General features: G+C 47.1%; 4 protein-coding genes across 11 annotated transcripts; 2 read left to right on the top strand and 2 right to left on the bottom strand.

Moving 5' to 3' along the window:
• Window positions 1-49,270: 49,270 nt before the first annotated feature.
• On the bottom strand, window positions 49,271-69,292 carry LOC144114801 (glyoxylate reductase/hydroxypyruvate reductase-like). 2 transcript variants are annotated; one of them, XM_077648770.1, is made up of 9 exons: window positions 68,995-69,292; window positions 68,790-68,920; window positions 68,642-68,714; window positions 68,453-68,569; window positions 61,936-62,030; window positions 59,270-59,347; window positions 54,898-55,057; window positions 51,624-51,754; window positions 49,271-49,492 (listed from the first exon to the last, which is right to left on the bottom strand). In XM_077648770.1, the coding sequence occupies exons 1-9, from the start codon at window positions 69,177-69,179 to the stop codon at window positions 49,374-49,376; spliced, it is 1,089 nt and encodes a 362-aa protein (XP_077504896.1). In that variant the 5' UTR covers window positions 69,180-69,292; the 3' UTR covers window positions 49,271-49,373. The 2 variants fall into 2 exon arrangements, with proteins under 2 accessions (XP_077504896.1, XP_077504897.1); XM_077648771.1 differs by lacking the exon at window positions 68,453-68,569.
• Window positions 69,293-69,513: 221 nt separating this feature from the next.
• Window positions 69,514-114,257, top strand: kel (kelch protein). Its single transcript, XM_077648769.1, has 10 exons — window positions 69,514-69,785; window positions 69,894-70,022; window positions 73,233-73,458; window positions 76,185-76,360; window positions 79,017-79,113; window positions 80,820-81,086; window positions 89,695-89,910; window positions 97,949-98,150; window positions 110,444-110,713; window positions 112,486-114,257. Exons 1-10 carry the CDS (start codon window positions 69,733-69,735, stop codon window positions 112,656-112,658), a joined length of 1,809 nt encoding a protein of 602 aa, XP_077504895.1. The 5' UTR covers window positions 69,514-69,732; the 3' UTR covers window positions 112,659-114,257.
• A 2,699-nt stretch (window positions 114,258-116,956) lies between these two features.
• On the bottom strand, window positions 116,957-149,147 carry LOC144114799 (uncharacterized). 3 transcript variants are annotated; one of them, XM_077648767.1, is made up of 7 exons: window positions 149,117-149,147; window positions 148,586-148,717; window positions 148,416-148,508; window positions 147,720-147,933; window positions 131,787-132,854; window positions 123,369-123,660; window positions 116,957-120,025 (listed from the first exon to the last, which is right to left on the bottom strand). In XM_077648767.1, the coding sequence occupies exons 1-6, from the start codon at window positions 149,132-149,134 to the stop codon at window positions 123,398-123,400; spliced, it is 1,788 nt and encodes a 595-aa protein (XP_077504893.1). In that variant the 5' UTR covers window positions 149,135-149,147; the 3' UTR covers window positions 116,957-120,025; window positions 123,369-123,397. The 3 variants fall into 3 exon arrangements, with proteins under 3 accessions (XP_077504893.1, XP_077504894.1, XP_077504892.1); XM_077648768.1 differs by having other exon boundaries at window positions 116,957-120,022; XM_077648766.1 differs by having other exon boundaries at window positions 116,957-123,660.
• A 255-nt stretch (window positions 149,148-149,402) lies between these two features.
• LOC144114798 (maternal embryonic leucine zipper kinase-like) lies at window positions 149,403-280,274 on the top strand. Of its 5 annotated transcripts, none has more exons than XM_077648760.1 (16): window positions 149,403-149,736; window positions 149,851-149,936; window positions 150,004-150,120; window positions 156,632-156,775; window positions 162,032-162,100; window positions 164,893-164,985; window positions 167,463-167,561; window positions 178,567-178,734; window positions 179,349-179,435; window positions 193,666-193,770; window positions 194,542-194,839; window positions 197,410-197,481; window positions 208,284-208,341; window positions 231,901-232,126; window positions 239,141-239,247; window positions 278,138-280,274. In XM_077648760.1, the coding sequence occupies exons 1-16, from the start codon at window positions 149,670-149,672 to the stop codon at window positions 278,313-278,315; spliced, it is 1,974 nt and encodes a 657-aa protein (XP_077504886.1). In that variant the 5' UTR covers window positions 149,403-149,669; the 3' UTR covers window positions 278,316-280,274. The 5 variants fall into 5 exon arrangements, with proteins under 5 accessions (XP_077504886.1, XP_077504889.1, XP_077504888.1 ...); XM_077648762.1 differs by having other exon boundaries at window positions 149,533-149,736; window positions 197,410-197,454; window positions 278,138-280,273; XM_077648763.1 differs by lacking the exon at window positions 197,410-197,481 and having other exon boundaries at window positions 149,423-149,736.
• Window positions 280,275-288,358: the final 8,084 nt, after the last annotated feature.

Here is a 288,358-nt window from a genome sequence, read left to right as displayed (position 1 = left end):
GAAGAAAACTTGGAAAACTTGATATAAAGACTATTTACATAATGGACAAGTAAGGGCAACTCAGAGTGCTTCTCAGTAAAGAGAGCTTCTTAGCAGTCGGGAGTCTTTCCCAGCAAAGGGTATCTCTCAAGAGGGGGGCTCTCCTTGGTACCAAACCAGTTAAGGTGGCGGTCCCACTCTGGCGGTGAGCGGGAACCATTTTTGGTGATATTTGTACGTCGACTGTACCTCGCTCGTTCGCTTCATAAATATGGTTCAGATATCTCTTAAAAGCTAGTTTTCTCTGCTTTCAAAAGATGCATTTGTTTTAACGGTAGCTGCAAATTTGTTTCAACTGCAAAAGAAAACGCAAAGATGAAAACTGGCAGTTGAGCTCAACTTGTCTCAGGAAATGCAAAATTGTGAAAAACCTCTTGCACCTAGAGAAATATATTTCGAGATACTTTGAGATGTGATGCTAGTGCGCATATTTAAGCATATAGAAGTACGTGTATAGATTAGTTTATTAGCCACGCTTGTTTGAAAAGCATAGAAAACAGAACAATATAATCTACAATAACTTTTGGGATATGCATTGCACTGCGGCGAATTCCTGTACAGTTTGAGATCGTCTAATCGCTCATCTATTCTGAAAATTTCATTCATCTGCCTTGTTTAGTTTAAAAGTTATTCCTGATCAAAGTTAGCGTTTTTTCGAAATATTTAAAAACGGAATGCAATACTGTTCAGTTAACCAGCACTTCACAATTCTGAGATTTTGCGTGAAGAAACTTGGTACTGCGCTCTACGCGGCTAAGCATCGCCTTTACTCTATGGCTTTTGGGGAACGTGCACTGTCTAGTTGAAAAAATGTTGATTTTAGCTACCTTTTTCGTTGTGCTTATGAAGGGCACAAGCTCTCGGAACGTTCCGCAGTTTCTATTTTTCAGGTAAATATACTCTTAAAATATCGGGCTCTTATTCTTTTATTCAACTTGTAAAAATTATCGACTACAAAGTCCACAAATTACAAACAATAATAGCAATAACGCAGCGACATGCGATAAATGTAGTAAGTAGCGCCATCTACATTAGCGCACATGTACTAAATGGTCACAGTTCAGAAAAATGACAAGGGTGGCGCTGCCAAACACCTAAAATCAGGAGGTGTTCACGAGAGGGAATCATTTCTCTACGGTATTTGCACGTTCCCTTCCATTTTGCCCTCTGTAGCTTCCGAGCAGATTTACACCATATTGCTTTGCTGGATTGCTTTTTGCGAAAGCAACACTACGCGAGTCGCCTAGCCATTTCGCAGAGCTGAGGAAAGGAGGTACTGCGCATGCGCAACACCCTCTAAATACTTTCTTCAGGCCTCTCCAGGCCCTCCTTTCCACACGCGCTACGTCACGCCAAGTGTCCGGTCAGGCTGCTCACCAAGCGCGGCTCCGCTCCGCTCGGTTGTCTCCCTCGATGTGCTCGCGCTTGCCCGGGCAAGCACAGACACGAACGCAGTCTTGCAGTGAGCGTCTAGCTGCTGCTTGAGTCTTTCAGCCTGGCGTTGGGTGCATTTCCGTTCGCTCCTCGCACGGCTGTGTCTGTTTCGTGTGGCCGTTTCTTGTGTGGCGTGCGTACCTGTGCTAGCGCACGAATGGGAAACTGATTGCCTGCCGTGTAGCGAGTGCAACTTCGTGAAACATGGGCCGGTGCTGTGTTCCCGGGTGCCGCGGGAACTACCAGAATGGTCCCAAAGTACGTGTTTATTGCTTCCCAAGAGACGAAGTACGAAGAAAAGCCTGGTTGCGAGCCATTCCACGGAAGGATTTCACACCTACAGAGCATTCGAGGGTAAGACTCTGAAATATTGCTTAATAGGCGCTGGTAATTATCTTAGTTGTGAGCTGTCGCTCCCGGAAAGGCATTCTGTCTTTGTAGGCAATGATATCACTTCTTACACTTATGTATGAATTGTCCAGGAAGCATTTAGTTCTGTGGATGTGCATAAGGCTTGTGTAAAAGCTGTGTAAATATGTAAAAGCTGTTCACTATTCAGACTCTTTTTACTTAGTGTTTTAGGCAATGGAGAGTCATGGCGAATGGCCTTGCTTCATTTTCTCGTGCAGGTGTGTGAACTGCACTTCCACGCAGGCGACTTCATTACGACGTTGTCACACCAAGATGAACTGACAGGGAAAATAATAGAGGTGAAGCGTGACAGGCTACAGTTGAAGATTGATGCTGCGCCTTCTGTTTTTCCAAACTGCCCAAAATACTTGTCCTCAACGCCTGGACGGAGTGAATCGCCAGAGACGAAAAAAGCAAGAAGGGAAAACGCTGCTTTGCAGGAGGCTATGAGGAAGTCACTTCAGTCTAATGAGCTTGAACAGAAAAGAAACAAAGTTTCATCTTACGAGGAGTTCAAATCTAAGTTGCCTGGAATCTGCAACACGAAATTCTGGACCGTTTCTGTCGATGAGCAGTGCGTTAGGTTCCTTCTCATCGAGAATGATCCTTCACCTAATGTGAAATGCGCCTTGGTAGTTCTCCCTGATCTGTCACTTTCTGTTTTCTTGAATGGAGTGAAGCTTCTGTCGCTTCCTTCAGGCAGGATTCTGCCAGCTCAAGTATGCGACACCTCCAGCCTGTCCTTGCTGCTAGAAGAACTCGAGATAGGCTTGCATAATATACCTGAGGTGACGAAAGAGTCGAAACATACTAAAGTATTGCAGTTTGTCGGTTCACTGCTTGCAGACCTCATTGAGGACAGTGATACGACGAAAGAACAGTCTTCTTTGCTGAAATTTCTGGTTGAGCAGATAGAGCTTCTCCTCGCGAAACAGCATGTGTATAGCGCAGAGCTGCTGGTATTCGCCAGTATTTTGAATTCAATTTCTCCTCACGCATATCACTTCACAAGAGCTGCATCAAGAATCATTCTGCCCCATCCTTCCACACTGCGCCGTGTTTGCTCAAATTACAAAGCTGACCCTCTTGTGGAGCAAAATCAACCGCACTGTCTCTCCTACATCCGAGAACGAGTCAAATCAATGAAAGACCACGAGAAGACAGTGACCCTGATGATCGATGAGATCCACATAAAACCATACTTCGACTACAAAGGGGGCACAATAGTAGGATCGTCGGTTCATTCAACGGAACCAGCAACAACAGCCCATGTGTTCATGGTACAATCACTCCTTTCTGCAAACAAGGACGTCATTCACATATTACCTGTGAGCAAACTGAGCGCAGAAATTTTGCACGAGCATGCTAAGAACATAATCATTAATGTTGAGAAAATGGGGCTCAAAATTATCGCTGTGATAACGGACAACAATGCTCTGAACCGCAAGATGATGTCGTTATTTGCTACAAGTCCTCAGGTGAGCATTGTCTATCCCCATCCAGCCGATAACGCTCGCCCTCTTTTCTACGTGGTCGATCCTGTGCATCTCTTGAAGTGCATTAGGAACAATTGGATTAACCAGAAAAACCCTGGAACATGCCTCTATTTCCCTGAAATGGACTTGAGTGGAGCAATGCCCGAAGGGCCTCCTCGTATGAAAGCTGCTTCTTTCGCAGCTGTGCGGCAGCTTTATTCTTCAGAGAAGACGTCGCTTGTGAAGGCTGCTTACAGACTGAACGCAAAAGCCGTGAATCCAACCTCAATGGAGCGGCAAAATGTAAAGCTCGCTCTCGACGTCATTAATCAGTTTGTTTCAAATGCCCTCAGGACACATGGTTCCGCGTTCAAGATTCCTCAAGCTGAGTCGACTGCTCTTTTCATTGACGTTATCCTCACATGGTGGCAAATAGTCAATGTTAAGACCCCTTGCAAAGGCCAGAGGCTAAGGGACAGCATGCAAGACCCTGTAAGGTCTGTTGATGACACACAGTTAGCTTTCCTGAGCGGCGTTGTGGACTGGTTGGACGCTTGGGCAAGAATAAACATCACCAGTGGCTCGCTGACGAAAGAGACTCACAGTGCTTTGCGACTGACATGCTATTCTCTGGTAGAACTCTCGCGCTACTGCTTAGAAGAACTTCACTTCAAGTACGTACTGCTGGGCAAATTTCAGACGGATGCGCTAGAAGACCGGTTCGGCCGTTACCGCCAGCTGGCAGGATCACAGTACCACATTTCCGTGCGTCAGCTCTACGAATGTGAGAAGAAGCTTCGTCTTCAAAAACTTTTGACATTTCCACGCGAGGAAACAGAGTTTGAAGACGTAAGTGAGGATCTTGTCCCATGCAACTTTTCTGTGGCTGTCAGCGACGACGATATTACACACGCCCACTCTGACATGGATGCTATTGTCTACATTGCAGGATACGCTGCTCATGCTGCTTTAAAGAAGCTTTCATGTTCTGCTTGCTTCAGCACATTGGTGATTGAAAATCGAGAGATCGAAGCGGAAAATACTGCCATGATAGCTAACCTGTCGAGAGGAGGGCTGAAGTTTCCCCAGCCATGCACAGTTCACATGGTACTGATGACTAAACTAGTTGCAGAGAAGTTGTCTTTTGGAGCAACCGCGGAAGATTTTCTCTCCTGTAGAAATCAACGTGGTGTCGTGATTTCACAGACGATTTCCCTCCTGGACGAACACGACATTGAGACATGTGAAAATGGCCACACTGCACAAACTCTCCTGCGCTTGGTAGTACGCGTTGCAACCAACGTTGTTCTAAACAACTTTTGCAAACTAAGAAATGATGCCATACAAGACAATGCGCAGCAGAAGGCCGCAGCCCGGAAAGCAGCAACGCTTAAGAAGAAGTAAGTTTTATTCCCAAGCAATAAAAATGCTTTGCGCACACTTCATTGCTGGTGTCTCGTCGTTTTTTATTGTAAGGGTCAGATTAGCTGTACAAATACTCAACAGCGCAACATTATTGTGAGTGTCATTATTGCTGTGTGTGAAAGCTTTAAGCAAAACACAATACAGAATAAAACTAACACAATGCGCAGTAGACGGTGTTTTTTTTTTCAATGTTCACGAACTTCTACTTTAACAACTAGATATACGCATGTGCGGTCTGTGCGGATGGATTTTACCGCACGGCAGACATCATGTACGTGATAGAACCTAATAATTAGATGATTAATTGAAATTAACTAATCAATTTTTTATTATAATGACCAATAATGCGAAATTGGCGGCCGTATGCTAAATTGTTTATTATAAAAAACTGTATTAGCAGCTCGAACTTTCTTGACAATAAGGTGTTCTGCAATAAAAAAAATATATAAAGCAGATAAAATGATAGCCTAAGGCGCGCACAAACTAGCGAATTTCTTTTCTGCAGCAACGACAAAAATGAAAATGAAGGAATCACTTATAAGGCAGCTACGTACGGCAGTACCCGAATAGTGCAGACGGGCGCGGCGCGCTGAAATCGCGGAGCGCGGGGCCTGCACGGTCCCTTGGCGTGACGTCACGCGGCCGGTGGAGAGGCCTTAGCATTGAGAGGGTGTTGGCATGCGCGAGGAGCAGTGACGTCACACGGCGCCCGCCGTCGTCGCTGCGGCGGTGACTCAGAGGTGCCGCCGCCGCGCTCGCCAGTTGCGCATGCGCAGTAGCGGCGCATAGCTAGCGTGCCGGGGCCACCGCCGCTGCCGCGCGCTCTCCATCGCCTCTCCCGCCTCTCCCTGACGCTACGAAAAGCATTCTAGGCGTCGTCTTATTTTTCGAGGACAGCTTTGGCATTGCTGAAGAAGGAAGGAGACAGGCTTTTGCCTCGTGCCGCCGGTTGTTCGTTGTTCCGGCTAGCGCTGTGGAGGGGAAGTTGGAGAGCGCTCGATTCGCCTGCACTCGCTGTACCATTTCGGCAAAGCTGTGCGGCGGTGCCCCTGAGTGTGTAGCGCTAGTTCCGGCAGTTTGAGCCACGGTGTAAGAGTAGGCTATGTCTTTCACCGTGGTTTGAGCGCAGTTTGGCACTGTCTGCTTCCAAAACGGATGGTCGAGTGCAGGCCTGGTCGTCTGCTAGCCTTGGTGACGCCAGTGAATTGCAGCCAGCTGTTTCTGTTTACACCCCACATCAGCGGCTGCCAACATCTCGTATCTCGTGAAGAAATCTTCAAAGAGCACATCACAATAAAATGTTGCCATGAACCAGCCTCGATGCGTGCATGTGCACCTCGTGACAGCTGGCGCGAAACGACGCGACTGAACTGTGTCGACGTGCATCATGCGGCATGCACGTCTTTGTTTTTTACAGTGATGTCAGTTACGTGTAGCCGTTTTTTTTTGGAGAACTCGAGCAGTGTTCTAGCTTGCCGACGAGTGGAATTACTTGAGTCTCCGCCGTTTATCACTACGCGCAAACCATCATCTGCCTTCATGGCGGCTGCAGCTGCACTATTTCGGCACTAACCACCGAGAAGGGTTGCAGTTTTCCTGAACTACACTCGCACTACATTCAAACGAATGCCGTGGTTCAGAGCGCACCGTGTTTCACCGCTGAAATGAAGCCATGTGAGCTGGAGTGCCGCGGGAACCAGTTCATGTGGTACAGGCGAATCGAACGGATCTATAAGTCGGGTACAACCAGTGTTGTAGGCGTTATCGAAAAAAAGTAACTAAATACGTTACTCGTTACGCTAAAAAAAAAAAGAACGCGTTACCGCCTACGTTACCTACCATTGCCGAAAAAAAGGATCGCACGTTACTTTGCCGCTACTCCATGGCCATAATTACACTGCGGCTTCGCTGTAAGAACTGAAAATAACAATTTTGTAAAGCTCATTTTTCACATAATTCCGACCTCACAAAGAAAACATAGCTGAACTCAACAAATTTACAGTAATTCTGGTGTGCTCCTGCTTACGAAATTACGCGGAAATTGTGTAGCAATAAAGGAATGCTTAGTTCCGGAAAAAAAATGTATTTGCGCACATGAACATTTTTTTGTCACTTGAACCTGCATAATTATCACAAAAATGTTAGTGTTTATGTCAAGGTGTTCAAGGTCAGCCTCGCTCGCTTAGGAACTCAATAAACAGAAACGTAGCCGCAGTTGCAGATAGAAATAAGCAAAATTTATTTTGAAAACAATGTTGATAAACAACGACAACTTTCTAATAGTTACAACTTGCTGTTACTGCAGCTGCACTGCAAAGCTGTCATCGGACAGCTTGCCTCGCTTCCTAGTGGGGTTGTTAGTGGGGGAGTGGGTTGTTCCTTGTTCAAGATAGGGGAGAAAGGGGGGGGGGGTTGTATGACTATGAAGGGATAAAGTTGGAGTGACAGTGTTGTTGAGCAGAAAGTTCTTAGAAAGTTTAGTATGAGGTATGCTCACTACTGCCGGCACAGGGACAAAGGCCCATTTCCTTCTTTTTTCCGATACTTCAGTGCTAAAGCCGGTTGACTGCAGTTCCCTTTTCTGTTCTGTACCATTGTACTCTTTCGACACCACGTTGATAAAAGCAGCCGCCGCGTGTCGCCACAAGTAGGTCTTGAGGATACTTGCCATGCGCTCCCGTATTCACGCTCATAAATTTCATGACTGTACACACGTTTCTTGCGTGTTCCCTGTGCAATAAATATGACAATACACTCCGGTTACATTGAAATAATGGACAGTAGTCCGCCCAATATATTGGTTCGAAAACTACAAAGGCATGCACTCTGCTTTTAGCGCGTGCATTATTACGGGAAGCTGAAGCAAGACAAGGAAGCAGCTGCCAACGTTCTTCCATAGCGTGCCGCTCTTGACATCGCATTTCAGTGTCAAATAAAATATCGCGGGAAAAAAAATATCAAAAAATGACTACAAGGATGTTATAGTTGCCTGACAACGGACGGTGTGAAAATAACAGCTGTCGCTTCAATTTCCAGGTACGCGTGCGTGAACGCGCACACACGCACGCACGCTTTTTCTATCTTTGACCAACCCCAAATCGGGGCAAATCGACGCAAGGCGAGTAAGATATACATTTCAGCACGCGATGGAAAATTCTAAAGGCAGTAAGCAACCTAATAAGGCAAACTGGATGCAAGAAGAAAGACGTACAGTCCCCGTCAAAAGTATACAGCCCAAGGGGTTTACTTCTAAGCTGTTTAGCGGGGCTCCCTAGCACATCTAGCACTCCAAAGATTGGGAGGGTTGAGGAAGCGATGCTATTCCTCTCTCGAGAGGTCACGGTCGCTGAGCATGCATAACGAGGCCCGCAGCAGGCCTCACAAGCAAACCCCTTGGGCCGTATACTTTTGACGGGGGGGTGTACGTCTAACATAAATAAGAGCACACAGTTCAGGGTCCAAACGGGAGAGGGGAGGGGGACGCCCTAAGTGCCTACAGAACTATCCCTTTATAGCTGGCCCCCTTTTTGACAACGTTCCCCCCCCCCCCTTCCTCGTTCAGTGTTTAGACTTAGTCCGCTTCGTGAATGATATGCATCTATACTGCATTTTTGTAAACCTTGGCAAAATTCTGTTCAAATTGACCGTCCCGAATTGGTTGCAAGATGCCGCCGCATGTACGACGAATATTTTTTTCTGAGGCGAACTCATTCCGACACGCTGCGGTGATAACCCTCTCGGTAGCAATTTCACGTCTCTTGTGCAATATCGATTCATCTCAGCGGTAAACAGAAATTGACAGTTGCCCACTTCTCTAAACCTTGTTCTTCACCAGCCCTAGATTCTATGGTTGGACAAGCATCCGTCGAGCGTTGTCTGAAGTTGTCTAGCTGTCTTTGTTACAGTTGTATTATCATAGATGTAACATTATTTGATAAAAAAATATTTTTTTTTTCAGCGCTCGCGTTGGCAGGTTACACTCTAGACCAGGAGTGTTCCGACTACTACTAATATTACTATGCATCAACAGGGACGAAGTGATTGTACGCGCAAAAGACGAGGGCAGAAAGAAGAACACAAGAAAGGCACCGACTTCTATAAGGTTCATTGCAAAAAAAAAACGCCAGAAGTATATACCTGGGACATAAAAAAGCATGTATAATTTGCATGATATCACACCTTTCTATTTTTGTCGTCCGCTTTCCCTTTTCGCTTACTGCGTGCTGGGCAGCATTATTTTTCTTTCTTTCTTTTTCTTTGCCAACACTGATATATGTATCGACATTGAAAATAGAAAAGTCTGTAGTCGGGTACAACGCAAGAACGAAGCGGCACATACCCTCAAATGAGCCAAGGCTAAACAAGAGAGGGAGGGAAGCGGTCCTTTGTTCCCGTGCTGCGCATCCTTATCCCGAACAAAGATAATCCCCCCTCCGTTTGGGCAAAGACGGTACCCTCTTTGTCCCGGCTCTCCAACTTTTTCCCTTCACCCTTCCACAACCATAACCCGAACAAAGGAAGCTCCACTCGCGACGACAAGGCCCTTCTTCCCTCTATGCTTAGCCTTGGCTACATAGCCGCAGAAGGCTACCGTGTGTGGTTGTGGAAAAACCAGCAAGGAGCAGGCAGAGAAAGAAGCATGCCGAACCACCCCAGCCAACACCTCCCCCCACGCACGACGGGGACAAGCAGCCGGGTTTGCCATGGTTCATCTGTAACCCCCTGAAGGCAGGCGCAGCAACAAAAGAAAAGCCTTCACGCAGCGCGCGGGTCAAGAAAGGACCGGAAACACATCTCAACCAGAATCAGTCTCGGGTCGCTCAGGGGCAAGACGGGTAGACACTTTCCCAGTCATGGATAAGTGTCGTAGCCTGGTGGCAGAATTTTAACTACTCGCAAGATGGCGGCAGTGGAACCACCACCTTAAATACTCTTCGTATCCCCCAGATCCCTAGCTGGGGAATACATTTTGAAGAATGATGTCCAATCACACGATGGCACTGATGGTACCACCCACGGCAGGGTGGTCCTGATGTTCTCTCGCAGCTCGGTCGAGGGAAAGGGAACAGGACCCGGTCACGTTTTCGTCCACGCGGCCTCCAGGTGGGCGCGCACGTGTGTCCGGACCGCGCCCATGCGGACCCGGAAGGCGCCTGCGTGACACAGGAATGCAGGCTGCCTCCCAGCAGGGGTTGAAAGATCTTGTACTGATGACCGGAACGCGGAACCTCTGTCGAAGGCGCGGCACTCGGGCAATTGTTCAACCCCAGTGTGACTGAAGAGGGCAACACTGATCTTGTACTTCGTCGTCTTATGACCGGAACGAACACGTGGGGACGCTATTATCGTCGCTGCACCCGATGGCCTGTTCTAACACGCGGGGACGCTATTATCGTCGCTGCACCCGATGGCTTGTTCGAACACGTGGGGACGCTAATATCGTCGCTGCACCCGATGTCCTGTTCGAACACGTGGGGACGCTATTATCGTCGCTGCACCCGATGTCCTGTTCGAACACGCGGGGACGCTATTATCGTCGCTGCACCCGATGGCTTGTTCGAACACGTGGGGACGCTAATATCGTCGCTGCACCCGATGTCCTGTTCGAACACGTGGGGACGCTATTATCTTCGCTGCACCCAATGGCTTGTTCGAACACGTGGGGACGCTAATATCGTCGCTGCACCCGATGTCCTGTTCGAACACGTGGGGACGCTATTATCGTCGCTGCACCCGATGGCTTGTTCGAACACGTGGGGACGCTATTATCGTCGCTGCACCCGATGTCCTGTTCGAACACGTGGGGACGCTATTATCGTCGCTGCACCCGATGTCCTGTTCGAACACGTGGGGACGCTATTATCGTCGCTGCACCCGATGGCTTGTTCGAACACGTGGGGACGCTATTATCGTGGCTGCACCCGATGTCCTGTTCGAACACGTGGGGACGCTATTATCGTCGCTGCACCCGATGTCCTGTTCGAACACGTGGGGACGCTATTATCGTCGCTGCACCCGATGTCCTGTTCGAACACGTGGGGACGCTATTATCGTCGCTGCACCCGATGTCCTGTTCGAACACGTGGGGACGCTATTATCGTCGCTGCACCCGATGGCTTGTTCGAACACGTGGGGACGCTAATATCGTCGCTGCACCCGATGTCCTGTGCGAACACGTGGGGACGCTATTATCGTCGCTGCACCCGATGGCTTGTTCGAACACGTGGGGACGCTAATATCGTCGCTGCACCCGATGTCCTGTTCGAACACGTGGGGACGCTATTATCGTCGCTGCACCCGATGTCCTGTTCGAACACGTGGGGACGCTATTATCGTCGCTGCACCCGATGGCTTGTTCGAACACGTGGGGACGCTAATATCGTCGCTGCACCCGATGTCCTGTTCGAACACGTGGGGACGCTATTATCGTCGCTGCACCCGATGGCTTGTTCGAACACGTGGGGACGCTAATATCGTCGCTGCACCCGATGTCCTGTTCGAACACGTGGGGACGCTATTATCGTCGCTGCACCCGATGTCCTGTTCGAACACGTGGGGACGCTATTATCGTCGCTGCACCCGATGGCTTGTTCGAACACGTGGGGACGCTAATATCGTCGCTGCACCCGATGTCCTGTTCGAACACGTGGGGACGCTATTATCGTCGCTGCACCCGATGTCCTGTTCGAACACGTGGGGACGCTATTATCGTCGCTGCACCCGATGTCCTGTTCGAACACGTGGGGACGCTATTATCGTCGCTGCACCCGATGTCCTGTTCGAACACGTGGGGACGCTATTATCGTCGCTGCACCCGATGTCCTGTTCGAACACGTGGGGACGCTATTATCGTCGCTGCACCCGATGGCTTGTTCGAACACGTGGGGACGCTAATATCGTCGCTGCACCCGATGTCCTGTTCGAACACGTGGGGACGCTATTATCGTCGCTGCACCCGATGGCTTGTTCGAACACGTGGGGACGCTAATATCGTCGCTGCACCCGATGTCCTGTTCGAACACGTGGGGACGCTATTATCGTCGCTGCACCCGATGTCCTGTTCGAACACGTGGGGACGCTATTATCGTCGCTGCACCCGATGGCTTGTTCGAACACGTGGGGACGCTAATATCGTCGCTGCACCCGATGTCCTGTTCGAACACGTGGGGACGCTATTATCGTCGCTGCACCCGATGGCTTGTTCGAACACGTGGGGACGCTAATATCGTCGCTGCACCCGATGTCCTGTTCGAACACGTGGGGACGCTATTATCGTCGCTGCACCCGATGTCCTGTTCGAACACGTGGGGACGCTATTATCGTCGCTGCACCCGATGGCTTGTTCGAACACGTGGGGACGCTAATATCGTCGCTGCACCCGATGTCCTGTTCGAACACGTGGGGACGCTATTATCGTCGCTGCACCCGATGGCTTGTTCGAACACGTGGGGACGCTAATATCGTCGCTGCACCCGATGTCCTGTTCGAACACGTGGGGACGCTATTATCGTCGCTGCACCCGATGTCCTGTTCGAACACGTGGGGACGCTATTATCGTCGCTGCACCCGATGTCCTGTTCGAACACGTGGGGACGCTATTATCGTCGCTGCACCCGATGTCCTGTTCGAACACGTGGGGACGCTATTATCGTCGCTGCACCCGATGGCTTGTTCGAACACGTGGGGACGCTAATATCGTCGCTGCACCCGATGTCCTGTTCGAACACGTGGGGACGCTATTATCGTCGCTGCACCCGATGGCTTGTTCGAACACGTGGGGACGCTAATATCGTCGCTGCACCCGATGTCCTGTTCGAACACGTGGGGACGCTATTATCGTCGCTGCACCCGATGGCTTGTTCGAACACGTGGGGACGCTAATATCGTCGCTGCACCCGATGTCCTGTTCGAACACGTGGAGACGCTATTATCGTCGCTGCACCCGATGTCCTGTTCGAACACGTGGGGACGCTATTATCGTCGCTGCACCCGATGTCCTGTTCGAACACGTGGGGACGCTAATATCGTCGCTGCACCCGATGTCCTGTTCGAACACGTGGGGACGCTATTATCGTCGCTGCACCCGATGGCTTGTTCGAACACGTGGGGACGCTAATATCGTCGCTGCACCCGATGTCCTGTTCGAACACGTGGGGACGCTATTATCGTCGCTGCACCCGATGGCTTGTTCGAACACGTGGGGACGCTAATATCGTCGCTGCACCCGATGTCCTGTTCGAACACGTGGGGACGCTATTATCGTCGCTGCACCCGATGGCTTGTTCGAACACGTGGGGACGCTAATATCGTCGCTGCACCCGATGTCCTGTTCGAACACGTGGGGACACTATTATCGTCGCTGCACCCGATGTCCTGTTCGAACACGTGGGGACGCTATTATCGTCGCTGCTTCCGACATTCCTGCAACCACGTTTCTTCCAGAGGGCTCATTCACCTTCGCGGTGGTTTTCAGGGAATCCTCCCCACGTCCAAAGTCGCCTAACTCAACAGCAGGAAGGAAGCGCGAGCACAACTGCACGCGGCGACACCGCCGGTCTCGCAGCGCATGCAAATGTCGGGAGAAAAGATGGCTGCATAGGGCCCGTCCTCCATAGGCGGGCGTAGCTCACGACGGCCACTTGTTTATTGTCCGTTTAGCAGAGGATTATATCCAGGGCGTTAATTTTACCTTCGATAAAGTCTTTTCCTCCACTGGATTTTGGTGTGCTCGTGCATGTGGCTGCGTACATTTTTCGACCAATTTGGTTTAACACGAATGCCAGAATTTCTTGCACCGCAGCGCCAAACGAAACCGCCTTTTCGAAAACATAAACACTGATATGGCTATTGATGACAACTAGCTACAGTAATATAATAATAATTAGGAGCCTAACTGTATTAGCATAGTTCCAAAAGTGTTACCTGAGTTAACTAGCTTACTAATTAAAACGTTTCGCCTGTTTCCTATTATGCAGAAGAACCACTTTTTTTAAGAAGTCTAAATAGTGCAGAAAGCCTTCGCTGGCATACCCGGCACTAAGAAGAAGGCACCAAAAAGGGGGCGAGAGGTTAGTCCTTTTGGGGACAAACTGATTTTCCACAAACATCAGTCCTTTTCGGGGTAGACTGCAAAGGTTCTAACCGTTGGTTCCCTAGAAATGGGGTGCAGCAGTTAGTCCCCGGGAGCAGCCGTGTAAAGAAAAAATGCAAACGAATTGTGATTTTCAGGGTAATTTGGAGCAGGATAGTTTCCGCCAGCACCATCAAACCGAAATAAACTCATACGAATATACTAGGACTCGAATCCGCGACTTTTGTACTGGGAGCCGAGCACGCATATGACCAGACCAGCACAGCAGACGGCCCAGAGCAGGAAATAAAAGCGTTATATACGAAGCACACAAATTAATTGGATTTACCGCCCCCAGTTTTCTCAAACGTATAGCTGTTTATAGCAAAGCATGGTGATTTTGCTGTCATATGATTTTGCGACAAGCTGCGGGAAGACTTACAGCATACGTATACAGCGGTCTAAATCGTGTTCTTGCCCTCCCCCCCCCCCCCCAAAAAAAAAAGTAATGCTGAACTGTGTATACTTTACGTCCGGTACTTGGCAACCATAAATCGTTTTCTCTGTTTCTTTTTTTGCTGACATGGTGATTTTATTTGCAGCAACTAGTAGTTGCACATTGCCTGTTAAAAGAAAGTATAGAAGCCCGTGGTTCACTTTGTTTTTTGCTACTGGCGGACAGCGGCGACAGGGAATTTACTGTTCGCCACTCATCGTTCCGCTATGCATGCGTCGCCGATACTTACACAGCATGGCGTACGCTAGTGAACGAACGGCAACGAAATTAAATTACGTATATACTTGCTTACAGCTAATATTCGATACGTATTGAAGCGCGTAGCGTAGTACATATTTGCGCACTTTCTCAGCTGCCGGTCGCTTCGGTTCCACGAAGCCTTTTTCTCGTGCAGAAGAGTCTATCCACTTTGGCACGTGCAGCGGCGGTGCTCTCGCTGGCCTTAATGCCTGTTTCACATGCAAGCGAACCGCTCGCGAACTCCGCCGCGGCGGCGAGTACACCCTCTCTCAAGCGGCGGAGAAAGCCCCAGCGGCTGGAGCGGCGAGGTTCCGGCAAGTTGGAAATTTTAGCGGCGGCGACGCGGCAGCACCGCATCTCAACCAATGACGGCCCGGCGTTGCCACGCGAATTTGTACGCCGCAGGTACGAACTTTTGTTTAGGAAAGAAATTGTATAAAGTGCTGTTTAATGCTTAAAACGCAATAATTATATTTATTTAAATAAAATGTCAAAAGAAATGACAAAATAATGCTTTTATATCACGCTTTTTTTGTGTTTGCAGGCCAACAAAACTGGTTGCAGGCCACCAAAACCGGTTGCAGGCGCATATCTTTTGCCAGCAACGTTGGTTTTCGCAGCGGTGGGAAACGCGCAGCGGCGATGCATGTGAAACGAAAGCTCGCGAACCGCTTCGCAGCGCCGCGCCCCTGTTCGCTCTGTTCGCCAATTGGCTTGCATGTGAACCGCCCTTAAGACGACGCCCTGCGGTTTGGAAAGTCGTTTAGCGCGATTTTCGTGTGCTGCTATGCTGCGTTTCGTTAATTATCTTGTTAGTCTCTTTCTCAGGAGTTAGTCCGTTGAGCTTGCGCACGGCAAGCATTTGTGGCAAGAGGTGTGCCGTGTGCAAACTTAAAGACTAACGACGAGTTTAGAGGACTAAAGTTGCCTTTACCGATATTTACGTGAGATGCCATGGTGGTCGCATATGACTACCTTTTGACTTCGATGAAACTTTTCCGGGAGATGGGCAAAAGTGTCCACACAAATGAATATGCCATAGCTTTGTGATAAACGGTATCTTTCGGTTGCGAAGAAATTGCGTGTCGCGAGAGCTGAAGAATAGCCGATTTGAAATTTTTACATCGACAGCTGTTTATGCTGCGTTTCCCGTTTATACGACGTCGGTGTCATAACACACCATGTGTAGCGCGTCACGCTGATTGGTCAGAATCGATCCATTGACGTTATGCACGACGTCATGATAATGCGGCACGCTGATTGGTCAGAATGTCAATGACTGATTGGTCAAAATCCAATGACATCACGAGTGACGTCATTTTGTTCCATATGGATCGATTCATACCGCTGCTTGGATAAGAGACCATGCGTGCACTGTGCCAATATAGTATTCAGAGGTCCTGAACTCTCCGACTAGCATCGGCATTTCGTACCACCCCAGCTGTCGATGAAATTCGCATCATTGCAAGGGTAAACGCCCGGACAGTTTTACAGCACTTGCTGAATTAGCCTATAGTTACCCCGGGTATCGCGTTGTCGTTGTCCCGCCTGCATGCCCCCAATCCTCTCCACGTAGGAAGACTCGGAGCAAAATAAAAAGAATACCCAGAGCCGAGTCATCGTCGTCTTTTTCACAATTATATACACGTGTACTTCAAAGCGGCGGCCGCTCGGGTACCCCCCCCCCCCCCCGCCGAAGGCCAACTTGGGCAATCGAATTCAAACGGAAGGCCCTAGCCCGAACCGCGATGCAGGGTACACTTAACGAATATAGAATAATTAACTTTTCCCTTATTACTGTTAGGCTCCTTAATTAATGAGAGGCGCTAACTCACTGTCAGTAATATCCGAATCAGATTTTATAGTTTCGAAAATGTGGTAGACTCGGCGCTGTAGCCCCGCAACATCGCCGGAGCAGAGCATGTCTTGAGCAGAGGATTTTGTGCAATGGTCGTACAGTCGAAGTAGAATTTTGAAAGAAAACAAAAGTTGGAAAATATTGACACAACCAGTAATTTTTTTTAACCCAGCATTTCGAGACAAACTCGGTCCCCTCTTGAAGGGCAACTGAAATGCGAGCCAGTAGCTGCAGGGAACGGCCTTCGGTTTCATTCTGTTAACACATGGCGAAGTCTACTAACCTACGCGGAGCGGAGCTTTTCCAGACTTTTATTCAGTCGCCTTTGTCAGCCGGATATTCCATGACTCAACGTGGCTTCTCTTGACCGGATTTCGCTTCACGGCCGATTAAGACGCGCATCTCTGAAGGCGATTCTGTGGTTGATGCGTTTACAGTGCTCAGCGATGGTGTCGCCTTCCGAATTCATTGACCGGACGTCATTCTTGTGTTGCCTGATTCTCTCGAGGCTTTTCGTCTCGCTGATGAATGAGGCCGGTCACATGGAGCATGGCATTTTGTAAATTACATCCGGGTGTTTCTCTGTGGGGACGTGGTCCTTGGGTCGTGGTAGAAAGCTTTTCCTCGTTGAAGCAGGTCTGAAGCACGCAGATACCATGTTTTCGCAAAAAAGGACAAGGATCGCTGTGCATCTTCAAGCTTGTTCATTACCCGTTTTGCACTGTAAGACTTAACATACATGGCCAACTTGCCGACCAGTTGGTTTTGTCGAAGAAGACATTCTATTTCTGTGATTTCAAATTGCCATTCACCATTATTTGCTTCTTGTTTTCAGCGCCTGCAGCTCGTCCAACTAGGGGCCCGCAAGTTGCCAGAGGTTGCGGCCAGTCTTGTGAAGGCTATTAAGGGCATTCCCGACCAGTTCAAGTTCGGCAAGAAAGCCTTTGTTTTGACAAGGCTCTACAGAGGGGCTACAAGCAATGCTTTTATTAGTAATCCTTACTGCATGTACTAGCTATCCTAACTACTATTGTCCAAAATGCATTTTGCCAAATAACGTTTCCTTTTGCTGTTTGTATGTGCTGATGCCATCAACGAAAAGAAAGACAGCTGAGCAGGTTGTCCCGGCATACGCGGCTGCCCGCAGCTTGTCACCGGGGTAGGCGGCCGCAAAAAGCTCATGGCTGAGGTGCTAGCTGCCTGGGATAGCACCTGGGCCTGCCCTCAATGCAGCCGCTCCCTCGATCTCGGGGCCTGCTCTAGCAGCGGAGCCTTTGACGAGGGGGTCGAGACCTGATGAGACCCTACAGGACTAATTATTCGTTTCCGCGCAGCTTCCACTGCCCGCCTTGACCTGCGGCTCTTTGTTATGTTTTTAATAAATGTTCAAACATTAAACTTCTGTGATGACCCCCATAATGCGCAGGTCCACACGGGACGGAGAGGCAAAGAGACACCGTATGGCTCAGTTTAAACAAACAGATATATTCAATAATTATACATGATTAAGATTCAGAGGCTGGGGCGTCCGAGCTTACGTGCCGACGACTTCATGGGGGCGATGGAGTGGCTCCGGAGTTGGGCTCGAGCGGTTGCTGGCAGAAGCTGCACGCCGTCGGGCTTCGGCGCTGAAGGCCCTCTTGGCGAACGATGTCGTCCTGAGCGTCCCTCTTCCGTACTGCCTCTCGATTTTTATATCCTCTTCTCCACACTCCCTAGGGTGAGGACGCCCACGCCGGAGGGGAAGGAGGGGGGGCTAGGGCTTTCACTTGGGCGCACAAACATACCACCGCAATTATGGTCTCGCCCCCCTCACGTGTTGAGTCCGAGGGAAAGAAGGTTGTCTTCGAGGTAGCGCATAGCGTCGGCTGTGGTAAGGCGCGCTCTGGCCCGCTGACAGTTCCCGCGGGTCACCGGCCTCCATTCTCCATCCATCAACTGACACTCGCTCCTCAAGGTAAGGCGCGCTCTGGCCGTTGACAGTTCCCTTGTCCCGGAATGTGCTCGGGAGGGCCGCCCCTGGAACCGCCACGCCAATTGGGGAGGATAAGCCCGTTTCCCCGCGGCGACGGCGGCGGGTCCGGCTGGGTCCGGTTGGGCTTAAACCCCTTCGTTCTGGTTGTCACTCTCAACGAGCATGGCTGGGTAATTGATGATGCCTGTCATCTGGGTCTCCGTCTACGCCGCGCCGTCGAACGTGGATCCTCGTAGCACACACGGAATGTCACACTCGCTCACCCTCCAGAAGAATGTTCTCAGAACATTTGAGTCCACACAGCTCCCCTTGTCTTTCTGAATCGCCTCGCACAGTGCGTCCGACAAAACACTTTTCGCTGCACTCAACACCACTGCACAACACCATATGCCTCCGCTGTCATAACTGGCGTCTCCAGGGGCAGCACTGATCTTCTTTTACAGATAAACATGAAACTCAGCACCCAAGCCTCTCCTTTCTAGTCCAAACTGGACGAAATAAATTTACCACAGTTACAAAGGAGCTCCCACTTCTAGCACGATCACGGCACAGACAAAAATATAGATAACGAAAGGAAGTAGGGCAGGTTCTGCATGCGCTCCGCATGCTCTCCTGTGAAGGTGTTACTTAATGACAGAAAGGTTTAACTACCAACTCCGATAACTTAACACATAAGCACATAGCAATGTTATGAGCTGTGGCATTACACAATTCTAACCAGTTCACAACTCCGCTCTGTTTACGCCATTAGTCCGACTTAGCTTTCCGATTTCGCAGCGGATATCGGCCTTCATGAGTCATACTAAGTAAGTCTGTGACCCTTTGTCTGCTTTGGGACTCGCGAGGGCTCGTGGCAGGAGCCTCCCCTGGCGTTATCTGCGCGGCAACCTCGCGCGCTTCTTCTTCTAGCAATGCATGAAGTAAATCCGGTGGCATTCCGGCCGTCACCTCGGGCGCCTGCCGAACAAATGCAGGAGAGGGCGTTTCTTGCGAACTATCTGCGCGCTCCGCTTCACTTCTGTCCCCATCAAAATCCGCGCTTTCCCTTTCCTCATTTCGTGAATACTGAACCGGGGCCGACTTGAGGCGATTTGCGTGTATCCTTATCAAGCGCCGGTTCACGTCTCGGACTCTGAAGTTTACCGGAGAAAGCTTCTCGACAACCTCGCACGGTCCTCTCCACTTCGTCTGGAACTTACGAGCTAGCCCAATCTGCCTTTGGCAGTTTTCAATGTACACGCTGTCCCCCACATCAAACGGCGCGTCTCTAGCACTGCGATCGTGCACCTCCTTCCTGCGCTTCGCCGCTTTCTTTAAGGCCTCCTTTGCGATGTCCCTCGCCACTTGCAAGCGCGATTCTAGCTCCACCTTATAGTCGTCCAGTGAAGCGTATGGGACACGACGGGGGCCCTCTGGCACTTCACTAGGCTGGTCCGGGTCTCGGCCGTAGAGAAGAAAGAATGGCGATTCGCCCGTGCTCTCGTGTGCTGCGGAATTGTAGGCAAACATTGCATACGGGAGCCACAAGTCCCAGTCCCGCTGGTCGCGCGAAACAAAATGCGACAGGAACCCGGCCACGGTTTGGTTCAGTCGCTCCACCGCGCCGTTGCAAGCCGGATGGTACGGTGTTGTCTGCTTCTTAGCGATCTTAAGCAGCTCGCAAACTCTCCTCATTAGCTGCGACACGAAGTTCGTTCCCCGATCTGTCAAGTGTTGCCTCGGGGGTCCATGTCGGAGCACGATCTGTTCGACAAATGCTCTTGCAACCGTGTCTGCCTTCTGATCTGGGAGTGCTACCGCTTCCGCTTATTTTGAAAGGTGATCGACAAATACTAAAATGTACTTGTTTCCGGAAGTGGTCGTGGGCAATGGGCCCATTATGTCCATACCTGTCCGCTCGAAGGGAGCCGAAACCTCAGAGAACGGCTGAATTGGAGCTGGTCTTCGTCCCTTGGGTGTTTTTCTTTCGAGACAGGAATGACACTTCGCACAGTAGTCTCTAACATCCTGTCGCATGCCACTCCAAAAGTACAAACGCTCCACACGCCTGTGTGTCTTCGCTACGCCAAAATGACCGGCGCATGGCGCATCGTGAAACGCGCGAAGAACCCTTTCTGTCCACGACCGAGGTATGACGACTCTCTCCCAAGCGGTTTTCTCTGGTCTTCCTTTCCTGGTTGGCCTCGTGCGCCGACACAGGGTGCCGTCTTTGCCAATGAAATAACCTAGCTGTTCGGGGTGAGACGGTGCGCCCTCTAAGCTTTCGATTATTCGCTTCAGGTCAGGATCTTTGCACTGCTCTGTGCGTAATTCGGCGGGGTCGACTACGGGGACAAACTCATCTATAGCTGCCACGGCAGCTGTGCGGCTGAGTGCATCAGCATTCAGATGTGTCTTTCCTGACTTGTGCTCAACTTCAAAGCAGTATTCCTGCAGGTGTAGATTCCATCTAGCGAGTCGCGAGCTAGGGTCCCTGACACTCATCACCTATTTCAGAGGATGGCACTCTGTGACTAGGTTGAATTTGCGGCCGTAAAGGTAGCATCTGAAGTGCTTTACTGCCCAGACAACGGCGAGGCACTCCCTTTCCGTAGCTCCGTACTTTTGCTCTGTGGGGCTCAGCTGTCGGCTAGCAAAAGCAACGGGATGTTCTTTGCCCTCGATAACCTGAGATAGCACGGCACCAACTGCGAACTTTGACGCATCTGTGGCCATAACGAAGGGCAAATTAAAATCCGGGTGGCGCAACAGCGGTGCACTCATTAGCTTCCTTTTCAGGGCCCCAAAAGCATTCTCCGCGTTTTCGTCCCAGCGAAAGGCGACATTTTTGGCTGTTAAGGCGGTGAGCGGCTTAGCGAGCTTGGCGAACTCCTCTATGTGCCTTCGGTAGTAACCGATCAGGCCGAGAAACTGCCGGACCTGGAGGACGCTAGTCGGGGATAGAAAATCCGAGACACACCTTAGTTTCTCAGGGTCCGGTCGCACGCCGTCAGCTGAAACAACGTGCCCGAGGTATTTCACCTCGTTTTTGAGGAATGGGCACTTAGAGGGCTTCAGCTTGAGACCCGCTCCTCTTAGTCGCACCAAAACTTGCTCAATATTGCGCAAATGGTTCTCAAAACTGTCACTGTATATGATAATGTCATCCATATACACGAAGCACAGCCTCCCCAGAAGACCTGCCAGGATAACATCAGCGGTTCTCTGCCAGACAGCAGGGCTGTTGGCCAGACCCATCGGCATTCTTTTCCATTCATAGTGCCCTGAGGGCGTGTTGAATGCCGTTTTCTCGGCATCTGCCGGATCCATTACTATCTGCCAAAATCCCGCCGCCATGTCCACTACCGTGAAGTACCTGGCAGAGCCCAGCTGAGAAAGCGTCTCCTGTATATTGGGGATGGGGTATGGATCGATGCGAGTTACGGCATTTAGTTTGCGGTAGTCCACTACCAATCGATACGAGCCATCTGGCTTTTCCACCAATAGTGCTGGTGCTCCCCAGGGTGACTTTGAGTGTTCGACAATGCCGCGATCAATCAGGTCCTGCACTTGCCGCTCCATCTCCTCACGTTGGGAGTAAGGAATCCTGTACGCACGCTGGTAAACGGGCGATGAAGTGCCGGTTTCTATCCTGTGCTTTATAACGCCACAGCAGCCCAAATCCAGGTTGGACGCGGCGAATACCTCCGAGTAGTCGTTCAGCAAACCAGCCAGAGCCTCCCTCTCCCTGGATTTTACGTGAGAAAGATCGAACGACACCTTTGGAGCAGCCGAAGGACTAGCATGCTCTACAGTTGCGAGTATCGTATCGGTGGGCTCACGTTTCTCTATCGCAGAGGTGAAGAAAGTCAATGTTTTGTTCTTGGGAAGGCTCAGTGGCTGCTGGCTACAGTTAACCACCCGTAGGGGCACTCTGTGGGCGTCATTAACTGTCACGAGGCACGCGGCTGCCTTCAGGCCATTGCTGAGAGAGTCGACCGGCTCAAGCACTCCCACGGCGCCGCTCTCTACATCTGAAGGCACAAACGCGTACAAAATGTGCTCCGACCAAGGAAGGACGACCGCCTCATCGACCAGCCTGACGGCAACCCGCGAATATACCTTCTCCAATGATCCCACTGTTTGACGGGTGTCAATATCGGTAATGCGAATCTCAGCCCCTCTCCTGTTCAAAAACGGAACTTTTGATCCGCCCGCATTAACCTCTTCCTCAGAGAATGAGACTACTACCTTCCCTTTTCTCAAAAAATCCTGCCCTAATATACCTGACACTCCGTTTGGCAGAGACACCGTGTCCGGGCATACGTAGCAGGGGTGCTCCAATGCAATTCCGCCGAGAGAGAAGTGTAACCGGTAGAGTCCACTTATGCCAAGAGGATCCCCCGTTATGCCTACAAATTTGGTTGCCATACCACCAGACGCTTCCAACACCTCGCGGTCCCCCTTCCTTCGAAGCGTGTTAAAACTGCTTTCCCTAAGCAATGTCACCTTTGACCCCGTATCTATCAACAATTCCATGCAACAACCATTTAACTTGCAACGCACAACAGGGCATGCCTCGTCGGCCACACAAACTACCACCACCTCATCATCCACTGCTCCCTCCCCACGCTCCTCAGGCTGGGGAGGACTAACTAGTTTTTTGTCTCGGTATCTGGAGCCCCGCTGTAGGCTTGCTTAGGGCGTGTCTCGCCTGCTTCTCTTTGTGGCTCCCCACGGCGCACGTTTTGGCAGAACCTGGCGATGTGTCCGCGACCCTGGCAAGCGAAGCATACGATTTCTTCAAAATCTCGCATACCGCGCCTGTAGCTTTGTGGCGGTCTCCGGTTTCCAGCGAATGGGCGCTGTTGAGCGCGCGCTTCAACCTGGCGTTCTACCTGCTGAGATAGCAGCTGTTCCAAGCGATCTAACCGCTCTGTCAAGAGAGCAACCTCAGGGTTGAGCACCGCTCTCTCTATGACGCGTACTCTCGCTGCGGCTGTCGTTAACGCCTCATTTCGTTCCTCATCCAATGCGGCCTCCACGGCTTGGTCGAAGTTGCTCGGCTTGCGCGAGAGCACGAACCGGCGCACGGGGTCTTGCAGACCAGCCACGAACAAAGCGGTCATTTCCTCTTTAAGTAGATCCTCCACGTATTTCTTCCTTAGCTGGTCTCCTTCCTCCTCCCTGCTTAACGTATCGCGTGCTAGGCGCTGAAGCCGCGACGCAAACGTTCGCACGTCCTCCCCTACCATCTGTCCGGCGTCACGGAACCTCTGTACCCGCACGTGACGTGGTTCAGTGTCGAAATGCTCAAACGCGAGCTTCTTAAATTCCGCAAATGATTTTGTGGATTTTACTTTTTCGTCTCGCCATGCAAAATCATGAGCAGCTCCTGCCATCTTACACCTCGCCATTCCCAGCATTTGAGCATCGGACCATCCCCCCATTTTCCCAATCTCTTCTAGCATGGAAAAGAAATCGCAGATTGGAACCCCTGTCTTATCTCCCGTAAACGTCGGAATGACGCTTCCTAATGCCAGCATGCTTGCTCCGAGCGACGGCTGTGGAGTGGGAGCTCCCTCAGATACAGACATTTTTTTTTTCTCAAGCCCTCCAGTGCCTCAAGCCTCTCAAATGGGGGTAAAAGTCCCACAATCAGTCCCGTGATTCCCTTTTGATTACAATTTTGAAGTCATGAATGTCACAGCATTCAGAGGACATTTGCTTTTGAGACCCCACTTCTGACACCAGTGTGATGACCCCCATAATGCGCAGGTCCACACGGGACGGAGAGGCAAAGAGACACCGTATGGCTCAGTTTAAACAAACAGATATATTCAATAATTATACATGATTAAGATTCAGAGGCTGGGGCGTCCGAGCTTACGTGCCGACGACTTCATGGGGGCGATGGAGTGGCTCCGGAGTTGGGCTCGAGCGGTTGCTGGCAGAAGCTGCACGCCGTCGGGCTTCGGCGCTGAAGGCCCTCTTGGCGAACGATGTCGTCCTGAGCGTCCCTCTTCCGTACTGCCTCTCGATTTTTATATCCTCTTCTCCACACTCCCTAGGGTGAGGACGCCCACGCCGGAGGGGAAGGAGGGGGGGCTAGGGCTTTCACTTGGGCGCACAAACATACCACCGCAATTATGGTCTCGCCCCCCTCACGTGCTGAGTCCGAGGGAAAGAAGGTTGTCTTCGAGGTAGCGCATAGCGTCGGCTGTGGTAAGGCGCGCTCTGGCCCGCTGACAGTTCCCGCGGGTCACCGGCCTCCATTCTCCATCCATCAACTGACACTCGCTCCTCAAGGTAAGGCGCGCTCTGGCCGTTGACAGTTCCCTTGTCCTGGAATGTGCTCGGGAGGGCCGCCCCTGGAAACGCCACGCCAATTGAGGAGGATAAGCCCGTTTCCCCGCGGCGACGGCGGCGGGTCCGGTTGGGTCCGGTTGGGCTTAAACCCCTTCGTTCTGGTTGTCACTCTCAACGAGCATGGCTGGGTAATTGATGATGCCTGTCATCTGGGTCTCCGTCTACGCCGCGCCGTCGAACGTGGAACCTCGTAGCACACACAAGGAATGTCACACTTCATTGCCGGTTTGATCATGCATGTAACAATATACTATGGCATTTACAAACTCATTGCATTGTCAGAATGAAACATTCGACACAGACGGATTTGGCAGTGCGAAGCACAGAATGAATAGTAAGCAATGTGGCGGAATGACTAATGGGACTGCTAGTGATTGTGCCTGGATGCATGCGGTGAACAACCAGAGGGTGAACTTGGCTGGGAAATTTTCGGTAGCCACTGAGTGGCTGGATGCCTTTGGCGAACAATCAGTGCATTAGCTTGGCTGGGCAATACAGGGTAGCCAGCGAGTGTCGCTGGATGCCTGTGATAAACAACGAGTGGATAAGCTTGGGTGGGAAATATTGGATAGCCGCTGAGTTGGGCTAGATGCCTATGATAGATACGCCAATGAGGAATCTTGGATGGCTAATACTGAATAGCCAAGGAATGCCATTCAAGTCAGTGAATAACCTTGAATGCAATTAATGGCTGTTATATGGAAAGCCTGTGGGGTGACTAGCTCAAACATTGGATCGGGTAGCGCCCCAGTCAGTTGCCAGTATAGGCCTTTATTGGAGCCAATTTTTCCTGGTATTCGACCAGTTCTGGGCCATTATCGGCGTGCTGCTTGGGTCCCTCAGCCGTGAATCCGCCCCGTCATTGATACACTCCTGCATCTATTTGTGTTTGCATAGCCGTGCATGGCTCGGAAGCGCTGGATTAAGGGGAGGGGGGGATAAGTGGGCTGTAGCCAAGGGTCTCACCTCGGACAGTAGGAGAAGGGGGCCCATTTATTGAAAGCTGCTTAGTATATAGAACTATGGGCAACGGAACTTCGAGCGACATGTATGAAGCGAGAAAACTAGAACGAGCAGACAACCTCCCCCCTCCGCCTAATGTAACAGCATGCGTTTAGCCTGATCATTTTGGGAGAGCTTGCCGAGCTGCAAAAACAGGAATCCCCCGCCAAACCGGCGGGACCATCTTTCTTACGAAGCGAGGTGCGTTTGCTTGGAAGAGTTTTCGTGGTTTCCTCTCAGTATGTCTGTCCAGTGCTGTCTGGAGAGGAGGGTCAAAGGGGGAAACACCTAAAACATTTAATGTGGGATGAGGACCTAAATCTCCCTTGCCCCTCGTCACCACCACGCCACCTTCCACCTCTCAAATAGTTCCGCCGCTGTCCTTCTCATAGAAAGGATGTGCTGCAGTACCCAACTGTGCATCCCATTCGACTTTTCTTTACCGTGATGGTAATTTGGGCGGGGTAGGATGAGTCCGATAGCAGATGATGATGGGTATGATGGCAGAGTCTAGGCAAGAAAGGAAAGAAGACGTCACACGTGCTTTGGTCGGCGTGCCGTGGGGCGTGGAATGTTCACTGTTCGGGCTAGGGTTGTGGAATAGTGAAGGGGGATGTTGGAGAGCTGGACACAAAGGCCTGTCTCCAGGGCCCATTCCTGCCTAGTGGCTGCGCACTCTCGCGCGAGCTCGACAGAAAAAGTAGATCAGACAGGCCGCCGAACATTCAAGAAAGAAGTAGAAAAAGATGAGTCAGAGGCGACGGAGGGCGCGTAACTTCGCCCGCGCTAGGAGTCGCCCTCTCCCCTTCGTTCTCGCGCTCGGCGTCAACGGGGCGATAGAAAAATCGAGAACCTCCCAGAACAGACGATTGCTCCTAGCCAATAGGAAGAACAAGACCGGAACGGGAGAAGGAGTGAGTTTGTACGCAGAAGGAGGGAATTTGTACAAGGAACTATATGCGTATGTGAACGCCTGCTTTGGCGCTAGTAACACAGGCTTGGCGCGCGTCTATGAAAGGAAGCTGATCGCGGGCTGCGATTCAGCCCCGAGCCGCCGGTCAAGCTTGCATAAGCCCGCCCGCTGAGGAGCTCCCGGGGGACGCACCACTCTCGGCTAGCCACGGACCATCCAGGCAGCGTGCGTCAGTCATCGGGACGGCCACCGTTGGACACCTGCGGTCGCGTCGGACTGATGAAGTGCCCGGTGCGGTGAACAATTAGCATCCATTCATGCGAAAATGCTCGGTCGGAAGCATAAAAGTGGTGCGTCTAAACGAAAGCCGAAGTTAGAAAGAGAAGAGCGTGAAAATAAGCTACCAAAGATGACAAAGCACCTGCTGAATGCAGCTTCCGCGGAGCAGTATGATCGCTCTACCCAGAGTCCGCGTCAAACTTCCAACAGTACCGACTGTGCTTCTGTGGAGGACTTGCCAATTCCATCACCACGGTTTCCTGGCAAGAAGCAAGGTTTGACTCATCTTGGTTGTCTGGATCCTGTGAAAATGGTGCCAACCTCGGTCGTACATATTTCTGAGCAACCGACGCTAACTGAGCCCTGTCCTGTTCCTGAGTCAGCAACGTCTATGATATTCGGCCGGTCCCCTGCCACATACCTCCAGGTGTCTGGTCCGGTCCGGCCCAGCAGGGCCACTTCGGAGAATCTCGCAACGTACCTCTTGCTGCGGGGGTGTGTGTACTTCTCTGTTGCCGCAACGAGAAGCCGTCTCATTCGTCCTCTCGAGGCACACTTTGTGGGTGGGAACATGATTGTTTGAAGCCAAACTAACAGGAAACAAGTGAGTCGGTTCTTGGAGTGTTGTTTTCTGGCGCTCGTCAGTAGAAAGGAGGCTCATCGGGGAGGTTTGGCGCCTGTTGATCAGCAGTAGTAGAAATCGGGCGTAGCGGACCGGACACCTGGAGGTCTGTGGCAGGGGCTCGGCCGAGTAGCATAGACGTTGCTCACTCAGGAGCATGGCAAGGCTCGGTTAGCGTCGGTTGCTCAGAAATATGGACGACCGAGGTTGGCACCGTTTTCACAGGATCCAAACAACAAAGATGAGTCAAACCTTGTTTCTTGCCAGGAAACCGTGGTGTTGGAGTTGGCAAGTCCTCCACAGAAGCACAGTCGGTACTATTGGGAGTTTGACACGGACTCTGGGTAGAGCGATCATACTCCTCCGCGGAAGCTGCATTCAGTAGGTACTTTGTATCTTTGGTAGCTTCGTTTCACACTCTTCTCTTTCTAACTTCGCCTTTCTTTTAGACGCACCACTTTGATGCTTCCGACCAAGCATTTTCGCATAAATGGATGCTAACTGTTCACCGCACCGGGCACCTCGTCACTCCGACGCGACCGCAGGTGTCCAACGGTGGCTGTCCCGATGACTGGCGCACGCTGCCTGGATGGTTCGTGCCTTGCCGAGAGTGGTGCGTCCCCCGGGAGCTCCTCAGCGGGCGGGCTTATGCAAGCTTAACCGGCGGCTGGGGGCTGAATCGCAGCCCGCGATCAGCTACCTTTCATAGACGCGCGCCGCGTCTGTCTGTTGCTAGCGCCAAAGAAGGCGTTCACATACGCATAGAGCTCCTTGTACAAATTCCCTCCTGCGTACAAACTCACTCCTTCTCCCGTTCCGGTCTCGCCTTCCCATTGGCTAGAGACAATCATCTGTTCTGGGAGATTCTCGATTTTTCTATCGCCCCGTCGACACCGAGCGCGAAAACGAAGGAGAGAGGGCGACTCTTAGCGCGGGTGAAGTTACGCGCCCTCCGTCACCTCTGACTCATTATTTTCTACTTCTTTCTGGAAAGTTCGGCGGCCAGTCTGACCTACTTTGTTCCTTCGAGCGCGCGCGAGGGTGCGCAGCCACTAGGCAGGAATGGGCCCCTGAGACAGGCTTTTGTGTCCAGCTCTCCAACTTCCCCCTTCACTCTTCCACAACCCTAGCCCGAACAGTGAACATTCCATGCCCCACGGCACGCCGACCAAAGCAAGGGTGACGTCTTCTTTCCTTTCCTGCCTAGACTCTGCCATCAGGCTCATCATCATCTGCTAACGGACTCATCCTCTCCCCGCCCAAATTACCATCACGGTAAAGAAAAGTCGAATGGGAGGCACTGTTGGGTACTGCAGCACATCCTTTCTATGAGAAGGACAGCGGTGGAACTATTTGAGAGGTGGAAGGTGGCTTGGTGGTGACGAGGGGCAAGAAAGATTGAGGCACTCATCCCACATTACATGTTTTAGGTGTTTCCCCCTTGCCCCTCCTCTCCAGACAGCACTGGACAGACGGACTGACAGGAAACCACGAAAACTCTAACAAGCAAACGCACCTCGCTTCGTAAGAAAGAGGGTCCCGCCGAGGTGGCGGGGGATCCCTGTTTTTGCAGCTCGGCAAGCTCTCCCCAAATGTGTATGCTAAACGCATGCTGTTACATTAGGCGGGGGACCCCGTCTGCTCGTTCTGGTTTTCTCGCTTCATACATGTCGCTCGAAGTTCCGTTGCCCATGGTTTCATATACTAAGCCGCTTAGAATAAATGGGCCTCCTTCTCCTACTGTCCGAGGTGAGGCCCTGGGCTGCAGCCCCTTTAGCCCCCCCCCCTTAATCCAGCGCTGGCGCCGATCAGTTTGCGTCGGCGGCGGTGGCGCAGGGAGTGCAGTCGGCGGCGGCGCGCCGATGGCTCGGCGCACACCTCTAGGTGACGGTGGCGTGGTCGGGCAGGAGAAGGGGCGAGGAGGATCGGAGACGTGCTTACTTAGGAAAAGGCGAGAAAAACTTTATACAAATACTACTTACATACTGTACAAGTGAGAGCAACCGATAATGCGCCTCAGTAAAAGGGGCTTCTTAGCGGACGGGAGTCTCCTATGGTCGGATACAACTAGGCTAATACAACTTAAGATTGCACAGAAGCTCCACCGACGTTCAGGACCGGCGAACAGAATTCCTCCACGACAAAAAAGTAGTCCGTTGTTAAAACTTCTCTTGTCACCTAAACAAGAAGCTAACCACGAGAAAAAGTTATAAGCTCTAGAATTTTGATACCTGACTTGTTTAATAAAGTCAGATATTAAAAAGCTGATTTCGTTCACATTTGTGACTGGCTAGCGGAGTAATACAGTACGCCGCGGACCGTGGACCAGTGTTAACAACTGCTGTCTTTTTAAGTTGTATCCTACTTTGGAAAGCGAGCGCCTCTCCGCCAATGGGGTCTCCGCAATTGCATCTCTCTGGCACCATACCAGCAGCTCGTTAAATACCCTTCGTATTCTCTGGGGAATACAGTTCGGAAAACGATGTCCAGTCAAACGAGCAGACGAAGATGCTGGTGGCACCGCCCACGGCACGGGGTGGTGCTGATGCTCTCACAGCTCGTCGATGGAAATGGTAAAAAGCAATCCCCGAACACTGTCACGTTGATGTCAACACAGCTACCAGGTGGCCGCCCACGTGGGTCAGGAATGTGAAGCCGTTTCCCAGCAAGGGGGGGGGGGGGGGGTGAACGACGTTTCACTTCCCCGCCTGTTGTCCGAAACGCGGGAGCTCTGTCCAAGACGCAGCCATGCTTCAACTGTCATCCCCAGCGTGACTGATGAAATCAACGCTCCGTCCGAAGACCCGATGGCATACTCGGCCACATGGCGCCGCCATTGTCGCCACTGCTTCCGCGAACGCCAGTCCAGGCAGCAGCGTTTCTTCAGAAGACTCATTCGCCTTCACGTTGGTTTTCTAGAAATCCTGTTCGGGGAGTCCGCATCTCACTCCATTTAGGCTGGAAGGCACGCCGGGCATAACAGCGCACGCCTGCAGCATCGGGACCAATCAACGAGTGCTCACCGGCGGTGGGCGGGTTCCCTGTACTCGAGTAACGGCAACACGGTATGCTAAAGGTGTCTAATGTCTGCCATTCTTCATGGACACCGCGCGTGTTTGTGGAGCACCCATTTTACTGCAAACATTCCAAAAACTCTTAAAAAATTCATGATTGGAGCTATCGTAAATACCGCTTCCGGCTACCACTGTACTCCCCCTCTATCATAGCTGCGAGGCTTCGTTGTTTCTTTGATAATGTTATTTGCTTATCGCAGCCGGCACGTGGCCTTATTACTTCGTCTTCCATACGAGGCGAGTTACCAAACGAATGTTTGTTTGCTAGATGCGACCAGATCGCTCTGAAACGATCGTGTTTACGCGCTCCAGCTACAATGTTAGGGACAGTTTGGGGCATTTAGGCGCGTTATCTCAAAAGTTCCCAGTCATAAACAGAGTGGGGCCGAAAGCGGAGGTCATTCCGATCCCGAAGCTGCTATAGCAAGAACGGAAAGACCATCCTCGGCCGCGCGAATACCCCCAACAACACACCCTCGAGGCAGGGAGCGGTCATCTACCGTCAGCTATTAACAGATGCCTTCCCCTCACTCCAAAACCGAAATGCCAGCCACCCCATCGACTCTTCCCTAACTGAGGCTTCTGCTCAGGTCAGTCGGCCCTCTACCAAATGGTCTGGAAATACGTCACCACCCTCTGCTGTTTCGCCGTGTGTGGGGCACATCGTGGCGGCTTTTAAAGTAAGGCCACCCTCGACAGTAAAATGGCTGTTTAGCTCTGATTAAACCTGGAGTGACGCGATAGCTACAGCTGGCCGAGTGGAACTCGCTCAGTCGAATTGCAAAGTCAGTCTTTCGCCGCTCCGTTTCGCTGGGCGTTCCTTCTTCATCTTTGTCCCTAGACGTGGACTCATTGTCTCCCCTCTCCACTCCTCCCCCACTCGGTTTCGCAGGCGCGCCGCGCCGCCGGCAGCTGCCACGGTGGCCGCGGCGCTGCTACGCTGAAGGCTCGAAATGCTAGCGTAATGTAGCACGGCCGGTCTCGAGGAGTGCGCGCGCGCGCTGGCTGAGCGCTCCGCTCGAGACCGGCCATGAATGTAGGCGCGCGGCGGGCACACCCACTGATCTCCACTAGAGGGCTGGATGCCGCATTCCCGCTTTCTGAAGTGGGCGCAAGTGAAGCCACCGGAAGTTGGATGGCATGTCCCGGAAGTTAAGCGTCTGCTGTGTATTTCAATGCAAAAAGTCACGTCTTTCACCTTTCCGTCCTCGGTTTTTCGCGTTGTTTTCGTGTAACGTCTACTGTAATATCAAATGAATAAGCTAGCTGAACGTGACAAATGTGAGCATTGTTAGGGGAACACTGTAATTTCAGAGGAACCGAAGTGAACAGGCATGCATGTCTCACCATGCCGCGGCAAAGGGGTACGTGCATTAAACACCATTTTCTGACCTGGTTCTTGCCTTCCGAGCGTAATTAGGAAAAGTAGTGGAATGACGATGAGCCTAGGTCATCTTAAAAGCAAATTTTGGTGTAGCAAATAACAGGCAATGGCGCGGAAATCCAGACACTTGAAGAGCCATTCGTTATACAGCTGCCGCTGTTTCAATTTCGGGTTGGTCAATTTCGGGATATGTCTCTTCTCATCGATGACAGGTGATGTTTATCGCTTTAGTGTGTCATTTACATTCCAGACGTGTTTTTAATCTAACTATATAGCACAGCCACGTTTCATCGACACAGTACGAGAGAAACGACTGACGAGAAAGACGAATGCAGCAGCGCATGTGACAAGCGCTGTTAGAAGTCAACTGCACCAAGCATCACAAATAAAACCCATTCAAGCATAATTTGCGACAGTACGAAACAGTACTTGATACACTTCGTCGAAAAAGCAGCACCATATACATTTTGGACACGGTAATGCGAACCAGCAAGCACCGACGGCCCCTCACCAGATTGTGGACTCGCCCTAGCTCACTCCGGTTCGGTCTAAACACAATTCGGTAGAACGGTCGCTGCAAAGTCGACTGCCTAATGAAGGTTTCCACCTATGCTTTTTTAAATTTATCCCTCATTGATGGTATAACTTGTGCTTAGAGCGCGACAACGTGCATCACAACAAACAGCAGAGTTGGCGACGCCAGCGAAACGGGGCGACACAGTTGAGCAGACGAGGCTCCGTACATACTGTGTACAGCGACGTTCTGCCTTCTGCAAGTGTCGTCCCATAGCGATACAATGGACCCTTATTTTTGAAACGTCTTTCCAGAAGGTTGTTGCTCTCCTCATGCAGTTGACGGCGCAACAGGTAGGTATTGTCACGAAAAAAGACGAGAACGTCGAAAAGACAAAATGCTAAGTGGAAAACGAAAAGTAAAACTGAAAAACCGTGCTGAGGTCCGATTTCGTGCACTGCCAAAGGCTGACTTCCGGGACATGCAGTCCAACTTCCGGTGGCTTCACTTTCGAGCGCCCGAAGCGGCATCCAGCCGCCTAATGGAGATCAGTGGTAATCAGTGGGCACACCAGCTGCGTGTCTGTCGTCACTCCGCGCATGCGCACAACTGACGAGGCGGGCGGCGTCTGCTCCGCCGTCGGCGCAGCAGCGCCGAGGCGCGCACACCAGCTGCGGGCTATGACGTCACTCCGCGCATGCGCACAGCTGGCGGAGCGGTGGTGCCACGGCTCAGCGCGCTGCCACGCTGACCTCGCGAAGTGGTTGGCGTAGTGTAGCTATCGCTACAAAACTCGTTGATGGTGTTTCCTTCCTCTCAATCCGATTCGCACGACTGTAGAGTACACGTGCCGCTGCTATCTTCAAGCTGAACGCAAGCTGCACGTAAGCCTGCTCGTTTCTCCCCTCGCTCCGCCGTCACCACTGGGAGATAAGAACTTCCCTTTGCGTCCATTTTCAAATATGCACAGCCGATTTAAACCGTCGTGAGCAGTGGCCATATATGATGAGAAGGCAAGCTCCTTTAGACTGCATGAATGAACAATGTACATCTTCAAGACACATGAAATGAACAGTCACGTTCTTTATTCTTGCAGGGCACAGATAAAAATCGGCCTTTCACAGAAATAAATGCACACGCCATTGGCGTCAGGAACCTACCTACACAAAAACTCACGCAGCCGCCGCGGTGGCTTGGTGGTTATGGCGCTCGGCTGCTGACCCAAAGACGCGGGCTCGATCCCGGCTGCGGCGGTCGCATTTCGATGGAGGCGAAATGCTGGAGGCCCGTGTACAATGCGATGTCAGTGCACGTTAAAGAACCCCAGGTGGCCGAAATTTCAGCAGCCCTGCACTACGGCGTCCCTCATAAAGTCGCTTTGAGGCGTTAAACCCCCATAAACCAAACAAAAGCGCATGCAGGGTTCTGCGTGCGGAAGCACAGATCGAGCGTCAGTGAGCGGTTGGCACAGAAAAATTCGACGGAAAAAAGTTTAGGGGCGATCTGCTCCCTTGTTAGAATGTTGAACATTACTTTGGTTTTCTACATATTAATTTTTAGACCCAGCGTTCTGCTCTGCCTGTCTAACTCACTGATATTGATTTGCAGTTCACCTCCTGAGTGACTCAGCAAGGCAATTTCATCAGCGAATCGCGTATTATTTAGGTATTCTCCATTAACTCTTATCTCCAACTGTTCCCAATTCAGGCCTCGGAATACCTCCTGTAAACAGGCGGTGAATAGCATTGGCGAGATCGTGTCTCCTTGCCTAACGCCCATCCTTATTGGTATTTTATTGCTGACTTTGTGGAGGACTATGGTAGCTGTGCAGTTGCTATAGATATCTTCAAGTATTTTTACATAAGGCTCTTCTAGACCCTGATTCCGCAATGCCTGTATGACAGCTGAAGTTTCCACTGAGTCTAATGCTTGCTCGTAATTAGTGAAGGCTATATATAGGGGTCGGTTATATTCTGCGCATTTCCCTATCACCTGATTGATAGTGTGAATATGATCCATTGTGGAATATCCTTTACGAAAGCCTGCCTAATCATTTGGTTGATTAAAGTCTAAGGTTGCCCTGGCTCTATTAGCGATTGCCTTATTAAGTACCTTGTAAGCAACGAATAGTAAGCTGATCGGTCTGTAATTTTTCAAGTCCTTGGTGTCTCCTTTCTTATGAATTACGATAATGTTTGTGTTCTTCGTGTCATATATATAGTCAAAAAAGCCTAGTTTTCAGTTTTGCAGTAATTAGACACTTTGTTATGAGGAGCCGAGATTTGGCCCGGAATTGAAGAGCGCGGTGCGCAACTTTTGTTAGCGAACGTGACCAACTCAGATAGGAGGACCCCCTTGCAAACTACCTCGGTGTCGTGATTTTTGGGGCTCGTTATAGTAGTAAGCCTCAGGATTATGTCAGATAGTCTGGTTTTTCTTGAGACGACGAAGACCTCAAGAAGCCAACCCGAAATATCAACTTCTGTCCACCGGGAAGCTTTGTTTTCCACCTGCTGCTGGTTTACCGATTATTTGATGCAGCAAGATGCGCTGTACCATGGCCGTCATTTAGCGTGTGTCTACATTGTGTGGCCAAGGTTTCGTCCCGTCTTCATTACAGAGAGAACGGTTTTGTGCGAGAAATGTCTGAGGAAGGAGGAGGATAAACTTTATTTAATAACAAACATAAAAACCTTCCCGGGAGGGCTGCTCAGTCCAAGAACCTTCTGGCCTCCCCCTCCAGCCTAGCCCGGTCAATCAGCGTGCGCTGTTCACCAGCTCGTGTGAAACCTGAAGGGCAGTCTGGTTTTCTGTCTCTCGAATGTAGCGACCACCTGGTGCCGACAGGATTTCTTGAGCGTGCGCGCAAGGCACAGGCTACCGATATATTTCAAGCCTGTGCCTATCTAGGCTAGCGATATATCCAAAACAAGGTATACGTCGTTTTGGATAGCTTTAAAGCTGATCAAAGGGATACATCGCTAACCGGCTCGATAACAACGTGCTTTTGAAAGAAAAACTTTCAAGCATCTTATTGTATTTGCGCCGCTAAACTGAGGATGAGTGTAACGGCAGTTTGTGCAACTTGGAACGGGCTATAATATGCACATTTCATACGTGTCTCATTCCTCAACTCGGAGGTTATCTAGGAGTTGCGCTCATCATGCTTGGTCCCCAGACTCTCCCCTCCCCCTTACACACACACACACACACACACACACACACACACACACACACACACACACACACACACACACACACACACACACACACACACACACACACACACACACACACACACACACACACACACACACACACACACACACACACACACACACACACACACACACACACACACACACACACACACACGCTGAGGTGGATTCCAGGTCACGACAGGGTCTCGGTCATTGAGGCGGTACATTACTTCGCCGTCGAACTTCAAAACCGGGCACCTATATATGGTCCCCTGGCCTTATCCACCAACGTGCAGCACAATACTGTATTTCGCATGAAATAAATTATTCATTGTGATAACATTTGAGAGTCTCCATAACGTTATGCCTCGCACGGCTCTCGTCGTATCCCCACCGGTCCGCGTTCTTCGCCGCATCCACAAATACACTCGTCATCGCTGCCCGCTCTCTCTCGCTCGCAGGTCCTAATTGCCCCGAACCTTGTGCTCATGTGAGGCATTCGCTTTTCTCCTGCCCCGTTGTCGTTCAATCCCTCCTTTATCCATCCTTTCTGTATTGCCGCGGCGGGATTGGCTCACCTCTGACCAGCTGGCCGACCAGCTGGCCTTGACTATGGCACAAGGTTTGCTGGACGCCTAGAGCTGCATCGAAATAATTCTTATTCTCGCTTTCTGTCTCTAATCACATGTTAATTACGCTAGCTGTCAAACGCTCCAACAATGTTTATATTATCGCGGCATTAGTACCCATGGCTAGCGGATAAATGGAGCGCAAAAAAAGAATAAGGTTATCTTTATATGTTTGATATTTGCAAGATTTAATTTTTTATCTAATTACGCATGCTCTCCGCGAGCCGCGGCGCGATGGTAAAACTCCGCGGTGGCGATGGGCTTATCAGCGCTAATTCGAGGGTTCGACCTCCGACCAGGCAGTCGCATTATCGATGAAGACGAAATGCATAAATGCCTGTGCAGTGAGAGTTTGCTTCACGTTAAAAGGCCCCGGGTGGTTGACATTAATCTGGAGGCCTCCTCTATACGACGTGCCTCAAAGCCACAATGTTTGTTTGACACGTAAAGATTGTTCAGTGAACGAGCATGAAATGAAAGCTGTTGGCAGTCGAACAAGCTCTGGCATTTTGCGGTCACTGCGAAGACCTTCTTCGCGATGCCAAGCTCTTCGGTTTAATAATTTGCTCACGCCTTAACATGGAAGTGTCTCATCTTTGTCTTAGGCTAATGCACGTGCGGACCTTACAGCGTGTTTTAGGTCGGGCGGTTTGAACATGCTTTATGACGTCATTGCAGTACCGCTTAGCCGCACACGCTATTAGCATCCGAGTAGCAAAGGAAACCGAAACCACCAGCCAGTGCAGTGGGGCATCACTTCGACACTGCGGCGGTTGTGGTGTGAAGACTGGCCACTAACAATGTGACACAATTTGCTTAGTTGCGTAGGCGAAATTGGAATGGAATCAGAATTGGAGGATGAAAGACAATGGACTCAATAGAATGAGGACTGGAATAGATTGGCGGCGAGTGAAATAATACTATCGCATTTCCTCCGCAGCAATGCAGCGAGTGGCTGGAAGAGGTAAAGGAATACATTCCTTAGGGCAGGCAGTGACAGCTGATCCGGATCATGAGAGGGAAATAACTAGAAGGATATATAAGAACGGGGTGGAGCGCATGTGGCAGGTTCTCTCAGATCATGAATGGCAGTTTACCAATATCTGTCAAGAGGAAAGTGTACAACAGCTGTATCTTACCGGTACTCACCTACGGGGCGGAAACGTGGAGGCTAACGAAAAGGGTTCAGCTTAAGTTAAGGACAACGCAGCGAGCCATGGAAAGAAAAATGATAGGTGCAACGTTACGAGACCGGAAGTGGGCAGAGTGGGTGAGGGAACAAACGCGGGTTGATGACATCCTAGTTAGTCGAAATCAAGAGGAAGAAATGGGCTTGGGCAGGACATGTAATGCGAAGACAAGAAAATAACTGGTTTTATAAGGGTTACGGAGTGGATTCCAAGAGAAAACAAGCATAGCAGGGGGCGGCAGAAGTTTAGGTGGGCGGATGATATTAAGAAGTTTGCAGGCATAGAGTAAATGCGGCAGGCGAAGGACAGGGTTAATGGAGAGACATGGGAGAGTCCTTTGCCCTTCAGTGGGTGTAGTCAGGCTGATGATGATGATATACGACACCGTAACAGGTCAGAAAGTGCACTGATAGCTTCGAAATAGCATATGCGATACTTATAAGGGTCACTGGCGACCTATTCTCAGTGGGTGCGATAAGGAAACGGTTAAAGACAGATTGAGTGAAAGTCAGTACAACGTGCTGCGGCGGGGCAGTTGAGCTTGCATCGCAGACTGCGGTTGCGGTCCACCCACCTGTGACACGTCGTCAATACGGCCGACGAGCTCATTCGGGAGGTTATCGGAGCTCGGGAAACAGGAATAACGGCAGGCGTGTTAGCCAGCCCTCTGAGGCAAAATGTGATTTCCTGAAGGTTACGTATTGTATGTCATGCGTTTTTTACATAGCTAGCTGATCGTGGGACGTTAGGGCGGCCATTGTCCTGATGTTTATTACGTCAACAACACGTGGCGCGTACGTGGCTCGTGAACGCGCCGCCAAGTAAGTCGCTCGCTTACTGTGCCAAAGAGAGAAAGAGAGAGAGATAGAGAGAAAATTTTAGTTTCGCCAGCCAGACACGTCTCTCGTTTCAAGTCGGTGGTTGAGGCTGTAGAGAGGGCTTGGATTTATGGGGGTTTAACGTCCCAAAGCGACTCGGGCTATACGAGTGACGCCGTAGTGAAGGGCTCCGAAAATATCGACCACTTGAGGTTCTTTAATGTGCACAGACATCGCACAGTACACGGGCCTCTAGCATTTCGCCTCCATCGAAATGTGACCGACGCAGCCGGGATGTCTTTCGGGTCAGGAGCCGAGCACCGGCTGGTTGCACTCCGCGTCATGCTTGTAACTCAATGGCTGGGCATACTTTCTGCGGAAGTAACAGTAATCTTTTTACCTTCACACTATCCTGATGCGTCCCCGTTCCACTTGCGCTACGTCGATTGGCACATAATTGGACTGCCTCACTTAAGAGGTGTTCTGTTTTCTCCGCTTTTGCCTCCTCTCCCTCACGTGGAGAAATCAGTTGGGCACCCCTGGCGTAGAAGGCGGAGCCACGTACAATACGGCTGGAAACTACTTGAACATCAGGACGGTAGCTTTGTTGTCGCTGAAATTTTATCCGTCCTGCCTCCGTTTCAGCGGTATGCCCTGCCAGACTTTCCAGTCTACGTCGCGCCGCCTCGACGGGACGCACTGCCGGATCTTCGCGTTTACGTCGTTTCGCCTCGTTTGCTGTGGCACACACTGCTGGGTTTTCGCGTTTACGTCGTTTCGTCGACACGCATTGCTTTATCTTAGCGGGATCGGTACTCCCGTTTGCGATCTCCATGGCGCCTGCACCGCAGTCACTAATCTTTTATTATTCAAGCTGTTATTATTATTAGTCAACCTCCATCACACATACTACACCCAGACTTATACCTTTGACCACATGCTTGGCACTCCCTGGCGAGATCCCACCTATAGAAAACCCCAGCCCTGCCTTCTGGGAGTCTGCTCTGTACAACTACCGGCCTTGAGATCAGCGGAAGCTGATCGAGACTGGAGGCCTGGAATAAGGGCCTCACGTGGGGGATAAGAAAACCGGACATGAAGAGACCAGCTGGAGGGTCTCGGAATCTTTTCAGCAATAAAGTTTGCTTCTCGTTTTCTCTCTAAAGCTGTTCCTTTCTAGCGTGTCACGTTATCACGAGGAACGATGTGCCGGATACCATATCGCTTACTTCCTCACGCGCTGCGGCGTACACCGCAGTGCTGCAGCTGGTGGCTCCTCTCACCATATCACGCTCGCTTCAGCTCTCGCGTCTCCACTCCTCCTCCTCTATCCCTCCTTTGTTCTGCAGACCATGCTTCCAACGTCGCCACCTTCGGAAACGATGCACTAACAGTTGTCGCTGTAGAACAGCCAGCAACACCGAGTGCTCTTATTAGCCGTTCGACTTCTGTCAGTGCCAACCCGGGACGCGATATACCTGCTTGCCCAAAATAACATTCGCTGCTGAGCTCACAACAAAAAAAGCATATAATGTAAGCACTAAATAAGATCTCCCCCCTCCATTCTCCCATTGTGCAGTAGTAAATGTTTCTGGCAGGCTTTGGGCCGAGCACCACCATCCTATCTAAAATTTCAACTATTGTACATATCCTTAGACAAACCCATTAAAAAAACAAAAAAATGGAATGGAAACAATGGTCCAAATGGAAATTCCCAATTGAAACCAATTGGTCAAAAACCAGCTGTTTTTGCCACCCATCCAAACCAAATGGCTCCCTAATTGAACTAAAATGGCATACCTATTGGAACCAAATGGTTTGAACTGGCCAGACAAAAAAATCAGAATTCCATTGGGAACCAATTTTCTTTTCTTCCAAGTCTGCTGGGAGAACTCTGCCAACATTTTGAAGCGAGACCAACAAGGATGCATCACACACACAAGGAATACTATAGTCGGACATTATAAGTTCACAACATCTATCCTCAGAACACACTCTTGCAGCCACTTATATACTCCACTTGCGAGACTCTCCTGCTGGTGCCAGAGCTTGTCCATTAAGCAGTAAACTGGCTGCGGTGATGCTGGAAATGATTAACACAATTTAGAAGATTAAGCTGCTAATATCTTTTTTGCAAGAACCTAATTATTCAGTGACCTGTTCTTATAGACAGTTGTATACTATATGCATACCTTAGTCAAGAACATCATTGGCTTCCACATGGACTTTCAAACTGCAGCTTCTACCTGGAACCCTGGAAACCAATTGGAAGCTGCAATTGGGAGATCAGCTTCCAATTGGCTTCCTGGGTTCCAATTGAAAGCTCCAATTGATCAAAATTTATGTTTGAGCTAGTTGGATCATACTAGAGTCAAAAGAGGGCAGTGCAAAAAAAGCAACATGGAACACAGAAGTAACACTGAAGGTAATGGTTCCAAATGGTTCCAATTGGGCGATCCAACTGGGAATGCTACCAAACGGAAACTCAGGAAACAGTCGAGTGATTAGATTTGAATGGCAGAACCACCTGGAATGCCCGAACTGAACTAGGGAAACCAAATGGAATACCCAATTGGATTCATGAGCCCAATTGGCTGACTTGTTCGGTCCAACTGGAACCAAGTGGAATGCTCAATTGGACCCATTGTTTTTTTTTTGACTGAGAAAAGCTCCTGTCATAACCCCCCCCCCCCCCCCCCCCCGCCAAAAAAAAAATTGGCTGAAGACGAAATAAAATTGCTAGACTAACACTGTTTGCAGGAGGGCCAAGCTAATGGTACATAAACGACTTATCCAATGTAGCTTTTTCCCAAATATGCTTGTTTGCCGACTGATGACTGCACAATACATCGGAAAATAACCAGCAATTCTAAAAATATCAAGCTCCCCTCTTTCAGGCCGACCTGAATATAACGTGGTTAACTGGCCCCGTACATAGAAGATAGAACTCAAAATTACAAAATGTAAATCAATGCACATTTCCCGCTCTAATACTATGTGTCCAATAGACCAACTAAACAACCTTCCTTCAGAATTCGTAACATCATATCGCTATCTCTATGTTCACACAACTGACACAATGTCCTGGAAATCACAAAAAGGATTTATTACCGTAACCCGCGTATAATGCAAGGTTTTTTTCCTATAATTAGCGTCCTAAATTTCCGCCTCGTACTATTTGCGGATCCGAACAAAAATTTTCGAAGTTCCTCGAAGTTTTCGTTTCGTTATTGCGACGTGGCTACGGCTTGGCTTCGCCACTCTCGACAAACGACGTCACAATGTTATTTCTTTGTTGGTGATCCATTGGGTGTGCCGGGGGGTCGTGGTGTGCCGTGTGCCTGTTGACAACGCACGTGCTCGCATGTAAGCCACGCTTCGTGGAGTGGATGTTTTTATGGGAGCAAGATGTCAGGGTCTCAAAAACAGTACTTGGCTGCTTTCAAGCGAAAAGTGACTTTAGCTGTCGAGAACATTGGCAACAGTACGGCCGGGAGGCAGTTTGGTGCCGTCAAGGGAAGCATTCGCAGATGGCGATGACAGGAAGAAGCCCTTTTCGTGTGCAGCGGAACACGACGAAGCTTTTTTTGCGCCCTGAAGAATGGCGCATTCCCAGAAATTGAACTTGGCCTGACGGAGTCTGTACGGCAACAGCAAGCTGCACATCTAGTTGTGAGTGTGGAGCTTATGCAGTCAAAAGCTAGAGAGCTTGCAAAAGAAAAAGGGATACCGCGCTTTGCCTTCAAAGCGAGCAAGCACTGGAACCATAGCTACATGTGCCGTGCAGGCTTTTCACTATGCCGGCGGACCTTGATTTCACAGAAGATGCCTGAAGTGTTCGAAGAGCTGCTTGTGAGTTTTCAGCGCCATGTTATTTTTTTGCGCAAGTCAAAGAACTTTCTGTTGGACCAAATAGGCAATGCCGATCAGACGCCGGTTTACCTGGACATGCCATCGTCCCTTACCGTGCACGAGAAGGGGTCTAAACAAGTTAGCGTCCTGTCCACTGGCAACGAGAAGACGCGAGTTAAAGTCATCGTGCATGGCAGATGGCCACATGCTCCGTTACGTGATCTTCAAAAGGAAAACAATGCCGAAAGGTGAGGAGCTGCCGAAAAATGTCATCGTGAGATGTCATGAGGAAAGGTGGATGAATGAGGATCTAGTCTTGGACTGGGTAAAGTCCGTGTGGTGTAGGCGACATGGAGCACTGTTGTCTCTCTGCCGTCCATTGTTGTGCTGGATACGTTTCGTGGCCATTTGGCTAACTCGGTGAAGAGGCTGCTACGCGACTGTGGCATTGAACTCGTGACTCCGGGTGGGATGACGTCACAACTACAGCCCCTTGATGTTCATCTGTGACGCGGTCTGTGCGCATGACGTCGTGATCTTGAACCGGAAAAGGTATGCGCACAACGCGACCGTAACGCCCTCAGTGGCGGTGGCGGCAGCGGCGGCGCGCGCTCGAAAAATGTTCGGCTCAGCCGCTAGCTGCCGCAACTACTCAAATCGGCGGCCGGACGTACTGCTCGGCGCAGCGCCTTGAGCTGCTGCTGGCGTTGCAGTCTGTAAATAAAGCGATGTGCAGTGGCAGTTCCATTCCGCTTTTATGGGGGTACCCGAATTCCTGGCAGCGGGATTCGTGGCAGTTCGCTGAAAAGCACAATGCCGTGCTCGTGCCGTATTGCTCCAAATCAGAATTAACTGACATCCCTATACTGTTGAAGAATGTTCGGCTCGGCAGCCGCAACGCCGTGCTCGTGCCGTATTGCTCAGAATAGGAACTGACATCCCTTACAACAGTAATACCCCGACCCTAATCGTCGTCGGGCTGACTCGCGCGCAGGACTCAATCTTAGGTTGGTGCTCCTTATCACATTTAACAGCAGTCACAGACTGTACGACAGCAGCTTATAACTGCTTTTCTAGCAGTGCTACATTCTCTGTTTGGCGAAGTGGCTGCCTGCCTGGAATCGTGGAGCCGTGTGAAGTGCAACGTTAAGTTTTGAAGACTGTCACATAAGTTCTAGTAGTTCACAATGAAAAAGCATAACCAGGCATGCGAGGAAACAGTGGTAAAGTAGTCAGAGACTGTACGACAGCAGCTTATAACTGCTTTTCTAGCAGTGCTACATTCTCTGTTTGGCGAAGTGGCTGCCTGCCTGGAATCGTGGAGCCGTGTGAAGTGCAACTTTAAGTTTTGAAGACTGTCACATAAGTTCTAGTAGTTCACAATGAAAAAGCATAACAAGGCATGCGAGGAAACAGTGGTAAAGTAGAACTACAATTTTCCGGCAATTTATTAGAAGGAACAATAATAATTATTTCTTTCCATTACGTAAAAGTGCAGTGTGTGGCATATAAAGTCGTAACCAAAACTCCCGTGCTCGGTGGGTCCAAACTAAATTTGCATGTATCCGGCTTTCGTAAGTCCGCTGCTACTGCGGCCGAATATGTTTGCAAAGGAAAATTGGATGTGCACAAGGTAACGTAGCACAAGGAAGTGGGCGAGCATCAAGGCGCTGACCGCACCCGCGATCGATCAGTATATATCGCCAGCATGGGCAGCGGTAGCGGCACACAATGCCGTGCCGTCCGGCCGCCGATTTGAGTAACGTGACTACGACGAGAATGCAGTCTCCGCTTCCATCTGTGAGCCATGTTTGACGCCGGAGTGGGGGGCACGGGGGGGGGGGGGGGGGGGGGGCACGCCAGCCGGCAGCTGAACAGTCTTTGTCGAACATGCATCGCCGCCGCCGCTGAGGGCGCTAAGGTCGCATCGTGCGCGCATACCTTTTCCGGTTCAAGATCACGACGTCGTGCGTACAGACCGCGTCTTGTGTAAACAAACACTTCAAGGATGCAGTCAAGTGTTGCTACGCAGAGTGGATGCGCTCGGGTGAGCCTGCAGTGACGCCAACCGGGCGGCTGAAGCGGGCTTCGCCAGTCACGCTGTGCAAATGGATTGTGGACGCGTCGGTGGTCATCCCAGATCATTTGTGCGTCGTTCTTTTAAGAAGTGCGGCATCTTGAACGCCCTCAATGGCACGGAAGATGCGTATATTTGGGATGATTTGTCGGACAATGAAATGTCCGAAGAAAGCAGTGCTGAAGATGAAAGTGATTGAACTGAAGTGCGGGATGATTTGAATAAATGTCTTCTCTGAGCTTTCGTCACTCGTATTATACGCGGGCAAATTTTTTTTCCCATTTCGCGTCTCTAAAACTTCACCTTGCATTATATTCGGCTTCATATTAAACGCGGGTTTTTACGGTACATCCAAAGCCAATAGAGCTCTGGGATATCTGAAATGCAATTTTTATCTTGCACAATGACCATTGAAAATGCAACTTTACAAAACATTTGTTTGACCACAGTTAGAGTATGCCTTACCAATATGGGATCCCAATCACACAATAACTCAAGCAGCAGTACAGAACAGATCAGTAACTTTTACATAAGCCAACTATAATCACACTGCCAGTGTCAGTGTCACACAAATGAAAGCACTGACTACATGTCTGTCTTTCACAAAACCTATTATCACCAACTGCTTCGAAATTAGTAATGAAATGTGGCGCGCCGCAAGGATCCATACTTGGTCCTTCCCTCCTTTGTGCAATAGTAATGATCTACCCACCTACTTATAGGAAGACTATCTTATAGGCAGACAATGCTAACGTTTTTGTAACAGCCAATAATAAACAAGCTCTCTACATGAATGCAAATGATGTCTTAGCTAAACTTTCAATCTGGTTAAACGAAACTGTTTATTAGTCAACCATCAAAAAAGTAATTATATTGTTTTTTCAGCAATGAATACCTCCCTCACTACTAATGCAAGCATTTGGTTTGGTACTCATGTGCTACACGGTGTTAACTACACAAAGTTTTTAGCAGTTTATTTGGACAGCAAACTTCAGTAGCACAAACATGTTCAAGAAATAACTTCAAAGATCTAATGAAAAATTCCACTCATTTGCAAACTATGCTACCAGTTTCCCATCAAAACGCTTCTTGCCCTCTACTATAGCTTCATTCACCCTCATATTACAATCGCAATAACTGTTTACGGTTTAACATAGCTTCATACTCTTGCCCCATAGAAGTCGCTCAGAACACGGCTCTACGGACAATCTTATTCATTAACAGGCAAGAATCAGCTAAATTTGCCTATCATTTACTCAAAACAGTACACCTTTGAACATCTGTATTACGTACCATGTACCAATAATACTTAAGCTGATTAACAACCTCACTACTTGTCCCTCAGTAGTAATAGCAAACAGCACCATCAAGTACTCACTATGAACATCTGCCACAATTTTGACATTACCAAGCATGAGAACAAACTACGGATCGTTTTTGTTATCTTTTGTAGTGACATATTTCTTTTGTAGTGACATATTTATAGAACAAGTTGCCAACTAGCATTAGGTCATCAATACCTTTCCACTCATATAAAACCACTTCGCAAAAACAGGCGTTTATTTTACTCCAGGACCACAATAACTAACCATCATATTTTAGTAGTAACCAACGTGTACTTTCTTTTACCAATGCCAACTGTCCACTGCAATTGTGTTCAATATATGCAAAAGCTGTATTTTTGCATTTCTCTGTGTTTTTTAGTATTTTGTATCCCTCAAAGTGACAAAATATCTGAAGTCTAATTAAAGGACCCCTTCCACAACTCCGCTTGAGTTCTGGGGTCCCACCCGTGTGAAAACATGCATGTACATATTACCTGTCAGTAAATAAGTAATTGACGATTGATTCATTGAAAACACCAGTGGACAAGTTCGAAGTTGCAAGTGTGCGCCCATAGCAACCAGTGGCACGAACTCTCCATCATATGTGTGCAGCGCGGAGCTGCAAGCAAAACATGACAAGTTGACAACAGCTTGCGAAGTAAAGTTTGGGAACTTTGTCTGCAATGAGGGAGGAATGCCGATATCGTCTCTTCCGTGTATCTTTGCAACGTCCGAACAGTGGGTGGGCTGTGGAACTCCGCCTGTGCTTTTCACGAGCTGTGACACGCTTCATGCATGCACTTCAGTTTCGAAATGAGCCCATTAATGTTACCACATCCCAATGAGAATGAGTGCAGTGATTTTGGGAGCATTTTTTATTTGCCCATTTATTCAAGACTGCAAATGCATGTATTGCACAGGCTGTGTAAGAATGATCTAAATATTTCGGCATCAAAAAAGAAAACCAGTACCATTGTAAATAAGGCATTAAAAAAAAAAAAGAAGGCTTTGAAAAATGGTTCTTTGCTGCACTGAAAGGATAGAAATGTGCAATTTTGTAGTGCAAAGAAAATTGGTACGCAAATCATTTGGTTGCAAACCTTGCACTGTGCAACGTGAACAAGTGGAGTGTAAGTGTAGCAATTTGCCACCTGTGCCAATGTTGTGCGACCTCTTTTGAGTTTCTTGACCCCAAATGCATAAATCTTAAAATCAGCCGTACACTCTTGCTTTCTTGTGACAACCCTCTCTGGCAGCTACTTATACCGGGTGTTTCACCTACTGGGACTACAAATTTTTAAAAATAGATTTTTTTTTTGGTTAGAAAAGCGCTTTTCGGCATAGCACTGCTGCTAGTGGTGTAATATGTCAGAATACAGTTAAGATGTGCTAATTAGCAGCCTGGTTAACTAATACTGAATAGGCAACCTATTAACTACTATTACTGTTAGTCTCCTTAATTACTGAGAGGCGTGCCAGCCCACGGTAAACATATTCACATCAGTTTTTAGAATTTCGAAAACGCGGTTACCCTCGGCGCTGTGGCCCAACAAATTCTGGCTACATCGCGCAAAAATACATGCGCTTTCAAGAAGCTTGCAGGCAAATCAACCTTTCTAGTGCACGTAAATGTTCGAAATAGCCAAAGTTTTGTTGGGCCAGAGCACCCAGGATAACCGGGGTTTCGAAATTCTAAAAATTGATATGGGTATTACTTACGCTGGGCTACACGCCTCTCAATAATTAAGGAGCCTAACGATAGTTAAAAACTTAACTATTCAATATTACTTAACCAGCCTGACAGTTAGCACGTCTTAGCTGTATAATGTACTACACCACTGACAATGCTATGACAAAAAAAGCACTCTTCAAACTGAAGAAGCCTATTTTTAAAAACTGTGTAAAGTCTTTGGTGAAACACCCTGTATAAGCAACTACAGGACAAAAGCTTTTCATGTTTCTGAAATGTCACACCATTTCAGTCATAGTTTGGTGCACTCATTGAAGCTCACACTCAAAACTACAAGCGGAAGTGTGCGCGAGTGGAAGAGAGTGTGAAGTGCTAAGGAAATTGGGTGTGATTTTGAAAAAGGGCTGGTAACATTGCATGAGCAGCCATGGCAGTTCACAAAACAGTGTAAGAAATGCTGCTATGGCATGGCTGGCTGCCACTCCTACTACTAGTTTTAAGAAAGAAGGCTCTTCATAGCCTGTGCATACTGCTGCACCTGACACCTTGCATTAAGGAATGCCGCTGCCCATGTTTATGCACTTTTCAATTACAGACAGGTGTTTGTTCACGTGATCCTTCTACTCCTTCTGTAACATTCATAATTCCATGTGTTGAATGTGCTGCAAGTTGAAATAAAGATGATGATGATGAAGTATTCAACAAGCACTTTGTAAGTTTTAGAGAAACTGACTTTGCACTTCGATTAGCACTGGTTTATGTAAACTGCTGGCATGAAAGGATTGATGCTATCAGTACCAGCCATGATGTGCAAACGTGAAAACAACATACCTTGAACATAGCTGTGGCAGAGGCTATGCAAGGACTCTATGCCTTCCGTCTGGCCATCTGACATGCATCCCCTTAAGGTATCTTCGAATAAATTCATGAAGGGAAGTCTGCCAATAAGTGCTAGCAGAAGTGCTGCTTTGATAAAAAGTATTTGTGAATGGCGCCCCATGATTTGCCAAGTTTGTATAGTCACAAAGTGAACAAGGGAGAGAAGACCTCAGGGCACTTGCCAACATTTCTACAGGAGGGCTTGTCTTAGTCTTTCAACAAGTTCTCTCGTCGAAATTTTGGCAAGCCTCGTGAGGTTTTCCCTCCATTGTTCACTCTGTGATTATCAAGAATCATCTCACCAGCCTCTCTCTACCATGGACTCCAAGTTTGTATAGGTTTACAATGATGTGAAAGGGCTGAAGCTTGAAATGGTTATTAAAATGGCTTAGCAAAAGTCATTCTCAATAAATGTATGCTGAGCAAGTGTACTACCAGGTCTACCACTACATGCAAGAAATTTCTTTTAAAATACTAATGCAGAACAACAATGATTGTGTGTATAATCACAGAAAGGCATATCCTGTTTTGGCATCACAGTTCCTGAGATACCTACAAAAAGGAAGGTAAATAGATTTTTTTTAACATAAAATCAATAACCGTTTTTTTGTGTGCAACCAGAAAAACTATACAGAGTAGAATAAAAATGCACAATAACTTCCAATTGTGTACCAAACAAAGGGTCTTATGAAATATTCTACGCTTGGGAAATCTCCGATGCGTATCATATCATGAAGAACGGTGACTAGCACATTAGCAAATTGTCGATACATATCACTGCATCATAAAGAATTTGAGTTCATTAAGCAAGGTAAATGTAGTACTAAATGCAGGCATACATAGTTTGTTGCTTTGTTTCTCAGTTTATTTAATGTGTTTTGCTCAGGTTTCTTCCATACATCTTCTCAGGTGTCCAATAAAATTTGAGCTACGAGTCACTGCTCACCTGTTTTCTACCACTTGTATAATGCTCCTTTATTAATGCATCTGTTTTCAGTACCAACCCTAAAAAAATACTACATACCAAAGAAACAATGGTAGATCATAATTAATATAACATACCGCTACATTCTTTGATACATATCTATGTCCAGGAAAACTATTGTTCTGTGTACATGACTTGCTGGTGGCAGTCAACACACCATAGCAGGCATATTGATGCCATCGAGGGCAGCCAAGATGTTTTGTGCAGTCAGAACAGCCATTGCAGTCCTGGTCTCTGTGGCTGCACTGCCAATGTGTGGCAGTATCACTACATTGAGAAAAACAAAATGACAGTCTCACCACAGTGCCAAAACATGTTACATTGCACATGTATACTATGAATTAGGATGACAGATACCAGTCACGAGCATGCAAACAATATGCACGAAAAGAATAACTGGGAGAGAATACTCAATTATACAACGATTACAAGTGTCTGGCAACAATGTAGGGTGCATATAATTACCACATTACATGACAGAATCATGCTCAGGACCCTAAACATAATGTTCTGTAAATGCACGTGTGGACAACACACAACTTAACAACAATCCTAACACAAGGCCAAGAAAGAAAGTCACAACCACGCAAATCACACTATCAAATGTGCATTTGAAATATTACATGCATAGGAGAAACATGCAGGAGAAGTTTTATCCCCCCCCATTTACATTAGCTAATTGGATCCACAGTCTAGAACTTCAAACTATTTGCATATCTGCACTAATGCCGGCCTGGGCCCACATTCTGACTCTAATCTCTAATCCCCGAGAGGAGTGATCCATGCAGCCAGCACCAACTGGCTGAAGCAGGGGACCAGTTGTGGAGGTAAGTGATGATGGAAAACATTGCTGAACTAGGTGTCAGGAAGCAATGTGCATGCTGCTATCAGGATGGCAAGGTGAGTTGGTACTGCACTGTTCTAAATTATACAGCAAAAGATGTGGAACAACCACAAGGGAAGCACTGTTCTGTGGTAACCTTGTTCTTGTCTCACGTCTTAGCGCTGCAAGCTCAGAATGATGTGATTGAGATGCCCCAACATGAGAGTTGTATTGCTCGCTCCATGGCCTTCAGAACAATGGATACAGCGATAGATGCTTCCAATCCTGAAAGTGTACTGCCGTCAGATGGATTGTTCATTCATTTGAATACGTCAAAGTGGCAGTTGAGGCACTGTGATGTTGCTGTAGTAGCATAGGACCTGTAGTTGTAAATAGGTGCCACAAAGTTGCTTCTTTTCTCTAATAAATGGTGATAATCTTCAAACATACTTTGATCAGATCTATCAGGCCTCACAGTCTGCTATGTTCTTGGATAGAAAAAAGCCTCTTACATAACTGCGCTGTGCTTTGCCTTTCCTCTGCAAAGGAAAATAAGTGCCAGCAACACTTGAACTGACACAACCACTATGACTGCTGTAGCCGATCAATATGCGCTGCCAAGGAGTAATAAATTTGGCGATTAAATTCATAATATTGACCCTAAATTAAATACTGGCATGATAAATATAAAAGTTCGGAAAAGGTATGCTAATGTGCTTACTGTTACATAGTACAGAAAGCTGAAACAGAAGTTTTAATGCCTTAAAAGACGTCAAACTTCAAGCAGTCCCAGCAAAGCATCTTGAGGCTCAGAGTTGAAGTTTGTATTAGTATGTGGAAGAAAATTCCGCACTGTCTCTAGTCTCACATGCAAGCTACCCATATGGCTCTATCAATTCTGAAAGGTACACATACTGAAACATGTGGGACACTAAACTGTAGTATTTGGCTAAGAAGAAATAAGATCACAATTTTGAGACCTGTAGTTAACTATAACTGGCTCACAACAATGCCACTAAATTTTTAAAATTCATCCGGAAAAAAAATGGTAGGGTTTTATTTACCATAGTTAAACAGAGTAGGATGTGCGGAAGCACTTGAGGCAACACCGCCACAAAGGCAACTGTATGCAAGGTATTATCGTCAGCCGCTATCGGCAGCCGTGTGTGGGGAAGGGGGGTGCCGGTTCCGTGCGTTGACAGAGCAGCGGCACGAGGCCTTCGCCACTGGTGCTCTGTCAAAAGGTTGAAGCTTCACATATACCTAAGGCTTTTCAGCTTTGCTAGTGAAGTAGTGCTTCCACAATAAAAAAAAGTTATCTGCCACATTATGCCCAATAGTTTTCATTCTTAACCTGCTCTTCTGCCCTGCTTTCAGCTCAAATGCTCAGTAATCGAGCTGTTTGCAGCAATGAGTACCAATTAAATCTCCTGCACAGTTGACTGCTGGTTTCACCAAATAAACTTCTTTCACATATATATGGAAAAAAAGGTGGTGTCAAAGGGATTATGTTGCCCTATTCACTATGCTATATTGCCCTGCAACTACTACAGCTGAAGGAAGTCATATGCTCACCGCAGTTTGGCAACTTCAAAAGTGGATGATCTACGGGAAGTGGCTCTGGTGTCATAACATCCAAGCCAGCAGACCTGATTTTTCCACTACTCAAGGCTTCATAGAGTGCATCTTGATCTACAACTTGGCCCCTGCAAAAGGAAAAAAGAGCCAATGCCAGGAGCCACATGATGAATACATCATTAATGTGACCTGCTTCATCCATCCAGTCTTTAGATTTCTATACTTCAGAAGTTGACGTTGACTTCCAAATCTTACTTCCGATCATAATTCCAATATATTACACATGAAAGAACTATAGCAAGCTTTAAAAAAATAATGAAAATAAAATAAAACCAACATGCATGTATGCTTTGCCTATGATAAACTGTGGTCAACTACAAGTACAGTAACCAAAGTGATGCCTCCTGCAACATTGATAAAAACAAATTTAAAAAAAATTTGGCAGCATCCCATCTCCAAATTAAACACTCCTTGATTTTCAACACCCCTCTAATTTATGAATCATGGACCTGGAAGAAAAAAAAAACGATGGTTACTAAATTTTATACTAATATGTTTAACACTGAAATCCAAACTATGAATGGTGTTGTGTTACACTTCACATTAAAGCACGTAACAGGTTTGCTGGGTAACTTTCATTCAGTGCTTTATTACACAGGCAGCATGAACGAATGTCGCTTGCAAATGCCTGAAAGCTTATTCAGTCATGAACGGCGCCAGGATCTTCATAGTGGAGCGGCGAGCCAAATTTTAATGCGCTAGCATTAAGGGTTCCATTCAGCGGTAACCCTGGCATCGTCGGCGTGTCGAGATGAGCAGGTGTCCCACCTGCCATCTAGGTCACATGACCTTGTGACCATCACGACCTGTCCACCGTGGCAAATGGTAAGCTGCCCACTGGATTGTAAGCAAACTGGCCACTGTGGCAGGTAGAAGTTAAATGAATGGTTGGTTGTAAGAGGTTGCTCGTGTCTCATAAGCCCCAATGGTGGCTGCATATTACGGGGGAACATGACTTTCAGAGCGATTTAATCTGGCACGCTTATTGGCAAGTGCACTGTATGAATAAGTACAAATTTTTGCTCAACTATCTTCAGTGGTTTTGATGTTATAGATTTTTGTGTGCTTCATTGCTATACCAAACTTGCAGAAAGCATGGCATGACTACAAAACATCGTAGGAGCCTAGAGCTGCCCTTAAAGGGGCTGTGAAAGGGGGTCTCAACAAAGATGCGATGTGCCTAGGATAATAAAGGACGCTGCTTCACAAATATCCTCCAGCAAGAATTTTTTATATTCGTTTTGTGGAAGCTGAGTTATCTGTAGTCAAAATTTGAATTTCCGTGTCTTCGAACCTTTGCCTCTCCTCTCGTCACTTTTTGCACGCTGAAATGGTGGTGCTCCTCCACCGGCCCCTCGCACTCGCCCCCTCCGCCAGCTGCTGACGCGCTCGAACCAATGCTAAACCAATGCTAGCAGTTCGCTGCTGACATAACGAGCTCTACATGATGTAACAAGCGCGGATGCTGACGTAACGAGCATGGATTCAGGCAAAAGGCCAGCCCCGCAGGTCGCCACTAGGCACGGAAGTGGTAGTTTTAAAAATTGTACTGTAAATTATCGGCTCGCTTTTGAGGTCTTGTACGTGGCATGCATGCTCATTGGCCTATACTCTACATAATGCGAGCATTTTATAGACAACCTCAAACACCCCTTTCAGGGACCCTCTAAATTTTAGCCAAAGAAATGGTTCATGCAGGATCATTCTCTAAATATTTTTATCAACCCGAATTTTTTCGACACAGAACATTATATCATGCTTGCATAATGCACTCATTACCATCATGTCAAATTAGTGACAGAGTGAAAAAATTAAAAAGTAATTAAGAAGTATTGGAACGTCACTGCATAAAGAGCTTATCGAGAAACACAATGCAACAAACTGCAAGAAAATGCATGAAGCCATTGTTATAATATGCCTTCTACAAGCAGGGCAGTAAGGTCAAAAAACATTTTTGAGAAAAATGGCATTTTCATAGGGATCTCAGCCAGTTTTTTTGCTACCTACGGTGACAAGAAAACATTTTTTAACGCCACTTCTGGGCTTCTTTCAAGGAAAATCTTTCGGGATGCAAATAATAGAAAGACTTCAAACATACGAAATCTGGTGTTTTCTAAAATTTGATTTCCTTTAAAGATTTTCGTGATTTGGAAGCCATGTCCTCCCTTAAACAGCCACCTGCCGGGGCAGTGGCGCATCACATAACTGCTGCACCACTGTGCCAGGAGTGGTGCGAGGACTCTCTGCGAGCCATGAACGTAAAGTAGAGAATGACCAATTCCGCATATATGAGCATGTAGGCAGAAACTAGGTGACAGGGAAGGAGCACTTGAGCGAAAGGGATCTCTAATGCTATCGCATTGTGCTCTCAAGGGTGAGTTAAGCATTATGTGATGGCGAAAGAAAGAACAGTGCCCGTGTGTATGAAGTGACACACAAAAAAGGAGCCCCGACTGCTGAAGGGACCCATTAACCCCTTTAAGGCGGAGCTCAAGTGTCCTTTCATGTTTTTGGGGAGACATGATGCCGCTGTGGCATTGCTGCTCAAAGAGTTAAAAAAATATAAAATGAACAAAATACATACAGCGGTGATAGCTTCACATACTCGCAACTGACCAGAGGGCTTAATGAGGGCTGAAGGAAGCGCTGAGCAATTTTTTATAAGGTAGCCTTCATGCTTTAAAAAGTACAAGTCAGAAAAGAAATATCATTCAGGATATTTCACCAACCTGGTCATCTTACTCTTGGCACACTCATACCTCACTGTTATTTTCCATAATGTTTGTTAAAGATAATGAACCATAGGACCAACCAAGCATTATTTCATACTACCATGTTGAACTGACTGTACCAATGTTTCAAGCAATGTTGCAAAAATGCACCTTGCAGTGTGTACTGTTCTTGCCTCCACAACATTGCGATTTCAATGCTGTCATACAGAGAAAATCCCAATACGTAATTTCCATCAGCAACTGGAGAGATAGAGGGCATTAAATAAATGAACTCAATAACCTAGCAGCGATCAATGCCAAGCAAAGGACAACAAACTCGGCGGTCAAGATGCAGAGTGATTTTAAAGTACAGATTTATTATGAAGTTGAGCTGAAATTCGGTAGAAGAAAAGGCTGCAGTGAGAAGTGAGAAAATAAATAAGTACCTCTGACTGGACCTCAACACAGCACATAGTGTCAAACTTTTATTTCTGGCATACCTGCTTATGTTGATGAATGTGGCTGTGCTCTTCATCATGCTGAAGGCCTCTTTGTTAAACAGCCCTTTTGTTTCAGGTGTGAGGGCACAGCAGGCGATCACAAAGTCTGACAGCTTTAGCAGTTCATCCAGCCTGGTAAACTGAGCACCCAATGCCTCAGCTATATCAACAGAACAAAAAAAAGAACAGTCATTCAAAGCATAATCCAATGCAGGAGTTACTACATGAAACACACCTCCCTTGGAAGCAGCTTATGACTTAAAATTAGGTAAAGCTCTGATTTTGTTATAGTGACTTGACTAATGTCTCTTTCTCTTACTCTCTGTCATATAAAGTGAACACTCACATAAAACTAATGGTATAAAAAGCATGAGAAAAACTCCTTAAAAAAAAGATACACACTGCGTTAAACAAAGATATGCGAGCGAGTGAACTTAATATGATTTTGCAGTTGCTTTCAAGCATATTGCATGTCTCGCATGCACCAGAATTAATGAGTCTCAATTTCATAAACTCTGCAGTTTATGCAACTAAAAGTGGGAAATGCCTTTCAGAGGAGACCCTCCAGACAACAACGTGGCACAATTACCATGATATCGTGGTCACAACCCTTGCACCTGCTAGTGTGGCATCTCACGGGGCTTGCAAATGCAAGGGGATTAGCCAGAAATTAACCAGACTAGCTGATAAGCCATGACAATTGGTCGATGCCATTGGCTGGAGGGCCTCCTTTAATGGGCACCTGCCACTTGGTTCTTGAGCTGTGTCCGACTATAATACATCTCAGGGGTCTCAAACATGCAGCCCACAGAGGGCCCTCAAGTTTAATCTTTTATTCCGAAAGCTCATGTCAGCTTCACGAGTCAACTTCACCACCTCTCTCTCTCTCACGCCTCCACCACCTTAAAACAAACAACGAACCCACTCCCCATGACAGGGACAAAAGCCCGCCTCCTTCCATTTCCTGCGAAGCCTTCACTGCAGAGCCACAGAAAGCTGTCCCTGAGTGGAAATCTCTAGTGTGGAAATTGAAAGCCAGTAACTGTGACTGTGAATCACTAACTTTCCTCTTGTATGAGGCGAAAGTATTGAGGTGGCAATAAAAGGCATTGACGATGCACTTCCCAGTAGCCACCACACAGGCAATCTGTAAATTCCCCTATTACCTATCCGTCTCCGGCGGCACTCTGGCAACAATGCTGTTTTGTTCATTCAGTGAAAGCGTATTCCAAAGATTAAACGGGCATCTACAGACAAATAAAGAAAGATCTGAAGATGCCGAAGGCGCACCTCAGATTGCACACAAAGCCTGCCTATGTGAGCAGTCTAGAAGAGCTGCGTGTTTTGTTTTTTTCTTTGGTTGGGGGGGGGAGTGGTGCTTGCAGCTTTTGCTAAGTTCTTACCTCCTTATTGAAAGGAGGACAAAGGATCCCCATCTACCATTTATTTCTTCCTGTTCAAGCTACGGACTTCCTGACTGCCAGCAGCCGTACAAAAGCTTTGTCCTCCCTCATTCCTGAAACCTCACTCTTACCTTCACTTACATTTCCCCATTTTAAGTAGTTTAACAGCCAAAATTGCAGCTCAGGCAACCAAGGTGAGAAAGGCTGCAAGTATGAACGGCTGCATGATTAGCTGGTGGAGATGATCATCTACCAATTTTAGCTATTGGAGATTAAGGGATGCCAGAGTAGTGTTAAGGCATGCAGAATGAAGACAAAATTAAGCTGGCCACCACCTTTGCTTGTTTCCTTCAGAGCATTAAGTGAGTACCGACCAATAAATGTAGTGCTATGCAAGCATTCCTGCAAAGGCACACAGTTTCTGCTGAGGAGTCGCCTTCTTAGCCAGAAGTACTTGTTGCATGCCTCATAGCACACTTCCCGCTAGTAGATGTTTAAATACACATGCTGCATACTACACATTCTTTTTGGGGGAGGGTTTTCCCTGTTTTTCTCACCCCTGGCAGCATTATTCGGGAAGCTGTATTAGGCGCGCCATTGTACCGAACACCATATGGCGATAAATCTAGATCTAACTTGTGTATCACTTCTACCACATTTATTAAAATATTTTCTAAGCCCTTGCGACAGTAAGAACACAGGCTCTTTGCAGTGAAAGTTCAGTGTTGGAAAATGTCACTGTCGAAGGCTTCAACGAAACGAAAAGATGAAGATGAAAAGCGGTGTTTTCAACCTCATTGGGAACAGCCGTATTTTTTCACTCAGTTGTGGGACAAGGTGATGTGTTTAATCTGCTGTCGGAAGTGTGCGACGCCACTTCATGTCCTGTCATCATGACAAGTACAGTGCATTAACTGGAAAGATCCACGATGACAAAGTGGATCAACTAAACGTGTCACTCGGAAAACAGCAAGCTTCATTATTTCCCATCTAACTGCAAAATCTGCAAAACCTTTCACTGATGGGTTTTGTGAAAAACTGCTTGTGTGTAGTTGCATGCGCTACCCGTCCTAGCAAGAAAAAGGAATTCGGAAAGGTAAGCCTTTCACCCAATACGGCTGCGGAGAGAATTGCTAAGATATGTCACAGCATTGAAAACTCCTTAACGAACCAATGCCAGGACTTCGAAGCCTTTTCGCTCATCACTGACGAAAGCACTGACAATATGATAACATCTAGTGTGCCATCTTCATTAGGGGCGCAGACAAAAATCTCAGCGTAGAAGAAATAATAGACACTGTCCCGATGAAAGGCACCACTACATGAGCGAATATCATTTCGGTGCTCGAAGGAGTTGTTGAATGCACCGGTTTGCAGTGGGAGTGGATGGTGTGTGTGGAAACCGACGGTACTCCATCAATGGTAGGAAGCAGGGGAGGTTTTGTACGAAGTTTGCAAACGAAGCTTGAAGGGTTTGGAGTCACTGAACAGTTTGTGGCGGCGCACTGCATCTTACACCAAGAAGCACTATGCAGCAAGACACTGAATGTGAAATCTGTAATGGGCATTGTGTTTGGCGCAGTGAACTTCATTCGTTCAAGAGCGATCAACCACTGTCAGTTCACCTCTCTATTACAAGAAAAGAATGCGATCATCAGGAGATCCTATACCACACAGACGTGCACTGATTGAGCTGCAGAGAAGTGCACAAGAGATTTTTTTACCTCAAAGATGAAATCAACAGCTTCTTGAAGGATAAAAATAAGCCAATTGCCGAGCTGCCAAGTGAGAAGACATTTCATTCTCTTGCATTTCGCACATACATATTGGATCACCCGAACATCCTGAACTTTCTGTAAAAATTCAGGGACAACAAAAAATCATAACGAAAATGAACGTGGACGTTCGTGCATTTCAGGCCAAATTACAACTCTGGCGGCGACAGATAAAACCGAATAAGCTGGGCCTTTTTCCAACTTTCAAGTCACTAGAACACGCTGACAAAGAATCTTGTGATGTTTACATAGGTTTGCTCAGCAAACTCAAGGAAGAATTCGAAACTCGGTTTCAAGACAACCACAGCCTCTCCAAACAATTCGAAATTTTCTCTCGACCCTTCGCTATGCGAGTCGGCCTGAGCCCAACATGAAAATGGAGCTTACCGAACTTCAAGCAAGCACCACATTACGACAGAAATATGAAGACTTAGGTCTCCCAGAGTTGTACGCATTTTTAGATAAGACAATTTTTCCAACTCTGTGGCACCAAGTGTCAACGATCATTGCCATGTTCATGAGCACATACTTGTGCAAAAACCTCTTCTCTTTATTGAAAGTGAACAACTCTACTCTGCGTTCAAGGACGACAGACGACCACCTCAGAGCCACCATGCAAATACCGTCTGCACAAGACCTAATGCTTGAAATTGCACCCTTGTCGCTGCTAAGCAATGTTTAAAGCTCAAGCCAGCATCATGCTTAGAACTGAAGGGTAACTCCTGCGATTCAAAAATAAACTCTTCTTGACAAGGCCAAAAGGGTAACTCCTGCGATTCAAAAATAAAAACTCTTCTTGACAAGGCCAATTACATCTTCATAGTTTCCTTTATTTAACACACTGCAAGACTGATGCTCTTCAGACATCAAAAAAAGAAAAAAAAAACACCATTGTGATTTACCCCCTCCCCTTCTTTTTATTATTTTCCGGCTTCTGGCCCGCGGGAGATGAAATTTTTTTAATGCGGCCTACATAGCAATACGAGTTTGAGACCCCTGGTATATCTGAACACTCACCCACCTAATTTCGTAAAATATTTAGAGTTCAGTGACTCAAGATGGATGAAGAGAGCTTGTAGGCCTGATTCAAAACAGACTTCACAATGTAGGAGACCACCTCAAGCTTTGCAATGAATGTCGACACTACAGCAAGCATGCCAAATAATTGGTATTAGTACTATCTTGTTTACTTACCTGCTGGCTTGTGAGCTCTTGAAAAATAAAGGAACTTTGATGCCTTAAATGCCTTTAGCCTCTCAAGAATTCCAAACCCTGAAATCAGAATTGTGACATTGTAATGACTAAAGTAACAGAAGTGCAAGTCTTCATCACTGTTTCGTGTAAGCATATCTTACTGTATTTCCCTATCTTTAGGTATGACTGATTTACTGCCCTGTATGTATCAGGGCAACAACTTTCAGAAGCCCTTCTAAAAGTCCTCAATAAAATGATTTCTGTTAAGTGTCCTAGTGCTTGTATCTCTCATGCCCCTTGGTTGAAGCAACACAACATTGTACACTTGACCCCCAATAATTTGAACTTAAAGGGGAGCCATGTTGATGCTGACAGCACCAAAGCATCAGCGTGAATAAAGTGGCTGTTTTAGTTTTAATTAGAGGTGCACTAAAGAGGAATCTGAACTCGTCTTTTAACCGCGGGAACTCTATCTACACGTTCCGGGCATTCTTAGAAACTTCGAATTATTGTCCTGTGCGGCCGATTGCCCCCCTAATTAAATCGGATTAAATGTCGCGGCTCCTGCCTTTTTTTGAACTCAACGCAGTAGGTAGGCGGAGTCAACCAACACGTGGAGTGCCTTTCGGCCAGTCCAGTGGCGGCTTAGCTTTCACTTTTATTTTGCTTTTTAGGTTTCTGTGAATAAACAGTTTCAGTGACAGACAATATAGCCGCAAATTAAGCCCACAGAAATAAAAATACACATGGACTCTTTGATTTACGCATCACTCCGCCGATGGCAGAGCGGCAAGCCACCACGGGACTGGCTGACACGTTGGTTGACTCCTCCTACCTACTGCGTTGAGTTAAAAAAAAGGCGGGAGCCGGGACGTTTAATCCGATTTAATTAGGGCGATCGGCCGCACCGGACAAAAATTCGAAGTTTCTAAGAATGCCCGCAACATGTGGATAGAGTTCCCGCGGTAAAAAGAAGAGTTCAGATTCCTTTTTAGTGCACCTTTAAGTGAGTTTAATTAACAGGAACCCCCTATATGTAACACATCCTTACATGTTGACAAGAAATTGTGCCCTATTACTCAATACTTCAAAAGAAGACTGAGCTTAAATATAGGTGTTTAGTATTCACAGTTTTCTTTTTTTTTCACTGAACATTATAAGAAAGCACAGGATGATCCACTCTAAGGGTGAACAAGCGAATGTGTGACCGATCTCTTCATAGCGCCCTTGTGAAGGACACAGTCGCGCATTGAACAAAAGTGTGATACACACAGAAGGACCTGGAGGTGGTGATTCGAGTCGTCTGCCATTTCACTTTGGTGCGGGCTGAGACGGACGCACTGGTGCTCCGAAGAACGCGACCACACACTCGAATTTTCACCCTAAGGGTGGATCACCCTGCACAGTATCAATTACACTAATTCAGAACACAAAACTGTCCATGGGTCAAACACTTTCTGTAAAGTAAATTGATCGCACTGGTGAAAACAGCGTGAAAAAATTGACCAAAAGGAAACATGAGCACTTGCACTGCCTCTTTCCTATCTTGTGCAACAACTTTTCGCATTTTGTTTTCAAGATTTCAAAGCAACAAGGCAAAATTTGCACAATTATTTACCTTGCAAGACGTTTCATAACTGCCCCTTTGGAAAGAACAAGACCATGTGTCACTAACCAAGGCTCTAAACAGCACAGTATTTTCGGGCTTTTCAGCAAAAACCAGAAAAGAGAATTTTTTAAGCAAAACCTAACAATTTGTGGTCAGATGCTGCTGCTGCTAAACCAGGTGGCCAAGCTCTTGTTTGCTATCTTTTACTGGATTTCTGGCATTACAACTGGCAGAACAGAAATAAAGAAAGCAACTTCTGTATGTGTGTCTTTGCTGACTGTGCAAGTGACTGCATACCAGCACTTGAGCCTCACTACAGCAGCCCCACAGCATGCAACCTTTGTCAGCCTCACCATGAAATGGCCACCACTAGTATACAGGTAGTTTCTGGGCACCTTCACAGTTACCAGAGGACTTTTTCTTGGAAAATACCATTCACTAAAATAGTCATGAAAAACACAAGAAGTCATGCCCAAAGAGCTAGTTAAAGTGATGAAGGATGGACTAACCGTTCATCAAAAAAGCTACTTATGCATGGCACTGGCCTGATCAGATATGCGTCAAGTACTGAGTTCTTCTCATCACGTTTCATTGAAGGAAGCAACAGAAAAAGCAGCACAATGTGAAATTGCAACGCTGCAGAGATCAGATGATGCGAGACTGCACAGTGCACAAGGCAGCCATCAAAAACACTTGCTATTAATGTTCTAGTACAGCTTTTATTTAAAAATAAATAAAATGGCAAATGAAGGTTTATCTTGAGGCGTCAATTGAACACCTCCCCGTTGATGTAGATGGAAAGGACACGTAAAGGTTTCAAAGTGCAGAGACACCAGCATGCAGTACAAGTAAATTGAGAATGATAATTGTGTCATTATATTCCTCTGCCATCTACAGTTAATGACGAACCGCTTTTCGAAACATGTACAGTGATAAAACAAATGAATGTGTCATTATATTCCTCTGCCATCTACAGTTAATGACGAACCGCTTTTCGAAACATGTACAGTGATAAAACAAATGAATGATTTAAAATTAATGGTGACATGAGACTTGCCAATGTTGCCCATGCCGACAATTCCAACAGTGGACCCCCTGATCTCTGAGCCACACATCCATGTTGGGCTCCATGCCTGCTTGGCCCACTCTCCACTGAAATATTAAGCCAGAAAAAAAGATTTCTTGAGCAAGGAGTGTGTTGATGTCAGCCAGTCACAAGTGTCGGAATGTTTTTTTTTGGCTAGGATAAGCAGGTGGCTGCTATAGGAGTCAAGTCAATGCCATGTAACGTCTTTAATTGTTAGGCAAGCCTCTTTTGACATTGCCTATTTGATAACAGCAGCCTTAAAAATGCTCACTTGAGCTGTTCCAAAAAACATTCACTTGGTATGAGAGGATACTAAAGCAGAACAAGAGTTGAGCGAGTTGTTAATTCATTCTTGATTTCAACAGCGTAGGGGAAGAATGGCAGGAAGCAGACAAGAAAGGGCATGTCCTGTCCGCTTCCTGTTGTCCTTGGTCCCCTGTACTTTTAACATCAAGATAGGGCACATTTGATACTTTTCAAAGCACAACACTAAAATAAAGTTCTGGCCTGCTCCTCACTGCAAACCTAACATAAAATAAAATAGAGTAAAATGAAGAGTATTCTATGCATAACTTGTATTTTTTTTCCCACACACAGAAAAATTTTCAATTTAGAGCACAAGTTCGTATGTGTTTGTTCTGGAATTACAACGCACCTGTTAGATGGGCACACTAAGAATGAATGCAATTTGTAGCGTATTTTAATTGGCCATTCAGAGCGTCGCCCTGAATCCCCCAAGGAGCATAATATCTGTTTTTGTCCGATCAGAATTCGGGATCAAAACGTATGTTGTTAAGAGTGATAACATCTTTTTATGCAACAGCTCTACAGTAAAATTTTGTGGCAAGACACCATGCCAACTACTTAGAGTGCAAAAGCACTTAATAAAAGTTTGGTCACAAAGAAACAATTGCTAGTTCAGCCCTTGCCTTGCTTACTTGCAAATGACTTGGATGAATACTAGATAATGAAACCAAGCTGAATAACATATTATAAACCATTTGAATATTATGAAATTCAGGTCTAGCAATGAATTTTCGATTAAAGAAATTTCTTCACATAGCGAGCTATGTTTTTTGTTTCTGTAAAGCTGTACAACAAATCAATAATGAATTAATGAAACCTGAATTAGCATCTAACATCCAGATGCTACCTTACGCGATTGACTAGCTCATACACAGACATCACATAGCTGTGAAATTTTATGGCCCATTATTCATGCCACTACATTTGAAAACTGCACTCTTGTAACAAGTCCTCAAAATAGTAATGCTGAAATGCTAACAATGCTCAATGGGAAGCTATGCTGCCATGTTTAACAATAGTCTTTCAGCTTCTCTCCACAATCAATGCCAAATTACAGAACTGAATCCTACGATGCATCAAATTATCAGTAAATGGACATTTTCGCATGACACCTTTAATGAAAAGCAGCCACTGTGGGCAGGATCAGAACTACGAACTTACACCGAGTAGCAGAACACATTGAAAGAATGGAACACCGACCATTTTTGTTTGCTCAGCTTAGGAAGAATGAAGTTGCTGCACGTATTATGAAATATTTTTGCTTTCTTTAAAGCACAAATCTCTGCATACTAACTAGCCAATTTTTAGTCCACAAACATCATACATGATAGGCATGGCTTTAAAAAATAGTACAGCAAAGGTAGCAATTTACTTCTGCCAGTGTTTACTGGCAAGCACTTACACAGTATGTACAAAAGAGTGAGTCGAATCAAGAAAATGTTTAGTTATTAAGTAGCAGTGACAGCACAAAGCAAGCAATTGACAGCTCATGTGATAGACAGGATATAAGCCAATAGACATTTCGTCACAGCTGCTTTAAATAGGTGCTTTAGTATTCCTACATTGGTTTAAGTTTGCATGCTTGAGCTGCCCGACTTTGTGAAGAATCAAACAGGCCTTCTTTGGACATATTGATGCCATAAGCCCTACCACCACTGACAATTTTTTAGAAGTAATATTTGAATATGCAAATAAATAAAAATATATATATTTTGCAAAAATCCAAATGTGACACCATATGTCATGTGCGTTCCTGATTTTTTCTCATTTGCTTAGAACAAGTTAAATGAGCTTTTGGAGTTTTCAAACATCAAAATAAATAATGCTGAATTTAATTGAGCTACTCCGAATATTCTAAGAGAATAAAAAAGTCTGGGAGTACCAGAAAGACACAACACTGTACAAAGATAAGAACGGCTTCTGTTATGAAGAGAAAAGAAAAGAATTAAACAAGAATTTCACAGTACGAGCCAGGAGTGCAATAATTAGGGCACTTTACTCTTTTTTGATTGTTAATTGGAAGATTAGTCCAATGTGCTCTCAGAGCATTCCTCAACTTTTAACAAGCTAAAACATATTAAACCAAGCACACCATAGCAGAAGGCTCTGGCTTAATTTTGACTACCCTGGATTTCTTTACCGTGCCTACTAAAATCTCGGTACAAGAGTGTTTTTTGCATTTCACCACCATCACAACGCATCCATTGCAGTCAAGAATGGAAATGCAAACTTGTGCTGAGCGGCTGAATGCCACAGATACCTATTAAATATCCTCAGGTGGATGTTAATAATAATTATTCTCATTTGAAGCCTCGTTTACTTTGGGGAATTATGCTGAATACAATGGACAAACATCATCACAGCTTTGAGTTGTTGGTGGATTTGGCCCTTCCCTACTGACTGCAAGCTGTCCAGATCAGCTTAGTGGAAGAGCAAATACCCTGGAAAGGTGGTGATTGCAGGTTTTACCTTCAGACCAGGCAGACTTTCTCTTCAACCATAAATACTTGGAACAGCAGCATAGCTTTCTTTTCTTGCTGTACACTGAACTCATGCAGAGGTTAAAAGTAATTAATTATTTGCTTGGCTTCAAAGGGATGCTCGCTCTTTCATTCTTCCTGTTAAGCACACTGATTAGTTGCCTTTCTTGCTGCTGTTGAATGCCATTAAAGGATTAAAACAAAACTACTTCTGTGATACTATTACTGTGACTGTGGCTTGACTGGTCTCTCAAGGAAAAAGCTAAATGGTGTTTGATGGCCATGTCTCATTAAACCTAATCATAACATGCTTCCAACTATTGGGCAACCCATTTCCTGAGGTCATGAAATTGAACAGCAGTACTCACATGGTTGCTACTTTCTACCGTAATGTAATTTGCATGGTGCTTCAAACTATATTTGAAAAAATATCCCAGTTAAGTTTCCTTTTCTGTGTAACTTTTCACAGCTCAACCTGTGAACTTCAGCAGCCGCACATGCTTTAGTAGGACGGTTTTGCGAGCTAGTTGGTTCATTTTCAAGGAAGGTTAGAAACTGCGCAAAAGGACAAGGACAGAGGGTAAAGAAACGAACACAACACCACGGGTGCAGACTGCCAGCTGTTTATTCAAGGAAGCGAAAGCACAAGAGGTGGGAACCCAAGACAGCAACCACCTGTCACTCGCACATGTACAGATACACACAGGGAAGAGAAATCTACAAAAAAGCTACAAAAGATCTGGTAAAAGTACTTGAGGTCAGGTGAGACAGCAAGCAGATCTGAAATCGCACCACATAAGAATTCTTGTAAAAACGAAAAAAAAAAAAACTATGAAAGCAAGGCTGTAAAGATGGTATATTGTCTCAACAAATATCTGGAGTAAAGGTAAAAAAGTGACAAAATAAAAATGTGCTATAGCAACCTAAATGCTAAACTGCAAAACACAGTCAACAAGAGTAAAGGCGAAAGCGAGGTAATATAATGTGAGATGACTGTGGAGATGGCAGAATGTAGAACAACAATCAACCAGAGTAAAAATGAAGGTGAGGCAGTAAAACGTGACAGGTCATATGAAAATGTAAAAACAGAAATGAAAGCAGGGTAACAACAGTGAGCAAATGAGTGGGCATAAAAAGAGGTAAAAATTAAAACTGTGGCCTAAAACTCGTGAACTAGTAATCAAAACAGAAATGGTGAAAAAACAGCCCAAAAAAATTTCAAAAGAAATTTACAAGTGGCCTCTCAGAAGTGATTTCGTTCAGCAGAAGCGAAATGGACGGCATGCTGACATAATTGTCTTTCGTTTTTGCGATGTAAAATGATATCACTGCATCCCTTTCAGATTAAAAACCTGAACAAAAAGCTTGTTTTTTCAAAAATCGGTTAGCAAAGAATCTTTTCTTGCCGTTGCCTTTACCTTCGCATATCCCTTACAATGTTGGGCTAGGTGGCCTCCTTAATTATTCATTACTGCCAAGTTATGCTTGACTGCCTTTCCATTAAAACACCTACATGTTAGTCCAATGTAAAACCTGCCGCAGGAGAGGGGAAATTTATATACAACCCCCGAAAAGCACTTGGTGAACTTCTTAACGTGCTTCTTACTACATTGGGGCATAATCTTTTCTTTAAATACCAATGGGTATACGCTGCCAAGTTTACATGGTGTTGCAAAGATCGGCTCGCCACTTTTTTGATGTTAGGCGAAACACAATGAATGTAGGGTATAACATGCAGGAGATCTTTCTTGATAGTGTCTTCCTGCTTTTTGAAACCCTTCAATTTATGCAATAAAGTTTCCCATGCACTGGTGATTAAACGCTGAGGGTAACTAGTGGTACAGAAGTGCTGGACTTATTGAATGAAGCTTATTTCCATTTTTTGCTTCCACGGTGATAGCGCATTTTACAAGCTTCTTACTACATTGGGGCATAATCTTTTCTTTAAACACCAATGGGTATACGCTGCCAAGTTTACATGGTGTTGCAAAGATTGGCTCGCCACTTTTTTGATGTTAGGCGAAACACAATGAATGTAGGGTATAACATGCAGGAGATCTTTCTTGATAGTGTCTTCCTGCTTTTTGAAACCCTTCAGTTTATGCAATAAAGTTTCCCATGCACTGGTGATTAAACGCTGAGGGTAACTAGTGGTACAGAAGAGCTGGACTTATTGAATGAAGCTTATTTCCATTTTTTGCTTCCACGGTGATAGCGCATTTTACAAGCTCGGAATGTGTGCTTTCAAACAGCAATGGGGTCTTCTTAGTCCTAGGGTTGCAGGACCAGTAAATGTGCTTGACCGCGATCTGAAGCATCAGGTCCAGGTACTGCAGGCAGTTATCACTGGCCAACTCATAAGTTATCACCTCAGTTATCACAGGCCAACCCTCACCTGCAGCCTTCATTGGACAAATGGGTAGGTGTTTTAATGAAAGGGCATGCGAGCATAACTTGGCAGTAATGAATAATTCAAGCGGACACCTAGAAAAATATTGTAAAGGATGCGAAGGTAAGGGTTAGGGCAAGTAATAGATTCCTTGCAAGCCAATCTTTGAAAAAACAAGCTTTTTGTTCGGGTTGAAGGAAAGATCCGAAAGAGAGGTAGTGGTAGCATTTCACATCGTAAAAACGAAAGACAAATGTATCAGAAAGCCATCCAGCTTGCTTCTACCGAACGAAATCACTTTTCTGGAAGACCACTTGCAAATTTTTTAAAATGTTTTTATCTGCTGTTTTTTCACCATTTCTGTCTTTACTAGTTCACAAGTTTTAGGCCACAGCTTTAATTCTTAACCCGTTTTTGTGCCCATTCATTTGCTCGCTCTAGTTACCCTGCCCTCATGCCTGTTTTTCCATTTTCACACGATCTATCACATTTTACTGCTTCACCTTCAACTTTACTCTGGTTGATTATAGTTCTACATTCTGCCATCTACGCTGTCATCTTGCGTTTTATCGCCTCACCTTTGCCTTTACTCTTTTTAACTGTTGTTTTGCATTTTACCATTTAGGTTGCCATAGCACATGTTTTTATTTCATCACTTTTTGCCTTTATTCCAGATATTTGTTAAGAGATAATATACCAGCTTTTACAGCCTTGCTTCCATAGTTTAGTGCTTTTACAAGAATTCCTGTGTGGTGTGATTTCAGATCTCCTTGCTGTCTCACCTGGCCTCAAGTATTGTTACCAGCTCTTTTGTAGCTTTTTTGTAAATTTCTCTTCCCTGTGTTTATCTGTACATGTGCGAGTGACATAGGTGGTCGCTGCCTTGGGTTCCCACCTCTTGTGCTTTCGCTTCCTTGAATAAACAGCTGGCAGTCTGCACCCGCAGTGTCATGTTTGTTTCCTCTCTGCCTGTCCTCGCCCTTTTGCGCAGTTCCTCATACACAAACTACTGTAAAAAATCTGTTTTGGTAGCTCAAACAGAAAAAATCTTTGCTTCAAAGTGAAGAGTTACTTTTTGAACATATCTCTTTTCTAGAAGCCACGACCAACAATGAAATTTTACCATTAAGGGAGCCATAGCACATGTTTTTATTTTGTCACTTTTCGCCTTTACTCCAGATCTCGCAACAAAAGACTGTGTGAACTATTTCTGTCTTTCTTTACTCTCAACTATGAAGATTAATGCAATAAGCCAATATCAATAAACCTGCAGGTACTACTCTACAGAAAGAACATCATGAGTATTCTCTACCTGCCTATTGCCTGATGAGCCTCGAAAAGACGACGAGCCGTTGCTAGCAACAGAGCAATTCCTAGCTCTGCTGTTGCGTCCGTCAGCACATGAGGAGTATTACCCACTGCGACTCGTCTGCAAGAAAACATTTACTACTATATTTTGCATCAGAAATAACACACTACAAACAATACGCCAGGATGTTACCTTTTTGTGCACTGTGAAATATCTATGTGGTCATAACCAACTGACATAGTGCCAACGACCTTCAATGAGGAGCCTGTGAGAGATGCAGCAAATTAGTGACCAAACCAAAATGAAATGGGGAGCAATCTTACAAAGGACTGCTTTTTACCAGCTGCGTCCAACAACTCCGAGTCGACTTTCTCTGTTACCAAGCAAAAAAGTGCGTCTTTGCCGGCAATCTTTTGCAGGAGAGCTGATCTGGAAATCGGCTTGTCTTCATTCCACACTTCAACATCACACCTGAAAGACATGCACATTGTCACAAAAAAAAAAATCCAAGATTTCAAGGATCACGAAAGAAAAACCTCTCTTACTTGTCAGTGAGAAGGTCCAAAGCTTCCTTAGCTACGTCATGTCGTGTGACCAGCACGGTCGGCCTCCGTGCAGGACCCATTGCTGATATCCCAGCACGTTGCAGTACAGTGTCAGTTAGAGTCAAAGTATTGAAGGTCAACAAGGCACGCCGCGCATTTATCAACGGTTGGCAGCGGTGCCACATTTGACGTCAAAAATGTCTCAAGGAAGGACGATAACTGTCCATGTCACGAGAAACTGCGCGAGCCTGCAGACGCTCCGAAATAAATTTTCCACAAATTAAATCTCACCGTTAACCTTATTATATGCCGCGTTACTTTACACTGCGCGACATAAAATAGTTAAAAGTAGGGCAACACAGCAATCGTACTATTGTTTTGAACAAAAGAAAAAAATAATTCAAGTAACTTGTTCTCACAAGGAACTATATAAGCACTTTTTACACCAGCCGTTTGAAAATCCTTTGTCGCCCGTATTAAGCGTATGCATACAGCCAGCGGGGTTGTGGTGGATTTTACAGCACCACTGTCAGCACGGTTAGGACACCGTAGCCACCCTAGCACGGTGGTCGGAAACTTCGGACGGAAGCTCCGGTATTCCGGGACCTGACGCTAAACCACTGGTCAGCCGTGTTTAGGAAGTAGTGTATCGCTCGCCAGTTGTCTGCGGAACCCTTTCTCTTGTCAATCGAATATGAGATTCAGGCCTTTTTGGTTGCTGCACTGAGTTTGCTCATCATGAACAAGTCATCGTTCTATCAGGCGATGTCGTCTGAACTGGCTTCCGAAAGGTAAGTGCTGGCTCCTCACTGTCAAACTGCATGACGGCTTGCTGTTGCGAATGCATGCTGCTCGTAGATTTATTCTGAAAGGTGAACTTGATTTCTTTTATTTCACAGTACCATGTTGGAGTTCAAGCTTCAAAAGTTTGACCTGGCGAGGTCTCAGCATAGCTTGACGGAGCGACCTCCGTACAGAAACCAACATCATACTCAGAAGGCGTTTGAGACCATGAATATATTAAGGAAGTAAGTGAAATTGGATCCAGTTTTCCTGTTGCAGCCCCATTCCCCTTCTTTCTTTGTATTCGCGCATAACAGCTCACATAAACTGACTTATATTCAAAACTACCCAGCAGCATCAGCGGGCGCAGTGCTTTTTGTATTCTTGTTCAGTTCCGGCCAACCTTTGGAACTGTCCACGTTAATCGCGTCTGACTAAGGAAACAAAGCTGTGAAGTCTTTTAATGGAGCGTACCACGCGACTGTAAGCGTAAGTAACGAACAAAAGCACTTTTATTGTTTTGGAATCCAGGGCATTTCGTTTTTTACATTATAGTGTAATTAATGCTTAATAACTGCTGTGCTAAGCCATCGTCATTGATAGTGTCAGGTTACAAAAGTTTTTTTCTTTGTTGTTTCTTTCAGTTTGTTCGGAGCAGAAATGACAGCAGAAAATGTATGCAGACTACTCAGCGACCATTTTCTCTAGGCTGCCACCGAACACAACCATGCTAGTTCATGGATTTCAGCGCAGTGCTTTAGTTGCTCTTTTCAAATGTCAACAGTATTATAGTTGCTGTCATAGTTTTTTTTATATAGTGCCCGAGATGGTCATAATGGAGAGTTTTCACTGTGCTGTGTTCATTATGCCTTTAAAATTTATATGCTGTTTTACCCACAACACCTTAGGGTCATTATGGGGCTAAGGGGTACACAATCAAATTGAAGTTTATATAAGTGCTTCTGTTTGCAGTGATCCATAACTTATATTGTGAGTTAGCCTTTCATTCTTGTAAACTCTGTAGTGCTGTGTGTCTGAATTAGAAATGAAACGTAAAGAATGTTGCAAGGGCAAGGTTTTCAATACAAGATCTCCAAATAGGTCTCAGCGCTCCTGAAAGTGTGGCCTGCACATGTCAAACTTGGTGTGTGTTTCAGTGAAGACATTGGTAACCTTTTCACAGAACTTAGATTAGGTTGTACTGAATGCTGTGTTACTCACAGGGTGGAGTATAAATACTTTGCCTGGCTAAACTGCTTGCTCATTTTGGTTCAGATCTCTCACGAAACTGGCATTTTGCTTGCAGGTTTTTTAGCACCGCATTGAGGTGTTGCTTGTCTTTTTGATACGAAATAAACATATGTACCCCCTTTGTCAAAAGTAACCGAGCAGCAGGTTTTTGCTTAACCGTATAACGGAGCCATTGCAGCACCCCTAAAAACTGAAAGGTGTCAAAACGTGAGGACAAGGGCTCCCCTTACTTTGCACAGATTCAGAGTTTAATGGCTGCCGTAAGTGCTAAGAAACAAACCACCTGTGCCCGGTTACTTTTGACAAAGGGGTACATTGTATGCAGTGATTCCAGGCCAGATATGGACTTCACAGCAGAGGGAATACTGGCACACTTTCTCACTGTCAAAGAGTTGCTTGTATGTGTCACTTTGAAGGAGAAGAAAACCCTTCAAGTGACAAGTGATGGCTATGTTCCCTTTGCTACAAAATTGTGCTTCATGTGAGGCATTACTGCTAATAAGTACTGCCTTCATACATAGCAGTAAATACAACACCCCGGCAGTTGCCACCTCTGTGTGAAATGTGAACATAGGTGTGCACAGGTGGTGGGGGCAAAGAGGCCAGTGGTTCCCCTAAAAGGCGTGGGGAAGGGGGCACACATTGCCCCCCCCCCCCCCTTTTTTTTTATGGAGAGGCCTGTGTACACCAATGAATGTGAGTGTAAGCGAGCTGGCGTTTTAGCTTTGCAAGGTGTTTGCTCCCATGTCTGCTTCCTGAGTTATGCAACATTTATTATGTATCTGGAGTTCCATATATTCTGCCTCTCCAACCATGTGTTAGGAATTTTAACATAGCGGGCACTGGAAATTGTGACTGCATGCAAGGCAGGGGAATGACGGGGCACAGTCGTGCCTCATTAATACTACCCCCGTTAGTATAGACGACTCGAATTATAGACAGTTTTTCCGGGGACCAAACTTTTTCGGTGTATTTACGCCTCGTGAATATGGAAACTCGTGGTCCGGACAATGGACAGGAGTAAAAATGTACGGAGCTCATTGGGGTCCATGTATTTTTGCCCCGTTGATATGGACAGCAGGGAGAACAAAATCTCGAGTACGTCTGCCAGATATTCTGCCTCATGTATTTGCAGTGCAGAACACCAACGAAAGGAAGTGCAAAAGTGCAATGACCCTTTTGTGTGTGTGCAGTTTCATGCTTTACAGTGTTTAGGTGCCCGGTCAATGTACCTTGCCAGTTGCCACATTGCATGAATGGCTGCGAAAAAAAATTCTTTCTGTGCTGTACGTTTAAAACCACATACAGCAGCTGACAGCCAAGTGAGTGTAGAGTCCTTGGAAGGTCAACAGTCGCGGTCGTAGCAGGGGATACCTCATCACACCAAGGTGCGGCATCACGCATCCCATGGACCACTAGGCACTCCACAAACATGCTAAAAACTGCACTGCATGATTTTAATGGCGACTGGAATAATGCAACTGGAGCTTTCAAGATAGCCCGATTTGCACTTCACTGCCCGCCACTATGCAGTCAAGCAGTTCGCAATTATAAATATTTTTTTTTTTTCAAAATATTTTTTTGTTTTTCTTCATGATTCATTATTATGGACGACTTGCTTTATGGACACTTTAGCTCGGGAACCAAAGTGTCCATGTTAACAAGGCACGACTGTATACTGCTATCCAGTGTAAGTTCCTTCAGATCCCATTATATGATCTGAGATACTCTTGGTTTAAAAACAGCCAGGGTGGGGAAACTTTTCCTAAGTGGAGACAGTTGAGTCAAGTTTACAAGGTTGATGGAGGAGAGCCAGAGAGAAGGAAATTGGCGTAGTGAATTTGAAGAAAACACATTAGGAATTTCATTGGGGACAATTTACCACCCCAGTGTAAACAGGATCCCGATGATTATCTATCTTGTGTACATGCGGTCGTAAACAATTTTTTTCTACGGCTGTTGGTAATTTTCCGGGAAGCTTGAACTGAAGTTTTGGGTTTGAGAGGCAGTTTTGACAAGTGTCGTATCTGCTTCAGCTAACAGCCCACGTGGAAGTAGCCGTGGTGATACTCCAGCTGACATCCTGGACTGAGGATGTCTTACTCAAATGAAGCTTATTTGTTCGCTGTCTCTCTGCTCATTATCTGTTTTTTTTTTTTAATCTGATCTTTCCTTTATTCCTTCCGATTCCACACTGTTCCCAGGCAGAACCTGCTGTGCGACGTAACTCTTGTGGCTGGTGCTACTGAAGTGTCTGCCCACAAGACAGTGCTGGCATCATGTAGCCCCTACTTCTATGCTATGTTTACGGGATTCACTGAGAGTCGAGCCAACAAAATTACTCTTCAAGGCCTTGACGGAGCTGCGCTTGCTATCCTTATTGATTATGTCTACTCTGCTGAGATACAGGTGACCGAAGAGAATGTGCAGGTGAGGCTTTTCTGCCAGCTACAGCTGAACTCGGACATCATGTGTTCATTTCTGACGAGGTAGTATCAGGCCTGAATAACTCGACATGACCTGTAATAAATACTCGAAAAGTTCACTTCTGTGCCATCATATGACACTGCGTAGCTTTTCTTTTTCAGTTTTCATTATGGTTTATTGATCATGAATGCAGTGCAGCTGCTGTTTTATGGTAGTGTTACATTGAACTTTGTGATACATGGAGCACTCAGTCATCATGCCTAAAATAATGTACAGTAATAGGAATGCTGCACCAATGAACTGATTTAATCAATGGAAAACTGTGCCAGCTCTGCATGTGAATACTACATTCCAATGGGAGTTGGCCTATGCCTGGTGGCAGGGGTTCTGCTTGATGCAGGGGGAGTGATGCCCATGTAATTTTCTTTCTTTGATGAAAAGAATGATAGGGATGGCTGAGTGAATCCATTCCAACTTTGCTTTCGCTTGATTTTCTACCTGCTGTTGGTGTATGCAGTGGTGCAATATATGCATGCATTTCGTATTTTTGAACCAGCGGTATGGCCATTATCGCAGCCAATGTTATCTCATTCCTACACTCTGTATAATGTATGTGCCTACATAAACAGCCAGGGTTGGGGCAGTTTGCAGATAATGGTAACTACTTAGAGGAGTTAGCAATGGCCATGAGGCCCATAGGACTGCATTCTAAAGGGACATAATGCAACAGCTTTCATATACATGGTGCTCTTCCTGTTATGATGCATGCCATTCCTGCTGTGCTTTTGAGGCATGCCGTGGTTTCACCTGTGGCATCTTGTTGTTCAACAGTATAAATTTACGTTTGCCTCATTTTGCAAAGTCAGGCTACTGCTAAAAACAAAAAGCTACTCCAATTTGATTCTTTTCCTGACATGAACCCCTCTTCAAAATGCTTATGAGCCATTTCCACAGCTGAATATGTAGAAATCAATTGAGAGAGAGTTGTTTAACATTACATTTTCTCCAGAACACAACACAACACCTCCAGAGATGGCTATTTGCTTTTTACCACTGAATATGCTGGCTACCTACCGTTCATGTTGTATAGTTAATGACTAGTATTTAATTTTCATATTTCTAAGCAAGCAAGAGTAGACATCATAGCTGTTTCCCTAGCATTCAGTGACACACTGGGATGAAGCAAACAAAGAAGAAACAAGCAGAGCTGATTTGCGTGAACTATGCATGAGAGTTTTTCATGTTAGTACGTGCTACTTCACAATGAAGTTATAAAGTTCATTCACATGCGTGTAGTACTAATAGCTATGTAGGTAAAACGGGCCATCGTCCAAGCGATGGATTATGTGTGTGTAACGTTTTGAGGACCACTTGGCAGGGCATTATCTTTTAAGGCGGCTACTCACGACTACTGCATACATATGGTCTAATAAAAGGTACTGTGCATGACAGGCACAAAAGATGTGCAGACCAAAACATGGTTTGCATTCAATACTTTTTATAATGTTTGTGGTATTCAGGCAGTATGTCAGTGCAATTGGTGTTCATTCAGTGCTTCCAGCTATTGCTCTTTGCTTTTGGTCACTTTGCACCGTGCTTTTTCCAGTGATCACTGCATGATCAATGATTACATTGTAGCATTATTTAATGGCATCCCTTAGTGAAAATAAGTTAATGTTGAAGGTTCTAACTGGAAAGAACAGCTTCCCTGGCTCAGGTTTATGCAGTTTACTTCGTGTCTCTGTAATTAGCTCATAGGATTGGCTTCTTCCACATGCAGTGTGCATTGTTTTTTTTTTCTGTTTGTTATGGTAACCTGGGAAAACATATGCATCTCAGCATGAGCCTGTTTTTGTCAATCTGTGGAACCATGTGTGAAACTTATTTCACTTCGTTTGAAGTTCCCTTGCACTTTGTGCATGTTCATCTGCTCTGTTCACGGGACCAAAAACTCATCGAAGTGTGTTGTGAGATTTTGGTGGAAATTAAAAGATGTGGCCTTATATTAAAGGAATCAGACATGTGAATGCTAACAAAATAAGGATCTATAACTTTACCTGGAATTGAAGATCGTATAAAAGAAGCTGAAGAAACATTGTGCGGTGAAGCCTTAGTACTACTGATGTATTACTGTTTGTGTATACCATGGCCCAGTAAAATATGACCTGCATGTTGCTAAATTCTTGGCATTTTCTTCATTTGAATGTGTTTGTTATATTTTAATGTTGTTATACTCACTTCAATGTGTGTGTCGATGTAAAAGAGAAAAGCAGCGCTCTCTTTGCATTGCCGAGTTGAAGCGCTTTAAGTTGTTACCAGATGGTGCAGCAGTGCTTTTCATTTGTTGATGTCTGCAGTGTTTTGCTTTGTTGCATTTGCAATCTGCTGCAACAGGGTTACATGCAGGAATGTCAGTTCATGCTACGCTGTGCTAGAACTGTCTAATCACCATCTGGCAGCTTAGCCAGCTTGATTTCCATCTTTGGGATACATAAAAACGAGCACATCCACCGAGAAAAAAATGAGTGGTAAATATCTTCTAGGGCATCTCTGACTAATCCATCGCAGAATCGGGTACCTTTGACACGAAACGTTTTATTGAGGCAAAAAAAAAAAAATGAAGGTCCTTAAAGTTGAGTTGTCCATTTCTGTAATTGTGTGCAAGGTTGAGAGATGAACGGGATAAAATAAAAGTGTGAGTGATGCGGCAAAACATTTTTTTTCTACAGACACTGCTACCTGCGGCCAATCTGCTACAGCTGAGTGATGTCCAAGAAGCCTGCTGTGAGTTTCTCCAGGCTCAGCTTCACCCCTCCAACTGCCTTGGCATACGAGCTTTTGCCGACCTCCATGGCTGCCTCGATCTGCTGTCACACTGTGATACTTACATTGAGCAGCACTTTGTGTAAGTTATGAAAATGTTTGTTGAAAACATGCAGATTGTCTAAACATCCTGGAATGTAAAATAACTGCTTACACTATACCGCTCTGTCGTTGTCCTGTAGTTAGGCATGTCATTTTGTTTTGGCAAGCAAGCATCATGAGGTTTTCATGGGCCAGGTAGATTTTGGGACATTGAAGTGAAAAACCATGCAAGGTACATGTGTTCATACAAGCATTGCATTGAGTAAAAAATGTCGCCAAAACGTGAAAAAGTCACAACACATCTTTCTTTAGAACAGTAAGTGTTTGGTAGAAACACCATTTTCAAAGACAATAAAATAGTGCATAATAATGGCAGGACAAGATAAAGGTTACAGAGCAACTTCATTGCTAAATGCAGCACAAAACTGATGGTAATTCATCACAGATTGGATGCACATGATATTTCAGTGTATCTGTATTAAGGAGCATAGACCTAAGACTAAAGGCGCGTGGTTGCATCAGAGACTGAACAAAATCTGCTAAATTTGAAAAGAAGTGGCAGCAATACTACAGCTAGGTGGGGAGTTCAGCTGTCTGACTGCTTGTTTAATATGCTGCTTGGTAGTGCATCCTACTCTGTATTTAAAACTGTTCTGTGTGAAATTTATTGTGGCAACAGGCCACACATAAAGATCTGAAAGTTGGGTTCCTAACGTAATGTACACATTGCCACTAAAATTGCTGAGTTTGCACTCTAAAGAGCTGGAAATTTTTAAATGTACACTTGTAGGCATGCTCAAACAAAATGAGGCCGTTGTAGCAGTGGAGACCTTTCTTGACAGCTGGTGTGAGGAGTTGCAATATGAAGCACATCACTTGCTAGCAAATGACTTGCCAAGTGCCCCGGGCCCCCTACAGTCTGCTTGTATTTATCGCCATCAATGAGTTATCATCATCAGCCTGACTGCGCCCACTGTAGGGCAAAGTCCTCTTCCATATCTCTCCAACCAACCCTGTCCTGTGCCTGTTGTGGCCACCCTATCCCTGCAAACTTCTTGATATCATCCGGCCACCTAATTTTCTGCCTCCCCCTGCTACGCTTCCCTTTTCTTGGAATCCAGTCTGTTACTCTTAAGGACCATCGATTATCTTGCCTTCGCATTACATACCCTGCCCAAACCCACTTCTCCTTTGGTTTCGACGAGGATGTCGTTAACCTGCAATTGTCGTCTGACCCACTCTGCCCTCTTCCTGTCTCCTAATGTTACACCTTTAATTTTCCTTTCCATAGCTTGCTGTGTTGTCTTCAATTTAAGTTGAACCCATTTCGCTAGCCTCCTCGTTTCTGCCCCATAGGTGAGTACCAGCAAGATACAGCTGTTATATACGTTTCTCCTAGGGATATTGGCAAACCGCCATTCATGATCTGAAAGAACCTGCCAAATGCGCTCCACCCCATTCTTATTCTTCTAGTTATTTCACTCTCGTGATCCGGATCTGGAATGGATTAGCATTGATTTAACTTAGTCGGTAAAATCGGCAGTTTATTTCGTAATACTGAAATTTCACTGCATCGAAATTCGTCTCCTGGTATGCTAAGAATCCGCTAAAAATGCGCTGTGGATAACTCGCAGGAAAAGCCCTTGTTCGCGAATAAAGTGGTCCTTCTGCCCTTTCTTCGCCAGCAGCAACGCCGTTCGGCACGTCTTGCTTATATTGCGAGCTCGTGAGCCGCCTTTGCACTTCTATCATGCCAGCCACCTCGTGGGTGACGGGGACAACACACCCGTCTTTAGTTTTGGTTTTGCTGTCATCATTTCTTGTAAGTGCCCTGAGCACACTGCCGACACAACACGTTCCGCCGCTGCCACCGCTGCGACCTCGTGACCGGGGGAGGCGAGGGCGGCGGCCTCGTGGCGGGCTACGCCATCTCCCCCCTCCCCTCCCGCTCCCCCTATCCTTCCCCTTGCACTCCTTTCTTTCTCCATGTCGGCGAGAGCGAGAAGTGTCCTCCGGTCGCCAACCAAATTAATGAAATCAGGCCCACCCCGCTCCTCGTGTACGCCACCGTAAGCATGAGTGTGCCCTTTTGCATATACGCGCGTCGCCTGTGTGTGAAGCGAGGTTGTCAGGTGTGGAGCGCACAACGGGCTTCACAGCTGATGGGTGTGCCAATGGCACTGACCGTTCCAGTCCTTTTACCACATCTGTAGACTGGGAATTTTTGGGGGTGATGGCGCCTGTCAGCATGGCAGGCTGCCAAGGCTGGCATAGCGAAGGCTACGCAGACGCTTGTGCCAGCCTCTGCTGTACTAAGATAACACGGCTGGTGGTGTGCTCGCCAGTATGATCTTCGTCATATTTGCGTCTGCCTATGTGCTCTGTGTGAAAGCATGGCGGCGCCCGTATTACGTATGCGCTCCAATGCGCGCTTTGGCAAGTGCTCCGCTCAAACATTCGCGCCCGCGATACCATTTTTCCTCAGGTTCGTTCCCAGCCAGCAATGAAATTTCGTTACATTGAAAGTGGGGCAAAAATCTACTTCGTTATATTGAAGCTAAAAATACACGGTGTTCTACGGACGCGAAGTTAAAAACTGGAATACTTCGTTATACCAAGGATTTCGTTACACTGAAGTTCGTTATATCGAGGTTTAACTTAGATACGCAGCAACTATATTCTTTTTTATCTTGCAGGGAAGTTACTGAGAATGAAGAGTTCCTTGCACTTCCTGCAAACCAGGTGGCACATCTCATTTCTAGCGACAGGCTGTCAGTTCCTTCAGAAGAGCAGGTTAGTGTTTATGACTCTTGTTTCCTGAGATTGGTTTGTGTGGTGTTTGTTGCTTTGTTTGAACTGGGGATTTTTTGTGAATGAATGATGTGTGATATTTGGCAAGGCTTTGGTATTATGTTTTGGAATCACAGAGGTATTGAAGGCAGCAGCTTCAGTAACAACTGGTTAGATTCATTTATTCACTCTTGGCATGTGGAGAATCATGGATGCCTACTCAGGCTGCTGGAGTCCCTGGGTGTTAATGCATGAATTTTACGACAACCACATGATGTTTTAATTACAGGTCCTTGCTCAGGTTCTATAGTGAGTCTGTGCCATTGGGTGGCACAGTGATGCTACTATATGATGCTTGAGTGTCCTGAACATTCCTGTTGATGATACCACTACCACATAGAAAGGTGTATAGCTTGCTGATGTTGTATATTGTTAGCATTGTTTTTGTAAGAATTGACTTACTTATAAATCTGCTTGATTGGTTGTTAATAATCATTATTGTTGCTAATTATTAACCACAGATGAGAAAACTAAAATGACAGACAAGTGATTGCCATTTACTAATAATAAAGGATTTCACTGCTGCGCTTTTTTCTCGGGATGATTTAAAAGGCTGGATGTGTGGCACTGTTTTGAAATCACATGGCATTGCAGAGTGAACACATTGTATGTAGCATCTGCAGCATACTTGGTGCATCATCTGGCCATATGGCGTGACAGTGTGATATCACAGCAGCAGCTGTTTAACTTTCACACTGATCGCTCTTTTGGCACAAAGCTACTTCGCTCTTATACCCCTGTCACACGGCCAGTTTCAATGGCCATTGAGTCGAGAGCCTTCGAAATTCTCAGTCGCCATGGAGAAGGAGTTCTGTTGCTGCTAAACGGCAAGTCTCACTGGCCATTGAAATGGTTCTCATGTCTTATGCCAAGCTTGTGTAGCGCCACAATTGCTATTTTCGATTTTGCACAAATAAAAATATTTTATAAATCTATACTAATTGCTGAAATACACTTATTTGGAGTCATAGGAGGTTTTTAGTTGTCATTGTTGGAGGTTTTTAGTTGTCTTGAAAGACATTGCCTTTTGCACGATTTGCTGTGGTAGTTTTGCAGTGCTCTGGCAATGCTGATACTGCTGGCGTTTCTGTCTTCTGTGATGGAGAGTATAAAATTAATGTGCTTTAAACCGGACCGGTACAATTCTTTAATTATTGTACAGACTGCTTGTATCAAGTTTAGGAGTTAGGAGTTAAAGTTTAGGATGTTTGTTCATGCTTTTGCACCTTGAATGTATCGTGCATGAAAGTGCGCATTGGCACTGCTTGAAGCAACGTAGCAACCTTGGGCAGCGCTCGAAGGCCCTCGAAATCTTGATAGAGTTCCGCGCTGCTTCGTTGACTGGTTAGACTATTGACTTGATGGCCATTGAAACTGCCCGTGTAGCAGCGCTCCCTTTTAGCCAATAGACTATCGGTTTGAGGGCCTTTGAAATGCCTGTGTGACAGGGGTATTAATTATGCGCAAAGGTGTGAATTGGTAGGGCATGTTTGCTGAAAGTTTGTTTTTTGAGTCGAGACAACTAAAGCTGCTATGTATATGTGCTCGTGTTGGGTATGGTAGTAAAGCAACCCATGAAGATTTCACAGCGCTGGTGCCTCGTTTACCGGTTGCGTCCATTTGCATGCATACTCCTTCTGCGATTGCAGGTCTTTGAAGCAGTGATGAACTGGGTGAACCAAGACTTGGCCAACCGGGAATCACAGCTAGGCTCCTTGATGGAGCATGTGCGGCTGCCGCTGCTTTCCCAGGAGTACTTGGTGCAGCGTGTGGAGGAGGAACCTTTACTCAAAGGGAACCTCCCCTGTAAGGACTTTCTCATTGAGGCCATGAAGTACCACCTGTTGCGTGCCGATCAGAAAGCCCTCTATGCTACGCCACGAACCAAGCCCCGAACACCCATCGGACGCCCCAAGGTTTGCTACTTCACGTTCAAGTTTCTTGTTGGGGCTGATGCTTTGAATGCTGTGCATTAGCTTGCACTCTTTGTTCTAAGAAGCCACCAGGTGTAAGGGAGGGTATTTTTTTGCATAAAGTTTAGAAATTTCTTGGTGCACCTGCCTGTTGCTTTTATTATGTAGCAGGCAAAGTTGAAAAAACATAGTGCGAAAGTTTGATTACAGTGAAGTAAAAGAACTATATTGTACGCTGAGCTACTGCAAGCAGTTTGCCCACTTTTGTTTCTGCGCTATGAGCACTGCATGAGAGCTTAGTTCTGGAGCAATTCTACATGTTAAAGAGGTTATGACACCATTTTTCTAACTCCAGTGCTTTATTGATATTTTGCTTGCTATGCATCTTCTCAACAACTGGGCAAAATAGCTTATTTCGTGCAGCGACTAATTTATAATTGAATTGAATTTTTAAAAGTTCTCCTGAACCATGTGGCAGTCAGGCAATACTGGCACGCTCGTGTTCCATGACGATATAAGCCGACGGTCACGTGCTTGCTCACGACCAAATGATTGAATTGTGCACTGCGCATAGTGAGCTTAGGGCAGTGGGTTGTTCGTTGTGTGAGTTAGGAGTGCGGAGGGGTGAAGAGTGGAACTTTAACAGCTAAAAATTTCGAGCTGTGGCTCAACAAAATTTGGCTTTTTTGTCTAGTTACGTGCACTGGCAAGGTTGCTTTGCCTGCATGCTTTTCAAAAGCACATGTATGTTGGCACAATGTAGCCAAATTATGTCGAGCCACAGCGCTGAGGATAATCGCCTTTTTGAAATTCTAAAAACTGATATGGCTATTACTAACAACAGGCTACAAATCTCTGATTGCAACCAGTTGCCTAGTTGTGATAGTTAAAAAGTTAATTATTAGAAATTCGTTAAACTGCTTACTACTTTGGACAATTCACCGGCTTTCCAGTGTTCGCCAACACTGGTAATACTGTGCTGCAAAGGTCATATTTTTACCCCGAAAAGCCTATTTTTGAAAATCACTTAAAGTCATCCTGAAACACCTGGTATATAGCCTTCATAGATCACAAGAAAGCATTTGACTCAGTCGAAACCTCAGCAGTCGTGAAGGCATTGCCAATCAAGGTGTAAAAGAGCCTTATGTAAAAATACTGGAAGATGTCTGTTTTGGCTGCACAGCTATACCATAGTCCTCCACAAAGTTAGCAATAAAATTTCAATAAGGAAGGTGAGTTTGGCGCATGATGGCCTGAGTTGCCTATGTGCCATAAAACCCAACACAACACAACACCCAATAAGGAAGGGTGTCAGGCAGGAAGACACTATCTCGCCAATGCTATTCACCGCCTGTTTATGGGAGGTATACATAGGCCTGGAGTGGGAACAGTTGGGGGTAAGCGTTAATGGAGAATACCTCATTAATCTGCAATTCGCTGATAACATTGCCTTGCTGAGTGACTCAGGAGATGAACTGTTCATGATCAGTGAGCATGACCAGTTAGACAGGCACTGCAGAACGGTGGTTCTAAAAGTTAACATGCAGAAAACCTAAGTAGCGTTCAATGGTCTCGCAAGGGAGCAGCAGTTCACAATTGCCAGCATGGTGCTCGATGTGGTAGGGAATACGTCTACTTAGGGCCGGTAGTGACCGCAGGCCCGAATCACAAGAGCGAAATAACTAGAAGACTAAGAATGGGGCGGAGTGCATTTGGCAGGTTCTCTCAGATGATGAATGGCAGTTTAACAAGCCGCCCTCAAGAGAAAAGTATATAACAGCTGTATCTTACCACTACTCAGCTATGGGGCAGAAATGTGGAGACTAACGAAATGGGTTCAACTTAACTGAAGACAACACAGTGAGCTATGGAAAAGAAAGTGATAGGTTTAACGTTAATAGACAGGAAGAGGGCAGAGTGGGTGAGGGAGCAGACGCGGGTTAATGACATCGTAGTCGAAATCAAGAGGAAGAAATATGCTTGGGCAGGGCATGTAATGCGAAGGCAAAATAACCGATGGTCCTTAAGAGTAATGGACTGAATTCCAAGAGAAGGCAAGCATAGCAAGGGGCAGCTGAAAGTTAGGTGAGCATGTGAGATTAAGAATTTTGCGGGGATAAGGTAGCTGCGGCTGGTACAGGACAGGGTTAATTGGAGAGGTATGGTAGAGGTCTTTGCCCTTCAGTGAGCGTTTTTAGGCTGCTGATAAAGCTGATGAATGGAAAGCGATAATGACAGCAACAGCCACACCGCAGCACATCTTTAATATAAAAATTCAGAGGTCATAACGACTAGTGTACCAAATATTGCCATGTATAAGATGCCCATTTTTGCAAAAATGGCCTTTCTAAATTTGGGGGTCGACTTGTACGCAGCATCGACTTCTGTGCAGGGTCTAGCATAGTTTCGCCTGAGCCGTTGGTAGTACATGCCGATGCCCATGGTTGGCGGGATACATGGAGCTCCATGTGTAAAAGTAAAGTATTGTTGAATTTGTTTGTAAATTGTATACGGTAAAAAAAAAATTTCAGAGGGCATTTAAGACTGCTTACGTGCTGTGAAAGCAAAAGCATTAGGGTGTCTGCATGAGCGTTCGACCTCGATGCAGTTTGCACACCGAGAAATGAAATGAAAACTCTCCTCCGAACGCTGATTCCACAAACGCTGAATCCACAAAGGTCCGAGTGAAACACTCGGACTCTCAGTTCAAATACCTGTCGTGAGCTAAGCTCCAACCTGACTAAGAGACATGTACTATACGCAGCCAGAAATCATATGACCACCCGCAATGGTGTATGACGAGGTTGCATCACAGTTTTGATAAATCGGTTTTTTAAGGAAAGGAAATAGCGCAATAACTGTCTCACATCTCGGTGGACACGTCAACCACACCTTAAGGCAATATGTAAAGAGTCGGGGAAGGCATACAGATGAAGGTGCATATGTCATAGGTTTGAATCTCTGTCGCAAGCTAGCCTCGAACTTGACTAACACAGGTAAGATATAGACCAATACCATGTCTAAAAACAAAGCAGGTGGTTCGCGGCCAGTTGTTCCAACTGGGGGTGAAAAGTAAGCTTAGCTCCCGTAGGAATACATGGAAGCAAAAGTTTTCACAGAAGTTTTCTCATTTCGCAGCGAACCCGTGATGTCGTCTCTTCATAAAGAACAACCAAATTCATTCCAGAACAGGCTCTGAAAGTATGAAGTGTTATTTTGAAGGCGCTGTTTATTTGAAACACCATGAAACGTGCGCATGGGAGTCAACCCCGGCTGGGGGTATGGGGCGGGAGTGCGACCCATAGATACACATGTGAGCAAAACTTTGCAGAATGTTTCTCGTCCCGGAGTACCTGGTCGTTTGTTAGCCATTTGTTAACATTTGGCAAGTGCTTCGAAGAAGAGCATGGCAAATTATGTTGCGTCATTTTGAAGGTATCGCTTTAAAATGCCACAGTGAATGTATGTTAAGACAGTCATACCCCCAAAAAATGCTCTTATCCACTGGATGTTTCCCAGAATCATGCAAGCATCACGTGTAGTCCAACATGCTTCCTCATGCACTGTGTGTCCTCGCAAATACTGGCATTCAAACAATAGCAAGGTTTACATTGAAGACAGTCCTCAAACAGCACGATAAATGAACTGCGCACTGTAGCAGACGACTAACACCATGATTACGCATATAGGTGGCGCTGGCATAGCTGGGTCAACTAGAAAGTTCCAGTAAGTATGCCAGACACGAGGACAGAGAAAGAAGGAGCATTAAACGACAGGTTAAAAACGCGGAAGGTAAAAATTGGATAGATTCAATGGAAAAGAAGCATAGTGTAGAACTGTATCGATACTGGAAAAGGCAGATCAGGAAGGAAGTGTTTTATGATAAGTTGATAACTTAAGAGGCAGTGCCCTACTCTTTGAAGCTAGGTCAGGGTGTCTTAGAACACGCAGCTACAAAAAGAAATTTAACGAAAAAAATGACACATGTGCTGTGTGGTAAATTTGTAGAAACAGTAGAACACCTCATACTAAAATGTGATGGTATCCATCTCGATGTCGATGCAGGCATAGTAACTCTTCCTGGGGCCCTAGGGCTTAGAGATAACAATAGCCATGTAAATAAATCTGCGGTGGAAATTAGCAAAAAGCGATTGGAAGATTGGTGGCTCAAAAGCAGAGAGGTGACATAAGATTAAAAGTATAGGAAGACGTATTTTAAAGAATATGGCGAATTTTAATAGCTTGCAAGACATTTAAGGGGGGACACTGGTCTTAGACCTATTTTCCTTATTTTTAGTCCAGTCCTAATGAAACTGTATCACATTGCTAATTTTTTTATACTGATTTTAAATGTGAAATTGCTTTTTAATTAATTCATTAGTTCCTAAGATAATCAATTTTAATTAGTCATTTATTAGTACCTCGGTACAAAAAAAAATGGCTCAATAAAAACAATTTTTAACCCATGGCTACATAGTATGGTGAGTAAAGAGTGCAATAATCAAAGCAGTTTTCTCATTTTAGCCTCATTAGTAATTTTACAGCACTTAGAATAGCAGCATTCAAAGTGTGAATATCGTGCATCGATAAACTTTGCAAAATTACAAATTCTTGAAGCGTGATTGAACAATTGTGCTTTGATTATTGTATACATTGTGCCTTCAGCTGCCCTTAGCAAACAGTATGACATGTCTATTTGTCCTAGACGTTGAGATATTGACGTACTAAGACAGCCAGGTATCCAAAATTTTCACGGTGTTAAATCGCCTGCTCCTGAACAGATTGAGCCCACGCAGTGATCTAAATTTATTATTATGGTCAAAATACCGATTTCCTGGGGGAGAACACTGGTAGAGTTGAAGAATAATAGCTATAGGCTCCAAAAATGTCATTTTTAAAAAAATGATTTTTGGGTCATTTTTTGGTCCCAAAGACCAGTGTCCCCCCTTAAACAAAAATAAAGGAAAAAACTGAGCATTGTGGCAACTGCCATCACCCCGTTCCAAAGGGGGCGCTCCTGCCTTCCATCTATCCATCCAGTCACAGTGTGTAGTTTCGTTACATCACGCGTAACATCATGAATTGGACCACTCTGGAAAGAAGTGCATATATTCGTTCATTCAGTTGCGAGTTTCTGCACCAAAAAAAGCAGCTTCGCATGTTGAACAAATGGGGGAAATGGTTGTAATAGGTGTCATTATTTGACTGCACTACAGAAATAAAATGCTTGGGAATTGAGTTTGTAGTCCCTTCAATGTGTGTTGGTTGAAAAATTAATGATTGGGGTGGGTTCCTTATGCCCTCAGATGTACTTTCATGGCTGGAGTATGACATCTTACAGGCACACATGATAGGTACAAGCGCCAGGTGCAAAACCAAGCTCTTGAAGAAGCACGAGTTATTACTGCCAGGTGTCTCATCCGTTAGTGATGTACTGCAGGATCCATTGTTATTTGCCTGTGCAAAAGTGAGGAAAACCTTGTCCAGCAGAATGTTTTCATCACTGTGTCACCGCCTGAGGCACAGCATGAGCTTTCGCATTTGTTGTACATTGTAGTCGAATGGATGCAGTGAAAGGCTGTCATGGGCAGAGGTGGGCAAATGCCCTCATTTTTACTTTTCCTCCCTCACCCTCACTTTTGAACCCATGGCCTTCCCTCACCCTCGCCCTCATTTTGAAAAGTTATCCAGCCCTCACTCACCCTCCCCCTCACATCATCGGCCCTCCCTCACTAACAGTTGTTTGAAAACCCGAGTTTATTTTTTGTAATCGGCAACTTCTGGCAATATTGTCACGGACTAGAAGACGACAAAGTGGGCAGTGGCACAGCACGGAGTGCTCGCGCCAGGCCGTCCGCCATTAAAATCATTCTGTAGCCATCTGTCATCTCATCTCATTCATCAGCTTGCTTCATGTAACATTTGGTGGAGGTGCGGGGTGCGCTTGCCCGAGAGGGTCGCGCGGCGGCACGAGCAGACGATTTTCACGCCTACCGGAAGTGTGCCCGTGACGTCGTGGCTGCCGTGGCTCCAGCGAATGACACCGTGTGGTGGCTTGGCCACGTCATGGTACAGTGACGTCTTTTCTCACGATTTTAGTTTCAGAATCGGTCACTACGAGCACACCAATCGGCCCGCGAATGTTAAAAAACGCGGTTTTTAAAAATTCATAGTAAATTGCCAGCTCAGTTCTGAAGACTCATACTTGGTGTGAATGCTTCTTAGCATCATTTCTAAGCATTGAAATCATTTACAAGCGACTTTTTATTCATTGTATATTCCCTTTAAGATTTCTGCCAAATGATTGTTCATCTGAGGGAAGTATATGAACAGACCAACTTTAAACCAGAGTGGCACTCCCTCTTGGTGATGTGCTCATTCTTACCTCCTGTCTAGTGCTCGTTTGCTCTGTCTTTTGAGATATATTTTGCGGCGTTCCCCGAAAGCTTTGTCAATAATTTTTTAATATAAATAGAATATATTTTCGATGAAAAAAATACCATGCTTAAGAAATTGGAGAGGAGACTTGGTTTAGGCTTTCTATTCTGAGCAGTTTGACACATTTGAATGCATTTTTAATTTTTTCAGTTGTTTAATTGATCATTTACACACTATAAATTTTCTTAATTAGCATGATCAAGCAATGGCTTTTTTATTCTGGGCGTTTTTATACCTTTGAACCTCCTTTTTGCAATTTCTCATTTCTTTAATTAGTCAATTAATTACAATTATTTAATTAACTCGTCATTGCATATGATACACCAATCAATCATCAATCACTAGAACCACATCATGATACAATTTTTTTACGCATCCCCCGATTATTTCCGACAAGCAGTGCCAACTACTACTATACGCTGACGGCTTTTCGACCGAACGAGCTGTATACGCTGTCGAGTAAAAAAGTTGTGACGATGGCATAGGGGTCTGAAGTAGCGGTAGTGGAACTGATATTTAGCGATGCCGTGGGTTCGGATCCCGCTCCCCTAGCGATGAAGTTTTTTTTTTTCTTTAGCGTCTTCCTCTAGTGCGATGCCAACTTTCCGCTGCAGTGAGGCTCTTATGCTGCCGCTTAAAATGAAACATTATTCAGTCCACTTGAAAATCAAACGGGTTGCTGAAATGCAGCATTGGTGCTGAATAATGGTAATCACTAACTCGCCGAGTCTGGAGTGAACGATTCCTGTCATTGCCATTTTAGTGCCATAGCGCTTCCACTCCGCCGAAAAGCAGTTGTCTGTCTGTCTGAAGCCGGCTTCTAGCACGTGGGCCACCTCGGTCATGTGACGTTGTGACCCACAAGCTGCCCATGGGATTGTGAGCAAACTGCCCACTGTGGGAGCTCAATTAATGATTAGTCGCGAGAGATTCCTCGGGAACAACATGGGTCTCACAAGCCCCATTGATGGCACGGTTCCCGTTAGATCGGCGGCCACCCGCACTGCCCGGCCAGTGCCCCCTTATTAGCGCACTATACAGGGTGTTTCACCTAAGACTTTCCTTAATTTTTAAAAATAAGCTTTTTGAGTTAGAAGAGCGCTTTTTCGGCATAGCATTATCAGCGGTGTAGTACATTGCGGTGACAGAGAAGGCGTGCAGCTCCCCGCCTTTTGTGTTTGCCTCGTGTATCTCCAGACGGCAGAAACTGCGTCTTCCCCGCGAACCTTCACCCTAAGAACTAGCGGTTTAAAATGGGAATTCATAATGGCTGCACAGACAAAAATGTTATCCCGGAGAGTTTTGGGCCACCACCCTCGCCCTCAGAGTGTGCATCTTGCCCTCCCTCACCCTCACCTCATCATATGTTCCCTCCCTTGCTCACCTTATCATGTCTTCCCTTCCTCACCCTCAACTCACCATGTCTTTTCTCCCTCACACTCGTCCTCATGAATTTTCATGTGCCCTCACCGAGTGAAATCCTCATGAGGGCTCGCCATCGTGAGGATGCCCACCTCTGGTCGTGGGCAAGCGTGCCAGAGTGGTGAGAAATGCTGTCTGTTGGTAGTTGACTGGACAGATACGACCTTTGAACACATTGTGAATTATCAGCTGGTTTTAGGGCACTGTGCACTGCGCAGTGTTGCCAGAGGCAACAAAAGCTATAGCAAGTCTTGTTCTTTGTTTTATTGTTTTAATTTTATGAGTATGACAATTAGCACGTCATAACCCCATGCTTCCATGAAATTTCAGTGCTCTTCCACACTGCCACTGAGTGTTGAAAGCACTTGCCATAGTGTGCATGTTGGTGGTCAGGCTTCCTAACAAATTCTAAAATGTGCTGAAACTTTGTCTATTGGTGCCAAACGCAACTAAGTAGTATAATCGACCCCAGCAGGTAATTCCCACCAAGACACTGCACTTTGAGCATCTTGGCAGGTCTCATGGTCATTTGAGGTTGCATGCGCTACTTCTGCATATAGATTTCCTATCCCAGTGAGCTGTTTCTTCTCAGCCATGTGTCGTGCTTCGAACAGTGGTCTGATCCACTGTAAGGCGAAGCCTTCCGTCCATGTCACGCCTGCTGTGCTGGCCATCTTATCGTGCTTGCTTCTAAGGCGTACATCTAACTTTAGGTTTCTGAGCTAACCTGGCCTTTCGGTGCTCTTTGCAGATGCTGCTGGTAGTAGGGGGCCAAGCACCCAAGGCCATTCGCAGTGTGGAGTGCCTGGACCTACAGCGTGAGCGCTGGCTGCAGCTGGCCGAGCTTCCCAGTCGGCGGTGCCGTGCTGGTCTTGCCCTTCTTGACGGACGGGTCTTCACTGTGGGTGGCTTCAATGGCTCACTACGTGTGCGTACTGTTGACATCTATGATCCTGTGAGGGATCAGGTGAGGATTTTCTTTTTGTTCAACAGAGCTGTTCACTTCCAGCAAAAAGGAAAAAAATATTTTTGCTGAATTCTATATCTCCTTCACGTTCATATGTAGAGCTTGCACAAATTCATGACAACCTTTTTGTTCTTGTTACTTAGTATAGTATATTTGGCTGCTGATCCCAAGGTGACAGGATTGAATCCCAGCCGTGGCGGCTGCATTTTGATGAAGGTAAAATGCAAAAATGCCCGTATACTGTGCGATGTCAGCGCACGGTAAAAATTCTCAGGTGGTCCAAATGAATCCAGAGCCCTCTGCTACAGTATCCCTCATAGCCCATGTGTCACTTCGGGTCATCACACCCCGCATACCACATACAGCGCATCATCATCACAGTATGTGGTGATGTGTCACAGCCAGCTGATGAATGTAGAATCCACTTGGCTCTTGGTCTGTGTCGATTCTATCACATGCCTGTTGTGATGCCAGAAGTGCACAGTACTACTATGGATAGAAGAGTAGAAGGTTAGGATGAAGGATAGAGGAATATGCAAGCGCTGTCGTTTCCATCTTTAAGTGCTGTTTTGTCACCTTGAAGATTAAGGATTAAGCAGCCAAAGAAGCACGAGAGTGCAAAATTCATTAGCTATTAGCTATATCTATTTAAATACATAGAACCACGTTAATTCGAAGTCCGTAGGACCGTGTTAAATATTCAAATCAGGTGAGTTATCGAATTCTCCGAAATCAAAGCGTAACGAAAAAGGCAAGCGCGAAATGTTGTTTAGCCGCTTGCAGCAATTCAGAATCGCTACCATTGTACTCAACAAAGCTGTGGTTGAGTGCTGCATTACTGTTGTTCGCCTGAAATTTGTCACATAGGTTTCAATGCCCGCAGAGCAGTGTTCATCGCTGTTCACCAGTACTTTTGTACTGCGACGTTCCCGGCGTGTGCGAGGGCGGTGGCCAAGGTCAGATACGTCATGTTACTGGTGTAACGCAGCTCTAAGGCACATGTGCAGAAATGCAGCTGTCAGTTCAAGAGGAGTGACGAGAAGAGGAGTACATAGTCTATCTGGCCAGTCCGGACGTGGCATAGTGTGCGGTAAAAGCTCATGAATTTGAACTTCAAGGCACCTGAAAAAAACATGGAAATTATCCGAAAGTTATATATATCAGATGACCCCCCCTTCCCCATCTAAAAAAAAAAAAAACCATTCGCATTACAGCAAATTTATTTTGCGAGATGCTGACAAATGGTCGCCTGGTTTTGACGCGATAACTGCACTGCTACGACGGTCTTCCACAGTTCCGTCAAATGCTTTATTGCACGCATGCTGTTGGGAATGTCAAAGCGGAGTTGCTCAAAAATAAGAGGAGGTTACATGGTGTCCTTCATGATGCAGCGCAATAGCAGTAGAGCCTCCTCACAAGCGGCGTCGCTGCATGTGAGGAGGCTCCATCACACACAGCGCACAGCATGGGATGACAGTGAATTTTCGGCACGCTGAAAGAACAGAACTACATGGACAGAAACAAACACATCAGTGCAGGTCAGTCAGCACCTGACTGGCCAATGTGCGGCCAGGCTATTTTTCGGAGACGCGGCTCTCCAGTCGTCACGCCTGCTGTTTGCGCGCTTGTCAGAAGTGTGCGGGCAGCACTGTAGTTTGCAGCTTAGTCTTGAGGAGGGCTATTTAGACCATTGCTTGTTGCTGTGCCGGTCACACCTTGACACGGCTCTCCCTCCGGAGCCTGTCTGGAGCTTGTCCGAATTAGCCAGTATGAGCCTGGCTGCATATGAAATAACAAGCCTCCGAAGCAATTGGCTTGGACTACGTCAGCGGTCTGAGTTAACCGGATTTTTTAATTAACAGAGGTTGAATTAATTAGCTTTTAATGTGTCTTTATGTCACATAAGGTGCAGTCTAAGCGTACCTACGCTCCAAAATCCCAGTCAGGTGTCTGTGAACTGTAGAGGGCCACTTTGGTCTACGTGCTGTTGCCGAGTTGCATGCTAAGTTGTGAGTGCCGCTGCATGGCACCGCATGTCTTCGAATTAACCGAGTTGGGGAAACTGTTGGCTGGAATTATGTGGTAAAATTTGCATTGCATATAACAGGACCGTATAAATTGTACCAATTATTCGAGATTTGGATTAGCTAATATCGAATTATCAAAGCTTTTCTTTGAAGGGGATGGTAGTCTGTCAGTGCAGGCAGTGGGGCTGTGTCCTCTATTTTGCAGCTTGTGTATTTTCTCCATGTGTAACTACAAGATGGGGCTTGCTGTACAGTACCTGAAGGGAGCAGCGTCATGAAGTCAGTGTGTTGTTTATTTTTTTTGAACAACATGCATGTGGTAGAAGCTCATACATTGCGGTAGAACCTCTCGGTGGTATTGGCATATACGTCTGACCGGCAGCCAAATTTTAAGGACCCCAATTTTTTTTTGTGCAGCTAAGAGCTTATTATCCAGGTGCCCAATTCCGTTACAGTTTCTTCAGAAACACTGCAGAATATTTTCGAAGAGAATTTTTTAGTCAGTAGATATGCTTGTTCTTATGTTTCCCAATGCTGGGAATTATCATAAGTGATCCCGTTAGTGATTGCATGCAGAAAAACTGGGGAACCACAGACTAATATGTACCAAGCTGCCAGACAGGAATTAGTTTTCTAGCATAGCATAGTGTCCCCAACTCACGTGACCACAACTCACTTGAATGTCACCTACAACTCACTTGAATCTCATGTACAACTCACAGCATGCTCAGAGACATCTCATTAATAACAGTTTTATTGGTCTGACAAAGCCTGACTGTGACTGTGGCACTACCTAGTAAAAACAACTCAAAGCACTTAATTCGATGATGCAGTTTGAGTTCTGCCTTTTAACCTGTACTTTTTTGTATTAAAAGATGCATCAAACAGTCATTATAAAACATAACACACTTTTTAAAATATTATGCATTATTTAATATAAAATAATAATTTTCTTAGATGTGGTCACGTGGTGGTGTACAGCAATGATACCAAAGTTTTACCGCAGAGTATTGCTTTCTTATTTTATGCGATTTTTAAGGCCAACATAAAGAGGCTTTTGGCGTAGCTGAGATGTACTAGTGTAGACATGTACTATACCAGTTTGGCGGACGCTGGCTGCGCATGTGCAGTGCCCCTGCCTGGCTGCGTCCCTACCACTGTGTAGCATGTGCAATTGGTGTCTTGTAAACTGGTATACGTCTACACTAGTACATCTCTGCTATGCTGAAAGCCTCTCTAATATTATAAGTCCTAGTTCCATCGATTAGAACACCTGGTTCTGATAGTTTGAGCAAAGGTATTTTCATTTCAGCATATTCTCATTGCACATTTTGGTCAGTTGCTGGTTCCTCTTAAGCTGTGATCCTGGTTGTGGATGTGGCAGGTAAATTAATCATGAGCTTGAAAACTGCCTGCTTACTCTTTTTTTTTTGTCCCTGATAGAAAGCTTAAGTTATGGTCTACAGTCTGGGAACGGAACAGTTTATGATCAGCAGCAAGGTATTGGAAGTGGTTAGAGAATATGCCTATCTAGGGCAAGTAGTGATTGGTGCAAGTATGGACCATGACAGTGAAATAGTTTTGGGAACAAAGATGGGGTGAAGTGCATTTGGTAGGAGGACTCTGAGGTCATGAATAGCAGCTCACCAATAGCCCTTAAGAGAAAAGTATGTTAGTAGTATCTGTATGTTGCCAGTGCTCACCTATGGGACGGAAACTTGGAGGCTAATGAAAAGGCTTGAAGCAGAATTCTGGACGACACAATGAGCTATGGAAAAAGTAATGGTAAGAAATAGGAAGAAAGTAGATTGGGTTTGGCAACAAACACAAGTTAATGGTAGCTGAAATCAAGAATAGGAAATGCACACGAGCTGGACATGTAATGCAGAGAACAGATACTCAATGATCCCTTTGGCTAACGGAGCCGCCGTGGTGGCTGAGTGGTTATGGCGCTCGGCTGTCGGCCCGAAAGACGCGGGTTCGATCCCGGCCGCGGCGGTCGAATTTCGATGGAGGCGAAATTCTAGAGGCCCGTGTGCTGTGCGATGTCAGTGCACGTAAAAGAACCCCAGGTGGTCGAAATTTCCGGAGCCCTTCACTACGGCGTCCCTCATAGCCTGAGTCACTTTGGGACGTTAAGTCCCCCATAAACCATAAACCTTTGCCTAACGGAGTGGATTCCAAGAGTAGGTTAATGTCGGGACAGCAGAGAGTCAGGTGGGCAGATGAGTAAGGAAGTTTGCAGGGATAGTGTGGTCACAGCTGGCACAGGACAAGGTTTATTGAAAATCAATAAGACAGAGGCCTTTTTCTTGCAGCGGGCATGGTTGGACTGCTGATACAGTGCTAGTGCAGCCATTGCTTTGGTGTTGACAATCCATATGCTGTTTGGCAGTGATGGAGGGCTGTGTAGCTGCTTACGTCAATCTTAGTTCAGCTTGATGCATTGCAGGGTTAGTTGGTGAGTGTCTGTAGTTATATGCAAGTATTATGCAGGCGCAGTTCTATATAGTGTGCTAAGGTGTTATTATTGTGTTTGGCTTTTTTCATATGTTGAGTGCCTGACAGATTCACAGCAGTTGGTGCCTACTTCAGCTTATTGAAAATATGACATCATAGGTATCCATGAAAACTAGTTAGGCATAGAACAATCACTGCTCTCCTTGAGCCTCCTAAATTGTTCCCATCTTTTTTTCTCTTTACTTCCTCAGGGAAGTAAAAGTTGTTTAGTAGTACAGTAGACACTTGTTAAGGCAAACTTTGTTAAAGGAGTTGCATGTTTTCTTGTCTGTAATGATGCATAAGACATTAGGATACATGGATCACCACACGGTATTCGTTTACAACTGCTGAATAATTTATAATTGAATTTATTCTCTTAGGCTGTTTTAGTTTCACCAACCGAACAATGGCTGTGAGTTCACATGCAATGTTTAATTTAGCCTACTTCAAGAGCTGGAATGACAACAAAAAATGTATCAGCAATAATTTTGAAGTTTTTTTCATACTGCATGTGACCATAGAGCTGCCTTTGTTCGGTTGTTGAAACCAAAACTGAAACAGCTTCATTACGAAATTCAATTATAAATGATTTAGTGACCTGAGGGGAATATGATGAGGTGATCCAAGTATATATTCATATCTAATGCATCATTTAAAAGAAGAAAGTGCACAAGCAAAAATGTAGTGTCTTTAGACCCATAAGACAAATTCTCCGGTAAAACAAACAATGTGGGAACACTTCGTGACCTTTAAAATGGAGCTGGATATCTAAAAATCTAATTTGGCCATTGGTAGGGAGTTTGTGCATTAGGTCAAGGGGGCTCATCACTTTTTTAAACACAGCCAATACCTTTCTGCTTTCACATTCAATGGCCTGTGTTGCTTTAAATTCTGAAGATGTCCATTGTATCTCATTGACAGACTCTCGCAGCGCCCGTGTAGCGTTACAGTCGAGTCCACTTATAACGGCTACAGTTATTATGAACTTTGGCAGTGCTGCCGTCGAAATATGTATTAGAGCAATGGCACTGGGTCTGAGATACAATGGACATCTTCAGAATTTAAAGCAACACAGGCCATTGAATGTGAAAGGAGAAAGGTATTGGCTGTGTTTAAAAAAGTGATGAGCCCCCTTGACCTAATGCACAAACTCCCTGCCAATGTCCAAATTAGATTTTTAGATACCCAGCTCCATTTTAAAGGCGCTGGTGTTTGTTGGCGCTATGATCTGTGCACCAATGAATTACTTCTGCCTTTCAACTCTGCCCACTTTAAACTCATTAAACGAGCTATTGCCACGTTGTGCCTAAAGAATGCTCTCGGCAAATCTTGCCCGCACGTTATCTCAGATGAGTCAGCCATAAAGCCGAAAGGCTGCTGAGCGCTGGATATCCTCAGCATCTTCTCATTTTGGTTGCAGAGATCCTTCTCAAGAAGATGCTCACAAAGCCACAAACATCTGAAGCCCGCATACAGTATAGGCCAAAGTTACTTGTGATACCTTACGTTGACACATTATCGCATAATATGAAAAAAGTGGCCCAGCGTTATGACAACAAAGTCGTGTTCTCTGCACTCCATAAGCTGTCAGAGGTCTGCAGAACGACTAACCCGGAGGAAACCTGGCAACATGACTGCGGAAAGAAGCACAAGGGGCCTTTTGCTGAATGTACAGAAGATGTAGTACTATATCAAATTTCCTTAAGCTATGGAAAAGTGTACGTTGGTCATACTGGGAGGTGAGTTAAAAATAGGTTAAGGGAGCATGCAAAGAACCTAAAAAATGCATGGAAAGGATAAGATTTTGAAGGTTTTCTGTCAAGTCATTGTCTGACTTGCAAGGGCTTTTTGTCCTACCTAGAAAAAACTATGCTATTAAGAAGAGCAAAAATAACGGAGGGCATTTAAGACTACTTACATGTTTTAAATACAAAAGCACTGGTTTTTTTAATTATTATTATTTCTTTTTTATTATTTATTTATTTTTAAATTTGTTTCTCTTCCTAACTTCTAATGGCTCACCTAACTCATTAGCATAGAGCCGTAAGGCATCGCATATACATACTAGGTGTACCTTTGTTCGCCAGAAAGCAATGCGGTTTTGTGGCCTATGGGTTGCATCCTCGCCTTGTAATTTGAAGGTCCTGGGTTGAATTCCTTGCACCTCCGGAAGAAATTTTCTTTTTCTTGGATACCACAGGGACATCAACTGGGATTTTTGGGACTACTGCTGCTGGTCAATGCCGGCTTTTGTTGTCAATGAGCCATATAATGCTTTCGCATTAAAACACGTGTCACACCGGAAATCATAGAATTTGAACAGATTTCTAGACTTGGGGAGGGCTGCGTCAGCATGGCCTCCATCACCCTGTCATACAAAGAGCTAGCATATTTGTGCATCTGCAGACGATAACCTCTTGCACGGAAAGCATGTATATATTTGTGAATCGTCAGTAAAAGTTGTTGGAAGTTCAGCACTCATCCTTGTCTACTGTTCGTCCATGTCCTCTTTTTTTGCGCTGCTGTCATTATTTCTAAGTATGTGCGAATACTCCCAATTAGCAGCATTAAACTTTTGTCTTGCTTCATATTTTGGAAATAACATAGGAGGTCCACTTACTACAAACCTTGGATACAACCAACACAGTGCGCACAACCATGAAGTTCATTATAAGTGGGCTTGCCTGATATACCCTTTCTATTTGGTCACTCTCTGGGCGTTGCCGTATCGCTCACTAAATTGTTGTGTGCACCTGGTGCTAGCACGGTGGAAGCGGAAACAGAACCGCTTTGAAACAGCCCAGAGAGGAGGGCTTTTTCCAACTGCGTGTACACAATGTAAACATCTATTGAGGCAAGCGCGGAAAAAAAATTAACGGACCGCTCCCCTGCAAGAAAGCTTCCCCACACATTTGCAACAGAACACAGGGGAGATTATTTGCAGGGAATGGTTCTTGTGGAGAAGTTCATTGCAGGTGCGTGGTGGGCAGAGCATCATCACGCCTTCCTGCACGTTGCACAGAGATCCGACAAGCCATATCTTTGTGTCGCATGCATTTCATATGCCATGCGTTGCCCATGGTGGACGAAAAGGCAATGTAGGTGCCTTTCCGAAACAAAAAAGCTGTTTTGTACTTCCCTGTGACAGTGTACGTCAGAGGAGTTCTATATGCCATCATGAATCCATTCGGGTCGCTTCGTAAGTAGGCAAGAAAGCTTACTACATTGCATTAAAGTGGTGCCACGCCTCTACGCGGTGTAGTTGGTGATGTTGTGGTAGTGGCACACTTGTTCATCAAAGAAGTGAGGGCTGCGGTGCAGCGTACCATTCACCAGGGCAGATGGAATTGCTCTGTTCTGGTGTGATGTGGCGTGCTTGGTTGCAATGCTTCAGCATTTGCAGTAATGCTTGCACAGTGTTGCATTGTTATTTGGGGGTTTACATTCATCTCAGCTAGTTACTTTACGTTCTTTAGTGCATATTATCACTGTTCATCTTGGGTTTGCAGTGGAGCCAGGCACCTAGTATGGAGGCTCGGAGGAGCACATTAGGTGTGGCTGTTCTAAACAACCAGATCTACGCTGTTGGTGGCTTCGATGGCTCCACAGGGCTCAACAGTGCCGAGAGATATGATCCGCACGCTGAAGAATGGACAGCCATTGCATCTATGAGTACCCGCCGGAGCAGTGTTGGTGTAGGCGTTCTGAATGGTATGTGCACTTATCTTCGTTAGTTGGTATGCCTTTGCTTGCCTGCTTATGCCTGCCTCTTTGCACTTGCATTTTGTGTTTGAAAAGGATGCTTACCGGATACTGGAACATGTTATCAGAAGCCATTGTGTATGTGTACATGGTTGCACAACTAATGGTATTCCGTGTGTATGTGTGTGTGCTGCTCAGGAATGCTTTATTAGTTATACAGTCGCCGACCGATTTTTTGGGGTCAAAGGGACCCAAAAAATGGTCCGAATAATCGAACAGTCCGAAAAGTCCGTGAAGTACAAAAAAATCACTTTATTGAGACGAAATCGGCTTAAAAATGTCACTGATTTTACCTTGCGGAAAATTTCTCTTGCTGGCGACGATTTGCACCTGTATTTGCGCCAAGGTCTGTCTGGTCATGCGCAGATGTGTTGTTTTCATTGTGATGTGGGTCTACAGTCGAGTCCACTTATAACAATATTCAAGTGCCACGAAAATTTCATTGTTGTAACCAGTAATTGTTATAAACAGGTTGCATGAAAAAAAGCATAACTGCAAAGAGGGGTCACGGACGGCAAGTGACATGCGAGCTCCGCCGAGGCATCGTTTTGGTGGCCCCGAAGGGGGCTTTGTAAAAAATACAAGAAGGTTGCCGCGGCTGCCTCTCAGCTTGAGAAATTTCGAAGAAACACTGGGGTGAAATCGCCACAAGCATCACGCAACATACTTCTCACTGGCTTGCACGAGAAAACCCCATGTTTGTCAGCCTTGCTTGCCTCACGCGAGGCTTGCCGACATCCTTCTCCATGGCCTCTCTTTAAAGCGCTGTATCCAACCACCACCTGGCTGGAAGTCCACATTGTTAATCAGCAGGGCAAACTGCTTCGCCTTTGTGGCCAGAATCAGCTCGGTGATAGGCATGTTCTGGGCACGGGCACCAAGAAATCACTCGTAGAGGGCCTTCTCCACCTCCTTATAGGTACCTTGTCGAGCGCGTTTGCGCTCACTGTCAAGCGAGCACTTTTCTTTGTCGAAGTTCTCAGCGGAGCGGATGATCGTCGACACCGTCGGTTGCGATAGTGCACACTTCTTAACCAAGTCACACACTTTCTTACCGTCTTTGTAGTCCTTCATGATACTGCACTTAGTCTCCAAATCGATAGCCGTGCGCTTTCTTTTCACTGGCAATGTGGTCTGATAATCAGCGGGTGGATCAGCCATCTTCCGTTTCGGCGGTGATTCAAACGATATGGAGAAACCACGTGGCCAGGAACGACTTCGACGCAGTCAACTAAACAAACAGCCAAATCTATTGGCAGAACTGCACAGAATGAGGGGCGAGCGAGCAGATCAGTGCTGTTGGCGCGTTGGCGAGGTCCATTCGTGTTTCGGAGTGTGGCGCGGCATAGAGCTATGGGTGCAGCCCATTTGCGTTCGGAGGGGTGGAAGGGCAGCGGGAGTGAGGTGCGAGGCTGGCGATGTGGAAAAGGCCGGAAAACAGGTTCTATTGTATGAGCGCGCGGCAGGGAGGGTGCAGCGGCTGAATTTTTTTTTTTCTTTTCAAGGATTTCACATTCCACTACCATTTGGCGCGAGCACTCAGGAGCCAGACTTCATTGTTATAACCGATAATGCGTTATGGGGGCATTGTAGTAAGTGGGTTATTTTACCATAGAAAACATACAAAAGTGGACGGTGCAGCAGCTTTTCATTGTTGCAACCGATATATTGTTAGAACCGGTATCGTTATCAGTGGGCTCGACTGTATTACATTCATGGTTCGTCACTGCTATCAAGGAAGGACATGATACATCACGTCGATTTTTGTGTTCCTTTCCCTGTGTCCGCTTACTTGCTGATGTGTGTACATGTAGGTGCAGCGAACAACAGTTTATTTATTAATTATTTACAGTAGAATCTTGGTGATACGAACACGGTTGATACAAATTTCGCGATGATGCGAATACGTAAAATTCCACGGTCGGAGTGCATTGTGCACAACTTGCGGAATTTCGGATGTTCCGAACTCTCTCCCTCGCCACATCGAATGATACGAACACATGAGACGCGATCACACCCTCGAGCACTAAGCACTGCCCTCGCATCGCCGAGATCGCGATCGCTAATCGCGCGGTACGCGGCCCTCACATCGCCGAAATCGCGCAGTACGCACCGCGAGTAGCGTGGCTGCACGGCCACGAATAAATCCCGTCAGCTATAAACAGATCTGCGTGCATGCATTTTCTATGCTTCTGCTTATGAATTTGTTGTTTCAGATGATACAAAATTTCCGATGATACAAATTTTTTCGCGACCCCGTGAGATTCGTATCACCAAGATTCTACTGTATTACTAATACCTCAAATGCCCCAGAAAAGGGGTACTACCTGAGGGATGGGCTGAGCGTTGAAGTGAAATGAGATTTGATGGCAGCCTTGAAGTGAAATTGATCGGAGTGGTGCACAGTATCGATAAACAGGCAGTTCCATTCCAGAGTTGTTTTCACAAGAATGAGCGAATATACACGGTAGTCTCTGCTGAGGCTGGGTAGCTGGCTTTAGGATGCTTGCTGTGGCTTGATAGGTGATGAGCTGGTAAAATGACTGAAATATCAAGTGGTGCATGATAAAATTTGTGTTAAAGGCACAGCCTAAAGATGTGACGTCTCGATTCGAGATTAGTAAGGTTAATCTGGGATTTAAGTGTGGTGACGCTGGAGTAATAGGAGTAGTCCCAAAAAAATAAAACTGGCTTAATGATTTTGAATCGATTTGAGGGCGTTAGAAAAGTTAGATTGATGGGGGTCCCTAATTGAGCATGCATATTTAATTTAGGTCACAAAAATGTGAGATAAGTTACCGTGTTTACCGAGAAAGAGGAGAGTCAAATTTTGACGGAGGCAGCCAAGAATGCGATTGGCTTCATTAGTAATGTGCAGGCCAACTGAGAGTATTAGAAAATGGGATGGCAAAGTGTTTATATGAAGTGTTTATAGGATATTTCAAAGCCGCATATGGCATGTTTTGATAGTTGGTAGTGTTGCCAACGATGAAAAGAGAGTAATGATGTTTTGTTAGTGTGCAAACGCATTAACCATTTGTTGCACCAGGCTTCAACACGCTGAAAGTCATCTTTAGTACCATATTTACACGATCGTAAGTTGACCTATTTTTTTTAATTTGAAAATTCGAAGTGGGGGGGGTCGACTTACAATCGAAATGAAAACATCGCACCATAAGTAAAGGCGAGACAAACAAGATATCAGGCATGCTACAGCGTGGTTGCATTTCTGCTGCGCGGCTCCGTCGCATCGCTTTTGGTGCTGGCCTTGAGCAGCTGCCATGTCAACACGCAAAACTGGCATCCCCTCCACGCGCGCGGCCGACGGCGATTATCGATAAACAGCAAACTGGCACCCCACACGTGGCTGCTGACTGCGCGGCAGTGGCCCGATAACCCAGTCTTGTTCTAAGGGAAGCTCAAGCGTCCAGCAAGTTTTCTTTTTACTTTCAAATGCGTGGTCGGTGCTCAAGGGAGCGTTGATAGTTGATGGAAAGGCCGCTGTTCCAATCGAGACGGCACCCCCACTCGGAACAGCAGCGGTGCCAGTGAGTATGGATAGCCTATGGAAGAGCCGACGCCATTCGCGCGCAGTTTCTCTTTGGCTCTGTGGCATTTGACTACTGCCGGCTGCGTTTCACAAGTTTTTAATGTAGTGCTTCGTCAGTCATCATTTGTGCTCCAAGTCCACCAAGCGACCGGCGCTCATTCACAGCTACATTCAAGATGGCTGCCATTTTTTACACTGAAGAAACAAACAGCCGTGCGCTGGGCCGCAAGTTCGACGTTCGCAACGGGTGATACAGGTGTGGCAGTTGCAGCGAGGAAAATTATCAGCTGTTCCATGCGATGTCGTGATGTGGCTGTTCGCGAAGTGCGGGATTTCGCTGGATGACGACGTTAGAACGGCGTGCTCTGGGACCGCAGCAGCGATCACAGCGGCAGCTCTAGTGAGGACAATGGCGCAAGTGTGGACGAGTAGTCCAGTGACTAATACATTTTCGTTTTGGAACGTGCCCTCGCTCGGCTGGCGATAAACGACGGCCGTTGGATAATGCTATCACGTTCAACTATTCAAGGCAAAGTTTAAACAACCTCGGAAGTTTTTTTTTTATTTTTCGGAAATGTGATTTCAGGCAATCGACTTACTTTCGGGTCGACTTACAATCGTGTAAATACGGTATGCAATTGTCAGAGCTGTTATTAATGGGGTGATAGATTACGCAGTCACCAGCAAATAGGCAGATGTGAGAGGAGATATTATTGGGAAGGTCATTAATTTAGTTTAGAAAGAGTAAGGGTCCAAGTACTGTTTCTTGCAAGACACTGGAGGTTGACGAGGGATTGTTAGCATACACAAATTGTTGCCGGTTGGTAAGGAAACAGCATATCTAGTCCAATACAAGGGGCTTAAGGTCGAGTCTTGAAAGTTTCAGTAGAAGTCGTTGATGGGGAACTTTATTGAAATCGAAGATGATAGCTTCAACAAGTGCGTTTAAATCAAGATTAGAACTGATGTCATCAATAAAAGTTAGCTGAGTGTCACATGAGAATGTTTTACGAAATCCGTGTTGATTAGAATCAGAGATATTTCAGATATTAGGAATTTTACTATATGAGCATAGAGCACATGTTACGTTAGTTTTGAGCAAATGTTTGTGAGAAAAATGTGATGATAACTTAGAACATAAAGAGGGAGGACCTTTTTTTCGGAGCTGCAACAACCTTGCCTACTTTACAGTCTTCTGGCACCACTCCTCATGAAAATGATTGCTGAAAAATATGGCATATGATCATACGTCTTTTGTGGTTTTTAGTACTTTACAGTTTTTGACATCGATGCCTGATGAAGGTGTGAGCTTTAGTGTTTCAGTGAGTTTCGCTATACCAGTAACATTGAAAGTAATATCAAACATCACTTCGTAATCAAAGAAATAAGTAAGCTGTTGTCAGGCTCTTTAGTAAATACAGGGCAGAAACTACTGTTCAGTTCTTTGGCTGTTTGACTGATACAGAATCTGAAGGTTGTGGTAATCATACAGTTCTAATGGTTGTGAGTGTTTTAATTTAATCGCATTCCGGAATTTTTTAGGATTATTTTTATCATGGTTGGTAGGACCATGTAATAGAAAAAAATGCTTTGTTTTGTTAGCAAGTAACTATAATTCTTTCTCAGCCGTGTAGTACTTCTCCCATGAGCACTGATTGTTAATTCATTTAGCAGAGCAAAAAAGCCTTTTTTTTTTTGTTACTCAGGCATTTCAGCATGGTGTTGAATCATGGTGGTGGCTGTTTTTTTTTGTTGGTTACAATGATGATGAATGTATTTTAGTGTCAACTCATGAATTTTATTCTTAAAAAGTAACCAGTTGGTTTCTATGAAACGTTTTGAAAAGTCATGACGGAGCCAGATTGAGAATTCCTCAAGTGTATTGTTAATTGCTGAATACTTCCCTTTGTCGTAGAGCGTTATTGTTTTAATTATTTTTGGCAGGTGAGAAACATGACAGTGGAAAGAACCATGCACGATCACGATAGAATGAAAACTAAGCCCCTTGTATGTGTGTCAGTGTAGAGAGCTTATCGGTGTGAGAAGTAAGGGTAAGGCGAGATTGAACCAGGTTATTAGAGGAAAGTTGAAGTCGGTGATATGTGTCAGCTACAGAAAGAAGCACCTCGTGAATTTTGGCAACAAAGGAAGCGTCAGCGTCGGGAGGACGACAACAGGCACCGATAGTGTAGGTGGATAGCAGCCGTTTTTAACAACAAATATGATTTCTAAAGATGATGAAGTTTTAAATTCAGTGCATTGGAGGCTTTAATGTGCAGCTGTTAGCATGCCGTCATCCTCTTCGTTAGCCTCGTCGTGATGATAAACTTTAAAATCTGATGAAAGTGAAATAATTTCAGTGCCGGTGATTGATGAATTCAGCAATTTTTAAGTTAGAATGATCACATTAGATTCTGTTGTGTGAAGTACATTAAGAATGATATCAAGTTTGGTAAAAGGAATCTGATGTTAGTGTATATAAACGACAAGTTGCAACGGCTTTAATATGGACGCTTAGCTTCTACGAGGTTAAAGGGTGGGGGACAACCTGTTCAATGCAATAATCAAACTTGTAAGCTTTATTTCTGATGGTTAGCTTATCATGCCAGGGTTTGAATTTTTTGCTTTGTACCTTGCCGAATCCCAAGAGATGCTTTCTCGCAGAAGTATGTTTGACAAGCAGTCCTCAGGGATGCTGTAATCGGTACCTTTTAAGTTCTTCATGCATGAAAGCATTTTTTCTTTTATCTTGAAATGGGCATATTTAACAATTATTGGCCTGTTTCAGCCCAGCCTAAACTTTTGCAATCTGTGGGCTCATTCAAGGTTTTGAGGTGCAACGGTGGTTTTTAACTGTGTGCTGCAGTGCTCAATTACAAGGGCTTCCGATTGGGCCTATTTTTCATGTTCAAGATCTTTAGATAAAAAAAAAAAGATGTGATTGACATGATCTGTCCTCCGAATCATCCAGCCTGGCTTTGATGGTCGCAATGCATTTTGTTTGAAGAGCTGCTCTATGCCGTCTACTTGTTATTTCATTGTTATGAGTAATGAGCAGTTCTCCTCGATTTCAGACGATAATGTAGTTGAAGTAGTGCACAGGAATAATATGGTTGAAGTCAGTGCATTTGTGGTGTCTTTCTATCTGTGTTCATTTTTTCTGCACTGTGGTGAAGTGAAGCATGTGAAACCAGCTAGCGCAAGCAATTTTGAGTTGCCATTCAGTTCTGATTGCTGTATACTGCCACGTATAAGTCTGCTTTTTTTTTTTTTACAAAAGTGACCATCTGAAATGGGGGGGTCAAGCTATTTGGGGGCTCTAAGATAGTTTCAACTGAGCCGCGGGAAGTGCGCGCTGCCCATTCGTGGCAGTATGCATGGAGCTCTGTACATAAAAAGGAATTGTTAATTTGTATGCAGATCGGTTCTGCTAATGAAAATTCAGTCTACGAACTGTTCACTCAGCTTGCTCGCGCTGGTGGCTGCTTTCCTGGCAAGCGGTAGATAGCATGAGACCAGACTTCCGATAACCTCTAGTCTGTCCGTCGCACCAGGGTCCGATACTACAGTACCATTGGCAGTTCGGTTTGCCTCTTTCCAGGCTCATCTGGGCTGCAGACAAGTGTGGAAAAGTGCTCATGTTTTATCACATTTGATCTCCATTTGACTCCGGCTGATGGTGGTGCAACTGTGTCATTACATGCCTGTTGCTTTGAGCAATGTGTGTGCTGCAATGCTGTCCCGTGGGAGATGCTGTAGACATGCATCTTCCTGTTATCGCTACCTTGGGCAATGAAAAAGAGAGGGTGCATCAACTTATGTTTGGAGTCAACATTTTTTGCTTTTGGCCAACGAGAGCTGCAAGTTCGGGGGTTGACTTACACGCGGCAGTATATGGTATTTATTGGATCTTTTTGCACACTGGCTCGCACATTTCTTGCTCACCACAGCTGCTGCTGCATGCTTATTGCCCATTGTGACACACCGCTCACTATGAGAAGAGCAAAGTAGTTTTCAGGGCTGTTGTTGCATTGTTTTCAGGGCAGCGAAATATGCCTTGAACTTTCTTGGTAAAGATGACTTGCCCATGAATCTAAGCTTGTCTGCATATAAAAAAAAAACATCAAACTCATCATTAATCTGTGGCCTGTGCGACTTCTGGTTTTATAAAGTCCAATACTCTCATAGTGTCACGTGGCTTTCAGAAGCTGTAACCTTGCTGCAAAATCCTTGTTATTATTATCAATGTCCTTTCTGGGTCCTGTAAAGTATTACAAATAAATAAAACTTCTTTGTGTGAGACAATCCAAGCCTGCAAAATACATACTTAATTTCAGTTACACTTGCACCTCCCTATGCTTTTACGTTGCCTTGTTTCGAATATTATTAGGTTTAACATAATTTGAAGGGAATCGCATGGACTGTCATTCGCCAGTTTAGGTGCTATACACGGTGAAAAACAATTTCATTTTGCAAATGTAAGCAGTGAAGAAAAATACTACAAGTAAAATAGTGTGCATGTAGAGCATCTGAAATTACGATGTATTCTTGCTAAAATGCTTGACGCCCTTTCTAGAAATCATTCAGAAGTGAGTATTAAATTTTACAAAATTATTTCACTAATACCTATTCACCACTAGTCAAGATAAGACTGAAGCAGGAAATGTAAATACTGGAAGTAAATGCAGGATACATAAAACAATATGGCAGACGCGGAGGAGTGGGCAACGGTGCAGATTGGGGGACTGGTATGTAGGTGGTGAAGTGCTCTGCTGAATAGGTGGGCCATAATCATGTCGAGCATGTTGAATATTTTAACAAGTGCAGAACTGCTGTATCCAAGTAGGTGGTCCGACAGAACCCAACATGTGGGAGTGTTATGGTGACATCTTTACGCTCCTGACATCAAGAGTAATAGCTCTCTGCGATAGCCTGCATTACATGTAGCTTTCTGCTACAGTTAATTCATCCATAATGAAACGTATGAAATAATCTTTGCCTTTGGTGAGTTTTACTACTTATTTGGAGTAAGAGTAAGCATTTAGTTAAAACTTGGCCGAAGGTGAAGTCCCTGGACTCGTTCAACTGCTGATGTCACGTGAACCTAATGAGGTGAAATATACCTATCAAGGTGTCAGTAGTTACAAATGTTATTAAACCTTCGAGTGTAACGGAAGCACTCTTGGGTTGACTCTACAAGCTTGAAAGGCCCATGGTGAAAAGTTTATCAGAAAAATATGAACTGATATTTTTTAATTTCGATGGCTGTTGCCATGCTTTCTTTGTGCACAGGTTTCAAGCAGTTCTCAGCAGTTACTACTATGTTGCTTACAAACTTGGCATTGGTTAGAGCCTCATTGTAGCCTATCGGAACAGATAGAAGCTCACCTCCTTTCTTCGACGAAGTGAACGTGTGTGGGATGGGGTTTGCATTGAGCTTCTGTTTACCAGAATCCTCTTCTGAAACTTGGTTCCAGGCCAATTTAGTAGTATTCATGGCATCATCCAGCATGTGTTTATTGTTAAATTAATATCATGCCATAGTGTAGTGGTTCTCGGCCGTCATTATGCTGGTTGCCCCTTGAGCACTAGTGGTGGAAGTGACTGAGGAGCCAAGGCAGCAGAGGTAGAAGTAAGAATGCTCTGGCAACAGTGACAGGAAATACAGCCAACTATGATTTGTTTCATGTATGTACAGCCTGCATCACCCTTGTGTAGAGTGGTCGAGCAGTGCGCACTAGTCAATAAAAACTAGAATTTGATAGCAGCGCATGGTTTTTGGGTGAATTGCCCATGCATGCTTGGCTTGTAGGTCTACGCAGCTTTACTTTCACACAGTGACCTCCAGAACCTAGCAGTTGTGGCATGGCGTCTATTTATGTGCTGCTTATGTGATCTACACAAGGATGATGTGTACAGCATGCATGAGAGCAATGCAGCAATATGACACGTTAGTTTTACTAGATCAGCCATGTGCTGCACTGCTACATTGCAGCACAGAAGTTTTATGCAATTGTTTTTGAAATATTCAGGTTCATGACAAGGCTTGGTTCAGTTCACATGCATGAATAGACATCCTCAGCTTCATTGGGTCCTGTCATTCAGCCAAGAAAAGTAGGCCGCTACATTAAAGTTTCAGAGACCTCAGGGTGACCTCAGTGACTGCAGAGGCCCTCTTTAAGAACCGCTGCCCTTGTGTGTCTTGAGTGCACATTGTTTTTTCTTTGTCCTGCGAGTTTCAAGGCTGGTCTGGTTTTAGGGCTCTTTCAATGACATCCACACCTCATGTGAATTGTTTGGAGCACTAGTTTTTATCCCAGTGCATCTCTGTTTCGTGTATTTTTAGTGGAAAAGCGTTACTTCACTAGTAGAGCTATAAAACCTGAGGTATGTGTAAAGCTTCAGCCTTTTACCTTTGATGGAGCACCAGCAGCGGAGGCCTTGCGCAGCTGCTCCATTAACGCGCAGGGCTGGCACCCCCCCCACTCCCAGTGCGCGGCTTCTGATAGCAGCTGATGATAAGATCTTACATGTGGTTGCCTTAGAGGCGGTGTTGCGTCTAGTGCTTTTGCATGTCCTACTTAAAACTCTACCATTTTTGTAGCGATAGCTACATTACGGTAGCATTTTGAGCCTTCAGCGTGGCGGTGGCGCACGTGGTTGGTCACATGGTGCGGAGCAGCTGCCGGCGGCACGGCGCCGTGGCTGATCGTGTGGTTCGTCACCTGGTTGGTCACGTGACCAGTCACGTGGTGCGGAGCAGCTGCTACTGCCGGCGGCGCGGTGCGCCGGCGAAACCGAGCTGCCACAGCTGTGCACATGCACCGTGTCATGTGGGACGAAGATGGAAGAAGGAATGCCCAGCGAAACAGCGCGCCGAAAGACTGACTTTGCAGTTCAACTGAGCAAGTTCCACTCGGCCAGCTGTAGCAATCGCATCACTCCTGGTTTAACCAGAGCTAAACCACCGCCATTTTTTTTTTCTGCCCCATCCTGGTGTCTGATGGGGGCCAGCTGAACCGCATTTTTGGTATTTCAGCTGATCATCAATTTGACATGTGCACACATGCAAACGTGAATTGCAAGCAGAAGTTTTCTAGACAGAGGAATTAAAATTGGTTCTCAAACTTTTGCAACAAAAGATGTTATAGGCGTTTTGCAAAACCACACTGCCTACAGGCAGGCTCTGCTTGTAAATTTTGAAAAACATTGTGGGAGCAAACCTGCCATTTTAGGGGATAGATGAAAAGCACGCAGAAGATAAGCTGCAACTTCGTCTGCAAGATGAGCAGGATGCCGCTTGCTACCTATTCGCCTTTCCTTGTGACGTGAAAAGACAAAGCAACTGTTGTGGAGCACCACCCTAACCATTGCGCATTAAGGATTGTAACGTGTCCTTGAAGAGCTGTAGTGCACTTGGCCCTCATGGTTAAGTTTTGCCATAAACTGCGAGTCCTTGATCGAGTCTTTAGGTGCTGCTGTGTCTTATTGAGAATCAACACAGCAGTTCCAGCAAAAATATTTTTACTTGTACTAATGAAACGGCAACACAGCTTCTTTATTGTTATTATTACTTGAGCTTAAGATGCAAAGCAACCACCACCTAGTAAACCTCCATTACAAATGGCCTGTCTTGCTGAAAGGTGTGACATGTCAAGTGCTCATATAGGAGGGCGTACACTACATAAAAAGACGTACGACTTTCGTTTTATATCAATTCACGTTTTAACCAGGTCTGGTAGAATGATTTTATATCCATAGAAAGGCCCAAATGGTTTCTTCACAACAAGTCAACATTCTATTCACTATATGTCGCTGTCTAGAGAGCCTGTTCGCACTTAGCGTGCGGCCATGAAAACTCCAAGAATTAATTTTATTATAGAACAAATAAGTCATGCCATTTTTGCTTCAGTTGAGAATATCTTTACTGGAACGAGAATTCTGGTGAAGAAAAGTACAAGAACCCAGAAAACTACACGGGCAAAACTGTATGCAGGGAAGCACTGTTACATGCAGCTGAATTGCAGCCCAATACAAATTGGCAGTTGCTGTTGCAGTTACATAGAGGGGCGCAGAAAGAGCTGGCAATGTTTAAATAAGCCGAAAAACTTTGTCAACCAAGAGCATAGGCACACCAAGGCTAGCGGCGTTACTTCGTTCTCAATGCACAAATATGACTGCTGCTATTCAGTGCAACGCCCCCAACATTGCACTTGCGTGATGTACTTCTGGTGGCTGCTTAGGTATTTTTTTCGAGAGGGTCTGTTCAGAGCACATTGGCTCAAAACCTTATTATATACTTATTTACTGGCCTGATGGATGCAATCACATAATGGATGCACCCATTAGATTGTGGTCCTACAACCCTCTAGATTTTACTGTTTTTTTTCGGAAAAAAGTGTGTTCATTTTGCAAATAAATGCAATATGTATGCATCAATCTTTATAGCACTCATAAGCAATCAGAAACAGTGGTGAATAAAGTAACAGCAACGCACTTCAGGAATCATGCATCAAAACTTTTGTGAAATTTTTTTTTATCAGTCACAGCACTAGGCGCTTACTTGAACGAGACGTCAATGATATTTTTTCCAAATGGTGGTACTGCAGACTTCCATACTGACATACTGACTTGAACATGCTCGTGTGAAATCAAAGCGTTTATGATGCCCTTGCTTTGGTTTGCGATACAGGCCTTCTGTACGCTGTTGGCGGGTACGATGGTGCTTCACGGCAGTGCTTGAGCTCGGTGGAGCGTTACGACCCCAAGGAAGAAGAGTGGTCCCTTGTAGCTGATATGTCTGCAAGGCGTAGTGGTGCTGGTGTTGGAGTCCTGGATGGAGTGCTGTATGCTGTTGGAGGTCATGATGGGCCCCTGGTTCGCAAGAGCGTCGAGTGCTACCACCCCGAGTCAAACTCATGGTCCCATGTGCCAGACATGGCCCTTGCTAGGCGCAATGCAGGTTAGTGCACCTTTCTTGTGGGTGAGGTTTCGTGCTTGTAGCTGGTTTTATGAGGGCTTAACAGTATAGTTGTATGTGCTCAGTTAGGCTGGACGGAGAGTGTGTGAAAATATGGTGAAACTGCATGGCTTCTGCTTTCCTGCGTGAATGTGGCTTTCACTCTTTTTTTTAGAATTCAGACAGCCTTCTTCACATGTGCTTTTGTCAAGCTAATGTTTCATTGCTTTGCTGTTACTCTGCACGTGTTAAGACATTGGAATGCTCATAAATCCATCCACATGTGACAGGATATGTGGTTATGGCTGCATGTGCTAAAATATACTACCATATACAGTTGAGTCTCATAATAACGGAATGGTTTATACAGCAATAATGGATATAATGAAGGAATGATGATTCCCTCTTGGAAGCCTGGTGAACATGGGCTATAATGAAGCTACGGCTATTACGAAGTAATCGCTAGGCCCCTTCAACTTCGTTATATTAAGGTTCAGTTGTACTACACATCGCATGAGGCATACCTGTGCGCAGCAAAATGCTACCAAGAAGACCTTCTGTCCATGAAACCTGTTAAGGTTGCTGTTTGTGTGCTACGACTGTCTGCTGCCCTTTGTTTATGGAAACACTTTACTGTACTGTACTGAAGCAGAATTGACATTTGAGCTAGTTGGTTGGTATTGCATCTTGTAAAAATATATAAAGCGCACTCAGGACAACGGACAAGGAAGACCAAACAACACAAGCGCTTGTGCTGTTTGGTCTTCCTTGTCCGTTGTCCTGAGTGCGCTTTATATATTTTTAAAAGATACTGTACTGTAGCTATGGCACATGAGGGTCTTGTACAATGGCATTTTGTTTGTGGGGTCACGAGCTACAAGTTCAATTCAAAGCATGTTGAAGTCCCCCTCAGATGATTTCATGTTTAACTTACCTTGACTCTTGCAGTAAAAATACTATTTCCAATGTCTTAGACCAGTGGCTACCAAATGGGGGCCTATAGATTATTCAGAAGCTTAAATGACCCCCGGCCCCTGCATCCTTGGCTTTACCAGATGAAGTTTTGTGTGCTTATTCATGTTCACCTGAGTTGAATCAGGGAATTGCGTACTTAAAAAGCATATACTAAAAGTTCAGTGCTGCGCTGTACCAGCATAGTGCATGGATGGATGCACTGTTTTTCATTCTTCTGTCACAGTGCTAGCCCAATTTCTTGTTGTGCAAAGTTGCATGAGCTGCACCTTTTATAATATTGCCTCTACCCCTTCTACCTGTGGGTACCATTGTCACCTTCGCTGGTGCATTCATCGCTGAGAACCACTGATCTCATCGTTTGAGTTTGCAGTCTTGAGCAGCAATATTCTTATTGCGAAGAGATGGAGTGTTTTACTGGTTGAATTTATGAAATATGAAAATTTCTGTTCATGACGATTTAGTTTGCAGGATGTGTGCTTCATTACTAAAAAGCCTGAAGAAAGTGCTGGACTTGCCTTAAGTTTGCCTTCCATCTCTACTAGTACATTGCATTTTAAATGTCAGCTCACTCTAAGATAGTCCAAAATGCATGGATTGCCCATCTCTACAAGTACATTGCATTTTAAACGTCAGCTCATTCCACGACAGTCCAAAATGCATGGATTGCCAAATGCACTGTTATATAATCATTGGGCTAATACAATTAGCAGAGTCTGAAAGTTCTCATCAAGCAAACAGTGTTGTTCCCACGAGGAACAAACATGCTGCTTCATATTTGCTCAAATATCTTGCTCTACTAGGTGTGGTGGCTATGGATGGCCTGCTGTATGTGGTTGGCGGCGATGATGGGTCATCCAACCTTTCATCTGTGGAAGTTTACAATCCCAAGACCAAATCCTGGAACATCCTGAGCACTTTCATGACCATCGGTCGTAGTTACGCAGGGGTGACAATCATTGACAGGCCACTTTAAGAGGCTACTCAACAGATTGCAGCTCAACCTGAAGGCAGGTGTGCAGCTTTTTACTGCAGCGCCTTTCAGTGTGCAGGAAAAAACGCTTCTTCACAGCAAGTGACATCACGTCAAGAATCTCTAACGGAGCTGTTTACTGTGGTATGACTTATACCTTTCCATCTCAGCAGCACAGAAATTAAACACAATGCGAATACGAGCATAATTTTTTGTCAGCTCAGAAAAAAGTCACCTGCCAGCTGCAGTCGTAGTCTTTAAAGACACGTTTTAACGCGAGAGTGTTATGGGTCTTATTCAGCGGAAAACCCGGCATAGTCTGTCATTTTGTAAACTCCAGATTGGTCAAAAAGGTGGCTATGTCACACGTGGAGTGGCGGAATTAAAAAATGATTAAAACATTAGCAAACTGCTGATTAGAAGGCCATAACATACCTCTAAACATCATTAGGACATGCAAGTATATAAAGTAAGTGAATTGCACTGAAAAAAAAATTGAGGTAATTAGTCGGGAATCAAGCCCCTTACCCGTGGGTTTTGAGTCAGACACGCTAGCCCTAGGGAATATGTATATCGTGTCGTCTTTCACGTAATGATTGTGATTGTCAGAGAGAAAACAGTGGCTGTGCCTGCGTGGGCAAGAGGAACCACTGACGAGACCCATTAATGCCATCGCGTAATACCCTCAAAGACTGAGAAAGAGTTCCCAGTTTTTAAAGGCACATGCAAAGATTAGCTAAGCAAGATGTTGTGTTTTGAAGCTACATTCCAGTCGCATTCCAGTTGGCGATTCCTGGAACCTGATGCCTGTAGTTCCCCATGCAATTTCATGAGTCACATCTTGTGACATGCTGCTAGAATTGTGAGCCTGCATACTGCAGTTTAAGCCCATTATGCACAGGACATGAGCAGATCAAAGTGCCAATAAGATATAAGCATGCCAATTTTGCACTGGGTAGCTTTGGGTTGTGCAATGCAAAATTAAATTACCACAATGGCATTTTAAAGTGTACTACACGAACCACCACACACAGCATAAGCAAGTACTGTGTCTGCATGCATGACTGCTTGCTATGGCCTCAAGTGCCAATGTAATTAGCTGTGCAAGTTCCACAGAAGCATGATATTTAAGGTACTTTGTGAAATGGAGACAACCCTAGGGCACATACTGCACTTTGTGCATCGACTGTTCAAAAAGACAATTGCCTGTGTGTCTGTGCATTTCTTTTAATGTTCATTATGTGGACCTGAAAAAAGAAACGATGCGTAGCATGGAAAATAAGGACTTTGGTACAAAGCATGATCAGTGCTTAAATCATCCTGCAGTAGCTTTGCTTTGTGCAACCGCCAGTGGGATTTTATGGAATATGTTAAACATGGCCCAGAGATTGACATATTCAGGCTAGTTAGTTACACAAATTGCATAGCAGCCCAACCAGACATATTATGACGGTAGCTCGTTTATACACAAGTGTAGCTCTCTATCTCTGAGGTGTTTGACTGCAAATTTGTATATGTCAGCCTTGTGCTTTCATGTGTATAGCAAGTTATATGTATATATGTGTATGTATGGTTTGATATAAAGATGGTTGCTGGTTGAAAGTGTGTGCTGTCCAATTTTGTTTGCAGCGAGTGTGGCAACATGTTGGAGCTCACTGCATTGTTGCTAAAGCCTCTAAACTTTGGCAAACTTTTGGCATACAAGTCTTCATTGAACCAGCATGTGGCAGTTTGCATAGGGGAACTGTAAACCCCAATGTGAAGTCAGCCAAGAAGGATAGATTACCTCTCAAGGATATATTGTTGACATTTTACCAAAAAAACAGTGCATTATAGAATAGCATAGATATCAAATGCCTGTGGCAACTCAACTTTTCTGAGCTACAACTCTCAGGAATTTAGTATGAGCATGTTGATTGCCCAGCAAATGGAGAAATCTGTGCATAATAAATTACCTACCCTTGTTGCCAAGATTATGCAACAGCATGAAATGCTTTGCAGGACCTATGTAGCATATTCTACAAGCCTTTTGCTAGCTACTATTTTCGAAACAGTCCTGGCCAAGTTACATATGGCTGCCTAGGTTGCTTTCACATGCAGCTTCATAAAACTGCTATTGCTTTTGGCATTTGAAATCTATAAATTTCATGAATTTGTTGAATGGCTTATAAACCAAGAGCTCAGGTAATAAAGAAAGTCTTTTCATGGCCATGAGATCATCCAGTTATGTCAATTGGCTGCAGCACTACTAGCAAACATGATGGCAATGATTCATACCCTTCCATTTTGCATCCGTGCAATCTGCACACTCTTAAAGGGGCGAAGCGCACAGCTCTATCATATAAAGTTTTGTTCTTCGCAAGAATAAATTCTATGGCTCTTTCTAGCTTCACTATGCTCGTCCAGCAGCAAAAGACACATTTATTGCCGAGAAAATTAAATTTAAAGCGCATCGTGCCACTTGATTCAAACTCTTGTAAGATTGAAAGGGACTGTGTGATCAGTGCTTTAAAGTGAATAATGGTGTAGCCTAGTCTCTCGAATCCGCACCAAAAAATCTGTCTCTGCGCACTGCAGTTTGCTAGCAAAACCAGCCAGTGGCGATACCTGTGGTTCACTTTTTGACCCTTACTAGCTTTCCAAAGCTCTTTTTAGTAGAGGAAGACTGTCATTAATCTGCTAATACAGACCAACTTCAATTTGTCCTCAGTGTCCCTGTAAAGGGGCTTGCTACTGAATTTTAAGAAATCAATCTTTTCAGCGTAATGGAAAACTTGATGCCAGAATCCACAATGGCCATTATAAATACTGCAGAAGTTTTTTACCCAATGGATGGACCTGTTTTCATGTATACTGATGCTGGAGACCATAACCAACAAGCAAAAGCAAATTAAAAATAAAGTTCCAGCCACCAGACAGAAATTGGAGAGATCCAGTAGGGCAGTTTCCAAACCCCAAGCTCCTATAACACAGTGACGTGTGCCTTGTTGAGTTTCAGAGGACTGTGGTTAGTGCTTCAACAAGGTAATCTAAAACACGTACTATGTAGCATTGAGCTCAAAGGAATTCAGCAGTGCAAAGGGAGCATTCCTTTTTGCCAAAAAGTGTACTCAAGAGAGCATAAACTGTAAAACAGAACTCTTCTGAAAAAGGAAAAAACTTGCACAAACAGCACAACACCCAAGTATTATTTTACATAGATGTGGTCATATTGTGGGGCACGCTGATATGTGCAAGATTTCATTGCAAGATGTCGCATCAGCTTGTTTTAAGAAATTTTTAATGCCAAAATAAAATTACAAATCTCAATTCTTCATTATTTCAGAGCCAAATTCTACAAAATGAGAAAAGATCAATTTCCACCATTATCTCGTGACACATTTTGGTCTTAAAGGCTAACTTCAGAGGATTTTTGAACATTTTGGATTATAGACTATAGTATTATACTTCACAGACATCCCGGTCTTAGTTTTGATGTTTTTCCAAATAACGAGAACTATTATGAAACAGCAAAAACCTGTAATCCAAAACTGGGGTTCGACCAAGTATGTCACGGATACTGTCGCAAAACCTCTCATACACGCGTTGATTGGTTAAACTGGCGACTGCAAATGACAGCTTCATTGTCTGATGGGACCAAAAACAAGCTTGAAAATTTTTTTTCTAGTACCTTGTGACGACACAAGCATCAGGTTGCCCGTAAGAATTGCTCCAGTCAAGGCCACGAAATGGGGAATTATTAAATTTATTTGTGCCTGAACTTGCCACCTGGTTGTGAAATCTGGCACGAAGGGTAAAAAAAAAATGTGGCGAAATATTTCAGAGTTGCCCTTGAAGCAGCATTGGCCAAGTGGTTAATTCGCCGGGCAAGCCGCTCACTCTGCACCAACATTGGGGTGCATTGGTTTGAATAAAAAAAAAAATTAACACATGAATACCTGACAGAAATTGCAGTAGTGATGAACATCACTTTTATCATGATTTTAAAATGTTCTACCCAGACTGCCAAGCACGGGAGCAGTTTTTAAGCCTCGGAGTAGTGTTTGAATAGAAGGCAAATTTCAAAAAGCATAAAAAAATTCTCTGGAGAACCACAGGCAGCCAGTGCAGCTTCCGTCTCACTAATGTGATAAGACGGTCTGTTTACAGTCCGGGATGTGCGAAGTACAGCGCCCACAAGCATACGATCTTGTTGATTCTGTATGATCATAACCCTAACACACTGCGTGGCAGATTTTCTCCCTTTACAGATATTCTATGCAGATGCAGTTTAACGAAAGTAATGAGCAAGACAAGTAAAAGACAATAAAAATATTTTTATTTGTTTTTCTTCATCTTTTATATTTACATGGCTATATACAAGGAATTATTCACAGGTGATGTAAAAGCTCTTATGCAACACACGGGAAGTTATTTGTGTGTCAATTGATGCACTCCCAGTAAACTGGTTTTGTGTGCATGTGTGGAAAGATAGTTGCTTTTATTCATTTTTTTTTGCCTGTACATTAGGCGTTCAAGGTGTGCCGAGTGTAGAAAGAGTATGTGCTTTCTCCCAATGGAGGCAGACGCACTGCTCATCTATGCAGCTTGTTGAAGGCTTGCCGTAGTTGAACAAACAGTAGCTGACTTGCACTGTTCCTGAGCTCCGTGGCAATATTTATTTAGATGCACCTGGCCTGGTGAGAATGGTGACGAATACACGAGGGAACACAAGCATGGCAAAAAAAAGGTGGCAAAAAATAACCTTTCAGCCAACAGCAACATGAAAGAACTTCAAACAGTCCAAAGATGCTTGCTTATAACTTGTAGAAAAGGAAAAAGTGCAGCACTGACACAATCCAACAGTGCCAGCACAACAGCCAAAGGCTGGTGTGCTTGGCATGTACACACACTGACGCAAGAATAAAAATGCGCAGGATGAGCATGGGACTCGCTGACTAGAAAACAGTGTCATGGCCTTTTAACAGCACAGCATGGAAAACGAAAATCGCAAGTGCCCTTTGCACAGGACAACAACTATATATATGTATATACATATATATATAAAAAAAATGGAGGACCCCAAGAACCACATCTTTAAAAAACAGACAAGAAAAAGAAGTACCCTGCCTAATATAATATGCAGGCTGCAACAGTAGTGCAACCAAAACAAAAGTTCAAGCTTGCATTACATGATTGAAAAATGTTATTTACAAATAAAACATGCAAAAGCTAACATGCTAATTTACTAATTCTCAATACATGCATAAAACAATGCACTATTTCTTTCACACATGCACTTTTTCAGATAGACCTAAGCAAGATGGTAACAGCATTTCACCAGAAAAATGTTGGTACAATATTACTGAACAAACAAGTAGCATGCTTTCTAAGAATGCTGCTCCACATCTACGAATGTGAACATGTAACACCGATGTCAATTAGGCTGCTAAGCACGCCCAAAAATATGCTGTGAATATATATAAACTTTAATTCTATTTTTAAAGCGCTTGACTTTAAAAGTGCTGCTTAGTATCCACCTCGTAGCTTTCCCTCCGATGCATGGATTCAAGCAAAGAAATCGGAGCAGAGTTCTTGTAAAACTGCATAAGCCCAGCATGAAATTAGCTACCAAAACAGTTGGGGCCCTTGCACCATCAAATGACATCTGTTACATATATTGACATAACAAAAGGATTACCATTATAGAAGCTGTGCCTGCAATACCGTCATGCCTCCTAGTTGATAACTTTCTTTATATACAACAAAACAAGCAGCAGCCATATGTGGCCTGAGATAACTTACACTGTTCAAAAGAAGGCCCGCTGGCAGAGATGCCAGAGTTGTTATGCTTGAAAGCTTGGCAGATATGTCACCCGACACTAAAATTGCACAAGGCAACTGATCAAAACATGAAACCAATGCGGGAGAAAGGAACCCAAAATGCAAAGCAAAAAAAAAAGCTCAAAAGCAAGATGCAAAAGAAAAGCAGCACCTTGCCAGTGCAATTGCTGACCAATGATGTTTAGCCTATAACCGAAGAGCTTAGTATGTAACTGTTCTCGGATTCGCACACATTACAAAAGAAGCCCCTTAACATGGCCTCTCTGGGAGTTGAAGCTAGCCAGGCCCACCAAGTATATTTAACAACTGGGGCTAAAAATGCACATCGGTAACACAAAAAAGATGAGGCAACGATTCTCAAGGTCACCAGCTTATAAAAAGCTGATGCAAAAGGAGTTCAAAAAACCAAAACAAAAAATAATACAATGTCAACAAAACTTAACCATAGGTGCAAAAGCCTCGCACACAGTACATGCATGTAAGCAAAGCCAAGAGTTACGAAAAGGCAATTGGTATGTGTAAATAAAAATTCTCCTCTTTTATTGTGAAGTTCAAAATCTACCAGGAGTGAAAAAGTAAAATTTACAAAGAAACAAGTGTAACCTACATAGCAAAAAAAAGCCTGCTGAACAAAGCTTGCAATCAACCGGGCTGTTCTTAACAGTGTAGCCAATGGATTAGGGAAGATGAACCTGGGATTGTAACATGCACATTAGATAAAAACTTTCTTACAAGTTCAAAAAAAAAAAGTCCATTCCATTAACAGCAAACAGCTTACTTTAAACTACACAAAGTATATGTATACCACACACCCAAGCACCAGAGATGTGCACTACACAGAAAAAAATCTAGTGGAGTTGCTATACAAACAGGCCACCATTAATTTTGCGTACTTGCACATGCTACCAAACAGTACAGCTAGGTAGCTATACATATTTTGCCTTAACTTGAAAGGAAAAAAAAAAACGCACAAAGGTTTTCGCATGCACGTCGGAATGCCTAGCATAAAGCTATAGCACAAAGCATTTGTCTATGCTATGAATTGTAAGTAGCACTGCCACCAAGACATCAGACCTTTGCCACAATCATCTACAACAAAAACAAGCCATTTTAATAAGCAACAACAGCATCAAGCACACAATCCAGTACAAAGAGTAGCCAACATGAAAGCTTCTTCCACGTTAAAATTTACAAAAAATTCAGGCCGTAGCACTGCGTACCATAGCTTGTAAAGGCATGCAAAAAAGAGAAGAAAAAATTCAGTTAGTGATGCTCTGCTGGGCACCTCTCACACTGACTGCACAATGAATTGATGCATTTATGATGCACACAGAATGAAATCACTGCCACATCAGACCAAACACTGACTGCTTCATACAGTGCAATGAGGAAAAGAAATGTCAGAGTCCAAGCAGGTAGCCACAGTGTGTGTTCGTCAGAGTCAGTTTCAGCTCAGGATTTGTTTCACATCACACAACAGTGCAAGATGAGTCATTGTGGAGTTGAGTCACACCTCTTAAGTACTTTATTCGGCGACACACAACCTGCTGTGAGAAAAAGATGCCATCAAGAATGCTGTTTTCCAATATGCACTTCCTCTTTCCCTGGTGAAGCACTGAACAACCAGCAGCACAAAACACACAAAATAAAAGGTGAACACACACTCACAAAAGGCACACTGTAGACTGGCATGCCAAGCTTGTGTAAAAAATCACATAAAAGCAAAGATGGTGCACTTTGTAAAGAAGTGGCCAGCATGGTAAATAACTCTTAAGCATTACTCTCCTTAAAAGAATAAGCTATATTTGTTCCAAGTAATTGAACTTCTCAGATAGGTATCTCTAAAAAGTTCACGACAACAACTGGAGGAAACAAAATGCACATAAACACCGTGGCTAAGGCCCCTAATTTTTTAAGCAGAAAATTAAAAATGGCGTGAATTCAAAGCAGAAAACCAGAAATACTCCATGGGAAACATAACACATATAAATATGTAACTTTATTAATAAAGCATGCCTTGCATACTTCGAATGTATCCTCATTAGAATAAGACGTAGCTATTGCAATTCAGCGTCAGAGCTTTTGGTTAGTGCAGTTGCCAACTGAAAATTCGAACCCCTAGTTTTTTTCGGACATGTTTGATTCTTTGGACATTTTTGCGGCACCATGACATTACCCACAGAGCCAATGTATAACATCCCCTGAAATATCAGACACTGCAAATGATCGCTCAATTTTTTGGATCTCATTTGCACTCGCTGCAGCACTGCTGCTTGCAATAACCAAGCCACCATACAATGTGTATAATGATTCACACTTGAAGGGGGATCGAGAACTTGACTGAATAAAGTGGAATTCAAGCAAAATGGTAACCTTTCTTCTCCGCGATTTGCACATCGCGCATATGTGGTTGCGACCATACTGTTCTCAGATACCACCTGCCACTAAAACTTAAACAGCAGTCAAAGTTTGCAGAATCAATCTGTACTGAGTCCTTTCATCCCAGATATGCAAAAGGCAGCAGCGAAGCATGTGGGAATGGTTTCATGGACACAACGAGCAGAAGAAAATTAGGTGCTTAATTTCAATGCGAGGAGCTCGCACCCGTGATAAAACATACCGCAGCTCCAACAGTTCTATCTCAACACCATCACTGCCCATTATATACGAGCCTCAGTAGAGGGCATACAATAATGTGCTGCTGGTTCAGAAATTGGCTTTCGGCGGTAGTCACCAGGCCTAATTACTAAGGGTAATGCCCATGGAACACTTGATTCAGCTGTTTGTTAGCTCTTCATTGCCTTGTAATGCGAAAGCATAAATAAGAAAAATACAATTTCTTCTGAAGGTGTGGGGAATCGGAACCAGGACTTTCAGATTGCCAGGCAAGCACGCAACTCAAAGACCATAAAACCGCGTTGCTTCTTGATGAAAAAAAGTCAACCTTGTATATGCATGCCTTACGATTGTATGCTAATGAGTAGGTGTGTCATTAGAAAGGAAGAGGAAAAAATAAAAATAAATTAAAAACTGAAAAAAAAAAATGCTTTCGCATTCAAGGCATGTAAGTAGTTTTGAGTGCCCTCCGTAAATTTTTTTGCCATTTCGTTTCGCACCCTCCGTACAGTGGGTGTAGTACAGTTCCGGCAAGGCGGGTTCGCTTTCACGTCAGTACAGCCATCAAAGCGCGCTCATGGGAACCGTCAGGTCCGTGTTCACGACGTGAGGTGAGATTTAGAGTCATGCGAAGCTTCAGAATGTGCAAAAAAACTACTGACCCCTTCGACTGCCAGAGTGGCAACTAGAAGGTGATGCAGAGTGATTATTACAGTGAACTTTGGATTTTTTCTGACATTTTTGCAGTCCCAGAGAGTGAAAAAAAAAATCGGTCAATGACTGAAGATTGCCATTTGTTTAACCCTTTAATCACCAACCCTGAGCTGTACTCGTCATGGGCGATGCACCAATATTGCCAATGACGAGCCACACTCGTCTCGCCCGATGTTGAGTTGTTCCCACAGCCAAAGACGGGTTACGGTCAGCAATTGCGTTGGATGCATTTTTAACACGAGAGGGTGGTAGTAGTCTATGAAACATATTTTGCACCTGAAGCACGTTTTAAGCCTGGTAACAGTCACTTTCGGCAAAAATCACCAAAAATATTTGTCCCTCATAGCCCAAGTCGCTTTGGGATGTTAAACCCCCATAAAAGGAGATTTTGGTATGTTTTTCGGGAAATAATTTGCAGTTAAAGAGTTATTACAATAACCCCCACAGTGACTGAATTATCTGTCTGATGATGCTCAAGTCCACAATCCCACACCTGCTCTTGTGACCATCTTTGCAAGTGGGACGCAGCCCAACAAAATTTTGGCCTCAACTGCTGTTCACTTTCATTCCTGAACAGTCTGGTACCGCACCAAAATGTCCCCAGAATGGATGCTGAGTGTTACCGAAAACTAGAAACATTGTTTGCCGCTGCTATTAATAGCCCTTTCGAAATGCAGTATCGTGACTCTTTTCAGACAAAGGTGCAAATGTGCTGTTGGCAGAGCCGCCACACCTGACACAGCTAGCTTGCTCAAGCAGACTGGGAAGCAGGCATGTCAAAGTATCAGCACAAATTTCACTTGTTACCAGATGCTAGATGTTTGTTCCAGATTCTAGTGTGTTTGGATGTTAAAGTAATCCTATTCCCATTGTTTTGTCATTCATACTGATGTCTGCAACAATAACATTAAAAAAGTGAATGTAGCTACTAACACACAATTCCGTGAAAAATGCTAAAATCTGCAATTTTTTCCAAAATCGCAGGTAACTAGGGGCCTTAACCATGACGGACACAGTACATCTTCTTAGTCTTGTTATGATATTCAGGCGTTACTCTCACTCTGAAGCAGAGCAACAATCAAACTTTACCATCACTAAAAAGCAGCTCGGCCACACCGAACGCAAATCACATAAGATTCTGAAGCTTCCGCCGAGCGCATGCTTCACTAGGATCAACCATCTAGGTACACGGTCCACAGTCCCGCCTGTGCTTTACTAACTGAACGCCAAAGATTGAACAAATGCTTGGCCCTTGCTGAAAGTGAACTGTGCCCAATTTTTCTTTTGGGATTCTGTTGCACAATGGACGCTGTATAGGGGCGCCAAAACTACTCCTGTCAAGACACTTTCTTGGCACTAAAATTCACAGTGCGCAATACTGGCGGTAAAAAAAAGTACAAAAATAAAAAGGAAGAAGGAGAGAGGAGAGTGGGAACCAGGAGGCAACAGGCTCAGAAAAACAGAGCATGTACAGTTTTACTCTTAACACTATGCCACACGTGCAATCAACTAGAAACAACCCGTGCAGGAAGCAAGCAATGCACGGAGAGGGCACTTTACCTGCGTGAACACCTCTCCTTCCATGGGTGTCAGGGTGCACCATCACAGTGGGCCGATGGCATGCACTTGCGACGGCGACGCTGCTCAGGGCCCAGCCAGGTGCGCCGCACATCTGAGTCGGGGCATCTCCCCTTCGCATGCTTCCGCTTGGCACTGTATCCAGACGAGTCATGTGAAGATCGCTTTCGTTTGCTTTTTTTCTTTCTTGTCATCGAGGGGTCACCAAGCCTTAAATGGACTGGCAACTTGCTGCTGCAGGCAATGCGGTCACTTGCATCACTGGACTCTTCACCTGTTGATGAGGAAGATGCACACGCCATTAATAAAAACAAAACCAACAAAGCTCTAGCAGGACTAAACTGTGCAAATAATACAATAAGTTCTTAGCAGGTTTTCTAAACCGCTTCTAACAAAACAGCACAAAATGCATTTGCCCATAGCAGACTTAGGCAGAACAATCTTAAGTTTGCATTGTGTACCTGCAGCAAACAAATTTCTAGGTACCATGCTGTGGCTGCTAATTTGCACCCTTTGGGTCACAAGCCATGCAAAGAAAGCAGAATATTCTGACAGTCACTAAAAAAGACAACTTGGACATGTATGACACCACAAGGCATTAGTAGCAATGCTACGTTGCCTCTCTATAACTTGCTGCATTCTGTAGTTTAGACTAACTTGGCTGTACCGCAGACAAACAGAACATCAAAGTAAACAACAACCTGCCATTTGCCTCCAAGCAAGAGGTACAATCATTTGTTGAGCAAGACCCACATTTAATTTTTATGGACCCTCTATATTATAGTGAAATAAGAGCTCACACCCTCTTATTCGAGTGATTTGATAATAATGCTGCACATTGGCAACAAGGTGCACTGGTTGCTGGTGCGTTGGTTTTTATGGCGCATAAATAGCTGAGGCTATCATAGGCCAAACACAGAGCTGGAAAGATATCATAGTTGTGCTGGCAGACCAGTACTTAGAGGGATAGTGGACAAAAAATCCATATAACAGTGACACCGAGAGTGAGCAAAACAATACTTTTTTGAAACAGAAATGAGTAGAAAGTAGTTATTTTAATGAACATTTCTCAAACCGTCGCCCCTAGAATCTGCCTGTGAAAGCTCTCACAATATAGGATGTGACGTCAGCCTTACCCATCGCAGGCTATCGCCAGCATGGCCCACATAAAAGTGAACACATTTGGTGTGCTTTTGCTTCATTGTACAGTTCATTTCATTCAGCTTCCTAATGTCCACGCTTCAAGATTCTCTGCCTGCATCTTGTGATTGTATACTTTAGGTGACTACTTGTCTGATTCGGTCAGAATTAATAGGAAATCCGCATCATCTGCAGCAATGGAGAACCAAAAAAGCAACATTTTGCGGAGACTTTACCAGCAGCGCAGTCTTGTGCCCACCGGAGGAATGAACAGGTGGGGATTACTGAACTACACACTGCCAAGCCAGCTTGCCTACGGTGCTGTGGGGGCAGGCGTAATGCTATGCCAGCTCATAGACAGACGCTCGCTGAGTGAGGCCTGGCGGCCGCTTCTAAAACACCCAAAATGCAGCCACCCGCTCAAAAATAACAAATGATATACTTGGGTAATCATATCTTACGAATTAAAATTTCTCAGTATTTCCATATTTTATTCAGCATCCCTTTAAGGTGTTACAGTTCGTAGATCACGTCTCCTTCTTTTAGAATCTAATAGCCCGCAGTAAGCCTACTATTGCATTCTCTCTCAAGAATAAAATGGGGTGCAAAGAAATGTGTTTGGCTGAAAATACTGAGAAATTATTTTTAGAGTGCAGCTCTTAGGCACCCGTTCCTGCGTTCCGCGTCGTGGTGTTTCGCAGCAGTTCGCAGCAGAGCGAAACACCACTTGCCGCAGCAAGATCCCGAATGGTGGCTAGCAGCGTAACACACCACCTACCAGTGGTGGCAGGTGGTGTAGCTGCGCTCAAATTTCGCATTACCGACTGTCTTAACCGTCTTTCAATTTCTTTGCCTTTTGAGTTCTCTGCATGACAAAAAAAGAACGGTTTGGTGTGACCACTTCGCCACATCGTTCACAAAGGGGATTTCCTTGTTACATGATCATGAAGTTATGTGTAATAATAACCCTGCCACACGGGCAGTAAAGTACATCAGGCTTTAGCAAAAGCACTCTAGGCAGCTGCTAAAATGACCCACTTGTGCACTTTATTTAGTGGTGTCTTGTTTACATAATGCTATTTGTATGAGCAGCCTTGCTGATGTGTGTAGAGCAGAACTGTTCTATAGTAAAGCTGCAGGGCAGCTGTCAGCAATATCCTTTACCACCAAAAATATTTACTATATCAGTGTCTTTATTATGTCAGTGGTTGGTGATACGGCATAGCTCTGAGGACAGCTGCTGTTTGGTAATTTGGCTACTTATTAAACACTGTGTTGCATTAAAAAAAAAAAAATCTAGGAATACTTTCCAACCTGCTCTATTATCTCATTATGCAGTAATGATTTATTTTCAGTTATCACATTAAGTCATTGTGTTTTTGATTTCGGTTTGGTATGGTTTATGGGGGTTTAACGTCCAAAAGCGACTCGGGCTATGAGGGACGCCGTAGCGAAGGGCTCCGGAAATTTCGACCACCTGGGGTTCTTTAATGTGCACTGACATCGCACAGCACACGGGCCTCTAGAATTTTGCCTCCATCGAAATTCGACCGCCGCGGCCGTGATCGAACCCGCGTCATTCGGGCCAGCAGCCGAGCACCATAACCACTCAGCCACCGCGGCGGCCGCCGTTTTTGATTTCTTTCAAAGTATTGTGGAAGTACCGCATATGCACGAACATAACGCGAGAGGGGGGAAAGGGGACTCTGACTCCATATGCAAACCAACGCTTTACGTGAACATGGCGTTATCTACAATGACCTGAGGCTCATTTAAGAGGCGATAGTTAAACGCACGCGACACAATCAAGTGCAGTGAAACCACCCACACAGTGTGCCACTGTTGCCTCGTGCTTCACGCAGTTCAGTGCTGCGAACTTTTCTTCTCTCCCCTACTCCTCACTGCACCTTTACTGTCTTTCCTTTCACAGCAGCCACCGCTGCCTTCTTTCCGCGTTCATTATTATTTTTTTTCGTGCGGACTGTGCGCTCTGTCTCAATGCCCCAAAGCCTTTGAAAAGTTGGCTTCTCATAGCTTATAAGCCTCGTGGTGACGGCATCTAAAAAAAAGAGGTTTTTATCACCCATTAAGTTGATATCCATCAGCCTCCGAAAGTTGGCCTAGCAATCATGCCACTGCATGTCTGTGGCTCTCAGATGTCTTAAACTGCGCACATGCCGCGATGTCGTCATTCCATGGGAAGCATGTTGCCATGGACAGACGCTCTTTACTATAATAAAAAAAAATAGCCGTCTATTGGAGGTGAAACGGGACAGCTAAATCAGTTTACCAGAGCAGGGTTCTACTGTATTGGATAAGTAGTGTGTGTCTGACCCAATGACTCAATGCAATAAGAGGCAGTGAATTAATGATGAATTCAGAATTAGTTGCACAGGGGCTCACATCCTTAAATCAAGCGCAAGCATCTATTTCTGCTTTCAAATTCTTTAACATAATTGTATGTACCTAGAGGACAAATTTAACATCCACTTCTGCAGTACAATTATTGATGCAATGGCAAGTGTTCAGCTGATAGAACATAAGAGGTGATATCAAAATGACACAACAGGGAAAACAGGCCAGCTGCCATCACACAGCCAGCAACTCCACATTTGGGGTTCAGTCAATTTGGATAAACCGAAATTAGATATGTCCAGTGTCCACTTTTTTTTTATGGGCTTTATTTTCAACAACACAAAGCACAGGTGCTTCTGACATCCATAGCAGCACCCTGTGAGTGCTTTTCTGCTAAAGGTACAATGGCCACTATTTCACCCGTTTCACTGGTGCACAGCTAGTGGACGCCATCACCCCTGATTGACCTGATCGAGTTGATTAGGTCTAAATGCAGATCCGACATTGCTACACTGCAGTATAAACTGCAATAGAGGTCAAATCTGCTTGACACTAAGAGAGTTTCCAAAGCACAACCAAAATTTTTTATTCAGACCAACTATTGTGCTTCGGAAAGAATCGAATGCTAACTAAAAATGAAATGTGCAGAAAAGCTTCCAATAATAAGTATGAAATTTTAAACAACTTTATAACAGCTGATGTGACTTGATTTGCAAACAGGCATGTATGCATCATGAGCAAACGTAGCCCCTCTGTTTATGGCCAGTGGTTGTGCAGTCGAACCCGGATATACCGAATTCTAAGGGAATCGGAAAATAGTTCGATATAGCAAAAATCCGATATACAGATAGAGGCATAACCCGCACTCGAGATCATGTCAAATTGTGGCTTACCGATTGCAAGAGTCATGAACCGCAAAGTCCGTGCACGCAATGTGAAAGCATTTTATTTCACGAAAAAAAAAATTCTCTAATTTTCGACTGCTTTTTGCCGTGATTAATGAAGTTGAAAATACTAGTCTCTATCTTCTGGAGACTCCAGGTGCGACAGCCCTGTACCTTCCATTTCACTGCAACAACGCTGAATGAGGCTGAACGCTGATGCCAGTTCAGCAGCTGCGCACGGGCGCATCTCTTCTGTAACACAGTTGTCCTCGTCATCCCTGGAATTCGCCATTCCGCAATTGTGGCTCTGCATTGTCGCTATTCCGGCCACGATGTCCTAATCAGCGAGGTCAGCTACAGCCTAAACTTCGCTGTCAGTGTTGATGAAGACCTCAACGGTAAGTTCCGACGAGACGCTGCGAAAATGGGACAAGTGAAACGAGTCCTCGAAGCATTCGTCGTCGTCATCCAAAGCTTCAGGACATTCATCTCCAGCCACTTCAAGGCCTGCCTTGCCGAAACAAATGGCTACCGAGGCCTGTTTTACGTCGTTCCAAGTGCCGGTAATCATCTGGATGGCACAGAGCAGGTCAATCTTGAGATCAGTTCCCATATGGAGGTTTATAAGGAGCTGCTGATCAAGTCGCCTTCTGTAGCCTACCTTGAAAGCCTTTATGATACCCAGGCCTATCGGCTGCAGTCTCGCTGTGGTATTCAGCAGCAGAACCTTGAGTTCAATGTTCTGCAGCGTAAAAGTCGTTTGATGGGACGAGCAGTTGTCTAACAGAAGGCATACTCGGCAGCCTGACCTGCCCAACTCGGGGTCCCAAGCCTGCAGCCATTCAACAAAAAGTTGGTGTGTCACCCAGGCCTTTCTATTACAGCCGCAGTGAACGGGAAGGGAAGCTGCTTGCAATTCTTGAAGCAGTGCGGTGATGTGCTCTTTCCGATAACAAACGGACGCAGCCTGCACGAGCCATCCATGTTTGCCGCAAGCAGAATCGTAACACGCACTTTGCTCATTTTCCCACCGTGACATGAGCTCCCACGGAGATCGAGTGTCTCATTCGGCAGTATTTGCCAAAAGAGACCAGTCTCGCCTGCATTGAAGATTTCAGCAGGAGAAAACTTTGCAGCGATCATCGGCCACTCCTTTGAAAGCCATCGGCTGCTCCTGGCTGCTGACAGCTCCACTTTCGCCTGAAATAGCTTTTCCCACAATGCCGTGGCAGTTTTCAAACCATTGCAGCCACCCAGTGCCACCGCAAAAGCTCTCTTCGCCAAGAGCCAAGGCAAACCATTTGGCCTTCTCCATTAACATGGGGCCATCCACAAGGATGTTTTTCGCTCGGACTTCGAGAAGCCACGCATGCAGCGCCTTCTCAACTTCATCGAAAGCAGCAGGATGTACACATGCTCCCGAGCGACATTGCTCACCTGCTTTGAGCATGATGTCCTGCTCGCTTTTTAACAGCGTACTTAGAGTGCTCCACGGAATGCCGAATGCGTGTGCCATGAAGGACTTCCTTTCGCCATTCTCAACACGCCGGGTCACCTCAAGCTTTGTTGCGAAGTCCAGATTCTTTCTCTTTTTTACGTCCGCAGATGACATAGCTCACTAGATGACAGCAGTCAAGCACGCTACAATCGGCGCGTTGAAACAAAGACGCACAAGAAAAATGCGACAGGCCCCGCACTGGCCGATGGAGTCGACTGACGCCGGTCGAGGAAGCACAAAGGAAAATGAAGGAAAGAGAGGGAGAAAACTCGGCAGAAATGCGCCGTTGGTGTTAGTTATGCCACTTCTGGGGCGCTGTGGGCAAAACCACCGCCTGGCTCGTGGCCTCCGCGATTGGCTCCGGCGGCGTGCGCGCTCTATTGCAGAGGCCACGCCTGGCTCTTTCCAGTTCTCTCGTCTCCCTCACCAGTGAGGAAGCACTGCCCTCACTTACGACCGGTTTTCTCTCATTCTCGAGGAGGCATGGCTAGCAAACATCGCCGCTCGCCTCCGTGCCGCACGCTGTGCAACCGGAGATACGAGTATCTTTGGGGAAAGCGCACCACCCAGGGGCCCAGTGCGGCATTTGAAATATCGAACGACCGGCAAAACTGGAGTTCGATATACTACGCAACTGTCCTATACTTTTACATAATATTTTCAAGGGGATAATCTTTGTGTTCGATATAGCCAATAATTCGAAATATGCGGGTTTGATATATCCGGGTTCAACTGTATCTGCATGCATTCGAAAATGTAAATTGCGCAGCTGCATCACATCCACAGCTTTGGTCAAGCATTTTTTTTTTACTTTCACTTTATTATGTGCAACTATGGGTGCATGCAACACCACCTGCCATGTACCAGGCCAACCCGTTGATCATGACTAAGTTAAGGTACAGCAGAACTACATGTCGAGTGCCTCAATTAGGATAGAAAATGCCTGGCTAGTGTTACAGTGGCACAAGAAATTGACAAGACATTTTACCAGTACTTAGGATGATTGGCTAAAGCTGGAAAGGTCGCATTAGCAACAATGCTGCTTGTTGATAGTTCAGCACCAATGCCAGTTAGAAATGAGAGAGAAAAGTTAGCTTCAGTGAACTTTGCTGAAGGCTACAAGCGATGCAAATGAGGTATTTTCAGGCCACCTTTCCATTGGTCGTAGCGTCATCCTATTTCGAGCCATTCAACAGCAACAATAACAGGCCTTGCTCCTCCCAGCCACTTGGTACATGTGGCAAAAGTACCAGAAATTGCTTTCCCCCAAATACACTTTGATGGGATGCTTGTCTATGACTGGCCTGAATGAAAAACATTATCCAGTGGTGTCCAGAACGTCAAGTCCTGTTTACTTATGCAATGAAAATTACTGTTGGCTATGGCTTTCTTCAGTCATGGATCACAAGCTTAGACAACTACAATGTTATGCCATTGCAGATGAGCTACTGCCACATGAATTACATTGGTGTGCAACCACAACACAGCAGCCCCAAAGGCTTTGCAAATGCTGGCATGGGCCACTGACATTATTTCACATGCAGTGATGCTCATCATACATAAGCAATTCGCTATTGAGTGTGTGTACCAACATCACAGTGCGGCAACAAAGATAACTTGGGATAGCAAAATGGTCAGTTATCACACATGCAATGTTGCATCTCTGCTGCCCCTCCCCATAACTGCAGCTACCACTCATTCTGGTTGAAGATACTTGATTCTGCAATTGGTACTTTGTTTATTTAGTCCCCAACAAAAGTTGCATCAGGATGTAAAAATAGCTGCGTTTATTCGTTGCTAACACTTCAGATCTCCCTTCCTGTAAAAGAGTACGAGATGCCTTTAGACTTCCAACTAGGTGGCTGGTATCTTTGAAAAAAATTTTGGGCTATAAATTTTAACATGGGTCATAAGGGACAAAATAGTGGTGGGCTCTGGATTTCTTTCCAACAATTTGGGACTCTGAAGTTCATCAAAACTTTGGTGAAAAGGGCTCTTGCATTTCACACGAAATTCAGCTTTTGCAGCCGAGTGATAGCCCCACAATTATGCACATCGCAGCAGAACACCTTAAGCGGTAGTCGCATGGGGGACCTCGGCACGAAGGGATGTGCAGGGTATGTTGCCTTCCAGCAGTACTCCCTTCCAGTGCCGCATTCATACCGGCAGCTGGAAACTGAGGGAACACTACTGTTGCCATACAAACCAGCGGTTAAGAAGGGCAGGCCACTGCGGGTACCTTACAGAAGATGGGGTGCGAACTTGTCTTATGCAAGAAAAAAAAATCCAGCACGAGAGGGATTGCTCCTGCCATCCAAGCAAACAGTCCCGGTCTCCACTGGTGGAGCAAAGCTAGAAGCTGCATCACTGTGCAGCTTCACAAAGATGCGACGTGTGCACAACTGCCCTTACTTAGGGAGGGCTTGTAGCTTATGAAGTTAACGGGCTTGAGACATCAAATGCTAATGAAGCAGATTAATTTTATATCTTGCCAACAGACACTAACACGCTAGACGAACTTACCAACACTGTGCACAATGACCTCTGCTGTCCTGCCAGATCTATGCCTCTTCTTGGGCTCTGCACACGCTGGTAAAAGTTCACCTGGCCCACGCTTGACTACACTCAGCACGGAACGCAAGAATGGTGGACTTGTACTTCTGCTGCGTGACCTAGCTTGAGCACGTGGGGATGGAAGTGGTGAGCTTTCGTGGCATGGACTCAGCTCATCAGTCTTGCTTTGACCCTTGAGCAGCACAATCTTGCCACCCACAGGCTTGACTGGCACAGTAGACTCAAACTTCCGGCGCCGGGCTTCAAACACGCTGCTTACAGCACGGTCTTGGCTGTCTACGCTTCTCGTACTCTTAGGTGTACCCTCTCGAGAACTGTTCTTCTCTCTCGATAGTGGTGCAAACCAATCTTCCCTCTGGCTATCAGGAGCAACGTGGACTTTCTGAACATCAAGGGATACACCATTGGTAAGCCTTGCCTCATGCTTCTGTGGGTACTCTTTTCTTGATGGACTTTTCCTGGCCATGTGCCCCACAGGACTATCATTCCCACTGCGTGATCCACATAAGCCTGGGGAGCCGACTGGCAACTCCTGAACATTTTCACTTGGCACTGCACTATTCTTCAGTCCATCTTCAACGCTTGGTTCCTGCCTGCTTACCAACCCTAAAAGATCTTTTGCTGTGCAATCGTCCACGTCTTCACCACTTTCCGAGTCGTCACCGCTTGCCTGGGATGGAGCATGGGCAATGCCACTGTCAATGCCATCACTGGAACCGTGTCCTGAAGTATGTAAAGCACTGTACACATCACCGGACTTGCGTGCACAATCAGTAGTGCCGGTCTCTGGAGACATTTCATGCCATTTAGCAGACACCAGCAAGTCTGATGTAGACTCACTTAAACAACCATCCAGACTATCTCGTAAAGGTGACAAACAGGCAGAGTTCTGCTCATCATCTGAGCTGTGTCCATGACTGGGATCGCTCGGAGATGACACGGAACCAGATGGCAGCAGGTCATCATCGCTTTCCTCACTTTCAGAGCTGGACTCGAAGTGACTGAACTTGCCGGACCCTGAAAAAGAGATGATTCATAAATCAGTGCACTTTTCTATAATATCTGGCAAGGCAGCATTGTGCAAGTGCATAGTGACAGAAAAAATGTACAGGACCCAAAGTTGCACAGAAACAGGGCCTTGAAACTGCAGTATTTCAACGCACAGCATGACCAAACGATGAGCAAGATGCATGTAGGACACACAGCAGCTACATGTCCTGCATGCGCCTCTCTCCTCCGCATCATTTGGCTGTGCAGAGCATTGAATAATGATGTCATACTAACTTGCCCCACAGATCATGCTTTTTTGAACTGTCGCATCAGACACAAGTTCAACTTTTTCTCTTCCCACAAAGTGAAAATAAAGACATTTGGTAAGCTCCGTTTTCACAGTTGACACCTCACAGTGCCAGTAGCTGACACTCCACAGAATATAAATTGCTATATTACAACCACTTTGTGCTTTCTGATGACCTGCACACTGCATTGCATTTTCAACTTGTTTTTTACCGTGCTGCAACTTCATCGCAGTTGCCTACTCAGGGTCCCTGCAGAGGGTGCATCCTAAATCCACGGCTGTCAAGTTTTCCAACCCTACAGCGCTGTTGTGAAACTCAAAATTCAGCAGAGTGCAATGCACAATGCATTACTTTGGTCCATATGTCCAGAGGACAGGCATCGGCACACACCTACCATGAAAAAAGTCAGGGAATATGACAGACTTCCAATACAGCTTCGTGCCTCCCTCAACTGGGATGGAGCCACGGCGGTGGCTAAGTGGTTACGGCGCTCGGCTACTGACTCGAAAGACACGGGTTCGATCCCGGCCACGGAGGTCAAATTTCGATGGAGGCTAAATTCTAAAGGCCCGTGTACTGTGCGATGTAAGTGCACGCTAAAGAACCCCAGGTGGTCGAAATTTCCAGAGCCCTTCACTACGGAGTCTCTCATAGCCCGAGTAGCTTTGGGGTTGAACCCCCGCAAACCACAAACCTCAATTGGGATAGAAAACTGAAAATTGCGCTCACGGAGGCTAGCCGCAAAAGCAAGCGAGAGAAGCTCCCTTGGAGACAGCCCGAGTGAAAGGAGTGTGGCGAAACTGCTTGAGAGCTAAGCTACAACTATGACAATGCCTTGAACCTCTGGAGCCTGATCCAATTTCACCAGATGATGGTCAGAAGCCCTGTAGCAATTTTGATAATACAGGATGAAAACTGGGGAACCGAATGAAAAACTGTTTACTGTCCACATCTCCCATAAAAGAGGAGTTGTAAGAAAACATTTGAGTAGAGGCATCTATGCCCAAATCGTTCAGCCCAATCTGACAGCAACCATTTCAGGGGCCTTGTACGTGATGACATTTGCCCTAGCTGTTGAAGGATCCTCGAGAACCCTCTCAATGAAAATTTGGCATAGTAAAAGCTGTGACCTGCCCCCCATTAATTCACAAATCCGGATAATTCAAACTGCCAGCGCAGTCCCAGCCAATGCCCATAAAAGTATAGGGCGTCAGACACTCGCTAATTTGAACACTACGAGTCTTGCACCAGTTAATTCGAACAAGTTTGCGAAGGGAGGCCATATCGAAGAATGACCCACATGGCAAGCGGTGATCAAAATATCTCTACTCAAACCTGAATTGCATGGTGCAGTCACCTGTGAACCAATGGCACGCAATGGCAGGTGTGATGAAAAACGGATGGCTCTGTCTCCGATAATAGTCTGAGCGAAACTTGTCTTGAGAAATCTTTCAGAAGCTTATAAATTTAAAATCAGCAGCATGTGAAGAATTGCATGGTAGGGCTTGAGACTATGATGCTTAGTACTTTTCGCATGCTGCTGTTCGAACATTGTCTAATGCAAGTTTGAAAGAATTTTTTACTTCGTTACATTTTTCTTATATCAGCTGCCTTAGTGAGTTCTGCAAATGTCTTTCGGTGTGTGGTATTGAGCTCTAATGCAGGGCTTTTTTTTTTTTTTAGTACTACTACATTTCGAGCCAAGATTATTTGCTTCGAAATAAAAATTCACTATCCACAAGTCTAATAAGAATATTTCACTACTACGAATTTCAAAATACGAAACATTTCCAAATAATTTGTGAAATTTATTTGGTTTCCTACCCCAGATTATCGGCACCGAAAACACTACTCAGGTGCTCAATTTACATGCGAGTCTCTGCTGATAGCTTCCATCATCATCAGCCTCGCACCAGCAGGTGGGTGCAGGACTTCAAGACAGAACAGCAAGCCAGTGCCTACCGCCGCGCTTTTTGAGGCTTAGTAATATTAGTGTTGGTGGACGTCAGAAAACAGTCGAATCATATTAGCCAGTAAAGTGAGTAACTGAAATCTAACAGTTAACTTTTTAACAATTACCAATAGTTGTCCAATTGCTATTAGAGATTTGTAGCCAGCCGTTCGAAGTAGCCATATCAGTTTTTAGCATTTTGAAAACGTGATTACCTTTGCCGCTATGGCTCAACAAATTTGAGGCATTTCTCGAGCCATTCGAAAACCGTGCGTCTGCAGGGAGCACGAAGCAATGTTCATCAAATCCTGTCACTCTGTGGCACACATACCACGTAACAATCTCTATCCCGCCCTCGCTGGAGCAGCAAAGTGGCAAGGAGCAGGCAGGATTTCAGCGCATGGGGGCAGAGATTGTCACGTGGTACGTGCATCACAGAGTGACACGATTTGATGGACACCACTTTGCACTCTCCGTAGGCAGATTGTTTTTGAATGGCATGAGAGACCGTCCAAATTTGTTGAGCCACAGCGGCGAGAGTAATGGGGTTTTCAAAATTCTAAGAACTGATATGGCTATTATGAATGGCCGGCTACAAATCTCTGATAGCAATCAGGCGTCTACTGAAGTACAAAAAGTTTAAAATTAGAATTCAGTTATTCACTTTACTAGTTAACATAAATCACTTGTTTTCTGACGTCCACCAAACTGGTAGAGTCAAACATCATTAATTCAGCCCCATTAATCTGTAAATTCAGCTTCCCTGCTCCCTCCTGTCAAAAATGTACATCAGTCAATGGCACCACACACTCGTTAATTCGGAGTGTGCACCAGTTAATTTTGACTGAAGACATGCCAGGAACGGCACTGAACTCAGTTTTCGGAACAGCCATCGCTACTGTCATCATCTGAAAAGCAGTGCCGGGCTGGAAACCACCCTCCATTCTGAAATCGAAAACTTTAAAGGAGCAACGCTGCTACAGTAACGCCTCATTTATTCGGCCCCCCCTTAATTCAGAAATTTGAACTGCCGCAGGAGTCACGCCAAACTATGGCGTCCGATGCTCTTTTATTTGGATGCAAGGGGGACACATTGGTCAATTAGGACAGGACCCCCGAAGGGGCACCGTGCCAAAATATCATGTACTTGACAGGCGATCGTCCAGATAACGCCCATAGGCCTGAATTGAATATTACATTTTCTCCCGCACCATCCCTAATCTGCGTGCAAAGACAGGCTTGTTGACGGTCTGCAGGTTACCGTTGACAGGCTGAGAGAGAGCCCGGAAGCGGAACTTCGTCACATGCCTGCAGCGACAGCAGCTAGTCGAATCCCGCTTCAACGAAATTCACGGGAACTGCAAAAAATTTTTAAGCAGAAGCTTCGTTGTCGTGAAATCAGGCCACAACATTGACAGATTGGACCAGATAGTTCATGAACGTCGTTTATATTACAAAAATTTGTCAGTTTTGGTCTTTCGCCGTTTCGAAATCCGTGTCGTGAGAAATCGCGTAATAAACGCACCCGCTACATTTGCTATCAAAACTAATATTTTTTCCGAACACGTTTTAAAAGCGTCCTTGCTTTCGTCGTGCGAGAACTCGTACTTAGACCACGCTGCCTGAAGGCATTTCAGCATTGACTAAGCGCGCATGCGCCCGTGTCACTGTGCGTTGAGTAGCAGGCGCATGTACGTCGAAATCGATCCTTAGACGATATTGTGACGAAAAAGACGAAGTTGGGAGTGGCCCAAAACAGAGCGCTCGCGCTAGGCCAGCGGCCATTAAACTATCTCATTGTCATCAGTCATCTCGTCTCAAACTTCGGCTGGCCGTCACTTAACATTTGGTGGAGGTGCAGAGTTCATCCTCATCCTGATCCGGGATCTTCGGCGCATGCAGGAGCTGTGGTCATCGGCCGTGAGTTCCTGGTCTGCGTCGCCCGGCCATGCCCCAGCCTTTCAGACCAGAACCGATCTCGCTGTTCTTCCCCCGCCCCGCCACTGCCCAGACCACTGTTACGTTTCGCCTACGACGCGCGGTATAGCCCGCGCGGATGCAACGGACGCCGGGGCTTCGTTCAAAGTGGCGGTCATTTTGGGCCCGCTCAGTGCTGCCGTAACGCCTCCCGCCAAGCGCGTCCAGGCAGGTTTCAGTGCCACGTGTCGTCGTGCGTGCGTGTGTGTGTGTGTGTGCATGTTGGTGCCCACGCTTGTCAAAGCGCGGCAGCCGGGGAGAGGAGCTCCCCAACTGGGAGGCGAGGAGGTCTGACCGGCGCCGGCCCGGCGGACGCGTCACTTCGCGTCTCAACATGTCCGTGCGTCGCCGTCTCGTGCGACTCATCCCCAGCCGTTCCTTCTTGCCCTCGACTCCGAGGGTATAAAAAGCAGCTGCCCCGGACGCCAAAGAGACTTCGATTTCTTCCTTCGAGTAACGTGGTCGCCCTGACCGGCTGCTCTTTTGCGATGCCAGAATAAACAAGTTGTTCTGTTGCCAGTCGACTCATCCTTTGCCGGGACCTTCGGATGTTTCCAGCTTTGCCCCAGGCCGCCAGGCCAACGATACCCTTGGGGCTTGCAACCCACTAGCAACACCACTCAACACAATGAACTGAACCTGACTGAAGGACCCGACCCGATCGACCCGAAACGCTGCCCACATGTGACGACACGTTCCCCTGCCAATGCCGTTCGGCGCGTCCTGGGGCCCCGGTCGTCGGCTCCTGGTGACCTACGGCCAGGCAGCTTCGGGGGCCAGGGCTCATTCAGCCATGTCCTTCATCGTGGCGGCCAGCACCTCACCACTTTCTGCTTCTTTTCCCACCATCCTCTGAAGCCCATCACCACTTCATGCATCTCTTTGTCACCGATCGGGATGATCACTCGGTGGCCCCGGGTAGTGTGGCGAAGAAGACAAAGTTGGCAGTGGCCCAATACGGAGCGCTCGCGCTAGGCCGGCGGCCATTAAACCATCTCATTGCCATCAGTCATCTCGTCTCATACTTCGGCTGGCCGTCACATAACAATATGCCAGAAATGCAGTTGCTCCGATTCTTCGAAGAAGTTTTACATTTTGCGACGCCCGGTATGAACATACTGGTGAAGTGACGTTCTGTTGAGACATCCGCCAAGAACCACCGACACTCAGTGCCATCAGAGAAAAAACAAAAAAAAAATGTTATCATGATGCTGTCCTGAGGCACAAAAGCGAGACTAGAGTGGCCTAGCCAGCGTCGGGCTTCTTGCAACGACATGCCGCCCACCGGCGGGCCGCGCAACAGCGAAGCATTGCACACCGGCTTGCTCGAAGTCGCTAGGCCTAACGTGCTCCGCAAAGCCTCGGAAAAAGCGCTATGGAACTACCCGCCGGTTATCATATAACCAATTTTCGTTTGCTTCGCACTGAAATGAACGCAGTAGAACTCATTTCCGTTATGCCTTTGTCAGTGAAGGAGCGAAAAAGTCCAAAGCCGCCTTTCCCCAACGACTGCAGTTTGCAAGCGCGGAGCCCGGGCCGTCGGCAAAACCATCGCAGGCAGTCGTGCGCCACATTGCATCTTTATGCATACATGACTGCACATTAATTCCGATCTTCCATGGAATGTCAGCTGTACAAATGAAAGTGCAAGCTGTCTTCGGCAGCAGTGTTTGGTGAAACCTAACGAGATGCGAGCACCTGTGGACGCACAAAACAATTAATCAGCCGCTTACTCAGAAAAATTTCTTTGAAGCGGAACCTCGCTCCGAAAATTGTTCGTTGTAGGGGACAATAATCGCATTTCCTTGTATGGCATGCTGACGGGGAATCAAATACTTCGTTGTGGTGGAACTTTCGCTGTCGCGGCATTCGCTGTGGCGGGGTTTCACTGTAAAAGCTGCACATATCAGCAAGCCAGTCAAGCCGCACACAGTTTGGTATGACTGCCTTGTTGCTGGTCTTTTTTTTTTTTTTTTTGAAGGAGTCTTGCTGCTCCAGCCCCACTGCACGCTTTTCTCGCTTCCACCCGTGTGGTATTTCCGTTTTTTTAACGCGCTGAAACTCTGCACTCGTCACGAGCTGTTTGCCGTTTGTGCGGTGAAGCCTGTAATTCTGGACACTGAAAGAAGCTGGGGAGACCCTCACTATTCCAGAGTTCTGCTCCCGCCACTCCCAATAGTGTGCATAAATTAAAATATTGACGGAACTGCAAGAAATCGCTGCTATTTAGCAGTTTCCATCTTAACTCTTTCGCTACCGTGCCATAGGTGACCGGGCGTATATGACCGACATTTTGAAAAAGCCACGAAAAATCATTGCAGTGCTTGCGGACACGCTGCGCCATCTAGGTTGTTTCTATGGAACCAAGTTCGTAATTGCAGCTTTTGCTTTCAGTTTAGAACGTAAGCGGGCGGTGTGAAAAATAAAACATTGATCGGGCATAGCAGCGTCATTCAGCGAACATGGCCTCTGCTTCGGTACGCGGCCCTCAAAAACGAAAGCCGATACCAAGCACTTCGGCTGCTTCTAGTGTCATTTTTAGCGATGAAAGTAGCAGGGATGAGTCGGAGAACAATGTGGAAACATCAGACTTCAGTTCAGACAGCAACACTTTGTCTCAGAGGCACGGGACACCAGCACATGCTCGCAGGTAAAGTTCGCTTTTCGTTTACGGTGTTTTACATAGCGCGTGAGGTTTGTATATGATGACAGTGCTTTATTTTTGTGCTTGAGGGTCTCAACAACATATGGCCAAAATAGTTTGCCCAATGTTGCAACTCACATCGCGTTTCTGCCTCGATGACAGCCAGGTACCCATATCGGCGCACCGCCGCGAAGCGGTGCTCGGAGGGTCACTAGACCGCTGAATTTTTTCGTTTTTCACAGCAGAAGTGATCAGGACTTTGTGCAAGAACACCAATAAGTACGCATGGATCAAAATTTTGAATAGACTGCCATATGATCGGCGTGACGGCTTATGGGAAGAAGTCACACCATTGGAGATGCTAAAATTAACTGGGATCATCATCTATATGAGAATTGTTGAAATGCCGCGACTGCATCTTTATTGAAACACCGGAAATATCTATTCTGGCCTTCTCCCACAAAAGATCTTGCCTAAAAACCGTTTTTTGCTTTGCTCGCCTTCTTATACGTTGCAGACCCGGATGATTCAGCGGCTGCAATATCTATTGGCAAGACCTGGAAAGTATCCCGGCTTTTGGAGCACATCAATAAAACATCAGTAGATTTTTTCCAGACAAAACGTGACCTCGCCGTTGATGAACGAATGGTGAAATCCAAAGGGAGATCAGGAATTAGGCAGTACATACGCGACAAAGTGAAGATACAAACACTGGGTATTAGCCAACTCCGAAACAGGGTATACTCTTAGATTTTCTGTGTACACAGGCAAACGTGAGATCCCAGGACCACATGGTCTAGCTTTTGATGATGTCAACAAGCTCTGCTCGAAATACCTGGACCAGGGGTACAAAATTTACATGAACAACTTCTATAAGTCCACAAAACTTTTCGAGCACCTCCATGAGCGCAAAACGCTTGCGTCTGGGACCACCCGGAAAGATCGCCGCGGCCTTCCATCTGAATTAAAGGATGTCACACGGGAGAGAAGAGCAGAGCGCGGAGACGTCCGGTGGGTTCGGGATGGAAACATCTTGTATATGCTGTGGAAGGATCGGTGTGCTGTGAACCTAATGAGTACGATCCACACAGCCAACCAGCACGTTCCGGCTAAACGAAGGCAGAAAATAGGAGGCATGTGGACTGTGACGAAAATCACGAAGCCACTACTGGTGCACGAATATAACGCAGGCATGTTGGGCGTGGATAAGTCTGACCAGATAATTGGAACCTACAATGTCCTGCAAAAATGCGTGTTGGTGGAAAACTCTTTTTCACTGCGTGGACATTGCCTGCGTGAATAGTTTTATTCTGTATCAAGCTCATCACAAGGAGCATCCGGACATTCCAGAAATTGCCCAAATTGCCCAAAATGCCAAATTCGACCAACTTGCTCTTTGAGAGCAGCTCATTTCACATTATTAGCGTGTGCATTGAACTAAATTTCTAAATTTCTGGCACACACAACTTTGCTGTCTCTTTCATTTATAAGCTACAATTGCACACATTGCAATGTGCGAAGTGTTGAGTACTTCTAAAAAAATTGTTTATATACACCCAAAATCAGCCATTTTTCCGTGGTAGCAAAAAAAAAAGTTAAAAAGAGACAACAATTGCCCAGGATCCCACAAAATAAATTTCGCTTTCACGCGAACGGTTTTTGGCAGTTTTGGGGGAGGCGTTCGATAATTCGACATTTGGATAATTCAGCCATTTTTTCCACTCTCCTGAAGTCCGAACTAACGAGGTTTCACTGTATTACTATGCCACAAAAAGCATCCCTGAAACATTCAATATATGCCAAGGAGTCAAGCAAAAGCCAATGCATGAACAAGCTTTGTGGCCAAGGGACCGTACTGTAATTAAAATTTAAATTGCCTACACCTTTCCCACTAGCAAAAAAAAAAAACACACACACAAACAGTTTATTTCTGTGTAGAAAAATAGTCCTTTCCAACACATCTTGCAAGACATGAAATTTTGGCCTGCCACATCAAGTGAATGCTAAGCAATGCCCTATTATGGCGGAAAGCAGCACGAAAAACAAGAGACAATAATAAAGGAACACGACAATGCCAGTGCACCTTATATTCAACTACTAACCGATCCAATATTCTACCCTTCTGAAGCACTCCCCACCAAGTTGAAGCAAACATACAACACAAAACATTTATATGTACTTAGTCCAAGTAAAATAACAAGGTGGGTCATCACATACAATGCAAAGCAAATACAGTCGAACTTAGTTATAACGACACTGTTTATAATGAACTAATGAATATAACGAAGGAATTACGATCCCCCTTGGAAGATCTGTCAAGACGGGCTATAACAAAGCTACGGCTATCACGAAGTAATCGCTGGGCCCCTTCAACTTTGTTATAACAAGGTTCAACTGTAATACTTTGTTCAGAAATGTGCTCTTTTGTACAGAAGTTCAAAACGAACACTCTCTTTGTTATATTCATTACTTCATTAAAAACTGCTTAGCAATAAAAAAGTTCACCAATATACGCTGAACCTCAATGATACGGTCATAGCTGATCAGGAGGTCGAAAACCAAATATTACGCGCAGTTCACCCTACTCAGCATGGCATGCACATCGCCGATGTGCAATCACAAGTCCTGTGGTAAGCACTGCAAGCAGTGAGCGGTCACGCACAGCCTGCACATTGCCAATGCCATAAGCGGCAGCCACATAGTATGCACCGCAAGCAAATCTCGTCAGACAAACAGATCAGCGTGAATGCATTCTATGTGCCTGTGCATATGCATCTTGTTTTGTTTTAGATGATATAGCAGAACCCTGCTGTTACGCGTTTCAAAGCAACGCAGAAAAAAAATGTACCAGCAGGAAAACGAACACGAAAAAAAAAGGATCGTTGTGTGCAATTTTTTTTCCTTTTTTACTTCTAGCAAGAGCAACATGGTTCTCTGGAATTCGCAATGTTTTGTGGCCCTTCTGATCATTCGCGTGCACAGAACGACCCAAATGCTCTGCGATGGCTCTCAGACTAACTGAGCACCTGTCGGAAGAATGGAGGCCGCATTGAAGACTGCAGGCGCACGGAGCGAGAGAAGTTTGAGCACACATGCTAAAACTTGTCATCCTAAAAAAAAAAAATGACAAAGGTCATAGCGTGGCATGTATGCCATATACAATCGACAACCGAAAAATCGGACACCTGAATATTTGGACACAGTTGATTATTCGGACCTTTTTGCGGCACCGTGACATGGCCCATTGAGCCTATAGACATGGCCCATTGAGCCTATAAGTGCGCCTGATATTTCGGATGCACCTCAACTGACAGCTCGATTTTTCGGCCCTCATTCGCACTCATCTCCATTCCCCAAGCCGCCATATAATATGTACAGTGGAACTCGTAAAATTAAAACTGCAAGTGAGGTTGAATACTTGATCAAATAAAACGAAATTCAAACTGAAAGAAGCCTCTTAAACGGTGCGACTATTTTCCGAGAGTCAGCACACTGCGCCTGCATGGTTTCAAATTCGTACCTTTCTTGGATGTCATACGCTGCACAAACTTTAACAGTAGTCATAGTTCGCGAAACTCATCTATCCCGAGTCTTTCATCCCGACTACGGGAAGAGGTACCGTAAAAACCGGACTATAGGTTGGACCGGAATATACATCGACCCCCAAGTAACCAATTGTAAAAATGAAAAAAATATTTTTCAATGGAAAAAGTACCGAAAGTCACCCTTACCTTGAAACAAACGCGACTGAACAGGTTGCACAATGGTGACGGTATTTATTTTCATTTAAATGCTTTAAACGTATTTATTTTCATTTAATACACCCAACCAATTTTTTTAACAGTATCGCGCACCCATTGACCCGCGTGTGTCAGCACCTTATCATCATGGCACGGAGCAGCGAAAACAAACCAGGTAAAGCTTGCCACATGACACGGGAATGGCGTAAACTACACCTTCACAGGAGACGAATTGATTTTCATGTTTGACGTCGCACCCTCCAGGAACGAAATCGGTTTAACCACTTGGTTAACCATTTTGTTAACCATTTGGTTATGGTTAACACCGATTTCATTCCTAGAGAGTGCGACATCAAACATGAAAATCAATTCGTCTCCTGTGAAGAAGGTGCAGTTTACGCCATTAAAATGGTTAACACCGATTTCGTTCCTAGAGAGTGCGACATCAAACATGAAAATCAATTCGTCTCCAGTGAAGAAGGTGTAGTTGACGCCATTCCCTTGCCATGGTGCAAGCTTTATGTGGGTCAAATGGGGAGATGCCTCAATGAACCACTGAAGGAGCACAATAACAATGTGCATAATACTGTAAAAGGGAATCTCAGCATCCACTGTAGAGACTGAGAGCAAAACTTGCCACCCTGACTACACTTGCACACAAGCGCAGTAACCAACTAACACGTGAAATAATTGAAGCAGCGCACATTGCCTGGTCAAAAGACGCCTGCACCAGCAGCCCCTGTTTATCGACTTGTTCCAAAGAATTGGCATTTTTAGCGAGGGGGAAATGATGCTCTTAGTTATCTTTGTTCAGTGTGGCATGTATGGATGGCTGTGAATCTATGAATGGTTGTTTTGTTTTCTTCTTTTTGTTGGAACTGTATATATGCCTCGTTCCAAGCAATAAACAACAGTTGCAAGTCAGCACTCGCCTGTGTCGTGTCACCCTCGTTGCCCTGTCAACGAGGGGTTTTTTTTGCTGCCTCTGCAATCGCCGTGAGCGGCTTCTAAATGGTGCTAGAACTACGGAAAAGGTCTCTTCCAGTTGCCGTTCTTCGCTAACTAAATTTAGCTTCTCCATGACAAGTTTTCTGATGACATTTTATACTACGAATTTCGGCTTTATCGAACTATTCTTTACCAGTCGCTATGACGAGGTTTCACAGTAGTTCACCAGACAAAGACAGAAAGGCTACCTGTTCTGCAGCCATTCTGTTTAGTAAACTGTGTAATGTATTTCAAGCTCCACAGTGCACATAAAGAATGCTAAAATTCTACAACCACAAAACAAGGCTCTCCTTAATTAGTTTTAGCTGTGTGCACACCAAATGATTGTGGATTTAGATAAATGGCATCATGTTCAGGTGATGCGAAATCTGTGCAAAAACAGAACATGGACAGAAACACCGATGACATCGCAGAAGATGATGGTCAGCACTTGTGATATCATCATGTTTCTTCTTGCCATATTCATCCATTTTGCACTTCCACACTGTCTGCATTAATACCGCGTGTTCCACACTGATCTGTCCAGGTTGTGAACAATTCTCCTGCGTAAACTACTGGCCTATTTAGGCTCAACCACCGATACCTAAGGTAGCTTAATGGTAGCGTTTTTTGATAAATAATATAACATCAGAACTTGCCTGGACTGCTCAGAATCGACGGAAAACCGCAGTCGGCTGCAGCAGAATTTTCGGCGCGGCAAGCAGAGCACCCAATTTGACAGGCAGCGCCACATGGAGAGCTGCTCGAAGCTGGGGAGAGTCTCACAGTTCTCCAGATGAAGCAGCCTGATAAATAGACTGCTCCCTTCGCTGCAACAATAATTCTGCTGCAGCCGACTGCAGTTTTTGCTGATTCCAAACAATCCAAGAAATTTCAGACGTTAAATTACCGAACAACGCAGACTACAATCAAGCTACAGTAGCCAACCGATTTTTCAGACTCGAAGGGACACGAAAAATGGTCCGAATAATCGAACAGTCCGAAAAAAATCACTTTATTGAGATGAAATCGGCTTAAAAATGTCACTGATTTTACCACACGGAAAATTTCTCTTGCTGGCGACAATTTGCACCTGTATTTGCGCCAAAGTTGTGCTTTCACTGTACACGCTAGACAGCAAGGTCACGGCATTTAGTTGGAATACTTCCCACGATTCTTTGACTGGCCTGGCGGGGCCATGTTGTCCACAACACGAGTGTGCACCATACCGCTCGTCAAACACACACAAAGATAAGGCACTTTTCGCTCAAAGCGGTGGAACCGCCGGACGAAATCACAAAACGGCGAACAGATGTAACTTCGTGAAGACAGAGCGTCACTCGATCGACGCAGTCAGAGAAACCCAAGTGATGAAATGGCAAACGGCGAACGTATGAGACCCGCTGCGGTGGCTCAGTGGTTAGAGCACTCGGCTACTGATCCAGAGTACCCGGGTTGGAACCCGACCACGGTGGCCGCGTTTCGATGGAGGCGAAACCCAAAGGCGCCCGTGTGCTGTGCGATGTGAGTGCACGTTTAAGATCCCCAGGTGGTCGAAATTATTCCGGAGCCCTCTATTATGGCCCCTCTTTCTTCCTTTCTTCTCTCAGTCCCTCCTTTATCCCTTCCCGGCGAGATGTGAGATAGCTCCTGCACAATTTCCTTCCCCCAGCAACCAATATTCAACGTATGGGACAAGCGATAACTGCCCGCAACAACGTCAGCAACAAAAGCAAGTTGACGGCAATGACAATCCGGCTGCCACCTCGAAGTGTCAGAGATCGCATGGACCTCTACTGGTAACAATGAGATACCGAAAGTATGTCAAGCCAATCCAACTGCAGCGTAAATCCACCTCAAACCAAGATGGCGCCTTTAGCGGCTGCGAAAAGCCGACAGAATGGCCAATTTTGGCCCGCAGGCGACTGAAATTAGTCCAAAAAATCAAATATTTGGAGTCCGAAATATCCCACAAGTCCGAATTACCCATCGGCTACTGTGCCTTGTAGTCAGTGGTTCAAATAGGCCAGTAGTTTGGGCAGGAAGAATTCTTTACAACCCGGACAGATAAATACAGAACATGCAGTATGTGTGTGTATGTGTGTGTGAATATAAAGCCAGCAAAATACAAAAATAATCTGTGACTAACGCATTCGCGCACCACGATCATGCTGCTCTCAAGCGTGGTTTGAGCAAACGAAGTCAAGGCTGCAGGTGATTTCGTTTGCTGAAAGCACGCTTGAGAGCAGCACGATCGTGGCGCACGAATGTGTTAGTCGCACGATTTATTTTTGTATTTCGCGGGCTTTCTTTGGAGCTGGGAAAAAAAGACACGTGAGGATTTCCTTATTGTATATAATAGAATGACGTTTTCTGAAAGTGCTACAACTCTTCAAATGCAATTTGGATAATCAAACTTAATTGAACTATTAACCGCAAAACAAAAGATTGCCAGTGGTGCGCAAGATGGTTGTCACCAATATGCAACTGGTTTCACTCGCATGCCTCTAAAATTTATTTTTTAATCCTTGGCTCAAATTAGCTGAGACACCCGGTGCACGCACGCACCCACACACACAAACACACACACATACAAGTGGGCTTCTACCACATAGGCAGATTTAGGGTTGCTTGACGGCAGAACAAATCACTGACCTGTCAATGCAACGGTTTGGTGCAACACCCTTTACCCAAGCATCTCACCTAAGTAAAGCCGAACACCAGGCCGGGGGAAATCTTGTACCAATTAAAAAACCGGTGGGTACCCGGCGGCACTGGGGATCGAACCCAGCACTTCTCGAATGCGAGGCAGATGCTCTACCACAAGGCCACACACACACACACATATATATTAAACCTCTGCAGCAAGCAGTGCTTAGCCCAGGTACTTGTATGCCCAGATCTCCCCTGCATACCATTAGAGTGATGGCTGCCATGAAAAGTAAAGAAATCTCCCACTACTCAAAAAATGTAAGCACAACAGGAAGAAATGACAAGGAACGATGTTCAGAGGCGTTTACAAACACTATTCCTTGTCTTTTTGTCCTGCCTATGTTACAATATATCTTTTGAGTGTGCTTTATCACTCTCACAATAAACTCACAAATGCCATTACACACAAGAAAATGTATGATGCACCATTCCAAGTGCCCACATGCATGCACAAAATGTACTGCAAGGTACCACACAGTGCCTGACAATGGCACCTGCACAGCACTGATGGAATATGCATTGCACCGATCAGTCAGCATAACCAATGAATCGGCAAAACCACAAACTGCCTACCCCTGCGCTTAGATGGACCACTGCTAGCTGAAGCTGGGCTATCCTGACCCTGCTGAGGACACCACCGGTCTTGTGGAAGCAGCAGCTTCGACGAGGGTTGTGCAGTTTGGATGGAGGCTCTGTTGGATGGTGGTGCTGCCTCACTTCCTTCCAAGGGCACCGGCTGGATCACTATCAGGTTCGGGCGAGTGTGCTGGCTCCAGCTGAACAGGGGCTGCAAGTTTGTTCAATCACAGAAGTATTACCAGTGTTAACACCAGACAACATGGACAGCCCCCTACACTCCAATCTCCTTATTCCTCACACAAATGGAAGCGGCCTACCAAAACTAGGTTGTCAACTGCCCAACTTATGTGCTTGTCGCGAGGCAGTTTTGTCAGGCTTTACGAGCTGTAGTTTCAATTTCGAACTGTGACCACGCGGCACACTTCCTCGCGTTAACACGATTACTAGTGATTGTACTTACGGAAACAACGGAAGTCATCAGCACACCACACACACTGAAGTCTACAATAATCGCGGGAAACATCACTGACGCGATATCGTAAGCATACCTTCATAAACACGTCGCGATCTTGCAAAATTCCGTGCGCTAGAATACAAACGTTGTAGGCTGGATATCTTCGGGAAAGCGTAAAAACATTTTAGCTTCAAACAAGTACGTAATCCACCGTGTTTTGGGCGTTCAGCGCTTACCTTTCCTGGCATGGCTCTCTGGTTGGAATGGTGGTAGCGGCTGTAGCTTGAATATGCACCAGGCCGCTCGCGCGGTTCGGAATTTAACGAATTCTGAAATTTGAAACAGGATTTCTGCGTTAAAATGAAAAACAGCATCGCATAAGTCTCGCATGAGTCGAGATACTAACCGGTTTGTGTTTTTCTCTAGCCTTCATGGACATCAGAGCAGCTGTTCGCAACGCCTCCAGTTCGTCGTCGTCATCATCCACCGCGGGTTTTGCAGTGGTACTGCTGGACTCGAATGACTTTAGGCCCGATGTCTGGGTGGACACAAAAAAAAAAAAAGATGAAGCAGGAAAGTCCACGATATTAACTAAAGACGAACATTCCCGATAATTACAACGTCCGCTTTTGTACTCAGACATTCAAATTCCGGCCATTTGTAACTATAACAGAACTAAAGATCACTGATGTTATTGACGACAGCTTGCACGCGACCGCAAGCAATACTTTGTTTTCAAAAGACAGGTAGGACAAAATGGCGATGTAGCGCTCCGAGCACGTTACCTAAGCTTGTTTACTAACATGACATAAACAATCACACATAGAATACTTGTTAAGAGCAGAAGATTGTCTTCACATTTTACGTCACCAATGCTGCACGAGCCACGCGCAAGCTATACGGTTCAATACAAAGGGAAAAAGAAGAAGTGCCAAACCCCAGCTACGGCCGCCATGACACTCGCCTGAGTTGCCTGAGTCTGCCCCAGAATGCCATGCGAGATGTTGAAAACCAATGACAAAACAAGGTCGTTGTGACGCGCACCCGCGAGCCTTTATTTATCACTTTAAGCAACGCTAAACCACGCTGTTAAAACCAAAAAAACTGTCACTTCAATATTTATTTTATGCGCAATACAATAAAAATTGTTTTTATTTTACATTTGAGAAAAAAAAAGAAGTGGTTTTTGCTGTATCCACTAGGTGTACATCCGATTGTAGGACGTTGATGTTATGTAATTTCCGTTCCTTGAAGGCGTATTATTTTGAATCATTTTAAACTCGTTGTCCTTATGTTGCCGCAGCAGTTTAAAAATATTTTCTTCGCCTGCTCTTCTTAGCTTCATGAGGCTTAATCTGAATGCTGTAATTTGTTTCTGTGCAATTTTCTACGTTAAAAGCTAGCATTTATCGCTTCACCGTTCGTCCAAGAAGATTTGCGCTAACCGCTGTCATCGAGTCGATTCTTGGAGGGCTTTGATCCGTACAGCCATGCCAGAAAAGCCGTCTGTTGATGATTTGGATGAGCAGTATATTCTGCTCGAGACTATAGGAACAGGTACATGACTTATGGCGTCTCTTACTTTTGTTAAGGCTGAATTGGCTTGTGAGCTTTAACGTACGCGCAGGTATGTGATCTTGCCAAATGTCTGCACACGCGCATGCATTTCAGGTGGTTTTGCCAAAGTGAAGCTTGCCATCCACATTCTGACGGGCGAGAAAGTTGCTGTTAAGATAATGGACAAACGTTCTCTTGGGGTAAGTAACTTTTAAAATGCAACAGTGTTCTTTGAGGACTAAAGCGTGTTCCCTTGCCTCTGTGCAGGAAGACTTGCCTCGAGTGAAGCTGGAAATCACTGCATTGAAAGATCTCAGCCATCAAAACATCTGCAAACTGTACCAAGTGATCGAGACAGACACCAAGATATATCTTGTCCTTGAGGTAAGGCTACGAATAAAATTCCGACTGCGTTGACCAAGGGAGGAAATATGGGGTTAGAGAAAAGAGCTTAGCGATAATGAACATATTCTGTGCAGCTGAACCACTTCGTAGTTAAGGCACTTCCTGCTGCAGCCATGCATCGTGCTTTTAGTAAGCACAGCTAAGATATTAATAAAAATTTCAAGCTAATCAGTGCATAATTGCATTGCATTGCAGTGCTGGTGTGTAAAGGGAGGTGGTGATACAGTACACATAGTCAAGGCGTTCTCTCGTTTGTGTGTGATGTGCGTGAATCAAAACTGCTGAGAGAAATTGTAAACAGCTCAAGCTTTGTTCATCATCTATTGCAAGCGAAAACCCGCCGCGCTGGCTCAGTGGCCTTGGCGTTCGGCTGCCGACCCCAAGGTCGCGGATTCGATGGCGGCCGCATTTTGATGGAGGCGCAATACAAAAATGCCCGTATGCTGTGCTGTAAGCGCACGATAATGGATCCCGGGTTGTTATATAAATCGGAGCCTTCCACTACACGTCCCTCGTAGCCCGTGTGTCGCTTCAGGACCCCTACGTTACAGTTCAGCTCTGTTACAAGCTAAATACCACAAACAAACAAGCCGCCTTCCACATCTCCACGACGGCGTTTTCTAACCAAAAAGTCAGTCACCGGCGGCACTTTTGCACACGTTTTTTTTTTTATGAAATGGGGGAGGTGGCTCCTTAATCTACTCAAACCAGCTGTTGAAAGGGCGCGGTGGTTTTCAATCAGGGCCCTTTCAAGTTATCAGCACCTGCCTTTATCTTTTTTTTTTTATAAAACAAGTAAACTGGGCACAAGTTTCGCTTCATGAGTTTCAGAGATTGTAATGGAAGCATTGTTTCTCACACACTCACCTTTTGTGTGCAATGCAAGTGTAGTGCAGTCTGTCAGTGAGAGTTTTTATTTGAAAAAGACTCTTGGCAGAGAAGACAGCTTGCAGAATTTTGCAAGTTGGCAATAACTCAACATTGGTTGCAGCAAACTGCAAACAATTCAGAAGGTTGTATGGGGAGTAGGGGTCAATCATTTGGTAGCAGTGGGCCAGGTTACTGGGAAACCACTAGAGTTACTGGGTGGGGCAGGGCATGAGGTTGTACCATTTAGGTTACAATACAGTTCAAGGTGATATTTGTGCAAGTCAGGATCATGGACACTGCCAAATGCAAAGGCTCTTTGTTTCAAGCCAAATTTCATTTCAGAAGTGCTGTGCACTTGCGAGGGCACAAGATGGGGAGGGGTTCGGGTGATTTGTTGGCTGCTTGGTGGCGCTGGCAGCACCCTACCAATAGACCTTTCTGCAAAAAGGTCGAAAGCCTCCTGCTCATAAAACGGAGGAGATCTGCAGTAAAAATCTCTCACACATTCATCATAGTCCAAAAACCACTGCGGTTGTAATCGTGAAAAGGTCTGTTGGTCGCAGGTCGCTGGTCGTTGGCCTGGAGGTATTGGTTTGGACTTTCATATACCCGTGCCACATGCGCACAAGAAATGGCAGTAAATGCTTACGGTTTTAAGTTTGTTAATGCCATTATTTTTGGAGTTGGTGCTACACATCCAGATTTAATGTCATTGTATGAAAGTCAGGATGACGATAACACGTGCATGGCAATCAAAAAAATTTTCAGAATGTAAACAATGCTAACAAACACAATATCTCGGCATTGTTGTTCAAATGAATATAGAAATATTTTGCAGACAATGCCGCTGTTCTTGTTTGACAAGCTGAAATGGCAGCCATAAACTCGTGTTAGCATACAAGCTGAGAGAGAGTAAACATTTATTGTGTAAACATTTATTGTGTGAAAGAAGACTGTGGGTGGGGTCCTCAGTCCAGGACTCCAGTAGCTTCCGCCGATGCTTTGGCGATAGTGCCTAGTGCCTCCTGGTCTTTCAGGATGCCACTAGACAGTGTCACCTCCCACTGCTCCAGTGCCGCGTTGTGCAGCTTTCACAGTGGTTGGGTTTCGCTCTGCATGCCTCTGTAATGTGTGTGAATATGGGAATATAACCACATTAGGAACATGTGTCTGCATATAATGTTTGGTGAATGCAGTGTAGGTGGTAGAGATTGGGGAAGTGAGTGTTTGGATGCATCTTAGGTGGTAGGAGTCCGTTGGAGAAAGTTGCTTGTGTGGGGGGGGTAGAGATGCCTGTTTAGGCGGAGGGTCTCTACACGGGTGGAAAAATGAGTTGATAGTGGGTAGAGGGTAGTCACTGTGCCCTACTTGGTAGGTATAATCTCGAGCTAGGGCATCGGCTCTAATATTGCTATCGCGACCTGCATGTCCTGGGACCCAGGTTATGACATGATCATGTTGAAGGTGGCCACCCAGAATGCAGAGAGCCGTGCGAGGGACATGACCACTCGTATAGGCTCTGCAGGCGGCTTGGGAGTCTGTAAAAATGTGGGAGCCGTTGTGTTGGATGTCACTCATTTTGATGGTGATGGTTATAGCAATGGCTTCTGCAGTCGCCGGGTCCGGTGTCATGAAGGACGCTCCAAGATATGGGGTGTTGGCATGGTTGAGAGCAGCACAGGCATATCTATGGGGCAGTGCATACAAAGCCAAATTCACATACATGGCCCTGGTGTCTTGGTCAATATTGCTTACAAAGACTGCAAAGATGGGCCTAATAGCGGGGGGGTCTGTGACTCATTCATGTGAGGAGGGACAGGGTCCATGTGAAGGCGGGAGCGCATAGTGGTAGGGAGAGTATCTCTCGGAAATGCCGGAAAAAATGGTGTCCTTCACATCAAAAATACAGTAGAGATGCTGCATCTGACTGAAGGTTACGAATTAACTCTTTGCCACTGGTTAGGAAGTTGCTACTAACAATGTTGCACGCTTTTCTGCATATGGAGTGTGGCTCGGGCAAATGAGTTGTGGCAAGTTCAGTAGGTCGTGAATGGCAGTGAAGCTAATACCATTAAATTTACGCGTGTGGCACCATGCAAATGCCATTAAAACTTAAAGCAGTAAGCACTTAATGACATTGAATTTTCCCATGTGGCATGGGTATAGCCTTCCACCTTGTCCATTTTGCCAACAGATAAGAAATTGCACACAATAACAGCACCATTGCCACTGCAGATTTTATATTTTGTATATGTCGTGCCAAACAGAAACTATTCATGGTCGCTGCTGTCATTGTGAAGACATGTTTCAGTTAAGTTATAACATGGGAGTCATGTTAAATGAGGTGGCTTCAAGCTCAGATGTTTTAGCAGTGTTGTTAGCTTAGTGTCCAAATGACAAAGGTGCCATGGGAAGCAAGAGGCTTGGTATCTACTGTCATGGGAGAAAGCATGAAAAGGTTTTCACGCTCACACACACATGCACACACAGATATGCTTCATCCGTTAAGGTGGCTCAGGGGCTGTGGAGTTTGGATGCTCAGCCCAGGGTCACAGGGCTGAAGCTCAGTTGTTGCAGTCACATTTCAATTGCGGTAGAATTCAAATGAGCCTGTGTGCTGTACGATGTCAGTACAGCTGGTCTAATTTAGTCCAGAGCCCTCCACTGCTGCATCTCGTAGCCCACATGCAGCTTCAGGGGGTTGAACCCCATGTGTCATCGCCATCGCACATGTTCATCATGGCATACAGATGCATGTGATGTTGTTTAGTGAGAACCTGAATATGAAGGATCCTTTCTTTACTCTTTTCTTTAGTTGCTATGACATACATGCAACTGATTATTTCAACAAGTTACACTGCCAAATTTGCAATAGTGGTTACGGCACTTTGTTGCTGAGCATCAACTTGCGTGTTTATTTCTTAGCTGCGGTGGTCATTTGGAATGGAAAAAATTTCATGACAACTGCGTATTCACCAAAACGCCAAAAAAAATTAAAGGAGCTGAAATATGTTCGGAGTCTTGTATAGCAACAACCCTGAATGTCCTCATAGTGATTATAACAGTATAGGAAGCTTGCAAAAGAAGTGATTGGCATCATTTTGGTGTACAGCACAAAACTTCAAATGTGTAGGCAAGAGCAAGCAGTGATAAGCAGATTAAACATGTGCACGGCACCTTTTTTCATGCTACCTGTACACCAAAATGGCAGTCAGTGTGGCTTGAATACTGGCTGCCTATAAAAATTCAGAGGGCAGTTAAGACTTTACGTGCTGTGAAGGTGAAAACATGAGTGTGTCATTATGAGCATTCGACCTTGATGTAGGTTGCGCTCTAAAAAGTGATATGAAGACACACCTCCGAATGCCGATTCTACAGGCGCCGAGTCCACAAAGGTCTGAATGAAACACTCGTTTCAAATACCTAGCCTCCAACCTGACTAAGAGACATATGATATATGCAACGAGAGATCATATGACACCACCCGCAATGGTGTGCAACACGGTTGTGTCACAATTTTGATATGAAAATTGTTTTTTGGGTAAAGGAAATGGCACAGTAACTGTCTCACATCATGGCGGACACCTCAACTGTGCCTTAAGGGAGAAGGTAAAGAGTTTGGGAAGGATTGCCATTGAAAGTGCATATGTCGTCGGTTTGAATCCCTGTCGCAAGCTAGCTTCCAACTTGACTAGTACATGTAAGCTATATGCAACAACAAATCGTATGACACTGCCCGGAGCACTGTACAACAAACGGTTGCTCAAAATTTTGGTACGAGTGTAGTCAGAAAAACTGGTGCCACATTGAGGTCAGCCAGTGGGGAGTATAAATAGAAGAACGACATGTGTAGGGTTTTCTGAAATGGTAGTGCTTGGCTTGCTGTGTGTGCCCCATGGCCGCTTGATGACATCATCCTATTTTTCTTGCCATTGCTGAGATTTTCTGTACACATCTGCGAGTGCACACTTTAACATACTAACACACACCACTGGCTTTTCTCGTAACGGGAGTAGTAATGGTTTTGCATTAAAATCTTACTCACTTTAAACATAATTTTTGCTTGACCCTGTACACATTCCTCCATCCTCCCCCTTGCTGTCCTCTTTTTTTTTTTTTTTCGAAATAAAATTGGAACTGAGCATGATACTATTTATTTATTGTTTGTTTGTTTATTTATTTATACAATACTGCAGGCCTTGTGTGGTCCAAGCAGAAAGGGCACATAAATATTATTACAGCATAATGACAACAGCAAACAAAAAATTATTAATTAGCAGTTCATAGAATACCAACCCAGTCCTCTAGCTGCATGAACAAAACAAGGAAAGGATACAATTGCTCCAAGATTATGGGATACTGTGAGCAGCAGAAGTAATAAATAGCTTGATAATAGCACTGACAACTCAGTGTTAAGGTACAGGCTGTTTCACACTTAAAGGGAAACTGAGAGCATGTGACTGCCACACTTTGCAAAGTGCTGCCAGGTCTATGAAGAATGGCCATCACCAGGCACATTCACGGAAAGAGCAGCCGGCCATGATTATTGCACATATGCCTTTACCGCCGATTCTCCACAGCTGTTTGTAACAGCGTTTTGCGGCAGCGTATTTTGCTCTACTACGCTAGTCTGAACCAAGTTTCGCTGCATGTTGCCAGTGGTTAGCAACGGCACCCCTAGCAACCTGATTCGCATCTAGAAACAGGTGGTCGCTATGCCAAGCTCCGCTCTGCGCCATGGCGTAGTTCCGCTGGATTGCCAGATTAAGATAGTATATAGGTGTGTACTAACTTAGTGTGATTAACCATGATAATGTCGTAGTATAGTAATGAGCATAATTAGTAGTAAACATAATGGCTACATGTAATGCATCATTAGAAAGAGGAATTAGCCTAATTAAGTAACACTAATTTGACAAATTAATTGCTGTAATTAATGAATTTTTATGTATGTTGCTGTAGCAACGTATAGCTACAGCTTGACCTTGAACGAAATGTATGGATAATGTCATATACAGTATAGGGCAGTGTAAGTCATGTGACTTAGCATGACGTGAATCGGTGCGCTGAAAAGGCACCTACTGACGGTGCTCTCGCCACAGACGGCAGCAACATGGACGGTAATGAAGATGCAGTCGCTTCGACGAGCTCCGACGCTGGTAGTTGTCTGGAACACATTCAACGTTACAGACGCCAAGCCACTCCAATACACGAGAGCTTTCACTCTATGATTAAGTTCAACAGTGGTTAAACCACAGCTAATTTTTTCCTCTACATGTGAAACAGCTGGTACATCAAGTGTACATTTCTGAAAAGAAGTGGAGGAACGACGGCGTTCTGTTAGCTAGTGCGCTACTATTCGTACCTAATTTGAATTTTTAGTGCTGTTTATTTGTACAATTTTCTGAAATAACATAATGTGGTGTCTGTGTGCATTTTATGATCAGTATTGCTTTTGATCCGAGAACATGCAAGCCCCTGTGTGATTATCATGGGTACACAAAGGTGGGGGTGGGAATGGAACCAAATTGGTATGGTCGGTGCATCTATTTGTTGTGTGCATTAAATCAATCACTGCAGTCATCTTTTCACAAATAGCACATATTGTTTCCTCATCTAGTACTGTCCTGGTGGTGAACTTTTTGACTACATCGTGGAAAAGGAACGGCTGAGTGAGGAGGAGGCTAGGCACTTCTTTCGACAGATAGTATCTGCAGTGGCCTACATTCATTGCCAAGGATATGCACACAGAGATCTCAAACCGGTGAGTGTTTCCCCAAGTGGAGCCCTGAGCAAATTGGTACTGTGTTGTGTCGCTCACCGCTTCTTGAGTCCTGTTTTTGTGAACTGTTTCTTCTTTATGTTCTCAAATCACCAATTTGCTGAACTGCACACTGCTGCCAGGTGCTGCAGATGGTACTATAAGAGAAAAACATGTTTGTCCCCTACTCTGGGTCTTTTGTAATTGTGATTCCATTTACTCTCTTCTGGTTAGTCTATTCTCTTAGTGGGTACTGTCTTGGCCATTGATGTACTACTGTTTAGTGGCTTGTGATGCAGACTACTGCATCACAATCCACTCACGAGCCACTTTTTTCCTTCCAAGGATTGGCCGTGATTTGCATGGAATGGCACTGGGCTCAGTGGCCGGAGTTGTGCCTGATGGCATTGCCAGCTTGCATAGCAAGTGCAGTTTTGTGTATTGAATCCAAAGCTTTGATATCTGAAATGTTTCATCGTAGTAATTCCCATGAGAAGTCTTATGCAATAGCCTTTCTGTTTTCTGGGCTGTGATTATTGCTTTCCACTGTGTTATCATTGAACTTAATGCCTATGTTGAATACTATTTGAAGTGACAAAGGCACTTTGGCCTCAAATGTTCATGCGTCAACACTGGAGCAGCCAGTGCTGCCGAGACAGTTCATCTTAGGATAAAGTGTCCGTGTACATCCAGCAGATATACTGCACAGTTTTGGTCTAGTCAGAGCGAATATGTTTGGCCACTATGTATAATGTTCAGAGAACCATGTTTCGAAGTGAACATTCAAACTTAGAAGCCGCCGTGGTGGCTCTCAGTGGTTATGGTGCTCAGCTGCTCACCCAAAAGACACGGATTCAATCCCTGCTGCGGAGGTTGCACTTCAGTGGAGGGACACTTAAGCTCTGCCTTAAGGGTGTGACGTGATAGTGTAATGGGTTATTTCTCATGTGTAGAGAAGGTCATGTTCTTCTTTATATTCATAGATCGACCGCCGTCGTGGCTCAGTGCTCAGATATGGTGCTCGGCTGCTGACCTGAAAGAGGCAGGTTCGATCCTGACCGCGACGGTCACATTTCGATGGAGGTGTAATGCTAGAGGCCCATGTGCTGTGCGATGTCACTGCACGTTAAAGATCGCCAGGTTGTCGAAATTATCTGCGGCGCCCTTCAAAGCCTGAGTTGCTTTGGGGTGTTAAAAGCCACACACACACACACACACACACACACACACACACACACACACACACACACACACACACACACACACACACACACACACACACACACACACGCACGCACGCACGCACGCACGCACGCACGCACGCACGCACGCACGCACGCACGCACGCACGCACGCACGCACGCACGCACGCACGCACGCACGCACGCACGCACGCACGCACGCACGCACGCACGCACGCACGCACGCACGCACGCACGCACGCACGCACGCACGCACGCACGCACGCACGCACGCACGCACGCACGCACGCACGCACGCACGCACGCACGCACGCACGCACGCACACAATTAAAGCCAGCAGCCACAGAAACCAAGGAGCATAGGGAATTTTTTTTATATGTGGTTTTGATCATTGGAGGTTATATTATTAATGAATATTTTATCTCTTAAAGACAAGTGATTAAATTGATTAGGTGGCACTGGTGAACTCTCTCAAGGTTAGGTCACACGTAAAACTTAAATACCCCCCGAAAGCCAAAGACCTGGCAGCCGTCGCTGTAGCTTAGTTGGTAAAGCACCGGATGTGTAATTCGGAGGTTGTGGATGCGGTTGCCACCTGCAGCATGTGGTTGTTTTTTCTTCTGCTTTCTTAATCAATTATCTTTAAGTGATAAAATATTCATTAATAATTTCCAATGATCAACAACACATATTAAAAAAAAACTCCCCTATGCTTCTTGGTTTCTGTGGCTGTTGGCTTCTCTCATATGTATAATAAGCCCCTGATCTCCCTCCCCTTTTCTGCTTAATATACCAGGTATCCCAGCTAAAAGTAACTGAGCTTTTTAAAAACACAGAATGTCCTATCCGCGTGAGACCAACTGAGAGTTGTTTAGAGTCGCATGACCTAGTATGCAGTTTTTTTTTTCGTTCTTCAAAGTTAACTAATTAGTTAAGCCTAATTAGCTAACGTTATAATTATTACCTTGGGGAACAAAGTCTCAATAGAAAAATTGTAGATCACTTTGGAAAACACTTGACTGCAACGTTTGCACCAAGATACTATTAACGTAAAGTAGCTTTTTTCTTGCCTTAAACACTACCTCGCACAATAAAAGAAAGTGTCTACATGACAATTTTGCCATTTAAACACCCCAAGACGCCTCTTAAAATTTATTTTTACTGAAGTGCTCTCCCCTATGAGCTTTGCGTGCACATTGGGGCAGAGATGTGACCCAGCAGCTGGTCACGTGATAGCCTTTTTTTAAGGCAATAAGTAAAGCTGCGTAAATCGTACCTTGACGGAAACAGCACTACTAGCGATTTTTTGATACGATCTACAACTTTTACATTGACACTTTGTTCCCCAATTCAATAATTAAAAAGTTAGCTAATTAGACTCAGCTAATTAACTTCGAAGAACGAAAAAATACTGCAGACTAGGTCACGCGACTCTATAAACAACCCGCAGTTGGTCTCACGTGGCTAGTACATTGCGTGTTTTTTAAAAGCTTGATTACTTTTAGCTGGGACACCTGGTATATGTGTGTGTGTGCGCGTGTGCGTGCGTGTGTGTTGTGTGTGCATGCATATGTGTGTGTGTGCGTGCGTGTACACATATAACCCTGGGAGTCCTCATACCCCTCCTGGCGCAGTGGTGCAGCAGTTAAGCGATGCGCTTCTGCCCTGCGATGGCAGGGGCTCCCTGCTGTGGGCCTTCAATGGTTCATGTTGCTCTTCCCGACGAGTGAGTAATCATTAATTTAACTGCCTGCCATCTGCCACAGAGGGCAGTTTGCTGACTGTCGGGTGGGCAGGTTGTGATTACGCCGAAAGGTCACATGGGGACCACCTGCCAGAGCCATGCCCAAGACTTTTCGCTCACAACGCCAACACCGGATTTTCTGGTTAACGGTGCTTCTAACGCCGTTGCGTTAAAAAAACCTTACTTTGGAAAACAGATCAACTTGTATTGTACAAATAATCAAATTTCCATGATTGCAGAATCTCAAAAATGCTTTACACAACCTCCAGTAGTTGTGATTTTGTTGTAACACAGCTTAAACAGCCTTATTTTGAAAAATATTGCAGGTATTCTGCTGTTCATGAATAATAAGCCCTACAAAAAACTTTCACTACGACACCAATGATATCTAGGCAATCCAATGTGTCGCCTCTTTTGGCATGTCTATACCTACTAAAATGCACATTCAGAGGCTCTCATTTCATGACAACATAGTTTCTACATTTTGCATGTTTTAAAATTTATATAGTATTTATCTATTTCAGGATACTGACCCTTTTGGGGATTTTACCAGGAGTGGTTTTGATTGTACCTGCAAACATGCTGTTGTGCATGCACTCACAGTTGAAAGCGTTCAAGGACAGTAGAAAATATTGGGCCAGTGTTATAAAGCTTTGAAAAATACATCAAAGGATAGCGTGTAATCAGCATCACAGTTCCACATTGTATCAAAATATATAAGGAATCAGAATTGATGCTTATTGGAGCAGCTTTCTTGCCACTTACATGCAAGTGGGCACCAGAGCATTGCCTATTTCAAACTTTGCATGTCTCCTTATTCAAACACACCTCAATAAGTCTTGCTACATGCATAGCCAAGCATCATCGCACTAGCGGGCTGCCACGGTGGCACAGTGGTTACGGTGCTCTGCTGCTGACCTGACTGACGTGGGTTCGATCCTGATCGCAGCGGTCGAATTTTGATGGCGAAATTCTAGAGACTCGTGTACTGTGCGATTTCAGTGCACAGTAAAGAAGCCCAGGTGGTCGAAATTTCCAGAGCACTTCACTACGACTACGGCGTCCCTCATAGCCTCAGTCGCCTTGGGACATTAAACCCCATAAACTAAACTAATGATTACGCTAGCCTGTAAGCCTACTTTGGTACAGGCATATAGGTCTGTCTCTTCTCTTTGTCATCTTGCATACATTCAGCACACTGCTGAATGAAATGGTGTACATTGGTTGCCTTTAACATGCTGTAAATGTTGAGCTTTCTTGGTTTCAGGAGTCCTGTGTAGCTGGCTTGAACAAAGATGTGATTTATAATGCTGGGGGCCATATTCTGGAAAAGCTGTGGCCATCTTCCAAATACATTCTCTTTCTCTTCTTGTGTGAAATTCTGTATATTAATCTCAGATTGCAGCATTGAGGTGCAACCGCAAAATATAAAGCGTTCATAAAAAAAGTCAGTTGCAGAATTGCTCTTATGAAAATGACAAGTGATAGAGGCTTTGTGTTGGTTGATTATTATGTCACAAGTTCCACCCAAAACGAAAAATTGTCATGGGAATACCGTTGCCATTCTTAAGTGAGCATGACCACATGTGCATACCATACACACACGCAGCTTACAGGGTGCCCAAACTATAAAAAATTGGCACATATTTCTGAAATAAAACTAGAGCAGTGTTCTTGGCATTAGCATAGAGAAAGCAGCATTTTTTACTCAATCTGATATAATGAAATAGGCAGAATTAATAAATCACCTTTCACACTATATGAGCTTGGCAAAATGTTTCAGTCGGGAAGTTGTTGAGTCTGAGAAAAAACCACAAATGTTGCAGCTTTCAAAAAGGTGACTTTGTTCTGCAGGTTTTTTTCTATGCTCTGAAGGAAGTGCAAACAATGCTAGAGAAGCACAAGATTTTAAAGCCCTCATTCATGCTGATAGCAAGTGCATATGTACGGGCTTGGACATGCATGGCTAGTATGGTAGCATTTTCAGGTGGAAGATATTCATAATACATACTTTTGCCGTGGACACTTCAAGTTTTGCACTCTTTGCTGGGTTCACAGAAGAAACTTGTGTAAACAAGCTAAAGTTCAGGCACACTACTTGGCTAGCTGGTGCTTTTACAACATTATAAGGACACTTCCACAGATTTATTGTAAGGACAAAATGTCTGAGTTAAGCATGTTTAATACTCTGTTATTCTTGATGCAATAATATTCCTATGGTGCAGCTTACTGCCCAGTCTCAAAGTGTCCTCTTTTGTGATTATATTTGTTGCATAGCTGCATGCTGGCTATCACAATCTTTTTGTGTGCAGGAAAACCTCCTTTTGGATGAGAACCACAACCTGAAGCTCATTGATTTTGGCCTATGTGCAAAGCCTAAGGTAAAAATCCTATGTGTAGTGTTTGGGCTGAGCCAAGTTTGGCATCTCCTATTTTTTTTTTTTGTCTCCCAAAGCATGGTTTATTATATGCCTGCACTTAGCGGTGACTTCTTTTTTTTCTTGTTGTGAGGAAAAGCTCACCTTGTCCTTTCTTCCCTGAGGTGTCGGTATACAAACCGGCTATACTACTACTATAATAGTCTGACTTCGCCCTGTACCCCAACTGTATTTTTCAGTTGTAGCTTGAGCTACAACTCTGTCTGATTCATTTTCACTTAACTTCTTGTGTCAGTCCACTGGTTCAGGCAGATTCCTGCCTCGGAATCTTTCCATCTAGCCAGTTTCAGAACAGGCAGCCAGAACCACATCGCTGTATCAGCATTGTTTATTTTGCCGTGTTACTCTTTGTTGTTCTCGTTTCACACTTCCAGAGTTTCTAATTCACTCTGTTTCCTGGCTTGTTAGGAAAAAGTTACGGTAGCCTGCCTTTACATCTTAAAGCTTGTTTGAATGGCCCTGCTTATTTTGGGTAGGGCCTGCAGTAACATCACAGTATAGTACAGTTCCACCATGAGGTTATTTTTCAATTGGTAGTCAAGAAATAAGTTTCAGGAACGTTTCAGGCTGATTTGATGTTAAACTGATACTCTGCTGGATTTGACATGCAGTGATGTTTCATGCCGTAACTGGAAATTGCCTCAATTAGGCCCAAAATTCTGCATTTCAGGCCATGTTTCTCTGCAGCAGCTTGAAAACTTTATCAGTTTAAAAAAAAAGTGAGACAATTGCGGTTTTTAAAATTCTCTAAGAATTCATAAAAATTTCATTTTTGCCAAATTTTACCTCTCACTTCTTCAAAAAGTGAAAATTCCCTGAATGGAACATCACTGTTGACATGTCAGAAGGCTTCCTACCATGCCATGGATGTGTATCTTAACTCTTGTCAGAACACTCTCACTTGTTTGTTTGTTTGTTTGTTTGCTTGCTTGCTTGCTTGCTTGCTTGCTTGCTTGCTTGCTTGCTTGATCGTTTCAGTGCACTATTATCAGGTAGTAAAAATTCTAATCACTGTCTATATTTATCGTGCTAAATAAGATTGATAAAGTGCTGTTTATAGCTACAAACCTATGCAAACTTGATGGGGGGACGTGGCTTTGAGACATTCAAAAATGGCCAAAGAGTAGATTTTTTGAAAATTGTTGTATCCACTTGCATGCTTCGTTTTTTTTTTCTGCTGTCCCGAAGTTTCATTGCTGAAATTGGCCGGGAAGTGCTCCAGGCAAATTGTGTGAAGCATGGCGGCTGTGCATTGTGGGGAAGCGTTCAAACAGTAGGCGTTATTTTACATTACAATTTTCTGCTTAGATACTCACTTTGCAGAGCAGATTTCTTCACGATTCTTTTGTCTATTTTTACCCTGTTTGTTTTGTTGCACTCCTAGGATCATAGTGCAGGTAGACTACTTCTGTTTTTCAAATTTGTGAATTTTAATGTTTTGTATAAAAGTTTCTCCTCACTCTAATATGTCAAAGGACACTACTTCATAAAAAAATTAGAAAACAATATCTGTGCTTTGTGAAAAAAATACAGATATCTTGATCTGCGGCCCTTTTGCAAGAGTCATAGAAAAAAATATATATTAGCAGTTTCATGGAGCCATACAGATGAAATTTTGTGAAAGTAGTCATAAAACTGTTTTTAATACGCACACAATTTAATATTCGCATACAACTGCCTTAATAATTTATAGTTCCTTCTTTCAAATGTCTCAGTTTCAACAGCTGAGCAATGGCATGAAAAAAATAAAAAAGTGATATAATTGCTGCTTTGTCGTTTTAATTCACTACAATGCTAAAGCCAGCCAGCCTCAAGAGCTGGAATCACAGCGAAGAAGCAGCGGTTATATCTCAATTTTTTTCATGCCTCTCGCAGCCTTCAATAACCTTCGGCATCATGGCTGTTGCTCGACGTTTGAAGCTGAAGCCGAAACTCATTAGAGAAGAAATTCAAATAGAAATTATGCAGAGGTCGCAGGTGAATGCTACACGTATTCTCCATGTATAGTAATGTCTCACTCATCATTACAAAGAAGAAAACACGCAACCAAAATTTGATGTCTATCCTCCTTAAAATTTTTACTAATGAGATGACAATACAGAGTTCTATTACTTTAGAAGATTTCTTAACCAATGTACACATCACGCTGTGATGCAACATATATCCTTGAATGGTTGGCAGCTGTGTTATGGTTTCCATGGATCTGCGGTTTGGGGGGTGACCGAAGTTCTCACTTGTGAGAGGCTCCTCTGCACAGCAGTCAGTGCAAGCAAAAGTGATGAAGCCAGTTCACTCGGTAGATTAAAAGTCTCTTAATCACTAGGCATTGTGGCAATGTCTCACATGAAAGATACTAATATAAGGGCCAGGTTATTCTGGTCTGCTCACATGGGTGCATTTCTCAAAACATAGCATGTTGTCAGAATACTTAGTGGAGCAAGCTGGTTTTGCATAATGGACAACTGACTGCACGGACAGAGACAGTGGAAAAGACAGCTACACATGTACAAATGTGATTCATATTTGAGTAATTGTGTGTCTTTGCTGCTTTATTTGTCTGTTTGCTTAATGACTTATCTGGCAGCATTTCGGCAATAAAGCATCGATTAAACTGAAAGGTGAGCTTGTTCATCAAAATGGCTTGTTGTCATGTGCATTATATTTTTTTAGGTGTAGCGACGTGTTCTGAGCTTTAATGAGTAAAGAGTACCACATGCACTCTTTTGTTTGTCCAGGGAGGGATGACCACAAGCTTGGAGACGTGCTGTGGAAGCCCTGCGTATGCTGCCCCTGAATTGGTCACAGGGGTAGAGTACATTGGATCCATGGTAAGAGGGTCCATTTGTTAGTTGCATTCGGCACTTTGTTCCCTTTCCTTCTCTTTTTTGCTGTTTGTGTTGCTGCATCTCAACACGTTCTATTTTTTTTGCAAGTTCTCTTCTGCATACTCTGAAAGTGAATGTGCTCGCTGTTTGGCATTGGCAGACAATGCACACAATTCATTAGCAGCCACTTTTGGAAGAAATGTCAGTCTCAGAGAATACAGTTGTTGTCAACAGAGAATACAGTGTTGTCAAGAGGTTCATGGCCTGAAACAACTGTGCACACATGCCAAGTCCAAAGTGTCATGGCTGGGATGCTTAAAGGGACTATGCAAAGAATTCAAAGTCGCTTGTAAATGTTTTCTATGTTTAGAAATGATACTAATGAGCATTCACATCAAGCATAAGTCTTCGGAACTGAGCCGGCAATTTATTATAAATTAAAAAAAAAACGTGTTTTTTAAAATTCGCAGGCCGATTGGTGTGCTCGTAGTGACCGATTATGGAACTAAAATCGTGGAAGAAAGACGTCACTGTACCATGACGTCGCCAGGCCACCACACGCTGTCATTCGCTGGAGCCACGGCAGCCACGACGTCACGGGCACACTTCCGGTAGCCGTGAAAATCGTCTGCTCGTGCCGCCTCGTGACCCTCTCGGGCAAGCGCGGGCCAGGGCATTGCCTTCGCGCATATGGTTTCAATTTTCCTATGCCGCCTCCTTCTGTCGGGAGTACTAGAGCCACTCGCACGGCTCTTCGTGGGCACGCATAGGGCTTGATGCCCATCACGGCCGTAAGAGCGAGCAGTCACACCTCGTGGTCTGGGTTTATTACTGCTAACTACAACAGACGACAAGCAAAGAAACCCGACGCGCGCCGCAATCCAGGAAGGAGAAGAGAGACTGGAGATATGCCGCCACGCCGCCGACGCTGCTGCTGGGGGGCTAGGAGCGACAACCGGAAGATGCAAAGCGAACGTCAACTGATGTATTCAAAGGCGGGGACCAGTCCCAGACCTGTTTTCTTTATTTCTTTCTGGTGCCCCGCGTGTACGAGTTGAGGGGGGAGAGAAGGAGCATAATTTTTAATCGTCTATATCTTCGTTGTTATTGATGCTAGCTTAAAAATCCTTGCATTGGGGTGACGAGTGATGAAATGCCTTTCTCTCGTCTGCTTTAAGTAATCTCAATTACTTTATTGCGTAGTCCCTTTAATGTGTTCAGAGGCGCAGTGGGAACTTTCCTTCAATGAACATTTGAGAAAGCTCTGCTGCTTTGTTTTTAAGCTACTATACTGGTGTGCTCAGGTGCATGCTGGAAGTACTTCTTTGGCAGAAATATTTGTCGCACTGTGGCAACAAAGGACCCCAGTATTTCAGCCAACAAGATTTCCAAAATTTTCAATTTATTTTTTGTCTCGGAATGATATTTTTTCATCTGTGCCTGTGTTATGATTTGATAGAACATGTACATTGGCTGTTTGCTTTGTTTATTCAATCACTTTCTCATTCACTCTCTTGTTCCATTCACTCCGGCAATCGCTAGCCTTGTCGCGAGTGCAGGGAGCACCCTTGTTTGCGACGGAGAGTCATAGAATTCAGAGAACCGACCCAGGGGGTTTGTTGATTAAGTCCAACACCTTGCTTGAGGGTCCGACAGCAGGGGAATAAAACAATAGCGCAGCGGGACGCTGCCTTGAACGATTAGGGGAGCTTATCGGAGGCCGTGGAAGTAACGAGGGCTTCCGGTGTGCAACCAGTGCCGCAGTGCTAAGTCCGCGGGTCCGAGCAAGGGGTATCTACACTGCCTCGACCCGGAACCATCGGATCAGTGAGGGCTTCTGGTGGGCACCAGTACTGCAACGCTGACTCCGACGGCCCACGGCAAGCTTGGGAAGAGAGGGGCAAGGCCAACGCTTCCATGTTGCACTGGGACTACTGCCTCCCATCGCTCCCGACTGCCCTTTTTTTATACCCTACGTATTGCACCGCGGGAGTGAAAGAAGCCGCAGAAGCCGTTAATTATTTCCAGGTTTGAGTTGGTGACCGTTGCTCCCCTTGTCGGACCTCATCACAGGCTGTTTTCACTTTATTTCTTCTTCCAGGGTACAGGTGGTGGTGCTGCACTATAGCTTATTGATTATTGCACCCCCTTTCTGGGAGGTTCAATTGGCACAGGGTGTAAAAGGTGTGGAGACGTTGTCAGGATTACTGTTGCATGTCAAAGGAAACATAAGCTGGTGTTGGCTGGTGTGCAGATTGAAAATAAGGCATCACATAGTGAAATCTAATGTAAAGGTTTCAGATCCTGAGTCACAGGTTTGTGGTGTTTCTGGTGTTTGCTCATGTTGATTGCAATTTGAAAGGCTGTCTTGATTCACTATTCTCATCTCTTATATAAATAGTAATCTTATTTTACTGCCATTTTGTGCTGTTATTGCTTTGTTTCTGTCTACTCACACTTGCTTCTATGCTTTATTTAAGGTTGACATTTGGAGTATGGGGGTCCTGCTCTATGCACTACTTTGTGGTTGCCTCCCCTTTGATGATGAAAATGTAGCAGTCCTGTACAGAAAAATTCAGGTGAGCTGTTTTCATCATGATGACGGCGTCTTTATTTTTTATTTTTCATTAGAAAGCGTCTTTAAGCGGTCTTTCTGCTGCAAATACATTTGGCATTTTTCTGGCTGCTAGAAGTCTTATTGCAGCCGCTTCTAGTTTTTGACATGCTTTGTTCATTGTCTTGAGTAGGATTGGGCCAGAATGAAATGTGAACATGGGACTGCGTGGCTCTTCATGCAGTCTGCGCAATCTAGCAGCACCCATGGTAAGCTGCTGACATGTGCACTTGGTTCTTGGCTTCATTCCTAGCCACTCATGCGTGGCTGTAGTGTGACTTGTCACAGTTTCATCATCCTCGCCTAGCACTGACTTGACACTAACAATTTCAGGACGCGGTCAGCAAAAGTAGAGAAAACAGCAGCATCATTCCACTCGGCCAACCCGTTGAAATGGCGAGCGTCAGAATGAAAGAGAGGTGGCTAGTGTCAAGCCGGTGCTAGACGGGGATCGCGAAACTGACAAGTCAAGCAACCCTATGCGACAAGTCATTAGGGAAACTTGGGACACATGGTCCCGTGTTTGCATTTGATTCCAGCCTTTTAGTAAATCTCTTTAATATTGCAGTCATGCCTCGTTAATATGGACAATTCAAATTATATACTGTTCTTCTGGGGAAATGGAAATTTTTCAATGCATTTTGCCTCGTTAATACGGAAGCTTGCTGTTTGAACAATGGACCGTGTGAAAGTGCACTGCGCCCATTATGGGTGGCGATGTGAACTAAAACTTCGTTGTAGTAACCAGATACTGTTACCATATTTACTCAGTTCTAACGTGCACCTTTTTGTCTAAAAATGACATGCGCATTAGAATTGAGTACGAAAATGAACTAAGCCAGCAACACCCTGTTTTCATTGGTATCACAAAGTGGTAGGATGGTATTTCTTGGGTGTCAACATGGCAAAAGGAAAGAATTTAGGAGGAGCCATTACGTCATAGTTTCTAAATCTGGCAGAGAAGACTCTGTCGAACAAGTTGATGCGTCATCTCTGTGCATTTGCACTGTAGAGACCAAGGCGAGCAGATGATCTCACATTGCGCCATGAGTGATGCAGACGCTGCTGCTGTGCGATAAGTCAAAGAATGCCAATAGTCCTTGCAAAAACACATGACTCCGGGCGGACTTTTTGTCATATAGCTCAGATAGCAAGCGCCTCTCCTAGCCTTTCTTCCTCCGTGCATGTTGATATCGCCTACCGCAGTCGTGAATACCGATAGGCCTCGTGAGCATCTGAAGTGTCATATCAGCAAGGCTCCAACCCGGACTTGAGACAACATGGAAGAATCGGTTTCAAAGGTGCCGGATTGAAAAAAAAAAAATTTTGGCAGAGACACTTAAGGTTGCTTACATGTGAAAATGCGAAAACATTATATGTAGAACTGCACAAAGTAGATGAACAGATTAGTATTCCGCATGTGTGCGATGCTGCCATGCCCAATGACTACGAAGCCAGCGAGAAGCCCATTTATAGCTTGACTGCCACCTGGAGTCCCAGTGCACAGTACTCTGCGAGTGTTGACGTAGTATGATTATGCAGGCACTGCCAAGGGTCGGGCACTGCCAGTGCACGGTGGTCATGCGCAGATGCATTGAACACAATGACGTGGCACCGAAATGAAATTCAATCACCGTCAGAAGATGTTCTGATCATCTGAATTTTGTGCCATGGAAGGCGGTTTTTGTGCTAATGGGACATATAGTAATGCTTTCGCATTAATAGTACTCTTGCTTGCGGAGGCAAGTAGCAATCTGGCCACCTCACTTGCATTTGGTGTTCCTGAAGCTTTTGTGCATGGCTGACACGAGCAACAAGACTGGATTTTTGCCAGCTAGTTGACTTGGCAGGGTGTCAACGGGCCGAAGAAGGGCCACTTTCCAGAAATATAAGAAGAGCTTACTGACTGTGTGCAACAACAGTAAGCAGACCACAGGCCTGTTACTATGGAAGTCTTGAAAGTTAGGGATATGCATCTGGCGAGGCAGTAAGGCCTAACACGGACGGAGTTCTTGGCTAACGGGTGCTGGATTACTAAACTTCATGAAAATGCGTGTAAAGGCGAACAGGCACTTACTTGCTAGAGATTGCTGGCAGAATTTGAAGAAAACCTTGATGCTTTTCAGCATTATTTCCTGAGTGTGGGCCATAAGCACATCTACCAACTAGGGCAAATTGATAATGCCAACCAAACGCTGCTCTACTTCGACATGCCTGCCACCACAGCAGTGGAAGCGAAGGGGGCAAAACAAGTGTGCATTTTAAGCACTGGCCATGAGAAGACGAGAGTCGCCATAATGTTTTGCTACACTGCACAGTGGCACAAACTGCCTTCATTCTTAGTTTTCAAATGCCAGATGCTCCCAAAATGTGCAGTGTTCCCAAGTGATGTTATCGTGTGTGCCAATGAAAATGGGTGAATGGACACAGGCCTCATCCTAGAATGGATCGACAACATGTGGTGGGAAAGGCCCGGCGGTAGCTTGGGTGCAACAGTAACCACGCATTCACTCCAAGCAACAGGATGAAGCATGCCTCACTGCAGGACTTTGCAGGATGTATGAAGGATCCGTGGGGCATAATCCCATCTGCCATGGGCAACAAGGCCTTCAAGAAGTGTGGAATTTGAAATGCCATGACAGTGATGATGAGTGATGACAATTGTGCTGGCCAGGTGAGGAAAGGCCAGTGAGGTGGTGGCGCCGTTTACTTTATCGTGACATTAACCCCGCAGGGGGCCGTCAGCAGCTTGCAGGCATTAGGGAGTGGCGACACCACGGGTACCGAGCATCCGCAGGGACATCCCTCCAGGGGGATGGTGGGGAACAGTGCATCACCACGGACCCGAGCACCCGCGCCTAGCCGTGCGTAGCATTGCCGTGTCCGGGGAAAAGGGGATCGTGGTGGTTGGGCCGATGTCGAGCACTTGGACTTTAAAGGTTTATCGGCGGAGGCAACACACCACTTTGGCCCCAACTTCCTGTAGACGGCACCTTTGGCCTGACCTGACCGGGGGAAATCGGCAGTCGCATTTTCCTGTCCTCCTCTCCATCTTTTACTGTCCTATCTTCTTTCTCATAACTCTCTTGTCTCCTCCTCTCTTCTCGTTTTTTCTTACATATTTCATAGGCGGCTAGGGTTAACCTTGTGTGGTGAACTACCCTGGGTTTCGTCAGATCTGGTTGTAGTTGAGGTGTATAGCTGGCATGGGCAGGACTTGCTTGCAAGTTCCTGTCCTGCCCCCTAGTTGGGCTGCATGGTGGGTGGTTAGGAAAAATCTTTGATGGCTCATTTCTTACTTTCTGCTGATCGTCCTCTAAAAAAGAGGGCACACCAAAGTGACTGCTCAATTCTTTGGCAGCGAGACGAATTTCCCGCACTACCATGTAGTACATAGCGAAGACCCTGAAAAAACCACTCGAATTTTGTCACCTTTCCTTTTTTCAAAAACCCTAACTGACGCCATAGGGCAAGGTTACAAAATCAAAAAGTTAGCTAGTGGAGACCTGCTTCTGGAAATTCTGTACAAGCATCAATACGAGAAATTCTCAGATGTTACATCATTCGGAGAACTTCCTCTAACAATCAGCCCACACAGATCACTCAACACTGTTCGTGGAGTAATTTCTGATGATGACCTGAAATACCTAACCGAGACTGAACTACTGGAAGGATTGAAAGACCAGAATGTTACCGATGTCTATAGGATCAAAATAAGACGCGACAACACGGAAACACCAACGAAACACTTTGTCCTCACCTTTGCACCTAGTATACCTCCCGATTCAGTGGAAGTAGGCTATACAAAGCTAAAGCTCAGACCATACATACCCAATCCATGCCGATGCTACAAATGCCAGAGGTACGGCCACGGTTCGTAGAGCTGCCAGGGCAAACAGACCTGCGCCAAATGTGCTTCCCACAGCCATTCCGCTGAAAACTGTAATGTTGAACCCCACCTTTGCGCAAACTGTGAGGGCAGTCATCCGGCTTACTCATGGTCATGTCCAGCCTGGAAAAAAGAAAAGGAAACAGTAACACTAACAGTCAAAGAAAAGATATCATTCAGAGAAGCGCGGAAACGACTCTCGTTGTGACAAAACCCAACCTACTCTGCTGTGGTGCAACGGGGCACAGCATCACAACAGCCTTCGGCACCTGCACAGCTCACACACACTGAGCCTGCAGCAGGGCCATCCGTGCCCCTGGTGGCCGCAGCTAGTTCTGCACCGCCATCCACAAAACAGGCCGCGCAGACCTCCAGGTCAGCCGGCCCCAAGGCCCCTCCCCATACGGAGAGGCCCAAAACGAAGACAACCATGCGTTCAGCACGTTTTTCCAGCATATCGGAGGATACGATGGACACAACTCATTCCTCGCCTCGGCTACAGCGGCGCCAAAGCTCTATCGAGCGAAAAAAAAGGATAAAAGCCCAATAACTGGTCCAAAAGACCCACCAACCTAGGTTTTAAGCCTTATCCCTGTCTGGTCTATAATCATGGCATTTCTAGTTCACTGGAACTGTCGTGGACTTCTACGCAACTACACAGACGTAACAGATATTTTACATTCATTCTCCCCAATAGCAGTGTGTCTCCAGTAGACTAACCTAGGACCACAGAAAAAAAACATTCTCAAAAAGTATCAAGTCTTTCGCTGTGACCGACAGAACTCAAGCAGGCTCTCTGGAGGCGCTGTTATTGTGGTCCAGGGTGGTGTTGCTACTCGGAAAATTGACCTAAAGACCCCATATGAGGCAGCTGCTGTGACCGTCCTTGATTTTAAAACCATAACAATATGCTCCATATACGTTGAACCTTACCTAACCGTCATACTTCACGATTTAGAAACGCTTTTAATACAACTACCGGAGCCGGATCTTTAAGTTGGGGATTTTAATGCTCACTCCTCCGTTTGGGGAAGTGAACATACGGACGTCAGAGGCAGAATTCTGGAAGACTTTATTCTCTGCAACAATGTATGCCTGCTGAACACGGGAAAACACACTTACTGTTCTCCAACGAGTGAGAAAATGAGCTGCCTAGATTTATCTTTTTGCTCCCCTTGTGTTTTTAACGATTTTAAATGGGATGTCATTGACAACCCATGTGGCAGCGATTATCTCCTTGTTTTAATCAGTTTAATATCCCCACCAGAAATCATCCCAACAAGGCCGCGTCGTTGGAAACTTCATTTGGCAGACTGGGAGCTTTTTAGAGAAGAAGCCACATTGGAAAAAATTGCTTTAGAAAATTTGAGCATTGATCAAATAAATGAAAAGTTCACTAATTACATATTAACTGCCGCACGTTTAGCTATTCCTCAGTCTTCAGGAGTGGTGTGACAAAACCACAAAGTGTGGTGGACAAAAGACTGCAACGAAGCCAAAAAACTACAAAACAGAGCTTGGGGTAAATTTCGTAGGTACCCAACACAAGAGAACCTTGTACATTTTATAAAAGCAAGAGCCAAAGCTAGGTACGTCCGTCGCAGTGCAGAGAAAACCTGATGGCAAAGTTATGTTGCTTCTATAAACAGTCAAACAACATTAAAAAAAATGTGGGAACAGGTTCGAAAATTAGACGGCACCTTTTCACCTTTCACAATTCCTTTCGTGACAACACCTAGCACACAAACAGGCATAAAAGAACAGGCAGATATTTTGGGGGAACACTTTGCTGCAGTTTCTAGTTCGTCTCGCTATATGCAGTCATTCCTGAAATACAAAAATGTAGCTGAAAAACAAAGACTTCCAACAAGTGGAGGTGCAAACCAAGAATAAAACAATTTAATTACTCTCCAAGAAATCAATAGAGTACTGTCTGCCAGCAAAAAAACTGCTCCAGGACCTGACCAGATACACTACCAAATGCTTACCCATCTTTCCTAGCCTGCCGTAGAGGCACTCCTGACTTTAACAAAATATTCATAGAAGGAAAAATACCACAGGAGTGGAAAAGAGCCATCATAGTGCCATTCCTGAAACCCGGGAAACCAGCAACTTCCCCTGATAGCTATAGACAAATAGCACTTGCAAGCTGTCTCGCAAAATCTTTCGAAAGTGTCCTAAATATAAGACTAACATTTGTCCTTGAATCCCGCAAACTTCTCAACGTCCATCAATGCGGTTTTAAAAAGGCATGCTCAACAACAGACCATCTTGTTCGTCTCGAAAACACAATTAGAGAAGCATTTATACACAAACAAGACTGTCTCGCCGTCTTCTTCGACATGGAGAAAGCATATGACACAACTTGGAGGTTTGGGATCCTCTGCGACCTAGGTATCCGCGGTTGGATGTTAAACTGCCTCAGTGACTTCCTTTCAAACTGTCCTTTCCACGTACGCCTAGGCTCAACGCTCTCAAGAACATTCATTCAGGAAAATGGAGTACCTCAGGGGTGTATATTAAGCACGACCCTCTTTATTATAAAAATGTATTCCATAGCTAAAATAATCCGAGTCCATCATGTATTCACTCTACGTCGGGTGATCTCCAAATAGCCTGCACATCCTCAAACATAGCAACATGCGAGAGACAAATACAACTGACAGTAAACAAACTCTCGACATGGGCAGATAAAAATGGTTTCAAGTTTTCCACGCAGAAGTCAGTAGCTGTTCTGTTCTCGTTGAAAAGAGGACTGAACACTGATCCCACCCCTTATCTAAATGAAGTCACGATACCAGTAAAGGTCGAGCACAAATTTTTGGGAATTACTTTTGATAAAAAACTCACATTCCTGCCACACATTAACACCCTCAAAAATAAAGCTTCTAAATCCTTGAATATACTAAAATACTCTCATGGAAACACTGGGGCTCCGATAGGACATGTCTGTTACAAATTTATCGCTCTGTAGTACGCTCTACCTTAGATTATGGTTGCATAATTTATGGATCAGCGAGACCATCGTGCCTTAAGCGACTGCATCCTGTACATAATTTTGGCTTGCATCTTTCCACTGGTGCATACAGAACGTCACCCATAAATAGTCTTCATGTAGAAACTAATGAACCATCGCTTAAAGACAGAAGACCCAAGCTCACATGCTCGTACATTTTAAAAATCCGTTCACTGTACAAACATATTTGTTATCCCATCACTACAAAGTGCCCATCTAGAATACTCTTTAACAATAAACCGCAAGCTACCAGGCCACTGCTCTTGCGATTCGAAGAGATGTGCCAGAACCTCGGCGTATTCGACATGTTGCCAAGCATTGCTCGAAGGCGAGGTCCACTGCCACCATGGTATAATTTCTATGAAATCTGTGATTTCACTCGCACAGTTTCGCAAAAAACAAATTCCGGAAGAAGCTATAATGCAAGACTTTCTTACACTCGAGGAAAAATACAGTAGTTTCACAGGATATTATACAGATGGGTCAAAAACAGGCGTACGTTGGAAGTGCAGTGGTAGAAGGAAATTGGAATAAAATAGCAAGACTTCCACAGTGTGCATCCATCTTCACTGCCGAATGCTATGCCGTCTGTGTAGCCATAGAAAAAATAGTAAAGGACAGCCTCTCCAACAGTATTATTTACTGAGACTCGCTAAGTGTGCTTACAGCCATTCATTCCAGAAATGCAATAACTCCGCTGCTTGGCGACCTTATACACAACATTACAACAGCCATAGCAAAAGGACAAAACATTAGACTCTGCTGGGTACCTAGTCGCGTTGGCATAAAAGGCGACGAAAGAGCAGATTTGCGCGCGGCTCAAGCTTGTGGCAAGCAAATTAAAAATGTAAATATCCCCTATAAAGATTGCATAAAATTTCTACATTTATATGCAAGGAAACAATGGCAGTCCGCTTGGAACAACGAAATAAATAACAAACTACACCTAATAAAACCAGTTTTAGGGCAATGGAAGTCATTTGTGCACCAAAAACGTTCCAAGGAAGTCCTTATGTGCCGTCTCCGTATAGGCCGCACACACATTACACACAACTTTCTGCTTATGAAAAAAGACAAACCAGTTTGTACATGTGGAGATGAACTTACAGTTAATCACATTTTATTTTCATGCTCACAACTGGAAAAGCAAAGGAAAGCGTGCTTTTCTCCATTCTATAACCAATGTATCCCTTTTCAGCCAGCACTGCTCTTAGGTGAAAATGCAATTGTCGACATGTCCTGCGTTTTTAGATTCTTAACAGAAGTTGGTGTTCTTAAAAAGATGTAAAACATGACCCAGTGCTTCGCCGATGCACCTCAGCCACTCTCTCATTCCCGAGAAAAGGGCCGAGGTTTTGTATTGATTGGTTGGGGGCCTCCAGTCCTTGCACAGCCAAGGACGGCTGATGAGGTTAGCCGACCTCGTTTGAAACTTTTAATATTAGCTATTTATCAATATTGTTTGCCGCCAAATTTTATATCTTTGTAAAAATCTCCAAAAAACAATTCTTTATACCTTGAGCTTGGTGCATGATAGCCTTAGTTGCTTATGCGCCATTAAACCCAACACAACACAACTTTATCGTGACATTAGGGCAGTTGCAATAAAGGTTAGTTGTTCCAAGTGAAGAGATTACGTTTTATTGAAGCACGAAAATCTGATATGCATTGGAATCAAAGGCGTTGCACTTTTTCTTTTTGTTGTCTGATCATGAAAAACTGCTGCACATTATAATTTAGGGTGTGTCAGAATTGAGTAAATCTAGTATAATGAGCAAGAATGACTTATTGGTATAAAGTCAAATGCTTACTGAATCATATGACTGTTACACATGAAATGCCCATCATGCCACTCTTTGCACTGTGCACACATACATCTTTGTAAGCCCATAAACTGCCAGGCACACTGACTCCTCCTACTTACCTGCTCTCTGGCTACCAAAGTGCTTCTTTCTGGGTTCGAATTTGTGGGCAGTGAGTCGCCGTTGAAGGGCTTGACAACGCACTCCTTAGCTTGCATGGTTTGTATTACACCGAAGAAATTAAGCTGCTCAAACATAAAAGAACAAACTGGTTTGAGGCATGGCGGTCGTTAGGAGCATAATAACGGAACTTAATGCAAGTGCAAAGTGGGGCGTCTGCGAATACAAGCAGCAGTAACCATTTCAGTCAATCCTAGTAGTAGAGGAATGGGTTCAACTTAACATTGGCTCAATAGACCAGTGGCTGCAATGATATTTCATCACTCTGAGAAATGGCTGAAAGTTGGCACAGCAGAGTCAACTACCATATGACAGAGCCCAGTTCACTTTGAAGAATTGGAATAATCCTTGTTACTGTTTGGGAACATACACGAGGAACTGGTGCTGTCACCAGAACAGAAACAAGCGTGAACAGATAAGCACCCCAGAAAACCTAACTGATCACTGCAGGAAGTGCAAATGCACCTTCCATAGTTGTGTGCAACCAAGTCTTGGCACGGGGAAAATGTCAGGATAGCTAGTTAATTTGAGAAGCCTTGTACGTTGCCGACAAAAAAAGAGTTATGTATCTACCATCACTACCACTCATCTGGCACGAAACCTCGTTCATCGCAGGTGATCAGGCAAATAAACGCAGCAGATGGACGTGCGCATGCATACCGTCAACATATTTCCTCACAGGCTTCAAGAATGTCTCTAAGAGGCTGGTGAAGTTGACCGAGGAAACACTGCTACTGTACAATTGCTCGATACTAATAAAGGTGGCAAGCAGCTCAGTGGCAGTATCATTGTGAACGCAAGAGCAGATACAGGATATTAGAGGCCAATTCAACTACCACAGCGTGATAGTCAAGAGTTGTATCAGCACGAAGCCTGCAGCTCAAGTGCCATAGCTCATGAGGTGACCCGAGATACACCTGCAGTTTTCTGAACACAATGGCAACCACGGTAATACACTTAAAACTGCCAAGCATTTGCCTAATATAGACTGCACTGCACGCCACTATGACCAGAAGGAGGCTTTTATCGGCAAATTTTTTCAGAATTTTTTTTTTCATCATATGTCCACTGTTACAGACAATTCGCTTTATGGACAGTTTCGGTCTGGGAACGAATGTATCTGTACTAGCGAGGCACGACTGTATATAGCTTTGTGAGTGACACTTAAGTGGAGCAAGCTGTACAGGATATTCTGCTTCACCCCCGGGATTCAGACCTAAGTTTCAGTTAAGCACGTTCATTTTACTCTGTGCCACCTGACAGCTCATGAGTACCCCTGTCACATAATTTCAATTTCTGTGATAACCCATGACTGCAGTGCCAAAGGCTATGTGCTATCACGGATGCAGGTCAAAGGGCAATAGTTCAAAGGGGGCTTGAAAATAAAATTTTGATCTATGGTTTAAAGTCATTCTCAGTTTGATTAGTTCTGTACGAAATATAGGACATGATGAAAGCATTTTTGCTGTGGGTGCTATTGCAACAAGGCCTGGTTGCATTAGTATGTGCTAAGTGTTGTCTGTTGCAAGAGCCAAGAGGTATATCTGAGCATCATTAATTTACTTGCTAATTTTACTGCTAAGATGTTTTTGTTGGTCAATTGCAGGCTGCTGTTTCTCTATTAGGCTACAGTTTGCATGCTTTCTGGAATAATCTTTACCTTTGTGAATGTTCCTTTGGGATAGCTGCTGATATTAATTGATGTGCATAGGGATAGCTTGTGTGTACAAGAGAAGGCAGCTGACCCCCACCTAAAATTGTTTGCCTACAATCTTTTTTTTTTTTTTGAAGGGGCAATGGGGATAAGCAGAAATATTGGCTTATACAATATTACTTGTTTAGTATCTTGGCTCCCTCAGAAGAATCAAGATACTGAAGCTACGTGTGAAATTCTGGATTTCATGCCTCTTGACTAAGTCAGGTAATTGTGCTTTAACCTCAGCAGGACAGAAGTCGTGGGGTCATTCAAATAGGTGCAAATTTCCCAGTGCTGAGATGTTGGGTTAGCTACTTTAGCAGCTTCATTTCGTCTTGTTGACACTTTGGACAGAAAAAAAAAAAAGCTTTTCTGACATGTTTGCAGCTTGGTGAATATGAGTGCCCCGAGTGGCTGTCTGACAGCAGCAGACAACTGCTGTCCCAAATGATGACTGTCATCCCCGAGAGGCGCATTTCTGTCACACAGCTCATCAACCACCCATGGCTCGTCAAAGGCTATGCTTGTCCAGTCAGCATCAAGAGCACCTACCTAGTAAGGATCTGGTTCAATGTTTTTCTTCTCTACGTTTGCAAGTAGCCATCACAAGACATACTAGTGTTATAAGGGCGTTTGCCTATCTTTTGTTTTCTGTGTCTGGCACAGAAAGTGTGGAAAGATTGCAAACAGTGCTGTCACTTCATTAGCTTATCTCTGCTAGCTAGCAGTGGTTGCCATCGCATTAGTATTGTTGACAGACAGCCATGTTGGACTTACTATTCTAGAGTGGCAACTTCAAAACCCTATAACTCGAGTTCTATGACAGGCAGGATGATAATTTTACCTTTACTGCATTCTTTGATGTCAAGACAAATCAATGGCATGCATTTCAGCAAGTTCCCTGCAGCAACATTTCTTACAATTTCTCTACAAAATCTTGAATTACATAAGTGTAAAAGCACAAGTTCTGCATGAAATTAAATGGCATATTTGGAATTGGCACAGAAAAACACATGTTCTGTGTATGTGATACATATTAACAATTTTTTTCTGAGACCTGCATCCCCCCGTGAATTTTGAATGTAAACCCTGTGCACTGTTTCAGTCTTCAAAAACTTGTTTACTGAGTAGCGATTTCATTGTTGCAATCTTTGTTTTATGTATTTTAGCTCTCCATTCTCGATGACGAAGCAGTTACAGAACTCGCTGTGAGTTGTGGTCGCTCCAAGAGTTCTGTTGCTGCGGAGCTTTCTCAGGTGTGTACCTCTGCACTGAATGAAGCAATGCATGTCTAGTTGTTTAGGTGTGTGGTGTTGTCTGCAGTGTTTTTTATAAGCATGGGCACATGTTGGCCACTTGTTTACCAGATGTTAATTAATCTCGTACAGCAACAGCCAAAACCTACGTATGGCTCCATGCAGTGACAAGAACATAAACTAATAATGGGACAAGCACTGGCATGAGAGTGGTGTCTGTGCCATTTCAAGTGGAATAACCATCTGCCGCAAAGGCTCAGTGGTTATGGCTCTTGGCTGCTGCCCCGAAAGATGCGGGTTTGATCCTGGCCGCGGCGGTCGAATTCGATGGAGGCAAAATTCTAGAGGCCTATGTACTGTGCGATGTCAATGCATTTTAAAGAAGCCCACGTGGTCGGAATTCCCAGAGCCCTTCACTACGGCGTCCCTCATAGCCCTGAGTCTTTTTGGGACAATAAACCCTCATAAACCAAACTGAATCAAGTGGAATAACCCTGAGGTGATAACGCTTGTGAAACCACATTTGCAAAACTAAGCAACAGGAGCAAAAAAAAAAGGAAAATTAATGCAATAATAGAAAGTGCTGAAAATTGAATTGTAGATAGGGTGCAACATGGTGCAACTAAGGCACACCCCTCAGACCAGTTATAGTAAAACCTCGTTAATTCGACCCCCGTTGATTCAAAAATTCGGACTGCCGCCGGAATCCTGCCAAATGCCCATGTAAGACTATGGCGTTGGAAGCTCGTTTATTCGGACGGTCTCCTGTTGTGGCTCCGTGTCGAGGTGTGACCTGCTTACAATTGACAGGCCCCTGTCGATAGGCTGCATAGTTTCATTTTCGGAGCTTCATCTCGGGCTTTTAGAGCGGCGACTGCCTTATCGCTTACTTTTTCCTTTTCACTTTTTGAAAGTGACTTGCTGCTCTGGCGCAAGTGCATGTTTCCCTTGCTTCCGTCCACGTCGTATTTCTATTCTTCCAGCATACCAAAACTCCGCACTCATCACGTGCTGCTCATTGTTTGCACAAATAAACCTCCTCTATACGGAAGTAGTCCACATGGGAAAATTTAGGGAGGCGTGTTACTCTGCGCTTGCTCTGTGGCAGAGTGGTCTAAGGCTTGAGAAAGCGACAGCGTGTTATCAGCAGTAAGAGTGCACTTAATCAAGCTCATAACAAATGTGTGATGTAGTAAGCCTGCAGGCAAAACATTTACAATGTTTCGCTTACCACAAGGAACGCATTGCTTTTTGGTCAAGGATGCAGGCAGCGCAAACAAGAACGCTATGTCTGCAGCGTTGCACCTGATGTATGAAACGGACTATAGTGCAATGCTACATGCAAAGAAGCTCCAGTGCTACCACATCACACAGTGAAGCCGCGGAAACCCTTACCATTATGGAGTAGTTCTGCTTCTGACACTCCGGACAATGTGCAAGGAACTGAGAAAAATCCTTATTGTCGCATTGTTTTCATCTTAGGAAGAGATGAGCAGTGCCCACCTTTTGAGCATATAAATTTTAATTTCACGCGTACGGTTTTTGGTGGTTTTTATGGGGCCTTTCAATAATTCAATATTCGGATAATTAGGACATTTTTTCCACTCCCTTGAAGTGAGAACTTATAATACTTCAGACATGCTTGTCTGCACTTTTATGCTAGTGTTTATCTCGGTTAATGTTCTCACAGATGCATGGCTCCACTGATAGCTTTTGGTCATTTTTCTTCCATTTCAGGTTAATATACCACCGCCCACAAACTTGACACAAATGTTTGAGCATATGGCTTAGACTGACATTAGCCGGCTGTAACCATGCAGCCACCCCCTATCGTCAACTGCCACAAACAAGCTATGTAGCATGGTCTTGGACCCACCGACCAACACTCCAGTCACTAATAATAGTTCAAGCCAAACACTCGAGCATTTGTGTTAAGTATGTGGGCTACGGCACATGTGTTAATTGTGCAAGCATGTAGCTTACTTTTGATTTTAAGCTGGTTTGTGAAAACATTAGTTATTTATTTATTTAGTTAGTTATTTATTTTTTTATTTTTATCCTCAGGGCCGTACAGGCATTGCATTGGGGAATGGACAAAAATAAATGTACAGCAAGCAATGTGAAAAAAATGGGTACATAAATGAGTAATCCTACATATACAATGTTAGCTAAGAAATAGACAATAAATGCATTAGTGCATAACAAAACTGTCAGTGTTCATACAATGCAAGCCAAAACTTTGCAAAAGTTATTTTTATCAGTAATAGATAAATTTCATAAAGGAAGTTGTTCCATTCTTTAGAAGTACGGGGATCAAATGAGCGTAAGAAAAAAACTGTTTTGCGTAGGGGGATGGCAGCTTTGTGGGGATAATCAATGTGACACAATATGTAATACGGCTTATGAAAGAAAGTGTGTAAGCTGAAATGACAACTGGAATACGATTAGGCAACAAGCATTTCATTGTGAAGCCAATGACGGAAGACTCAGATTAGTTTTCATTTCCGTTATACTTGCTTCTTGGTTATAGCTAGAAAGAATGAAACGAGCAGAGTTATTCTGAACACGTTCGAGCAAAGTAACTAAGTAGTCATGGCTAGGATCCCAGACTGCTGTTGAGTATTCTGGCTTTGGGGGTATTAATGTTTTTTTGAAGAACTGATTTCAAAGACGGCTGTGTGCAAGGAAAATTAGGTCGCAGATAACCTAACATTTTGTTAGCGTTATTGATTACGTAATCTATGTGAAGCATCCAAGTTATGTTAGATGTAATGTGAATGCCTAGGTGTTTATAAGAATTGATGCTTTGAAGTGCAGTTTCATTCAGATAGAATACGGGAGATGGATTAGCAGTGCGAGATACACAAGTGACCTTGCATTTGTTAAAGTTTAGTTAACTATAGCTGTAAGGCCATGCTGTAGGTTGTTAACATCATTATTGTTTTTGATCTCGTGAAAAATAAGTCATCGGCGAGTAAATATATCTTAGATGAGACATAAGGAGGAAGATCATTGATATAAATTAGGAACAGTAGTGGTCCGAGAACGGAACCCTGTGAAACACCAGAAAGTACATTAACAAATGGTGAGTTCTAACCATTAGCGGAGACAAATCGTGAACGATTAATGAAAAAGCATTCGATCCATTTGAACAAGTGATTGTTAATATTTAGGTAATATTGTCACGTTGCAATAAACAGCCGAGATTCGTGTTGGAGTTAAGCGGGCGAGAGTCAGCAGCAGCGTAGCCCTGGACGAGCGCTTCTTCTTCTTGATAGGCACGTTCGTCTTCACGAGCGCTGGCGTCATTAGCCCCCTCCTCCGAAAGCATCGACCCGGTGCTCGAAAGAAGGCAGGGTGTCCCAAGAAGAGTTAGGGTGTCCTTGCGTAGTAGGGCTTCAGGTGAACCACGTGGACCACCTCGGGCCGGTGGTGGCGTCGAGATTGTTGAGTCTCATGAGGGACGACTTCATAATTCAGGGCCCCAAGGCGTCGCACAATTCGGTAAGGACCGAAGTAGCGGCGCTAGAGCTTTTCACTCAGTCCGCATCGTAGGATAGGAGACCAAACCCAGATAAGGTCACGTGGGTGGTATTCCACATGCCGCCTCCGTAGGTTGTAGCATTGCACGTCCTGGCCCTGTTGGTCCTGAATGCGAGCCCGTGCGAGTTGGCGGGCAGCTTCGGTGCGTTGTAAGACGGACACAGCGTCGTCATTTGGATGATCGTCGACATGAGACAGCATGGCATCAAGTGTTGTCGTCACCTGACGTCCGTAAACTAGGCCAAACGGTGCCATGTTGGTTGTTTCCTGCACGGCTGTATTGTATGCGAACGTGTCATAGGGTAGGACGTCGTCCCAGGTTTTATTTTCCACATCCACGTACATTGAAAGCATGTCCGCAAGCATCTTGTTTAGACATTCCGTGAGTCCGTTAGTTTGGGGATGATAAGAAGTCGTCCTACGATGACTGGTGTGACTGAAAATTAGAATATGGTGCAGGAGCTCAGAGGAAAAGGCGGCCCCTCTGTCCGTAATCAAAACTTGTGGAGCACCATGACATAAGACGATCTGATGAGCAAAGAACTGGGCTACTTCGATGGCGGTGCTGCTTTGAAGAGATACTGTCTCCGCATAACATGTGAGATAATCAGTGGCTACTATTATCCACCTTTTTCCGGAGCCTGATGTAGGCAACGGCCCGAGCAAGTCCATGCCGACTTGTTGAAACACCTGCAAAGGTGGCTCAATGGGCTTGAGGAATCCGGCTGGCTTCACGGGCGGAACCTTGCGGCGCTGGCGATCCCGGCAAGTGTGGACGTAATGCTCAACGTCTGGACCCAGGCGAGGCCAATACTACTTGTCTTGAATTCTGGCTTGTGTTCTAGTAACACCAAGATGGCCAGAAGCTGGTTCGTCATGGCAGGCGTGAAGAATTTTGTCGCATAGGTTCACAGGGACGACCAGCAAGTATTGCCTACTTTTGGCGGCGAAATTTTTCTTAAAGAGAACACCGTTTCGTATGCAGAGAGACGACAAAGCTCGCCTGAACGCTTTAGGAACTCTCCTGCAGGTACCTTGAAGATAACGAATGGTGTCGCGGAGGTCGGGGTCGTCGCGTTGATGCTCGGCGAAATCGTTGGTATGTATTGCATTCAAGAAGACTTCGTTGTCAGCAGTGTTGTCCGGAGCTGTTTCCACGGGAGCACAAGATAAGCAGTCAGCGTCTGCGTGTGCCTGACCGGATTAGTAAATGACGGTGATATCGAACTCTTAGACTGCCCACACGATGGCGAGGCATTCTTTTTCAGAGGCAGAGTAGTGGGCTTCTGTCTTCGATAGTGCGCGGCACGCATAGGCGATGACACGTGGTTGGTCCCGCCGAACTTGAACTAGGACAACGCCCAGACTGTTGCTTGCATCAGTGTGGACCCTGGTGTCTGCAAGCTCATCAAAGTGTGCCAGCACAGGGGGTGACTGCAGGCAGCGTTGAAGCTCTTGAAACGCCATCTGCTGTGGTGGTTCCCACTTGAACGGTACATGCGCCTTTGTCAAATCAGTATGGGGTGAGGAAATTTTAGAGCAAATCTCCACGAAGCGGCGATAATACGCGCATAGTCCAAGGAATCGACGAACTTCCTTCTGGTCACGCGGAGGTGGAAAATTGGCAATGGCGTATGTTATCTCATGTTCCAGAAGGACTCCTTGGTAGTTCAAGACATGGCCTAAAAACTTTAACTCTTCGTATGCAAAATGGCATTCTTCAACATTTAGAGTAAGGACTGATGACGTTATGGCCTGCAAGACGTCCTCGAGGCGACGCAGGTGCTCCGCGAAAGACGGGGCAAAAACAATGACGTCGTCCAGGTAGACCAGACAAGTTTGCCACTTCAAATCTGTAAGAACGGTATCCATGAGCCTTTGGAATGTCGTTGGTGCCGAGCAAAGACCAAATGGCATCACCTGAAACTCATACAGGCCGTCTGGAGTGATGAATGCCGTTTTTTTGCGGTCCCTCTCGTCTGCCTCAATTTGCCAATATCCAGACTTCAAGTCCATGGAGGAGAAATATCTAATGTTACATAAGTGATCCAAAGCGTCGTCAATTCTGGGTATCGGGTACACATCCTTTTTAGTAGTGTTGCTTAACCGACGGTAGTCAACTCAGAATCGTAAGGTGCCGTCCTTATGATCAGACGGGTTTCCGTCGAACCCTGGATTTCATCGCACTTCGTGAGGCGTATGGCCAACCGATCATCACTGAGATTCGCCGATTCATTTCATTAGAAACCCGTGCATCAGCATTTCAAGGTCATCTTCAATTCAACTTAACCTGCAAGGCACGGGATGTGATTCCTCGCTCCTTACGCCTGAACAGGCCCGTTGCAAGCCGCTTTGGTGTTCACGTTGTTTCGAAAGCCGAACGCCTTCTTCTACAAGCTAGGATCATGGTCTGCAGAGAACAGGTCCACTCACTAAAAAACCAAGCCTTCTTCGCACGCCGCCGGCTCGAGTACAAGTGCCCCGATGATTTTGCCAGCATCCAGCTGCACGCCAACTGCCATGCTGGTCTCCGCTCACGTCGGGACGAAGCCGTGCACGAGAGAAAGCTTCAAAGGCTACTACCTCGTCACATGGACATTTCCAGAACTGCTAACCGCACCACTGTTCACAACCTTTCGTCACAGAAACTGGACGACGCTGAGCTCTCAGTGTTGAGCCTCGGTCTCAATTTCAATTTGGGACCAGAGCCGGACATAAAAAAGATGGTATGCGCCGTGGAAACTGCGGTCAAGAATGTGGAGCCGTCCCGTCGCGACGAGGCTCGCACCCGTGTCGTCAGCGTGCTGTCCAAGCTGAACCGGCATCAAGGACTTGATCCTCTTTTGCCCGAAGAAAGAAAGGCACTAAAAAGATTGCGCGGCAGTGAGAACATCGTGATCCTGCCCGCGGACAAGGGAAACGCAACGGTCGTCTTGGACAAACGAGAGTACGTGAACAAGATGACGAGCATGCTGGAAGATGAGAGAACCTACATGCCACTTAATCGGGACCCCACTTCAAAGGTGCAAAATTTTGGCTGATGTCTTCTCCTTTGTCCCGCCACAACACAAGTCCCTCTACTACTTCCTCCTCTGCCACAATGGTTCCGCTCCCGCTCTGTATGGACTGCCAAAGATCCACAAAGAAGGCAACCCAATGCGCCCAATCGTCGATTTCACCCGCTCCCCGCTTCACAAGCTGTCGAACTATTTGCATCGTGTTATCTCACCCTTTGGTTGGTAAAAGCGAAACACACGTGCACAACTCACACGGTTGTAGAGGACGACGAAATTTTGGTGTCATTTGACGTGAAGTCACTGTTTACGAGCGTGCCCACTGACCTGGCCGTGAAGGTTTGCACAGATGCGCTCCAGGCGGATGCAAGCCTACCGGAAAGAACACCCATTGAAGTTCCAGACCTCAGCAGACTTCTTCAGTTCTGCTTGTCAAACACCTATTTCACGTTCCAGGAGAGCATATATAAACAGGTTCATGGTACGGCTATGGGAGCATCAATTTCTGTGACCGCTGCGAACTTGACAATGGAGTCACTGGAGTCCCGCGCCCTTTCATGCTTCACGCCGCGCCCGAAAGCCTTTATTCGTTATGTGGATGACTGTTTCTGCATAATCAAGAAATCGGCTGTGAGTACATTCCTTTTGCACCTGAACAGCATGGAACCGGCCATACAGTTTACCGCGGAAGAGGAAGTAGATGGCCGTCTGCCTTTTTTGGACGTTCTGGTGAAACGCGACGGCCCTGGAATATCATTCAGTGTATTCAGGAAGGACACGCACACTGGCATGTACCTCAACTTCAGTTCCGTACACCCGACCTGTCACTAGAAGTCCGTTGTTGCCTCGCTTGTCCGCCGATCGGAGACCCTCTGCTCTACGCTGGAAGAGAAAAAGACAGATCTGGACACCGTTCACCGCGACCTGATGGCTTCGGGCTATCCCAGTTCTTTTATACGAAAATCCGAGAATCGCCTAGCTCACCCGCCGCCACAGCAACCCCAGCGAGAGAAGAAGAAAAGGATTCCGATACCCTACGTCCCCGGAGTAAGTGAAAGTTTATCCCGCATATTCCAGTCGTACGAAGTCGACGTCGCACATGTACCCACGCAGAAGCTGCGACACGCGTTGGTTACAGTGAAAGACAAGATAAAGAAGGAGAAGTTCCCGGGCATCGTGTATAGGGTTCCCTGCGCTGATTGCGAGCATGTCTATATCGGTGAAACAGGTGATTTTCGGAAAAGATTGCAGCAGCACCACAATGATGTCAAGAACAAGCGCGTGGCAACAAACGCACTGGCTGATCATGCTATCTCCGAGGGCCATGACATCGACTGGGACGGCTCGAAGATAATCGGAAAAGAAAAGAGCAAGACGACAAGGCTTTACCTAGAATCTTTTTATATTCAGACGACGGCGAACACGCTTAATCGCAACGAAGGCAATCTACCCCCGATATACTCCCGCTGCTTGCGCCATACCATGAAACCTATATATTTCACCTTCACTCCTGTCTTTCTTTCTTTGTGAACAAGGCCCCCGTAAGCCGGGGCCGAAACGTCATCTTTTTAACGATTGGTCGGCGCTTGAAGATTTTCCGCCGTGAACATACCCGACCAGACGGGTATGTTCATGGCGTCGGACATCCAACCTTTTTCTTGCACCCGGACTGCAACACCCTGGGGGAACTTCTCTCTTGGAAGAGTCTTTCTCTTAAAGACAACATAGGGTGGAAGCTTCCTTCCATCAGCAGTGATGCAAAGCATCACTGTGCACTTTTACCATTCTGTGCGAGTAGTGTGCACGGAGACACTTTTTGCCCCTTTGGCTTCCACCGTGCAGTTTTCAGGGGCATCGAACCAGACAGGGGTCTGATCAGCATTGCCTATCTGTGAAAGGTCATACTGATGCTCCCTCCGAAGTGCCTTGCAGAGTGATGAAACTTCATTATTTGGTCCTCGTATTCGGCTGGCAGCTTCTGGCACAACATCAGTCGACAGCGGATGGTGAGTTGGTGCCATTTCATAAAACGTTGAAGCCACCCTCAACTGGCTTTGAAGTCCGCAAGTCGAATGTTCATGTGCTGAGCGACCAATTGCTTTCATGCGGATCATTTCCGTAGACACCGCGAAGTCGTTGCTCCTAGTAGTGCAAACATACTCAACGAGGTCCTCTTCAAGTTTTGGGAACTTGCACTGTTTCCCACGGAAAGCCTTCCGGGTTTGAGTAGTCTCGGCGAGGTCTTGCATTTGTCTACACCAGCAGCGAACATACTTTTCCTTGACGTCAAACTTGTGCCCAGCCTCCCATTTACCGTGTTCCTCAGCGTATTTTGTCACTTGAAGTTTGAAGCCTGCAGTGTAGGACCGTCTGCGCTTGCCCATTGCTTTTGTTTGCGTTCAAAAGCTCGCAGCTTTCGACGCCGCCACACGACAGATTCCGCAAGCAGTCCACACAGTTCCGAACAAAGCACCGGATAACAAAGACCAAATGGTGCTGGGCAAGGCACCGTGGAAACCAGAAACAGAAAGCCGCGGAAACATCGTGTTCCGCAACGATGATGTTAATGGATGTGGTGTGGGAAAAACTAACTGGCGTCATCTTGTAGCACTTTGTGGGACATGGTGGAAAAATAAAACTCAGGAGAGGCGGTTATGTCACATTCTTTGGAGCCGGCTCCCCTCTGCTTGGCAGCCATCTCAGCGTGCTTGTGCATGTGCAGCAGACAATGTAGCAGATGATACCACTGCACACAGCGTTACTATTGGCTGCGCCATTGGCCAAACACTGCTAGTAGTCCTTGAAAAAGCGCTTGACTTCCGGCGTACTTTTTGGCCTGCAGCTCAGTAGCAAGAGCCTCTCCTGAGCTTTCCTTCCTCCATGTTGTGGGACTAGGCGCGTTTTAGTGTTTTTTTTTTTTTTTCGCCTGAAAGGGGAGGGTGCAGGTTATACACAAGGGCAGCTTATACACGAGTGTATACCGTATGTTTTGGAGGCAGCTTTATATACAGCCCAGCACGAGTTAATTGGTGAAGTTTTGTGGTGCATAAAGTTGCTTTTTTCTTGTTTCATATTTTTTTTTTATGAGTGTTGTACCATGGCACGTGCGAGTTAGAGATGATGATGCAAACTGAAATATATTTTTATTAGACGGTCAACCTCAGCTGTAAAGTTCTCAGTTTGACTGAATGGAACGATCAGAGAAGTTTGAAAGAAAGATTCCATGAAAACAAACAGTTCGTTATTTATTGCCATGAAATCTGCTCTCTTATAGTCGCGTATTTTCTTTTTTGCCTTGGAAGGTTTGGGGGGTGCTGCATTGAGATGAAACTCTAAAGAAAAAACCAGCGGAAGGACGCAGACAGAGAGGGACAGAGGACGACGCTGGACTTGCAACCAATTTTATTTCCAGGGAACACACAGACAAATACCTTTCCACAAAGTACCACCGCATGCGCACACCATACATCACACATATGGAAAAAAAAAATGCCCGTTACTGCATGCTAATGTAGTCAAGAGTTCGACGGAAATCCGTCTGGTCAGGCATGGTGATGCAATGAAGTGAAGTGGCAGTCACTGCTTGTCCTGCTCACTGTGAACAAGAAACCCGTACGGGTTTCGAAACGTCTTTCTTTTTTCGACTATGGTCAGTGACTGCCACTTCACTTCATTGTACTGCATGCTAAGTTTTCTATGGGTTCTCAAAGCACTTAAGAAACCGTACTCTTTTTGATACAATATCATAAATGTGTCACTAACTCATTTATCTTCGTTTTTGATGATGTGATATGCCTCCAAAATTTCGCGTTGGCTTTTTGTTTTGCCCCTACCCAGATTGGTGGTGTTCTTAAGCAAAGGATGGCAATGATAATCCCGGCAGTGTTTAGGAAAATTATTCCCATCTTCAGAAGGCACGGACCTTTCATGTTCTCGTAGCCAAACGTTCAGGCACCGTCCCGTTTGGCCCACATATATCTTTCTGCAAGATAAAGGCAAACAATAATCGTCTTGCGTTGCACAGGGAACGTACTTAAACTCATGATTAACAGTGCACTGTGAATTTTTTATGTTACCTATGCGCCTGCACAAACTAGATAGTTTACGTGGGTCTGAAAATACAGCTTCAACACCTTGACGATAGGCAACTTTCTTGATGTTTTGCAAAAGCGAATGCATGTAAGGCACGACTTCACGTTTTTCCCTTCTCTCTTTGCAAGTCCAGCATCATCCTGCGTCCCTCTCTGTGTCTGCGTCCTTCCGCTGTTTTTTTCTTTAGAACTGTGTACAAACTGGCCCAGCTCTCTACACTACTGTATTGAGATGAAAATTAATTAATGAATGATCACTAACACCTGGCAGTTGAGTGATGTCATATACAAAATCAGGCCTAGTACTCAGGATGAGATCGAGTGTTGGAGGCATTAGGTGATAGTCTAGTTGTTTCAATAATTAGCTGTGTCAGTGGGAATAGTGAGCATAAGTTAATGAATTCATCGCTTTGCACCGAAAAGGGAGGCAATGTGGGCATGCTAATATGAGCATTATATTTTTTTTATTTGCTGTATCTTCTGTAGGTGCAACCTTTGCTTGTCTGTTAATTGTTAGAACCACCCATCTCAGAGTAAATTGTTGATGTATTGAAACACCTTCTGGTTTTTTGCTTAACTACTCAGTTCTGGAGCAGACTAGTCATGCTCAGCCCATACATTTTTCCAGTTAACCATGTAGGTGCCTTAAACATCCATGGAAGGCAATATTTTGAGCATTGAGAATGTTGGATATCTAGAATTGTCTAGATGGTGTTGCAGTTATGTGCTATGGATAAATTTATAAGTTCCAGTCCAGATCATGTTGCTGGTATGATGTTGAGGCACCCGAACCAACACCTACTCAAAATCTGAAAGATATCTGTGACGTAGATTTGCACAAAAAAAAAAAAGCATTATTAGAATAGTATCACAGAACACCCTTCAAGAGTACAGCTTAGTAGAAGCTATTCCTTTGTGTGTGACTTTTTTACAATGCTAGCTGTATTAGCCCAGTTCCCCTGGTTTCACCTTGTCATCAACTTATCCACATGCCCTTCAGCATAAGAATGCACTGTAGCATGACTACCCTCTGGCAAAGGCCAACTTGGGCAACTGAATTCGATACGGCGGCTCTAACCCACACAGGGATGCAGAGCATATTTTCCCTCATCCATGAATCCACCCACTCGTTCATAAGCTACTGCAGCTATTTGTGTTTATATGGTCTAGTTTAGTGGAACTCATTGTAGCCCTCTCATAACATGAACATATTTTCCATACATGGCAAAATTACTTTTGAAAAGTAGTTAAATTACATTACTAATTACTTTCCTAGAAATCTTGCAAAAGTAATTACATCACATTACAATTACTTGCCAAAAGTAATGAGAATTACTTTCAAATTATAGAGGCCTATCTACTGTGCAATTTCAGTGCACGCTAAAGAACCCCAGGTGGTCGAAATTTCCGGAGCCCTTCACTACAGTGTCCCCATAGCCTGAGTCGCTTTGGGACGTTAAACCCCCCCCATAAACTAAACTAAACTTTTAAATTACTGTTTAGTTTCGACACAAAAAAGTTGCGCTTCAGAGATAGTTCCTGCAAAATTTTCAGGTTTCTTTGTTTGCATTGCCACTGAGATTGAAAGTGAGCGTCGGAAATTTTGCCCCTCTGAAGAAAGGTAGCCCTAGTACATTGAACAGTTGCTTTGCTGACGTAGATGAGGTCAACTTACTCACAAAATTTGTATAATTGCTTGCATCACTCTTCAATCAGAAGTGCCTCTTTCAATGCGGATTATGGTCCCACCCTCCTGATTTTGAAGAACTTGTCATCCACATAAACAGCGGGAGTGCATTGACTGCTTGTTCGCACTCATCGCCCCGAAAGTGCACCAGGAAGCAGACAAGCTGCAAATTTTGCTGTTCAATTTACTCGTTCTGGAGGCACGTTGGCACAAATAAATTACATTTCGCGGTGACGCTGTCGCCTATGTGTCCCATAAGTTAAAAATAGGGTTTCAAATCCAGTCACAGAAGCTAGTTTTCCCGAAAACTCCCAGCCAGCTTTGTTAGACGTCAGTTGATGCTTCTTGTCAGTGCGGCGACATGACAGTGTATATGAAGCAGTCTGCAGTGAAATACTCGCTCACTCGCAGTGCGTCTGCACGTAGGTGCAGTGCGGCATGCCGTGGTCATGGAGCTCTCCTGGTGGCCCTGCAGCGCATTTGTGTGTGAGACCGTATGCAGTGCTGGAAGATGCGTTGCAGTCATACGACTGCTACGCAGACTCTTCACCAAGGCCGTACTGATGCCCGCGTGCATATTGTCTCTCACCTACGTGCGCAACTTCGCTGGAGTGCTGGCTATTGCTGGTCACGCATATTGAAGGCGAAAGCCCTATATGACCTATTAGCAACAAAACCCGGGGTCGTTGTCAGCATCCAGGAAAAGTGGTTCACAAAACCAATGACGTCATCAGCAAAGAAAAAAGTTTCTACTGAAGGTGTGGAGAATTCAACAAAGGACCTGCAGATAGTGATGTGAGCGCGCAACCTATGGGTCACAATATCTCGTTGCTTTTTCGTGAATAAAGGTGAATTTAGTGGATGCGTTTTCTATGCTAATGAGTAGGTTTGTCGTTAGGAAGGAAAAAATATAAATTAAAAAATGAATGTTTTTACCTTCAAAGCATGTAAGTGACCTTAAGTGCTCTCCGTAATTTATTCTTGCTTTGTAGACACCTAACCTCGCAAACGCGAGGCCAAAGTATGGCAGATGCAAGGAAGAACACGGACTCATTACTCATCAAAAGTAATATTGCTAGTAATTAATTACTTTTGCTGTGAAATTATTGCTACAAATCAATTACATTACTAAATTACCAGCCAATAAAAGTAATGAATTACATTAAATTACCGGGAGAAGTAATTAAATTACTGTAATTTCATTGCAGTAATTTAATTTTTGCCATGTCTGCACTTGTCATAACCTCATGCGCAGCATCTTTGTTATGTTAATCATTTTGCAAACTAGCTAGCGTTGATCACTTGTCGTACCGTGCGAATAACTCCTTAGTCTCTGTTATGTAGTAGCGTTCTCTAAAAAGGTCTGCTTGCAATTTTTTCTATGGCTTAACTCATCTTCAGAAAGGTATCTTACCTATACAGTTTGCAAAGGTGTTTTCAAGTTCAGTATGGAAATTTTGCAGAAATATTTTCTACATATCTGTAAAAAAAAAGCTCTCATAATCAAACCAGCTGATAGGTTGGAAGGCTTTGAATTAATCGTGAAAGTGAACATTTTGTCTTAGTCAGCTTGCAATGAGGTACATTAGGAAACACTGCTATAGCTGCACATAGAACGCCCAAACAGACCATGAGGAGATATTTCATAGACTTTCCTATGCAGAATGTCACAACCTGGAGAACCTATGGAATATCCTTAGAAAGTTCACTGTGGAATTATTATTTTAAGATCTCTCGTTATTCATAACACTTGGTGTTTTCATTGCGTAGCTATGGTTCTGCAAGCCATATCATTGTACCATTTGTACCAGTGGGAAAGTTTTAAGGCTGCATTGGATGCTACATTCCTCTTCACTTGTCTATTTTGAGAAATGTTTGTTTTTTTGCTTCTGTAGTGGAGATATGACTACATGACTGCCACTTACCTGTTGCTTATTCTGAAGAAGAGTCAAGGCAAGGTCATGAGGCTTGCATTCCCAGATTTCTACCCCAGAGAAAGAGTATGTACCCATAATAACCAATTCTTTCTTTAAAAGTGCATTTTTAGTACAAATGTATAATTAGTGCATGTTCAGTTTATGTTAATTAGGCAGTGCACTTTTTGATGAAGAGGATGGAAAAAATATGCAGGACCACTATAACATCTTACCTGTATTCGTTCATATTTGTGCCCACCACCATAATAGCTTGTTTTGCTGGCAGCTTGAACTTGCTGGAAGATCCTTTTTATATCTGGCAAGTGGGTCAGGAATTAACAGGGGTTACTCACATCTTAGTCGAAATCAAGAAGTGGGCTTGAGCGGGGTATGTAACGCGAAGGCAAAATAACTGGCAGTTGTGAAGGGTAATGGGCTGCAGGGGATAACAGAAAGCTAGGTGGGGGGATGAGATTAAAAAATTTGCGAGGATAAGGTGGCCGCAGGTGGCAAAGGGCTAGGTTAGTTGGAGAGAGATGGGAGAGGCCTTTGTCCCGCAATGGGCGCAGTCACGCTGCCGATGATGATGAGACGCTATGCAAACCAACACATTTTGTTGTCTTACTATTTGCACCAGACTGGTTATGCTTGCCTTTGAAACGGCCACCAAATATTTTATGGTGTGCAGATAGTCTATAAACTAAGGTGAAGTCACGGCTATGGTCCCAGTGTGTAGGCTTTCCCATTCTGTGGAACATTTTCTGTTGCTCATTTGGAATATGTATGACGTGAAGAAAAGGGAATTGCTTTACAGATTGAATTGCAATTGCACATGTATGCATCTTCACACCACAGATGTCATGCTCTCGCAAACTGGCCCTGGAGGAACCTCCCAAAGGGACGCCACCTACATCACCCTTGCGCAACTCCCTCGAAAATGGTCTAGACAATGCCCAGCTCCTGATGCTAGGCAGCCCGCTCAAGGATGCTGCCAACAGCAGTTATGCTCGTGACTTGGCGCCATCAGCCAAAAACGAGCAACCAACTTCAGCTCTCACACAAGACATTAATGGCTGTGATAAAGAAAACTTTGCCCAGCCTCGGGTCCCTACTCCAAGGCACAAAGCTCACAAGGCCGTCCAAGAGGCAGCAGGTATGCATTTTATTTTTTCCGCAGCCTTTCTGCACAGTCGAGCCCACTTTTAATGAACCTGATTTTCGCGCGGATTTCATTTCTTGTATTCGAAGTTCATAGCAAGGCAGCTTTTCATATAAGAGGCAAAAATTGGAAATCAAGCAGAAGTGGCCTTTAATTATTTAAAAGGTCCATTATGCACATCTGAGCAGACCCTATCACGGTGGTTTCAGCGCTCTCCAGCATGGTCATGCGCTTGTTGCACAGACACTTGCTGCCGATGAGCTGCTTTAGAACGCGATGTAACCAATCTCGATTGCCGTGTTGACAACTGCTGGCAGTAGTTCGGCCTTCTCGGAGAGGTGTCACTATCATCAGCAGCACCCTGTGTGGTGCCCACTGTGGCACGTGAAGAAGTCAACAGTCTTTCAGTCCGAGAGTGCAGGAGAATGCTACCCCGTTTTTTTATTATGTTTATTTTTATTAGAGACTGGAATTATATTTGAATAATTATTTTAGATAGGCTGTGACAACTACATACAGTTAAACCTCGATGTAATGAAGTATTCCAGTTTTCATAACTTCGCATCCGTAGAACACTGTCTTTTTAGCTTCAATACTACGAAGTAGATTTTGGTGCACTTTCAATGTAACCAAAATTTAATTGCTGGCTGGAAGCGAGCCTGAGGAAAAAAAAATTGAAGGACGCTTAAGCTTCGTCTTTAAGAGTGGGACGCTACAGCATGTTGCAACGCTGCCTAGGAGACCATGGAACGCCATCGCCCACTCGGCGCAACGCCTTTCTCGTTGGACAAAACATTCGGAGTCTCTAGGAGGCCTCTCAAAACTTAAACGCTGCTTCACACTAGCACTCGTAAATGGCTGCGGTTTCATCACACCTGTTCAGAAACGAACGGCACTACTCTGACGCAGAAAGGTCGCCTACACACGCACCATCTGTCGGGCCAGTGCCGTGCATGGCGAAGGGGGTTTCAGGGGGTCCCACACGATGGCGCTATGACTGCACTCTAAGCACGGAGGAAATTTACTGAAAACGCATGGTACTCGCTTAATGCCGACATCTGTAATTTACATGCTCATAATTGCTCATGTGCGCCTCAGTGACGCTTAAGCTTCGTCCTTAAGAGGGGGACGCTACAGCATGTTGCAACGCTGCCTAGGAGACCATGGAACGCCATCGCCCACTCGGCGCAACGCCTTTCCTGTTGGACAAAACATTCAGAGTCTCTAGGAGGCCTCTCAAAACTTAAACGCTGCTTCACACTAGCACTCGTAAACGGCTGCGGTTTCATCACACCTGTTCAGAAACGAACGGCACTACTCTGACGCAGAAAGGTCGCCTACACGCGCGCCATCTGTCGGGCCAGTGCCGTGCATGGCGAAGGGTGTTTCAGGGGGTCCCACACGATGGCGCTATGACTGCACTCTAAGCACGGAGGAAATTTACTGAAAACGCATGGTATTCGCTTAATGTCGACATCTGTAATTTACATGCTCATAATTACTCATGTGCGCCTCAGTACAGATCTTGCAGATACGTTTCTACGAAACCCGTGCATTCACTAGACGCGCCTTTATTCATGTTCAAACATCAAGCCGCCGTGGCGGAGCGGAAGTGTCCCCGTCTTGAACACCAAAGGCCCTGGTTCCATTCCAGGCCTAGACCCCGGTTTTTTATTCACTTGAGTGTGCGTGACCTCTGATTTTTACGCAGCCCCTGAATAATTCTGACGCGCAGTGCCAACAACTACTACGACGCCGATGGCTTTTCGACCAAACAAGCTGTATACACTGTCGTGTAAAATTGGATCGTGGGCACAAGTGGTTGAGTGGAGAGTGTGCCGGAGCGCATGCTGAAGCACTCAGCGGAGCGAGTACCTAATATGGGCACCACCCAGCTTCCACATAATGAGCGCATACGGAGATGCAAATACGACAGCGATCATAATGGCGAGCGCGCAGCCTTGGCAGCCTGCCAGGTATAGTGAACCAGAATGCTGGTCTAGTGGCGCGGACGGAGGCGCGCGGCAGTGTAGCGGCTGTAGCAAAACGCCTGTCCTTGTCGCTAGTCGCCTTTTACTAGCTGCACACCTCTGCTGCCATGCTGTCCGGGCAGTAGGAAAGGCTCTCCAAGTGTTGAGCCCATGTGTTTTCACGGTTCACTGCTGGAGTTCTAGGTACAAATTCTGCATCGGTTGACAAGCTTCATTTATTTCTGTCGCACCTGAGTGCATGGGAAAACCAGCCTAATGGAATGCAAGGCTTTTATAAGCAAGTCGACAGCTACGGGACTGCATATAACACTGTCTTGCGTGTTGTCACTGTTGAAGTACCTAATAGAACGTGTAAGTTTCAGTTACCTGATGACAAGTAGAATGAGCCAGGATCCAGTCAGGCATCTTATCAGAATTATGCGCCAGTCTTTGTTCTGGCTGCAATACCCATATTCAATACCTGAGCAGACGTTCATAGTTATACTGTAATCTGCCTTGCATTTAACAACCTTTCCCACTCAGTTTCTACGGGAAACCTATAGTCTGACATCCTCATTGCCATTTTGTACGCAGATGCTGGCCAGCAAAGCTCTCCCAGTGGCACGCAGGAGCTTATGTGTACGTCTCATGCACAAGCGCTCATGTGTACGTCTCATCTATGCGCCCTCCTATTGTTAACGCTTTTTCGTATTGTTAGCTGCACGGTTATGTAGCAAAAAAAATGGCGCCTTGAAGACAGGCTCTGAAAGCTGCCTGAATTTGCTTCTAATGACCAAAGAACGGCAGCGAACCCAAGCCAGCCGAGTTCACTGACATGAACGATAAGGGTGGCATTCTGTATCCCTCTACAGCGCCCCGTCTAAAAATTCTAGCTGACCTGGAAAATACTTACACGGCATGCTTTAGCCTCCTCAACAGCTACATTCAGGCAGTATCCTTGATATTGTACTGGTGGTTAAGGCAAAAACAGAGCTTAGACCTGACTGTCCTGGCCACTGTGAAAATGTTCAGCTGAGCTCACTGCTGTAGTGCCTATCGCTGCTTTTTACATAACAAAACCGCCTTCTATTTTTAAACAGCCGGAAGTGCCAACATTCTAAGTACCAGAAAATTAGTCTGTGCGCTTAGACCTACAAAGCACCTGTTAGGGCAAAATTCTATTGAACATAATTTTGGCTGGTTACTTGAAGAATGTGCCCGCCAGGAATCCAGGATTTGCTATAATTTTTCTTTAACAAATATTTGCACTTACGCTGCAAGGCTTGTCTAAAATTGGGGTGGAAATATTTTCAATCGTGGGGAAAATTTTGTGGATAAAATGCGTTTCTGAAGCCGCTGAACCACTTCAGGAAAAGTGGAAAAGTTATTTCTGTACAAGCAGATCACTCATACAGTGCCCTCACAGATTAATCACTGGGGTAGCTCACAATATTCGCATGTAAACAAAATCAGCTCAGTAAGGGATGCATCTAAACAAATTACATCTACTAATTACTAGCCTATTATGAACAAAGGCGGTGCTACCGTCAAAATATGTATTAGGGCAATGGCATTGCATCTCAGATACAATGAACACCTGTAGCTGCACCACTCTGTTACAGCGAATGAGGAGGCGCAGTAAACTCAGCCCCGCAGTCGAAAACCGGTGCTTCTTGCCGGAGCAAAGAGCGATGAGCATCTGCTAACCGCCATGCCAGTCCCTCCCCTCTTCCTACGGAAATGGCGTGGAGACCCCAGAAAAGCATACTCGTTAAAATTAAATACGGGAGCTATGAAATGTCGCTAAAGCTTTACCAGATGGGGCCATCAAAACTTGAAGTATGCTGAAGCTTCGCCTTTATTAGAAAGATATAGCGTTATCGGGCCGAGCCGCACGGGGAGGTGCGGTGGAGGGTGCACTGGTTTCGCGCTTTGACGGAGCAGCTGCATGCGCAAGGCCCCCGCCGCTGGTGCTCCTGGGATTTTTCAGGTACAAACGACGTGACAAAGACTCGGCAGCCGCGGTGACGATGACACCGGCTTTTCTGCCTCACGAGCTCCTTAACACTCTGGCGTTAAAAAACCATGCCTTGAAAGTCAACGCTTAGCACAGGTGGGAAGTGCAGTAAGCTGCGCATTTGTGGCTTTCTGTGCAGGCGCATGAACAGCAGCGACCAGCGGTCGCCGTTCGTCATCAGGAATACTTGCGAGGTGCAGTGTTTTGGAAGCTACATAGTACATTCTCGTACGCTACATGCACGACACAAAGGCCTGAATGATGCTTTTTTTTTTTTTTTACGATTGTCACTAGGCATAAGTTTAGAGGGGGCCATGGGGATGACAGGTGACTTGTTCGCTGAGTGGCTTGTCGAGCTTGACAATGACATTGCGAAAATAATAGCAAGGTCCTTCCTGTGTTCAACAACTGGGCGATGCACCATGTGCTGCCTTCCCTCACTGCACTGACCACGCTCTTCTGCCACCAAACGCGACAAGAAACACCAGCACTTGACATGGGCATAATTCATGTGCTCAAGGTGTCTTGTCAGCGGCGCGTCTTCAGTACGTACTAATCGCAACTGACCGACCACGTGCTGTGAAATGATAAGGTCCCGTGGATGTATCTGACTGCGGAAGGCAGCGTTTGGGGACCCAAGAAAAAGTGGCAAGAACGAGGGCAGATGCTGTCTAACACCACGTTATCCGATGCATGTGGATTTGTGGCTACGCGTCGTCAATACGCAGCTGGCCTGACCTGATGTCGCATGGAGATACTTCGTTGGCATGTACGATGATGCCGACATTGGAAAGCCGTACACTAAGGAAATTGCTACTCGAAGTATATGCGAACTCTCGCACTACCAGGAATCTAATGAGGACAATGGCGAGGAGGCCGACATGCCGCCTGCTCCATGAGCGCTTCTACCGCGATTAGTTATGTCGCGTCCATAAGCCAGCTTGTTGGCACCAGGGATATCGGCGGAGAACATGTGACTGCATTTGGGAGCTTGTAAAGTACCGTAATAAGGTCTAGTTGAAATAAGTACGTGGGCATAGAGGGCTTGCACTCTGCGACTTCGGATTTTTGGCTGTAACATGGGAAGTCCACTTACTACGAACCTTGGATACAATGAACGCATTCCGCGCGACCACTACAGCATGGAAACTTCCTGTTCCCAAGCTCTCGCACTGCTGGCACCAGAATAGTCACGCATTTACAGCAGCTCTTTTATCTCGTTAGCCAGCAAACACTGATGTAGCTGATCTGCTTATATATATATATATATACACAGGCAAACTGTGTCAACCATGTCTTACTGTGTCGCCGAAGCACTCGCACAACAGGTGCATTCAGCGCTGCGGGGATGACTGAAGTTTGCGGCTGCAATTCACTTTTTTTTCCCCACTTCCCGCCTATTCCACGCGCTATAGCATACAGAAGTGCACTCTTGCGTAAAAGTAAGCACGCTCAGGGCGTTGCAGCCATTTGGGAGAACTGAGTGCATATCCATTGCATTATTAGGTCAGTCTTTAGCGTGAGGAAACCAACTTTACGAACGATAAAAAGTAAAAAATAATCTCACCAGCTTGTTTACCTTGCTGCAACGCACTGTCAGCATTTAGCGATTCCAGCTAAGCTCCTTTAATCTAAATTTAAGTTTGTTTTAGAAGTTCATGGAGAAGTGTGAACACAAAACAGCCTTTCTGCAAACAGCGCAAGAAGTGAAAGACCACAACTTGTGGGTTGCAGTGGCGGAAATGCGCTATTGCTCACTATTCGCCAGAACTCTCGTGTCGCGGCAGCGTTACAAGATGATCTTTCTTAATCACGCGAAAAATCATAGGATGCCACGTAGCCTCTAGTGCACGGATGTTGTTATAAACCAGTGGCATGCGAAAAGAGGTGGCGAACAACCCAAGCGAATCTTTCCTTCTTGTCGCCCTTAGTTGCCAGAATAGTGGCCACAAAGTTTACCTATGGAAATGAGCGGATAAATATGCTGAGTGAACCGGTTACAGGTTATTGCGCTCGAATACTTTCGGGAATTCCTCCACACTGCCCCAAGTTCTCGTTCCTTTGCTTCTGGGTGTTCACGTCGCCTTCCTTGGGCAGCAGCACCGCGCTTCAGTGTGTACGCCGGCGCTCAGGAGCTGCTGCTGCAGGTCGAGCCTCATATTTCGTTTTGAATCCTTTACGTTGGTGCGTCATGTGCGAAGTTTCTCGTACAGTGAAGAGACAGCCGCGATGTTGCCCTATATAGTCACAGCCGTATGCTATCATACAGCTGTCTACTGCAATATCAGCCCAGTTGACATCTTCCGGTATGATCGGACGAAGTGACGTGTGCTGCTTGCGCGGACATGTGCAGCAATCTTTCGTCCGTTGTGTCAAGAGCCAGGTGTATGCATTCATCAGTGGCGCTTCATTTTGTATGTTACGCGAGTCATTTTACCTCATTTACATAATTGAGGACTCTCATGGGTGAGGTGCAGTGAACACAGCTGCTTCTGGGTATCGAGGCTGGAGAAAATAGGGCTTCGGAGCTTTAGTGCGAAAGCACTCATACGCTTACCAGCATCGACCAAGAATCTCATCACCGTACGTATGTACATACGTACGATCTTGTCCCATTGCCAGCTGCGTGAAAGGTTGCTCGGGGACAGCAACATGAGTCACACCATCCCTATCGGTGGCTGTAATAGAAACAGTCACCTGCCGGTGCGTGGAGCATCTCTTAACCACAGCGCTGGTAGTGGTATGAGGACTCACCGCCATCTGTAAATGCTGAGTAGGGAATGACCACTTCTGCATTTATGGGCATTAACCCAATAAAGATGTCTTCAGGTGGAGGTTCCAATTTTTTCAAATGAAGAATGAACGCCCGTTTTCACACGTCACGCACATAACGACAACGCCGCCACAGCTCCCAGCAACAGCATATCTCGTGCAGCTGTAGCTGTAAATAAAACTGCTTCTCGCTTGTGACACAGGCTGTGCATCACAGTGGTTCCAACTCTAGGGTGCAGGCAGACCGCATCTCTCAGTTCCCGGTGTCATGCCCAACCTAGGAGAAGATTGAAAGCCTTGCAACGGTTCGGTATTCGCAGTAACGCCTTCTCACTAGAGAGTGCAAGCTGCCCGACATGACGTGCGCTGCAGTTGGCGCGATTCTTGCTCAGAATTACGACTGTTGCTATGGCAACGGTAAAACATTAGTTAGAGCTGCCGCCCAAACCCGTGCGTCTCGACGTGAGTTAGTGCCTGGCAGCACACCCGCGGTGTTGATCCAGCGAATTTTCAAGCGCGTTATAATTTTTCTCTTATCCTCCGACGTTGCTTTGGGCCGATCATCATCATCATCAAACTAACTGCGTCCGCTGCAGAAGGAAGACCCCTCCCATTGACCTTCAATTAACCCTGTCCTGTTCCATCTGCGGCCATCTTATCCTCACAAATTCCCAGCCTCCTCCGCGAACCTGACTGTCTGCCACCCCCTGCTACGTTTGGTCTGATACCCCTTTCGAAATGCGCGAGGCTGCTTTGAGCTGGCCCCATGTCAGCATCGGTGCAATACGTCCCCTCTGGATAAAGGGCCAATATGCACCAGTGGCTCAAGAAGATAATCACTTTTTCTAAGCCAGTTTGTTCAAAACTTGCAGTGAATCTGCAGCATGTCTGCAACGTGAATCTGCATCGCGTCAACTGTTGCCCGTCTATTGATCGAGGGCTCGTGGGGGAGGCAGCTGCGTTGATTAGTGTCAGGCGGCGGCTGCAACAACGTGCTCAGGTTGTCAGCACTCGTTGATTTTCCTTAAGTAGGCCGGTATTCGTTCACTAATTCAATACTGTGGATCTTAAATGATCAGATAATGGGGGGGGGGGGGGGGGGGGGGAATACAAAAAGAACTCAAAAGAACGTAATGTACAGAAAAGAGCACACAGCATAATGCAGCATCACGGGAGCACTCCGCTATGATAATAGAAAATGGTTCCACTCGGCCATCGTGCGCGGAAAAAATGAATGTTTAACACATCTCTTCGCACGAAGTAAGGTTATTGAGTCACGGTGATGGTGCCAGTCAGTGTGCCGTGTTACAGATGGTGATAGGATGGTGAAGTATCAATAGCTAGCTCACGGTTAAGAATCGAGCAAAGAAATTCAGGGTGGAGTTTTTCTTTTAACTTCCAGCTGTTCAGCTTCATTAGCTTTTATCAGTTCAGTTCAGGAGTCCTGGTGATGAGTGTTTAGAATAAATAAATCTCACTGCTTCTCTCTGGATTCGTTCACGGTGTTTTATATTAATTTTTCTACAAGGGTCCCACGCAATGCACCCGTACTCGAGTTGCAGCCATTTTAGTGATAGGTGAGCTAGTAGTTTAACGCTGCTCGGTGTTTTTTTTTTTTAGTTTATTCCCGAGGAAGCGAAGTTTACGTAATTCTGATGAATAAATATTTTCGATATGAAGGGTCCAAGGTAAATTATAAGTGAGTGCCACTTCTTAGTTAGTGGCACTCACTAATAGTTAGTTACTTCTGTAAGGGTACTGGGCCTGACTGGCATCTGTGATGGAGTGGAATCGTTTTTGTGGGTAATGCAACGGAAGTTTAATTTCTCAGTTCAGAGCAGTCCCCCCAGTTACTGCACCATCGTAATATATTATTCAATGACACAGTAAGGTCACCTTGATTTCTGAGCGAAGGGGTTTGTCTGTACGAAATGCAGTCATCAGCAAACAACCATCATAGAATTTAACATTATTAATGCAAATAAAAAAGTATCTGAACGAGGTATGTTGGAAGCGACAGGAAGACAGTCTGAGTTCTGATTAGTCACTTACTTAAATATTTTGCGACCGAAAAAATTGATCTCTCTGGAAGTTTGTATATTTAAGCTTTGAAATAAGTTTGTCATCGGATTTTAATAAGCTTGTCTAAGCCGCCGCGGTGGCTCAGTGGTTATGCGTTCGGCTGCTGGCCTTAAAGACGCGGGTTCGATCCCGGCCGCGGCGGTGGAATTTCGATGGAGGCGAAATTCTAGAGGCCCGTGTGCTGTGCGATGTCAGTGCACGTTAAAGAACCCCACGTGGACGAAATTTGCAGAGCTCTTCACTATGGCGTCCCTCATAGCCTCAGTCGCTTTGGGACGTTAAACCCCCATAAACCAAACTTAATAAGCGTGTCTAAGTTCGTAATTTTTCGGTTGTTATTTCTCAAAGGTGTTTCGCGAATTCGTAGCTTGTACTAATTAATATTATCTCCTACAATTTTTAAAGTAGCTGGTGCTTTTCGAACCCTGGCGCTTTGATTTCCATGGACCTTCAGCGCGCATGAACGAAGCTGATGCTTTATGCATTGGAGGGGCACTGGTCCGTGGTGGCACGGGGTCCGGCACGGGGTTTGTCTTCATGGGTTCGGTTTACAGACTATTGCTCTTGCATCGCGGTTAGCCGGTCTCTGGCGAGCTGTGCTCAGAAACATACTGTTCTTGACTCGCATACCCACACGCGTATTATCGCGCTCAGTATGGCGTACAACACGCAATTCTTTGTCGTTGCTGACTTAGCAAGGCAGTGTGACACCGGTGAATCCGGGAAGTTATCCATTTAGGGGCGAATGGAAGCTTAGCCACTGGGTCCTCTGCAGCGTTTCCGCGCGATTCGTGGTTCAGGTATCACGGCATACCCACTCGCATTAGCCATGAGCCGCTGTGCTTTCAGGGTATTGTAGGTCGTACTGAATGCGATCTGTAGTCTCGGAGAAAATTTTACCGGGTGTGGGTTCGCGGGGAAAAAAAAGTCTTCGCGCGGTGAAGGCAAACGAGTTTAGTGAAAAGCCTGGAAGCGTGAGGAAGCACGCATGCTCCGTGTGCTGGAATGAATACCAGTTACTGGGTAACCAGGCAACGCTAAGGCAACTCTAGCCACCGTAGCAATGCAGCAATGCATATCTGTTTTTTCGCGCGCCCTCATCTTGTAAATTTACTCTTTGACTGCAGGTTTCCACGAGAGAAGAAAATGGACTCTCCTTTGTTCTGAGATGTCTAATCTCCTGTTATGGTTGCTGCTGGTGCCTCGCGAAATGTTCGAACACTCGCGCACGTCGTTGTGATGGCCTTAATAAAGAAATGATTCGCGCAGGTGTCGCATACCCCCCCCCCCCCCCCCTTCTTCCATCATCTTCATTGGGACGCGGCGTCGCCCATTCTTATATAACTTTCCAAGTTGCACTGAAGGATCCTGTCAATCTTTCGCCACCCTTAGGATGAAGCGCTGCTCTGGCACAAGCGTCGCGTTTGTTGATTTGCAATGAGCGCCGGCGTGGCGTAGCGCTTCGCTAATCTCTTCGCAGTATTCGTTCGCGCGGGGTAGCCGCCTCTGTTCCGCTTCTTCCGTCCCAGCGCTCGTTTATATTCACCTTTTCTTTTTGTGCTCCAACCGCGATCGTTAGTACGCAGCCGAGGACCGCAGCCGATGCTAATTGAACAAACTCGGCCGCGCACTTTCGCTCGGAGAAGCGACGGCGAGCGAGCGAAAGGGGCGCCGAAGAGTGGTTCGGCGCTGAAGGGCAAAGCGCGCCCTCGGAATCAGCAGCAGTACAGAGCGGCCGAAAAGGGCAGCATCCAGCATGCGCAGCGAGTGATTTCCTTATCCCGGAGAGGCCGTTGTTGGGCTAAGTGGCTGCCGAGCTAACGAGCCATGGTCTCTCACTCTCCTCCAAGGAGGGCCGCGGGATGCGCTGCAACAAACACTCGACGCGGCCGGGAAACAGCGCATTGTTTGCTTCGGCGCCGGCCCGGGGCTCGCCAAGCTTGAAGCCGCGCATATCGCGCCCGACGCCATCCATTCTTCGGCTTCTCGGAGGATCCGCGTTTGTGTACCACGCGCGCCCGCCCCCTCTTGATCCTCCTCCTCCTCATCGTGACGTGGTTCGTGGTCTTCTCCGCGCGCTTTGTATGCAAGGGATCGGCGGTTAGCAGCGCGGGGCGAGCTGTGTCCGCGTCTATAAAGTTGGCCGCGGCTTCTTGCACTTTGCGTTGACTTGGTTTTTAGTTACGCCGGCATCCGATTGCTATCCCACCACGTGTGCATGGTCCCATAGGCATCATCAGTATTGGTTCGGGTGTTGGAGTCTATGTACGGAGTTAAAGCAGCGGTGCACTATAGTGGCACTCGTTTTAGCACGCCGAAGAACCATTTCGACCTCGCGCGGCCAGTGCCTCGCTGGACACCTCGTCCATTTCTTCGTTGCTGTGAGCCAGCTTGCGCACTGCTTCTCGCGCTGTGATGGAGCTGGTTATTGCTTATGCTGTCCGACCGCGGAATCGAATGTGCCGTGGTTTTTCTTTTTCTTTTGCACGGCCCGTTGTCACCGAACGCGATGCTCCTCATTGCGTCAGTATTATAGGGGACGCGGGTTCAATCCCTGACTCGGGGGTCGAATTTCGACGGAGGCGAAATTCTAAAGGCCCGTGTACTGTGCAATGTAAGTGCATGTTTAAGAACCCCAGGTTGTCGAAATTTCTCCAGCTCTTCACTAACTACGGCGTCCCTCATAGCCTGAGTCGCTTTCGGACGTTAAAACTCCCATAAACTCAATTATAGGGTTTTTTTTTTTTTTTACGTACGAGTTCTTTCTTGTCATGCAGAGAGCGTGTCGCGCGAGGGAATTGTGTTCGAGTGCTAGTGACCGACTGTTAGCTTTTAGACGGCGTTCAAGGATTGCTCAGATTTATCCTCTGTCGCACGTGTGTTGCACATCTTCCTTGCGGGTGAACTGTATCGATTTTAAACCTTATGCGCCGTTTTATGTCGTCGTCGTTCTGTAATGCCACACACTCAGTTTATCTACCACCGCTGCTTCTGCGCGTGCCACACGTGCTGATTCTGCAGCTGGTTTTTGCGTATTGTGCGCGCCGGCGGCGTCGTTCGCGGCTCTTCGTGTCTGTGAACGCGGGCCCCTTTGATCGCCGTTAGCCGCACGGTATTCCGCGACGCGCGTCCAACTTCTTGGGCGAAAAACAGCCACCGCAGGCCGGGAAAGAGAGACGAATGGGGAAAAAAGAACAAAGAGATAAGAAGGAAGAACAATTCCGGCCCAAACGGCGAAAAGAAGGGCTTGTTTGCGCTGGTCGTGGGTTGTTGGCCTGGCGCTGGTTTGCGCGCGCCTGAACTCGTTGAGAAATGGTTCCTTGGAGTCACGCGTAATTCGGGCGCTATTAATAACCTGTGTATACGCGCTGCTGCTCGTGTACGGATGCCCCCGTCTCGTCTCGTTTCTGGTTCTCCGTCCTGCTCCTTTACTTCTTTCGCATTTTTTCCCCTCTCCGCGCACTTTACTCTGGGCGCAGCCGCTTGAAGCCCCCGAGGCGCCGGCGTCTTTCTCTCTCGGCGCTCTTGTTTTTGTGCTCCCTTCATTGTCTAGAGAGTGATTGAAGCGATCAGGATTGTTGGTGTTGTTGTCGTTGTGTTTGTCGTTTCGCCTCGAACGAAACGAGAGGAAAGCGAAGAGTAAACGGGGTAAGGAGCCCGGGGCCTCTCTCTCTCGTTTTGCTTCGTGCTGCCAGGACCAGATTTAATGCGCTCTTTCTGTGGCATTTTCTTTTGCCTCCTTGCTGATTAACTCTCCTCGCCTCAACCTTTGTTGCTGTTGTCGTCGCCGTCCTTTTTTTTTTTCTTTCCTTTTCTCCTGGCGAGTTTCATCGTTGTTTCCAGTCATTGTCGGTGCGCGCACTGCCGAGAGCGCTTCGATGAGCGTTCTTTCGAAGTGCGCGCGCATCTCGGAAGTCATTGGCTCGGAACGTTCAGTGAATAAACTCGTCGGGCGTCTGACAAGCCTCTCTCGGCGGCGCTTCGCAGTCGTCAGCTTTCGCTCGAATATTATTGCAGCCTGAGCCCGCGTTGTCATTGTGCAGCCGCGCAAGCGCCGGTCCGGCTCCAGCCATGCAGAGACGTTCTCCGCACTGCTTCGCTTGGAGGGAGGAAGGCCCTGGTGCGCCGGTTGTGTCTGCCGCGTGCACGACGACCGTCGCCCGGAGGTTCGCGCGGAGGGTGCGCTCGGTTTGAATAAAAGCGAAAGGCGGCTGCGATGTCGGTCAGTAAAAGAACGAGTGCGTCAGGCGCGTTGCTCAAGCTGTCGGGAAGCCGCTAGGGGGTGCCAAATGCTCCTCGCGACTTTTATATGTATTTGCCGAAGATTTATTTCAATTAGTGATAAGGCCTCGAGGAACCTTCTAGACGCGACTAACGCACTGTGTTGCGCGAGATAGATAAACACGAGTCATTGAAGACTTCTGGCGTTGGTTGAAACGCTTGCGCTTTTTGCTGGCGCCTTTTGCGTGCCCGGCGAATAATGCGACGTCTGCGCGTGCGCTCGTGCAAGCATACCGTGCAAGTGTTTTTTTGTTGTTGTTTTTCTGAACTCTCGATGAAGTGGCTAACTCGTAGTGTTCGTTCTCTGTTTCCACAGCGCTGGCCTCGCAGAATGCTGCAAACCTTTCTAACCAGGGCACGCCGGTCAAGAAGAGGTAAGTGCCGGCCGTTCCCGTACCTTGTCGACGCTAACGCCTTCTGCGTCGCTCCGCGTTTTATCTGTCGAGCGCCCGGCGCGTGTCCCCCTCTCTCCTTATCGCTATTTGTTTGCCCTTACATGTACTGGCGCTGCGGTAGTGTGTGTAGTTTGTCCGGTTGAGCGGAGGGCCGTGTTTGTATGCTAGCTTGTGTACGCGAAGAGCCTTTCCGCTAATTGCTCTGCGGCACTGGGCCCGTGCTGAGAATGGTGATTAATGCGCAGCCTTTGATGGGAAAAACAGGTATTCTTTCATTGCAACTTCTTTTTAACGCCTGACCGGTTAAAAAAAAAACAGGTCAAAATTCAAATTGTCCCCTTGGCCCGTAGAAGCTCCCCCACTTTCCCCGTTGTCTTTATGTAGCGGTAGAAGACTAGAAGATGACCGAATGGATGGAAAAGAAGCTGAGGGAGGAGGGCTTGTATATCGGGAATTTTTCTAAATTTTTGCCCCTCAGCGCCTCATTTCCCTCTCTTTTTCGCGTACGTGGATACCTTTCTGGGCCCTTTGCACTTTTAATACGGGAGTGAAACGCGTGGCTTATGCATTCGTGTTTTGGGAAGTACGCATCCGTTTCTAATGACTCTGGCTTGACGAGAGCCGACTTGACCGGTGCTGTAAGTCCCGAGAGGATGTTACGAAGTGGATGGCCCAAACATGAAGTATCCGCCGCGGTGGCTCACCGGTTACGGCGCTCGGCTGCTGACCCGGAAGGCGTGGGTTCGATCCTGGCCGTGGCGGTCGAATTTCGATGGAGGCGATATTCTAGAGGCCCGTGTGCTGTGCGATGTCAGTGCACGTTAAAGAACCCCAGGTGGTCGAAATTTCCGGAGACCTTCACTATGGCGCCTCTCATTGCCTGAGTCGCTTTGGGACGTTAAACCCCTCAAAAATAAAAAAAAATCATCAAATCAAACATGAAGTCTGTGAAAGTAGAATAGTCCCCCCCACCCCTTGACTGCAACACATGAACCATCGTGGAAACAGAAGGTGAGACAGCTCTTGAAGACAGTGGAAGTGAACGAATTGTGAAGGGAGTCTGAACAAAACTCTTTGCACCGCACTGATCGGTCAGGGTACGGAAAAAAAACGGCCGTGGCTTAGCTTGGTTAAGCCTGGTGGCACCATCGTAACATCTGGCTGTATGACTGCCTTGGCGAGAGGAGCGGAGCTGTTTTATACAGCTGGTGTGACGTCACTCTGACCGTAGCGCCCCTGGTGAGAGGAGCGGGAGTTATGCCGCCGTTGGTGGCTACCGCCACGCCTCGCGACGGCGTGAGATGGGGCCCCGTTTTTACACAGCTGGTGTGACGTCACACCGACCGTGAGAGGAGCGGGAGTTAGGCCGCCGTTGGTGGCTACCGCCTCGCCTCGCGACGGCGTGAGATGGGGCCCCGTTTTTACACAGCTGGTGTGACGTCACTCTATGTCACGTGGTGTGACGTCACGCTAAAGGTCAATGGTGCCTACCACCGCCTCGCCACGGAACGGGCTGAAGTGCGACCTAAAGTAGTATTGCTTCGCAATAAAAGGAGGGTGTTATGCGACGTCACAAAGAGTAAAGATCTGCTGGGTGAGGAAAGGAGGCGGCGCACTGGGCACAGGAACGCAAAGAGCTGAATTCTAGGCTGGTATTGACCCCAAATTTGACCAGAGCGAGGAAGAGGTGAATCACGCTGCGGTGAACTTCCGTCACCACCAGCCAACGCGCAGGCCGAGTAGTTGGCACTGGCTGCAGAATCGGCTGAACGACGCGCAAGCGCTGCAGACTGGCCAAAATGAGACGGGGGTTTGAGAGAGACAATGCCCAAGCATTGCTTAAAAAGGTCGTAATTTTTCTTTTCCTTTTTTCCTTCATTCGGCCCGATCCAGGGTAGTGATCGCTTGTTGCGAAGGGTGAGGCCCACCATGTTGTCATCGTCACCACCATCTCTTCACGTATATAAGTCGAATAATTTATGGTCAGTGAAACTTGTCATCGCAGGCTCGCTCCGAGGAACAGCTGCAGCTCGCACGCTTTCTTCTCCAGTCACTCCATTCTGGCTACCCTCGAGATGTTTCACGGATGCGTTTGGGAAGGAGCCTACGAAAACCGCATTATAGATAGTAGCACTTCTGAAGCATGGAAGGGCGTGTGGGCACGTTGGCTTGTGACCTTATACAAGCAGTAATATTGAGGTGTGTTAGTCATTTTCAGCGTGCAGTGCCTGTGCAAGAACAGCTGCTGGAAGGGAACAAAGGTATAGTCCCTTGCGCGGAGAATGTTTTCATTGTCCTCGGGCGGGCTTGTCAGGCTCAAGTGCTCTTGCGACTTGTGTATGCTGAGAAAACTACGTATCTGGCAAGCTCTGCGTCCGGAGGCGTTACTACGTGGTATACGCTGCGATATCAAGTCAAACCTTGTTTTCCTGAAAGGATGTGTTCTTTTTTTTTCTGTCGGCAGTTACCAATAAAGCCCATCTTGGAAGGCTGGAGTATAACACCCTGGCGATTGCCTCTCTATGGCACCGACTAGGGTGCCTCGATGCGCGTCTCACTCCGCCGCTCGGTGGAGGGTAGGGACAACCGCGTAGTCTGCTAGGGCGTCTGACATATTTGTGCGCACTCTTCTCATCGCGCTTCGGGAGCGCGCACTGGGGCCGAACGCGCCTCCTTGAATGTAAGTTGTTTTCCTCACAGAGCGACACGTATCAAGATAAATAGAATGCAGATGATTCAAATGATAGTGTCATACTTTTGGCGATGCCAGGGACCTCTGTGGCGGCCTATTATAAGCCAGTTATTCTTCGGGAGCACACGCACAGAAACGATGCTAAAGTGCGGTATTTGGAATGTATTTCCGACATCCAATATTGTACCATATTTTGCGAAACCTGCTTATGTAAACTCGGCGTTTTATCGGGCCTTACAAATAATGACTGATTATTGGAAACGAAAGACACCGTAACTACATGTCGCCTTTTAGGAGGACACATCAACCGCGCCGTGGGTGAAGCAGAAAAGTAGGGAGAGAGAGAGAAGTGCGTTGTGAAGTGCTTCGGAACAATTTCTACCACCTGGGAATATTTAATGTTCGCCGACAGCACACAGCAGCATTTTGCGTTTTGCCTCCATCGAAACTTTTGACTACCCCGGTTTAGTAGTCGAGCGACTGCAGCGGGACGGCGTTGAACAGCATTTTCTTCACCTGCCAAAAAAAAAAAAATTTGCTGGAAGCGCAGCTGCTTTTTTAATAACTCCCAATCAAACGAACAATTCAAGCCTCCTTTGCTTCCTGTGCCAAAAAGTTCGCGTCGCGTTAACAGAATATTCATTTTTTTTCATTACGGCAAACCACTTATGTGGAAATCACTGAAAGAATGCTTAAAAAGGATAGTGCAGTGATAAAAAGCTTTGCGACACCGCTCCATCAATTTATTACAATATGCGAAAAATATGCAAATGCTCTAGAAAAAAAACGGGCGATTTCAGGGTGGTGTGCGCGTAAAAAAATTTATTCACCCGTGAAATAAGACAATTTGCTTTATTGGAGCCATCATATTGTATACCTAAAAGAGGTCTCCTTCTAATGACAAAAAAAAAGGATGCGCATTGTGTACGAAGAAAAAATTCTGATTGGCACATTTAGAGGGAATGGCACAAAAATTCACAAAAATATCAAATATATTCAATCAGAAAATAAGAGAATTAAAAATCTGATATTCACTTTAAGCCTTACTATGTCATAAACGTGTATTCAAAGTGACAACTCTTCATTCTAAGCTTTCCGGTGAGTAAAAGAAAAACACACAAAACAATTGCTCGCGCGAAGCGCTTTTGGAAAAAAACTCGATCCGCTATACTTCTGGTGACATGGAATCGTTTAGAACATGCCCCCTCAGTCCCTTCATCGAGGCTCGGAAAGCGGCGAATCTCCTCGGCAACGGCCTAAACTCAAGTTACAGACCTGTCGATGTTCCGGGCTGCGGAATCTTGAGAGCACCGCCGTTGTTGAGCAGGGTCTGTGCAAAACGAGGGCACCACCTTGGACGTCATGCTCGCTTCGCGCTGACACGTTTCGCAGGGAGTTTAAAGATACTCCCTCACACGACTGAAGAAGAAAAAAAACGAATCCGAAGCTGCAGTACAGTTGTTTTGCAGCATGCCTGTTGGTGCTACTTGTCCAGACGCGGCCCAGGCCGCGCAGAATAATCCATTTTGCGCCATCGTTCAAACTGAACGATCTGAATGGTCGTGGTAAGGAAAGAGTTGAAACGAAAGTTCGATACCCTAGCTCTGCGATGGTTGGGCGGTTGCGGCGTTCAGTTTGGGAGCACGTGCTCGCTGTTTCGACTTGCAGCCGCGTGCCAGTACGGGCGAAATGCGAAAACGCCCGTGTATTCCCTAGAGTCCGATGCATGTGAAGGAGCAGCCGGTCTTCGAAATCGAGAACTGCATTAATTCGACGAGGCGGCAAGCTCAGCGGTCGCCTTGGTGGATGCAACATGGCGGCGCGCATGCTTGGCCGTTGCTTCGCTCTGCCGCTGTTTCTTGGCCTACTTCATCACGGCGCGGACTGGGCCGTCGTGTGCAGCGTCGATGCGCCGTTTAGATAGGCGCGTGTTTTGTGCGCCGAGCGATCCATGGGGCCTGTGGGTGTCAACCTGTCGCCTGTGGAACTTCAGCTTTTGCTCCCGCCTTGGCCTCCAGCTGAGCGATTGCTCAGTTAGGCTTGCGCGTCGGGAATGGGACGAGTGTGAGGTTTGGCGTCTTTTCAATACTTCGAGCCCCGGCATTTGAGCTGTAACCGCTACTGGGGTGGTGCGTGTCGCGTATAAAGTTGGAAGGGGAAAAAAAAAAGCGGCTCAATAAATGTTCCCCAAAAATTCTGAGGCTTTTCGGCGGACGAACAATCCCTCCTGAGTGGGGCGATGGGAGGGAGGCATGGCGGAAGGAGGGGGTGTAGCCCTCCCCGCCCCATTCCTGTGGCCGCGCCACTGTTTTGGGAACTGCTGCACGGAATTGGCGCGGTGCCGTTTTGGAAGCGGGTCGTACCGGCGCGGTGGTGTCACATCCGCTTAGGCTTTTCGCGTGTGTGGGCCGCGGCTGCTAACCTCTAGGCGCCACCATTCTTTTTCGCCCGCCTTCGCTTGTGGCTGCGTGAGCTTACGTGGTCGTTCTTTATTTTTTCTTCCACCCATGGTTGCTCTTCGTCGGCGGCGCTCCCTGCTGCGAGCAGGGAGGAAATTTCTTCCCCTCGGGTGCGTTTAATTTCTCAGGCCGCTGGTCGCGCAGATTGAGGCTGCCGCTTCGTCGGCTCCGGTTTTTTCCGATTGGTCAACGTCGCCGCCTCTCCTGGGCGCGCAAGCGCCTTCAGGAATCGCCGCCGCGAAAAACCTTTCGCGGTGAGTCTTGCGGAGGTGCTGCGGCGTGCGGGCTTTAACGCTTTTCCGCTCGCGGTTAGCTCTCCGCTTAAACTACTTCTTTCTTTCTTTCGATTCACCGGTGTTTTTGTTCTTTTTTTTTTGAATAAATGTTTTTCCCGTCGCGAGGGCTTCCGAGGCGTGCGCCCCCATTCATCCACCTCTCCCCTCTCTTTCGGGTATTTTGCGTAGAAACGCTTCTGTTGCGGGTTCGCTCGGCTGGTTGGCAGTTTTCGCGTTTACACCGAGGCTCCGCGCGATTCCGAGCCTCTAATGCGCCAAGTGCGCGCTGTTTTAAAGCCGGATTCAAATGGCCGACGTCTGTGCGGCGCAGGCTGCGAAGTGTTCTTGGAGAGAGGATAAACCCCTGGTGTAGCGGCAGAGGGCTTCGCCTCGGTTGTTTTTTGCTCCGCGTAAACAGCGTGAGGTCTTCGTTGCCATTCGGCGTTTGTAGCGACTTGCGCGCGTCTCTGACCGTGCACAGCGCGCGAGAAATCGGCTCTGGCAAGCTAAGCAAGCCACCATGGAGTGTGCTCAATAAGTTTTGCCTCCTGATATGTAACTGAAAGACGTTGCATTGAAGCGGGAAGTCAGGGAGTTCCTTTTCTTCGAAACCACATCACTTTTTGGTATAGTACCCACCAGCGGCGACGCGCTTCCACCTGACACCAGCGGTGCTTCTACACCTTGCAACCTGGATGTCGCGCCGTCTCGGCTGCTTCCCAAATTGAAGGAGCAACTCTAAAGTGCGCGCCTCGCGTGCTCCTGCGAAATATGACTTTCCAGACTTTCATTTGAATGCAACGTCTTTCAAATTCGCCAGTTAATAAAAATTCAGAAAGCCAAAACTTGTTGAACACTCCTCGTAAAACGAATCGTAGCTTCATTGTTTGGCTTGTGCGGAAAATGTGTTTTTATTTTGCAACTGCCGGCGTAGCCATTTCCGCTTGGTGGGCTTCTTTTGTTGTTGTTGTTGCTGCTGCTGCGAGGCGGCTTCTCTTATATTTCGAGCCTAAATTGCGGGACAACATCGAAATTGCTTCATCATTTGGGGCAGTCAGGCAGGTTTCTTCCTCCCTCATCTATTTTGTTTTCCTCTCCTCCCGATTCAGCCAGGCCACACCAAACATTCCGATTACACTGTGCCTAATTTATTCACATCTATTCACAACTGCGGTGACACCACTCTGCCGTCGGAATGCGGCCTCTCGTCTCGGCATCCGCGACCCGTCTGTCGAGTCCTTCTTGGTCGTCTCACCTCTCTTCCCGGTCCTTCTTTCCATCTTGCTCTCTCTCGTCCTTGCTTCCCCGCTGCTCCCTGGGAAGGCATCTTGAGCTGGTTCCCATCGTTACGGGGGCGGCGCGCCGACCTTGGTTTTATCGGATGATGCCCCCGCAACTGCTGTTCGGGGGTGGGGGGGTCTCTGATTTATTGAGATTTAATGATCTTTTGCGACATGTGAGGCAGCATGTCAAGGGAAAATAAAAAATGAAATAACCGGGAAAGACCACACAGCCACATACATCGGGAGGAATTATTCAGCATCATTGATTAAGAGACTAGGTTAACCGTGCAAACGCGGGAACGAGGAAGAACGAAAAAAGAAAGGCTGTCAGAAAAATCGCAAGATGTTTGTTGACTGTAGCGTTGGTGTAATATATAAGATGGCGACGTCATGCGGCCACTTTTACATCGGTGAGACGGGGCACTGCATCAACGTGAGCGTGCCAAAGGTGTCGAGAACAAGTCACGCAGAAACCATCTAGCCATGCACTGCTGAGCGCGAAAATTGCGAAGCGACTTTGAATCCGACGCTATCATCGACAGGTGTAAAGATGAGACCTCGAGGCTCATTTCCGAGGCCTGCAATATACACAAAACAAATTACGCGTGCATCAGCGGCCCGTCGATAGCTCTTTTCCCACAAGAATTTGCATTTCTTAAATAATCATATTTACGTCATATGCTCTCTCACATGTCTCAATCATATACCCAGTCAGCGCAAGTCTCGTTCACTTTTGTATCCTCTTAGCGCTGTTACACCCTTTACGTAAACATGTACCAACCAGCCCGTATCAGGTCTCTCATTCATTCAGATCACTCGTATCAATGCGACTTCGCTTTGAAGAAATTTGAACATTTCTCTTGCTGACCCGAAAGGTTCGATGATCCCAGTCGCATTTCGGTGGAGGCGAAATGCCAGAGGCCCGTGTGCTGCGCGATGACACTACACGTTAAGGAACCCCAGGCGGTCAAAATTATCCGTAGACCTCCACTATACGAAGTCCCTCACAGCCTGAAGAGCTTTAGGAAGTTAAACCCCATAAAAAAAAAAAGAAAACCCTTCTCTAAGTTCACATTAACAGTGCGTAGGATCTGCACATAACGTCTCGCATTCACGCACCTTTTACGAACTTGGTTGCTGCTCGACACGCCTCGAAGGAAACACGTTTTCCGTATGCCGTGCTTTGTGTGCTGCGTATAGGTGCTGCCAACTTAGATGAGACGTTCGAACCACGTTTTTTTAAAAAGCGCACAAGTGGTGCGTATACCGTCCCCACTTTATGCGGATCTTATTGCCGAGCGCGCTGCTTGCACACACACAAAAATGTCGCGAGTACACAGCGTTTCGCATACATGCTTGTGTGCTATGCTAGCTAGCCCAATTTGTAGAGCCGACGGCAGCTGAGCCCCTTGTCTTCAGTTTCACTTCGTTAATTTTCTTGGTGCGTGCGGTTTCGACAAAGTATAGAAGTAAATCGACGCTTCTCTGTGCCTCGGCCTGATCGATGGGCGGCCCTGTCTCCCCGGTATTTAGTTAATAATAGTAATAATAATTGGTTTTTTGAGGGGGAAAGGAAATGGCGCAGTATCTGTCTCATATATCGTTGGACACCTGAACCGCGCCGTATGGGAAGGGATAAGGGAGGGAGTGAAAGAAGAAAGGAAGAAATAGGTGCCGTAGTGGAGTGCTCCGGAATAATTTCGACCACATGGGGATCTTTAACGTGCGCTGACATCGCACAGCACACGGGCGCCTTAGCGTTTTTCCTCCATAAAAACGCAGCCGCCGCGGTCGGGTTCGAACCCGGGAACTCCGGATCAGTAGTCGAGCGCCCTAACCACTCAGCCACCGCGGCGGGTCCGGTGTTTAGTTCTTTTCGCTTTTTTCTGCGAAGCAGCGTCAACATCAGCTGCCACTGAAGGTGATAAGCACGCAGCTACGGGGGTGCATCTCCTTCTGTGTTGCCCCATCACTTCACAGTGCACTGTGCGCTGTTTTTCTCTCGCCGGCTGACGCAGTACATTGTGAAGTAAGTTATACAGGTACTGACATCCGGAGCTGTTCTCGCGCATGCAAGCTGTTCTCCTGTATACGGCTAGCCGCGACAGTCTCAGCGGGGCTGAAGCGTAGATGGCGCCTCTTCCTATGGCGCGACTTGCATTCAGTGGAGCATTTATTGCATTCTTTGTTGTTGTTGTTTTTTTTGTATTTATCCTTGAATGTCGCTTCGCCACTGCGCGCAGCCGCGCACGCGTAAAAACGCCGTTGATTTGCGTCCGGCCATCGCGAAAACTCGTCGAATGTGCTCGCTGTGGCGCCCCGTGCGTGGTTGTCGATTTCTGGCGTCGCTGGCCTGGCACTCTTTTCTGCCTCGTGTCCGCTCTCTCCGGTACGCGTGTACTTCGTGTCGCTATTTTTCGGCACTTTCGCTCTCGAGGCTCGAACTGCTTGCGTTTTTCCCCCTCTCTCTTTCTTCTTTCAAGTTTTATTTTCGGCGGCCTACGAGTTGGGAAAGAAAATGCGCTTGAAAGTTTTCCCGCGCATACATGTGGCTGTGCTTGTGCATCGTGGCTGCAGTTTGCAACGGATATAGGACGCAGGAAGTCCGAACATAACCGGAGGAATATACCGCGTGGGTCCCGTACCATATTTCCTTTCCATTTATTTTTTTTTTCTGCGCTGGTAGGCACGGTCATTCCTCTTCGGCGTGTTTATTGAAGCGCGCACCGTCCGCAAGCTTGTCTGGGCAACGCGCGAACTTGGCGGGTGTCGTTCGAAAATTGTCGCGTCGGACTGGCAGCAGTGCGCGCTTACGTGGCTTCGTCCCACGTATTCCCAGAAGTCGGCGATAATATAACCGAACGCGAGAAAGAGAAAAGCAAAACGAAGGCGAAAAGGAAGAGAGGGAGGAGCGGAGATATGGCATTGGTGGATGCGTAGTGAGCCGCGTCCGAACGCATTGCACGCGTGGCGCCTGCGTGCCCGCTGTCGCAATCCCGTCGCTGTGTCCTCCTCGAGCGTGCCGCGTGGCGTTCTGCGTATGTATAGCGCGCCGTGGTTCGCCGGAGATGCCGCCGGATGAGATGGCAAGGCAGAGCGGAGATCGTTCGTGTGACGGTGCCTGTGGTCTTTTCATTTCTTTTTGTTATTATTTTACCCCCTTTTTCTCCCAGGCGTGCGCCCACGCGGTTTCTCGTTCGATGGCCGTTAGTGGCGGCAGCTTGCGTACACGTAAGAAGTTGGTGGTGGCGGGGGGTCGCGGGTTGTCGTCCTCGCAGGAATAAGCTCCGAGCAACGGATGAAGCCGACTGGCGCCTGTTGTAGCTCACCTTTCTCTTATGTCGTTGTTTGCGTTGCTGCGGGATAGTGCAGGGTCCAGAGCTTGCGTGTTGTTTGGCCAGGGCGTGGACGTATGTGGCTGCAGGCTGCAGCGAGTGAGAAAAAAAGTGCGCGCTGTGCGAATAGCACGAAAAGCCGAATTCATCTGGCAAATATGTAATGAAAGAACCCAAGAAAGGAGGAAAGATAACTGCATGAATAAAAGAATGGTACGCACGGTGAAGTGCGACCTGAAAGTTATCGGTTTTTGCGTACCAAAGCTGTTCGTGCGTGCACTGTCAGACGCGCCGTAGTGACAACGTTGTGGATTAGTTCCGATCACCTAAATCCCTGCACACAGGGGTGTTTTTGCTCTTCGCCTCACTGGAAATATGGGCACGCCGCGGCCTATTTAGTGGAACTTGAACCACGTTGTAAAAATATATTTAGGTGTTGATTCTCCGCCCGTCGGAGCCACTAGATCTTTTTCGCCATTCCTCGTGCTTCTTTTGAACGCCGACAGACGGCGCCACGCGATGTAGGCTTGTGAAGTCGCCGAGCTGCGGCGGCTGTACTGCAGGCGCTAAGGAATCGTTCGGTGCCGCGCCGTGTACCTGATGTTGTTTAAGTGCTGCAAGGTACAGGATTGAAACTGCTGCTGTCGACACCGAGTCATTTTACGCTACTTTGTGTTCTGCTTGCTGGGACTGCATGAATGGGCGCAGCAGCAGCGACCCTGTGGTCCTTCGGAGCTCGTTATCGAAATACGTTCATTCCAAGGTTTTTTTTTTTTGTTCATCCGCATGACTGCTGAGAGCATAGTTAATTATACCGCTTAAATGTAAGGGGTCTGCCACAACGCGCACGTGCCTACGCGTATATCCATGCTTGAGCAGTGTAATAGACACTTTTAGTTGGGCGTACGCAGTAAGCTTCCGTACGCATCGCTCACTGCGTTGCGTTCGCTGTAAATAGTGTAAACACGACACTTTTAGTTGGCCGTGCCATAGCGGCCATCAGGAGCGCGCGTAAACAGTAGCGCCATCTAGTGACAAGGTATCAAAGCACATCAACGCTACGTTAAAGAAATTTTCATTAGTGATTACTAAAATCTAGGGTGGGTGCACTGCGAGTCTTTTTTTTTGTTGTTTCAAGACGAAAAACTACGCAAATAGAAGAAAATGTAACTATTGTCTAAAAGCTAGAGAACTGCTTCGCCAGGTGTCGTTGCTATGAGGAAAACATTAGGTAATTAGGTCGACGACTAGAATACGGGGTAATGGAAGTTAACAGGGACGTGTACGAGGTCAGCTCCCACCCTTTTGCACAGGATGGCATTCACTACAGTGGTGCCACTGGTAAGAAGGTAGGGAGTAGGATAGGCCGCCAGGCAACAGCTTTTTGTGGGGGGACCCAGAGCTCTGAGAGAACCAGTGTAGACAAGGAAGAAGCAAGGTCAAAGAAACGATGGAACCATAGGAGAAGAAATAGACACAAGCGCCAGGGCCATGTTAATTCAGATATAGGTTACATTAACATGCAAGGTGGCAGGAATAAGCTGAAATGGGAGGAAATAGAGGAACAGTGAAGGCAGGAGGAATTAATGGTATATCGTTTAGTGGAAACACATCTTAGAGACATGGAGCAACCACTCTGTCGGGTCCCAGATTACGCATGGCAATATTGCAATAGAACAGAGGGCAGCAGAAAGGGGGGTGGAATTGGGACATTCATTCATAAAAGTATGAATTTTCAAATGGTTAAGCTGGGATGCAAGGAACATTTATGGCTAAAAGGAAAACTAGCAGGCACTCCTTGGCTTTGTGTACTGATATGCTTGGGTATCGGGACCGAGGTCTTCACCGCATGACGATGAACTCTGCACACGACAGAGGGAAACCTTCAGGAGGGTTGGTAAACTTGAAGGTTTATTTACATATTTACAAGAGACGCAGGGAGACCAAAAGTCAGAGAGGAAGTGTTGTGAAACCAGCCAAATCGCGGCTTAAATACAGTGGATATTCCCTAGGCACCTAGCTAGGGAAACCGGTGGCTGATCAAGCGTCCAATGGGCTTCATAGTCTCGTCCCTAACCCCGTGACCCCTCCGCCCCCACAAACACGTGCACAGGCGATGAGGAATCCTGGCGCCTTGAGGTCCTGGAATTGTTTCCGACGGGTTGATCATGTGCATAAGGTCGTTGGCTTAGCAGGCGGTGATGCCCTCCGTGGGAAAGAGGCGTCCTGACGGCCCTGGGCATTCCAGAGGGTAAGATGAATCAGCCGTGTCCGCCCCCGCTTTGTCTGGCCGCGCAAGTGAAAGCGAGCAAGGCGGGTCCGGCGCCTTTGTTCGGGTCTTTCTGCCGGTCCACGTGAGGGCGCAGTTCGGGAGAAACGCCGCATTCCATACGGACGAAGGGATGAGAGGCCTTTCGTCACAGCTCACCGTCGCCAGGAGCCGTTCCTAATCCTCTTCTCAGGACGACAGCACCTTTGGGTCAAACATAGTTCGATGGCGCCTGCCGGGCTCGTCTGTTCCCGCTGTCAGGGCCTCCGATCACAACAATACCTGTGGACAGGAGCTAATGCCAAAGAGGAAAACAGGAAGATGGTAGAATGTATTGCAAGCTACATTGATGAGCTAGGAGGAGAGGGCGAGATAATTATATTAGGCGACATGAATGCACACATAGAAGACCTGGATGGGTACACAGATTCGACAGGAAGCATGCTGCTGGATATGTGTGGCAGGCATGATTTAGTTTTATGCAACAGCACCGAGAACTGTGAAGGTCTGATAGCATCGGAAGCAGGGAGACTGCACTAACCGACTAATCGACGATAAATTATGCACTAACGTCACATAGGATGTATAATAGATTAGGGGTAATGAGCATAGATGAACACGGTTCCAGCAGTCTAGGTAGTTGCCATAAACGTATCCAGTTAAGTTTCAGAAGAGAAACCAATGTAGGACTGAAGCGAGATGAACAATCAGAGTGGAATTTTTACTCAGAAAAGCAATTGGAAGCAGCAGCCAAACAAATTGAGTAAGTAATTTTTGAGGATAGTGAAACAGAATGGACTTATACCAAATTAACTCGATTTCTTGAGCTAGAGCTAGCTAAGGTGCGAGTCAAGTCAAAAGGGAAAAGACGCAAACCCAAGAGTTGGTGGGATGAGGAGGTCAAGAAGGCGATAGAGAAACATCAGAAAGCGTCCAGGGAACACAGATATTCCAAGAAGAGGGGGGAACCAAAACCCGAAGTAGACAGAAAATGGGATACCTTCATGAAGTGCAGAAGAGAAGCATCCTATTTGATTAACGAGATAATTAGAAGAAAGGGTGCCCAATGGATGTCAAAAGTAAATAAAAAGGATAGAAAAGCAGCTCAGAAATTCTGGAAACATCTAAATACAATGAGTACTAGGACTAGGCTAGAGCAAAGGCTTATTATTGCAGATCAGGGTATTCGACTAGAAGGAGATGAAGCAATGAAACACATAGGAACAAGGATGACAGAAAAATTTAAAGAAAGAAACGCACATAATTTATCGAAGGAGGATAGACCGGTTACTGCAATTGCTTCACTTGAGCAAAGAGAGTGGGAAAGGGCAGAGAAGAAGGTTCCTAGTGGCACGTCGACAGGACGAGATGGTATTCCGATTATGTTAATAAAGAAGCTAGGACCAAAATCCAAGCAAACCTTAATAGAGGCAGTGAACAACATGATAGTGGATGGCAAATCCCCCTGATGAATGGTGATTAAGTAGAATGAACATGATATATAAGGGTAAGGGGGACAAAGCAGACATAAGCAACTACCATCCCATAATAGTGACGTCTGTGGTTTACAGGGTGGTGATGCAGATTATAAAGGGCAGACTGCAGGCTTGGGTGGAGAAGGAAGGGGTGCTAGGGGAGCTACAAAATGGGTTCCGGAAACAAAGGAGGTTGGAGGACAATCTGTTTTCATTGACGCAGTGTATAGAGATTGCTGAAAAGGAACACAGACCCCTATGGCTAGCATTTCTGGATATTAGTGGAGCCTAAGACAACGTTATTCAAGAGGATTTGTGGGACATACTGGGTACATTGGATGTGGAAGAGGGAGTAATTAATCTTTTAAAAGATATATATATAAAGGTAACAGAGTGCTTATAAAATGTGAAAAAAAATGTATCAGAGCCTACAGATATACAGCGGAGGCTTAGGCAAGGATGTCCTCTGTCTCCTTTGTTGTTCATGTTGTACGTGCAAGGGTTAGAGAACAAACTAGAGAGGAGCGGGCTAGACTTCAACCTTTCTTTTTTCAAGCAAGGAGAATGGATTAAACAGTCATTACCAGGACTAATGTACGCGGATAATATAGTGCTAATGGCTGACAACAAGAAAGATTTGCAGAAGTTGATGGACATTTGTGGTGCAGAGGGAGATAGATTAGGTTTCAAGTTTAGTAAGGAATATTCTGCAGTCATGATATTTAATGATGAGGGCGGTGAGCATAGAATACAGGAGTTCGCGCTAGAAGTAGTGAATGAGTACAAGTATCTTGGGGTCTGGATAAACAACGGTGCTGATTATCTGACAGAGCATGAAAAATATGTAATGAATAAAGCTAGTAGGAATGCAGCTCTCATGAAAAATAGGGCACTGTGAAATTGCAATAGGTATGAAGTGGTAGGAGGGATCTGGAAAGGGATGATGGTTCCTAGTCTGACTTTCGGCAGTGCGGCCCTGTGCATGAGGCCAGATGTTCAAGCAAGGTTGGAAATCAAACAGCGCGTCGTAGGGAGGCTAGCTTTGGGAGCGCATGGCAACACACCCAATCAGGGGGTACAGGGTGATATGGGATGGGCGTCGTTCGAAAGCGGAGAAGCTAGCAGTAAGATAGCATTTGAGGAGCGATTGAAAAAAATGGGGGAAAAGCAGTGGGCTAGGAAAATTTTCAGATACGTGTACATAAGGAACGTTTACACGAAATGGAGAAAGCGATCTAGAAAATTGACAAGCAAATATCTGGACAGCAGTAGGGGGGCAAATCAGCTATTATCGGCTAAGAAAAATGTTGAAGAAACGGAGAGCTCTGTGGAAAACAGGGATGCTGACGAAATCGGCACTGGGAACATACAAGATCTTCAAGCAGGAAATTTCAAAAAAAAATATCTATGATAAGTGTAGGGGAAGCTCTTTGCTGTTTAAGACCAGGACGGGAGTTTTGTGGACTAAGACATATAGAGTCAGGTACCACGAGATAGACACGTTGTGCGTTGCGTGCGGAGGGGAGGAGGAAACGGCTGAACAGTTGATACTTTTCTGTAAAGGGTTTCACCCTGCAGTGAAAAGCAGCGGGGCTGATTTATCCAAAGCATTGGGGTTTAAGGACAGTGAAGGGAAAGGTAGATTTTAAGTGAGGAGAAGTAACCAAGCGGTCGTTATCTGATTGGCGGCTAAAATCAAGGCCGAAGTAAAATTTCACAAGTCATGGATAGGTGGCTTGAGCCACCGCCCGATTGAAAGGGTTCTGCCTTATTCATCCATCCGTCCGTCCGTCCACCTACCCACCCACACTGCATTCAGTTAGGCCTAGGAGCTTGAAATTTGCCAAGCTATCTGAAGAACAGGGGCTAGTTATCGCTTATACCGCTACGTTTGGGCGAGAGTGTACGAAATAAAAGAGAACCGCTACCATTTGAGCGCGCTATTGCGTCGGGGAATCCAGCGTCGACAGGTATTTATTCCGAAGCGGGCGAGCAGGGCGCCGCCATCTTGTCAACGCATTCCGTAACGTGCCCGTTGCGTGCGCACGCTATGGTTTGTAGCGTTCTGCGCATGCGCAAGCGTTGCCCGCAGAGTCGCTGCGTATGCTAGCTCACTGCGTACGCCCAACTAAAAGTGTCCTATGAGCCGACATTGTGACGAGATGAGGCCCACCGTGCAGAGAACGTGGTTCACTTCGGTGACCTGGGTTCTTCAAGGGGAACAGAAATCTCAAGGGCGTTTCCGCATTTCACGTGCATCACAGATACTGGCTCCGAAGCCGGGGATCGCACCGTCGCTTGCATTGGTAGCGGAACGTCTCGCCAGTACGCGCGGTCGCCGAGACCGAAAGGAAACCGGGCTGTAAACACGAGTACGCCCATATGGGATTAAAAAGGGAGTAAACTATCTCCTAGTGCATGCACTCCCCTTTTGTAAGAGGGAGTGCGCTACAGGACAGCCTACTCCCTTTTTACTCCTTTCTGTTTAGAGTGCATTTGTGACTTTGTAGTGGCTAGTGCAGGTGCGCGCTCTCCGTCGTGGCGGGCTGTCGGAATCGACACCTAAATATATTCTTCTTTCACCGTGGCTTAGACCGCACGTGTCTCCACGGTGTGGCCTTAGTTCTGCAACTGTGCGTAGATTTTCGCTCGAAACAATGACCTGGTTATGGCGCGCAGGGGCGCACAGGCACTGATGACGTAATTGAATTGAGCTGTCACCTTTCCTTGACTAAGCAGGATCGTGAAAGATGTCAATTCATATATCTGAGGCAGACTTTTGTCGCTCGGAATCTCTGCCATTCGATTTTTTTTTTTCGCGCATAGGCTTACGTGCACGTGTTGTCAGGAATGCGTTGGGCATCCATTTCTCTCATGGCCGGGGTGTTCTGAGATCGTGTTATAACGCGATAGCGTTAAAAATCCTCTTTGACGGAAAACCCTGCGTCGGCGTGACTGGAAAATCTTGATTGGTCGAGAGGGTGGTGACGTAAAAATCCAGTCTCGCTGTAAAGAAAATGGTGGTCAGGCAAAATCGAGCCGTTGTCCTTTGGATCGGGAGCTGGACACGCTACCTCTACACCACTGAGGAACGTTCGTTCAGTGGGATAAATTGAGGCCTTTTACGCGCACCTCACACCGCACGGTAGGCGAATTACATTACAGGAACACTTATACTCGTACCGCACGGGCAAATTTAATGGCATTAGCCTTACTGCCATTTGAGATCTGCTGAGTTCGCCGCAACTCATTCGCCTGAGCAATACGCACTCTCGCCCCCTTTACACACGTAGAAAAGCGTGAAACTTTTTAGTAACAACTTCCTATCCAGTAGCAAGTGGTTTATACTTAACTTTGGTAGATGAGGGACCTCTACTGCATTTTCGATGCGAAGGCCGCAATTTTTTTGTGCACTTCCGAAAGTACTCTCAGCACGCGAGAATTTGTGGATACTTTTCAGGCAAGTGCAAAATAAGTTCTATTTTCATTTTCATAAGTTCTATTTGAACAGCATTGCGGAGATATTATATTCGTTAACACTGTTTATGTTGATAAAATTTTTGTCTGCCAGGCGTTATCGTGATCGTGACTTTCGTATAATGACATTAAGTCCGAACGTGTAGCACCACGTCCGAAAATAATGGCATTAACAAATTTAAGGCCTTAAAGGGACTATGCAAAGGATTCAAAGTCGCCTGTAAATGTTTTCTATGTTTAGAAATGATGCTAATGAGCATTCACACCAAGTATAAGTCTTCGGAACAGAGCCGGAAATTTATTATAAATTTAAAAAAAAACGTTTTTTTTTTTAATTCGCGGGCCGATTGGTTTGCTCGTAGGGACAGATTTTTGGACTAAAATCGTGGAAGAAAGACGTCACAATACCAATGACGTCGCAATGAGTTGAGTTGAGACGCTGTCATTCGCTGGAGCCACGGCAGCTACGACGTCACGGGCACACTTCCGGTAGCCGTGAAAATCGTATTGCCTTCGCGCTTATGGTTTCAATTTTCCTCTGCCGCCTTCTTCTGTCGGGAGTATTAGAGCCACTCGCAAGGCTCTTCGTTCGCACGCCTAGGGCTCGATGCCCATCGCGGCCGTAAAAGCGAGCGGTCGCGCCTCGAGGTCCGGGTTTATTACTGCTAACTACAGCAGACGGCAAGCAAGAAACCCGACGCGCGCCGCAATCCAGGAAGGCGAAGAGAGACCGGAGAGATGCCGCCACGCCGGCCACGCTGCTGCTGGGGTGCTAGGAGCGACAACCGGAAGTTGCAAAGCGAACGTCATCTGATGACGTATTCATGGGCAGGGCCCAGTCGCAGACCTGTTTTCTTTATTTTTGTCTTGTGCCCCGCGTGTACGAGTTGAGGGGGGAGAGGAGAAGCGTAATTTTTAATCGTCTATATCTTCGTTGTTATTGATGCTATAACTTAAAAATTCTTGCGTTGGGGTGACGAGTGATGAAATGGCTATCTCTCGTCTGCTTTACGTAATATCAATTAATTTATTGCATAGTCCCTTTAAGCATTTACTGTCATTTCTTATGCGCGTGCGGCACGAGTATTAGTTAATTAGGGTCACTAATTAGCACCACCAGTTATTATGGACGATGATGTGTAATAAAGCAGTATGTGGTGGCAACAAGCATGTCTGCGGAAGAATGCGCCAGGGCACCCCCAAGCGACCGTAGGGACCATTTACCGCTATCGCATCAAACTCTTCAGGTGAACCTAGTGTGTGCCCCAAGGCTTTGGCGTTCGTGTGGCGCGTTTGAGCTCCGAGGGTGCACAGATTCCGGCAAAAATATGCGGGTGCACTGGTTTTGCTTTTGAGTCGTGCACTTGGGGCTCATGTAGAACAGGGACTCCAAAGATCCGGACGGGTGAAGACAGTTCCCCTTCTCTCGGAGCACTGGTGATGCGAAACGAGCTGTCACGGAGTCGGGAATGACGTCGGAAACTGCGAGGGAGACACGGGCCTCGAGGCGCCCAGAATAATTGGTGCCGCCGACCGAAGCGAAATGTGAGAGGCTTTCGTGGACGTGAATTTGCTGGAAGGCATCTTATCGGGCATCTGACGGAAAACTTGGCACGAAAGAAAGGCGCTGCTTGCTGGGTTCTCTTTCGAGACAGTATTTACATGCACCCCGTTGAAAGCGGGGGAAGGCAGCGCGTCGGGAGGCACGATGTCGCGACAAGAGGGGACGCTCGCGAGACATTTCGCCCGTCCGAACAGGAGCGAACAAAGCGGGAGATAAAGCGTCGCTCATAAGGCACCATAATGCGCAGTACATGCGACGTACATGCGTCGTGCGCATACAGCGCGCCGTTCGACATAACGCGGGCGCGCCACTATGGTTTCGTTTTTGTTTCGGTCCTCCGTCGGGGACAAATGCGTGTCGTCGCCGCGCTGGAAAAGAATGTCGCGTGTCGCCCGCACGAGGACTAGGAGGATGGCGCTCGTCGACCCCGTGATGCAAATCGAGCGCACGTCCGCGCGTGTGCGGCCATTTGCATGGCCGGCCCGGCAGAGCGTGCTTTGGCATGCAAATGCGGCGCCTGCCGCAGGGTTGACTGTCGCCCTCGAGGGCAGCCGCCGCCGACGTGCGCCCACGGCTCTGCCGAGGAAGTGGCGCTCGGCTCTCGAACGGAGCTTCTCTTCGCGCTGCGACGGCCGACATGTGTATGATGCATGCACACACGATCCACCCGCGTCCGGTTCTCGCTACGTTGTGCGGCCGAATCTTAGTCGAGTGCAAACTTGGGCTGCACGAGTGCGTCTGCGTGCGAGCTGAAAGGTTCATTTTGATGGAAAGGGGGTCAGTCGAGGAGAGCAAGAATGGAAAAAAAAAAGAAAACGAAGGGATGTACTATCTTAAAAGCGCTTTTTTGTTGTAATTGTTTTTTCGCGGTCTGCGGGAGTGTGCTGGCCCCCGTGTTTTTTGGGCCCCAAATTTACGCCAGTTCAGTTCAGTCAGTTGGTTGCAGGGGTTGTGCGGTGGCGTGTGTTAATTTTTTTTTTTTTTTGTAGCGGGGCCTGTTTATGGTGACACCTTCCGCCACTCTCCACGCGTAGCTCATCCCCATGATCAGGCGGCCACCCCTTGGTTCACGCCTCGTGCAGCCTTCGTTGTCACTGACTGGGACGCGGGGCCGTAAGACGCCACCGAATGGTTCGAACGCTCTGTTCCCGTTGCACCCGTTTCAGAAGTCCCCAGTGGGGCCAGTTCGTTCGCCACGCGCCTTGCAGGTGTGCATGTTCTGGAAAACTGTGCAGACTGACTGCGAACACTTGGCGTTGGTCGGCTGTCTGTGCAAGGGGGTCCAAATCCATTTTGTATGCCCTTATGCGGTTCAGCCTACGCTAGTGGGAGAAGAGGGAGGGACAATGAGCGAAAATATCGTCTCCCCGCGCGTTCTCATTCCCTCAGTGGGAAGCTGTGAACACCCGCAATCCCAGCAACGCGTCCAGAGCTTGAGGTGCGTGGACGTCGACACTATACCTTGCGCAGCAACGCGACTGTTCGTTGTCGACAGTGGGCTCTGCGAGCCGAGGGTGTGGTGTGTCCTGCAGTCGGCGAACCATAGTCGTGACGTATGCGCCTGCTGCGCTGCAGAGGTGCGGCGCGTGTGTTGGCAATTAATCCGGCCTATCCTGGCGGTGATCTATCTCCATTTGCCAGCGACTGGGAAGAGCTCCTCGTTTCTTTGAGCGGCCAGTTTGCGGAGAGGGGTGGCGACGGTAGCCGGGCTATGCTGCGCGCGGCATTGGCGCGAGCTCGCATCGCGGCGCAATATGCGCCGGCTTTCATATCGCCCTCGAAGACAAGCGGCCTCGGTGGCGACGCTGGGAAAGCCCCCCTCTCCTTCCCTCCGCGATCGCTACTCCTCTCGGCCCGGCGGGGGTCAAGAGGTGGCTCGCGATCTCATTTCACGGTCCGCCGGCTCCCTGGAAAGAACTGATCGGCACCGCGCTGGTGGTCGTGCACCCATGGGTCGCCATTGTTGTGGCCACTTCGCTCCCCCTCTGTGTCTCTCGCCGGCCGCGCCTTGAAACAACGGGGCCGGCGCCGATCGGCCGCGAAGAAGTCGCGGGAAGCCCGGCTCTTCCTCGAGAAAGTAACGGGCCTCTTCCCACTTGAATATCATCCCTTGCTGGGTACGCTGCCGGGCTTGGCATGATGTTATCATGATAAAGTACTCAGGCCTGTGAAGTGCGGGGCACATTTGAGAACCTGGTAGCGCCTAGGAACAAAACAGACAACGAAAAAGACAACAGTAGGCGTTAATGTGCTACAAACGTTCGGCATTAAGGAGTGGAGCATTTGGAGCACACGGCGAGAGCTGTTCATTCTTGAAACAAAGAAAAGGTTGTGGTACTCACCTAGAAAAGGCTAGTAACTGTGTGACGCATGCTGACACGTGTAGCTGTTCGACACATGTTACTGTAGGTAATAACCGTCGGAAGAGTTACTAACGCGAAAAAAAAAATCTTTTAGCAGCAACTAACCTAGAGCTAGCCTATATAGGCTAGCTTTTGGTTATTTGTTGGGCATGTTTACATTTTTGGGGTGTACGTGTTCGACGTGCTGTTATTTTTGGAATATTCGGAAGTAAAAATGGCATATAATTAATGTGTGATATCAGACCCTGGGAAACAGCGACAGCCTTCAGCAGTTTGGTAGCCACAACACCAATTCTCAGGCTGAGACACGGTAGATGTTTGGCGTACAAATCACACGAGGCGATAGACACTTTTAGCATAGCGCATACCACGCGCAGCTGGTCGGCACCTGGCGTCATCTGTCGTCCTCAAGGTGATCTGCGCGTGTGCTGTGGTGGTTCGCGGTAGGGGTATGAGCTATGTTAGAAGTTTCTAATGGAGAGATTTAGCATATCGCGAACGGGCTTCGCGAGGCGCCAATTGCGCATGCGCCGATGACACCAAGGAGCCAGTTCTCTGCCAGTACGCAGACGCAGTTGAGCCCCGCGGAACCAGGCCAGGGCAGCGGATCGCAGAGCGCGCTATGCTACACGTCTCTAATGACATCGAGCGAGCAACCGCCCTTCGCTGCCCACAGAGAGTTCCAGGAAACAAGAAAAACGCGAATCGGAGAAGGTATACCCAACCACAGTATGCTCACCGCACAAGTGCGAAATAATCCTTTCCCCCAGTTTGTATTACGCGTATAACTGCACCTCCGTTCGAGTCGGTGTCCTTTATCGGTTGAGCTAAGATGTCGCCCTTAATTATGAACCCGCGATTCCCGGTACGGTAAATGGTACTTGAGCTCATGACACTGCAAATATATTTAATTAGAAAACCATGTTGTCTGCTTTGTTGTGTCATAAAATAAAAAATGAAGGAAGAGATGATGCGTGCCAGCCGCGAAAGTGCTCTTAAGCACCTAATCTACAGCCGGCATAAATTCATGAATGTGTTTGTGCGCGCGCGTGCGTGCGTGTGTGTGTGTGTGTGTGTGTGTGTGTGTGTGTGTGTGTGCGTGTGTGTGTGTGTGTGTGTGTGTGTGTGTGTGTGTGTGTGAGAGAGAGAGAGAGAGAGAGAGAGAAAATCCACGATCAAACACACATTCGCACAAGCAAAAGAAAATTAGACATCTCTCATGCACACATGCCCTATCGCTGACATGACCGCACGCGAGCGGTCAGTGTAAAATATGTACACGCACATACTATATGTCCACAAGCTGCGCGTGTGTCGTGTGCTGCCACAGCTAATTACGCGAGCGGCACTCTGTTCACTAGCAGCCGGGGTGGGGCGCCTATAGAGTGACGGGAACAGTGACACCTTGTTGTACTGACATGTTGGTAACGAGCAGTCAGGGTTAACAAGCGTTAGCGAGTGTAACTTTTTTACTACTCTGCTTTAAGAACATAGGAATCAGTAAATAGCTAAGTAAGCAGCTACACTGAACTTTTCACTAACGTTTATTATTATTCTTCTCCCCCAGTTTTCGTTATGCATTGATGTGTCGACTGCATGTGGGTACGAATCCGTGGCAATATGTTGCGCGTAGAGTGCGGTGCATGCTTACGAGCTCTACAAGTTTCTTTTTACCTTCGTTTTTCTTTCGCTACTTCTGTATTTTCTTGGTAGTGCTTCAGAAACTAAGTGGGCTCAGCGGGTGGTACTTAATTTTATTGCTTCTTTGTTTCTGTAACTTCACCTTGGGTCCTACTCTGCGTCATTTTTTTTTTAATGCCCTTTCAGACGGGCCCTTTCGTGCGGCTTAGTGTGCTGTTCCTTTTTGATGTGCTGTTTTCGACTTCGTGGCCTCGCTCCCACCGTGCACTCTTAGCGCGAAGGTTGGCTGTGTCGCTCGGCTTGTAAGCACGAGTTCACAGGTTTGATGCCCGCCGTACGTGGCAACCTTGTTCGGACGGGGCAGAATGCGTAGACGCCTGTGTACCGATGTTTCACTGCTTTAAAAAAAAAAAAACACGGGTGCACGAAATTAATCCGCAGCCCCGCACTACGCCGTTCCTCATACTCGTACCGTGTGGCTTTTGCGCGCAGAACTCCATCAAAGTATGGCGGCAAGACCTTTTCAGACTGTTCAAGCGTGTTATGCCATTAACCTAGTTCGCCCTGGTGAGAGAACGAGCGTGTGAAATTGCGCGGTCGCACTTTTTCGACCGGTCGCATGCTTGGTCATAGCCCGGTCGGATGTCCCGTTTCGGGTGTGGCTGACGGCGAGCCTCGGCGCCCCATCGTTTCTCGTTTTTCCAGCGCTCGGGCGCCGTCGGCGGACGCCGAGTTCCGGCCGAGCCCGATGCGCACTCCCGACAGTAAGGCGACAGCCTCGGCGGCCTCCTTCTCGCTGGTCCGTGGCAGCTCGGCCAAGCGCGTGTTTGGCTCCATCGAGAAAGGCCTGGACCGTGTGCGCCTGATGCTGACGCCCCGCCGGAAAGGCAGCTCCACCGCCGCTGCTCAGGACGCGCCCAGGAAGGTCAAGGTGAGTGACGACACATTCGCTGCTATGCTCTGTCTGCGCCGGCCAGAAACACCGCCCAGCTGCCAAACTCGAATGTCTATGCGGTGCGCGGCCAGTGGCTGTACGTAACGAGCGTGTGCAGAGTGTGAAGCCGGGGTAGTGGCCCGGCAGCTTGACTGCAAAACGCGGGAAAGGGAGCATGTTGCAAAGAGGAGCTGTGAGGACCGACTCTCTTGCGGTTCGCCTTGTCATATGCGCCAGTCGTGTCAGAAGTGAACGGGACTCGGTCAGGGGCATAGGAAACTTCCCATGTGCGCCACTGTCCAGCCAAACCAGACGTCAGCGCCAATTCCTCCCATAGCGGCCGGGAAGAAAGCCAACCTGGGCGTCGTGTCGTTGTCATGGCAGCGGTATCCACTGTAAATGAATTCAGCGCGATTCGAACCACCGTCGGCGAAAACAGAGCAGCTTCGTTTCCCGGTGCCTCGGGCTATTCGGCCATCGCCGCGGCTTCTCGCGCTGTACGCTGCGTGCGTGTGCGTGAATTATTCATTTTTAAATCTCAGTTCTCGTCCAGTCACCAGATACGCTGAAGTAGTTGCAACCGGAACTGAAGCTTTCCTGCCTCTGACTCGGTTTCCCGATTTGAAGGCGCTAGTGTCCGGGCTGTTGGGAATTTGCGGGCATAGTTTGCGCTTACGCGTCGTACTGACGTACAGACATGTAGGCGCCTGCTGTATTTCAGCAGCTAGGTCATGCCTCGGTGCAGGCTTATGACAGAACCGTACCCTTCAGACGGTGCCTGTGCGGGTATCCGTCGCGGCCCAATCAGTTCTCAAGACCTGAATGCAAGTTGCCTATTGTAACACGCTTTTGCCCCGTATCCCCGATTGGAACGCACCATCAATTCTTCTGGCCTCTCTGAGAGCGTGCGATAGTGTGCTGACATTGCAGAAATGCGTCCCGCTGGTTGCTCTCCGTTCGCTGCTGGAAGCGTTCATTCTGATACCTGCAGAACCGGCAACGCTTAGTGTCTGTTGCAGGCATGGCGCGTCGTCACTTCTGCCGGTGGATCAGTGTTTTCTTTCTCTTCTTCAGTGTTGGTAGTGTAGCGGTATTCTTCCTAGAAATTTGCAAACAGATCAGAAGCTGCCCTTGGTTCCAACAAGTCTTGGGCCGAAGGCTGAGGCTTTTCGCGCATTAGATCGGCGCGTCATTGGCCCGTATACCTTTGCCGTCGTGCACCTGGCTGTCACGACTGCCGAGGTGGCTGGCGCGAATTGTTCTTGTGGTCGAGATGCTTTTACAGCTGGGCTCCATGATTCGTTGTCACCCACTGTATACTTTCTTTTTCACGCAGAGCGTTGTTGTGGCAGGTGGACTTTTCAAAAAAGCAGTAGACGCCGTAACTCGAGCAAGCAAGCGCACTTCCACTCGTGGTCGAGCCTGGCAAAAACCCGAAAATCGCCAAGTTGGTCCTGACCGCGCTTCAAGTGCCTGCGATTTTTTAATTTTTTTTTGTAGCACCGGACGTCAGTTTTTGTCTCCGGGTGGCACGATTAATTTTGAAATCACGGGCTCCGTCGATTCCAAGTTAGGCGAACCTTCACCAGTTGGATTCGTGCCGAGGATTTCGTTTGCCGAGCGATGCGCGTTGCACAGACCGGGGGGCATTTCCAGCGGCTGCTCGCGATGGTGCCATACCAGCGGAGGCGTCTCGCTAGCCTCGGTGTCGCTGGCGAAATGAACAACAACGAAAAAAAAAATAAAGGTAGCTAGTGAAATGAGCCGAAAATAATAAATAAAGGGGCAAAACTGTTCGTTGGCGCCGCGAAGCAAGGTTCAATCTCTCGCCTGCCCGCTCGTCGGCCCGCCACAGCAAGAGACATTGTTCGCGCGAGCTATCCTCTCGTATATGCGCGGCCCAAATCCGATTAGCGTTTCAAAGACGTCGACGACCTTTTTCACCGAGTCCCGGTGGCGGTCGCGTTCCTCCTCCTTTCCGGGGAGAAGCTTCAACAAAACAGCCCTTGTGCGGGGTAAATAAAGAGCTCGTCTCGCGGCGGGGCAGCTAGTTAAACGCTAACCCGATTACGCTGCGCGCCGATTGGGCCCCCGGCGGGGTCGCATTGCGCATGTGCCGGTGTAATTGTTCCCTAATTGCGTCAGGGAGCCCGCCTTTTTGTAAAAGAGCGCGACTGCGAACCGCCGGGATTCTCTCATCGCCGAGCCATCTCCGCCTCCTTGCGCCGTGTAATGAAAACTAAGTGACGCCTCCGTGAGCTGCCTGTGCGCGCCTGTATGCATGACCGTGGATGGTGCCTACGCCCTTTCTCTCTTTCCTTGCAAGCGCGCGGCTTTTGTGCGCCGCGCATGGGCGAAGCGCGACGGCCTGGCGGCGATCCTGCGCGTTCGGGCTGCAGCTTTCCCGTCGAGCTCTGTCGCGCTGCGCCGGAGCCCGCTTGTGGGGCTGTGGAGGCACGTTTCCGCGCTTTTGATTTTACAAACAGAGAAATAAAGTGAGAAAGGAGAAATGAGAAGTTGCGCGGCATATGTCACTTTAAAGAAGGCTCAATAGCTGAAAAGGGAGCATATAAGATGCTCATAATTAAACGCTTGATGTTGGAAGAACAGGGGGGGACGAAGGAAACATGGTGTCGTAAAAGGAATCAGTTTACCTCTTTTTTTTTTTTGTACCGGTGATAAGGAAGTACAAAAGGTTGCCTTGTGCCATATTGAATGCCCCTTCTAAAACGCACAACATTCCTGTCCGCGCTGGTTTCGTTAGGCGCTTAACGCTTGAAGCGTCGAGCCTAGGTACTTCAAGAACCGGTGTTGTTTTGCTACTTCAAACCACGCACGTGTGTTAGTATAGGCACTGCTTACGAAAAGGGAAAGAGTTTCTTGAAATTTCCTTTGCTGTACAACTGCGATGAAGGGGGCCCAAGTATTTTTCTCTCAGTGAGCCCTATGGCAGGGAGAAGGAATGCTGACCCATCACCAACAACTCAGGGATTCACGTGTTATGACGACTATACGCACGTTTAGTCCACTTTCACCTGAGAAGCTGGACGCGACATAAAAAAAAAATGAATGAATGGACATGCGTCAGTATTTCACGGCAGGTTGAGGATGCGCAAGGTTTAAGTAAAAGAAAGTTATAGCATAGTCTTTGCCGCCAGAGCTACTGCTTACCGCACAGATGGCCGCAACGCGGTCATCTGTGCAAAGTACTAATAAAATTTGAATATGAATAATGTTCGTGCTACAAAAAAAAGGAAAAAAAAAACGTGGGGTAAAATGGAAACTGCGTCTTTTGCATCAGGGGTGGGCTTTTCAATGCAGTTCTGGGTAATTTTTGTGTTAAAAAGCCGTCAAAGAGAGCGCTTTTAAACTTCTGAAGTACGGATTCAGTTTCTTACTAGAATGGAGCTCGCCTTTAATTTCAAAGTAAGCATCGTTAGGATCTTTCCTAATTCAGTATCGCATCTTGGAAACGTGCACACGCATTCCATTCCTCTTGTGTCTGGCTGTTGAAACCTGCTTTGGATGGAATCTATTTCTGTACACGGATACAGCATAGGTTGTACAAATCTCCTGGCGCCACTATAGGCTTTCAGTAGATGGTTGGGCTGAATGACCAGAAAAGAAAAAAAAAGAGTAGCGTGTCGGCGCGCTTATGTCGGTGGAGGCATCCACTGAAATCCCCGTGAATTCTGCCATCTTGGCACATTTTGATCTTCCTTAAGTAACTGTAAGTGGCGTAGGTCATTGTTCTCTTACAGCAGCACCCATGACCCGTGTATTGCTTCGCGATGCAAGGGGGCATTACAGTGCATTGTCCCTCTTTGTTAGCGTTTTTGCGGTTCCATCTTTCAGGCTATATACAGTATACTTCCGTTAAGAGAAACTTTGTTAAGGCGCATTCCCGTATCAGATGAACAATGCGAGACACCTTGGTTGGTTGCCTATAGGGCTCAGTGTAAAAAAAAAGGAAAAAAATTTGCTGGCGGTTTCGCATTGCTAAGCACAATGAAAGAGCTATTGAGGTGTTCACTGAACAAGGGCCGAGTTATACGCATCCAACTTTTTCATCGTCAATGCCATTTACCCCATGTACGCCAGCGGCCTATGGTCCAGTGCCGCATTTCTGCGGCAGTGTTGTCAACGCCAGCGCGTGCTTCTTTAGTGCCGTGTTTCTGCCACAACGTTGTCCACGCCAACGCATGCAGCGCTCATCTTTCTGTCACTGCCGCAACATAGCTCAAAGCGCGAATATTAGTTTGATAGTAGTATTTTATAATGACGAAGACAATGTGGAGTGCACAGCGCGAGAGTGGGTTGAAGTTTAACACGAGGCGTGTTCGTCCGCGGCAGTAGTCTAGTGCTGTCGCGCAGTGGCCAGCGAAGCTTTGCTCGCGCCGCTGCGGATTCGAATTATAGTTGCGGCAGTATTTGTTTGTCTATTATTTGTTTTTTTGTTCATGGTCGCCCTCAAGTCAAGCATCACACAAACCGGTGAGCCGGTTTGACCTCGTGAAGTAGAGCTTTCGCACTAAAAATCCGCTTAAGACGAACTTTCGCAGCGGCCGCGAACCACAGCGACCCCGTGTCATGTCACTCACAGGGCATCCGCGCGGCTGTAAGTAAAGAAAAAAATGTATAAAATGTAGTGGTTAGGGCGCTCGGCTACTCAGTTGGAGTATCCGGATTCGAACCCGACCGCGGCGGCCGCGTTTCGATGGAGGTTAAAATCTACAAGCGCCCGTGTGCTGTGCGATGTCAGTGCACGTTAAAGATCCCCATGTTGTCGAAATTATTCCGGAGCCTTCCACTGCGGCACCTCTTTCTTCTTTCACTCCCACCTTCCTCCCTTCCTTTACGGCGCGGTTCCGGTGTCCACCGACGTATGTGAGGAAATTACTGCGCCATTTCCTTTCCTCAAAAACCAGTTTTCTATTTTTCTGAGCAAGAATGGGCACCCCCAAATGATGGCTTCCGCGCACTTTCGCGCAGTACTGCGGGGAAGTCATTTTGCGGGAGCGCTTTTTTTTTATGGAGGGGGAGGAAGGGGGAGCAGTTTCTTGCCGGTGCGGAAAAGGCAGGCATCATCGCGCCTGCTCTGGCGCAGATCTCGGCATCGCGCGCGATTCACGGGCTGCCTCTCTCTGACTAAAAGGCGCATATGCACGAAGTGCACCCGCTTGTTGACTTCGGGCTCAAAAACTCCGCTTCCGCATCTTGAACACACGCGGTCTCGCAACACGTGCTATCGCGGCGCAGAGATGGAGAGAGACGCACCAACTACCCTGCTGGGCATCTTCGAAGCGCACGGAGCAGGATGGAAAGCAGAAATAAGAAGAAACAAAACGCACAAAAATAGCAGCCGTTGTGTAATACAGTGAGAAAAAAGATAGGATGAAACAACAAAAATTAACCCCCGATTTACTTCGTCAAACTAAGTGCGGCGTAAGTGCTCTAGCACAGTCGCTTTGCTTAACTTTGTGCATCTTCGAAAACCTTTGTAATTGTGCTGCCAAGGGCTAAAATATGGGGGGGGTGGGGGGTCAATTTTATTTATACGGAGGAAATGCGAAAGCACGCGCCCCTTTCGAATCCGCTTAAGCAGTAGTGAGGACCACAACAAAGGCTTTCGTTATATCCAGGTATTTCGTTATATCCGGGTCTCCCGTTGTGTCTCAGTCTTTTCTCTCTCTCTCCCACCTCTCCCCTACAAGACGAAATGGGAGATTTCCCTCTCGTATTTCGCCACCCTTCAACCGTGGCGGGTGACTCTTCTGTTAGTTTGTTAACCCCCAAATAAGACGGCTTTTTCGCTAGCGAGGCACTGAATCGAAATGCGCATTCAGTGCGCAAGCACTTCGTTTTTCACTTCGGTATCGGTATTTGGATCCATTGCGCGCGGATGAAGTTGACGAAGACGGCGACATGCAAAGCACAGCGCGAGAGACTCAGTTTTGCTCGCGGGTTGTTCGGCTGCAGTGGTGGTGGAAAGCATTTATTCAAGGAGAGAGCGGGGACTGGCCTTAAGGGTCTGCCCCTTACAAATTCTGTGGGAGGTCCCTAATCCGGGACCCTTGTGGCTTCCGCAGCAGCTCGGGCCCTAGCGGCGAGGGCTCTTTGGCTGTCTTAACGTAGAGCAGCCGAGCAGGGCAGCCTCCCAGCTCTCTCGGGTGGGTGTGGGGAAAGAGGTAGCATGTCCGACTCGCATCGCGGCGATGCTGCAGTGGTCTAATGCGGTGGCCATCAAAGCGGATCTGTTCGCGCCGCCCCGGGTTCGAAACCCACTCGCAGCCCGTAGAGCGTTTTAGTTTAGTTTAGCTTCATCTCCAGATGAAGCTATAGTCGGATACAACTCAAGAACGAAGCGGCTTTTCCCCGTCAGAGGATCCCCTTCCAGCCAATGGCGTCGAGCGATTCTCATGACCGTGCTAGCGTGACAGTGCAGAGAACGGTGCCGCAATGGAGAGGGGGTCTATCCGGTACCATGGAGGGAGGGGAATATCCCCTTTCATTTACCACTGTCTGCTTTATCACACTAGCACGGTCATGATAATCGGCCAACGCCATTGGCTTGACGGGGGTCCTTTCGCTGGGCAAAGCCGTGGACGGGGAATAGCGAGGCACTTAGTGCCTGCGCACTAAAAATAAAGCCAGAGCAATACCATTTTCAGGTAGGATAACGTGAGCTTGTTTTATGGCCTCACTCTTCAGCGCAATGTTCTATTTGAAATTATCCTTTCTCTAAGAGGTTTTTCTGTTCATTATTTTCATGCAACGTATATATGGACGCTCCTATCACGCTCACATAACTTTTTCTTGTTTTTTTCAGGAGCACTCCTCTTAAGACGAATTTCTGGTAAAACGAACAAATTTTCTGGTCCCTTCAAATCTGTCTTAATGGGAGTCTACTGTACAAACTAACTAGCACTTCCCAGTTTTGTCGGCCAACTCTTTATCCGCCGGTGTTTCCTCAACGCCTGCAAGCAGCACTGCACGTTCTTGTTTTCTCAGGTGATGCAGAACGTCTCCACCATGCCCGCCGTGCTGACCCCCGACCAAGTTCTCGATTCCCTGCGAACAGCCCTCTTTCTCAAGGGCATCATCTGCAAGCAGAAGAGGTAAGCGGGCCTGCTTTTGCGCTCGCTTCGCTGCCGAACGCTTTGCGCATATCAGTCATGTGTTCGCTCTAGTGTGAGGTTATTGCGTAATGGCAGACTGGTAACAAGGTTAGACCTTTCATGATAAGCGGTGACTAGGTTAAAGCTCCTTCTCTTTCGGCCTCGATGGCAACTCTGGGCCTAGGGACACCGGGTGAGCGGCACGTCTGGCGAGTCAACAGGAGAGCGTGATCGCGGTTCTAGGCGGAGGCTGGCGCGCGCGAAACTGCGCGTCGTCAACGGGGTCGTCCTGTGTGTCGCTGGCAGTTTGCGCCATCTGTTAGTTCTTAGCGGAACGTGTCGCGCGGGCAGGATTATGCACAAATGGAGCAACGTGGAGGCTAACGAAAAGAGTTCAGCTTAAGTTAAGGACAACGCAGCGAGCCATGGAAAGAAAAATTATAGGTGTAACGTTAAGAGATCGGAAGCGGGCAGAGTGGGTGAGGGAACAAACACGGGTTAATGACATCCTAGTCGAAATCAAAGAAAGAAATGGGCTTGGGCAGGGCATGTAATGCGAAGGCAAGATAACCGCTGGTCCTTAAGGGTAACGGAGTGGATTCCAAGAGAAAGCAAGCGTAGCAGGGGGCGGCAGAAGGTTAGGTGGGCGGATGAGATTAAGAAGTTTGCAGGCAAAGGGTAATGCAGCTGGCAAAGGATAGGGTTAATTGGAGAGACATGGGAGAGGCCTTTGCCCTGCAGTGGGTGTAGTAAGGCTGATGATGATGATGATGATGGAGCAGCTTCTGACTGCCTTTTTTTTTTTCGAATTACCGGCTGCCAAGTCGGGGATGCGGCCTTTACGCGAGTATATACGGTAATCAAGCGAATCCCTTTCGGCGACCACAATCCAAATGGAGCCTCTTGCCGGAGCTCCTAGAAATCCAGGCCAAGATAACAGCAAAAAGAAAAGATACTGCAGGAAACAAAAATCTCTTAATTGAGGTAACGTCAGCAGTGTTCGGCCCAGCGGTCGAAGTGGTTGCGGTATGGTCTGGTGATGCATGAAGTTCAGGAGGTACCAAGTAGTTGTTTGACACGACGACGGCCTCCTGACCGTTCACCTATGGGCATCCTGCAGTACACTTCGGGCTCAGTGTAGGGTTGCATAATTTCCTTTGCCGTTTCTTGCGATGGACGACAGTCGGTGAAGGCAGCGATGTGTACCCATAAGCGTTTATTAGGACGTGCACTCGAGCGCACGTCAACTCCTGCAACACCGAAGCGCGTCCATGCGTGTCAAAAAGTGCCAAAGGGGGAACACAGGTGTGCACTGTATATAATGCACCTCTGGCAATAAGATATGGCGGTAGTAAGCACCACGCATGCGTCCTTTCCTCGAGCCTTTCCCCTTCGCGCTGCTTCAAGTTTTCGTTTCAACGCAAGGCGGCGAAGCCCGCCTCACACCGATGGCCGCACGTGTGGAGCGCCGTTGGGAACCGTCAGCCGAACCGTCATTACGGTCAGTCGAACGCCGGATCTTGGGATCTTAATGCGTGAGGATGGCGTGTACCGTCTGCCAGTTTAGTATTTTGCACCGGTCGTCGGACGCGCGTTGTACCATGCATATTTTTGAAGTATTCCCCGGGGACGCGCGAATTCGGTATAAAAATGTGTGTCGCCGCATGGAATGAGGACAATTGAGGCTCCGCTGTAGTTGAACATTTTAAAGAAAAAATGCCTGTCCCGTGTAAGGGCCGCACTCCCGTCGAAATCGCGATGTGCGGCCCTTACACAAGTATGTACGGTATATCCCGTAAACACTAGCCCCATTTGGGATTTCTTGTAGCACGAAAAGTATCTATTGTGGGCGCTAGTAAGTAAATCTGCAACTGAAACTATCAGTGGTCCTTTCCAACCTTGTTAAGATGAATTAGCGAATACATTTGTTGCAAAACTGTTCGGCATGAGGCGAATGTTGCTGAACGTCAGTGAAGTCACCAGCTCGCTTTTATCAGTGGCCGACTTCACTGGTATGCTTTGGAAGAAAAATAACTTACTCACAATGTGTCTCAAGCAACGTGAGCCTTAGATTTAAGAAGTTCCGGCTTTGTCAGCGTCAAATGAAACGCGAACTGCAAAACTGGAAGATACGTATTATTTTGAACTCAGAGAACAGGGTGGGCCCTCAAGCTGGTCGTAGACGTGGCGTGTTTAAATTGTCACAGCCGTGGTTGCTACTAGAGTACACGTGCGTCTGTAACGTTGCACTCCTCGGGGGGTTCCGCGTGCTTCTTTCAAGGCAGAAGAGAAACCTACTGATAAACATATATCAATGGAATCTACACTATTAATAGCTTCCGCTGACACCCTACGACCTTGTAATGGAAACTTCGCTCTTCGCCAGAGGTGCGAAAATTAGCTCCTGAATTTTTTTTTTTTTTTTTTGCTAATCACTCGGAAGAGTATTAAGTGAGAAATATACCTTTTTGCTCCTGGCGCGAGTGCCAACAGCGCATTTTGAGCGTCATTCTTGCCGTATTTGCCGCATTCGTTAAAAACCCTCATCTCACGTTGCGTGGAACACCTTGTATACATACACTTTCTTAACGGCTTGGCGAGATCGGGATCCTGCTGTTGTCCGCTTCATTGCCTCGGAAAAGATACCCCCTACTTTGTATATTATATATGTATCATCCGCTTTCCGCTTGGGCTCATATTCGAACTTCTCAGCGCTTGGCTGAGACAGCGGAAGCGGATGTGTGTCGCTTATCTGTACCACAAAGCGTCCTGAGACCAGCCATGTAGATAGCGAGGTGAGCGTCTCTACTGAAACGCGCGCTTGGTTAGGTGACCCTATTTCGTGCCGCATCACCTTCGACACTGCAGACGGGGCTACAGTGTCGATGATCTCGGAGGCGCGCCAGTTCTCTAACAATCGCGTGTGACGTCCGAACAGTTTAAATGTAACCGCAGTTGCGTAGCAGCAGCTGCGATCAAGAGCAATGGTCACACACTTGATTAGCTTTGCCGATGAGCAACATGATATTTCGAGACGTATTTTGTCAGGACAATCATTTTATTGGTACTTAAAATTTTGTTTCCAAGTGCTTTGCACTTTTGGTTGACAAAAGTGGTTTCCGAAACGGCGACAGCTTTTTAACGACGGAGACTATGCAACTTCACCACTTCACTTTTCGCCGCAGCTGGGAGCAGCAACAGTCTCCGCAACTTAGACCAATCGGCGTTAAGTCTATCGAGGGACCGAAGTTAGGGGCCTGCTGCAGGGGCCGCTCTGGTCATGTAGCGTTAGTATTGAAAAATTGGTTCTCGCACGGGCCGCGCTATTGTGACGCAAAGTTTCAAGGGCTTGCTCCGCAGCTCCGATTCGCACAGCCTGTTCATTGGAATGCAGCGCTGAGCGCTCAGGCGGCTGAAAAAAAAAAAAACATTGCGAGAAGCAAATCGCGCACGCTCTATCGACATCCTCGTTAGCTCGTGTATGACGCTCGACGCTGTCGGCGTGTTGGCCGTGGCGGAGTCGATCGACGGGCAGCAGCACCGAGGTCGATTGTTGGGGGTGGGTTCTCGTTGGCCAAGAAGAGGGGCCCCGATGGAGGAGGGGTAGTGGTAGTGTTCCTCCTGCGCGGAAGGAGGCCCCAGGCGGAAGCGGAAATAGCACGGCTGTCCGGATATGGACGCATCGGAAACGGAGGGACAGCCGCCGGACGGCGAGCCGGACCCCGGCCTAATGGTTCCACATCGACCCAATCCGAGCGCCGGGTCGGCCAACGAGCCTACGCACGCGCTCCCCCGCGTCGCCTTTTGCGCTGGTGGCCGCTGGGCAGGGGCTGAACCTGCAGCCGAGTTATTGGGAATAACTGGGGAGGGGTCTCTCGGCGTTGGCATTAAGCCTGCGAGGGCTCGGCTAAAGTGTGGCCTGGATGTCCAATGCCTCCCTCATTTTCTTTTCCTTCTAGCTTCATCTGCGGAAGCGCTCGCGTAATTTAAAGAGCAGAGGACACCTCGACTTCGTTTTCACTTCGACGCGTAATAATAAGCGAGGCACCGGAAAGGACCCGGCTTTCAGAATTGTCTCTCTTTTTGTTTGGTTTTGTTGTCGGCTATTTTTTGGCGAAACATCCGTGGCTAGCCGCGTAGTAGGCTGACGTCTGACTTGAACTTGGCAGACTTCTCTTTCCTAGCAAAGGAAAAAGAAAAGCCACTTGTTCGGCGGCAACAGCGGCGCCGTCAAGGCTGCACGGCTTGTGCTTGAACTCCTTGGTTATTTATTTCGTTTTTGCTGACGTTGTGTTTATTTATTTTTAATGAGTTGGCATCGTTTTTCTTTTACTTTACATGTTTTTGCAAGAGTGGTGTTTGGAGACGAAGCATTTGATGGCAAAATAACCACGATTAACGTTTACTTTATTACACTGGATATTAATTGTTCATGTTGCTTCGTCAAATACCTACTCCACCTTTGGCGACCCCTCTGAATGCATCGGACAAGACGTCTCAGTTCTGAAGTTGAATTCCGGCCCGATGCGTACGACACAACTTTGTGCATCGTTGAACATAATTATTCGGTGTGTGTCGTTTACTGGCGAAGTGGTCTTGCAATTTCATAAGCATTGAACGGAAGCTGGAATGGTTTTTTAAGAGAGGTTATTCAAGCATGACAAGTAGTTTTGCGCTGATATTTGGAATGGTGTGGTAACCGCCGATTTAAACCGCGGCGATGTTCAGGCCTCTTCTCACTGCGTTGGTGACTTCCGCGAAAAACTTGCGGTGACGTCATTGTTGCCGCAATTTCATATGTCCGCTGCCTTCGCCCACATGCTGCCGCGGGCTTCACCTTCGGTGGCGCTGTTTCTTTGTTTTTTCTTCCTGAAGCAACCGTTTCTTCGCTTGAAATGTAGCTCCGCCGTACGTGACGTCATCATTGCGGCCTTGGCCTGTCGCGCTGCACTGCAGAGAAGACCGAACGCCGACGCGGGTTTATCCGTCGATTATGTCATCATTTGAAATGCTAGCACAGAAAGACTTCCCATGCTTTATCTGCAAGTTTCACACATTCGGCCCCTTTAAACCTACTGAAAACTACCGCTCAGAGATTTGTGCACTCCTCTCCTACCCTCTTCTTCCTTCCCCCCCCCCTTTTTTTTTTTTTGCAGCCGCCGCGGTGGCTGAGTGGTTATGGCGCTCGGCAACTGTGACCCGAAAGACGCGGGTTCGATCCCGGCCGCGGTGGTCGCGTTTTGATGAAGGCGAAATGCGAGAGGCCCATGTACTGTGCGATGTCAGAGCACATTAAAGAACCCCAGATGGTCGAAATTTTTGGAGCCCTTCACTACGGCGCCCCTCATAGCCTGAGTCGCTTTGGGACGTTAAACCCACATTAAACTAAACCTAACCCCTTTTTTTTTCTTTTTTTGCAAGCAGAAAAAGTTGGCGAAAAGAGTGCCATCTTCGGTTTTCAGTACTTTCTGCGGGGCGTGTCTCGTCGCACAAGCCTCCGCCGAGTTTTTGTTTAATACTGAAGAATGGAAAGCTCCGCCAGTCGGGTAAATTTTGTGAATAAAAGTTTGTCGCCGAAAACAAAAGAGGCGCAAGACTGCGTCCCATCTTGTCATCCATGGTCTTGCTTCAGCTTTTGCGCTGAGCATTTTACCCGGTTATTTCAGTACTATCATCAAAGGCTCTTTCGGTCACTACGAGTGCCCCTGTAGGGATCACTCCGCGAAAAAAAAGGTGCCCGCGTTCTAATGTGGCGGTGCGCCTTCAGGAACGCGAAGTGGGCGTAAGTAGTGGCACCTCTCCTGTTAGGCATTCTGGTGTGCTCCGAGTAGCAATGCGCCCGGAATGTCACGTGGCGCAGCCACACAGCGTCTCGCTCAGCGAAAATTTTGGCTTCAGGCTTGGGGGCCAATTTTAGTTGGAAGTAGTTTTTCAAGCGGCGTATTTCTTTGATCATTTGCCACGCGGCGTTTAACGGGGCAGCTTTGTCACGCAGGGCTCTCAAAAATGCGGGGCTCAAACGAGTGAGCGGAGGAGGCCAACTATGAGTGACAGCTATGAACGGCCAGCCACGCTGTCAGCGAACGTCGAACGATGCGCTGCTGCAAATTTCAGCACTTTCTTGAGCGTTTCTTTTTCGCGGTCGTTCTCGTGTGCTGCTGCTTCCTTCTGCTACAGTCAAGCTATGCTGTCAAACTCATGAACTAGGGTGCAGACGTCTCTAGACCACGGGTGTCTCCATAGAACTGAATATTCTCTCGTCGTGGGCGCGCTGCCGATAATTCGCTGGCGCGTTACTGTCCCCGCACAACCGAGTGTGGGCCGTCCATTCCAATTTCGGGGCTAGCGCTTGTGCCCCGAGCTTAATCAGTTTATTTCGCGACGCCGATGGTCCATAAAATTTTCTCTGCGCCTGTACATTCCGCAGAATGCTTACATTGCGAACATATGCAGTCCAAAATTTAACGCGAGTCGGCGGACTAAGTTCGGATATTTGGCCGCCGGCGTTGAGGCATCAGCTGTGCGTCTTTGGGGCGCAGCTAATCACAGCGACGGGCCGAGCGAGCTGAACGGCACCTTCGGGGTCCTTCAGGTCACCTGGCGCGGCACAGCGCGGGCCTCCTTTGAGTAGCGTCTTGCGCACAGTCGTCGCGACCCCGGGAGTCTTGGAAAGCGTTAGCGTTGTGCGATGAGCGCTACGTCTGCTCACAGCGCGTATTAAGGGTGGTGCCCTCGCGGCGGGCCCCTGCAGTCAGTCCGTTGTCCCGAAGGGGAACGCGACTTTTCTCAGCCCCAACACGTGGCGGCTTGTGTTCGGCGCGTCTCGGGGCCGGGCCGCGTGTGCATCCGGCCGCGTGTTTCCGCATGCGAAGCGGCCTGTTCACTACGAGCGCGATGCCCGCGCGAGTCCGACCGACGCAAAGCGGGGGAGGGACACTTCCGAAGCCTGCTTTGTGACTGCGCGGCCCACAAAAGGCTGCCGCCGCTGGTGCGGGGGTGACGACTTCATCGCCGCTGTCGGGGGAGCCGGCCCCGCGCTGTTGTGCCGCGTTCGCCTCGCTGCAGTGTTCCGAGGGCCGCCGTCGGAAGACGGATTCATCCCGGTCGCTTTCTGGACTCGCGCCGGGCGCGGCTCGTGGAGTTGGATGGGGAGGATGGCGGTCTGCGCGGCGTGCCTGTCAACCTTCCCCCCCCCCCCCCCTTTTTTTTTTCTGTCGCTCCACTCGTGGCTGCAGTGACCGGCGGTCCATTCGTTGTTTACTGGCCCACACCGATGCCGAATGTTTGTTTGATTGCGCCCCCGTATGGGCTGCCGACTGACGCCTCTCGGCTGCCCTTTGTGGGCCGTGTTGGCCGCGTCGCGGAGTGTGGCTGTGAAAGAACGGTTGCGGTCGCCTGTGTACGGCTCGCCGCCCGCGATGGGTCCGGTCCTTTCCGTTTCGCTGGCTACCCGACGCGTCTTCTCGTCTCCTTTCGTTTCTTTATCGTGCTGCGTGCGTCGGGCCTCCGGTTGCCCGTCGGAGGGGGTTTTGTTTTGCGCGCGCGTCAACCGATACGTGGGTGTGAACCGCGCCTACGTGTTTGTCGACGCGACACGCCTCGTCCCCTATATTTCTTTGGGAGCCCAGAAGTCTGTGTCGCCTGCCGGTGTGGCGTGTCGCATGTTGGTCGGTTTGACGCGCGCTTTTGTTGCGTCTGCGTGAACAACAAGCTGGCGTGTGACACACCATGACTTTCGCTGTTTTTTTTTATCGTGATTTTTTTTGGTCGCTGTTGTGCCAGTATCTCATGTCCGGCACTTACGGTCGAGTTGTCGTTCATGTACGATGGGAACAGGCGAGAAAAAAAGAAAAGGTTTTAGGGCGATCGCGAGAATACGTTGATGCGTTAAGTCAGGGCTATATTTTTTCTCCCTCTTTTGTGGTCCGAGCAGGGCGGCGTAATAACAGAGAAGCTTTTTTTTTTTTCGGAGTCAATTACGCGTTATTAAGCTCCGATGTGTCGCCGCTAATCGTGCATGACTGTGGGAATTCGTTCGGGATCGCGTTCGCGGATCTCTCAGCAGCCCTGCTTGCTGGATTGAAGCGTATCTCAGCGACGAAGAATGAATTGACCGCATATGTGAAGGCGGTCACATTGGATGCATTGGCCCATCGGTCGCAGCAGTCATTGGGGGCTGCTGCGCTTATTGGACACCGGCGCACTGTTTAGTCGCAGTTACGGTCAATAATGTACAAGGACCTCACGCATACGTGAAAGCGCCTTGCAAATTGTTTTGAATTGCCGAAAGCTGATGCCCCGGGGCTCCGAGAGTCGCCGTTACTATTCTGACTTGCGTATTAAGAATTGCGGACGTTGCAACTGATTACTTGCCTAAATTGCTGAGTTTACATTGTTTTTCGTCAAGAAAATGGGGTGCAGCATAGCTTTCCCATCTAAAATTTCTCGCTTGGGTAAGCGCCGGCTCGCCACCACTCTCATAAAACCGCCCCTGCGTTGGACATTGGTATGCATGGATCACAATGGGAAATTCGCCTATGCGTTGTAAATAATTTATAGTTGAATTTCTTTTCTCATGTTGCCGCAGTCGAACTGTAGCTTTGACGTCAAAGTTCAGTCCAGGTCACGTGACTAAATCATAAAAAAAAACTGCAACGATTCGCTGCCTTGTCGTTTTCAATCATTACGACTGTTACGCGAGCCTGCTCCAAGAGCCGGGAGGACAGTGAATGAAGTAGCAATTATAATACCGCTATTTTTGTACGTTTCACGTCACCTGCTTTGATATTTGATGCCATAGCCACCGTTCGATCGTTGAAACCGAAGCCACGTGGGAAAAGAAATTCAGTGATAAATTGTTTACTGGACGTGGGCGAATTCTGCGTGGCGGTTTATGTTCACTAATGGGTCTCGTATCATTACAACGGAAAAATACAGGACCAAATTATGGTTTCTCTACTCCTTCAAGTTGGAGCACAGAGAAGCACCGTCGCGAACCAAACGCTAGAGGAGGCAGAGCAGAGCTGTTCGCTATAGCACGTGTCGGATGCATTTAACCCGAGTGACGCTGTGGCGTTCTCTTCTTCACCGTGTCAGCCGTTGCTCATTTCATTTCGTGTCCGGTAACACCACTTTCGCCGTTTGCTGACTCTTGTTGGACAGCCGGTGGATGCCCTGTGCCAACTGGCGAGAATGATGTTTCCGCTGTTTCTGCTAAGCGTGTGCGGCTTAGCCGCATGACTTGTTCCGGCAGCGGGGCGCGTGGTGCATCGTTGGCCGTGCGAGAGCCGCAAACGAACCGGGAGGCGTACAACACTTGGGCGCAGCGCAGCCCTTGCTCCGGGGTCCCAAGGCAGTGGCGAGGCTCTTCCTCGGTTGTTCCCGATATGGGCTTTCCGCGCATCGTGCGGTGGCCCTCCCAAGTGCCCCCGCGGGAGCGAGCGGCCGCCGCGCGATGGCCAGTCTTGTCTACTATGCTGCCACCGCCGCCGCCGCTGGCCGAGAGATGAAGTGTTGTAAGCGTTATCCGGCTCGGCCAGATGGGCCTCCCCTGCCGTTCCCGGCCGGAAAGGGGTCGCCGTTTCAGCCGCCCCCCGAGGGGGTTGTTGCTGCCTCTAATCAGGGCCTCTTGCGGGACCCCGGCCATCGTCGTCCCTGGACTGCACTCAACCGACCTTGCCCGCCCTCGTTTGTGTTGAGTATCGCCCGCGCTACCAGGGCAGTTTTGCTGTGATTGGCAGTGTGCGCGACCTTTGTGCGCATGATGACGGGCGTTCCCCTTTCCCTGTCGCCGACTGCTCCCGCTGGAAGGGGGGACGGCGGCGGGGAAACGGCACTCGTGGGCCGAAATTGGGGATCATCGCGCGGCGCACGGCGGAGGCAGGCAACGCTCGCGAAGCCCCAGTTACTGTGCATTGCCCAGTGTCGTCCCCTTACTGCTGGAGGCGTCTTGGAGGATGGTTGTTCAGCGCGGCGATTTTGCGCGTAATTGTTGGCCTTTCTGGATGAAATGAGCGGATGCATGCGAGTGGGGCTGTACGGTCTTTGGTCTTTCTTGCTCTCACGGATTCCTGCCGGTTCGGTCGTTGCATTACGGGGAACTGCACTGTGCCAAACACGGCGTCCTACTTATTCGTGATAGTATTTCTTGTTACAAGTACGGCCACCCGTCCTGTTCCCTCTTTGGTCGTGCCTGGTTCTCTTTTTTCTTGCTTGCTTGCTTTCACTCATTGTTCATAACGTACAGACTCGCCGAACACCTATAATCAGCAAAGCCAACACACGTGCTCTGCTAAGGCCATGCGACCGTATTCATCAAGATAGTTTCGTGGTCTCCTGCGGTACTGCCATGTCTGGCTGCGAGACTATTGCGCCTTCTCTCGCGCGAAATAATGTAGTACCGCCTAGTGGTGGCTTTACCTCCCGATACCGGCACCTGGTGGTCGTTACCCGTCACGGCGAAGTGGATAACGAGTTATTTTATTTTCCCAGCACCTTTACTTCTGATGCGGGTCGCCGGAGGTGCGTTTGAATGGAGGCCACCCTCAGGAGCGGCCCATTACTGATATCTCAGTATGCCGACTGTCGTAAACTGTGAACGCCTTATATCAAGTCGGAATGCTGAACTTCTGGGTATGTGATGACTTGTTGTCGGCATACTTACAAAGAAAGGGGCTCTATATCTTGTTGTCGTCCCCGGAAAGGCGACTGACTCGCACGCTCCACCTTTCCCAGGTCATCAACGCGACCAGTTGAAGACGCTGAATTATGCTTTTCTAGGTCCTGTTATGTCTCGCTAATATTGGTCTGATGAGTTCACGAGAATCCCCAATGTGGATAAGGTATCAATCAAGTAATATTGAAACTCGGGCCTGGACGACTTTTTCTTCAGCTTTCTGAATTTCTGAGAAAGCTGTGTAGTTCTCCTTTGTAGCTGTATAACTGCGTTCGGGCAGATGCTAATGAGTAATAGCTATACCCTTTCGGGCTGTCACACACATGGATGAGAAGGAGTCGGTGACAACGAAGAACGCAAGTATGCTCGTGCGCGCACGCAACGACGGTCATGCTTCACGGTATGTGTCTCTCTTCCTGAAGCCGTGACCCCGAACGAGTGCTGTGCGAGGGAATCAGCTGCGAGCTACAAGTTTCGCTGCAGGTCCCTGCACCCTGACTCAGCTAGCGGTCGCTTCCCGCGCCCCGTGCGTCCAGGAGGAAGACGCGCCACAGAATCGCTCGAGTTCATCCGCCGTCAACTCAGACTCGTGGCATGTACACTTGCGCATGCACGCTGGGCGCTGCTGCTGCTCTGGAGCTCTGACTCATTGCGAGGTCGCGCCCTCGTCATGTTTTCCGTCGCATGACAACGTTCTGGTTTGGGGCAAAATTCGGCAGCGAATCGCGAATGAGACACTTCTTGGTGTGCCTCGTTAGAGGGCAGGGAACCCGCATTCATGACGCCAGCACTGCCAACGACCGCAGCGCGTCGCGTGTTTTTTTATTGGTGGGTTTTCGATTTTCCGCCCTTCATTTTTTTTTTTAGCGAAGATAAACCGCCATTTGTTTATTCTTTTAACAATGAACGGTGAGCCGTGGAACTCCTAAATGCGGTGATTACCGGTGAAAAAGAGCGTGTGTTAACATTTGACTGCTGAATTGGAACCTTTTTTTTTTTTCCCCGCCGCTCAGTTCAAACTCGTGACGTCAAGGCTGGAAAGGACTCCGTGATAACCTATTGGAAGTGAGTGGCGGTGTAGCTAGCCTCGCGGAACCGTGAGAAAAAGAACCGTGTCGACGCAGCGCAGTTTAGTACTCGTGAAAGCGGCCGGGGGTGGCGATACCTGCATTTCTTCTTTTCACCTTTTACAGCTTATGAAGGCTCTAATTTCAGTTCCGGAAGCCTCTTTGTCATTAAAACTCTGTAGCCTATCGATACAGGCCAACTTCGGTGTGAGGCACACAACGTGCACGTATTACTTATATTCTAGAGGGGCGTGTGCCTGCACATCTTACTGGACTGGTTCCGAACGAGCAGGTTAAAGAAGCTTTCCTTAATTGTCCTTGCTGGGAAAATTCTGCGGGAAAGAACACCTGCACAAAAATAGTTCGGCTTAATGAATCGAGCCACTTTTCTGGCGCATGAAAACGCAGTGTTCTGTGCCCTGCGTTAGAGCCGCTGTGAAGTAATTAGCCATGATCCTGTTCCTTTAGCTTTGCCCTGCGACATACAAATAACCAGTGCCGCCTGTTAGTGCTGTTCACAGCTGAATTAATGACAAGGACAATGCGGCAGGCCCGCCTACCTCGTCTCTGTGGGGCATGATTACCGGTGACCCTCCTTTTCTGGGCATGATTATTCTAGCAACAACAAAAAAAAAGTGTGGGGAAAGAACACTGGGGAGCTTTTTCAGAGTTTCCAGTAGATTCCTGGTAGCTTCTTGAGTATCCTCCAACTTTCAGTTGCTTCTGGCCGCCTTAGTTTGCGGACGAAGAGTGAGCCAGTTTTGGTAACTCGTTTACTGAGCACAGCTTATCGCGCATTTTCTGGCTCGCTCCCACGTTGTCGCGAAGGGACTGCTTTCGCTGGTAACCTCACTATTTGTAGACAATTTTTAGTGGTCGCCAAAACAGCCTGCATTGGTCTTCAATTTGCGAATTCTGGCGTGCAACGAGCGCAGGTGTCACAGTCTAGTCCAGTCCCTTCAAATCTCTCTCTCTCTCGCAGCCGGGCGATGTTTAGCGCTGTTCCCGAGCGAGTCTGACGTTCAGAGACCGAGAGAGATACGCGGCCACTTTTTTTTTTATATACGCACTTTCTGCGCGTCGCTGAGGCAACCCAATAAAGTCTCGAGCGGGGAGCGGAAAGCTGCATGGGAGGGGGACCTGCTCGACGCCGCAACGAGCCCCTCGTCCGTCGGCGCGCCACTACTGTCATTTCTCTCGGCGGCGCGTCGTTTCTCGTGCGCGCCGACGGCGAATGATCGCGAACTCGCGCTCGCACGCGCGCGGGCGCTCGCTCGCGGGTGGGCGCGCGCCGCCTTTTCGGTTTGTTTGTTTGTTTTTCTTTTCTTGCGCGCGTCCCTCGGCTTCTTTTGCGGCGCCGCGTCCCCTCCATCTCTCTTGGACGGAGGAAACCCGGGGCCCGCGGCGGTAGTTTTTTTTTTCTGTTTTTCGTACCCGCTCCGAGAACGCCGCGGCTTTCCTCTCTTGGCGGCGCAGCAGGGAGGGAAACGAAGATGAGGACCGAGGCGCCCCGGCGGCAACGCAAACAAGGACCATCGCTTCCTCTTTTTTTTTTTTCCTTTTCGCCTAGCGAGGAAGCCACCGGAAACACGGCTGTACGAGCACGGCTCGAGAGCGCGGCCCACATGACATTGCGTTCAGCCAGGTACTTACCAGTTGTGCGGCGGCGAACGTGTGTGTGCGCCCGCATCGCATGCATGGGCCTGTGCGTCTTGGCGGTCCGAATGCCTATTATTCGGCGGCGCAGTGTGCCGCCCCAGCCGCCGCTGCCACCCTTGGCTGTCGCTCTCTTTTCAGTCACCGTTTTTTATTGGGCACCTCGTGGGGCGGCCAATGGAGCGCCGTTGTCTTAGCGGTGCGGTCGCCGGAGGCGGCGAGGACTGCGGGCTCGCGATGCGCCTCTGTACGTATTGCGTTCGTCCCACTGTCTCGTTGTCTCGAGGTTTTCGAAGCCTGAGTGCGACAGTTCCCCCCCCCCCCCTCCCTCTTCCTTCTCAGACACGGGCCCGTCCTTAGGAGCGCCCGCCAGCTGCTTCGGAATGCGCGTGTCGGAAGCTTTTGATCCGCGGTCTGCTCGCGAGACAATTGTCGGTTCGGTTGTTGTCGCCGAGATTCCATGGCGCTTCCTGTTCGACTGTCGCGTATGTGGTCCTCCTATATATTTTTTTCCTCCAGTCTGGGATCCTTTCTAATCTCTGTCCCGGCGCATGCGCTATGAGTTTTTGTTTTGCCTCCTGCTTTCGTTTTTGACAAATCATTCCGTAAATTCGTTTGCCTCTGGAAGCGGCACACTTTTAGTCGCTTCTCGGAACTTCGTATTTTCTATTTTGTTTTGTAAGGGACGAGCTCGGCTAATGTAGCATCAAGGAATCTAGTAGGAAGTGGTGCGGATCAAAATATTTAAGCACATGTGCAAATCTGTGTTAGCCCGCCCGCGCGCGCGCGCTCGTGCCGTCTTGGTGCCTCGGGACGTTTTCCGAAAGGAAGACTGGATTCCACAGTTTGAGCAGTCACTGGGCTTGTTTCTGTGCGCTCCAGTTGTGTTTTCTTTTTTTTCTGTGTTTTAACACCAACCAAGTAACGGTGCAAGAGAAAACTTCTAAAAATCGGTTTCTCAAACTTGAAGTCTCATGCTTGTTCCAGCAACCAGTAGCTTCCTGCGTCGATTTTTCCCCTCTCTTGATTTCTCTTATATTTAATGAACATTAGTTCTCAGACTTTCGTGGCGACAGCTGACTGCCTTCCTGCCCATGGCGACTACAAGCAATTTACGCTCACAGCATGCGTAGTTTACGAGAGATGTCGCCTTGTCGAGGTCGTGGAGGAAGAGGGCTGCCTGAGGGACAGGACGAGGAGCTTTTGGTGTTTCCGCACTTGAAAACGTCATCGCGTCCTTGTACGAACTGTAGCTTGTCAAGACAAGCCGTTCGTTCTGCTAGAGTTGGCACATGGTCGAAATAAATAACTAGATACACGCTGGGAGCACAGCGGCGTCCTGTGTGCCGTCTTCGCTTAGCCTGAGTGCGCTCTGATTCGTTCCACATCTCTAGTATTAATTGGTTTTCTCACCCTCTCTCATTGTGTCTCTCTGTCTTGAGTGTCTGTGGGCCCACATTTCCCTACCTGCATATGTGTTCGTGCCAGGCACTCGCACAACATCCAGCGGTGTTGTGTATGGGCCTCCTATGCCTTGTCCTGCGTCCGTTTTCGCTGCTTCCATGGACCTTCCGTGCAAGGACCTGGCGGTGTTGCGCGCCGAGCCGAATTCTTCCCTTGTTGCTCTTTAAACCGAGCGACAGAGGTCGTTGTTGTATGTGTGGCGATGACTCGCCTGAACGTATACGGCATAATAATGGCAGTACGACTGTCTGGACGCTGTGACTAGCGTGGGCTTGCTGTGTTCTGCGTGGGCAGCAGAGGGAACAAGTTCTGATGCACCAACGGAGGAGCTTCTCTCATAATCAATGCCAGGATATTATATATCAGCTGTTGTATGTGGTACGTTCATGTTCTGGTAAAGGAGGAAAGAGTGGTTTGAGATTAGTCAAGTCTACATTCAAGCTTTGACGGCACGAGCTTACTACGAGAAGTAATTTAGAGTTTAAAATTTTTTTCTGCTAAATATTGATGTAAAGATAAGATAAAAACCGATTGCTGCGAAAAAATAAACAAAATAAGCACGCGCATCAGGAACTAGGAGTCAAGTTGTCCGATTTTTCTCAAACGCGATCACTGGCGATGAGCTTAAGCATGCGTGCCAGTTCTTGTGTATGGTGACGGCCTTCCGCATCTTAGCGCACGCTGTTTGTAAGTGTTCTTGTAATGCGCATTTGATTAAAGAGGGCGGGTTGCTTGCGCACGTGCTGCACCGAATTTCGAGGTTAGAGCCCGGTGTTTCTTTCGGTAAATTGGCGGGAGCACGCGCAGCCTGTCATTAACGTGCGCCCTTTGTCGAAAGTTTAGAGGCCAGGCGGTTTGCTTCCTAGCCGCACCGTGTGGCGCATCCTCAGCGTTCCAAATTATTCATGGGATAAAGTACAAATAAGAGAATTGTTTAACTAGTCAGTTGTATAATTTTTGGTTTAAGGGCCGACGATTGCATGGTAAATTTCTGTCAACATTGAAGGCGAGCTCAGTTTTTAAAACAACGGAATCAACATCGTGTTTCCATGAAAACTCGTTAAGTCGTCTTTCTCACGCTGTACATTGACCAAGAAATCAGCATCGTATTTCCATGAAAACTCGTTAGGTCGTCTTTCTCACGTTGTACATTGACCAAGGAATCAACATCGTGTTTCCAAGAAAACTGGTTAGGTCCTCTTTCTCACATTGTACATTGACCAAGGAATCAACATCGTGTTTCCATGAAAACTCGTTAGGTCGTCTTTCTTACATTGTACATTTACCAAGGAATCAACATTGTGTTTCATGAAAAATCGTTATGTCGTCTTTCTCAGGTTGTACATTGACCAAGGAATCAACATCGTGTTTCCATGAAAACTTAAGTCGTCTTTCTCACGCTGTACATTGACCAATTGGTATGCCTTGAATTTTTAATGCAGGAAATACTTATGCAGTTCGCGTGTTTTATCACGTAGATGTGGCCGTTGTTACTTTTGACAACGCCGCGTCGTACAGCCACGTCATTTTATGAATGTATGTGGGAACGCCTATTTAGAGTGTTCAAAGACGGGTTTTTGATGATCGATATCTCGAACCAGGTTTCCGGTTCAGAAATTTAAAAAAAGGGGGGGGGGGCTGACTTTCGACATTGACGGCTTTCAATTTCACAATGCAATCTTTTGCTGTATATCTCAGAATAGGAAAGTTGGTTGCTTATTTTAGTTAATAAATAGCCCATTATTGCCCTCTCGCAAGTTGACAATGTCCGCCTTGCCGTACGATCTACACGCACACAACACATCAGCTTATCTTTCACGGCTTTTAAAAGGAAAATCAACATTGAATAATTTCAAACATCCAGTGTATTCACATTATTGGATCGGGGAACTATACATTGCTTCGCGCAAAGGTCTGAATACAATCTTTGTCCGTAAAGTTCCGAGACTGCATTTGTGCAGCACCCCTTCAAAATAGTCTCCCTTGCAGTCTATACACAGCTTCCAACGCTTCTTGAGGTCTTGGAAACAGTTGGAAAACGCTTCTTTTGGCAGGGCTGTCAGCTCCTTTGTCGTGGCGTCTTGAATAGTCTCCACGCTCCCCATCCAGCGACCTTTTAGGGCTCTCTTCACGCGGGGAAACAGGAAAAAAATCGCATGGGGAGAGGTCAGGCGAGAATGGCGGATGGGAAAGTACAGTAATGCTGTGCTTGGCGAGAAATTTTGTCACGCTGAGAACAGTGCGCGGCCTTGCGTTATCGTGGAGAAGGTTCCATTGTCCAGATGCCCATAAGTCAGGGCGATGGCGTCGCAGTGCATCACGCATGTGTTGGAGCACGCGGATATCAAACTCCTGATTCACTGTCTGCCCTTGTGGGACGTACTAGTGGTGTATGATACCTCTGGCATCGAAAAAATTTATCGCATCGTCTTTGTTTTGCTCTTCTGTAGCCGCACCTTTCTCGACGGCGGAGAGCTTGTGGACCGCCATTCGGCGCTCTGCCTCTTTGTTTGAGGATCGTATTGAAAACACCATGTTTCGTCTTCAGCAATTATGATGCTGTCGACGAATGTAGCATCCTTCTCTGCCTCGGAGAGCAAATCAGCGCTCACTAATGCCCGCGTGTCCTTCTGGTCCAGTGTGAGGGAGTGCGGAAAAAGCGTGGCATTCAGCTTTCGTTTCCCCAAGTTCTCATGCAAAATTTTGTGGCATGTGGTCTTACTAATGTCCAGAGCATCTGATAGCATGCGGACTGTAATGGTGCTGTCTTTCTGTACGATTTCCCTGATCCGATCCGCGTTGTTTTCATTCCGTGAGGTTGAAGGGCGCCCCTGCCTTGTGTCGTCTTCCACCGACCTTCTCCCCGAAACGAACCTCTTGTGCCACTCGAAAACTTGCGCCCGCGATAATGTCGCGTGGCCGTAAGCGTCACGAAGCAGCTCATTGTGTACGTCTGTGTGGCTTTCATGCCAAGCTTCACACAGAATTTTATGTTTACACTTTGTTCGAGGTGGACGTCCATCTCTCCACATTCACTTACAGTAGAATGCGCAGACGACTAGTGACAACGTATTTTTCTACATGTAGTGCCATCTAGCGGCTGCCACAGCAATTAACATAAATAGCTCAGGTTAGCTCGAAAAGTTGGCGCTACACATACGCACCAACATTTGTTTTGAGAAATCATTTCTTGAGCAGAAAATAAATTAGTCTCGTAACAAGGTAGAAGACACTGGCTGCACTATTAGAGAAGTGATTACTCAAAAGCATACGCCTGTGCACAGCGATGCGGCATATGATCAGCTGACCTGGTAGAGCGACTGTCTCGGGCAGGCGGTGGTATGGGCTCCGAGTTCTGGACCTGGAAGGATTATTCTTCAACTACGAAGCTTCTCAGAAAGCTGTCTACAGCTTTCCTTTGTAGCCTTGTGGATGCGCTCAGGTGGCCGCTGAAGAGTTGTCACTCGCTTAATTGAAATCTACTCCATAGTAGAGAATTCTCTTAAGTACATTCGACTCCCTACGCTGCGGCCATGCTTTCTTGGTACCTGTTTAACCAGTCCGAACGAAGGGTTGGCTACCGCCCAAAACCCGGTAGCTGTCTTCGGAGAGTGGCACGTTTCCTCGAACACGACGCACAGCGCTTTGGTCAGACTGACACTAAGGTGTGAACTTGATGGGACTGCGGGCACCGGTGAATGGAGACGTCTGATCGCCCCCATATGCCTGTCATAGAATCAGATGCTCAGGGCGCGGCTGTATATCGAGTGGCGTTGTTTTTTTTTTTTTACCAAGTTTTAGGTTGCGGTTTGACTGAAAAAAAAAATGAGAAGGCGTTATATGGTTTGCGCACTGCCTCAGTTTATTGCGATTGGGTTTCGTGGTCATACTTCACTCTTGCGTTGAAATTTCTTGTCTATGGTCTGGGAAATGCGTCGTGATGTTGGTAATTGTTTTCACACTGCACCGCCTGCTGAACGCGAGGTCGGTGCACGTGTTGGTAGCGTTTTCAGGTCCGCACCCGGGAAAGCGACTGCGAGCATTGGAAAGTGTCTCTCTTGGCTGGATTACGCTTAAACCACATTTCTCTCGCACACCAAACACGCAAACCTGAATGGATTTTCGCTCAGGTATCGGTCGAACGCCCGCGTTGCACTCGCGTGGTCCTAGAGTCGTCGAAACCTAGCGACCTCGGCTTCCCTGGCGCGCACTGCCTAGGGTCCTGCTGCACTTCTGCAGTGTCGTGTCTCTGCGTCCAAGCCGGCACCTTAGTGTCCCGACGTCTCTCGCTTTATCGCACTGCGTCCCGAGCCCGGCACTCCGCGTGGCGTTGCTCTCTTGAAACGGTCCCCTTTCCCCTTGGGCCGCAAAACGTTTTCGCACTCTGGTTTCGGCACGACGGTATACTGACTGTCGACCCGATAAGACAAAGTTGTCGCGAGGCAGGGGTTGTGTTCACGGAGCGGTCACGTGATCGTGGGCGAGCATGCCCCACCCGACGAGACGAAGCGGACGACAGTTGAACGCAAACATAGGCGCCGAGGAGCGAAGCCGATATAGCTACTAGCGCCGTGAAAGAAAGTGCAGGAAAAAAATTGGGCACGTGTTCTGCCGACGATGAGTCGGGACCTCCAACAGCTGTGGTCGTTTGTAATGTGGGTGCACGGAAGACTTGCAGTACCGTTACGTTCACGATCCGTAGCGGTGGCTGTTCGGCCATGGCTATCCGCGCTGGTACGCACGAAGTGGCACGTTCGGTAGGTGGCCGCGGCTGCCGCTTTTCGGTGGCACCAAATGCGAAATCGCCCAAGCGCTGAGGCCTCGGCGCATGGTACGCAGTTCTGAGGCCTGGGTAATATGACGATTCTATTTTACCTGCCGCGGGGCTTAGTGGCTGTGGCGTTCAGCTTGCTGGGCCCAAGGACGCGGGACCGTGGCGGCCGCATTTCGATGGAGGCGGAGCTTAAAAACAAGTCCATGTCCAATAAGACGTCAGTGCGCACCACCCGGGGGTCAAACCACCCTAAGTGGTCGAAATTAAAACGGAGCCACGTTTCCGTTAATCGCCGGTATCAGACATTCGGCTTGGTAGATAGGAATTGAATAGAATGGACGGCAAATAACTGTGATGTTGCACAGACTCTGGTTGTCGAAACAGAGCGCTTTCCGAAACGCCGTTGTTTATGGCCCTCAGCCTACATAAATCGGCGCCACAAAAATTTGTTTAAATTTTTATCGTTACTCTCACCCGAGGTACGCACGCGTGCGTGGATCATATACCCTGAAGGCGCTCAAAGGTCGCCGCGTCTGTCACTGCTAGCGAGCGCCTATACGACATCAAGGCTGATACCTCTGCTGTAACGTCAATCCTCGGCGCTTGCATCAAAGGCGGGGCTTGCCGAAGGCGAACGGGGCTGGGGTTGCACCAGCGCCTGTGATATGCGCGAAACAAGAGGCACCCGGAGCCAGACAAAAAGTTCGGCTGGTTGTGTTTGGTTAAAGGTGGTGCGTATAGGCGCGAGCAATGCTGAAAGACCGAACAGAGGGAACGAAAAATAGAAATGGGACGCCGCCTGTCCCGTCTTTTCTTGCTTGGCCCTTCATAAAGTTTGCGCCACACGTATCGCCGTGAAAAGGACACCTGTTCTGGCGCACGCGCGTGTTTCGCGGCGCGAAGTGGAGGGAGTGGAGAGTTGACACACGCACGCGCGCACAAATGAAGCCAGGGGTGCGCGAGGCGGTTGTTAGCCTCTCCCATCCCCGCTTGCAGTTACAAGCGCGCGCGCTCTCTTTCGTCACCTCCGAAGAGCTTGCTCTGTCTGGGCGGCGGCGTTGTTGTGATTTATGGATGCGCGTCGAGCAAAACTGGCGAACGGGTGCACCGCATGTGCGCTGGGGGTGCCCGTAATCAATATCGTCCCGTTGTTTCCCGTTCCTCGCGCGTTCAGCTTGCGCGAGTCTTTGTCGCTGACGCCGCGCGAGGAGGCTGCCAATGGGCTGCCTGAATTCCCCCTCCGCTGCACCGCTCCCGGCGCTCCCATTGGTAGATATGCACGCTCATCTGGCGCGTCGACAGTTTTTTCGCGCGTGGAGAGCCGAACAGAAGAAGCGCGAGCTGTTCGCGCAGTTACGGGCGTGTGTATGCTGTACGCGCATTGTCAGCACGTGCGATTCCGGAGCTCGAAATGACGCTTCTCTGTGTGCCGGGGTGCATTCTCCATTTTGTACGTTAGTTGTGAGAGGCTTCTTGTGTCGTTGCGGCCGCTCGCGATGGCGTTAGCACGATGAGCTCCGGTTTATGGTGCCGGTTTTCGTGCCAGGCGAAAACTAGTGCGAAGGCTCTGCCGCCGCATTGTTTACGTTTGTATGTGATCTCTCGTTGCGACGTGCCGTTGGCTCTAACATCGGTGTGAACTCGTTTTCGCTTGGGTGTTCCAAGGTGCTGGCCACTTGGGGCGTTTGGGGCATATTTGCTCAAGAACATAAAACAGCGCGTAAAGACGGGACAAGCAGGTCAGCGTCCTCTCCTCTGCACTTGCTTGTCCCGCCTTTACTTGCTGTTCTACGCTCGTGGGTGTTTGTTCATGCACCGAGCGGAAGACACTCGGTTCTCACCGTAATGAGATCCCCCTTGACAAAACTATTGCGCAGCATTTTAGCCGTTCGCGGCACGATGATGCCGTCAGTGTATTTGTGACAACGTCGCTTATGACTTGAAGACCGCTTGTAGTTACATTTGCGCCTAAACTCTCATTGCTAGGTCATCGTTAAGTTGACGTTGTATGTGTGTGTTCTACCGTACATTCTCCTTTTTTTTTTGCCAAAATCCAACAAAAGTTAAAATTTAAGAAATATCTCTTTAGCCAGTTTTCAGGATGGTAGCACTTCAGCCGTAACCTCTCAGCGCGGCAGCTTTAATTTAGCGAACGGCTCTTTTGTATAAGGGCACTTCTACCGGGGCTAGTTGGTTCGATCATGGAAAGTAAGAACGCGTAGACGGGACGATGAGGCAGCTCCTGTGTCTTCGATTTTCGTCGCGCTTTCTCCGCGTTGTTTGTTTCCGTCATTGCTTTTTAGTGCTGCCTTTCCGTCCATTGCTGTCGCTAAGAGGAACCGGTTGCTTAAACGATACAATGGATCAGAAAATCGAGTGCTCTTCAGCGTCATTTGATTGCTATTTACGGCTGTCAATTAATTTCTTGCATTTAAAAAGGTTTTCGCGTGTTATAGTGGCGAGTTATCCGGCCGTTCAATACGCCCTAACATCCGCGCTCAGGCTCCTGAGGGCGAACTGAAGCATGAACGGCCGCTCGCTTTCAAAGCATGGGGCATGTGGGTGAAGTGTGGGACAGGCCTGCCTTTTCCGTTTCGCTCTCCCCGCTCCCATATTTTGCAACAATTATGCTCTGTATATGACCAAACCTAACCCTTTCCCGGAGGTCTGACGCAGTTGCAAGGAGCCTCAGACTGCGTAGTTAATTTTTCTTTTCATTTGCCCAGTGAGTGGTTTTGAAGGCATAAAAACACACACAAGCACGCACGGGCGTGCGCATAAGGACTATTTTGATTGATAGAAAGCTGGGTAATGACAGGATTAGTTCTAGCACGCAAAAGACGGCCATCATCGCTGGATGTAGGGAAGTAACTGTGCCGTTACTTCACATCTGCAAACAAATTTGTTGCTAATGTTACATTCTCATTTTGAAGCGAGAAGCTTCACTGCGCCAGCTTTTCGAGCCGTCAGCGGGGCCGCAAGTTTGACCTTGAATGTAGCTAGAGGTCAAAGCATGAGCATAACTGGTGGTAGTCAGGTTCGACACATGACGTCAGCTACAGCAGCGACACCAGCGGCTGTTACACCACCTCGAATTTGACCTTGACCTTTGACGGCGTTCGGTCAAGCGGGAAAGCGTCTGCCGGCATCGCATGCGCAAGTCATGAAAGTGGGTTCTGCATAAAACGCCGGTGCACTTTGATGCGTTCAGCGGAACGCTAGATGTGATCGATGCGACGCCTGCCGTGTAGAGAGGCAGATGTGCGCTCCGTCACCGCGTTGCGGAGACGGGGAAAGGAGGCATCCCAGGTGTGCTGCCTACTCCCTCCGTGACGTCACACACCTTGACCGAGCGGAGCGGGAAAATGTCCGCTGGAATCGCATGCGCAGGGCGTGAAAGTGGGTTCTGCATAAAACGCCGATGCACTTTGATGCGTTCAGCGGAACGCTAGGTGTGTTCGATGCGACGCCTGCCATGGAGACCGCCATTCGCTCGACCACAAACGCAGCCAGGGAGATGCAGCTTTTAGCTTTCGACCTGCAGGGTTAACCAGAGCTAAACCACAAGCAATTTTGTAGCGATAGCTACATTACGGTAGCATTTCGAGCCCTCAGCGTAGCGGCGCCGCCACCCTGTGGCTGTGGCGACACGCTCTCACGTGGTTGGTCTCGTGGTGCGGAGCAGCTGCCTGCGGCTCGGCGCCGTGGCTAATCACGTGGTTCGTCACGTGACCAAGTTCCACTCGGCCAGCTGTAGCTATCGCGTCACTCCAAGTTTAACCAGAGCTCATCCACCGCCAATTTTTGTTGTTCCATTCGTTTTTCCTGTCCTGTGTGGACTGCCGTTCGCACAGTTCTCCTGGAGACGCAGAGCGCTTCGCCATTACCAACCATTGTGCAAGATACGCAGTGGAGTAAAGGTTAAGCCGCTGTCACCGGAAGACAAGTGCTACACGGGAAAGCGCGTAACGCCTGTTCGCGCTCAGTGCGCCAGCCTGCCGCCATTGGGGTCGCGAGGCCTACTTCGGCACGCCCATCCCGACACGAATGAATAACCCTTTTGGGTCACAGCTGCGGCTTTATTTCGCGGTTTCTTTGAGGTCGATTTTCGGGGCCGCGATGAGCGCGTCACGTTTTTGATTAACAGGAAATAAAGGACTTTTATTCTGCTGTCCTCGACAGTGTCTTCTTTGCAGTCCGTCCTAATTACTTCAATAATAGTGCAGAGAACGGTCAAGATCCGTATCCCTCTTCCGTCCGACGTCCTTGGCGAAAATGTTTTACTTTGAGACCGAAATCACTTCATTTTTTGTTTAAAAAAAACAGCAGCAAAATGTCTGTCTGGTTACGTCAACCGACCGATCACACTTCGCGCATACGCGCGTATAGGATTACAGTTGAACCTTTTTATAACGAAGCTGAAGGGGTCGGGCGATTACTTCGTTATAACCATCGCTTCGCTACAGCCCGTGTTCACCGAGCTTCCGGGGGGAATCGCCGTTCCTTCATTATATCCATTATTTCGTTATAACGAGGTTCGACTGTGGCATCCACTGCCCCTCCCCCAATCGTCCTCACTTTCTGTAGAGGGAATTCAACAATGCCATTCGAGCAGAGGAACCGGCGTCTCCTCCGCGTTCACCGACACGGCGTTGTATATCCGACGACGGGATTGTGGGCGCGGCAACCGCCCTTCTGCGTGGCGCGTTGGCGGTCGTCCGTACAGTGCCGCCAGCACCCTCCGCACCTTGGTCGTAAAAGCGTCGAATTTGGGAACAATCGCAAATCGAGTTTCACCGGCCCGAGGGGCTTTATTCCTCCTCCTCCTCCATCTCGCGCTGCGTCTTGGCGAAGCTTTCGGTGGCGCCAGCGTGCCAACTGGGTCGTAAAAGCCGCACTGGCCGCGCGCAGGGAGCCACTTGGCAGCGCCGGAAACTTGCCGCGCATTGAGTCTCTCGAAGAAAGTGCAGGTGTATATATATAACTCGGACCAGCCGCGCCCTTTTCTCACGGAATTTCGTTTTCTTTCTCTCAGTTTGATAACACACTCAAATCGAACTGTGCGCTCGGCGCTAGTTTTCGGCCAGCGGATTTTGTCGGGAATCAGCGGCATTGTTCTTTCGACCGTCTATATTGCAGCCTCTTTCGTGAGGTCTCGATGGGGCCGAGTTTTACAGCGCCGAATTTCGCGAGGGATTCGTGTCGCTGTCTGTGCTGTTTGCGCCTGAGCCTCGGTAGCGTTTCTTGAGCGGCCACCATGCGCGCTCAGACGTAAACGTGGCTGTACACTTTGTTCGTCACATTTTAGCTCCAAGAGAGAGGGAAACAAAAAAATGTGCTTTATATAGTGTAAGCCCTTAAACCCCCTGTGAAAAGAGCAGCGAATGAAGAGAATAGCGTTACCGAATCGAATAACGCATAAGTTTTGAAGAGGCCCCAAGCCAACTCTCATCGAGCCTGCTGTTCGTTTTTTCACTGAGGCTTTTGTTTTGAGAAACGCAGCTGCTATTGCAACTGATGTCTTGCGAACATTCCTAATCCTCCAAGTCTCTTGCTTGAACTGGTAGAATAAAGTGAGCTAGCGATTTGTCTGGTTTTCCCACTTAGCGTTTACAAGGTATGTGTCTTAAAGCTCGCATGCTTGCTTGTGTCTGTTTTCTGTAGCGTACATCACCATCTGCATCTGCAGCCTTTCCGTGTCAATAGCGGCCTAGCGGGCCTGCGCACTTTCTCGAATAGCAAGGACATTCACTCGAAGTTACAGCTTTACCACCTCAGAGCATTAGGGCAGCGCAAGCTAGCGTGGGATGGCGCATGATACAGTAACGGCATGTAGACACCACGTTAATGGCTCTTTTCAAGGTACTCTTTTATCGGTTACTGTATTAATTCGGCCCTAGCCGCAGCAACTTGTGGGTTACTATAGCGTAGAAGAGGTCCGTGATCACTATCAATTTACTGGGATCTTCATGTAACGATTAGACTAGCTGGCGACTTAATTGGTTTTCATTCAGTTGTTTGCTGTTGGAAGTGCACGCTGTCGATTACATTTTCAAGGTGGCTTTTGGGATATAAATTGGGCAGAAGATTGAAATTTTGGACAAAATTAGAACCTGTGACGCCCACTCGGGGGCCTCAAAAATCGGGGAATATTGGTTTTTACCTGAAAACGGAGGACAATTCACATCTCCGTATGAAGATGTGATTGGCAAATGCTCGCTGATTGTCCCTTTAGTGTCACCTCTGGGGGCGAACGTTCTCAGAGAAGCTTTAAACGGGCACTCAGGGCAAACTGAAGTTGGCATGTATCGATAGATAGATAACCGTAGTGTGACGAGAAAGACCCTACTTTCACTGAAAACGGCGCCTTTATAAGCGAGAAAAGACCAAAGAATTAAATACAGGTGTCGCCACAGTTTGTATCACGCGGATCTCATAGGCTGGGCTACACCGCCATTCACTTCAAAACGGTGATCGCGGGGTAATTTTCGTTGTAGACGTCAGGGTTTTGAATTGTGGGGCTGGAAAATTTTTCAGTGAAGTTTTCTCACCTATAAATGCGTCTTTGGCTGCCAGGCAAACGTCAACATACCCTGAAACGGCCATAGAATCGACTTCTACTCAGAATGAATATCGGGTGAAGTTGTCTTATGTCCTATAAAATGTATATTTGTAGACGCTTCTTTGTGCAGGGGGTTTCATTTTATTTGATACGGATAAATGAGGTGTCCCGTTTGCCCGGCACCATATCTTATTTATATTAGAAGTGCTCGAAACGACGTGTTCCAACGAGGTTATTTACTCCCCAATCAGTGTCTGCGGAGTGTCGTAGTAGTAGTAGAAAACATTTATTCCAAAAAGGTAGGATAGAGAGGCGAAAATACAGATTTTGGGTGGAGTCCTTATTTCAGGACACAATGTCCACCGCAGTTGCTCTTGCTTGGGATATCAGCTTTCGCTGCGTCGCCAAGTCAGAGCTGAGCAGGGCAGACTCCCACTGTTCCTCGGAGTGATGTTTGTCTAGTTCGGGGGGCTTGGGACCGGAGCAGCCTCATGTTACATGATATGTTGTTGGAATTCCGCCACACCAGGGGCAGACGCTGTCATATCTGTCGGGGAAGATGATGTGGCACTTGTGTAGGTTAGGAAAGGTGTTCGTCTGTAGTTGTCGCCATTCCCTCGCCTCTGCCGCCGTTAGCTTACGGTGTGGTGGGGGATAGACTTGTCTTTGTGTTCGGAGAAGGAGGAGGCGCTCGCCGTACGTAGAGGGGTGAGGTCGGGGAGGTTAGTCGCTCGGTTAGTATATCCTCGAGCTAGACTGTCCGCGGCCTCGTTTCCCTCGAGCCCCTCGTGCGCAGGAGTCCAAGTGATTTGGTACTTGCATGTGGAATTTTGAACTTGTGGGGTTGTCAGAATGGGAGCGACAGAGTGTGGAAGTCTGCCAGAGAGGAAGAGGCGACACGCGGACTGGGAGTCGGTAATAATTTTTAACTCATTTCCCGTAGCATCGCCGTGTTGGATTGCGAGGGCAATTGCAGCAGTTTATGCTACTGTGGGAGAGCAGTTCGTAGGGAGGCGCTGGCGATTTCCTTGAAATTGGTGTCCAAGGCGACCGCCACCGCGTTTGTTGAATCGGGGTACATGGCTGCGTCGACGTATACAGCATTTTGTGCCTGTCGATGTGTGCGGCGCAGATAGTCCACTCGCGCCTTTCGTCGTCCCTTTTGTGAGTCCGAGTGCATGTTCTTCGGGAGTGGAGCTACATACACGCGAGTTCGCAGAGTTGAGGGTAGGTCTCGGTTGTCCTGGACGGCGCGTATGTCAGCCGGGGAACCACTCTTTCCAAGATTGCGCGTCCAGCTTTGGTGGTGAGGAGGCGTTCCTTTTGCGATACTAGGACGGCTTCTCGAATTTCTTCTATTGTGTTGGTCAGTCCCAGGTCCTCGAGGTGGCAGCTGGCCGTGTACATCGGGAGGCCTAACGGATGTTTGTAGGCGGTACGGATGATGGCGTCTGCTTTGTTTCGCTCATTCCCCAGCAGTGGTAGGAGTGGGAGACCGCATGACAGGCGGCTCATAACTAGAGCCTGTATCAGTCGAGTTGTATCCTACTCTCTCATGCCTTTTCGGTTGCGGGTGATGCGCCGAATCATGCGGGAGATCTGGAGGGCAGTTGTCCGGAGACGCTGTAACGTGTGGTTGGCTTTCCTGTCGCTCTGACGCCAAAGGCCCAGGATGCGGATAAGAGGGACTTCCTTTATTCTCGTGCCTTCGAGGTAAACCTCGATGTCGCCGGGAGATTCGTAGGCGTAGCCCTGAATGCGGATAATTTCGGATTTGTCGGGTGCGCAGCGGAGGCCGCAATTAGCTGCTTGTCTTTCTACGCAATTGACTGCCTCTTGTAGGGTGTTTTCTTTGTCGGCAAGGGAACCCCAGGTGGTCCAGATGATAATATCATCAGCGTAGATAGTATAACCGATGCCTTCAATAGCCTCGAGTGCTTTTGCCATGCCGATCATAGCTATATTGAAGAGGAGAGGAGAGGTGATAGAGCCTTGGGGAATGCCTTTGGGTGTCTGCTCTGTGCCGGAGCGGACATCTCCCATGCCAATCGTGGCCGTGCGTTTGCTGTGAAAGTTTTTGATGTAGTTGAAGGTCTTGGGTCCGCAATCGAGGGCGTTGAGCTCTTTCAAGATGGCGTCGTGAGAGAAACGTTGTCAAAAGCGCCTTTCAGATCAAGTGCCATAATTGGGTGCTCGCCGCCTCTCGGGATGTTACTGAGTACTTCTTCCTTGAGGAGGAGGAAAGTGCCTTGCGTAGAAAGACCTTTCCTGAAGCCGATCATAGTGGGTGGAAAGAGGTTGTCCTCTATGTAGTTTTGGAGGCGGGTCTGGATAACGCGCTCGTATAGTTTGCCCAGGCAAGAGGTGAGGGAGATGGGTCGTAATGCTTCCAGGCTTGGTGGTTTGCCTGGTTTTGAGATAGTCACGATTTCGGAGTGTTTCCACTCTGCAGGGAGTTCTCCCGCCTCCCATAGGGTGTCATTTATGTAGGTAGTGAGGACCTCGATCTGCGACTTGCCCAGGTTTCGAATCATCCCATTTGTGATCTTTTCCGCGCCAGCTGCCGTGTTGCGTGTGGCAGATCGAGCCGCGACGTAAACCTCAGCAGTGGTGATGGGGGCGTCCAGCCTCTCATTTGGGCCTCCCGTGTACGAGATTGTGCTGGGAGGATGGGGGGTGCCGATGTATTTGGTTTTGAGGGCGGTGAGGAGGGCCGCGTCGTCTCCGGGGTACAGATGGGCGATTTTCTTGAGTGTACGGTTAGTGGCAGACAGCGATGTTTGCGGATCGACGAGGCTGCGGAGGATCGCCCAGGTGCGGGAGGTCCCTAGCGTGCCGCGTAGTGACTCGCAAAATTCCTGCCAATTCTGTTGAGAGAGGTGTTGTGCACACTCTTGTGCTTCTGCCGTGATCTGTGATATGCGGAGTCTCAAGGGACGATTGAGGCGTTGGCGTTTCCATCTGCGAACCAGAGTCCGTCGGGTCTGCCACAACTTCAGAAGGTGACGATCGACCGCCGGATTATCGGGTGTGCATTGTACTTCGGTGGTGGCCTCCTTGTGTGCTCTCCGAATCTGTTCACTCCATTCACTGATTGATTGAATGGGGTCTTCCGGAACGGGCTGTGCACGGTATTTAGTCCAGTCCGGGATTTTGACTGTTCTCAGGGTGCGACGAATGTTTTCGGAGGTGATAGACGTGCTTACGATGTAGTGGTCGCTACCTAAGCTCTCTCCGAGATTTGTCCACGTAGCGTTATGGATGTTCTTGACGATTGTAAGGTCAGGGCATGAATCGCGCGTGACGCTGTTTCCTTCGCGGGTTGGGTATAAAGGATCAGTAAGTATTTCCAGGCCCAGGGCATCCCGAGCTCGTACCACGCTCAGACCACGCAGTGAGTTCGTTTTGTAGCCCCATTCCCTGTGGGGGGCGTTAAAGTCACCGAGTGCGATAAGCTGATGCGAAACAGCTAGCTGATCTGCCTCTTGAAGTATGTCAGAGAAATCGGCCTTGGTTGCTCGTGGGGGGTGATACACGTTCAGAACGAAGGTGCTCTTGTTGGGAATGACCTCGGTCATGTTGTAGTTAATCTCCTATTCTCTCAAGGAGTGTTCGACCACCGTGATGTCCTTAGAAACAAGGGTGGCAACTTTTGGCGAGCTCGCGTTGTGGACTGTGTAATATCCTGGGAGAGTCGGCGCCGGGTCGGCTCCTACCTCTTGCACGCAGATTATGTCGGGTCGAATGGGGGTGACATTGATGTATTGTTTCAAGAGGCTTTGTTTTCTCCTGAAACTTCAGCAATTCCATTGCCAGATCTCTAGGCGGTCAGGAGTGCCTGATTTAGAGAGCGGAGCCATCCTGGTGGCTGGTAAAGCTCCTGACAGATTCGTTGTCGCTACTCATAGCGACCGCCGCGGTCGCGGACCGGTAGGTTTTTGCTCGAGGGTTGTCAGAGCTGGTAACATGTTTTCTGCTAGGGGCTTTGGTGTTTATCAGTGCTTGTAGGGTAACAAATTGGGCGTCATGTGCGTCCAGGCGCGCGCCTATTTGTGCAATTTGGGCTGAGAGCTGGGAGGTGAATGTTGTGAGAAGGGGGTTTATGTTGTTCATAATGCTATTCAAGAGACGTCCCTCTATTTCTTCATATGTATTGGGGAGGGGGGTGGTTGTCGGTTGGCGAGGTGTGGGAGCGGGTGTCGCCGCTGGTGGTAGCAGTGGTTTGGGGGAAGTCTCAACGTCCCGGGGCGCGGGAGGTGGGGGAGGTTGAATGGGGGGGGGGGGGGGGGGTGAGAGGAGTGGACTTGCGGGCTAGCTCCGCTACCTGGGATCGTAGCTTGTCGATAGTTCACGTCATGAGTGAGGTCTCCAAGGGACAGTGTCTTGATTTGTCGAAGTTCGTTGGCAACTTCTGCGTGCGGAGTTCTCGCTACGAGGATATTTGATCCGTAGTGGGGCCGGAGGAGGTACCTTCCTTCCACCTGCTGCGGTTCTGGACAGGCGTTGCTTACTGCTTGGGCAAGATCGAGATTTGCGAAGTTCTTTAAAGCGAGTCCTCGGCGAGGTCGAATCACGATTTTGATGTCCGTTTGCGGTAGAGGCGGGAGGCGGACTCGAAGGCCGCGTTTCTTTGGCGTAGGATGTTTGCGATTTGGTGGGGGGTCCTGGCAGTCGGTGCTGCCCTGCACTTGGCTGTTGGTTTCAGTCCGGGCTGCTTTGCGAAGCTTCCTTTCTTGATGTCTGCTCATGGCTATCTTCCAGCCGTTGGGCAGAGGGGTAGTAGGCGGTGGCGAGGCCGGGGACGAACTGGTCGTCGGACCGTTCTCCGTTCGGTCTTGAGAGTCGGTTAAGTCCATGTCAGAATCCGACTTCATTTGTTGTGGGTAGCAGGGACGCCTCCGCGCTCATTTTCAGCGCCGCGCAGCTTGGCGCGGGGCGGAGTGTCGTAAGCACTGTTAGAAAACTTTGTTCTTGGATTGTCGGGGAACTGATTGAAGCATCCCAAAAAGGCGTTTATTGGTCCAAAATCCCGACTGTTATTGTTCCGCGCTCCCCTTAGGAGTGTTCCGCGTCCGTACTCATTCATTCACTCTTTTTGCGTTATTCACCAAAGAGCGTGTCGGGAACAAAAGTGGCGTTCTGGCAGCACCAGCTGTCTGGTGTGACCGCTCTTGTCTAGAGGTATGCCAGCATGCTCATTTCGATCCGGGGCTCTTTCGCTTGGGTGAAACGCCGAAAGGCGTCGCAAAAGCAGCGCCAGAAGAACGAATTCAGTCGATGCCGTGCGTGGGCGGCTGCTTCACCATGTGGTGCCTTAGTGCGTAGCGAGTTTAAAACGTGAGCCCGCACTTCACTGCGAAGGGCACACTGTATAATTTGACCAGCGGCGATACATGAAATGCTTGTTTCATTCCTGGCACCTTCGCTCACTCTCCAGGACGTTCAGCCTGCACCTCTATGGCAGGCGTGTCGCCTTTGTTTTGGCACGAGAGCGTCGTACGGTTCCAGTTGTACGGGATACAGCGCATGTCCGTGTGCCCAATCAGCGCGAAGGAGCCGACGTCAGCTGCCTTAGCGATCTGCGGTCGCAGCTTGGTGCAGAATCGAACTACCGTGCGGTCGCGTACGTACCAGTGCAGACCCTAGCGCTCGCGTCATCTTGCCGCGGCTCCGCAGGTATATAGCGGCTGCTTCGGGACGTCGTCGCTTGTTTCGGCGTGTACCTGTGACAATGCTCGCGCTTCTCATTCCCCCTCAATTTTACCTTCCTGGTGCGTCGCGTCTCTGAAATGGCCACTGGTTCGTCATTTGTGACGTCTTCGGTCTCTGGTCCCTAACTGTGCTTCTTATCTTAACAAGGGCCATTGACCTTATGCTCGGCGATATATGCTTGCTGCTGCTTCCGTCTTTCTTGTGGAGAACTCCGTATCCTCTTGCACTGGCTGCGCCTTTATCTCTCTCCGGGCCCTCCTATTCGGATAGTTCGCATTTGTCTCCGGCCTCAGTTTCCGAGTGCCGCGCCCGTTTCCCCGCCGAGACGGAGAGCGACTCCGGTGTTCGCTCGGGGCAGTCAGTCAATCGCTCCTCGCCGCGTGTCGCGCCGGCTTGCCTCGGAAGCGCTGCCCGCGGCGCCGTCCCTGTTTACCTGCGCCGTTTCCTGCGCCTTCTCCGGAATGATTGGAAAACGCCAGGTCGCGGCGGCGGCGGCTCCCGGCGCTGCAGCGCGAGCGAGCGCTGCTGGCTGCATAAAAGCGAGCGCAGCCTTTGACGACGGCGGAGGAGGGGGAGGAACAAAGGCAGCCGCCGCAGGTGTTATAAATGAAACGCTTTTTTCCTCAAATGGGAGGCGGCCGGGGGTAGCTGCGGGCCCCGTAACGACGGCGCCGGTGGCGCGCGTCCCGCTTCGGAGGAGCTGTCTCTGGGCGCGACGCAGCATCGATCAGAGTCGCGCCTGACGGATGTGGCGTTACCTGGATCCCGACACCCTGGCTCCGAGGCAAATGATTTCCGCCCCCCCCCCCCCCCCCCCCCTACTCTCGGAAGCGCCGTCGACCGCGCCGCGCGTGAGAAAAAACGCCGCCACCGCCGCGCGCCCCCATTGTCTCAGAAATCGCGCCGGCAGGCCGACTTTTGACTTGCCCGTGCGACTCGCCCTCGAGGCAAAAGCCGACCTGCGAGCGAGCGTATTTGGTTTTATTGGGTATGCCTGGGCACTCGAGGCGCTTCTCCATCGGAACCCTTTCCGGATTAACTTTCTTTTCTGTACGAGACGGGTCCTTCTTGAGAAGCGCACTCTTCGGCTGTCGCTCCTGGCAGCGGTTCAGCCGTGACGCGGCCGCGCTGTCACTGTCAGCGGCGTGGGCCAGCCAGCGATAGCCAACGGAATGGGTTGACATGGTTTCGTTTGCGTACACTTGTTTGCTTTTCCATTTTTAGCTGCCTCGCATCCACTAAACTCGGCGTATAGTGCCCTTTATATCGTTTTTTTTATTCTTAACCCGTTAGCCTTAAGCGTTCCGTTCAGCGGAAAACCCGGCGTTGTCGACATGAGCGAGAAGTCCTCAGAGAAGCAACCTACGTGGCAGATGGGCCGCCTAGGTCACGTGTCCTTGTGACGTCATCACAACCTGCCCAGTGTGGTAGGTGACAATTAAATTAATGGTTGGTCGCAAGAGGTTGTTCGCGAAGAGCCACCTGGGTCTCACAAGTCCCACTCGTGGAAGCACCTGCTGCGGTGCATCGCTTACCCGCTGCACCACTGCGCCAGGAGTGGTATGAGGACTCCCAGCGACCTATGGATGTAAAGTAGATTGGTTTGGTTTATGCGGATTTAACGTCCCAAAGCGACTCAGGCTATGAGGGACGCCGTAGTGAAGGGCACTGGAAATTTCGACCACTTGTGGTTCTTTAACGTGAACTGACATCGCACAGTACACGGGCCTCTAGAATTTCGCCTCCATCGAAATTCGACTACCGCGGCCGTGATCGAACCCGCGTCATTCGGGTCAATAGCCGAGCGCCATAAACACTGAGCCACCGCGGTGCTTGTTCATTTCTCTTTATTTGACTTTAATGTAGTTATTAATGTATTACAGGAAGTCATGTGTTGTGGCGAAGAAAAGCGTAATGGCACAAATGTGCTACTAGAAGAATAAAACGTAACAATCTGTGACTACTGCCGACCGAAACGTCCGTCGCCAAGTTTCCCTACACATAACGCAAGGGCAGGTTTTTGGGGAGGAGTCCTCCTTCTCCCCCAAGGGAGAAATTTTGCAGAAAAAAACCACGCTGAACTCCATTTTATGGGCAAAAGAAAAATTCGGCAGAGACACTTAAGAATGCTTACGTGTGGCAGTGAGAAAGCATTGTTATGCCTGGGTGCATTGACCCCCCCCCCCCTACCCCACACACACACCGGCCGGAACGCTGTACGACGAACGGTTACATCACGATTTTGATGCTAAAATTGATTTTTCAGGAAAGGAAATTGTGCAGTAACTGTCTCACGTCTCGATGAACACCTCACCTGCGCCTTAAAGGAAAGGGCACAATTTAAGGTGCATATGTCGTCGGTTCGAATCCCTGTCGCAAGCTAGCCTCCAACTTGACTAACGCATGTAAGATATATATGCAACGATAAATGGTATGACACCTCCTGGAACGCTGTACGTCAAATGGTTGCGTCACAATTTTGGTACGAATATTGTCTAGAAAACTGGCGCCACGTGGAGGTCGTCCAGTGGCGAGTATATATTGGCGAACAACATGTACAGGTCTGTCTAAAGTAGCGGTGCCCAGCTTGCTATGTGCGTCATACGGCCGATTGCTCACGTCGCCCTTTTTTTGTTGTTGTTGTTGCCATCGCTGGGATTTTCTGTACCATCTCCGAGTACACACACACGCACGCTCGCCGCCTGCTTTTCTCGTAATGGGACTAGTAATATGCTTTCGCATTAAAAACTCGGAAGAAACACGTGGTTCAAATCAGACAGCGCCCTCCAAGAGTGACCCATAAGTCCTCCCTTAACTGACCCACGATCTCTTCTGCAAAGGCATATGAGACTTCCACAAATGCTTTGAGTCCAGCCTGCGAACGGCACCTTTTCTTTTTCTCTCTCTCTCTCTCACCGCATCCCTTCACTTGAGGAAAGCTGTATTCTCCGTGACCTTGTTCGGAAAAACAGTGCTGGCAGAAGCTCGTGCTTGCATTGCAAGTTGGAGAAGGCCGCAAATGCCAACAAACACCGAAAATGTGAAGTTGCTTTGGAGAGGTTCGAGAAGGGCCGGATGGATAGATGTACCTGCAGCGTACATCGATTAGTGAGGATCACGGTCGTAGCTAGAACTAATGCCACATGGCTGATCCGTGGCTAGCGTTTCGTGATGAAACGTTGCACTGTCGCATTCGCGTCGGATGACGTCATCGCGCAGCTTGAGAGCGTGTTGCGCATGCAAAGTGCTCTCTCAGGGTTTGTAATAGTCGTTATATACCCTCGGTGCCGGTGATAAATGGGCGCTGTCTGAGGCCCGCTGTGGGCAGTGTGGGTGTCATGTGATGCGCGACTGATGCGACACTCGGTGGCGATTGGTGCGCCCGTGGTGGGCACCCTCCACGGCGCAGCACCCTGCCCCGCGGAGCGCGTCTGAATGCAAATGACCGCTGTGGGCCTGTCCCCGGGGAGGGATTCTACTGGGGCGCACTCTTCTGGCATCCCCGCCAGCCGACAATCAGGGCCACCTCGTTCACCGCTGGCTGGTGGCCTCTTAACAGTGGTCCGCGCTGGTTCTTGCCCACACCAGTGGTCCTTCCCCGTGGTTGCATGAAAATCGAGGTGCTCAGCCGACCTCGTAAAAGCTTCGTCTGCGTGGAGGCTGCCAACAGCCCTCTATTTGATGGCCGTCAAAAGCCGGGCTGCAGCGGAAGCTTGGGGGAACTGTCTCGCAAATCGAGGGGTTTTGGTTTGGCCTCGCTAAAGCATCGTCTCAGGTTGCGGTTTGTGCGGAAGATGCGATCCCGGGTGTCGTAGATAGAATCGCCTGAGCTAGCCTGCTGTGTCGGGTTGACTGCGGCCACGCTCGTGCTCCTCTTCGGCTGTGCTGGGCGAGGCGCGTAATGCAGGAGATGGGCCGAGGGAGAGAGTCGCCGTGCAGCGCCCCGAGAGCTAGCTTGGCGCTGCTCAGGCGCGGAGGGATGACGGGCACGAGCCCTCGATCGCACCCCGATTGTTCCGCCATACGTGGAGCCATCGCGGCTCGAGAGACCGAATGGCGAAGGCAGAAATCGCAGGGCCGCACGGGTGGCAGTGTGCGCACGAACTGGGCCGGCCTACTTGAGAGCGCGTGCATGCCGGCGAAGCTGCGGCAGCGCCCGAGATACCGCTGCCCCAAACAAACCCCGCGGCAGCGGCTGATAACGCGGGGCCCTTGTTTCCCTCGCGGAGCAAATCTTGGCTGGCGGCCTCCTGCGATGCGAGGGGGAGGCCCAGCGCGCGCGTACTTCTTGGAGCGTGTCGCCGTGATAATGGCACGCGCGCCGCCGCCGCCGCGTGGCGTTTGCCTGCGACTCCATCTGCCGCTGGCGCGCTGGATGGAGTCGATTCGCTAATGCGTGCTCTCCCCTTCCCCCCTCCCACGCCCCTGTGCTCTTGAATTCGAGAGGAATTTGATGAAGCGCGCGTTCCTTCTCAGCCTGGTCTGTTTTGCTGGCCGCGCGTTCTCCAGAAGGCCTTTTGTTAATGTGCTTTCCTTTTTACCTGCGCGTGGAGATGCCCGCGCGCGCACACACACCTGTCTTAGCCGATTTCGCGTGTGCTGCGCGGAGGCTCGGCGCCTGTCGCTCTGATTAGGGGGCTGGCCAGCGGCAAAATGGGATTGGCGCTCGCGCGCACCTGCCTGCGATCTGGTGTCCCTGGCCTGGCCCGGGCCACTCTTAAGTGGCGCAACAGAGCGCCCTTCTCTGCATCTTTTTGTTGCTGCTGTCAAGTTTTTTCGATTGTTTTATTCAATTCACTTATCATTTTTACGTAAAAGTAAATACGTCAAATGCATGGGCAAGGAACGAAGCTCGTGGCTTCGTGTTGTGTCTCTGGATGCACCGGTAGCAGCAGACTTGCCAGATTTCGTCGTCCTTGAATCGAAACTGTGTCTGTGCTTGTCAGTCGTTCTCAGCGGTACTGTGCACAGCGGCGCCGAATACGCAAACTATAAATTAATCGAGAAAATTTGAGGCGGCACCTTTGGAGCTGTAATATGGAGTCATACGCGTATGCAGTGTATACACCCGGACAGACAGCACTGATCGCCCATACAGCTGGGCCATTTTCCAGCCCTCCCAGTGATAACCACTCGGGAAACAGGGGCGAAAATATATAAGCGGCGGTTGCGTGCATTACACGGACCTTCTTAGTTGTTTGTTTTCGTGTGAACCCGTCTCGTTTTTGTTATGATCATAGTGTGTCCTCCTGGGCTTCCTTTTACGCATCCTTCGTTACTTCGGTCTGCCCAGTGCTATCACTACGGGTGTACAGGTCGAAGCAGTAGGAAATTAAACGCCTTATTAGCGTGCAGTCAACTATCGCGCGCGAAGCATGAAGGAGAATCATATTCTCTGTCGTGTTATTGTTTAGTTTTGTTCAAGGTTCATGCTCGTGCCTGCAAATTATAAACACTAGCTGTACAAAAAGCAACCAGATCACATTTGTGGCCTACTTCGCAACACAAAAGCCAGTTCTTGCGTTTGTTAATGCAAATTTTCTGCAAGAGCTGTCGCGTGCATGTGTGCGTACGTGCGCGCGCGCTGTACATACGTTGCGTTATAACTACAAGCTTTTCGCGCATAGTGGTTGTAAGAGTTGTAGTGAAACGCCGCGTGCTTTTATTTTCGCCGTCCTCTAAGCCCGTAAATCTGCATGGTCGTGAATTATGTAGTGAGCGCAGAATTAAGGAATAAAAGCCTAGCGGTCCGCCTTACTAATCTCTCTGGCCTGCTAAACAAGTATATGGTAACAGGTAAGCGGGAATGGAAAGGTAGAGGATTATGACGAGGGATACGTACTCTGATGTCATGATATATTCTGCTTGTTTCCTTGTTTGTTTTATATTTATTTGTCTACTATATCAAGGGCAGGGGTCAAGGTGAATTGGAGAGCTATAGGAGAGGTCTTTCTCCTGCAGTGGGTGTAGTCAGGCTGATGATGATAGCGTGCCTCACGCACTAGCTACACCCGCGGCTCGTTCTGATCGACTGGATGTAATTACCACAGCGGATGTCCTCGCTGGCATCTATGGTCTTAAAACAGTGGGACTGCAAAATCAGTCTCTCTGGCATATTTTTGGTGCTCCTGGTATTTGTTTGTATTCGTGATGGAGACCTAGCCCGTAGCCAGGGTTTCGGCACCGGTGGCGGCGACTGGCTTTTGAAATGCAAAAAGGAACGTGTATACTGAGATTTCGGTGCACGTACAGTAATGGACAAAAGTTTCCAGGGTGCAGATTCCGGGAAAAAAAATATTACTTCAGCGTTGCTTCGCTGGCCAGTCAGCTGGTACTTGTTCCATTGGGTTGAACATGTATGTGCCCTCTTGCACCTATGCTTTTCTTGCCAGACCGTGCGCGAAAGTAAATTTTTTTCTTTTTTTTTTCCGTGAACACGCATGATTGTAAGATGGAAAGCTCCAGGTAGCCGAATTGGATCCGGAGCCGTCTGCTATACGGTGTGCCTCGTAAGCCACAGTGCAGCTTTGTGGCAAAGAAATCGCTTATCTAAGCTTATAAAACTTGCTAGTAATCGTTTTTTTTTTTTGCATGCATGTAATCTCTGTCTTTCTCGCCCTTACTGTCCCGTGAGCCGCGGTGGTGGCTGAGTGGTTACGCGCTCGGCTGCTGGCCCGAAAGAGGCGGGTTCGATCCCGGCCGCGGCGGTCGAATTTCGATGGAGGCGAAATTCTAGAGGCCCGTGTACTGTGCGATGTCAGTGCACGTTAAAGAACCCCAGGTGGTCTAAATTTCCGGAGCCCTTCACTACGGCGTCCCTCATAGCCTGAGTCGCTTTGGGACGTTATACCCCCATAAACCAAACCAAACTGTCCCGTGAGAAGCCTCTTTGTCTGTACGCATAATTCGCATGCACAGTGAAGCTGGCCCGAAGCGTACGCCGTGTCTGACCTGCGGGGCGCTCTCTTCCCTGCTCGCAGGTACACCCTTCGCGGCAAGATTCGCGACGAGTGGGGCAAGGTGCAGCTCACCTTCGAGCTGGAGGTGGTGCAGGTGCCGCAGCCCGAGCTGCTGGGCATCCGCCGCAAGCGTCTCACCGGCGACGCCTGGCACTACAAGCGCGTCTGCGAGGAAGTGCTCAAGGTCAGGGCTGCCTGAGCCCCGTCTGTGTCCGCCGCTGTTGCAGGGGCACCCGCGGACGGAAGCAGCGCGCCATCTTCGGCGAGATGTTCTGTGCACGGGGCAGGGGTGTGCCGAACTGGATGCGCTCTTTCCGCCTAGGGCAAAGTGGCCACCTGAGTGGGCAGCAGTTGGCGGCATTTGTGCCTTGAAAATATGATGGAAACACTGCCGTTCTCTCCAGTCATTCGTAAAGGGACCAACTTTTTCATATTACGTCGCGCAGCTGTTTGATGTTATGCAGGGGCCAAAGTATGAAGAGGTCCGTTGTGTTTCTTTTTTTTTTTTTTTGCGTCGCACCAGAGTTAACGCGTAGCTTTGATCGCAGAATGTTCTAGTGCGACATTCGGGGGTAGGCAACCTCGACGAGCACATTTCGCCCCATATCGCGCACCAAGTAGCGCTGCGCAAATCTGTTCGGAAGTGTTGCTTGTTTTGCTACTTTTTCTCATCTTAGCCTTGGTACGTACATATTAAAAAACTGTTTCCGAGCATGTCCCCCCGGTTGTCCCATTTTTCTCCCGTCCCTTTACGCGGCATCGTACGCATTGACACCTTACCTTTTTTTTTTTTTACGCTGCTTGATGCAAAGCGTCATATTCTGTTTTTATGTTCTCATCCGTTTTCTACTGTATTTCGTTTACACTACCAAATGCCTTCGTACTTGCACCTCTGCTCAGGCCCATATCCACTCAGTATTTGTGCTGTACGGCAACTAAGCGTTTGTCAGTTTCATACGAGTATTCATCTAAGCAATAATCGATTTCGTCCGCCCGCAGTCGTGCCTGAAGGTCAAGTGGCCTGCTGTTTATAGGATATGTACTTGCTGTATATGTACTACCGGCCAATTTTTTTTTATTAACAGCATCGCGCGAGCGTCGACCGGCTGTTGTGTCACGGAGTAGAGAAACCCAGGAGAATAGGCTCGCACGTAGTGCACTCATCACGCCAGCGCGAGCCCTGTGTCTGCTAGGCTGTTCGCGCATTCACCGCCAACGCCTGCCGCTGGTGGAGCCTTTATTTTCGAAATAGAAATAGCGACGCGTGGGAAAAGCGCACTACAAAAAAAAAAGTGCGCTACAAAGAGCGGGAACCGGGTTCACTTGCTTCTGCCTTCACTAGTCCGTGCAGAAAGGTCAATATCGCCAGGAATTCTGTCGTACTTGCGTCGACAGCCTATATCACTACGCTCGTGCTGGCGTGGACATTCTGCGTCCGTGCTTATTCTAATAATAATAATGATAATTCTTTATTTTGCATTCGCGCTTGTTTTGTCGCACCTCGCCATGACATGGGCGGTGACATATACCGGTTGGCTGAATCTAGCGCGATTCTGTTAACAAAGTGGCCAGGCGTGTTTTTATTTGTGCTTGCGTGTATATATTCGCCTGTTTAGAGCAAAAGCCTTGAGTTTATGTAGCATAAATTAGTATTTGGACTGTACATTTTTCACACTGTGCCAGATGACGTCGAAACGGTGCAACCGTGCTGCTTGTCAAATGCGTCGCTCTTCCGTCTTTCGTGAACATCGTGCCTTGTGTATGTCGCGGTGGCGTTGTCCCGGATCTGCGCAAAGGAACGATCCCTGTCATTGCTTCACTGTATACGAATTAGGCCACTTCTGGCGCACCGACTGCGTTTCCGGCCATTGTTATTGGGCAAAGATTTTTTATTTTACTTTGGCGTGCACCGCCTTAGTTCTAAAGACACTCGCGCATTGAACTGCTTTGTAAAGACGAACTTTTGCCCATTTCACGATTTTTTTTTTTCTTGCCTTGCTCATTTGTATTGGTGTCAACAAGCCCTAGCGAGCATGAATCCTAGTCTGCGACTGAATTGCTGCATTTTTTTCCTTCTTTGCCTTGGTAGTGCCTGTTACAACGCCATCGAATTTTATCATCTTCTTGTTCTAATAAACGTTGTGTGTATTTTTCTCCCATGCTTGTCTTTTTTTCTGCAACTACGGTTACAACCGCCGCGGTGGCTCAGTGGTTATGGCACTCGGCTGCTGGCCCGAAACACGTGGGTTCGATCCCGGCCCCGGCGGCCGAATTTCTATGGAGGCGAAATTCTAGAGGCCCGTGTGCTGTGCGATGTCAGTGCACGTTAAAGAACCCAGGCGGTCGAAATTTCCGGAGCCCTTCACTACGGCGTCCCTCATAGCCTGAGTAGCTTTGAGACGTTAAACCCTATAAAGCCAAAGCCAAGCAACTACGGTTGCCTCTCGTGAGCTGCCGTCTAGCGCTAAAACAATAAAATTTGATGTCATACTTGCGCTATGCTGGTGGATTCTTTGACTTAGCTGTGGAACCAAAGAGGAGGCTGCCACTAAGCACGTGGACTTGGAGGCAGAAGACGACGTCGAGGCGCAGAGAGGGAGCAGTATAGTAACAGGTATAAGGGCGCTGGTAAATAATTGTCATGGTTGCTACTCAGACGTTCATCAGAAATTGCTTTTCTGCTTGACATCGAAATTCTTTAATGTTCGACTTGAAAGCAATATGCCTAGCACTGGTTGTGAGAATTGTTGGTTCGCAGGCCTTCCTTGACGCATTTGTGCCTGGTGTCCTCAAAGGAGGATCGGCAAACTATCTTTTTTGAAGCCCTGTACTCTTGAAGCTAACTAAAAACAAAACCGCAATTGGTAAAAGAAAAAGGCGTCCCAACTGACATGGGCTTCGCCTTTCATACTTCCGAGCTTTCTGTGGTGGTTTCAAATGACTGAAAATGGCGAACGACACAAGCTAAGGTGGCCATGTTCTGACCTTTTATATTCCCCAAACTACTTGCTCGCGCGTGCTGAGAACTTTGTGTCATCAATGTCGTACCATTGCTTACATGTTCTCATTTGAGGATCTCGGGACTCGGTGGTTAACCTGTCATGCAGGGGAATCAAGTGTGGGAATCTAGTGGGCGAGGGAATAAAAACGGGTTAATGGCATCCTAGTCGAAATTAAGAGGAAGAAATGGGCAGGGCATGTACTGCGAAGGCAAGACAACCGTTGGTCGTTTAGGGCAACGGACTGGATTCCGAGAGAAAGCAAGCGTAGCGGGGGGTGGCCGAAAGTTAGGTGGGCGGATGAGATTGAGAGGTTTGCGGGGATACGGTGGCCGCTGCTGGCAAAGGACAGGGTTAATTGGAGGGACGTGGGAGAGTCCTTTGCCCTGCAGCGGGCGTAGTCGGGCTGGTGATGATGAATTTGCATATCGGGCATTTTTCTCCACGAAACGGCCCTGGTGGAGATTCGCGGTAGAAGTTGCAGAATGTATAGAATTAGTAGATTTAGAAATACAAAAAAAAGAAGGAGCGTGGTGTAAGAACTATTAGGCGTTGTCATTCCGCCCGACAGCGCGCCCAGATCGTGTTCCGCGCTCCTCGTACTTTTGAACACGGACAGGTGGCGCCACAAGGGTTCCCGCATTCAAGTCATCCCATCAAGCAGCGGAGCTGCGGCGGCCGTACAGCAGGTGTTGCGGCATTGTTCGGTACCGCGGCGTGTATGTGTGCTTGTTTAAGCACGGCAAGGCACAGAAGAATTGCAACTGCTGTCGACAGTGGTTCATTTTACGCTACTTCGTGTTCTACTTCTGGGACTGCGTGAATGGGCAGAACAGCAGCGAGGTTGCGGCTTTCTGGTCGTGCGGAGCTCGTTCTCGAAATGCATTTATTGCAAGCGTTTTTGGTTCGTCCAAACGATTGATGAGCGTATGGCTACCTGTAACGCTCCTTAAAGGTAAACGGTCGGCCTCAACGCGCACGCTGCCACATTTGGGCAAAGAACCTACGTGTACGTTCAAACATATCTTGAGCATAGTGACGCGCCGAAGCTGTGAGGAGATGAGGCCCGCCGTGTGGAAAAACATGGTTAACTTCAGCCACCTGGGGCTCTTTTTTCTTCACGGAAATCTCAAGGGCGTTTCCGCACTTCGCCTACGTCACAAATCCTGCCTCCACAGCCTGGAATCGAGCCCGCGCTCTTGTGCTTGCTAGTGGAATGCTCATCTTATACGACATTGCAGTGGGCCTGCTAAAGTGACTATGTTGCCGTCAGTAATGCTCTGCCATGAAATGCTCCACCGAGCATTCGAAAGTTGTGCGACAATATGCGACTGCGTATTTGGTTTAAACGTTGCCAGCATGTTTTCTGCCTGTCATGCCACCGTGTTTCGTGGCACCAAAATGTTCAGCGGGTGTAAACTGCTGGAGGCCAACAGATTGGGGACCGAAGTTAATTGCTGCGCTGCCGGGCCATCTTCCATGCAGTGTGTCTACATGGGTTGCCCAATGAAAAGTGAAGAGTCATCCGCATAGACAACGGAGGGTGCAGACCGTCAGTAGGGGCCGCAATTAATTTCGTTCGCTGATCTCGTGACCTCCAGACTTCTGAACCCCGGAATATGTAATCAACTTCGGCCTGTATGGCCATTCTGTGTAACAAACAGATTTAGTAATCCAAGTGACCTTTAAACACATTTAATCGCAGCTTGATGAGCTGTTGCCGTGTAGCCAGGAGCACAAACCGTGTCAGCAGTTCTGGCAGTCACTACATCTGTCTGCTTGGAGGATGAATATGTAGCCTCTTCTGAAACACCCTTCCGCTAAATGCCGAAGTCAGCTTCTAGACCCAGCTAGATTTGCAGATGTGTCGCAACAACAATCAACACACAGCCACCAGGCGCATAGGCCGCGACGACCGCCTACGGGCTAGACTCGCGCCACCACGGGAGCTTGCGTAGCGGTTACCGTGGTACGAAACTGCGGCACAAAAACCTAGTTTTTAACAACACTTGTTCTTGCACGGTGCCCACCACAGCGCAGAAACCGAGAAGGTAACGTTCACGCATTGAGATGCACTCTGGAAGCACAGAGCACAGATAAAAACAGCAGGAAACGCCACCGAAAACCGTACTCTACTTCGCTGCGCCTGCCGCTCATCAGCTGGTGGGGCCTAATGAGGGGGGCCTGCACTGCAGCGCCCCCCATGTAGCCGCGGCCGGCGCATATAAGTACTATAGTGAACACTATCTGTATGTGCTCTCCGCCGTGGACAGCGGTAAGATTTAACACCTAAATATTTTCTCACACCGTGGGTAGGAGTAAATGGAGACGAATATTTAGAGGTAAACGTAGCAGAAGAGGGAATTACCGAAAACCAAACTTGCTCGCATTCATCGCGCGTTTAGTGGGCTCATTGGCAGCACCCCCGCAGGGGAACCGCTAACATACTGATGTTGGTGAGCTGTGACACCAGGGGCTCCTGAGCACATTTGGGCTCGGCTCACCTACGTCTAGCTGTGTGTGGCGTTTGGTTGTATCCGGAAAAAAGGGATCCTAGTGGTTGAGCCCACGTCAAATGATCTGACCTTTAAGGCCCTTCAGTGGAGGGAACATACCACTTTGGTCCCGCTTCTAGTGGACAGCACCTCCTGCCTGGCTTGACAGGGGGAAATCGGCAGTCACCTTTTCCCACCCTGCCCTACACCTTTCACTTTCTTATCTTCTTTCTAAGAACTTTCCTGTCTCCTCCTCTCTTTTTGGTTTTTTCCATTTTCCCTGGCGGTAGGGTTTCCCACATTTGGTTGGAGCAGTGGTGTACAGCTGGCGTGGGCAGGACTTGTTTCTAAGTTCCTGTTCCATCCCTTCGTTGGACTCTACAAAGGGGGGCTGGCACCGTGGCCGAACAAAACATTATTTCTATAGCTCCGCCTAACCCACAAAATGTTTGCTCTCGCAAAGGAGGACGGACCGAAGCAGCAGTAGAATTTTCACAAAGAATATAAGAAACCTTTCCAAACTACTATGTGATTTATAGCGAAATAGCAGAATAACCAGACAGAAAAATATCTCCTTTTGTAGTCTACGAAAGTCTGACCGATGCCTTGGGCCCAGGTTACAAGGTGGCAAAACAGACAAATGGTTACCTATTACTTGAACTCAAAGGTAATGCCCAACATGCAGAACTCTCACACATTGACTCCTTTGGGGACATTCCTGTCTTCATTACTGCTTGCAGGACATTGAATACATTCAGAGAAGGACTCTCTGAAAGTTATATCATTAATTTACTGAGCAACTAGATGGGGTGAATGACCAAAATGTCATAAATGTGCACATAATTCAAATTTAGAAAGACAACAAAAAAATCCCGACCAAGCATCTGGTACTCACATTCAACTCCAGTACTCTGCCTGAAACACTAGAGGTAGGATACCCTAAAAATTCAAGTCCATCCGTATGCCCCTAACCCCCGTAGATGTTTAAAACGCCAGAGGTGTGGCCATGGCTCCAAAGTTGCCTCGGCAGTCAAACTATTGTGAAATGTGTCCCCAATGATAATCAATCCGACGACTGCGCCGCTACGCAAACTGTGAGGAGGGCCGCCCCGCTTACTCTAGATCCTGGCCGTCTTGGAAGAAATGCAAAGAAATCATAAGAAAGCATAAGAAATCATAATATATATATATATATATATATATATATATATATATATATATATATATATATATATATATATATATATATATATATATATATATATATATATATATATATATATATATATATATATATATATATATATATATATATATATATATATATATATATATATATATATATATATATATATATCCACAATACCTCAGACCCTCATTTGAGTCCAGGCAGGGAGGGCAGAAAAATACATTCACTCAAAACAAAAACAGTTACATCGTAAAACACAGAACAATAAAATTGTGCAATATATTACATATATTTAAAATAGCTCACAGAGTGCCTTGTCAAAATCAACAGCCGATATCACCTGTAGAGGCAGGGCGTTCCATTCGTCAATCGTTTGTGGAAAAAAAGAAAATTTAAAAGTGTTAGTATGCGCGAAGTATGGTGCTAAGGTGTGATCATGATGACGACGAGTTCTACGCGTTTCTGAAAACTGCACATAGGGGACTGGAGAAATGCCTAGTTTTCCATGGATTAGCTGGTGAAGGAAGGATAGGCGGGCTATCTTGCGTCTGACGTGGAGTGGCTTAATATAATTTGCTGCCATTAACGAAGATGGGGAATCAGTTCTCTTGTATCTATTAAATATGAAACGTACTGCGCGTCTCTGTATTTTTTCAAATTCTGCTATGTCTTTTTTTGCATGCGGGTCCCAAACGATGGCGGCATATTCAAGTTTTGGTCTTACAAGAGTATTATAGGCTAATAGCTTGCAGGTGCTAGGTGCGCCCCTAAGTTTATGGCGAAGAAAACCAAGTTTACGTAAAGCTGAGGATTTAATGTGATCTATATGGTCATTCCATATATTTCAAAGCACGAAAGCGGTTTTCAGGGACATTTTTGTTAACCGCGAAAACTAATTTGACCGATGTGGTGCGTGGAGGCGGTACAAACATGGGAATCCGGCCACTGCCCAGGCAAGGCCTCAAACAGGGCCACCCGCACCCCGCACCCTGCCACCTCCGATTAAAAGGGCCCGCCGGCCTCGGTGTCGGCAGCCCGCAAGGCTTCTCGCCATCGGGAGAAGCCGACGTCTCCACCCGCTCTTCTTCCGCTGGCCTGCAGCGCCTCTAGCGAGGCGATGGACATAACTCCAAGCTCGCCCTCGCTGCAGCGGCGGCACAGCTCTCTTGCGCGAAACAACATTAAAAAAAAACACGAATAATGGGCCCAAACAATCCTTACAGTTTTGTTTTTAAAAGTCACTAAACATGGCGTTCTTTGAACTCTGGAACTGTCGTGGACTTCAAGAACTACAGCAACATAACAGATTTTCTAATCCCACTTTCCCATGCTGTTTTTATGCTTACAGAAAACCGTGTCAGGTCCTGAACGCAAGAGCATTTTGAAGAATTATAAAGTCTCTCATTGTGATCGAGAGCAAGCTAGTAGGCTATATGGAGGTGTTGCTATGTCACCCAGACTGGTGTTGCAACCAACGAAATCCAGCTTAAAACCAGATACGAAGCTTTTTGCAGTCACCGTCCGTCATTTTAAATCGATCACAATATGCTCTATATATATAAGCCACAGTTAAACAGTTACACTTCAGTACTTAAAGCACTTTTGGAACAGCTAGCAGATCCATATCTGGTAGTTAGAGATTTTAAAGACCAATGTTTTTTGAGGGGAAGTGATCACACTGACACCAGAGGTCGTATTTTAGATTTTACTTTATGCAATACGCCCTGCCCCCTCAATAAAGGTAAAAACACATACTTTTCTCCAAGCCAGGGAAAAATGAGCTGGGTAGATTTGTCTCTTGGCTCACCCTTTGTTTTTAAGGCTTTTAATGGGATGTTGTCAAGAGCCCTTACGGAAGCGATCACTTTCCTATGAAAATCAGGCTATCATCCTCTCCATCAATCATCTTACCAAACCGTGCCGTTGGGAGCTCAACTTAGCCGACTGGTCACTGTTTCGAGAAAAGGCCAGTCTGGAGGGAATATTTTCCGATAATTTTAGCGTCGGCGAACTCAATGAAATATCCACAACCGGTATCATAGCTTCCTCAATCCTCGGGAGTGGTACGACAAAACCACAAGGTTTGGTATATGCAAGAAACTAAAGAAACAAAGAACAAAAAATAAAGCCTGGGAAATTTTTAGAAGATACCCAATACAGGAAAATGTTAGCAGTTTTAAAAAGGTTGAAGCAAAAGCATGGCATATCCGTCGCAGGGCTGAGAAAACTTCATGGCAGAACTACATACCATCCAAAAACAGTACAATCACATCTAAAAAAATGTGAAGCAAATTCGTAAACTTAATGGCAGCTTCTCCCCTTTCACAATTACTTTTATGACACCACCTGATACACGAAAAAGTATTGACGAACAGGCAGGCATACTGGAAGCATATTTCTCTAGAGTCTCTAGTTCCTTGCACTACGCAGCCCGTTCTTAAAATACAAAAACGATGTCGAAAAACAAAGAATGCCAACAAGAGGCAGCAAAAACGACCTTTACAAAGATATGATTACACTTCAAGAAATCCATAGAGTGCTCTCCACCAGTAAACAAACTGCGCCTGGCCCTGACGAAATACATTATCAAATACTATCTCATGTATCAGAACCTGTTGAAGAGACATTTCATAAGTTTAATAAAATATTAGCATCAGAAAAAATACCTCAGTGCTGTAAAAGAGCTGTGATTGCATCTTTCTTCAAACCCGGAAAGCTGCCAGCCTCCGTTGGTAGTTACAGGCCCGTATCACCTACGAGTTGTCTCGCCAGATCTTTCGAAAATGTGTTGATTATTAGGTTAATTTTATCCTCGAATGCCGTGAATATCTGGGCGTCCAACAATGCGGATTTAAAAAGAATTTTCAACAAATGGCCATCTCGTCTGCCTTGAAAACACAGTCCGAGAAGCATTCATACGCAAACAACACTGTCTGTCAGGTTTCTTTGGTACAGAGAAGGCTTACGATACCACCTGGAGGTTTGGGCTTCTCCCCGACCTAGCAGCAGAAGCTAGGTATCCGCGGTAGGGTGCTCAACTGCTTGAAAGATTTTCTGTCTGACCGTTCATTCCATTTGTGCCTGTGTTCAGCACTTTCGAGAAAAATAGTTCAGGAGGATGGGGCACCGCAGGGATGTATTATAAGTACAACACTGTTTGTTCTAAAAATGAATTCTATAGCGAAAGTAATTCCAAAATTCATTATGTACTCCTCGTATGTCGATGACCTTCAAGCAGCATGCACATCCTCCAGCTTATCAATCTGTGATAGACAGATACAACTCATATTAGACCCTTTTAGTTGGGCGTACATAGTGAGCTTACGTACGCAGCGACTCTCCGGGTAAAGAATGCGCATGCGCAGAACGCTACGTGTCTCAATGCGCTTTGCGGGCGCACGCACGCTACAAACCATAGCGTGCGCTCGCTACGGGCACTTTACGGGACGTGTTGAAAAGATGGCGGCGCGCTACTCACCCGCTTCGGAATAGATGCATGTCGTTTCTCTATTTCTTCGACGTGATAGCTCGTTCTAAATGGTAGCGGTTCACTTTCTTT

The sequence above is a fragment of the Amblyomma americanum genome, chromosome 1, assembly GCF_052857255.1.
Source record: "Amblyomma americanum isolate KBUSLIRL-KWMA chromosome 1, ASM5285725v1, whole genome shotgun sequence".
Lineage (NCBI taxonomy): Eukaryota > Metazoa > Arthropoda > Arachnida > Ixodida > Ixodidae > Amblyomma > Amblyomma americanum.
Note: the sequence above shows the minus strand (reverse complement) of the source record. Positions and strands in the feature narration are given on the sequence as shown.

Coding starts and splice junctions, on each gene's coding strand:
- LOC144114799 (XM_077648766.1), bottom strand. Junction 147,934..148,415: donor AGAGAGCCATGCCAGGAAAG/GTAAGCGCTGAA, acceptor ACAAACTTGCAG/CCCCTGTTCAGCTGGAGCCA. Junction 123,661..131,786: donor GGTCATTGTGCACAGTGTTG/GTAAGTTCGTCT, acceptor CCTCATCAACAG/GTGAAGAGTCCAGTGATGCA.
- LOC144114798 (XM_077648760.1), top strand. CDS start 149,670: ATGCCAGAAAAGCCGTCTGTTGATGATTTGGATGAGCAGTATATTCTG. Junction 179,436..193,665: donor TTGCTGCGGAGCTTTCTCAG/GTGTGTACCTCT, acceptor TTGCTTCTGTAG/TGGAGATATGACTACATGAC. Junction 194,840..197,409: donor GGCCGTCCAAGAGGCAGCAG/GTATGCATTTTA, acceptor TTTTGTACGCAG/ATGCTGGCCAGCAAAGCTCT.
- LOC144114801 (XM_077648770.1), bottom strand. CDS start 69,179: ATGTGGCACCGCTGCCAACCGTTGATAAATGCGCGGCGTGCCTTGTTG. Junction 68,715..68,789: donor GGAGTTGTTGGACGCAGCTG/GTAAAAAGCAGT, acceptor CATCTCTCACAG/GCTCCTCATTGAAGGTCGTT. Junction 68,570..68,641: donor ATTTCACAGTGCACAAAAAG/GTAACATCCTGG, acceptor GTTTTCTTGCAG/ACGAGTCGCAGTGGGTAATA.
- kel (XM_077648769.1), top strand. CDS start 69,733: ATGAACAAGTCATCGTTCTATCAGGCGATGTCGTCTGAACTGGCTTCC. Junction 69,786..69,893: donor TCTGAACTGGCTTCCGAAAG/GTAAGTGCTGGC, acceptor TTTATTTCACAG/TACCATGTTGGAGTTCAAGC. Junction 76,361..79,016: donor TACATTGAGCAGCACTTTGT/GTAAGTTATGAA, acceptor TTTATCTTGCAG/GGAAGTTACTGAGAATGAAG.